This window comes from Balearica regulorum, chromosome 2 (assembly GCF_011004875.1).
Source record: "Balearica regulorum gibbericeps isolate bBalReg1 chromosome 2, bBalReg1.pri, whole genome shotgun sequence".
In the NCBI taxonomy this organism is placed as follows: Eukaryota; Metazoa; Chordata; class Aves; order Gruiformes; family Gruidae; genus Balearica; species Balearica regulorum.
This window is the reverse complement of record NC_046185.1, coordinates 140,955,981-141,195,154: the sequence shown is the minus strand read 5'-3', so window position 1 is coordinate 141,195,154 and position 239,174 is coordinate 140,955,981. Positions and strand designations below refer to the sequence as shown.

General features: G+C 40.7%; 3 protein-coding genes across 9 annotated transcripts; 2 read left to right on the top strand and 1 right to left on the bottom strand.

The window, feature by feature from the left end:
- The first annotated feature begins 40,208 nt into the window (after positions 1-40,208).
- On the top strand, positions 40,209-187,278 carry PPP1R9A (protein phosphatase 1 regulatory subunit 9A). 4 transcript variants are annotated; one of them, XM_075746132.1, is made up of 20 exons: positions 40,214-40,439; positions 41,777-43,467; positions 119,400-119,532; positions 120,020-120,140; positions 124,889-124,993; positions 139,807-139,942; positions 148,312-148,467; positions 153,966-154,019; positions 156,400-156,629; positions 158,034-158,130; positions 158,248-158,419; positions 164,306-164,463; positions 165,034-165,334; positions 169,908-169,995; positions 170,093-170,170; positions 173,256-173,454; positions 176,336-176,455; positions 178,294-178,317; positions 179,491-179,673; positions 180,656-187,278. In XM_075746132.1, exons 2-20 carry the CDS (start codon positions 42,001-42,003, stop codon positions 180,866-180,868), a joined length of 4,035 nt encoding a protein of 1,344 aa, XP_075602247.1. In that variant the 5' UTR covers positions 40,214-40,439; positions 41,777-42,000; the 3' UTR covers positions 180,869-187,278. The 4 variants fall into 4 exon arrangements, with proteins under 4 accessions (XP_075602249.1, XP_075602247.1, XP_075602248.1 ...); XM_075746133.1 differs by lacking the exon at positions 178,294-178,317 and having other exon boundaries at positions 40,233-40,439; positions 180,656-180,868; XM_075746134.1 differs by lacking the exons at positions 165,034-165,334; positions 169,908-169,995; positions 170,093-170,170; positions 173,256-173,454 and having other exon boundaries at positions 40,209-40,439; positions 180,656-183,439.
- On the bottom strand, positions 180,614-206,931 carry LOC104641628 (serum paraoxonase/arylesterase 2). Of its 4 annotated transcripts, none has more exons than XM_075746149.1 (10): positions 206,774-206,931; positions 202,540-202,610; positions 197,777-197,832; positions 196,690-196,855; positions 195,395-195,521; positions 194,401-194,601; positions 193,666-193,747; positions 193,003-193,131; positions 191,887-192,057; positions 180,614-184,179 (listed from the first exon to the last, which is right to left on the bottom strand). In XM_075746149.1, the coding sequence occupies exons 1-9, from the start codon at positions 206,845-206,847 to the stop codon at positions 191,899-191,901; spliced, it is 1,065 nt and encodes a 354-aa protein (XP_075602264.1). In that variant the 5' UTR covers positions 206,848-206,931; the 3' UTR covers positions 180,614-184,179; positions 191,887-191,898. The 4 variants fall into 4 exon arrangements, with proteins under 4 accessions (XP_075602264.1, XP_075602266.1, XP_075602265.1 ...); XM_075746151.1 differs by lacking the exon at positions 180,614-184,179 and adding an exon at positions 187,172-187,968; XM_075746150.1 differs by lacking the exon at positions 180,614-184,179 and adding an exon at positions 188,676-189,207.
- A 13,230-nt stretch (positions 206,932-220,161) lies between these two features.
- ASB4 (ankyrin repeat and SOCS box containing 4) lies at positions 220,162-234,653 on the top strand. The gene is made up of 6 exons (XM_075747149.1): positions 220,162-220,294; positions 223,497-223,784; positions 226,964-227,263; positions 229,888-230,378; positions 232,035-232,148; positions 233,864-234,653. Exons 2-6 carry the CDS (start codon positions 223,571-223,573, stop codon positions 234,050-234,052), a joined length of 1,308 nt encoding a protein of 435 aa, XP_075603264.1. The 5' UTR covers positions 220,162-220,294; positions 223,497-223,570; the 3' UTR covers positions 234,053-234,653.
- Positions 234,654-239,174: the final 4,521 nt, after the last annotated feature.

Below are 239,174 nucleotides of genomic sequence, written 5' to 3'. Positions count from 1 at the left end.
TGCCACCTTCCCTGGTGCTCACACGGGTGACATGTACTCTTGGAGGGCATAGCAGCTGAAGTCCTTGCAACATCAGTTTTCTGAACATCTTACCCTTTTTTAAGTCTATATCCCTATTCTACATGTAAATCCAAAGTGGTGGGTTTTTTCAACATTCAGCAGCGGTACCTGCAGTTAGCAGAGTTGTGAGTAGGGTCCCGGAGGGGATGGTCAGGGGTCCAAGCTCCAGGCTCCTGCGTGCGTGGAGACTTGTCGCTCCACTTGAATTGCCATCTTGCAGCTTTGTGGCCTCCATTAAAGGTTGTACCCGATTTCCTACACCAGGTCTCATCGTTCTGTGCTGTCTCACTGCATTACGCTTCCTGGACTAATCACTGATTTTTGACTGCCATTCAATGTCTGTGGCATAGCCCAAAAGCTGACAGTATTTGTTCCACTATGGAAGCAAATCCCCCTGTGTAGGAAGAAAGAATATTGTCAAATACAGTTCTTGGCAATGGTGATGTATTTTGTGGGTAGGTGTATGTATATGTCATATATAACCACTTAAGACTCAGTGCCATGTAAATACAGCATTTTCTTTCAGGGAGTTACACTCTCTCAGCTTTTTATATGGTATATATGAGAGCACTCCTCGTACTAGAACTACATACAGAACCACATCTAGAATCATGCCAGCTTTTATGTATTTAGTAGGTTTGATTAACTCATTATTTAAACTTGCAATATCTTAGGGCAGTTATGCATGGGAGGGTAGATTTTTTGACAAATACTTTGTAAATGTTTTGCTGTATAGCTAGTATAGAAGTAAATTTAAATGGGGACAAGACTTGGGTGGAGAGTTTCTGTGAAAGATTTGCTTGGAATTGCATAGAATGTAGTTGAAGATTTTTTATTATTATTAATTTTTTTATTACTATTCCACAGCTGAATCCTAGATCAACAAATAGATCTCTTTCTATTTTTATTTTCTCCTCCTGGTGGATTGTCATGTTTGATATTTGCAAATTGCCTTAAGTCTTCCATTATCCATGGAAATGACCTTCCCTGCTTTGTTCTGCATACGGAATTTTGATTTCTCATGAAATTTCATAAGCATTTTCACTCGTGCAAGACAAATGCATTTGTGAAAAATAATAATAATTGTATGCTTTTGAGGTTTGGAGGGAAGAAATATAATCTGGCTTACTCAAATTGTATTGACACTACTGAACTCTTTATAAGCAGGTGAAGAAAAGACAACTGTAGAAGACTTTACCCTATCTGGCTTGAGTCTTGTTACAGCTCTAAACTTCCATTAATCCATCTCATGAAGGGAAACTTTACGCAATAAGAGGGTTTTGAGTATAGAAGTTCTGCCTGACATTAAGGTGCAAAATTCTCTGGTGTTTTAGTCAGCCAGGTTATTATCCCAGATAAAGGAATTTTATTCTCTTTCCACTGAGACTTTCTTTCAGAATATATTCACATTTTTAATTTGACTACATAGATATTTAAGAGCAGAAATCACACTCCTACATTTACTTCTGTCTAGAAGTACTCTCCTGTTTCATGGCACTTTATAATTTTGAGTAGGCCTGCTTCCACTCTGAAGTTATATATGATTTTTTGATTCATTCCCTTATGGGAGCATACAAAGCCATACAGGTGCAGCTGTGCCATAACAATCTCAGATAGCTAGCTCCTCATGTGATGTCAGTGTTTAGACTAACAAGCGAGAATACTGGTAGCTTTCCAACAACAATTTTTATGCTAGCAAAGTGTCTGATTTTTGTAAACATCTGTACTGTCATCAGCTTATTAATTACCATTTTCTTTCCAAGTAGTATCATGCTGAGATCTTATTCCTATAGACACCATAAAACTGTCAACATCAATTTTTTTTAATGTAGTAGCAACAGTGTAGTAGTATTCAGTGCTCTGCCGCCTCTGCATAGAAGGAAGGCTACGTTTATCTAAAACGTGTTTGTGAGACATGCTGCCTGAGAAGAAATGGTTCTGTGTCATTTGTATGTAAAGTATCACAAGAGCCTGCATTGTCCCACTGCTTCCTTCACAGTCACCCTTGCATGTGGGTGAGTATCTGTCTTTTTTGCAAGTTGTGTCTCGAGGCTGGGATTCCAAAGCACACAGCACTGAGCCAGCCCTGCAAGACAGACTTTGACTTGCCTGAGAAACTTTGGGTGATGCTGTGCACTTCGTAAGAATTCCACTCTTACGTTCATAAAATGAAGTTACATGGACAAAACAACTTGTTTAAATCAGCCACCGATGACTTGATATGGGTTAGAAATACTCTCTCTGTAAGTATTTCTTTCTCCTTGTACTGTAATTTAACAGACTGTAACAGAAATGAATGGAAAGGGATGCAGTAATGAGACATTTTTAGAGAAATTGCTCTGTATTCCATATATAGTGCATTTGCTTTGGCAAGTAGAAGAGCTGGCTTCTAACATTTACTACAGTAGTTTTTAGCTAAAATTTTTAAATCCAGAGTATAAACCCCTCATTTTTTAGGGATGCAATAGTGGCAATTACTGTTTCCCCATGCATTCTGCAGACTTGGTTCAAAGGTTTATTTTGTTCTTCAGACATGTTTGGCAGTCAACTTCACGCAGAAGGAATACTACCTAATCCATTTGTCTCTGTCTTTTAGACTACAGGTGCTTCCAGCTTGATCTTTATAGATACTGAACACTTGCAAGTGTTCAGTGCTTCCAAAGATCAGCCCACCTAAAAAAAGAAGGAAGCGTACACTTCTTTTTTTCCTTCTTTTTTTTTTTTTTTTTTTTAAGGAACTCTTGTGGGGAAAATGCTTGATAACCTAGTAAGGTTAGCAACTATTATACCAAGTTATTATGTAAGACATAAAAAGAACAATTACACTTCTTGTTCTGGGTTGCAAGTCCTGAGAGGTTTATAATACCACCTTTCATTACATTCCAAGGATTCTTATTTATTTTGTACTTCTGTCTTTCTGGAATACTTTTGGCATATTAACGTGGTAATCTGTGACTGCAGTATGCTACTAGTTTTTTATGCAGTGTTTAACTGCATGTTTTATATGCAGCAGTGCTACAAAACACTATATACAACAAAAAGTTCTTCAAAAATAAAGGGTTTAAGAATTGTAATATTATATGAAATGCACCCAACAGATGCTTATTGAAACAAAGCACATTACTCAAAATTAACTTAGAGAGTTGAGCAGAAATAGATTTTTATGAGCTGTTTTTAGCTGATTTAGCCCACGTATTTTATCTTTTTGTGGAATTTTAAATGGTTAAGGGGAAATCAAAAGACGGAATTATGTAATGTAATAGCTTTCTCTAGAGTTTGGCTTCTATTTTGGAAAATACTATGTGCTCAGAGAAAGAAGATTGTGTATGTCCAAATATGGAAGTGATAAACAAGAACAAATGAAAAAAAAGAACTTGGAAGAACTAAGAAGTGCACTGTAAGTTATACCAGCCCCCAGGCAGCTTCAGTTTGCTGAACCAGCACTTGTATAGCCAGTAGCCCTGTGTGTCAGTGACTTTGGCCTCACTATAGAGGTTATAGTTGCACGTCTGAGTAGTTCTTGTGGCTTTTCAGACATGCACTACTGCACCTGAAATATTTGTTCTTGTCAAATTATAGGAGAGCTTTCACTCTCTTAATGTGTTCAAATGGCCCATGTTTGCCCCTCTCTCCCTCTTTAGGGCACTGTTGGGCAGCAGTGAGTGAAATAATATTGAGGTGTGCTTTTCTTTTATGAGAGGCTTCCATTTCAAACATACTTGCTGCTGGGTGCTCACTGATGACTCATACCTTAGTTTGAAATAGAAGTATTGACTCTGATTTCCAACACACAGTTTTTCCTGTGGTCAAAGCTTTTAGGGAACATGTGGGTTCAAAGAATTAGTATTTCTATCATTTCTCTCTGTGTTTCTAACTGAAAGATACAAAAATAGCTAGACAGTGGTAAGTTTCATTTTTCTCTCCTTGGTCTGTATTGGGAAAGGCTGCATCTTGTATAATGACACAGAGAATAAATACTGTACATACACTGATTGATCGGGGGGGAAGAATAGTACCAGAACCATTATCTGAATTTCTTAAAATGTCTGTAGTACTCAGATTAGTAGGCTTAGTCCACTATAAATATCCCTAAATTAGTATTTTTCTCATCTTTCTATGAGCTCTGCCATTCCTAAATCTCTAGGGTTTAATTTGGCTTAATTTCTTGTAAATTCTGCAGAGAGAAGTTAGCCTGATGACTAAATTAGTTAAAAATTCTGAACTAATTCTTGTGTCTTCATTGTTAATCAATTCTTAAATTATCTACAAAAATTTCTTCTATCAGCCTTTTTTGTAATCCACATCAAGACAAACCTCCCCCACCTGGGAAGGTAAGAGTGGGTGTCTGTTCAAAAGCATATGTGAAATACAATTATCAGAGTTAATGGCTGAAAAATGAGAACTTATCAATTCTGCTAATATGTGGCTGCCTAAAGGTGTGCACCTTTTGTGGATAATGTAACTAAGTGAGGTTCTCTCTACTTCAGAGGTCCTGCTTGTACAAACAAGACAATATTTATACTCTGAAATAACTTTTTTTTTTTTCTTTTTAGCAGAGGATAGGCCCTGGAGTGCAGCTGCATGATGATACACTCCCTGAATGCACAGAAGTATCTCAAAAGGAATTATTACAGAAAACAGTGGGCTAGATGAGCACATTGGCAAGTGCAAGAGTGAGTAAATCCTCATCTATGGCAATAGGATTTTTAAAAAAATTTTTCTGTGCATTAATGTCCTTCTCTTCTGGCTTGACTAAATAATTTATTACAAAATTTACTGGAAAGGGCTTACATTATCCTAGAACCGGGATTTCTAGCAAATGTAACGTAGCATCTCTGAAATGTGATCTAGACTGAATGTTGCACGTTCTATTTAGGGGTTTCATGTGCATTGTTATACATACGTGAGACTGTGTATGTCCATGAACTTAAATTCTTTATTATGTTTGATGCAATAAATCAGTGGTGCTTTGGAGAAGCAGTTTCCATGTCAGGATGGAGACTTACGAATAAATTGGAGGGTGGAACACACCTAGCAGGAACTTTTGTAGGTGCCAAACCTTGGATGTCAGTTGGCCAGGTTATGCAACACACAGATCCAGCTTCATTACGAATTCTCAGCCCAAAGAAGCAGAAACATGGGCCAACATTGAACAAGGTGTAGTTCCTCATGTGGGGGTAGTCAACACCCAGAGCTTAAGGCAATAACTTTGAAAAAAGCAAGTTACTCATACATCCTAGATGTATAATAAAGGATGGTGTTGGATTTGTATCTGGACTCAGTTTTTGCCAAGACTGTGGGAGTTGCAGAACACCTCGAAGGAGCAGAGCAAAAGCTTGTGACAAATGTGAGTGTTATGTGCAGATTTAAGAAAAGGGTTTGATGAAAAATGGAATGTTTTCAGCCCGAAGGCATGAAATCTGAGAGCAATGATAGGAAGAAGGGCCAAGTTTTTCACAGAACAAAGAACAAGTTTTCTTTCTGTTCCAGAACAAGCTTTGCTTGGAGGAACAGTGAAATACTTGTGTATTTTCTGTTAAATAAATATCATGTGCTCTCCAGTGTGTTTGTGTGAGGTATTCCCTATGTGGAGAGAGCCAGGTCCAAAGTGGCTATTTAAGGGTAGTGGTTAAGAAGGACTCAACAAATAAAGAGCATGCCACAGAGTACAATAATCAGGTTTGCAGCAAGGAGAATATGGAGGCTGAAAGAGTGGAATGCAACTGTAGTTTCAGGATTGTTGAATGCGGTTCTGTGTAAACTGAGATCCAAAGGCATGCCTTATCTAAACATATCTGAACTGCTTTTGAGTAGTGTGGGGTTCATATCCAGGATCTTAGGCTAGTTTTGCGTCTTGTATAGGTTTGTCTTGTGAGATGTATATTGATTGAGAGCATCAAACATTAAAATTTGTACCCCAAAGAATAAGTACCAAGAGAGTCAGATGTGTTTAGTTTTCAAGAGAAATGCCACATATAAACAAGATTGTGCTCAGGTGACACTGTTGTTTAATTGCCATGTCTTTGCACATGGAGTGCTTACTTTTGGCAAGTAAGCCATATTTGTTTAGGAAAAGCTAATCCTGTATCACTGTTGTGGTGGTGTCTGACTGCAAAGTAAATAACTAGCAGTTGCCAAACCTCTCAGCTTATGAAATATCACAGATCATGAGGGGAAAAATGTAGCATAAAGAGTTATTGAAATGCAGGGTTCCATCTGGAGAGGTGGAGGACCAGCCAGCTAAAGGCAGGTGATCAGAGAAACTAGAAATGAATCTGGGAAGGAGCAGCTTACACAGGCGTGGTGGGTTGACCCTGGCTCGACACCAAGTACCCATCAAGCTGTTCTATCACTCCCCTCCTCATCAGGACAGGGAAGGGAGAAAAATAAGATGGAAAAAAACTTGTGGGTCAAGATGAAGGCAGTTTAATAAAGCAAAAGGCCGTGCACAGAAGCAAAGGAAAAACAAAAGATTTATTCTCTACTTCCCATCAGTAGGCAATGTTCAGCCACTTCCCAGGAAGCAGGGCTTCAGTACACATCACGGTTGCTCTGGAAGACAAACCGTAAATAACGAATGCCCCTCCTTTCTCTTAGCTTTTCTTGCTGAGCAGACATCATATGGTATGGAATATCCCTTTGGTCAGTTTGGGTCAGCTGTCCTGGCTGTGTCCCCTCCCAAGATCTTGCCCACCCCCAGCCTACTGCTGAGGGGGAGAAATGTTGAAGAGGACAGCCTTGATGTGTGCCAGCACTGCTCAGGAGTAGCCAGAATACCAGTGTGTTACCAACACCTTGCTGGCTACCAATGCGCAGCACAGTGCTATGGGGGCTGCTGTGGGGAAGATTATCTCCAGCTCAGCGAGACCCAATACACCAGGGTCTTGTCCTTTACCACTCCCATTGACTTCAGCAGGAATTCAGGATTTAGCACCCTGGAAAATTAGATCATTTCAAATTTGGGGGCACAAAGAGTTAACCCGTTAGTCTTTCTTCTGGGCATTCATGTTTCAAGATTTTCACTTACCAATTTTGGACAGGGTGTTTCCTTTCTCTTGGTAAGGTTTTCATATCTGATGATGGTAAATCACGTGAATGCTAAAGTATCCAAGGTGTGAAGGATATCATTATTGCAGTAGACTGCAAATAGTGCTTTTATCTAGTGAATGGAGGTAGGCATGAGCACTGTGAACTTGTTAAATCTAGGCCTATAATAATAGGGAGGAGGAGAAGGAAGGAGTGATATGAAAGAAGTCCTGTGATCTTCACATTTGGAAGAGTATTGTGCAGGGAGATAAAGCTCTTTGGCAGAGCTTTTCTTAATAGCCAGATTTCTGGATCTAGTCCTTTCCATACCTGCTGCTGGGATGTTCTGCTTCAGATCTGTAGGACTCAAAATGCATCTTTTCAGCTTCTGCAATAGAAGGAATGTGTGTTCTGACTCTTCTAGGTTTCCTTCTATAACTGTCACATGGAAATAAGCTATAGCTTCCTGGCAGCCTTCATACACATGCAAAGGTTTTGGATTATGCGAACTCATATTATTAGCTTTTGCCAAGACAAGTTGGACCAGATGATCCTTGAGGTCCCTTCCAGCCTGGTATTCTATGATTCTGTGATCTTTCTGGATTTTTTAATGCAAAAAGCTGAGTATTGTAAATTCTTACAACAACATCAGGTTAATCAACGTGACCACTAAACATCATTAGTACCTGAGAGTCCTGGTTTCACAAGTGTTGTCATGTAGTAGTTCCAAATAAGATCTGTAATGGATTCCTCAGGTTTTTATAAGAATTCTTTTAAGCATTTTCATATTATTTTCCAATAGACCCTAGCTGTCTTTTGATTTGATGTAATTTGCAAGAGATTGAACTTAAGCACAGCATTATTACAGATTTTTAAGTCAAATTATGGTCGTGATCTGTCATTTCCGTGGTTTTTGCATTGTTAGCAAATCTGGATTTTAAATGAGGTTGGGTTTCATTGTTCTGAAGTGTTGTTCTGCACAATGAAAGTCTTGATCTGTGCCATTTTCTCCTGCAAAACAAATTCTATGCCAAACACAGACCATAGATATAAAGCTTCTTGATTTAATATTATAGGTTGTTTTTGCTAACATTCTGAATGTTTTGGATGTTTTAACTGTAGCGTAAGACCTGCATTTCCCACAGCAACTCTGAATTATTTTGAAGATTTTTTAAATCTTTGTTTAGCACACGCCTGTCTTTCTCTCCCAAATGATTAGAACTTCTACCTTTAAATCTCTTGGTTGCTTGTCTTCAAAACGAAATTTGTGCATAAAATTTTAGTACAGAAAGGTTCAAAATAATACTAATTTTTAATTATGGGTTCCTTGTCAATCTCTTCCTTCTGTAACTCTGCAAGATGGTGTATGTACTGTATTTCCTTAAATGTATTAAATGCTCTCTTCAATATGTTCCTGAAGAAATGGTTTTCCCCTTTTGTGTACAGGTTTTCAAAAAGTGCAGAACAATATTTAGACCTCTCTGCTTGTCTGTGCACAATCTCTTATGCTCTTTCTTGCCACTACCCTGCTTTCATTTTAAAGGAACATCTTTGCTTTTGTCTGTGTGTTTCTCTGATTTGTGGTATGGTTATGCTATCCTATGAAGTTTTCATTGGGATAGAGTTAATTTTCTTCATAGTAGCTGGTATGGGGTTGTGTTTTGGATGTGTTTTGCTGGAAACAGTGTTGATAACTCAGGGACGTTTTCGTTATTGCTGCACAGTGCTTACACAGAGCCAAGGCCTTTGCTGCTTCTCACAGCACCCCACCAGTGAGTGGGCTGGGGGTGCACAGGGAGTTGGGAGGGGACACAGCTGGGACAGCTGACCCCAGCTGACCAAAGGGATATTCCATACCATATGATGTCATGCTCAGCATATAAAGCTGGGGAAAGAAGAAGAAGGGGGAGAGATGGCATTTGTCTTCCCAAGTAACTGATAGGTGTGATGGAGCCCTGCTTTCCTGGAGATGGCTGAACACCTGCCCGCCCATGAGAAGTGGGGAATGAATTCCTTGTTTTGCTTTGCTTTGCTTGTGTGTGTGGCTTTTCCTTTACCTATTAAACTGTCTTTATCTCAACTGACCAGTTTTCTCACTTTTACCCTTCCAGTTCTCTCCCCCATCCTGCTGTGGGGGGAGTGAGCGAGCGGCTACATGGTGCTTAGTTGCTGGCCAGGGTTAAACCATGACACGTCCACTGGAGGGAAATCAACACAGTGCTATAAAACCTAATCCATTCTAGCTACATTCTACCATGTGATGAATTCTTACAGTGTTTCTGAGTTTAAATTTTGCTTCTGTGTTACTGGCTGAGTACCCAGCCTAGGGCAGGCAACACAACCAGAGTCTAGATAATAAGCACCTCAGCACAGAGTCCAGGCTGGACCATGCTGACCATTTTCAGTATGCCCTGCAGGTCAGTGCTACAGACAGGCACATACCTGGTAGTGTTTGACCCTTCACAGTTACTTGGTTGTAGTCAGGACATGATTCGGGGTGTCTCGCTCTCACCATGCTTCAGAGGCCAGCTCAGATGACTTTTTGAACTGGCATTAGCATACGTGCCTCTGGTTTGCAAAACTCCAAAGGCAGAGGAGAGAAGCAGGAGCTGCTTTTATTCCTCTATAAAATGTTTCCCAGACCACAGTGTGACACCCCAGCCTGCCTTTCCTACCTGTGAATGACCGTTTCCTCCAGGCCGTTTTTAGAAGCTTACGGTTTTTTTATCCTTGCTCTTGGTCCTCCTCTCCCTTCCTCCTTCTCTTAGAGGTAACCAAACCATCTTGCCACATGAAGATCTCACAGCGAGATTGGAGTCTGTCAGGCTTGTCATTGTGCTGTTATCTTGAGAAGAGGAGAGACCTTTTGTCAGCACGGTGCTAGCTCTGACCTTTTAATGCATGCCTGCAGCAAGTAGGCAACTGCTAAAAGATTGTGGCAAGCAATGCAGAAGGTTGGCCCTGCATGGTTCTTTGCAGGGCGTGTGTTGCAGGTAAATGGGATGCTGTTTAGACTAGAAGAGGTATGTCAGGGAAGTTACAGTTGCTGTCCCTGCAAGTGAAGGATGTGATGCATGAAGCATGTCCACATCTGCAGTGTGAACTCTCAAGGGGCACTTAGCATTTGTGTCTAAAGGGCAATAACTCACTGTTAACAGCTTTTCTCTGCCTTACAGGAGTCTGTCTAGTTATGTAACCGTGGGATAGGGGCCATGAAACAGAAACTATAGAATCAGTTTGAGATAATTAGTTTGTAACCAAGGTAATAGGTAATGAAGTTAACTGACCATGGCAAGGTACAATGCTGCTATGTTCCATGTACAGTCCCTACCAAACTGAACAATAGGTTCGGAGATACTAATCTTAAGAAGTAAGTTGTTATGGACAGGTGCATCCACAACAATGATACTGCGCATGCCCACAAGAAGAGGGTTATTCAGCGGACACGGATGCGTGACCACTGACGACCACCAGAGACCCCCTGAAGACCACCGACTCAAATCACTGAGCGTGCGTGACAGGGAGGAGAATATGTAAATGAATTCCAAGAAATGATTATCATAGGACTGCCTTTTCTGAGAAAAACGATGAATATGTATATTTTGATCCTACATAACCTGTGTGTTGGTGATCACCTGGCATGCACATTGGGTGGAGCTATCCCCCCCGTGCATCCAGCGCTGCACTAAAGAATGCCTGCCTTTGAACACTACATTGGTGTTATGAGGTTTATTCCCAGGTTTCGGTGACAGTTATAGTAGGAATTTACTCTGGTTTACTGAAAATGTCCTACTTGATATTTCATCACCAAAAATTAGAGGATGGCTTCTATTTTTCTTCAGTGACTACTGATGTATATCAAATGGTAGTGTCTGCCCCCCTCTACTGTGTGACAGGAAGTGCTGTACCCTGAGCTGTTTATTTCTTGACACTAAGAAAAGCTATGTATTTTTTTAGAAGTGATACGTGATTGTAGAGGAAACTGAATATTGGATATATCTGTTCTCCAAATTAGATTGTACCCTTTAATATTGCATAGACAAGAGGGGAGGGACTTCTGAGGTGAGACAAGTTATGACTACCTAGCACATGAGGAAGGATTACAGGTGTGAGAATACCAACTGGAAACAATACATGCTAGGTAAGGGAAGGCAGGTGGGAATGCATAGAGGGGAGAAGATAAAAAATGAGTGAGGAAAACTGACCGTGTTAAACTTCTGTACAAGAACAGCATTTCCATAAATATATTTGCTTTGTATCTATACACAGGGCCACCTTTTTTGGATAGGTATGCTCTTTTAAGATAATGTAGTTTGGCTGCTGGGAGGACGGAGGTGTATGCCCAGAATGATGATGGGAGGGGTTAGTGCCCAAGTTTTGAGGGTTAGCCTGACTCATTTGTATTTTTCATCCTTTCTACGATACATACTCTTTCTGTATATTCTTGTGAATACACACTGTCACTCTGGTTATTTAGGCCTAAAGGAGTGAACTAAATGAAGAAAAGTCTCAGGTGTCTTGTATATGCCAAGACAAAAATGTTTATTTACAATACTGAAGGTGACAGTTCTGTTTAGGCTAAAAAGTTTTAACCAGCAGACAGATAATAACTTTGCCAATAAAATAGTGAGCTGTACACGACCTGTGCAATATTCTGGAACTCAAGGAAAGCAGTGATTGCAAAACTGGTTTTTTCAGTTATGTTTTACAAGTTAGTAAATGGAATCCTAAAGATAAGTGTGAAGATACTGTGCAGTGGTTCAGTAATTTCTGCAAAGTCCAGGATTTTCCTACCTATTGTTATAGTAATCATGTATATTAAAAACTGCAGAGAAGAGTCCACACAGAGTACACGAAGACAGAGCAGAGAGGTGTTCAATGACGTGACTTGTATGAAGTTATACTACCTTGTAAGGGTCCAGACAGAAAGTAGAAGTATTTTAAACTCCAGTCCAGTTACAAAGAAGTGACTTTGTACACTGAAGTGGTTTTGGTTTTGGGGTTTTTTTTGCCATAGTGCAGGTGAACACTCCTGCCCTCCTCGATTTTTAAACTTGTTGGATCCTTGCCAGCCTTCCCAATCAGGGGACTTTGGGGGCAGTGTCATACACAGAAGATTTTTGGTGGTTTTTTTCAGTAAGGCACAAGTAGCTTCATTTGAAACTACAAGCTTAGTTAGAATACAAGAAGATAAATTTATATTTTATTGTGAATACATAATTTTTATAAAGGCTAGACCACTTCAAATTGTCTGTCTGAAGAATAAATCTGAATGTTTTCTCTGTAAAAGTAACATTCCATTTTAAGCATGTACCATCCCCTGAGTTGTAAAATTATTGCCACCAGGCAAGCTAACGATTCAGGTCCTTTAGTTTAATTAGAGGTTTGTTGATTAGCACTTTTTTGAGGGAGGGAGAGGGAGGATAGTTTGTATTTTTGGAAGGAAAGGAAAGGCAGGGAGTTATTTTGCTTTTACAAGGAATAAATGTCCTATATTATACCAACTAAAGACATATATGTTCTCAGCAAAGTGTCAGAACAAAGACAAAATCTCTGCATGAGAGAGCTTACTGTGTAGGAGGACCTTTATGCAGCAGATCAGCTGCATTAAGCTAGAAATTACAGTATTTAATTCACTGTGAGGTTCTTATGTGAGCCTGTCGCACAGGCTGTCTAGAAGGCTGTGTGCAGAAGTTCTTGTTGTTTAGTTCAGGAATACTCAACTTTTCTTGGGCAAAAAAATATTCCTAGATGGATGTATGTAGAATAATGATATGTATGGTAGTGATATATTTTGGGAAGGAGACAGTGCAAGTTTGCTGCAGGGGGTAGGAAGTGACTTTGCATTACCAGTGCCAGAATGGAGTCAGATTGGAAGTGCCAATACAATTGAATATAGGATCAAAAGAAAAATCGGAACTATCGGAAAGAATAGGATAAGCAGAACTGGAAATATTTGCTCGCTGGGATGGAGGAAGCTAGTGAAGTGATTTATGGTTTGTAAGAGGGAATGCTTGTGTGGAAAGGGTTTGTAGCAACTTTGGGAGTACCAAGTGAATAAAAGAAACTAATTAGCATAGAACATTTTTAAAAAACAGAATATAACTTGGCAACACTCGAGTCAGGCCCCACAAACTCAGGCTTCACCTGTCTCATGCTCCAGTACAAAAGAAAACAATTAATAAAACAGTTGGAATGCAGAAACAGGATAAGAGAAGCCGTAAATTAGGGAATAGTCCTTGGGTATGAACTAGAAAAAGACACAAAGTTTGAGGCAACCTGATAAAGGGAGGCCCAATATGCCAACAAGCCTGGGACCATCTGGGCAGGATGGATAACAAGGTTGCTAAGCTTACAAAACAGAGATAACGAAGAAGAGGTCACCCAACTGTGTGCACTGAAGAAGAGGAGAAAGAGGAAGATTTGAGGAGGACGACCCCTGACGACCACCTGAGAAAGAAACTGCGCAGGCGTATCAGGACATTAGCATATATTCATGAGTTCCTGGAATAATAACGAATATGTATTAAATTTGTCGGAAACCTAATGAATATGTAAACTCTTTTGTAATATAAATCACGAACAATTTGTTTCTCGTCGAGACGCACGTTCGTGGAAATATCCCGGTGCGATTCCCAGCGCTGCAATAAAGGATACCTGCTTAATAGTCACATTGGCTATTGAGTGAATTTTTTGGGGATTCACAAGTAGGAATTAGAAAAAGCAACAGAGGAGGTAGCAGTAGCTTAGGAACTTCAGAAGAAAGATGATCAGAGCTCAGACAAAGGTTTCAACCACAGGGAGTGAGGGAAAGGACTTGCTTATTTTTCAAGAACATATTGTAAAGGGAGAATCAGCAGGACTTGGCGAAATACTCAGTGGTGGGAGAGAAGAATGACTACAAAATGATAGATGTGTTGTTCTGACAAACGGGAGGATGTTGGAGCTCTAAAAGCACGGAAAAGTGCTTTTGAATCAGGACAACTGCTGTGAGATTATAAACATAGTCAGGTGGTAAGTATAGTTGAACAGAGCTGGAATTGCCAGGGTGAAGAGCCTGATATTTAAGTAGGTGTGACATAGCAAATTATGGCTCTTAATTGGCATTTCTGTGCCTTTCTCTCTTGTTTATGCTTTGGAGCTAGGTACAAAGAACCTTTAATAATCATGTAACAGAAGCGTTTGGCTTGTATAGGCCAAGTGCATAGTTTTTGTGCAAGCAGAAAGTATAGCAAATTTGCGTAAGTGTGACAAGACAGGCCCTAGCTTGCAGTAAGAGCTCACATGATCAAATTACTATTCAGTAATAGTAACACCTGACTTCAGGTGTTGGTGATGTGACTGCCACCAGCAGTATGGCTGAGTTTTGTCTTAAAGCTTTAAATATTGGGATGGAAACATTCACAGAATACAGTGGATTCTCTCTCTAAAAGATCTCACTGATTCAGACTTCTATAATTACTAAAGAAACAAACCCAAGGAAGTTATGTTCAGTTTTACTTCAACTGCCTACTTTGAGTTCAACTAACCATTATTCATTAGAATAATTTAGTATTTTTGCCAGAGACAAAAGACTTTGTATCACCACCTCCTTTTTAATGTCTGTAACTTGAACTCTGTCTTGAAACAGTTTAGCAAAGCTTTGGCTTTATGAGATCATATCAAGAACAGCAACATAAATAATATTTCAAAATGAGATTCTTTAGAATAATCTCGAGCAGTGTGCTGCCAGCAAAGTTGTCCTTTGATTTTAAGGTGCCACTAAATCTCGATATTTATGTTTGAAAGCCTGTTCGTTGTTCTTTTTTTCCTTCTACGTTTATTTGTATGGAATTATACTCTTTTGTAACTACTTAAGTGTTAGGATCACTAAGACTAGTGAATAAAATCATGCTTAGATATGAGTTAAAGCTGCTGAAACTCAATCTAAATCCTGGCTGTCCTTTTTCCCCTCCTCTACCCATTCAAAAATAATGAAGAGGTCTAATCTTTGTCAATGGTGCAGTTACATTATTACAAACTTTTAAAACATAGCAAGCTCCAAAATAAATTCTGTCTCCTTTGAGAGACAGAATTAGAGATTCTGGAGATGACCACCATATATCCACAAAGGGGTTTTTGCACTGTTCCTACTGAAATTCAAATGCAACTTAAAATATTTCTAGCACTTGACCAAGATTTTGCACATCATTAAGTGAGCAAGCGAGTCCTTCTTGGCAATCATCACAGATGCTTCTTTTTTCTGAAAGAATAGAAAACACTTGTTCTCACTCTGCATGACTGAATTTCACAACAAAGAAATAAAAAGTTCTCTCTCTCAATCTCTTTTACTCAATATTAGCTACTCAAAATTGTGCAGGACACTGCACAGCCTTGGTCAGCTTGCTGGGGAAAAAACTCATTTTTCTCACTGTCATTGTGGAACTGAAGTTATATTGAAAAGGCAGGATATTAATTGCATGGCTGTATAAGTTGTTAATAACAGACTGTTGGAGTTGAGTATTTTCTATATCACAATAGTCATCCATTATTACTTCTAACAGCCATTTCCTCACCCAAACATAAATGTCAGAATACTGAATGCCATTTACAGGACCACTTAATTACCAGAACTGTAGCAGTACTTTCAGAGTCCTTAACAGAATTTTAGGTTATTTGTGCCACTCCAATATTGTCTAAGTTACAAAGCTTTTAAGTATATTTTAGGAATGCCTGAGCCAGATCCTAAGCATGTTTAACTGAAACTTGAACAGCTCAGTTGAGTGGCATTTGTGTTTCACAGCAGCTTTACAGTCTGTGATGAGAAAAATGGTTCTTTTCTCAAAAAAGCAAGGTCAGTGCACAACAACAAGTAGATGCACACTGTAATCTCCTCTCAGCTTCTGTGAAAAAAGACTGCAAGTAGCAAAGCATAATGTTGTAACTAAATCACATGAATGATGTGTTATAAGAGATCTTATATTTCTCCCTGCCATTCTTTGGGGAGAAAGACAAGATGGAATTTTGTCCGGGCCACCTAAAGAAAAATTTTCAAAGCTAGATGCTTACTGATGAGTATGTAGATTCATGTCTAGTCACAAGGTTTTCTTTTTGCATAATCTCAGCTGGCTAGATTTTATGTCTCTCTGCTCTTTTTCTAATAAATGAAGAGAGAGAGGCAAATCATACCAGGCTAAGGTAAGTCTCTTGAGAAGAGTGAGATGAATGCCTTGCTGATGATGCTTAGCTGCCTTTCCATGAGGTCCCTGGCAGTTAAATGGCTAAACTTAAATGAAATGAATGTCTTTCATGGTGAAAACCTTCTTTAACAAGTATCTAAAATAAAAGTGATAGATAATGTACTTTCTTGAACTTCAACAGATCAGTGTTAACAACTGTTTGCTTTTACCATAGTATCTAGGAACTTCAGGTATGCCTAAGGTGCTTGAGGCTGTATAATCACAGAACAAAAAGCCAGTCCCAACTCCCAGAGTTTACACCCGAAGTATAAAACAAGATGAAAGAAGAATGCAGAAACACAGAAGGATTAAAAGGTGCAGTGAGAGCACCTGGGTCAGTAGTAGTCACAACCCCTCAACAACCCATTAATTGTCACCAAGTTTTGCAGACATCGTAGCAAAAGAGCTTTACAGAGTGAATTGGAGGTTAGATAGGACTGTAACTTGGAGGATGTTTCAGAGGAGTACCTCTGAGGGGAAAGAGGCATGGAGACATATGTTTGGAAAGCAAATACGTGGCCGCTGTGAACTGATGGGAAGTTTAGATCCCAGTTTAGAGCAGGGTCGCCTAGAGCACATGCTTAGGCTGTGTCTGGTTCTGTTTCAAGTATCTGAAACAATGGACACTTCAGACTCTGTGGCCAATCTGTTCCAGTGTTTGGCCACCCTCAGCAAAAAAGTGTTTTCTTACATTTAAGTAGAATTTCTTGTATTTCAGTTTGTGCCTGTTGCCTTTTATCCTGTTACTGGGTACCACCGAAAAGAGCCTGGCTCCATCTTCTTTACACCTAGGCTGACAAGATCCCCCTGAGCTTTCTCTTCTCCAGGCGGAGCAGCCACAGCTTCTCCAGCCTCTCCCCATATGACAGATGCTCCAATCCCTCAATCACCTTCGTGGCCCTTCACTGGAATTGCACCTGTTTGTCCATGTCTCTCTTGTGCTGGGGAGCCCAGAACTCGACTCAGCACTCCAAATGTGTCTCACCAGTGCTGAGTAGGGGGAAGGATCACGTCTCTCAACCTCCTGGCAATGATCTTCTTAATACAGCCCAGAAGGATGTTGGCCATCTTTGCCAACGTCTTACAAAGTTTGGCCTGACAGGAGCCAGAGAACTGAATTAAAGTATGAAGATAGTGAACTGTGGATGGTGTTGTCCGCATGTCATTCTTAATCCAATTTTCTCGGTCACCAGCTGTACCAGGCATACCCACCATGAGGTGTTAGTAAGAAAAGTTGCTTTATACAGATATTATTTCCATCACTAGGGTGGTGCATATGGCTTTTATATAATAGGAAAATTTCATTAGGCACTGGAACAATTCCTGTTGAACTTGAGGAGCAGAAATGAATCTCATGATTCTGGAAAATAGTTTAGTTAATCTGCTGACAGTTTGTAGATCCCGAGCTGGAAAGGGGGCATCTTGGCCAGGAGAGGAAACCAGGCTGCCTGTTGTTCTATCTGCCACACACTGGAGAGCAAAGATGGCACCTTCTGTGAGAGCTACGCAAGTTGTACGATTAGGGGAGGCTGGAGTGCAGGGTGGGACATGCAAGGGCGGGCGGAAGGGTAGTAGCAGGAACTCCATACCAGGAGGGAGATGGGAAAGCTCCTGAGAAAGCACTGGGCCAGCTTGCCTCCAGGATGAGGAGAAGACTTTAAAGGAGCATGAGGACAAGGTGGGGGAACTAGGTGGAGGTTAAAATGGAAAGCATTTCCATATGCTCCCTTCAAAAAGTAGATGATGTGGCATTTCCACTTACCTAGGTGATGTAAATACTGAGGACAAGAAAAACATGGAAATTTCTTCTGAAGTTGGATGCTACTACTGATTAAAACACTTTGAGGTAAAGACTTTATCAATATACGCAATTTGTCTGATCCAAAATTTCTTTCGCTAAGCTACTGCTGTTTCCTGACCTCATGAAATGGCAGTGTGGGAGCTACACACTTCACATGCAATTCCAAAAGATGGCAACCTTAGGCTTCCAAACTGGCGCCTCTGCTGAACAGCTCTGCAGCTCTTAACAGTTCACAGTGGTGAATGTTAGAAAATTCTGGGTTCTCCCAGACTGAGCTTATTTTTTATCCATTTATCCTATTTTCCATACTTTTCTACATATAAAACAGAATTTATGTGACTCAGTTAAAAAATGGGCAACCTCCCAGACATATTTCTGTGCCTGAAGGCAGGGGAGGATAGGAACCCTTAGATCTACTATCTCTGGGTTTCAATCTGTGACTTCCATTATCTACAGGAGTGAGGCTCTGCTATCAATCTGTGCTGAAATGATGCTCCTGTGGCACAGTGATAAAGCAGAGACAGTTCAGCAAAAGCATAAGAAAAGAACTGTTTAATTCAATGAACTGTAGTATATTTGCACTTGTCTTACTGCATTATTAAGGCTTTATACACATAGTCCACTAGTCTTGTACGTATCAGTGTACACGTGGTAATCACGACCATTTTGAAACCTGTATAACTCTGGATAGATACACTCTTTCACTTGAGACATGATAAGGTACATAGCCTCTTCATACGCTCATTCTCATGTCTTCAAAAATCCATCTTTTTTTCTTGGTTAGTACTTATTTTCTGATTTGATCTTCATGTCCAGTTCCTGCTTTTTTTGTGGTTTTGTTTTCATCATGAATTTTACTTGTGAATAGGTAAGGACAGAAACTTCACAGACTATTTCATCAAAAAACGCAGTTGTTTTAGAATGTTTTGTCGAAACATGTAGATTTGACTGAAGTTGCATTGATGAAAATAGAAAATTCTGATGCTAAACTCTAAATTATGTGTTTTTATAACAAATGCTGCTTTTGTATTACAGGATCATTACTTAGTGAAAAATCAGGCATCTTGCTTATTTTCCAAAAGTCATGTTTGGAAACCATTAGCTTGGCAAATTCCATCTTGGTTTGGCTTAAAGCCAGATTTTGAAATCTCAGCTTTCGTGAAGCAGAAATGTCTTTTCTCCAGGCAGCCCTAGCAGCAGGGTCAAAGTCTCAGCCCCACTCTGGTTTATGCCAAAGCTTTTCACTTCTACAATTGTTCATCTGCTTCTTCCCCTCCCCAATCCAGGGATAAAAAAATTATATCTCGTTTTGGTTGTGCTAATTCCTTATGATTTCCCCTCCTTTACTTGTGCTGTGGAGAGGTGAGTATTGGCCTAGGCTATTACTGTCTTTCCTGCATGTAGGCAGTAGAACTGGGAGAGAATTTTGAGGGTGGTTTTGCTGCTTTTTGCTTCTGTGCAGAAAGCCTGTGATCTTAGTGTAGCCTGTAGGGATATTTTCCTCCCACAATGTTGGTTGGTCAGTCTGTTTTAACCAACTCAATATTTTAATTGTTTGATAGTCACTTCATATTACTCTTTTCTTCTCAGTTAGGTTTGTTGCCTGCATAGGTAAAATTTCAGACAGGGATCTTATCTCTAGGAGGTTTATCCTGTGCTACAACCCTCATTTCTGTAGTGTCTGAGCAGCTCAGTGTTCAGTACATTTATCTCTGCCACCCCTGTGGAATAGAAAGCTTATTTTCTATCTGCTTTTAACAAATGGAAAACAGTGGTCCATAGTGGTTGAAGCCTAGATGAAATAGAGTGAAGAAATGGAAAATGGGCTCCCATGCATAACTTTCAGGTGTTTGGCACCCTAATTACCTCTTAAACAGTTGGGGTGATGGATGTTGCATATGGGGAAGGGTGATCTGAAAGAGTCGGCATTCTCAGCAGGAAGCCACTCTGAGCCAATTAACGAGAATGGGGATGTCTGAAATCCTGCCTCCTTCTGCAGCTTTGGCGTTCAGCTTTCTGTGGGCAATAGGCACCTCCTTCCCTTGGCAACCTGCCTCTCCTGCCAGTGCATGCAAGGCTTGTTCTCAGAGCTCTGGTCCATGCTCTTATCCTTCTATGTCTTTTATTTTTTTAAAAAAACAAACAACGAAAACACCAAACCCATGGTTGTTTCCCTCTTCTTCACACCCCTTATATATTAATTGGTACTTTAAGCATTAACCTGAGAATTTTATGAGGGCTTGCTGCTCACTTGGGCACGTTGAAGTTGCATCTCCCAGGTCCTGGGGGAGCGCCCAATGGAGTGGGCTGCCTGGGAGGCTGGAGCTGGGGAGGGAGCCGTGCTGCCAAGGCTCTGTGAGTAGGCTGGGAGGAATGCAAGGAGAACGACTCCTGGCCTGGCTCTCCTGGCTGGGAGGGGTAACTTCTGGGCTCCGCTCCCAGCTTCTAGACTTGTTTGTGCATTTTAAACGCAACTCCAAATCTAGTCCAAGGGGTGCTATCTGTATTTTTGTCATTCAGGTGACAGCTCTGACTACTTAGGGGTAAAAATATTTTCCTTCATGTCATCTGTTCCCCTCCCCTGCTCAGTCTCCCTTCCAGCCTAGTATTTAAATATGTTTTTGAGGCAGGAGACAGAGAGGAGGCAGGAGGGGAACCTCCACTTGCTGGAGACCTTTAACCCAGGTGTCTCCTGTTTTTTCCACTGAGTGTTCTAACCAGCAGGATACTGTGTGAAAATGAACACTTGAAGCGGTTTCTTCCTCTCTGGCCGTGTTTTAAAAGAAAATGTTCACCTTTTCATTTTGTGAGGTACTCTGGGCTCCTGCTGTAGGATGGGTATGTTCTGAGTAGAGGTATTGAGCTCCTTGGGGGCCAGAGTGACACTGGACGTTTTTGGGTCTTCAATTAGAACAGGCAAGTGACACAGCTGCCAAGATGCTTCATTTTCTGCTTGCACAGAAGTAGAATTTTTAGAAAACTTTCAGGTTTAAGTGGGAGGTGGCCCGTGGAGTAAGCACTTGCAGCTGCCTGGTTTATTGTTTTGGAATTGCTATGCAATTATGTAGGTGTTCAAGTTCTCTGTTGAATGTAGCCTTAACTGAGTAAGGGCCCATGTTAGTGCCCTTGCTCTTTTTTCCTGTCTGTTTGCCTATTCTATTTCCAAATCTGTTAAAAAAAAAAGATATAAAATAGTTACTAATCATAATTTCTGTAATAGTTTACCTGATAATCATGTCTCTGTAATACTGTTCATCATTATAACCACTTCTTTCAATCATCCAGCTTGTTTTAAATCTGTATAACTTCTTTCTACAGAAGATAATTAGATTTAATTTTAAGCATAGGATTTTTTTATGAAGTACTGTCATTATTGAACCTACTGCTTTTCATTCATCAGGGATCAGAATTTAACAGAGCTCTCGTACATTTTACAAAATTTTGTATTTAATTGAATAATTTTTTTCCTCTCATTTTTTACTGTATCCCCTTACCTCTGTATTTTTCTGTTGAGGATGCTGGGCCAGTTCCAACTGTAATGTATTACTTCTTGCTCCATCAAATTAATTTATAGTACAGGTTCAGTGAAATAATCTCACTGCTTCAAGGGAGACTGTAGATGTACCTCTGCTGACAAAATTTCATCCATAAATTTAGATAGAAAATCTCTCAGAAAACATTGTCTGTTACTGGACTAATTTCAGGCCAATAGCGTACTCTATTTTATGCTAATTACATTGGTGTCTGTTCAGAGAAAATACACTTCCTTATTCCAGTACCTTTTTTCCCTAAAAATCTCATGAACTAACAATCAGCTTGGCAAAAATACTCATTTCTACTTTTTTATTTGGCAAAAATGAAACTAGTGGATGATTTGCCATCCAAGGCCTGGACAAAATTTGAAAATGACTTAAGATTTTCCCCTGCAGAAACTTAATTCTCTCCGTTATTATCGGCATTTCTCTGCGCACATAGCCCCTCTCAAACTTCACTGGGGATGGTTTCCATGGCAACCAGAGAATGAGAACTGATGAGTCTTGAAACAGTCAAATAATAATCTTGCTTTTTACCAGTGGGCAAAGATTTACTTCTCCAATATTTAATGGAAGGCTCTAGAGCTTATTATGTTTTGAAGGAGAGGAAAAAAAAAAAAGACATCTGGAAGGAGGCCAAGTCAGCTTTGTATATCTGTAGGGTTCATACTAGCTGTATTAAAAGGAAAAACCACTATATTCTCCTGCGCTTTTAGACTTCCTGAAAGGGAAACTCTTTGTTAAATCCAAACACTCATAGTTCAGGGAAGATGAGGAGAGAGCAGTGGTAACTAGGAGGTGAGTTGATTACATATGTGGCAGAGGTACAGAGCCACTTCATTTTAGAGGCAATTGAATGATCCTACAGAAAACAGTCCTGGGGATGGCTTTCCGGGTGCTAGCATTCACTTGTCTCCAGAATTGAACTGTCCTGGTTTTTGCACAATGTTGGGTATATCTTACCATGACTGAGCATTAGCTACAATAAGGGTTGTTTATTGTGATTCCATGGGAGGGAGCAAACTCCCTTAAGAGCGATGTTAGGTAATGAAAAAAAGTCACACTGAAGTCCAATGAGATGTTCCAAAGTTCTGCTCAGCTGGCCATTATTTGGTTGCCACAGTCATAGTCACAGAGGTTATTTTCCTCAAATACTGACAATACTCGTGAAGGATCTCAGAGATGGGAACACTGTGTTTCACTCTTGTAGAGAAAAAATATGGAAAGGACAGAGAAATGTCTGCCTTTTTTTAGATCTGTGATATCTGTTACGAAAGGTGACCTCCAGAAGGGAAAGAAAGCAGGTTCCACAAATCTTCTAGCAAAGTTCCAGTTTTCTGTAAATGCCGATACATAGAAAAGACCTGAACTGTATTCCTTAAAGAGACTCAAATTTGACCAATACCTTGTAGTTTTAATGTAGCACAATTCAAATTGTAGGAGGGTAAATGGCAAGATATGTTTTAAAAGTATATTTTTTCTCTTAATCTCATTTTTATATTCTTTACCATCATCTGATTTTCCAGTGGTTTTGAGCGTATTTAATATACACCTTTGTGTAATTGTTTTGATCTCTATTTCATAAACATAAAGAGAGAAAAAAAAGTCCATACATAGAGAATTCTTACAGTGTTTGGAAAACCTTTTTTTTTTTTTTTTTTTTTTGCAATTAGTTGAAATAATATCTCCTGAGGGGGAATAGCTATTGTTATTTCTGCATTGTATAATAGACCAAACATAGATGTGATTAATGATTTAATCCAGTGATTAAATTAAGAAATCCCATTTCTGTCTCTTACCGGTAATTAGTATGTTATAAACACTAAAGGCAATTACTGTAGTTAAAAATCAGGACTCAAATTTTAAAATATTTTTTCTTAGCTTGTGGGTGAAGCTAAAATAAAATTAGAGTCTTGCATTAAAAAAAACTGTTAAAAGGATTTTTTGCATTGAAGAAGTATTTTGGTGGGCTTATGAGATAAAAACCTAGTTGTATTACTGACAATAACAAGGAATACCTAGTAAAGGAGGAGGATGGGGTGGCAGATGAAGCGCAGTTAGGGAATATGTGGGGTTGGCGAACTGTTATGCTCTGTCTTTGTGTCACTTTATTTGGGCACCCTTAGCCAGGTGCAAAGAGACCCTGCAAACAAGAGGGGTGCGGTTTAAAAGTGCAAAGTAGTGCCCATCTTGTTCCTGAATTCTAATATTGGGTTTGCTACTGTATGTTTTAAAATGTCTTCATGTTAAATTACTGCCCTGTACAGGACTGGTGATCAAAGGTAAGCAAACACAAATGAAGAATATTTCCATGTTTTTAATGCCTAGAAGAGTTTATTCACTTCTTACTGCTTGACTGAAACAAGTGTTTACCCAGTTCTTAAATTTGCAACTAGCTCTATACAGTATGCCCACTGTATAGACATCACCATAATTCTATATAATTCTATAGACATCACCAAAAGTCTTTATTCCTGTGACCAGTTGACCTAACTGAAGTTATGCTGGGACAGAGAGTGCTCCTTCTCTTTCCTGCAGTCTGTAAAACAAGCTTGTTGTGGATGTGGAGTATAACGAGCCACCAAATGCTAATATTGGTAGGCTGCTTAACACTGTGTTCCCTGCTGTTCTCTGAGCTAGATCCCTAATTGCTGACCACAGACGCTAGGCAAGATGACTATTAGAGGAGAAACTGAAGACTGTTACCACTGATGAATCATAAATCTCAAGCACTTATTCTTTTGAAGAAAAATGCATCAGGGCTGCTGCTTATCTTGAAGGTCTGGGTGGTGCAGTGAGAGAGAATGTAATGATAATCATATAAGAACAGCAGAAATGGTGGTGGTTCCTAAACACCTGATAGGAGACAGTGGAACAAAGGACAGGGCTGATACAACTGCCATTTCATCACAGCGAGCCCAAATCAAACAGCATCGTTTCCTGGGAGATCGAACAATGCTGCGTGCTTATTAATCACGAGAGAAGCTCTCTGCTGTTCTCACAAGTCCTCCAAAACCTGTCTAACTCAAGTGGGCGAGGATCAGCCCACCCATGACAAACTGCTGCGGCTTTATCCTACATACTGTATATTATCAAAAATGTTATGTCTGCTCTGAACAAAATGTCCAAGTGTGATAAATGTGGGCAATGCTCCAAGAAAGTGGGCTTGTCTTCATGAGAAAACTGTACTTAAAATCAAACTTTGAGTTGGTTAATTCGTTTTAATTAGACTAATCTACAGACCTGCATGAGACACTCTTTTTTTTTGGTAAACGTTCCTGTCATGCTCACTGAAAGAAATGTTTTGTGCAGATTAGTGTGCTGCTAACTAAATTAGTCTGAAATTTACAGTGACTTTCTGTAGTAGGTATGGTTGTATGCTGTGGTCTTCTTTACACTGGACCCTTAGTTCCCACTGTTTATTATCCAAATGCAGGTGCTTTAGGAAAGCTCTCACTGAAGCAGGAGGCGCCTTTTCCCCCAAAGAGAGCTTGCATTTCTACTAGGGCAGAGAAGGACTTGTGTACTCCTGGCTGCTGAATGTACAGCCATACTCTTCTCGAGCTGCATGTGGTAAGGCCCCGCTGCTGGAATTCGTCTTATTTTGATACAGCACAAGTCAGAGTTAACAATACAACTCTTTTTATTGCGGAAAATTTTGGTAGAACAATACTAACAGAAAATTCACTCTTTTGTAAAGTGTACTGTCCCAGCGGAAGGCAAAACTATCAGATATACACATTTTTTTCTTACCCATCCAAGGAACGAATGTTTTCTCAGTAAGTAAACTGTGATCTAAGATTCTTTGAAGAAATACAAACATCAACTAATTTAGAATCACTAAAAATGTGTTTACTGTGTGCTTAGTCTCTGATACCATGCTTGATTGTTAGTCATCTTTGTTTTACTGTGTTTTACTATTTGAAATTGATTATGAGATTAAAAGCTTGAAGGAGCTTTTAAAAAGTAAACTAGGTTAGAAAAGGGACTGTACAGAATGTTGCAAGAGTCGTTTAAAAGAAGCTTGTTACTGTGACATTCATGTCTAACATCAGTATGCTGGGGCAAGTTTTTATCTGCAAGAATAACAGCAGTCAAATTAAATTAAATTAAATTAAATTAAAGAAAAAAGAGAAGAGAAGAAGAGAAGAGAAGAGAAGAGAAGAGAAGAGAAGAGAAGAGAAGAGAAGAGAAGAGAAGAGAAGAGAAAAAAGAAAAAAAAGAAGTCTGATTCCCAGTGAAGGGAGGAAGCATGAAAGTAGAATTATTTTAATGACCCAGCCAAACAGGTCTGCCAGCAACATCTTGCATACTTGTTTATGTAGTCTTGTGTAAACCAATAATATTTTGATTGTTTATTTAAAGGATGCAATGTATGGTTTTTGTTGTCTCTTCCAATTATGCATGCCAAATATATTTTACCTCACACAAACCTTTGAGGCGACTATTCAAGAATTTGGCAAGAAGTAACTTAATGACCACTAAGTAGTCCTTCACACAAGATGCCTCTATTTCTGGAAGTTGTTAAATCTATGAAATGTAAACCTAAAAGTGTAAGTAAGTAAGGTTAGGTAAGAGGGGAAAAAAGCAGAGTTAGTGTTGAAATAGTTTGACTTCAACATTTACAATGCTGGGAGGCAGCTCAAGAATTACAACCCATCTATCATTATTCCAGGTACTGCTTGAACTGTTTCATTCCTTTTTCGTATCTCAGGTAGATATTACGATTTGTATGACATATACCAGGATTATTTTTAATACATAAGCATCATACTGTTTGCATCTGAAAAAATATCAGGTCCTCCCTTTACCATACCACTTCTTGAGTTAAACTTACTGAAGTCTCTTTTTTTAAGGAAATAAAGGACTGCTAGACCAGAAGATCCTAGAGCAACTGGAAAGGAATTTGTTCACGACCAAGAAAAAGCAGCACCCAAGAAACAACTGTGATTTGGTATGTTTGAAGTCCCCAGGACTGATCTGTTCCTGATTTCCCTGAAATTAAAGGCTGTCTTCTGTTCAGTTTTTGTAGCAGAGGAGTTAGGCTCACAGGAACTCAGCAGATGCCCTGGTGACATACTAGTTAAGCTGTTGCAGAGTGACTCAAGCAATGCTGACTTAGGCTAAAAGAGGATCTAGTCTAATAAGCGGGGTTACATTTTTGTCCTTGGTAACATGGCTGTGACTTATGCAGAAGTCTGCCAGGGATTTATACTGTGCTCTTTTCAAGGGGCAGAATGTTCCCACAATGTATTGGATTTGCGTGGCAAGGTTTTGTAGTAGGGGGGCTACAGGGGTGCCTTCTGTGAGAAGCTGCTAGAAGTTTCCCCCATGTCCAATACAGCCAATGCCAGCTGGCTTCAAGATGGGCCCGCTGCTGGCCAAGGCCGGGCCCATCAGCGACAGTGGTAATGCCTCTGGGATAACAGAGTTAAGAAGGGGCAAAAAACTGCTGTGCAACAGCAGCCAGAGGAGAGGAGTGAGAACATGTGAGGAACAACTCTGCAGGCACCAAGGTCAGTGCAGAAAGAGGGGCAGGAAGTGCTCCAGGCACTGGAGCAGAGATTCCCCTGCAGCCCGTGGTGAAGACCATGGTGAAGCAGGCTGTCCCCCTGCAGCCCATGGAGGAAGGATGAGGGGGTGTAGAGATTCCACCTGCAGCCCGTGGAGGACCCCATGTCAGAGCAGGTGGATGCCTGCAGGATGCTGTGACCCCACGGGAAGTCCATGCTGGAGCAAGCTCCTGGCAGGACCTGTGGCCCTGTGGAAAGAGGAGCCCATGCCAGAGTAGGTTTGCTGGCAGGACTTGTGACCCCATGGGGGACCCACACTGGAGCAGTTGGTGAAGAACTGGAGCCCATGGGAAGGAATCATGTTGGAGAAGTTGGTAGAGGACTGTCTCCCATGGGAGGAACCCCACACTGGAGCAGGGGAAGAGTGTGAGGAGTCCTCCCCCTGAGGAGGAAGGAGTGGCAGAGACAACATGTGACGAACTGACCACAACCCCCATTCCCCATCCCCCTGTGCTGATGCAGGGGAGGAGGTAGCAAAATCACGAGTGAAGTTAAGCCCAGGAAGAAGGGAGGGGTGGGGGGGAGGTGTTTTAAGATTTAGTTTTTATTTCTCATTATCCAACTCTGATTTGATTGGTAATAAATTAAACTTATGTTCCCCAAGTTGAGTCTCTTTTGCCCATGACAGTAATTGGTGAATGATCTCCCTGTCCTTATCTCGATCCAGGAGCCTTTTGTTATATTTTTCTCTCCCCTGTCCAGCTGAGGAGGGGGAGTGATAGACCAGCTTTTGTGGGCATCTGGCCTCCAGCCAAGGTCAACCCACTACACACAAGCAGTCCCACACAAACTCTAGGAAGAGTGAGTCCATTACTTTGTGTTTTGGGAGATTTGTACCACTATGTGTCAGGCCTTCTTGACCTCTCTAAATAAAAGGTCCTGGGGAAAAACACTCTTCTCGCTTCCCCTCCTTGTCTGCTTGTCCCTCAGTGGCCCTATGTACCTAACTCTTGTGTGTGTGCACGGGTAAAGACAAGAGAACAATACTGGGAGCTCTGCTCCCCGCTTCTATGGGTAAGCAAAGCTAATAGGCTCTGTAGTCAAGGGGCATGGAGATTACCTCGTCCTTGTTTTCTCTATAGAAACATGGCATCCCACTGTCAGAGGTGGAGAAGCTTTTCTCATGCTGCTCTCCACTCTGTAACCATCTAGAGCAAGACCACAGTGTGTGCAGCAGGATAAGATTATGCCACAGGAGGTGCTTAGTTGTTAGCTTTCCCCTGTGGGTTTACTATGAGCTGTGATTAGCTCAACTAAGAAGTAGTGAAGGAAAAGGAGAGCTCCTACACCTACCTACTGTTAAGAAGGTTATGTCTGTTTTTTTCAGTTGATGTGGTTTTTGCCACTATACCAATCTACATGGGCACAGTTCTCCAGCAGAACTCCTGATTTTGTTCAATATCCTTTTCCATTTGGTAAGTTTGAAAGGAGTTAAAAATTCACATAGGATTCTGGTCTGGACTTCACTAAATTTGTTTGTACAGGTTTGGTTAAACAAAGAAATAAGCACATAAAAATTAGCATCATCTCTGTAATTTTCTACTGCCTGCCATTGGTTAAATATACAAAATCAGCTTTCAAAGTGTACATAGAAGTAATTATGGCATAGCCCAATATTTAAGACTTCTGCTTTTTTAGAAAATACTAGCTTCCATCACCTTGTTACTTTATAGACTTAATTTTACACAGGTTTGAAATAACAGAATCAATTACACCTAAATAAAGTATGTTAAATAAATAAATAAATACAAAATCAATTTGCTTCTCCAAAAGCAACACAGAGCAAGCAGTAATGCATGAGACGTGAACAGCTTTCTAATTAACGTAAATCTCTACTTTTTAGAACATTTTAAGGCAGTATAGTCTGCAACAATTACTTTAAAAATAGTCTCTGTTTTGTGATGAGCTATGGTCTGCTCTCAGAAGGCAAAAAGTTACACAAACATTCTCTTAATCATGCCCAAGATTAGCACACTAATTTGAAAACTCTAGTTCTCCAGAGCATCTATTTTTCTTCTCCAATTTTGAGCCTTCCATGAAGAACACAGGCTGTTCTCTATGTGTCCTCTTTAAAATTTCTTGTGTTACAGATGAATCAGTGAGTGAAGAATTCATGACTCATTCCTACAAAAACATTTCTTGAACTTCCCCACCTATGTGGCCTGAGGATCATACCCCTACTGACTTATCTCCTAGCAAACTTTCTCATTTCTTCAGCAAGAAGTTCTTAATTTTCTTTTTGATATTGCATCCATGAGGACCTTGTTACTGGCTTATCGCTGAAATGGAAGGCATGATCAAACTCAAGATTTCTAGCATTATGGTCTCTGACTACAAGGGTGGCTGGTATGTATCATGGGTAATCATATATTCTGTGGTACAAAGTATGAGAGGTAGTTTTAATCTGAGAAATAACATGTATCTCAGTAATGGTATTAACTGCAGATGGTTGGATATTTGATTTCAAGGTTATGCTTTTCAAGCTCACTACAAATGAAATGGAGATGGCAAAAAGTTAAACAAGGCTCCATGGTCAGTGATTTCCATTCAGAGCTGAATCAAATGGTTTACATCTACCAAGACAGTTTGAGGGGGAGGGAGAAAGAATGGAGGTGGGCAGAAGGTTGATCTTCTCAAAGTGCAATGTAGCAGAAGTCATTCCATGTGATAAGATGGTTTGATAGAGCAAAGGTTTTAGTGAAAGAAGGCCAGAAAAAATAAAGGCCTCAATCTTCAGGTTCTGAATCCCTGAAATTCCTGCTAGCATTGGTTGTCAGACTGCAGACTACAAGGGCAGAAAGGATAAGTGCCATGTATAAATTTTGGGGAAAAAAGCATAAATTTGTTTATGTTCAAACTAAGCAATTATTCTAAAACATATCTATATGAACAGACCCATAAAATTTAGGGGGAGGGGAGGGAGAGAGAAGAGGGAAGTGGAATTACTTGCACGTGGAGATCCTAAAGTGACTTGTCCAGCCTGTCTTTTGATCATCATAATTTTTTCTGGTTTTGCTTCATAGTAACATGAGATGCACACTGTCCTTTGAAGGATGCTTTACTTACCCTTTTGTACTACTACTGAACCCCAGTTTTACTCAGCATATTAAAAGAAATGTCCAAATGGTAATATATACATTTGTGTTTTCCTAAAATACCTTCTCCTTCTTCTGGTTTGCCCCCTACTATTCAGCATTCTTTCCCATTTTTTATTCTGGCGCCAACAGATAGTTCTGCTGGCTATTTAGTGAGTTTGTTATTATAGCAGCACTGAATGCGAGCTTCAGAAAATCTATTTGAAGGAAAAATAAGAAGTGGTTTGGGCATTTAAGAGCAATAGGAAATGCTCTGGGCAACAATCACAAAGCCTGCCTAAAAATAAGTAGTTTAGCCTTATGCGTGTTGTGCATATTTCTACCTTTACAGTATAGGTTCAGAGCCCTAAACTTAACTTTCAAGCAATCCAGTGCTCCCTGCAGTTTGGGGGGTTTACAGGCATGTCCTTTTCTAGCAATCAGGATGGTTGAATATGGTCAGAAAGACATTCCCCATTCCGTTTACCAGTTCACAATGTTACTGAATGTCCCATTAATTTTGAAACATAATGAATTAAAGGAAGCTGTAGAATAATTTGATGACGTAATTTTCATCCTGATAAAAACCAGAATTTGGTGGCTTGGTACAATGTAAATTTACAGTAGCTAAGACAGCAGAATTTAATTTGGTGTTTTCTCTTTGCAATGGAAAATATTTTTTCCATTTTTTTTTCTGCTAAGTTGTCTCAGTTGTCCTTTTAAACTTAAAACAGTTACTAAACCAAGCCAACCTGGTGTGTCCTGACACTTAGATGATTTTTGTACTGAAAAGTCACAAGAAGATCCTTGTTAACAAATAATCCATCCATGATAATGCTACCATCTGCTGTCCGGGGAGGAGGGAGAGCAAGGAAAATCAGAAAAAGCAAAACCTCAAACTCCCTTACTTGGTGCAGACTCCCTCCAGCAATCCACAAATCTTATTCAGGCATCTGGCAGGGACTTGGCAGCTTTGCAGTTGTGGGAAGTGAAAAATGATCGTAGTTAAACTTATGCCTAGCATTCTCTTTATTTCTTTACAGAGATAGTAAAATAGTAACGTGGTACCCGTTTGCAGGCATGCATCTATGTATAGCTTTAGATGGCCCCTCCAAAGCTCTTACAAACTGCTTAGAACATCCTGCATGGGCGAACTGTAGTGCTAGTGAATTTACGTTTGCTCTAAACTCCCACTCTCTCAGCTGTTTCTGAAGACTTGGTGCACTGTGTTCTTTTTCCTTCTCTGAATGGCACTCTGCATTACTAGTAGTAGCACCATGAGTTACTACTACCTCATACTATATTAAATATCCATTAACTTTTTTCCTTGCAGTGAAATAACAAAAGAATTTCTTTACCTGATGAGATTAGTCTCTTCACTGCCTGTATATGCTCTTGTAGAGCAGTTGTGCAATGCTGATTGAGTAGGCTGTCAAATACAAGAGACTAGGAGAATGCTCTTTTCTCCTCCCCCCACTCCCACCCCAGTTACTGCCTGTTGTTTTGTTGTTTCTGGGGTTTTGCCCTTAGTCAGTCCTCTGTGCATCTGGGAGGAACACTGCCATGCAAGCTAATAATTCCCTCGTTGCTCTGCCTGAGCCGCTTCCTTCCTTTTTCTTGTTAAAAACTTCTTTCCCTGTTCCAACTATGAGACAAGCTGGGGCTCCTGAAGTACAAAGCAAAATTGTTTACCTGCAGCAGGGATTTTCTGGAATTGTTGTCCAGAAATGGACAACAATTAGATGGTGTCTGTACCACACAACTACCCCAACCAAAGCCAATGATTTCATGCCTGATAGAAACTAAGACACTGGAGAGAATATTCATGTTCTAGACAGACCTTCTGTAGAGATACAAATATATGTAACTTTATTCTTTCCTCTTATTGGAATCTACATAATATCAAGACACTTACCAGCTAGTATATGATGCATTCCAATATTGTGTTGCTCATGTGCCATTGCTTGCTAGCCTGGTTTTCATCATCATAGTCAAGGCATTGGTGGGAGTCTTGAAGCTGCCTGTATAGAGGTATGGACACATGCAGCTACCTTTTCTTCTTTTGTTTCAGTCATTTTACTCCCTATCTGAAAATTCCACTACATCCAAAATAGATAAATAAAAAGGGTCAAGTTCTTTTGCTCCTCATGCACTCCTTACAACTTCCCTCTTCTCAGATCTGACAGGTTGCTAGCAGTTTTGTACCCATCTGTATTTCCCTTCTGCCTCCACCTCCTCACCAGCTATTCCTGAACACTGTTTTCTCTTTCACGCGGCACAGCATGAAACTAATGCAGCCTGCTGCGTAGTAGGTCTAAACTAGCTTAGACCCCTGTAATCTCACTTTCTTTCCTTCACCATTCAGTCCAGCCCTCACCCCCCTTCTTTACAGCCACTTTTCTTGGATGACCAGATAGTGCTTGGAAGAGAGCTTGGTCATTTTTAAGAGGTGTATTACATAGAGCAATGCCAACACAATACAGAGGATAACCTACTTATAGGACCTCATTATAAAGAATTTTACCGTAACTGCTGAATTTATGCAAAGCCCTTGGTAAAAACAGTTAAGATTCTGCATCCTATTTCTTCTTGGTTCTATAACCTTTCCCCATTCACTTGTAGACTCTTGATTTTGGTATGTCTGCTTCTATTAGGCTATCAGGCAGCCTGCTTGCAGTACCTGCTTTTGCTGCCCAGACACTAGCACATACAAATATTTCAGTCCATGCCCTACTATCAGCTTATTTACTAAGTGATCTTGTTATTGTGCTAAAGTGTGCTCCATGCCTGAATGAATGAAAATGGTCACCGTTAACAGGGGGCACTTGAATAATCAATGGCCCTCTCAGACCTGAGTGCCATTCATCAGATGCATCCTGGAGCTCTTCAGTCTCTTTGTCATTTCACAGTAAAGCTACAAATGACCAGATCAGACATAACTTTTTGGTGAAAATGGATGGGTGGGTTGTGTGTAAATATACCTTTCCTTGGTAGCAAGAGTCCTGTTTGCCTCTGGTTTAGACAGAAACTTCTCCTCCTGGAGAACCAAGGATCCATTGCCTAAACCCATTATGTGAGCCTGTTCCAACACTTGCTGATACAAGTTACAGCCTCTCAAGTTCTTCTAGAGATGGGTCACCTCCCTTCTGAGAGAGTGTGCATCTACTTTGTCATTACCAGAAATATGTGGTGCATCAGAGTAATTGTAACCTAATGCAGCTTTCCCGAATGCAACCCTTTTCTTGAAGGACAGGAAGTGGAGCTTCCAAATAATGGCAGTTTTCATTTTACAGCTATCTTGTGTTCCTGCTTGCTTGCACCTACTCAGCATGTCAACTGAAGTTTTATTAAAGAAGCAAAGTCCTTTTGTCGTTGGTCTCACTTTTGGACTTAGCCACTGACTTAACAGTGAAATGACAAGAGGTTCCCCTTGTCTAATGATGCACCTTTTCATTTCACTTACAGAACTAATGCAACGTAACTCTTCAGAGCAATAAAGAAACTCTATTTTTTTCCACTCTAAATTGTTTCTCAAAGAGGGGTTGAAACACGTCTGCCACAAGCGAGGCATTGCTCCTTTCATACGATAGGGAGAGCCAAAGAGCTTCTCTTCACTGACCTCGATGGTTGCATTTTAGTTTTTTTATATTACACACATGAAAGTTTAATATTAGGCCTGTTATTCGGCATGTGGAGTTGTGATTTTTCTTTTCTCTGTTTTCCTGGTGGCTTGATGGTTTTGCTTGTGCAAAGCTGGCTACCTGGTAGCAGCTATTCCCAAGTATTTTTGTCTTGGGCAATGGCCTAGATCCTTCAAAAAATTTTTCTTCTGCCTCATGCAATTGCTTTTTCTGTTCTATGCAAATATTTATGTAATCCTATTCCTCTATAATTCTATATTGATTAATGGGAGTGTTTCTTCCCTTTCTTAAAGATGTCATTGTAAATTTCTGGACTTTGATTCATTAATTCTTATGTTTTGTGTTTCAACACGATGGTAGTGTTCTCATTTTTCTTTTTAATGGTGTGATGAAGTGGTCACCCTCCTTGATTTCTCTTTCTCTTTAGACAAGTGCTTTATTGTTAGCACAGAACTCTTATTTATAGACACCTCTAACTGGTAACTTGTATTTCTCTAGCGACTGCGGCACAGTGATACGGTTTCTATGCTTTGGCAAAGAGCACAGCTTTTCCAAAATAACTGAATATTTTTAGCTGGCCTACATTTGTTATCTGATGCCATATAGAACACAGTAATTAAGTATTTAATACTCTTATGCACTAAATTAAACTGACTACCAAATCTAGCTTTAAGGGAGAATTTTCACTGAGGGTGTATTAGCAAGACAGTACCTGTAAGGTAGGGGGAAATGTAATCAAAGTAGGTGGCAGGTAACCAAGGTATGGGAAACTATGTTTGGTTCTACATTCTGTAAGTGACAGATTACTGTTTTGAGCTAAGCAGCTGTTTTTTCATTTGTATTTATTCTAATTACTGGATTTTTTTAAAGGAAAAAGGAGAAACAAATTTCTCTTAACCAGCCCACATTGATGTTACCAGGAGGACTGGGACACAAACTACTATGACGTGAGTTCAAATAGAGGCACATGCATCAGCTTCAGGGTGGAGCAACCCAGACAAATATTTTCGCCACTTGCCAATAGATTGCATACTGCAAGGCAGCAGTACTGTGCTGTATTTTGTGAACTCCGGCCTCTGTTTCTCTCTCCGAGAAGTCCTTAGAATGCTGTTTCCAGAAAGGGAATATAGGCTCCAAAGTGCCACTGAATTCGAAGTGTCAGTCAGTTGGAAAAGGTGAGAGCAATGTTCATGGCACAAAACATTACCTGATTTGGCAAGGTAATAATTACTGAACTCAGTAATCAGATTTGCTTGTGTGTTATATACTGACAGTATCAACTATACTTCTCCCTCTTCTCCCAGTTTTCCTCTGGCTCACTAAGTGTTCTTTAAGAATACTAATGGCTATTTACTGCACAAGAAATACTCTGAGATAATGCTTTTGCACAGACTGGCAAACCCCATTGTTTTCTATATTCTAGATTCTGGCTGTTAAGAACATTTTTCTTTTCAATAGAAAATGAATTTTGTTATAATAAGGGGGTATTTCCATTAAGAAATAATATTAATTATTAAATTAGTATGAGGCTCCCATATCTTATTTCTGCTTTGGAATAGTTGAATTAGTAACATTTCCAAGTCTGAATCTTTCTTGTTGGTGTTGGAGAGTTTTCTATACCATGTATCTACATATGATACTTACCTGATGAATCATGGTATGTAACAGGTACCATTCACCTTGGAGTATCTTACCCATTTTGCCAACTGATCTGTTTTCTGCAATATACCTAATAATTTCCCTACCTGAATAGCTTAACATAAAATATCAATTTTGCCAGGGTTTGATCCTTAGCGAATTCCTAACAGACCAGACATTTAGTCTTTTCCTTTCCCATGAGATCATATATTTTCTGCAACTAGCTGGCATCATTCTAGCTAGGCTGGTAACTAACAGTTGTCTGTGTTGTGCTATAAATTCAGAATTCAGTGTTGAGGGCCCCTGAGAGAAAGCCGTGTGAAATACAGCTCTTTTGACCATTCTTCATATTTCTAGCTTTTAATATAGACAAACCCACTATTTCAATGTAAGTAGTTGTATGCAGTGTATAATTCATATCTTTCCCTTTTGAAAATTCTATTTTATTCAAGCCATAACTGTGCATTTCTTGAATAATTTAAAAGCAGAATGTTTGAGAATGGATGTGATAGTCTCCTCACTGTAACTGAAAAAAGGCTATTACTAGTCTGAGTTTAGGCCTTCATCATGCTAATATTTGCCTTTCTGATAAACTGCTAGAACATGCAGTTTTGTTATCATTAGCAGAGATTTTCTTCAGATCTTTCAGGACAAAGTTCTTTTTTTGACGCTATGCTTGAGCTTTCAAGTAGTTTGACATGTTCTATGTAAAAACAGCACAATCTTCTGAAGTTGCCAAATTAGTGATATTAATGAACTCCCATTTTTAACTATTAATGGCTTCCTATATAAAAGAATTACACTTACTGCAATCACAGATTGCTAATGTTTGAAACTAAAGGTGATCAACTCATTATTACAGCTGTTTGCTGTTTGTTTTAGTCTCCTGCTACTCTGGTATGGGGGAATCCTACCTTGAACATTCCTTATCTGCCAAAATGTATGTATCTTGTTCAGACAAGATCTTTTTCTTTAAACTGGATTATGTAATAAGAATTCATGGCTGAATGTTAAAAAATAGAACTCAATTCCATTTATGCTGTGACATGTATAAGGAAGAAAACCCCCCTCCTTGCCAGTGGTTTGGCAGGATAGCAGATAGAGGCTTTCTTAGCCAAAGATCAGAATAGGTAAATAGTTTCCATTTATACGTGTACATACAGATATTATCTTGCAAGAGTTGAAAGACACTGACAGGAGACAGATGATGGAATGACTTTCTTCCTTTGCCATGTGGAAAAACTTGCATTGCTGCTCTGCTGTACAAATAAATCACTATCTCAAAACCTCAGTGGCTTAGAAGCACAGAAGTGACTCAAAACAACCTGTCAGTGACATCCAAATAGTCATGTTTGTAAGTAAATATAATTCACACATCTAGAATAAACAGAAAATCAATTATTTTCAATCTTGGAGCACTGCATCAAAACTGGTTTTAAAAGATACCGAAGATAATTTAAATTGATGCTGTCAGGTTAAACAACTTGTGTCTCTCTCCCTGTCATATGTGTGAAGTCAGAATCATTTGAAAGGAGTTGCTACTCCGGTGCAAGTAAAATGACAGTCATACTCTGTCATAAGTAAATATTAAGCTGAACAGATTTTAAATTTCCATCGGTTGGGAAGCAGAGTAATTCCGTAACTTCAGTGAAGTTATTCTGAATTCATACTAACATAATAAGGAGGCCCTTGGTCTCTTATCTTCTTTAAAGTATGCTGTGCAGCTTTTTAGTGTTGCTCAAGAATTAACAGAAATGTCAATCATGCTTTAGCAGAGCCTAAAAATACTTTCTAGTCAAATGGATTGTCACAGAAATACTGAAAATGTAAAAGGACACCCAATTCTGATTTTTATAGTTAGCTGCATGGCCATGCTCATATATGAAGAGTCTGTCTTCAGAAGTGCCATACCAATTGAAACAAAACACAATTTATTATCCCAGAGACTATAATAATATTCTTTAACATAGGCACTGTGTAAATAAGGATGTAGATTGAAAATTTTTTGTAAGTGATTAGTGAGTTTGAATATCTTAGATGTCAGTTACCAAAGCTGAACCTCTAAATAAGGTCCAAATTGTCTCTGATTGAGCAGCCAAAATTGCCAGTAGTTTCTACAAATCTTGGCTGTTCTGAACCTGAGGTGGTATCGAAGGAATGTGAAATTACTTTAAATAATTTTGCATTGGATTCTGTGTCAAAGGTGCATATCATCTGCTTGAACGTCTATGTTGTCTATTTACAAGACATTTAAAGAGAACATAAATGTATGTTATCTCCCACATCGTGGAAAACTTTAAATTTCTTGCGTGCTTCTATCAGCATCAGAGAGTTGTCTCATTTCCTTACTTTCTACTAAAGTATAATATGGAGATAGTTTGTGCTATTCTGCTATGAAATAATAAACATTTTCTTGGATAGTTTAAAATATATATTATGGGTCAGAAGTGGCTGTTTTGTTTGCAAAAATTCTGTTAGAAAAATGATTTAATAATATTTATGGCTCTGGTGATGTAGATATGGTAGTGGATACTTTCCTAATTATCGTCACATAATTAGATGCAAATTAGTCTCTTTAAAATTGCTCCAGTTGTTTCATAGATTGTTGAATGTTTGCTTCTGTCCCTTTTTTTGCTTGTGTATGTGAATTATGAAACTCTTCCAGGTATGTATCTGGTACACGCTGAGCTCTTTGACCACTCCACATGCTTAGTCTAAATTCACAAAGGAAATAAAATGTTTAAACTTCTCCTTTATGTCTCTATTCTTCTTCAGTGACACTGAAGTTCTGTTAATGTATTTTTATCTTCAAAAGTCACGCAACTCTCTAAGTGTTCTTACAGCTTCGTGTCTACAAAATCATACCGCTAGAAAGGCACTACCAGAGAGGTTGGGCCTTAGATCTGGTGTGTTACCCAATGTTTAGAATTTAATAGGGAATGTCCTGGTTGGGTGCATTATTTTTAGTCCTTGTGCAGGGAATCACCTGTAGGACTCCTCAGTGCAAGTGGCTGTGAAACAGTTGTTCCCTCATTCTTCTGCTTTGGGAAAGGGTCTCAGAAGGGGAGCTTTCTGTGACTGCTTTTGAAGCTCCGGTGCTGCCTATAGCCTCGCGCATTACGTACCTCATCTGCTCTGCTTTTATTCCCCGCTGTGCCAGGGTGCTTTGGCACGGCAATGCTCAGCAGCCCGCAGGGCATCCAGGATCCCCCTTGTCTCCCCCTGTGCCTATGTCCTTGGGCAGCAACAGCCCGAGTGGCAGCCAGGCGATGCACCACGATGGGCTTATTGCCGGCAGTGGGAAAACCACTACTGAAATGTCCTCACTTCTGCTCCTGGCCTCTTGTGTATGTACTTATCAAAAGGCCGTTTTTCAGTCTGCTTTACAAGATTTGTTGTTTGCCTGTCAATATTAATGTGATGGTTATTTAAACTTTATTGAGGCAAACATTTTCAGCTGCATACCCGCGGTGCAAATCAGATGTAGAGATTGGCACCTGTGAACACTTGGAATAGTATATAGTACCCATGCTTCCGCCTAATGAATTAAGTTTGTGAACCTATATGCCTAATGTCTTTATTTTCAGTCGCTGCCCTCTTGATTCTGTATGCATAATAATTAGTTTTCAGAATTTGCAGCGTATGTCCCCAGGCCATTTTCTGGCTATTTATGCAATTAGTTTAATGAACTTTGCTGAGGAGTTGCTATGTGATTAACAGTCATTACCTTCTCAGATTGCCAATTTTACAAATTACCTAGAGATTTCATGTTCCACAATTAAGTCATCTTATTCACTGCATAAAGGCAAAACATTTTTGTGGCGAAGTCGCCCAGCTAACAAACGGTGAAGGTACGCTGGTTGGGGTTGTACTCTCAGGGTAATCCACTGTCATCCTGCGTCCCTGTCAGCAATTGCCGGAACAAGTAGCGTTCCCAGAGTTGTTTAGCGGTTTCTCTGGGTTTGTTACCGGCACGTTACTCTTTCACGTAAGCTGGGTTAAACGGCTTCATAAGGAGAGAGGGGACGCGCTGGGTCTTGCTCTACAGCGAGTTCTCAGCGCGCCGGGTGCTACCCGCGCCCCACAGGTTTCCTGCAGCGGGAAGAAGCGGGGCTTTCTCTGCCGCGGGCCGCCGCCACCCGGGACCCTGCTCCCTCCCACGCGGAGGCGGGCACGCTGCCCGCCTCAGGGACGGGCGGGTGCCGGACCGGACCGGTCCTCGGGGGTCAGGCTGGAAACAAGCGTTCCCGGGGGAGGAAGGGGGCGAGCCCGGGCGGGGGTGGGAGCCAGCGGAACTCGGCGCTGGCACCGCGGTGGAGCGGCGCGGGCGAGCCCGCCGCCCGGGCGCGGAGGCGGCGTGGCCGCGGCCGAGCCCGGCCTCCGCCGCTCGGCGGTAACCGCCCGGAGCCGGACTGCAGCGGGAGCGCGGCTCGCCGCCGCCCCCGCCCCCCCGGCGGAGCGAACCACTGCGGCTCGCCGAGGAGGTGAGGCACCTGTCACCCGCTGGCGGCGGCGACGGGCGGCCCCGCGGAGGGCGGAGGCGGCGGCGGCTCGGAGCGCGTCCCGCGGCGGGGGCGCGGCGGCCGCGCCGTGGCGGAGGGGCGGGCGGCGGGCGGGAGCGCGGCTGCGGTGGGGCGCGGCGGCTCTCCTCCCCCGCGCTGCCGCCGCGGGTGTGCGCGCGGAGCCGTGTCGGTGCCCCAGCCGTTGCCGCTGCCTGCAATGGCGTTGAGGCGCCGCGGCGGTTGCTGCCTCCTGTCAGGCGGGCGGCGGCAGCGGCCGTTCTCCAGAGAGGCGCCGAGCCGCCGCGGGCCGGAGGAGGAGCGGGGGCAGCGCTGAGGCGGGAGGCTGGGGGAGCCCGCCGCGGCTCTCGGCTGGGTAAGGCGGCGTGTGCGCTCGGCGGGAAAGGCGCCGGGCTCCGCGGTGGAGCAGCCCTGTCACCGGGCTTTTGTTTCCCGGGGCCCGGCCGCGCGGGGGCGGCTGCCCGGGCTCTGCCCCGCCGCAAGGTGCTGCCGCCCGGGGCCCCGCGCTTCCAGCCCGCCGGCACGGCGCGGCCGCCCGAGGAGGATCCGCCGCGGGGGCTCCGGCGCTGTCCTCTCGGGTTAAGTTTATTGCCTTCTGCGAGACCGACGGGTCTCACCGGGAGCCGCTGCCGTGTGTGGCCTTTTTAGTCGCCCGCGGCGATCGGCGCCCCCAGCTCGGGCAGGGGCGGCGGGACCGGAGCGCGGATGTACGCGGGGACGGGCGCGCCTCTCCTGCCGCGGCGGCCGGGTTCCCTGCGCTGGTACGAGCACCGTGTGTTACAGCGCCCAAAATGAGGCGTCCCCGTCACGGCGGGAGCGGCGGCGGCGCGGCAGGGCGCGGGCTCGCGGGGCGAGGGCTGAGGAGGGGGAGTGGACGGAGAGGGAGAGAGGTTTGGCTCTCGGTGAGCCCTGGGCTGCCCTTCGCGGCGGTGCGTGGGCCAGGGGCGGCCGTCGAGGCCGGGGAGCCCCGCCGCTCCGGCACGGCGGCCCCTGCGAGCCCTCCCGGGCCTGGGGGTGGGAGCGGATCCAGCCCCTGGCTCCGTTTCTGGCGCTCCTCCTCGGGCACCTCCAGGTGCTGAAACCGCTGCCCGTGACGAGAGGCAACTTTCTCTGACTGGATTTCACTTTCCTTACCATGTCAACTGCAGATGTTAACTTTGGGTGCAGTTTTTCTTATTCCCTCGAGCTGCTGTTTAATTTTGCCTTTCTAAGTGTATTGTGTTTGATGGTATTTCTACCATTATGTTTCTCAGAAAAGGTTGTCTTGCAGTGCCTCAGGGAAGTATAACCATCATGTTTGCATGAATTACTTTATAGTTAGATGTAAGTAACTCAGAGGTTTGATTTTTTTAATTATATTTTTTAGAAAAGTTCCGTAACACGGAAGTAGTGATATTTTTTTGTCACATTGGCTTTCCTTTGCATGCACGTTTGTGGCATGATATGATACTTTGTGAATGGTAAGATGCAATAATCTATTCTTCCACTGTAGAATAATATTATGGATTGCAAATTATGCAACAATTAATTTGAAAAAGTTTGTAATGACAAGTTTTCAGTGTTAGGTTGTATTATTTTTTTATTATTATTATTTTGTAAACACTTCAAATAACGGTAAGTTGAAATTGTGGCTTAGATTTAAAGAAGTACAAATACCTGACATGATTCAGAAAACCCTCCTTTCTGTTGCAGGTTAGATCAGCTGTTGTCCTTGAGAGTCCTCGGTTGCGCTCCTGCTTTGTCAGAATTGACCGCATGCGTTTAGTTATTTGCCTCCAGATCTTCTGTCGAGTATGGCCCTGCTGAAGGGCAGTGCCCACTGAGAACTCTCCTCAGGCAGAAGCTCAACTGTGACAGACTACCGAGAGCAGTACTGCAGAAACTATGTAAGCTGGTTTTGCGCTTCTGGAGTAAACATGATGAAAACGGAGTCTTCAGGAGAAAGATCAACCCTCCGAAGTGCCTCTCCTCACAGGAATGCTTACAGAACTGAGTTCCAGGCGCTGAAAAGCACCTTTGACAAACCAAAATCAGATGGAGACCAAAAAGCGAAAGAGGAAGGAGAGGCCTCGCAGAGCAGGGGAAGGAAATATGGCTCAAATGTCAATAGGATTAAAAACTTGTTTATGCAGATGGGCATGGAGCCCACTGAAACTGCTGGAGTTACCCCTAAAACCAGGGGGAAGGGTGGCCCTCCATCACCTCAAAGACGAATTAGGCCTAAAGAATTTGTCGAAAAAGCAGATGGTTCAATCGTAAAATTAGAATCATCCGTCTCGGAAAGGATTAGTAGATTTGATACTATCCATGATGGTCCTTCCTATTCCAAGTTTACTGAAACTCGGAAGATGTTTGAGCGAAACGCTCATGAAACGGGACATTCCAATCGCTATTCCCCAAAGAAAGAGAAAGTAATTTCCAATGAGCTTCCAGATGAATGGTGCAGCTCTAAGTCTCACAGAGGCAGCACTGATTCACTGGACAGTCTTAGCCCAAGGACAGAGACTGTCTCTCCAACTGTGAGTCAGCTCAGCGCAGTTTTTGAGAACACTGACTCACACAACGTAATCGTTGTAGAAAAGTCGGAGAACAACGAAGAGTACTCTGTAACTGGTCACTATCCGCTAAACCTCTCGTCCACTGTTGCAAATATCTCCTCCCCGGTTGCAAACCTTGAGGGTTTCAGTCCTTTGAAAGATGCCAGCACATGGTCTCCCCCAGCCAAACAGAGTACAGGCATGATGTCTGTTGAGAACTCTCAGCAGAATAGCACGCCTTCAACACCAAGACAGAAGACGTCGACAGGCACTTCGGCAAGTTCAAAAACAACTGAAGAAATAAAGAAGAGTACAGAGGCAAGTGCTGATTCTGTTGAGAGCTCTTCAGCGAGTCAGCAGGATTTGGTCAACAGGCTTGACAGCGAAAGAGCTGTGGACAGCTGTGCTAGGAGTAAGTCAAAAACAGAGACAGATGTTTTGTTGCAACAAAAGGAACGGTCAGAACAAGCAGAGGGTATCTTTGATAGACCTGAAGCTACAGAATTACCAAGAAATGTAGCTTCAGGTGGTGATTTTGCCACAGATGCTGTTTCAGATGTTACCGAGTCCCATTATGATGAGGCAAGTGAAAAAGAAGTGCATGAAGATGTGAATAATTTTCAGAGTTCCCACGTGTACATGCACTCTGACTACAATGTATATCGGGTACGATCGAGATATAATTCTGACTGGGGAGAGACAGGTACAGAACAGGATGATCAGGATGACAGCGATGAAAATAACTGTTATGAACCTGATATGGAATATTCTGAAATTAATGGATTGCCAGATGAAGATGAAATCCCAGCCAATAGAAAAATACAGTTTAGCCGTGCTCCAATTAAGGTAAAGTTTCCTACATTCTTTTTCTGCAGTTTGGTTCATTTTCAAATACAACTCTATTTGAAGTAGATTTTGACAGCTGATCTCGGCTCTGAAAAGATTGCAGAGGATCTTTCAATACACATTTTTATTACAGTCAGCCAGCGAGCGTAATCTTAAATGAAGTAAGGAAGCTGAGGTCTGATGAGCTTGTGTCATTTCCTAGACTACTTGATGGCTGACTAAGCCAGCAGAAATTTAGAATGACAGCTGGGTTTGTGAAGTTTGAGAATTTTAACATGCATGTTTTGACTTACATGACTGAACTGTAATCACATGGTGAAAAGTAGAAGTGGGTATTTGGTGGCCTTTGTGCTGCTTGGTTTTTGTTTTTCTTTTGAAATCACAGCTTCTTTAGATCAAATGGCTTTTCTTCAGCTCTCATCCAATGTTCTTTAAAGTCCCTGTATTTAAACACTGTGTCATGAAATACAGTGTGATTCTGTCTCACTAGTAGAGGACTGATAATATTCTGCATCTGAATTAGTCTCATCTTTTCTAATAGCATTGTCACTTTTTTAAACTTTTAAAACATTAATATGTGTATATCTAGTATATCTCAGTGCTGCAGAAGTACCTTGAAATTGCATCTAAGAATGTTGTTTCAAGTACTTTTGGTTCAGGAAAGAATAAATAGTTGTGTTTTGTTGTACCAGCTTTTCACTGCTGAGTCTCAGGGTTAAGTATAAAAGTATTTTATTTCCAAGTTGTTTTTAATGCAAGTGGTCTCAAATGGACAGTTCTAAAACATAGTCATTTTTCTAGAAATTGCTCTCGAAACAGCCAGATATCATGGAGTACTTGAAATCTAAACATTTTAAAATTAAAAATATGTAATTGAAGTTGACTGTATTTTCATTGTGTGACTTTAGCAATGAAAATTACTAAATCGACAAACAGAAGTTTCACTGTCAAAGTTGAAGTAATGTGATTTACAAAATCTGCATTTACACCCCCTGTGGTTTAAGTTAGGGTCAGATGTATATTTGTATTAGGAAATTTTCATCTGAGTGAAGCATCCAGGTTTTCACATCTGTTTATTGGGGGGGGTGGAGGGAGGGGAACAGCCTTGTGTTCTTCATGCTTTGAAAAGACCATTTTTTACACTGAAACAAAATATTCCAAGCCAAGATAATGGATTATTTTTTTTAGTGTTGTTTTGTTAGTGTTTTATTCAGGCTTGCGTCATGGACCAAAAATTCTAACAGTGTTTGTGCTCCGTCTAGATTATTCCCATAATCAAACTAGCTCGTTTTCTTTAATTTTTTTTGGAGATGAAGTAGAGAAAACTTATTACAAAGGATTATGGAAGTTCTCCTCCTCCTCCTCCCCACCTTCCCCCTCAGCCTGTACTAACAGACAAGATGATGTTCTCTCTTCTGAAAGATCTACCAATTATGTGCAGAGGTTTGCTTTATCATATTTATTATGGCTCCAACAGATAAGAATCCAGAAAGTGACTCCAGTGATTTTATTCTTGAGATGGTTGGATTTTTCTGCTGTGTCTGTTTTGAAAGAGCTAACAGTGACATCCTTACTTCAGTGTATTGCTGTCTTCTGTCTGAATCATGCTGTCATGCCAACTGCTATAAGAGTATTCTCTCAGTTATTTAGTTATAATTTTTTTTCTTCTCAAGTTTCTCATGCTGTGTTCATTTCAGATTACATATTGTCAAGTAATAATAACAGTCCATCAGGAAAATGCTCTAAAAGTAATTTGTCTAAATAATAAAAGTGTACATTTGTCATGGTTTTAAGCATAAAGCACTCTTAACAAGCTTATCCAAAGTAAAAGAATCATTGCTTTAATTATTTTAGCATCTTTATTGTAGATAGGAAGAAAACAGAATAAAAGCTGTGTTGAAAGAGAACTGTGTAGGAGGGATTGGGAGGTTTGGGAGATCCCCTGCTTTTTGTCCCGAGTGCCTCCGGTGCATGCAATCTGCTAGTCACATGGGGAAACAGAAGTGAGACCATGTGGAAGGCTTGCACTAGGAGGAAGAAGTGCAACAATGCTGTGGAAAATTAAAAGCTGCTTCTCAAGCCTTCCTCCCTTTTCTCCACAGCACTCTAATTCCCTGGGCAGTGTCAAGCAGCATAAGCCTGGGCAGGCTGCCAGCAGCATCAGGTCACTGCCCGGCCACATTGCCACGGGCAGGGACCTGGGAAGGGCAGCTGGAGAATCCCCAGGTGGGTCCTCAGAGGCTCCTGAGTCTGGGCTCCTGCGCTGCCTCTCTGACAGCGCTGCCAATTCGGCACGCTGCTAGGAGGTCGTGAACTGACCAGTTCTGCCCAGCAGATAGGTACCAACGAGCAGTGCAGAGGGCAAGGGGCACTTGTGTTCTGTGCCCTCGCACAGCGCTAGTGTACGAATTTACCCAAACTCTCCCTTTACCCCTCCGTTACATGGGGATGATGCTTGCTAGCTGAGTGGACAGCAACAATTTAGGAATTTTTCTGTTCTAGGCAATTTTGTGTGTTAGTGGGCATAACTCACGTAATGGGGTTTCATTAATACTTTCGTTAATACTTTCCTGAACGTCATCTCATGCATAGTGTAACTCAGAGAGGAAAATACAAAGCAACGTAGGAGTATTTTCTGAACTGTTGAAAACTGATTTACGTTTATTAAAATTAAGCCATTTGTACTTAACTACTGTGCTAGATAGTGGTGTTAAAAGTCCAACCCAAACTCAAGATGTTTAATGCTGATTTCACAGTATTGTACCTCCACTCTCCTCCTACAGGTGAGCTCTGAAATAATTAACAAAATTGGCATTTGAATGTGTAACCTGTGAAACGAGTGGATAGCTGTTGCCATAAAGTTGTTACTTGAAGGTCTCAACAGGTTTAAGTAAACATCTTTGAAATATTTTTCCAAGGGTTTTTTCAGGTAGATGTGTAAGAAGTAAATGAGAAGAGTGCTGAGACTGAAGAGCAAAGAGATTCAGTTACCACCAAAAGGAATCCTTTCTGTCCCTTTAGGGGAAATGCCTTGGACTATGAAAAGTAATGAAGTATAGGCAGAAGGATGAATAAATAAAATCTTAGTCATCCAACTGATAAAGACTGAATTCTGCTCATCTCCCAAGCAGGTTATTAAGAAACTCGCTATAAAGACTCAAGTCAACGGATACAGGAAATTCTGCTCTGTTACAGACTGTAATTTCGCTATCACAGATCCCATGCTCCATGGACCATTTACTCTGCTCTAGGATTATGGGATATGTTTGCTGATTTCGTGTCTGTTGAAAATTAGTCCCTTTAGAAGTAGGTGGCTGCCCAGGGGCCATTGCAGGCTTGGAGAGTTTCTGGGTATTTAGAGTGTGGCATCACTGATGTGAGCAGTTGTGCGTGTCTGTGGGAGTTTAAGTCAGCTCTATGCTGTTTGATTAAAAAATAGCCTAAAAGGGCCCAAGACTTGGTGCTGGTAGTGGGAGTGGACATTAGTGTGTATGTTGCTAAACAAGGTATGTGCACGTTGATAGACTAGTTAATATGAGTGTTTATATAGTGATATAGAGGCCTTCATCGGCGCTGGCCCATTCTTGTCTTGAGGTATTGTGTTTCTGCTCAGGGATAGAACTGAAACTCTCCAAGGCAAGTGTAAGAGGTGAAAAAGTTAAGTAAATGTAATGAGAAAAAAAATACCCTGGTTTTGCCAGAGGTACTTTTCTACACACAAAAAAGCAGAAACTGTGATTTATTGGCCTTTTGTTGAGTTTTATGTGTTTTCCTGAGGGTTGGGTTATATGCCACTTCCCAAACATTGTGGGCTAATTGGACAAGATTTGCCAGTAGTGCAAAATTCATTAGCTCCTGGCTTTCCGCACTCTAGCAAATGGAAATGTATTGAATGCCCAAATCATAGTCCTTTTTGAGCCATGCTTCCTCCGTCCTGGATAGAATTAGGGTGGAAGTGCAATGTTCACCTCTTCTTCTCTCCAAGTCCAGAATGTCTGGTATCTTGATAGCTGATGGCTGCATCTCCAGTTAGTGCCCTACTTCTGACACCAGGTACCGGTTAAACCGTTTAAAGCTGTTAGCAGCAACTGGTATCTCCTGCAGAGCCTCCTTCTGCTCCACTGACTTGGCCCTACCCAGCTAAGGGGTTGGGGAGGGTTGGGTGGTGTGTGATCAGACCGTATGGCAGACAGCAGGTAACTTGCGGTGCCATTGAGGGGTTTCAGCCCAAGCTGCTGCTGCAGTTTTCAGGTTCCATAAAGCTTCCTTAGGGTGCAGTGGTGAAGGGACCTCTCTGCAGACCTCTCTGAGTTTTGGGGTAGGTGGGAGAGAGGGTAACAGGAATGGAAGAGATGTAACAAATGGCTCTTCCATGCTTCAGCTAATTCCGTATGAAGGGATTATGATCACTAGTGCATGTACCTCATGTGCTTTTCCTCTTCTGTTGTGCAGCATGACTGAATCTTACACGCTACAACACTTCAGTTTTCCAGATCGTGTTTTGTTCAAATGGTCTTGAGGAATTGGAATTTGTGCTTCTATCTCTTTCTCTCTGTCTTTTTTAGTGTGAGCCTTTGAAGAGGTTTTACAAGAAGTGGTGTGACTGTAGTTTAGTGTAAATATAAATGACATTTGTATTTAACAGTTGTTTTGAAATTTCTTATGAACCATATCATGATTTTTCTTATAAATCAGTTCAAGGAGCAAGTCTTTAAGTTACTCCTCATTTCTCTCACTAAAATGTATTCAGGAATCTAAATAGTGGTGAAGAAAGAATCTAAAACAATCTGACACTCTAATTACTTTGGAAATTTTTACTCTCTAAAATAATATTATTCTTTGTCTGGTAAGCATAAAAATAAAGTCTGCTGGAAACATTTTCAAGTTTTAGTGTTGGGAAAGAAAGTATTTCTTTGCCTGATTCAATGTTTAGGACAGTATTTACCTGTTGTTAAAATGCTGATGAACTATTTCGGATCATAGAAGTCATAAGTGAAAGTTACCCATCCACAAGCACTGTACAGTCCCTGGTTCCAAACTTGCCACTACTTCTATTCGTGTTTTACTTAAGTGAATACAGAGTTGGATTTCGGTGATCTCCAGATCACTCTTCCAACCTCAGTGAGCCTATGATTCTATAAATAAAGTAGTCCCAGCGGGTGTTAGGACAGTTGTTGAAGGCAGATGTGGAAGACAGGACTTGCAGAAAGATTCTGAGGCTATATTAGATTTAAAATTATTACAGACTCTGAGAAATTGATCCATTTTTGAATGGGTTAATCAAGAAACCTTACAGATAAAGAAAGAGGTGTAGCTTCCTTCTGAAGTCACTGAAAGAGTATTTTCCTTTCCTTAAATTTAGTTCTCTACTCTAGCTCCTGTGTCCATGCTTTGTTTACAACATTGGGAGTGGACGGTAGTTTTGGCTAAAGCATGAAACTAGGTATTAAATAGGCTTAGCGGCTGTCTCCTGTAATGTTGAATAAATCACTGAACCTTTATGCTGGTATTTAAATTCTGTAAAATGGGCAGCAAGTTAGTAATTAATTCCATTAATCTCAACTTGTGAAGTAGTTTGATATACTGAGCTATTGCTTGGGTAGCTTGAAACGTGTATTCTGCTACATAAAATGACCTTACACTTTTTTTCCAGGTATTAGGAAGTATGGGAAATCCTATAGACTTAAGTAGTAATTAAATCTGTTGTACTGCAAGGATTGTGATGCTAACTTTGATTTTTTGTAAAAGTTAATGATGTAAACCCAGGTTCTTTGTTCTGGTGCTGGGATATCTAGAGTGTTTCTGAAACCTGGTCTTTTATTTCAGTTACATTTGTTATGAAAGATCTTGTTATGAAAGGCAGAACCTCTTACATATATTTGTCAGAGAAAGGAACAAGAAGTAAATATTAAGGATTCGAAGACTGGATGCTCTTAGATAAAGAACAATAGTGAAGGGATAAAGCACTCCAGAACAAGTTGCTATTTTGATTATTAAAAGGAAAGTATGTTCTACGTGGTTATCCCATACATGAAGTGTATTATTGAGTTGGAATTGTGTACTTTAACTAGATGAGTCTTTCACACACAGTAATTTCAGATGCAAAAGAGTTTTCTTGTATTAAGAGTTTTCTTGTATTAAGTATAGATGGAAGTACTGGAATACAGTAGATTGATTGAAGTTATTTGCCTGCCACAATATGCTGTGGAGACTTTAATTCTTGTGTAGGTCATAATTGCACTACTAATTCTAGGGACCAGTTATTCTGAATGCAATGTTCACACACAGTTATTGAACTAAAAATAAATAATGTTGCATTAAACTGGGTTTTATAAGCATTGAGGACATTCTAGAGGAGTTGTTTGTAGAAACCAAGTTTGGATTGAATAATTGGCATCAGGTTTGTGTGGTTTAGATTGAAAGGGGTTTCCAATGAAAGGTTTTAAATTTCAAAAGTGCAGACTGAGAAACTGTAGGGAAATGGTTTGAAATTAGTTGAACCAAAGAGCTAAGGGAGCTAACGGTGGGGTTCTTGGAATCTCTTTGATTCAGAATTAGAAAAAGTGCATAGGATTTGAAAAAGAAAAAGCAGAATACACGAGCAAAATAATTGCAGACCTAATCAGAAGAAAAGTCAGCCAAAGAGAATATCGGAAGCCAGCCAAGAACTTGCAAGGAGTGGCAAAAGTGGTTGTTCAAAAAATGAAGAATGTCATAGAGTTCAGAAGTCTTGAAGTGTGAATAGGATGTTGCCAGAAGTCAAGCTGAGTTTGACCTTGTAAAGGAAAATAATCCAAGTAGTAAAAAGCTATTTATCCATTAAAAATGAAACAAGAAAGTTACACAGTGAGCATGAGGTTACAGTTGGAGCTGTCATTCCCAGTTAATATTGTGCCTTCATTTTTTGGTGCAGTTGGTCATGTTAAACATGGAATTGGGATTAAGAGTGAAATAAATGTATACAGATGGAAACCCTTGCAGGGGAAATTCTCATAGTGAAATGAAGATGAAACCTAGAAGTTCCTAGTGCTTGGGTTTGTAGGGTGCTGGGTGAAAGAAGCTGTATTTTAGAAGGTGTTTTGAAATGTTTGCTACAAGAAACAGAACATGATCAAAATAGAGATGATACTTAACTGCGGAAGAGCAAATGCAGTAGCTAGTTTTCAGAAAGTAGAGAAGAGCTGGTTCTGGCAGCTTGAAAATTATTAATCTTCTTTTTTCTTCTCTAGCAAAGGAATAGAAAAAAACTTGAAAAAGAATCAAAGGCAGGGAGGCAAACGGAAAAGTGGAATACATGTAAATGGATTTATGAGAGATAGTATATGTCAGACTAAATTAGTGTCTGCCTTTGATAAGATAGAAGACCTTGTTAAAAATTTCAGTAGTTCTGTCTCAGAAAGTTGGAGCACGCTAATGACACTTGCTTTTGACGGAAAGTGGGGAAGCCTTATCATAGCATAGGATTACAGTAAAATATGGGTGACTGGGAGGACTTGAGTAGTGGGGATGGATTTATCAGCTCAAAAGTTTCACGGTAAACTAGTGACTCATTTGTAGGGGATGACAGCTAAGGAGAAAGCCACTCTGACTCACTCGCGCAGAATGACAGCAGTAACCTGCGGTGCGATGCAGCTGTGAGGAAGGGAAATGGCATTCTAGATACATGAAGCAAAATATTTTGGTAGCGGTAGGGAATTGTGAGTGCCATTTTATAACTCGCTAAGGAGACTTCATCTGGAACGTATCTGGTGGATTCTGCTTCAGGTGAGTGAGTCTGCAGGAAGAGCTGCAGCAGTTTACTGCTCTTATCTGTTTTTTTCTTGGTTAATTCTATCGTAAAACAGGGGGCTTAAGAAATTTGTCTTGCTCAGTGAGGGATGACAAAGCCTGAAAAAGAGCATAATTGCATCTCTGGTATATTCATAAAGAAAAAGCACTTGAAGGCTAAGGGTCAGTGTTCCACTTTTAAGATGGAATTCAGCATTGTCCAACTAAGACTGAAGAATTGTAATAGCAGGCTTTCTTTTCCTATGTTCCTGATAGACTACTGTATTGTCTAACAGTGTCTATTAATTCTGTTAAGGGTTGGGATTTCCTGCAGCACTGTTGAATTTGCAGGCCACAAATCATCTATTAAAAAAAGTACCTGACGTTCCTGTAGTTAAATGGTACAAAGTGATAGCTGTTATTCTGTGGTGTCTCTTTTATATAGAAAGTATTTTAGTGAGAGCAGAAGCTAATTTTACTCACCAGAGTTGAGTCAAGAGACATGTCAGATCACTCAGATGTTTCCATATGATAAAGTAGAAGGTGTGAATGCAGAATTTATCTCTGAGACCCATTTGCCTTGCGCTATTACGCATACAGCTGCAGTCCTTAGTCTGTGCACATCTGTAACTTTTTATGTTCCTCTCTGCAGTTTCCATCTGCCTTAGTATTCAGTGTATAATCTCAAGGGCATAAGATGCTAGTTCACATTGAAAGGATATCTTTTAATATTCAGACTATGCTGCATGTAGACCTAGGGCTTTTTATTTGATAAAATACCTGTATTTCAAATTTACTATTCACATTATTTGTTTAAAAGCAATAAGCTATAGAGGCTTTTAAAAGTCATGCTATCAAACTTCTGTCTGATTCATCTAGATCATGGCCTTTATCATAAAGAAACCCTAAGGTTTTACCTAGCTTGTAATCGTCTTCACATCTTTATAAGCTTGCAGTCATCTTTAAGATGGACTCTTGACATATTTAGATATTGACATATTTAGATTCTGTAGATATGTAGCTTCTGACATACTTAAATATTTACCTGTTAGCTCTGCCTTCTTAGAAGCCCAAAGATACCTCTTCATTAATGTTAACTTGGGTGATTGTTCACTACAATTTATTGTGTGTGGACTGCTTAAACAGAATACTCAGAATATTTTAATACTGTATTTTTTCACAAGGGCAAACCAGAGGGAAGTCATGAATCCAGGTATTTAGAGCACTCTTGAAAAAGCCGGTAAAATGTGGCAAAATGCACTAATGCAAACAAGACTGTTTCAGTATGGTGTTTGGGAGCATGGGACTACCAGACCACATAGCTCTTTATTCCTCTTTGCTCAGCCTTTTTCTCTGAAGTTGTTGCTCAGTTTTATCTCCCTTCTGTTCATCTGGTAGACTAAAAACTGCCACCTCCATGTTCTGCATGTTTCTTTCATGTTGATATTTAAGATGGGGGGAGAGAAATGCCATTAAACAGAGTTTTGGGGTTTTTTGCTTGTTTCGTTTCTTTTTTTTTTCTTTTTCCCCTTCTCTCTGCATGGCCAGTAAAGCAATTTCCAACCTTAACAGCTGTAGATCCAAAATAACTGCTAAGACTTACTGTGGTTTACTACACAGTCATTACCGGTAAGTCTTGACCATTAAAAAGGGGAAGTTACGCTTGACCAACCTCATACCCTTCTACAATGAAATGACTGGCTTGATAGATGAGGGAGAGCAACGGATCTTGTCTACATTCATTTCAGTAAGGCTTTTGATGTAACATCCTCATGGAGAAGCTGATGAAGTAGGGGCTGGATGAGCGGACAGTGAGGTGGATTGAAAACTGGCTGTACAATGAAGTGGGCAGACAGGAACCTCATGAAATTCAACAGGGAGAAGTGCAAAGTCCTGCACCTGGGGAGGAAAAGTCCTATGCACCAGTATATGCTGGGGGCCACCCAGCTGGAAAGCAGCTTTACAGAAGAGGATCTGGAGTCCTGGTGGACACAGAGTTGAACGTGAGCCAGCAATGTGCCCTTGTGGCAAGGAAAGCTAATGGTATCTTGGGCTGCGTTAGGAGGAGTGGTGCCAGCAGGTCAAGGGGGTGATCCTTACTCTCTGCTCAGTGCTGGTGAGGCCACACTTGGAACACTGGGTCCTGTTCTGGGCTCCCCAGTACAAGAGACTGGAGAGAGTCCAATGTAGACCCATGAAGATAAAGAATGGTCTGGAGCATCTCTCCTACGAGGAAAGGCTGAGGGAGCTGGGACTGTTTAGCCTAGACAAGAGAAGTCTCAGGGGGATCTTATTAATGTATATAAATACCTGAAGGGAGGGTGCAAAGAAGACAGAGCCAGGCTATTTTTAGTGGTGCCCAGTGACAGGACCAGAGGCAATGGGCACAAACTGAAACACAGGAGGTTCCCTCTAAACATCAGGAAACACTTTTTCCTGGTGAGGGTGACTGAGCACTGGCACAGACAGGTTGCCAGAGAGGTTTTGGAGACTCCATGCTTGCAGATACTCAAAAGCTGTCTGGGTATGGTCCTGGGCAACCAGTGGTGGCCCTGCTTGAACAGGGGGATTGGACCAGATGACGTCCGTAGGTCCCTTCCAACCTCAACCATCCTGTGTTACTGTGGCTTCATTTAAATCAGAAAAAAAATATTTTCCTGATAGTGAACTTTGGCAAAGGAAGCAGCTAAATTACATCCAAGAGAAATTCTTTTAATTTTATTAGTTGTAAAATATCCTAAGTCACCTCTCATATTATTGTCAAAATTGTAAGAGTGCATGGTTTTGCAGATCCAAAGGTAGTGTAGCAGCTGCATTAGGTTCTTCTTGATTGTAATAGTTAAAGTTGTTTAAATATATATGAATATTTTAACAAGAGCTCATTGAATACAGCTTGAATTTTTACCTGTAATTACAGATAGTTAAACTTAGATTAAGGATTGATAGTAGCCTTTTAATGTTTCCTGTCAATGAGAACCTAGACACACCACTGACAATCAAAACAGCTATCTAAGAAAGGATTTTAAGGAGGTTTTGGACGTATTTTGTTGTATTATAACATGAGCAGATTGACCTAACCTTATATGTTGAAATTTAACAATGCAAAAAAAATTTTGGGAAATGTTTAAATAAATATTATTAGTTAAATATTTATCTTTAAGAGGAGAAATTAAAAACAGCCTGTAGAAAAATAAAACTATTGAGGGGTAGTGTTCATTTGCAGCAGAGGCAAAGCCCGCTAGCATTTTGCGTATAGCAGTAGCTGGAGTCTGTATGGCTGTTGCTGTCCTGCAGCTGGGTAAGCCCTGGCTGGAACAGGAACGTGAGCTGAGTGATCGCTTGAGGCCAGATACTCAAAAGCTCTGGTGAAACTGGTAAGTAATTCCACACTGTGCTGTACACCTTCAGTGCAATCTTAAAATTACTCGCTTCATAAAATGTACCAAGCTGCTATCATTGTGCAGTTTATCTATTAAATCCTTCCAGTAATGATGGAGAGGGGCATTTTGCTGCTTTTGTAAAGCTCAAGATCTCCCAGAAGAGAGGCCAATGTGTATGGCTGTAGATGACCAACAGCAATTTATAAAACATGAGAGAAATCAGTAGGAAATTTTTTGAGTAGCACATTGAATAAAGGGATTAAAACTGAAAGATAGTAAGTAGCATAAAGTAAATTGTTCTTCGCTTCTTTGGCTTAAAAGTGGATCTGTTAAAGCAAGTCCCATATATGATTTATGTTATTTATTTCATTTTTCTAGTCTAGAGGATAACCTAGAGAACCCCTGGACAACCCCTGTAGTTAATCCATGCCACTAAGAACAGCACATTTCTGAGCTTCAGAAAGCTGGATTTAGCTTCCAGCAGCACAGCAATGAGAACCACGAGGGCTTGGCCGAGGGGCTGGTGAAGCGGTGGGGGTCTCCTTCCCCAGCCGGGTGATGGGGTGGGAGCACGGGCTGAGCTGGAGCCTCATCAGCACCCTGCCCTGGCTGGGTCCAGCCCTGGCTTTTGTAAGCCAATGCAGCTGGTACACAGTAGCGCTGCGCTTGCAGCATTTAGGACTTGAAGAAGCCGTAGGGCAGGTGTGTGGCCTCTTTGCAAGAGCTAACTGCTTACCACTGCAGTGGTCAGTATTCCTGCAGTATAGCATATCCAAAATATGCTATTGAACCCTTTCTTCACCATTTTGCCTCAACTGACTTCCTGATGTTATCTGAGAATTGTAGTCTGCCTCGTAGATTTTTGTAAAATGTGGTTTCTGGGGTTTTTTTTGGTTTTGGGTTTTTTTCCCCCTGTATTGATTCTGGACACTTCCCAGGCTGCAGTTAGTTTTGTTGATGGCCTAGGTCATAATTTCCTTTTTTAGCCTCAATTTTCTTGTTTTCTAGGGCTACATACTTGACATTTTGCATTACATTAAAAAAATAGAAAAAAAAATTTTCAACTGTCAGTTTATGAATTTTTGTCATTGGTTTATATAGAGCATATTCATCACTCAAAAGACTAATGAATTTACTGTGGTGCTTTTTTTCCACTGAATTGATTTTGTTACAGCATTATCTGTGGATTTTGTTTATTGTGTTTTATTATTTGTAATAAGTAAATAATGTGTGAAATATATAACTTCATATCCACAGAGGCTCTGTAAATGCTGTTTATTCTCTGGTGGTTCTCTCCACAGATCCTTCTACCTGATTTCACTCTTTGCTTTTGATAGCTTGCTTCTTTATTGTGTGAGACAACAAAATCTAGATGTGCCATATGTTCCATCACAGTTTTTCTTAAAACTGTGGCTGACACCTGAAAGGAGAAGGAAGCATCTTCTCAGGGCCACCTTGCGTGGAGTATCTGCTTCACGTGGCCAACTTATAGGTGGATCTGCTGCCTATAAGTTTTTAGAGCATATACTTGTACACCTACAAAAATAACAATTAAAAGAACAAACTTATTTGTGTATGCAGATATTTGACTAACAAAATATTGCAGTGGTAATTCATCAAAAGGCTTTGAAAGAGATTGATTTTTTTTCTGAAAACTCTGTAATTTATTCTTATATGATAAACATAATACTTCCAAGGGTGCGGGGCTTGCTTTAGCTGCAAGAATTTTTGCAGTGCAAGGTCAACCTGCCAGGAGGGTGTAGTGAAAATGTCTGTTAAGTTAAGCATAGCATGACTTCTCTGTGGTATAAGGTATTTTTTGTTCTCTTTTAAACAAGAGAGTTACTATAATCATGAAATACTAGATCAAATTCTTTGTCTTTTATTAGCACTGGAATTCCAAGATACAGCATCACTTGGTGACTTGCTGAATAATAGTTGTCTTTTAATGACTGGCTTGGATTACTTTTCTCTGAAGATGGAGGTCTAAATTTTATCTTTTGTCTCGCTGTCTGAAAACAACACCAGCAGTAAAAGAAAAGGCGGACTGTCGCTCATCCCCCTTTCAGAACTCAGATTTGATTAAGTTCTTAAAGTGAAAAAAATGCAATCGTAAAATAAATTACATTAAAAATATCTTACCTTGAATCAACTGCTTCTGCTAATATCTACATCCATGTATTCGGTGCAGACATCAGTGTTACCATCAGAAATAAGATATTTTTGGGACTCCCTGTGCAACCCTTTTGTCATGCTACCGTTATGAACTTGATTAGTAAGTTAGCTTGGTAGTACTGACAGCAGACTTCCAGGAGTTGCACCACTGGCTCTGATTCAGTTCACTGAGCTTGCATGCCAGAATTCCTGATGGCACATGAAGGGGTATCAAACATGGTGACATGAACTATACTGTGCTAGTCTATGCAAGCTGTACTGTACGAGATTGGCAGATGACAGTGCTGGAAACCATCATTATAACACCATTGAGTCACATGTTGTCTTCTGCACCATTTAGTTAGCACATAGGGAATGGAAAATAAGGTATCAGCCTGCACTGTTAACAGGGCAGCTGGACAGACAAGATGATGGCAATGACCTGAAGAAGCGCACAGATACTAATTTTTCTGCTCATACGCCACATTTGGCAGCGCTGAACAGAGCTGCAAAACTGACAGGCGGCACTTCCTTTTCTCACAGGTGTGTTGCAGCAAGTAAACTCAAAAGAAGCAAATGTGAATGGGAAAGTTTGGAACATACAGAACTTGAGGGTGGTGTGATACAGCAAAATAAGGTGGTACTTCATGGTAAAAAGCTTGTCAAATTGAGATGACTTAGGGGAGTTTTTCTTAAAGATGGAAGCATAATTATGGCCATTAAAACCTGAAGGGCAACCTCTGCATGAATTGCGAGTGCACTTGCCACCTCTACTAGAAGCCTAGCAATAAGATTGTAGGGTATTTTTTGGCTAAGACCATAACAACATCCATATTACAGAATAGAGGGTTTTCAACTGGTTTTTTTTCGGTGTTATCACAGCACTGTTGAAGGACAGTGTTAATGTGGACATGTTTGCAGAACCACTTCAGTGATTTAGCAATATTTTACCTATTTTACAGTCTCACCGTACTGATGCACTGATCAGTACTACAAGACACTTCTTAATTTCACATCATGGCTATGGAAAAATATATAGCTTTGTCTACAGTCTGCTGTAAGAGACAGATTCAACAGCTAATGAGCTAGAAGGGACTGAACCAAAAAAAGGGAAGCTACAGCAAACTATCTGTGATGGAAACAAAATAAATCTGAGAATTGTGGGGAGTACTGGCCTTTACTCTTTGCTCTTTTATTCCCAAAGCAACCAGCCCTGGGAATTGCAGTCTGTTCTGCAAGAAGCATAAAACAGTGTGCTGAACATGTAGTCTGCTGGCTAATTACACTAAGTACTGGTGGGATGATTCCTTCATCCAGTTACAAGAATTGTGTCAGGAAATGTCTACTTCGGGTAGATCTCCTAACAAAACAATGAACTAATGCTTTGCTGGAAACAGTTTCAGTATCTGATAGTATTCAAAGAAATGCAAAGCTGCTTTGATAGGAAAGCAAATGACTCAAAGTTTCTAACTTTCAGTAGTTTTGATGTATAATTTAAAAAATCCTGCATTTTTGGGTGACAGTTCATAACAAATGGCATCAGCTTCATGAAAGAGAGTGTAGTGCCTTCAGTTGAAAGCAGTTCTTGAGTTTAATTACTAGTCAGCAAGTGTTCTTTGTGTGATCACAACTCTCTAAGCTGATCAAGGAGATGCTCGGAAAACCTTTGCTACCACTTAATGGAGTTTCTTTCTTACTGATCTTGGATTGCATGTACATTATCTCATGAAGGCTGGCAGCTTTTTCAGGTGTGTTGCCAATCTATAGTGAAATTCGATAAAAAACTTCGGTTTGTCCATGCAGTTAACAGAAGAGCTTGGATAAAGGATAACCATCTTTGGAACAGATGCCTAGGAAGGGGACTCAGACCTCCTCCATCATTTTCTAGAAGAGCATCTACCTAAACATTACACTGTAGGTTACATTGTGTGTTCTTCCACTCCTTCTGTTGAATGGGGGATCAAAAGAACCATCTATATGGAAAGGTCCCGGCACTGGGAAGAACACAAAGGCAAATATGATTGTGTAGCTTAATATTTAGACTGTTCCCCGTTGGCATTGAGGGCAGCTTTGGGATCTGAGATGTGCTGAAAAACTCATTAAAATGAAATAGATAAGGAGCTATTAGATTTAAAAAGAGATTCTTTGACTTACAGGGAATTGAATTTTAACTACAACATAGTGGATGAGTGTTATAACCACTTGGCCTTTTATACAAAGTACACTACTCTCATCTCTTCCTCTCCTGGATAGGCTTTCACAAAGAGACTTAGATCTTTCCTGGTTTTTTGATCAAATGTGCCAGTTGCATGCCTTAGGATGCAGTTGTAGGCTGTGAGCCCCAAGTAAAGGGAGGCATCTGTTTGCAGCTCTTACTAGGGCTGGAAGCTGGAGGAAGTCAGAGATCCTGCGGTACTCGGTAAATTGATTCTTGATACTAGTAGGGCCTTGGTCAACATTTGTGCTTACTTTGTGGAGCACCACACCTAACACAACTTAATTTCCTTTGGGTCTTGTGGGGGTTTTAAGTGCTCAACTCCAGATTTTTAGTTTAGTGAGTACATAAATATTGTGTTTTCCTTTGACCAACTGATAAGACCATAAATACTTTACTGGATTATAGTCCCCAGTTAGTGATAATAAATAGTATTTGTTTCTCAAACTAGACTCATCTTCTGGATGCTTTTCCATCCTGTTTTCTTCAGTCACAGTATCAGTTGAAACCTGACTTTTTTTTATAGGTTGTCTCTCTGATTATGCTATTTGAAAGTAGTGGCTGGAAGGTGACAAAGACTAATATTTAACCTCACTACTCTAAAGCAATTTGAATGTGGAGCATGATCCCAAGGGGAGGAAAAAGATAAATAAAGCATCAATGAAAAAATAAGCTAGAATAATTTTAAAACCAGGATAACCAGGATGGGCTTTCTTATTCATGTCTTGAAGCTGCCCTGGTTTTGATACACAGTCAGGGCCTTACCAAGGTATTATGTCTCTTTTTCTGCATAATGAATATCAATAAGTCCAACAGGTAACATAGTAGGGAGAGAAATAGTCAGAGGAAGATGAAATAATGCTCAGTTATGCAACTGGGATTAGTGGAAAAGAGAGGAGTAGAACTGAGACCTTCAAATTTTAATACAAAATAAAAATTGTAAAATGTAGATAACTGCTTTTGGGTAATCTTATGATATTGATGAATTGGTGTCATAATATTACAATTCAGAAGGAAAATGTCATTTGCCATTTACAATGTGTGCTCACTGACCTACAGGTAAATGAGGTACAAGTGAAATCTGGGGAAAGAGCCAGGAGCTGCAGATACCTGTGTTGGAGCTCTTGCCTCCTGCCTGCACCACTGCTCTGACCTTCAACATTTTGATTTGAGGGAACTTATGTGTGATCTTCAACATCTCCAAAACACACCTCCCACATTGTCATAGCTCTTCACTAACTGTGAAACCAGATTTCAGAAATTAAAAAAAGATGGGTAATGTACTGTAAACAGAACTGTACCTCGTGTGTAACTCTGCCTGACAAGAGGGAGTTTGTTGTCAATGGTATCTTCAGCAGAACTGAAACTGAAATTAATATAGAGGAAGTAAAAGAAAGTGGTTTGAGTTCCTAGTGCTTTTATGATAGTGCTGACTTTTTTCTCTGCAGCAGTCCAATGTGACTTGATACTTGTTTGAAAATACTATCTGTCATGGATGTAATTATATACTTGGCCAATAGAAGCTGGAAACGAATTACAATTTCCAGACTCTGTACCCCTTTCCTTTGTATAAGGGTATCAAGCTATGTTCAGGAAACAAAAGAGATTTAAGAGTGGGGGGACTGTCATGGGGAATATGTATATATATTGCTGCAGGCAGCAGTATAAATTAGGTGTACCTGAATTAAAATTAAACAAGATGAGTTGGTACCAAAAGCAGTGTAGTTGTAGCTGGTGCTCAATAAAAGACTAATTTACTTTGCAGTGTAGTTGTATACTTTTTCTTATTTTATGTGTTACGTGAAATAAGCCAAGCAAATTCTCCTTACTGAGCCGGCCTGTCCAAATGCTAATTGCCGAAGGATGGTTATAGAATTTGCTAATAATTATATATTTGTGACAGCAAGAGATTGTGAACTTATTTGATACCTTCACAGAATTTTATTTGTGGTAATTCAAGGATGTAGTTTAGAAAGCTTCCAATTTGAAGACAAAATTCCTTTCATGATTGAATTGAGTATCTAGGATCCTGCGTGCAACTAAATAAACGTGTGTTCTTTTCCATATACCAGAGGATGCGAGTGCAGACTTCTGGTAATCTTTCTTTCGGAATGCAGCATTTGAAGAATCAGAGATTTTTCTCTTGCACTGGGAGGGGACGGCTGGTTCATCTTTATGTTATTCTGTAGAGGCAGCTGTGTGTTGGTTTATGTCTTTTACAGGTGGTGGCCTTTTTTTTTTTTTTTTCTCCTTTTTCCTGTGGTGGTTTAAAGCATGTTTACACAACAAGGACAGTGACTTTTCCTGTGCTAACCTACAACTGAAGATGCTGAGAAGCTTGATGCAGAAATGTTAAGCTAACAAAATTATTCCATCCTATTGAGAACCTCTCTGGACTTCCAGTCTTTTAAGTATCTTACAAAGGTGATAAGACCTAGGGGTTTTTTGGTGCTACTGCGTGCCACAGACTTTGATTTGATTTTTTTGTTTCTCTTTTGCTAAATTGTGGGCAGATGTAGAAAGACAGTAGAATCCTGCAAGATTGCAAATTAACGCAATTAACTCCCCCAGTGCAATGAATTCTCCTTAGCCAAGCTAAAATTTTAGGGTTTGGTGGTGTTTTTTTTCTCTCTGTGGATATCTTAAGAAAATGTATTCCTTACTGTGATCTTCAAGGAGTTTTCAGAGTCATTATATAATGTGGAGGATTTTGTGTTTGAATCTGCACAAGATATTTTTGCCATTATGTGGGGTTATCTTGCTGCTGTATCAAACTTTTCTGGTGCTGCAAATTAAGAAATTAGTACACAAGAAGCATGTAACAGCATATGAGAATTTGATGTGATTTAGGACAATTTGTACTGAGTGCAAAGCCGTGCAAAGCTATTTCAGTTTGTATTCTTACAGAAGCCCCCTGAATTTTTGCAGTAGGTGATGGTATTTCCAGTTGAGAAGCAGCTTACAGGATTGAGTTCTGAGAAGTATTTCAGATATTATGAGCTGGTCTTTTCTCTCCCAGGTCTTTTCAAAAGCTTTCAGAAATGCTATTTGGAGCACTGAAAAAGAAAACTAACATAGATTCCCACAGTACAGAGTAACAAAAGTGCATCCATTGCATATAATATGCCATGGTGATGTATTCAAAATAAATAAAATGAACTACCCAATTTAGGCCTTGACATGAAGACAGACTTTGTCCCTCATTTGCCTCCCATGTTGTGGCCTTGGGCCCTGGCTGCATGTCGGAGTTTCTGCCCCATCTGGCAAACAGCAGATGCTTGGCAGCAACTTATCACGTTTTCCAGGAAACCCCTCTTCCACCTCTGCAGAAGAAAATTATTCTTTCCTCCCTGTGCTACTGGTGGCTGCAGACTGGGAGAAACTTTCCTGTTTTGCATACAAAATAATCTTTTTTTTTTTTTTTTTCAGATTGCCTGTGTGCGTGTACGTGTGCCTTCAGTTAAATACCTTGTCTGCAAACATATGTTGTTCATGTTTTGCCTTGAATTCAAATTGCAGTGTGGATTGATATTGCAAATTGATATACGTAGTGCAGTTTGTGCAAGAGGAAAAAATGAACACCACCTAGAAGGCACTATCTAAGGCCAGCTATTTCTATTTCTCTGTTATGTCTTAATTTGCTCCAAATGATGGGTTTCTCTGTGGCTGAAACACTCGCACCTTCTAGTTTGCACAGTCAATTTAAACATTTGCTGAATCATGGCATCCAAATAAAAAATTGCAAATGTCAAGTACTGTATTTAGTGCTACTTAAGTGCACATATGAATTAAGCATAAATAAACAAAATATTTTGCTGTGTTGTTACCTAACTGTATTTCTAGAGATTGCATTGCCTGAAGGTCTAAAACCTGGGGAAAAAACTCGTCAGGCCTCAGAAGTTCAGTGTTGTTGAGCTCACCTATTTTCAGCGACATTTGTAGTGGAACTAACTGGGGACCTGTGAAAGCCTAAAACTCATACTTCAGCCATCTCCATTGTTTTAAACACTTTTCAGATTTCCTGTTGCTGCCAGGGTCCGTGTCCCTGATCTACTGTACCTGACAGCAACACAGCAGAACCTTGGGAGGCGGTTTGGGTTGGACGAGCACTGAAGGGCTTCATCTCCTGCTCGTGCTTGTAGTGTTCAGTGAGAAGTACCGTCTCCTCTGGCCCCACATCAGGTTTTCAGGCACCGTTCATGACCTTGCAGTTCAAACATTAGAAACACTGTTCTGAATAATCCTATTCTACTTTGTGTAAAATAAGTAAATCTTAGGCTTATCTGAATAGCTACAGTTCAGCACCTTCTCTTCTATTTCCGCATGGTAGCTTCTAAATTTTTTGAGTTACTTATCACCCCGATGACTTCCTCATGGTTAGTCCAGTTACCCTGGAAACCAGTTTACCCGCATGTCTAATCTCTGAACTGATGAAATAATATGTGCTGCCTGCAAATCAATTTGAAGAAAGCTTTCTCCTGTCTTAATTGAAGAATGTTAATCTCTTTGTTCCAGAAGTATCAGAATTTTGGAGCGTTTTTTTAGGTTCAAGTAAAATGTGCTTGTTTTTCATTTTAGGCCTTGAAAACACGGCAAAGAGGATTAACCTTTTTGGAAAAGATGTAAATATCTCTTATGACCAACTGCTTGCAAATAAAAATTGAGAGAGGCACAGAGCTATTTTACTAATGATCGAGGCTACATTATGCAGCTGTTGAATCAGTGTAGCAGCAGAATTTAACTGCATAATGGTAGTTCAGAAATGTCTCCTTGTACAGCTGTGGCATAGCTGCTGCGCAGAGTTGCAAAGAGAAGATTGCTCCTGCCCTGGCGCTGGTGAGGAGCACTGGCTGTGCCTTTGCTCCGTTATCCACATCAGTCCAGGCTTCCTTGGCACAGACTATCCTAAAGTGGTGTTTTTCTTGTCTTCAATGAGATGATAGGTAAAAAAGGAAGCAAAAATGTACTACTTTTTTTTCCCTTTAGCTTTTCCTTTAGCTTTCACTGTGTACGCACTGGTCTTGTGTTTGTCTGCACACTATTACAATTTCATTTTTTAACTTACGTAACAAATGAACAGGAAAAGTTGCGTCCAGTTTTGTGGGCACAGCATAGAAACACTGATTCTTCTCATTATCTTCTGCTAGTTTATTCTAATGAAACCAAGATTTATTAAACTATTTTTTCCTGGTTTTATCTGGAATGTGGAAGTTAAAATATTATTCTGATTTTCAGAATAGCATTATTAATTTTCAGTGTAAACTTATTTATCTATTTATTTCTGGGGACCTTTCCTGAAAATTAAACTATTGATAAGAGAAAGCTCTGTCTCCCACCAGACTTCATTGTGGTGTCAGGCTTTCTAAGCAGAACTATCTATGCTTTTGTCTTCCGGTATATTTGAGATTATGCTTTTTGACAGTTTATATAGCAAAATCATACGTTGTGTGACAGAAATGATTTCTTAAAAGTAATTCTTCAATTTCAAGCATATGCTGTATTGTGGTAAAAATACTTTGTTTGCAGTGGTACAATAAGCAATTGATATAGTTTTCTCATTCATGTTTTTTTTCAGTATGGTCATCTGCTTCTCCCTCTTTTTGACACATTCAGGTCATTGAAATATTTCCTGAGGGTGATCAGGGCTTTCATATATTGTTAGATATGTTTATTCCAGAATTCAGGTAACAAAAGTTTTATCCTGAAAATTTATGTAGAGTCAAAGAGTTTCTAGAATTTTTAATAGGATTTTTTTCCCTGAAAGCTTTATCAAGTTTACAAACTGCTTAATTGAGAGGAAAAACATTAGAGAGCAGGATTTATATACTCAGCTGGAAAGAAATGCAGTTTTTCTTGTTTGATTAGTCTCCTTATGGTTACCCACTAAGATACTTATGGTTACCCACTAAGATTCTAGTAATTAGAGACCAAATATTTGGTGATAGGATTTAAGAGGGAATTTTGTTAGAGTTCATAGAAAATCTCTTGAAAAGTTAAGATGTTGATGAAAAATGTGTATAGAATCTATTGTGATGAGTAACGTCTGCCATTATTTAAGTGTGTGAATTACATGACTTGTACTTCTTGGTTACTTGGGAAAAAAACCCAGGATGCCTGAAATCAGGAGAAAACATGCTATAGACTGAAATAATAGATTCTCCGTTGGTGCAAATTTACTCTAAGGCAGATTCAACTATGTTAATTTTTATCTACTAAAGTCCTGATTACAGATGTGATATTTGCCAGTGTTTTGAGAACATTTAAAATAAACAAGAAGGTCATCAGGAGCAGTTAGCATAGATTCACCAAGGGGAAGTCATGCTTGACCAGCCTCATACCACCTATGATGAAATGACGGGCCTGGTAGATGAGGGAAGAGCAGTGTATCTTGTCTATCTTTATTTCATTAAGGCTTTCAACACTGTCTCCCATAACATCTTCACAGAGAAGCTGATGAAGTGTGGGCTGGATCAGCAGATAGTAGGGTGGGCTGAAAACTGGCTGAATGGCTGAGCTCAGAGGCACAGAGTCTAACTGGAGGTGTACCCCTACTGGGCCCAGTCCTGTTCGACATCTTCATTAATAATCGGGATGATGCAGCAGAGTGTACCCTTGAGAAGTTTGCTGATGACACAAATCTGGGAGGAGTGGCTGATCTGCCAGAGGGTTGTGCTGCCATCCAAATGGACCTCGACAGGAGAAATAGGTGGAAATAGGAACCTCATGAGGCTCAACAAGAAGTGCAAAGTCCTGCACCCGGGGAGGAGCAACCCTACGCACCACCATATACTGAGGGCTGCCTGGCTGGAAAAGAGCTTTGCAGAAGAGGACCTGGGGGTCCTGGAGAACACCAAGTTGAGCATAAGCCAGTGATGTGCCATTTGTCTGTACATAGGGAAAAAGTGTTTTACTGTGAGGGTCACTGAGCACTGGTACAGGTTGCCCAGAGAGATTGTGAAGTCTCTGTCCTCGGAGATACTCGAAAGCCGTCTGGATAGAGTCTTGGGCAACTGGCTCTAGTGGCCCTGCTAGAACAGGGGGGTTGGACCAGATGACCTCCATAGGTCCCTTCCAACCTCAGCCATCGTGTGAATCTGTGAAACTTGTTTGGAGCATTTCTGTCATTTCAGTCTAAATAAATAACAGTGTTTTTTTTTCCTGCCAATGCTGTAGAATTGTAAGTTAGGTAGCAAATTGGGCAAACAGGTCACGTCAGTGAGTAGGTTGAAAGCAGAGGAGTCATGCTAGTGAGAAATTACTGGATAGACATTCTCAAGAGTTGAAGAATGTTTACATTAATGATGCTGACCAAAAAAGCAACTGTGGAGATAGTTGATTCTGTAAAATTTGGAGATATAAACAAGACAGAAAAAGAAAAACCAGTTGACCTTGAAGACTGGTGTAACAAATGTGAGATTACAGTTAGTCGGAAGGGCAATGAAGTCATGCACTTCTGGGTATATGACTGACACCACCTGGAAATTCAGGAGAAACGAGGAAATACCTGGATTCGCTGTTGATCACAGGACTAGTGCAGTTAGTCTGTTGAGGCTATGTAGCCACGTACAAAGCAAGTCTGTATTTAGAGAGATACAGTGAGGTACTTATAGTATAGGTAGCGAAATGCCAGGAAAACCTACCCTGAGTGACTGTTTACAGTTCCAACATCTTGCATTTAAGAAACTTGACTTTGCACTGGGATGAATGGGTGGACAGAACTGACTATAATGGGATCCGAGAGAGCCATGAGTAAATTTGGGACAAAAAGTAGGTACAGTTGTTAATACCAGACCAGTGTGTCTTGAATCTCCGTACTGGGGTAGAAGGCATATAAATAATACTACGGCAGACTGCAATAAGTTCATGAAAGAGGTGATAAAGTACCCCGCAGGAGCAGGGTTTGGTCTGAGAATTAGAAGGGACTTCCTGGTTTCTTTCATGTTACAATGTCCTAAATGAAATGTCTTAGCTTCTCTCTGTGTGCTGGATAAAGGCAGTGACAGAAGAAATTAATGCTTACAGAAGCATGCTTTTCCACTTTTTGGCAGGTTTATCACACAAGAGCTATGGATTTTTCTAATGTGTTAGAACTGACAAACTTGTCAGCTGTAAAATGCCACTGATATCAAGTATAGTTCTGTTTGCATAGCAAAGCTCATTCTCTATGAAAAAACTACAGTAGAGCTATCGTGCTTTCCATCAGAGGAATTAATTAAGTGGAACCGAGAGACCTGGAACACAGGATTTCTGATGTGATTACACCAGTGGATGCTGCCTCAAAGTACAGGGGTAAATACTTCAGTGGACAGCTAGGGACCTTGCCTTGTTTTGCCGCATTCTTCCCTGTATGCATTTCTAGGCAAATACACTGTGAGCCAGCTTTCCATCATGAACAGCTGATTCACAGTCTCTCCAGGTCATAGACAAGCCTGAATAATGAGAAAAAGAAACCCTGACAATAAAGAAGGAAGTAAGTTTTTCTTCTTCATTGATATTTCAGAGTTTTCACATATTTATGGGTAGAGACGAGTAAAGCATCTTTGAAGTTCATCCAGACATAATACCTCCATTTTTGATTGAGATGGTTCTAAGCCACCTAGTTTTGTGTTCTGAAGTACAGAAAAAACCCCACCAGATTATTAAACAATCGATCTGAATATTACCTCACTAAGTGTAGATACAGTAGAAAAGTAGGTAAAAGCTGATGTGAGGTAGTCACCTTAAAGTTTATGGTCAATGACAATCTAGTCAGTGTAGTCAGTGTAATTAGTATCATCCTAAGGGAGATGCCTGAAACAGGTAGATGAATTAGATTGCAAATGAGCCTGTGTCTTCTCTACATTGACTGTGAAGATGGCCTTAGCTATTAGAATACTGGAAATTAAAGAAAACTGAACTGCAGTGTGACAGGTCACCTGAGATAGACTCTGTCATTACTTGACAGTTCATACTGTTCTGTAAGCCAAGCTTCAGATGCATTAGGGATCTGTTTTTAATAGCACTGGTAACTAAAATGAAATTGCGGACTGTAGAAACACCTTTTTTTCTCCAAGGTTATTGGATTCAGTATCTGGATACCTAAGAACTCAAAATTAACATGGACTTTTTCAAATTATGTCATCAGTGACTCTGAGCCTTGGTTTTGGGTCTTACATCACAGTTGTGTTAAAAAGATAGTTTATGTTTTCTCGTTCTTGGACCCTACCTATTAAATTCCTAGGTTCTTGTTGGAAAAGTATCTTTTAGTATATGACTATCCCATTAATTATCTCGGATATGCACAAGGAAATGGAAATCATGTTCTGCTGGACTTTTCTAAATGCTGATTGCTTGTCAGAGCAATCACAACAGTGGGATTATTACATGTAGTAACTAATGGTGTGTTTCTGCAGAACTTCAGAACTTAAAGTTAGTTGGAACCATCCATTGTTTTTATATCAGTAAAACACCACAGTAATTGAACAGATAGATAGTATGTAGATGTACATTCTAAAATTTAGAAACAGCATTTGAGAAGATGTAACAAAAAAAAAAATCTAATGTTAAATTAGTGTTAATAGTTTGGGAGGAGTTTTCTCTCAAGTATTTAAAAACCTTTCACTTCTTCAGTCTTCAGTAAATTAAAATTATTTTCGTGTGCTTCAAGAGTGGAGGAGAGAGGTTTTTTCCTCTTATTAGTGTGCTCTATTACATTGCCACATACTTGCATTTATTTTACTTCACTTGCAAGGGACTATATATCTGAATAAATTATGTACTGAATTATCATAGAATACCAGGTTGGAAGGGACCTCAAGGATCATCTGGTCCAACCTTTCTTGGCAAAAGCACGGTCTGGACAAGATGTCCCAGCACCCCGTCCAGCTGAATCTTAAAAGTGTCCAATGTTGAGGAATCCACCACTTCCCTGGGGAGATTATTACAATGACTGATTGTTCTCATTGTGAAAAATTTTCCTCTTGTGTCCAGTCAGAATCTCCCCAGGAGTAACTTGTACCCGTTACCCCTCGTTTTTTCCATGTGACCCCTTGTAAAAAGGGAGTCTCCATCTTCTTGTAGCCACCCTTCAAGTATGGAAACACGGTGATGAGGTCTCCCCTAAGCCTTCCTTTCTCAAGGCTGAAGAAGCCCCGTTCTCTCAGCCTTTCCTCATATGGCAGGCTTCCCAGTCCTTGGATCATCTTCGTGACCTTGTCTGGACCCTCTCCAGCCCGTCCACATCTTTTTTGTACAGCAGGGACCAAAACTGAACACAGTATTCCAGGTGTGGCCTGACAAGTGCTGAGGAGAGTGGGATAATGAATTCTTTAATTATATGTGGCTTTGAGGTAAAGCACAGGTTTCCGCTCAATATAGGTAGCACAGACATTGGAAAAAAAACGAAAAAATAAAAGATACATGAAAATACAAAGTAGATTCAGTATAAATCCGTTTTTTGTGTGTGCTCCAAAAAGCTACACATTCTGCATATGGAACAGTAAAAACCATAATAGCAGGGTAAGACTCTTCATGCCAACAAATAATATGATCAATCTAGAGGCAGTCTGGAATGGTCTTTAAATTGATGGTAGGTTTGTAAGGTGTCCAGATTGTGTTTCTTCAACCGTATCTTCCAGTGGATAGCAGATTTCTTCTGACAAAGTCCACCTTTGCTTATTGATAGTCTTAATCAGTGCTAGTTTTAAAATGATGAAGCATTAATCTTAGAAGAGTGAATCATTTTGGAAACCCATTTTTTGAAGCATGCTCATCTACTTTTAGATGATGACATAAACACAGCTATTTACTGTATCAAACAGTTCATAGTTTTGCATTGTGAACTGGGCCTAAATGTATTTTTTATGAAATGATAATTTTTTTAGCTAATAGTACTTCCTTTCTTTGGAAAATGGCAACTACTTCTCCCCCACAAAAAACAATCTGCGGTTACTTAGTTTTGGTGAAAACAGTGTATAGCTGAAAAGACCTGTCCAGAAGACACTGAAACATTCAGTCTGGATTTAAAATATCAGAATGTTCCCCACTTAAAAATGTTTTGAACTAATTTGGCATTAAATCAGCCTTTTTAGTGTCCCAAGGGAGCTGCAGTTAGATGCTTCACGTCTTTCTCTTTCCTTATGGCTTAGGCTACACAGCTGGACTATATGTATAATAATGTACCGCTGCCAAGTGATTCCTAATTTGGTGAGTCAGGAAGTGGGAAGACCAAGTGTCACAGGAGATCTTCTGCCAAGGAATGTTAAAGTGCACGTTATGTTTTTGAATTTTTCATTTGAACTATTATATAGAGGTGAAAATCAATATTTTAGCTATGTTTTGCATAATCTTCATTAAGAAAATTCTGATAACTTGTTCTTTTTCCCAGTGCTCAAAATCCAGACACTGTCTAATAGTTAAAAATGTTGTTTGTTATTGTGTTAGGGTTAAAGTGAGCTTACACTGAACATGCTACTTTGATTTCAGGAATGGGCACTGGGAAGACAAAATGTCCAGCACAAACTTAGACAGATCTCTTTTGGGAGACCTTCTTGGTGGTACATCCTTGCCTGTAGTTTTGAATACAACTTCTGAAACTCTCGCCGTACAGCGTACATGAACATGCCATGTGTCAGTGTTCAGTGCCTCCAATGCCTTTTATTTTAAGGATATCTTCTTCAAATCATCTTCCTGACTCCTGCTTTTCTGTGCTTATCATGCCTATGGATGTAGGGACTTGTGTCTCCCCCCATCTAGATTTTCCTGTTCTAGTGCCAATTTCATAAGATTCAAGAGTTTTTACAACGTTAGTTTGGGTTGGAATCTTTCTTTATTTTGGCAGGTACTTTACATTGCACTGACGACATAAAAGGATCAACAGAGCTGGCAGAAATGACCCTGCTCTATAAATTGAGTGTATCATGTTCTTACTGATGGAACTGTAGTTGCAGCAATTCAAGGACGAACTTTTCATTGCTACAAGTATTTTTTTTTTCAGTCTCTGGGGACAAAAATAGTCTTTAGCAATGGACCCAACTCTCAAATTCAGGTGCTAGCCTAGAGGGAGAGTCCTCAAGTTTGATTAATATTCTATGTCTGAGCTGAACAGAACCTGGGTTTCTCACACTGTGATTTTCATTCATTCTTCATTCAAGCATTTCACTGTAACTTTTCCTAACAAATTATCTCATTAAATTTAGTAAATAAGACCTGTTCCAGTTGGCTGCATGCACCATTGGTTGTATTAAATAACTGATTAGATGCACAAGCCATTTAATAAAAAAAAAATTACCCTCTCTCCCAATTCCATAACCCAAACAATCTGACAGTTTCTGTAGCAGCAGTGAAGTGAAAGTAGCTCCAGTCACCAGGAAGACACTACATTTGCCGTATAGTACATTCTAATGGGTTTGTCACTGAAATATTTTGAAGCTGGGAATTCATAAACATCATAATGTCTGCGTATTATCTTACCTCTCGTAGTTATTTGAAAGGCATGCTCTCCTTTTCAGTGAATGAAAATTCTAGCCCTCAACATTTGAATTCTTGTCATTTTGCTCGTTTAAGCTTTTGTTTGGATCCTTTTCCTGATGGATTAAGCAAGCAGCTGCTCTTTGATCATAGCATCTGTGCCCCTTATTTTGACTTGAAGTTTCAAAATGTGCAGTTCGTGAAAGGTCTAAGCAAATGGATTTCTTTTGTTTGTCTTGTTCAAAAGAATGCAGTTTGAAGACTATTAAGGGTATTACTGTGCTACTGTCAATGCTGTTATAGTTTAGGATGTATCATTGTTTTCCCCTATCAGTACATGGATGCAGGGTTCTTGGGAAATGACAAGAAGTATTACTACCTGAGAGAAATCGTTATTTAGTTGCCCATTAATGAAAGGGCTTTGGAGTAATTTTGCTAACTGAAATGCCAGTATAGATTGGTCTGATCGCTAGCTGAGAGTGACAGAAAATACAGGCAGATTGTGAGGATGCCATTCTTTTGATGCTGACAGAAGAAACAAGAAGCAAAAGAAAAATAGCAGCCATCTACACAGAATCAAGTCCAGAGGGCAGTGAAAACGGACACTTTGTAGGCCAACTGTTATAACCATGTGTGCCGTTACTTTTTTATGGGTTTTTTTTTCTAGACTTGTGTCCTACCTGGATACAGTCTGTGGTTTAGCACACTAAATTATACCCCACAAAAGCAGACACAAGCAAATTTAGTTGCTGATGCTTAAATTACACAATACACATTTCACTAGCTTTTAGAATAAATATTCTGGTTCTACCTACATATTGACATCTAGGGGTTTAAATCTGCAAACTCCTGGGTTTGGTTTTATTTGCTGTTATCGCCAAAAGATTGCAAAAAATGCTGAATGTTGCAGCCCTCATCTGTTTCCCAAAACTCTCTGTATGTCTACGTGCTCTCACCACAGGGGTAAAGAAAGATTAGTTATTCCTAGTCCGTTTAGCAATGACTGAATTCTGCTTATCTTGAAATCAGCATGAAGAGAATGCTGTCAGTGATCTCTTCACCCTTTTTTCCCCAGGTCTGAAGGAAGTGGCAATTAGAGGTTCTTATTCCTTTTGTGTACTTACAAACAATGTTGTTAACAGGTTTTAGGCAACCATCTGACAGCTAGAGTGGGCAGAAATGGGGAAGACCTCAGGTACCCAAGAGTTTACAGGGACCAAGCTGCCCCTCTGGGGAGAAAGGGGCAAATAGTAGCAATTCTGGTTTATGCTCTGTGCCTGTAAACCAAACGTTTGTTGCCTTTCTGCTTGTATTCAGAGTTTGCCTCGGTGGTCACTCCTGTCCCTTTAAACCCTTTACTAACTGTCCAGCATATTCTGCTTATGTTGCTTCATAATTCACTGCATAGCATTCATTAAATAGATATTTCAATCCACAAGTAGAAATTTCTTTTCATGTTTCTTTCCTTACATCTGTGAAGAGACGATCCTGGAAGCATGGTGAGGAGAAGGAGCAGGAAGTGTGGCTAACCATCCACAAAACAGGGCATTTACTTCTACAATGAAGATTCACATTCGCCCTCTCCATTTCTAACCTTGATGCCAGTTCAAGTCAAATCAAGTCTGTGTTTATTGACTTGCCAGAGTTTACTGACGGAAAACATTACTCTTGGCAAATTACAAAACGGCTAGGAGTATCAGACAAAATAACTGACGCTTCACTGCAGTAATATAAATGACCTAAATACCCAGTTCTAGTGGAGTCTTTTGGTGTGTTAAAAAAGATCTTTTTTAGAGTACAGATTGCACACAATGTAGAAATGTCACCATAACAAAATATCTAACAATCTTTTAAGGAGCTCTATTAATCAAAAATGTTCTCAAATAAACATAAAACTGTTGTAGTGACTATTTTATTGATGGTTAGTAGCACGTTGTCTGTGTGACCCCTTTGGAAGAATGTTATCTTTCATCTTTTTCAACATGCTGGCACATCCCCAAGGCTATGAAAAACCAAGAGTCTAGGGATGCAGAAATGAAATGCATTTCCAAATGCTGTTTTTTTCCCCTACATTTTGTTTTGAGTTAATTTATCTTTCCTTTTTTTTTTAATTCCAAGATCTTATTTTTTACATGGTTTCTAAAATTGGATAGCACCTCTTAATTGTATGTGATTCAGTTTTCACATTTTTCCTTTGCAAAAGCACTGCCGTGGCTTGCTGAGATGCTGAGCATTCACCTCACTTGCTAATTTCTACGGGAGCTGGAAATGTTCAGCTTTCATGGAAATAGCACTCAAGATGTCTCAAGCGGAGGACTTAAAAGCTGTTGCTCCAAAAATGGCAGGCTGCTTTTGAAAATACAGCCCTATATTTGAAGGATGGTTTTTTTCTACCTTGATTTTCTTGATTTTAGTTTGATTCTGAATCAGCTTCACTGTGAGAATTGGGGCTGGGATGGGCGCTGTGTTCCAGGCCTGGATGCACCAAGGGGGATGTGAAGCACGACGGGGAAGATGAAAGCCCAGGGCCAGCACCAGGGGCCATAACTGTTTGCTCGATGTCCCCCACCATGACTGGGTGCCCTCGCAGTAGTCTGCAGCTGTGACTGCTCAGACTGATTCAGCACAGAGGTCTTTTAACATTGATCTTACATCCAGCAGAGATGAGGATAAAAAACCTCCGTTTAAGATCCCATATTTTAACCCAGTGATGTGTGGAGGTGAGAGAGGTTCAAATTCAAGGCAGCCCTGGATTTCTTGATGAATTGTACCAATGAGAGGCCCTGTGTATATTAGGACTATTTGAACCAGGTAACTCTGCACTAGAGCAATTACATGGATGAGCTCCTTGGGCAGATTGACTCTGTCAATGCAAAGCAGTGTTTATTGAGCACTGCAATACGGTAAGACGCAAGGGAATGGCACTGCTTTAAAATCCTGCCTGGTGTTGCTGTAGCTGCCTACCTGAGATGATCTTTTAAGGTAGGTGCTTTAATTATCAAAAGGAGAGTTTCAGTAATGGAGACGGGGCTGCACCTTTCTCTAAGGAAGGTAGGTAAGCAGCTAACATCCAGGTTATTCTGCTTTTACGCACTACATTTTCAATAATTAATTGTACAGAAGAGCTACTGAGCAAGAGCATACATCTGCAAATGTCATTACTTTGGTATATAAATAATACATTTAGATGTCATTTGAAATAAAACAAATTTTAAGTGCTGAAAAGAGAAAGAACAAAAGGAGAGTACTGAATGTAGAATTGCGAAACGTGAGGTTAGGGATCCAGTTGATGCCAGGGCAGTTCACCCAACATCCTAGCCTTCCTTCCTGCTTGAAGGTGCAGTGGAGAGAAGGTAATGCGACTAGTACAGCATCACCGCTGTTTTTCCCTCAGAGCATTTCTGAGTCATAAACTGAAGTGCTAAACATCTGTCAATTTTGAAATAATGGGACAAGAATTTTTGCCAAAACAATTTCACTTGGATATTCTTTTTTCAGTCGTACTCCAAATTCTAGGTTTTTTTCATTTAAATTTTCTATTCTATTTCTAGGATTAATGCATACCTTTTAACTCACATTTGTAACCTCTCTTGATGCTTGTTTAGCCATACATCTTATGGAAATACCTGTATCTCATTACTTGTATGGAGTTGTATATGTGCTACTCTAATGGGATTTTTAATTCGTGTTTCCTTCTGCTCTGCTCAGCCAACCATAATACCATGGACAAATGTTCTGTCTTGAGGGCAGAAATAAAATTTATGGAAATAAAACTGATATCTAAGATCTGTTTTTGAAGGTCGTCTCCACTTACATGCCCTCTGCTTACTGCAGTGATGGGAATGTGTATGCATAAAACGGAGGGTGAAACTCCGTGATTGCATCCTTTCCTGGTGAACACTATTAAACAGCCTGTATCTGACCATTTTAAAGGCCTGCTGAGCTACATTACCGAAACTACAGGTCACAACTAACAATTATGCAAGTTAATTACTCTTTCCTTAATTGTGAAAGGCTTATATAAAGGTTTCTTTTTAAAACATGTATAATTGCCTTGAAGAAAAAACTGCTATTATTTGCAGGAGAAAACATTGTATAATAGAAGTCAAAGCAAGAATCTACCCTGAAGGTTGCTCTTGCAAGGGTGGTTTAGCCCAGATCCCCTGAAAATAAAGTCCTGAGGGGCAGGTTCATGTGTGCCTTGAACCCAGCTGCGTGACTAGAAACTTGTGCATTTTGAAACATGTACATTTTTTTCAGGGACCTACAGTATTTGATGTAAAAAAAAAAGAGTTCTTTAGATATCTTTAAGCAGTAATCTTCAACCAAAAGTAGTATTATGTTTGTAGAGCAGTTGGGAATATTCGGAATCCAGAGTAACGGGGAAAATTCAAAACATGGCTGCTGTGAAACAACTATTTTAATATAGCACAAATAGTTTAACATACAGTTGTTTCCGGATTCAGCTTTGGAAATGTAAAATGGTTAAAAAAAAGCCACTAAATTCAGTACAAAAGCAGTAATTACATTCCCTCCAGAGCCAAGCTGGTGTGTAAAAGAGCTTCTTTTGACTTTTACTATCTGTGGGTTTTAATGTAGGCGGAAAACTTGCCACAAAATGATAATCGGATAGTACTCGACATTTCTAAAAAATGTTTTTTTTCCCACCAGATTTGCAGCCTACACAGTGAAGTTATGTACTTGTATCATGAGAAAATGTAATTTAGGAAAGCAGGAATTCACTGAATATAAAGTCTCAAATGGCAGAGGGGAATACAATTTCGGTATTAGGCTTTTATAAAAGGAAAAATGTTAGTAATCTCTTATTCATGCAGTTATGTCTTGAATATTTACAAATTCATATTAAACAGAATGTACCACATGGATATATTTTTCAGTACAAAGCAGTAGGTATCAAACTCATAAGATGAAGCAGAATGGAAGTAAAAGCTTTTTTAATCTACATATAGAAAAGTCCTTTTTATGACCACTGGTTAGAAATGGGATCTGAAATAGGCAGCAGTACAAAATTGGCATAATACCACTGGCACGAAGGGAAGTGTTTTCACTCCTCTCCCTTTCACTGTAATGACTGCAGTGCTAGAGATATTTTTAAAATCTGAAACAAAAGAGAAGAATACAATTTAGAAAAATCCATGTATATTTAAATGTAAGGTCTTAAAATAGAACGGAATTTTGAGAGGTTTTTTTAAACAAACATTTTGGAAAGTGTCTTATTAAGGCTTCTTATTTTTGGAATATCCAGGTGATTTTAGTTTGTTTTAGCTCAGATTCTCTGTTCTTCACTGTATATGTAAAAAACTGTAATTGTTTTATTAAACTTCAGACTGGCTGTTCTGTTACAGAGACTTTGATAAGTGGAGTGTGGAACTGCAGCTTGCTGCTGCTTCAGCCTTGTCTCGAGGGTAAAATGGAGCAAAAGTTCATTAAATTCATGATTGCTATAAAAAACTGAAGTTTAATCCATGTCTTGCTGGAGGAAATGCTCTAAGAAGCAACTATATAGCCTCAGGTTGTGTGTGCCTATAATTATTATTTAGCATCTATCATATACCATGTATAATGCCTGCTCTCATAGCTCCAAAGTGCAGTGACAGCAGCAATTTTTTCCAGTCGTAGGACAGATACCATGGATTTATGTTAACAGAAAGTGGGTGCGTCTTCCACTACTGCCAGTAGTATATTCTGGTCAAGTTGCATGAATTCAACTCCTAAATGTTGCCAGATAGAGCAGAATAGAAGTGCATTTTTATAATATTCTTGAGTTTATCTTGAGAACTTAATTTAAAATGTTTTATTAAGACCCCTGTTAACATACCTGTTTGGATGTCTGGAGGTTTATTTGCAATTCAGAGCCATTCTAATAGAATGAGTTTATTTGAAAGTAAGATTTCTGTTTTATTGGGGGTATTTTGTTCTTTCTTGGAATAATTTTTCAAATATTATCTTGGATGACTGAATGGTTTTTGCTTCAAATTTGAACTGCCACATATGCCTAACAGCTTTTTCAGTTCTTTGATTTAGTCGGGACTGCATTGTTATCAGAATTTTGATAACAGTTGCATGCAAGAGCTGTATGGCCATTTTTTCTGTCTTGAACCCCTCCTAGACTTGAGATATAATACAAGTTTTAAGGCAGGTTGGTGACTACCCTTGATGTTAACAGCATAGCTGTCGTTTGCCAGAAATTATAGTAGACAAGCTACTTGCACGTGCTGTTTTGTCTCCTAGAGGTGTTAAAGCAAGCAGACCTCCAAGAGAGAACTTCCTGGAAAACATGGAAAGAGTAAGTAAGAGAAGGAGAAGTATATTCAGTATGTCCAGCTCCAGAGTTGTTATCTCTTTCTTACAGCTGAGCAGGAGGAAGTAACTGGAGGTGCTAAAACCAGCTCAGCTTCCTAAACCGCAATAGATCAGGACCTTCAAAGAGAACTGGCTGTTTGTCAAGCATTGTAATTTATCCCCTTGTAAAGTCATACTTCTTTATGAATTGTTGATATCTGATCACACAGTTGCATCATTGCCAGTTTGAATGCAAAGGAAATAGTGAGAAGTACACAGCCCTGGGAGAAGGAGAACTCTTGGCAGTAACCTGCAAGTTTCAGCAAATCTTCATCAAACTTGTCCGGAAGCATCACGCAAGCTTCAGCTTCATTCCTCTGCAGAAGGAATTTGGGGAGGTTGTTGCATTTTGTTTGTTCGTTGAGTGTGTCTTAAGTTCTGAAGAAAGATTATTTCTCTGACAGGGAAGATCATTTTGGAAAGATGAAGAATTCTCTATCAGAAGTTCCTCATGGAGTTTATTGAAAAAAAAATAGCAAAAACACAACAAAGTTTTACTACAATTTTTTCTTCAAAACTGCCTTCTGCTAGCTGCACACATATTATTATGTATTGTTTTAAAAGAAAGAAGGTAACTCTAAATCAAACTTTCCGTTTTAAAAAAAAAGGCATTTGCAAACAATGACCAGAAAATTTTGGCTAGCTCAGTGTCACTGTGGCTTTTGGGAGATCAAAAAGGAAGACAAGTGCTATGTAGAATGTAAAACTAATCTGAAAGAGTAGAGTGCAGCTATTCACCATTTTTAAAGTTTTACAGCTGGTTTCGTCTGTGAGAATTCAGATAAATTAAATGAGGTCTGTAGTGTTCTTTAACCATTTGGGAAACACATCCTTTTCTTTTGGAATATTTCTTCTTCCTGTAATTGAAAAAGTAAAAATACATCTGGCTACCTATTTTTGTCCAAAGTTGCTCTTTTATTTCAACATGAAAGGTTGACATCTTCTGCTCTTTCTCTGGGAAAAGGTCTTCAAAATGTATATGAAAGGAAGGAAAAATTCTGAACTTCTGTATTTCTTCAGGAGTATACCCAGCCTATTTTAGAATACTAGAGTGAGTCTTGATATGAATCAGATGTATTTCCCTGGCTTTTGCTATTTGACTGGTTCTTAATAGTTTCTGGTAGACACTGTAATGATGTATGATTATCTTGATCTTGATTTCTTAATTATTTTAAAAGGAAAAATGCTTTAAATGCTGTGGGTGGCACAGCAAGAAGCAGAAGAAACTCCTTCACTGACATTTTTCCAAATAAGGACTAACATGGTACCAATTTTTCCACACACTGTATTGATACAATGCTCTTCTAAACCTTCCACTGACAAAGAAAAACTTTGGGGAGTTCTTAGGTGTTGTGAGGCAACATTGGGCCCCCCAGCACCCATGGGTGTGCTGAGGGCTGAAGAGAGGTTGATCAGCAGCAGCGTGCTCCCGGTCAGCCCGGCGAGTGGTGCCTGGGTCGGCCAGCATCCAAGAACCCCAGCAGTGGCTGAGGTGCTGGGATCAAGCAAGTGTACATGCAAAGTATTCTCTCCGACAAGATTTTACATTTGTTCTAGTCCCTGATATATTTTATTTGAAGATGGAGAAATGAACACAAGGGGCCTGTATTAGAGAAACTAGTATCGAAAGAAAGTAATAATGCAGTCCTTGAAAAGAGAGGTAAGAGGAGTTTGTTGCTGGAAAACTTCCCGGAATTTTGGAGAATAGTAAATTTCAAGAAATAATTATTATGCGTGTAGAAAAAAAAAGCTAAATAAGTCTTTGAAACCATTTGAAAGAATGTTGCAAATAATCTTTCCTCAGAACTTAAGATACACTCAACAAACAAACAAAAAAAATGCAACAACCTCCTGAATTCCTTCTGCAGGCAATAGTTTTCCTCTTTTATGTTGGGAAACCTTAATTGGAATGCTAAGAGTTGCATTGAGAAACTAAGCATAGGAAGTATGTACATGCTCATGCACACACATAGTTGTACATTGCACATAAATACCTGGAAGGCACTGCAGTTTAAGTGTATATGCATAAATTTATTGAAGCATTAGATGCAATTTAAATAACAGAACAATTTGTGATGGCATCCTTTGAGCAAGTATGCCTGCTCTTAGAGAAATACATGCAGCTTATGCTTTAAAACAGGTGGAAAAAATGGTAACAGGACCTTTCCAGAATCTCTGTATAGCTCTTACAGAATTCTCTTCCTTAAACTCAAGCCTGAATATTTACTGCTTTTTATGGTATTCAACCATGATGAATACCATATAAAAAGCTCCTGACCATTCTGTCCTTAATGACTTTTCATGGGACTGCATGGAGAGAAAATGTCTTTGGGCAAGCCCAGTAGCTATTAATACTAAAATAATGTGATCTTGCTTAAATTAAATGTGTCTTGTATACTCCACCCAAATAATTGTATTTACCACAAGGTAATTTTTTTTATCACTTTTTTTGGGGAGGGAGAACAGAGAAGGATGTTCCTTTTACCTCTATTTCTATTAATTTTCATATTGTTTAGTACAGGAGAAAAGCTGATATATGGAGGAAAACATTTTTAAGATATTTGTGGTTTGAAATGTAAATCTCATGGTTTGCGTTGCAGAAAACTTGTCTTTGATTGTCAGTGAAGACAAAAATAGCTGTATGAAACAATGTGCTTTTTCTCTCTTTTAATTCCAAGCAAATTTGCCTTTAAAAGTATCAGAAGCGTGTTACTGGTGGTAAGAGGAATGGTGATGCTAGTTTAAAAAATGCTTTCATATGATGGTAACTGTTTAAAACTAGCACATGCAGGCCAACCAGGGTTTGGAAGTCACTGGACATCGAGAATCGGGTCAAACCACTCATGAGCAAAAACCTTGCTGAAAGGCTCAGATGCTGTTAGAGCTTAACCTTGATATTTATGCTGTAGTTCGTGTCAGATTTTTCCATTTTAAGCTCTGTCCAGGAGCTATTAATTCAGCTGTGAGAACTTGCTCCAAGCTGCAATTTTTAATACAGTATGTCAAGGTGGAAAACCAGCAGAAATTGTTTCATCAGGTTTTGAGTCCCAGGAATCTTAAAAATCCCTCTGAGACTGGGAAAGCTATAAAGGCCTGGTTGAAACTCAGTAGAATCAGACATTAAATGGATTTCAGTTCAGACCTGTTACAAATGAACAGTTGAAAATGATTTTTAATTAAAAATTATGTAATGTATTTCTTACAATTTCAGCTAAATCTTTGGAATAAATGCCACACTACAAAATATCTATTCCAAGGAGAAAGTGTGAGGTGCTCCACTGCATGCTCAGCTTGGTCAGAGAGGGAAACAAGTAGGAAAGAGTAATTACCTTTAAATTAGTAGTCCAAGAAGCCAGGTAAACTCTTCCATTGTGCTCTGATAATGATTTGAAGAGTCTCAGTGACTTGGCTGAGCAATTCTTTCTTGGGATTGCTTTATAATTAAGACTTTGAAGCAGCCTTTTAACTTGTTCTGAATAAATTTCTGACTGATAACTTATCATACAGACCACATGTCTTGGAGGAGCAAGAAGCATATGTGTTGATCAGAACTTTTTTTTTCCCCCTAAAAAAAAAAAAAGTGGTTTGTTTGGACTCATATTCTATGTCTGTCTTTCATTCTGAGCAGAAAATTTCTGGTATCTGTAGCTGTCGTCGTAAGCAGTGATGTATGCTTTATCCCATGTTGAATTATTGACTGAATAGTTGTATTTCCTCCTCTTGCCCTTGTTCAATACACAGAGCATGTTCAATACACAGTGTCTATGTCTACCGAGAAATCCCTCATCTTGGTTGCAACTCCTGCCTGCAGTGTAGCCCCTGCAGCCCTTTCCCCATTAGTCCTGTAGCTCTCCCTTGCTGTTCCATCAGGCTGATTTTCGCCTGTAGGGTTTAGTGTACCTGGTGGAGAACTGGCATAATATCCTCCCTGTTTAATTGGGAAAGGAAATTTTTCCTGTGTAAGGAAAGCGAGCGCTTGTTCAGCTAGCCTCTGCCTTTGGGCAGTGGAAGAGTTGGTGAGACTGTTAAGTCCTGCGTTTGAAGGGTTATACGGTAGTTAATAAAATTTATGTTTCAACAGCATTTCCCTTTTTAGGTTTTATTTGTTCAGGAAGATTTAAATACTGCTTAAAGAGTAGGCTTGACGTGGGGGAGGTTGCCTGCCTGCCTTCAGGTATCAGAAAGCGGGCTCATCTGCCTGCTGGGCTGGGGCTACGTGACAGCCTCCTCGGGGCCGTGGGTTTCCCTCTCTGCGCCTAATGAGGTTTCTTTTCTCAACTGTGGGGTGCAGGTGCTACTACCATTGTTTAAATAGGAAAGCGAGCTTCCTAACCTGAAATTACGTGGTGTGAACACTCTTCCTCTGTAATATCATATAAGGAGAACAGGAAAACGTAGGGCAAAAGAGAAGAGGCATGAGGACTTTGACAGGGGTGACTGGTGGAGGATTGCAAAGTCAGTACAAGTAATGCAGGGGAAAGAAAATGAGGGAAGACAGTAGTAGAAGAGAAACAAAGCGGTTTTCATGAGGGTCTGTCTTTCTGGGGTTCCATCACACTAACATCCACAAATGTCTCGGCAACCTTAAGAGCAACTTTAACTGTCAAAAATAGTTGGTCACAACACTGGTTCACAATTGGGATTTTTGAAAGACCAGCTGAGTTGAATACTCGGTTGTTTTTAAAAATAGTGCTTAAAAAGATAAGTCTATGAATACCTTTCAAAGGGATTGATATTTTGACTAAAGGTGAGGGGAATAACCTGTGCGTGAACTCAGTAATTTCACTCAATGCTGCAGTGTTTTGTCTGGATTTAGATTTAGGATGGTGTTGATTGTATCAAGTCACGTAAGTCAATTTAACATTGTTCCTCTAAATCCTGTTTATACAAGGGTTTGGATAAATCCATCATCATCTCCACATTGTCATTATTTTTTTAGAAATCAGGCACTATGTTGACTCGTGAATGTGGTCCCTGCCACGGCATGGCCTCTAAGGTTTAGTCGGTGCTGTAAAAAGCATTTTCCCTGGTTCTCCAAGCATACTGTAGCCCACACCACTACAGCCTCTGAAGCAGATAATGCGACTGATAGAGTGTTGTGTAAGACTTTGGTAAGTATTCCAGAAATAGCAATTCTTTTAATGGAGATAGGTCTTCCCAGTGGGAGCCTGGAGCTCCGGAGGCGCTGCTTGCGTTGCTTTTGCGGACGCCGTGCAGCTGGCACGGTAAGGAGGAGCTTCTCTTTTCTCTCCCTCCGCTCTGGCAGGCATTTCAGTTCACCTTTGCTGGCCTTTGTATGCTGTTAACCTCCCAGCACAGACCTGAGCCACAGGACTAATCTGAATAAAAAGGAACCTTGCAAAAAAAAAAAAAAAAAAAAAAAAAGAAGTTAGTTATTACAGACACTTAGAGATCAGTTTACCTGGCATGAAGAAGCAAATTCCTGATCTCTCAGGCTTCTGGATGGTTCTTAACATCCAGAACACAACTGCAGAAATCAGGTGGTGGTTCTGCTCTATCTGCCGGAAACACACAGGATCAGATGCTGCCGATATTAAAATCACAGTCCCTTTTCAGGAAATCTGACTCGGCGTCTTTCCAGGCCACCAAATGCTATTTAAAGCACAAGCAGACAGGAAAGAAAAAAAATGAAAATACTACAGAAATGGAGGAAAATATTCTGAGTTAAAAGCAGCGTTAGTGAACTTCAAGCTTGTTCCCATGAAAGTAAAACAACGATTGCAAAAGCTGCGCTACAATGCATTCCCTAAGGACAGTTCTGTGGATTTCTTGCTGTAGGTGGTTTCTTCTTAGTAAGATACTTCTGCAGCTTTATAGGTTTGTATTAAGTCCCCCAATGGTAGAAGAGATGTTGGTATAACTGAAGATCTTAAGTTAATTCCTCTGTAGAATTAACAAAGCCCCTTCAGCCTCAGAAGATGGAGCTGGCTTTAATTGTTTTCTTTATAGCCTTTCCATGAGACCTATGGATTTAACAAAAGTATTAGGGAATAGGAATGTTGAGAGCATCTATTTGTTTTCTATATGGAGAGTGCTGTTTTGTTTTGCTTTTTTGCAATAACTCCCACTTTTCAAAAACATCAGAGCAGAAGCCAAATACAGGATGTACAGGAAGCATAAGAAAATAGTTTCTTTTTGCTACAGATGTGATTGTCTTTAGTAAATTGTTACAATAAGTTTTCCCAGTTGCTTTTGCAATGAAGTTTGACTAATCAGTAAGACACTTAAACTTCAGAACATGAAGTTTCAGTGTATTGTACGGCAATTAGCTTGTAAAAAATGCCTTTCAAGAACAGCAGCAGCGGTCATGGCACATTCCTTCTCTGTGTGTGTTAAGGAAGAACAATCAAATATGTGTGAAATTAATTTAATCTTTTCAAATTAGGAAAAAAGAATCCTGTCTGCTTGGGAAAATACAGAGCTCATATGCATAGCCAAGATATATAAGATTTTGAAGGTACATTGTACGAGAAGTAAATGCCCCAAAATGATTAGATCTATTTTGTGATAGAAATTGATTTTCTGAATTAGCTTTCAAGTGTGACGTTGTTATTTCATTGACATAATGAGAGGTGTGAGATTTGCCTGCACTGAAGAACACACAGCTCAGAATTGTAATTAATTTAGGAATGGACTTAAGTAGCGACCAAAACTGGTATGTTAATTAAAACATTTGAAAAATAAAGGCCATTTTTGGTGGCTGTTTTTGTAGTTTCGCTTCCGAGTATCTACAGTGCTAATGTGATTGCTATAATCTAGTGACAGCTGTCACAAAGAATTATGATTTGTCTTTATTCAGTATTTACAGTGTGTAAGTTGCTTGTTAGTATAATTACTCCTGTTTAGAGATTCCACTTGCTTTCCTGCCAAAGGTTTAGTGGCATATTTTGTTTTGGCACTCATATCCCAGTCTTTTCGTTTAGTACATCTAAGTTTATATCTGATGGCTTAATTGTCTTATCATCTTAAGTACAAGTAGCGTTCATTGTTAAAGATTTTGAGGTGTCTTTGCTGCTTTGCTTCCTTCTGTTGTGTGTTAAACTTCCTTGTGCTTTTTTTATCTACCTTAAAAGACCAGTTACATCCCTTATCCTTCTCTGGCATGTATTTCTCATTTTGTGATTTTTTAAATGGCTAACAATAGAAGGAAAGAAAATGTGGGGTGTGTAGCCACAGCCAGCTGACCCTTCAGCAGTTTTGCAGCAGTTACAGTAATACAAACGTGGGCTGCTTCTAGACATTTTAACATGTCTGTCAGCCTGGGTAGTGGGATGTTTACTGCCTGACTATACTGGCTTTAAACAACAAAGATTTTGGAAGAAGGGTAGGTGGGGGAAGCAGTGACTACAGCTAGGGCATTTCTCAGCTGCTTGAGGTGTATGATGTTCATGAGAGTCATCAGACTTTGCTAAGCTGGAGAACTCTGCGGAGATACCAAACAGCTAATGGAAAATTAGAGCCAGTAAAACAAGTTTGATGGAACAAAAATAGTCCTTTTCCTGAGCTAAGGTATCACTGATTGTGGAAACCCCTTCATGGTGGTATTGGCTTGCTGGAGTGGACAGAGTGGTCAGGGTTACCACCTTGATATGGGCTTTTGGTAAAACAGACACAGGCAAAATCTTTTTCTTTCAACCTTATGCTTTGTTGCTGCTGCTGAGATTGAACAGCACATTTATGCAGACATTTGATTTAAAACCAGTTGCTACCCATTGGAATATGGGTAAGTCTGGTCAGGATTAGAGGAATGGTCGCTCAGGTCCATCCCCAGGGAGGCAGCAGGTGGCATGGTGTCGAGGCGAGTTCCCCAGCAGCATCCCTGCGGGGGACCCAGTCTCCCTTGTCATCCTCCATTACACCAAATGTCACTACTAGAAGTTTGCTACAACACAGTGTTCCATCTGTTGCTTCAGGGTGGAGAAAAGCTTTGAAAGAGAAAAGGCAGTGAGGAACTGCACTGTGGGAAAGGGGTGAAGAGGAAGGAGGATAAAGCAAAAAAATGGGAAAACTGCAGTTGTCTCACTGAAATTGTTGTTATTCTGTGTAAATGTGGTTCTTCTTATGCTGAACTGAGGGATTGGCAGGACCCTCCCAGCCTGTGTTGTAATGGCTAGTTTACTGGATACCGCTTTTCACTGTTTTGATATTAAGTGAAATTCTCGATGAAGCGCAGTTAATGTATATGGCAAGAAAATACTATTATTTGCAACGTTTAGTGGTTCAGTACATGAGAGAGGATTCCTTTTAACTGTGTTATTTTTTTTAAATAGCAAACTATCTGTCATTACATCTTTGAGATGCAAGATCTGTTACTAGACTTGAAGAGGAATTGATGGACTTCCTTTACTTCTCCATGCTAAAGGGAGAAAAACATAAACAGCTTAAAAACAAAAAGCAGAAATTAAGTAACCTTTCCATTACCAGGAGGTCTCCCATTGACTTGGAACAGAAGCTGGATTGAATTCCTGTCGGAGGAGAAAATGTACTTTACAGGTGTTTTGGCTGTCTCAGTCTTCCCGAATTCTCTTTCATAAGAAGTTTTTCTGCCTCCCGTGGCCAGCAGCCCTTCTCTTCCTACAGCCTCCCTGCCCAGGAGCGTGAGCCTGTGCTCCCTTGGCAGTTTCTAAGGATAGGGTTCCTTCTACGTGAAGGGACTGGTAACGCACAGGGCAAAATTTCAGTAAAGTTTTGCTGTTGTTTTATGTACATGTTGTATAAAGTAAAAGCAATGCCCTCATTTTTGTTGCTCATTGCTCTAATTACTCTGGAAGTTGTAGCTGGCTGTTGTCCTGGATTTGATTGTGATGTGATTTATCCATTTAAAATACCTTGACTGTTGTTTACTTCCGGACTTTGAGTGTTAATTCTTATGTGCAGAGCTCGCTATTGTCCCTTAAGAAAAGGAAATGAGACCATACAGGCTCTTCTTTGCGTTACAGATGTTCAAATGATCATAGAAGAGCTTGTGGTCAGCCTGACACCACAGCGTAGCACCTCAGACTGCTCTCCCTTTGCTCTGCCAGGATCTTTGCATTTGGACAAAACATCTTGAAGTCTATATTAATTATTTTTTCACTTTTTTGTTGCAATTAGCAACTACTTTTTTCTTGTCGTGGCACACACGGTGTAAATGGATCTAGCAAGATTATCACAGAAATGACAAAGAAATACAAACCTCCGAGTTTTACAATATTAGGCTTGCAGCTTTGCTTTCGCATTCATTTACATGTGTTGACACTATGATAGCTGCTTTTTATTTTCTCATATGCAGTTCAGTTGCAAATCAGCTAGATATTTTATTTCTGTCCATACTTAATTATGACTCTATTCAGTTTAGATGAATTTGTCATTTAGATGGTAGCTCCTGTTGTAAGTATTGAGCCAAGTCTTTAGGATGGTTTTGCTGATGTCAACAACATTCTGCCAGAGTGATGTACATGGTATCTCTTTCATGTCTTTAATGGGAACTATAGAAAAGATTACTTGAATAAAACCCCAGATGGCATTCCAAGGTGGTATTCCATTAAATTGGAAGCCACCAGTTTACAGTAATTATTTTTTTTGGTGGCATTATCTTTTGATCTTTCAAGACTGGAAACTGTACTGTTTCATTTAAAGCAAGAGTTCCAGGCTTTCCCAAATGTTATTTCGTGAAGCAAAATCAGAATAACAATACTACTGATACAGGAAGGGGAAAAAAATTAATCGTGCACTGAGCTACCATTTTCAGGTGTTAAAGCATCCCTGAGAAAATACAGCCTTAGGATGACAAGCTCGTTCTAATACTAGTGATCATTTATTTGGGTTCGAATTTAGAATAAATGAATTGAACATCTTAAATACATTAAGGAAATTCCAAATAGTGTCATTTTCTTGATTTAAATATACATATAACAATTCAGATTTCAAAGAGTGTAGGCACTTCAGTCTGCTTGCAATGAGGGATAGTTATCTATGGCCTCTAAATTCTGTTTCAAACTCTTTTCGTAACAATATGAACATAAGAATACATATAAAATTATATACTTGAATAAATGAAAATTTGTTATATTTGCTTCTTTTTAAATGTGATTTTAAAATGTCATTTAAGAAGTTTTGCAAATAAAACATTTATAAACATAAAACATAAAAACATCACAACATTTCTGTGTGATTTTTAACAATAACTATCTCACATTTATACAAGGAACCTACATTATCAACAAAAAGCAACATGATGAAAAAGTATCAACACCGTATAAGTAAGCCCTTGCTTGCTTTCTTGTGGATTACCTGTGGTTAACTTATCTTCATGTAACACAACAAGATATTTACATACTTGTCTGTGGCAGAGACTTCTGTAATATTTTTCTCAGGGTACCTAAGAAGTTTACTAAACATAGGCTTGAAAACCAGAATGATCTGATGGAAATGGAGAGGGAATAAGATCATAATCAGATTCCTCTTGCATTATTACTGGGAATTTATTTTTATGGTTTTCCTGTTTTAATAAATAAGGGAATCATGTTTGCTTGAGAATTTAATTTCAGTTACGATTCCCAGTAAAATTTTTCATGTAAGCTTGCTTTTCTTCTCACAGATGAGTTTCTGAAGTCCTTCTCCACTGTCCTTCAGGCAGCACCGGACTGGCACTCAGCACAGACTTGTGTGAAGGAGAGAGAGTTCAAAGAACAGCTATTAATCTGTCTAATGAATAAAATCCTTTGTAAGCACCATAACATTTTGAAAGGGAGTGAGTTCCTGCATACTCAAGAGATCTGATTACCATGTGACAATTACAGTAGACTATTGTAGAGGGTGAAAAGGCCTTCAGAGACATAGAAGCATATAATAATGTACTGGAAGTTGGCTTTAGTTTATTGGTAACATTCAGTTCATGGAAGTGGCTTTAGTTTATTGGTAATATTCAGCTCAAGGTTAGGTTTTATGGTACCTCTTCCTTCTGCACGTGTTCGGCTCTTGTTTTAACTTGTAGTGCTAGCTTTTATAAAAGTTAGTTGTATTTGATTTGACTTTTTGTCCCACCCATCCCTTTTTATTAGAACAAGTCTTAAGTAGACTTCTGGTATCTCTTTGTTTCCTCTAAATGACTACAGCCTATGTGATATCTGTAGAAACGTTTCTCTGGAAAGCTTTATCTACCTCACAAAAGGGAGCGGGGCTGGCGTATATGTGTGAGCACTGGCATGCAGTCATCCATACTGTTAAATTGCTAGGGTTAGTTATATACTAATTAAAATACAGCCTGAAGTCTCAGCCCTTTTGTGAGTACCAGCTTTAGCATGAGCGTGGCAATGAACAGCAGCATCTCAGGTCAACAGCCTGTGTTTGCAGCGGGTTTGGAGAGCTGAGAGGTAGGGGAAGGGGAATGGGCTCCATGTGTCTGGCCTGGAAAGGGGTACGGATGGAGAAGCTTTGTTTAAACAGCAAACCTGCATGAGCCACAAGTCAGGTAGCCACAAATACAATCAGATTTTAGAGTAGGCAGGAGGTTTTAAAAACAGAGGTAGTCTGATTAACTGCTCTCAGATCCTTTTGTTAGAGGGTGGGGTGTTCTGGCGGTTCTTCAGGAGATCCAGCACTCTCAGTCAGCATTTGAACCGCCGGGGTACAAATCACTGTGAGGACTATTGCTGAGACCAGTCATAACTGCGGCGCAGCAGGAAGCTGATTGTGGGGTCGCAGATCTGCTTCTGTTCTTCTGTTATTACTTTGGCAAGAAGAGAACACCATCGTAAGCATGGAGAATTTTGAATAAAATATGAAACTTCCTCTAATGGATCAGAATCTTAATTACAGGCCAAGGACTTCCACAGCACTCTGGTTTAGCGATGTGTGTGGGCTGGGCGGTCACAGGCTCCGGAGTGGAGCTGTAACTAACTGAAATCCAGGTTATTTATGTTGTTTAGTATCTGCATAGGACAGTAGATACTTCTTTCCATAAAGAAAGAGGTTTGTTTTATTCTTCTGAAATTAACTTTAGGGAGACAATGAACTTTGACTTGCTGCTTCTTTATACAAGAAGTTATTTGAAACAGATACTTTTTATAGCTTGGCAAAAATAGCTAGGAACACTGTAAATGGGAGAATTGACAGGTACAGTGTGAGGACCTGTTTTTTTTAAGAGCCTAATGCTTCGTGCTCTCCCCATGCATCTTGAGGGGACTCACTTCTGCAGATTCTGCACAAGGGGAGGTTTTGCTCTGAGAAGCAGCGGGTGAAAGAGCTGTAATGATGGATGGAGCAGAAGCTCCATGCTGAGAAGCTCAGGGACCTGCATGGGAGTGTGTGTGGGCACTTAACCAGTGTGTGCAGCACAAAGGACTGTTCCTCTTGAAACATATGCAAATGTTGGGCAGGTTGAAAAGGTTGTCTTTGGGCTTTTCTAGATGTTTTAAGTAGAGAGGTCAGTCTACAAGATACAAGTATCTTTCAGGGGCAATCTTTACATTACCAATATGAGATTCTCAAACTGTTTTAAAAAATGCTGTACAGTGTTTTATTCTGTCTCTTCATTCAATGTCCAATTTTTATTTTATAGTTTTCATTTCCTTTCTACTTCTCAAGGAAAATGCTTCTCACTTTTTATCCCACTATCCACTGCAAATACGTTATTCAGCCTGGATAGCGTATTGCTAACATTTTGCTTTGCTTCTGAACCATTTTCTGAATAAACCAATGAAACAGATTAAAGCTCATGTTTTTCTTCTGTGCTTCTCAGAGAAAGTGCATTATTGATGATGCAAAAGAAATGCTTTTGGAAACTGCTTCAAATTTTATGTGAAACACTTGACCCCCCAGTGTCTCTGACATCAAGCTGGGATGGTAGTAGCCAGCTATGATGAGATTTTAAAAGGCACAGTATTTCTGTGACCAGTGATAATGTAAAATGCAGATTAGGAGACTGCAGAAGGGTAAGAAAGAATACTGCCATCACCCACAACCTCACGTATCCCTGCTTTTCCAAACAGCCAGGGGGAAGAGAGGATTGAGGGAATACCTGCACCAGTGACCTCAATTCTTGTCTTTTGTCCCTTCTATATGTAAAGACCATGAACAAATGCAAGAAACTCCCCATCTTTCCATTTGTTGGCACAACTTGATCTATAGCTTGGATAACTTCTTGAAATTGCCATGAAGAAATAGTGCTCATTAATTATAAGCAATGTAACACTGCCCTGTGTTTAAGAAAGGAAGGCAAAGCAGGCAGTACCTTTAGTACTTTACCGTCACTGAGATTTCAATCTTAATATTCTTGCAATTTAGTCATCTGTTAATGTTTAGGAGCATAACTCCTGAAGAGATTATCTACTACTTTCTGTTTTTAGCTGGATTACAGATCATTAGCAATCTTTAGATTCCTGTGTATAAGGAAGTGCAATAAGAACTACATACACACACGATATTTAATACTGCGCTTGTGGGAAGAAGTAAGTTGCTAAGCCACTTAGGTACTCAACAGGTGGGGGGAGACTAGGTTAAGCCTTTCCTGATATATCGTAGCCTTTCACTGAACACATGGGGTTCACTTCTGACTAAAGATAGGCTTCTGTTTATTATCTGTCTGAGTAGGTCATGGTAACCTACAGGATACAAATACAAATTTTTCTAGTGCTAATCTAATGAGTCTTCTGATAAGAACAATATGCTGTCTGTAATGTTGAATGTTCTTTGTGTGAAGCCCTAATGTGTTTTTTTAAAATACAAGATTCTTCTTCCCCTCCCTGCCCCCCCCCCCTTTTTTTTTCATTGTTATTTTTAGGTAAATTAGTATATTGTCATTCCAGCAATTTCTATACAAAAATCAAAAATTTAGTCCAAATACTGCTTTCTTAAATAGAATTTCCAGCAATTAAACAACACAAAAGCAAAATCCATGGAAGATTGTCTTTTTATCAGTAGTCCTATTTCTGTCACCTTGAATTTAGAGATGGGGAGCTGAATTTTTGTACAGGCTTCAGATGTTTAAGAAATAAATTATACATTTTTTTCCAAGACAGACTTCAGGTTTCCTGATACACGATGTTGAAGAGTTGTGCTTGACTCTCGTGTTTAAGGAACTACTTGTGTCTCACAGAATGCCATTTAAAAACAGCTAAAGTATAACATTTCTGTGATTAGCAATTTGTCATTATATTACATGAAAAATAGAGTATCACAATACAGGATTGTCCGAGAGAGCTCACAGGTGGAAAAAATGCAGGTTGAATAGGAAAATCCTGCACTAGTTGTTGACTTCCACTCATCACAAATTGACTGTTGTTGATAGGTGTGTAGTTTTAGTGGCTTTAGGCCATACTCTTTATCATTGAATATAATGCGAGAATTATGCATGGAAGGTGGCACACAGTAATAGAAAGAGAAAATAAAATACATGAATAAGTAGGAAGCTTCGTAAATGAGAAGCAATAATGACATTTACTTTAATGAGAAATTGTCAGGGAGAATTATGTTGTACTATGCAGAGGATGCCACTTTTCCCTTCCTTACAGTCTTTCACAAACGCTTAAACTTTCTACTTATAAAAGGACTTCCAGTGTCCAAGGTACAAAATTGTTTTTCCAGTTGCACCAGTATGATATTTACAGTCTGGTTGCCTGTTTTCCCTCACAATTAAGGTAGTTGTGTATCTCTGGTTGCTAGCACATCTGTAACAGAGAATGCTGGTACTAGCAGGTTGAAAATAACCACGTTTGGGAGGAGCCGCCATTGCAGAGCAGGGGCCAAAATACACATGTGTTTTGAGGAAGCAGAGCAGAGAATTAAGCTTGGTGTTGGACTTGGTCAGCCTGATTTCACAAGCAAGAAAAGTTGTAGGGACGGGGCTGTGGAGAGGCGTTACGGGAGGTAGGGACTGAGTAATAAAAAATTGCAAAATTGGTACTTTACTCTTAGGAAACACTTCAGAAAAAGGGTTTTAAAGTTCCTATTTGGGGATTTATCTCAATCTTGACCACCAGTGTGCGATTAAATGCCAATTACCTGATGCATTGATACAGATTTATCCTGTGCCCATCCGCAGAATCACAGAATGGTATCACAGAGCGGTTGAGCTCGAAAGGGACATGAGGACATCCTCTTGTCCAGCCCCTGACTCAGAGCAGGTGAAGGCAGTCCAGGTTGCTCAGGGCTCTGCCCATTCCAGTTTTACATCTCCCTATAGGCAGGGAGACTCCGCAGTCTTTTTGCGCAGCCTGTTCCCGTGAGCATCCTCACAGGGAGAAATCTTTCCTTACTTCTAACAAAAATTTCCCATATGCAGGCTTGTGTCCCTTGTCCTTTCCTTTGGGAGCTCCAAATAATACTGAACTATTGTAGAGATTAATACAATAAACATATTTACATAGGTTTGGTATGCACTTTATTACAAATTTCATTTGTTGAGGAGGAAGGTTTTTTTTTAAATGTAACATGTTGAATGTAATTTTCTTTCTTCCACTTAATAAATAGGCTACCTGATGGATTTTTATGTAAGAAAGAGAGCTAACTGCCAAATCACAGTCAAAAATTGGTCAATGCCATGAAACAGTTACACAGTTTGCCATAGAATCCTCCCTGGTGAGTAAAGGTGATCTGGCATTTTTAACATACCAAATAAATCAATCAGTGCATTAGGAAATAGTAGGATTAGCTAATGATGCCTTAGAAAAGGATACAGATGGTGCAACTTTAACTTAATCCTGCAGCCCTCTCTTGTTCAATAAAAATGTGTGTTGGGAGGGGTTTATCCAGTGGTTTACTCTAGGGAAGCATGTTGAGGGATGGATAACTAGAGCTCTAAATTGTTTTCCCACATGAAGGCTAAATAAATCTCCTATCCATAACAGGAAATGTTGAGGTTATTTTTCTATAATGTATAGATGTGTAATTATGTCTTGAAAAAATGTTTTCCTTAAAAGTTAGTAGAGAAAAAATGGAGTGGTATGGTACTGGCAATATATTTTGAAGAATGCTTGTGTAACAGAGGTCATCTCAGTGTTCAGTTGGCTGTACAGATACATGATGCTTTTTAACTACAGGATTGCCTCATCCAATAGGTTTCTGCATGTTCTCTAAAGGATCTTGAATCAGAAGTGGGAGTGCAGGGCTCAGAACATGAAGGTTGTTTGCTGATCAGCATTTAATTTTTAACAATTGAACTTTTACTGTCTGAGTGATGTTTGGGAATTAGTTTCTGCTTATGACTGTGAGAATGCTATTGTTTAAATAGTTGAGAAATTAAGTTTGTTTCATCTGTAATATATAAATACATATATTATATATATAAAGTATACAAGCACAGTGACTTAAGTGATGATCTTGTAAAACAGCTTTGCATTTTGTTGTTCTTGAGAATCAGTACTGTTCATATTTAAGTCATTCTTTGCTTGGTTTCAAAAGTCTGCATTACAGAATTTAGCCATACAGGTTTTTATGTGCAATATTCCCACACACCAGGGTAAGTAAAAGCAAAATAACAAAGTAGAAGGATTTGTGATTAAAATATAAATCCAATTCTCAGGGTGTTGTATGCAGATATTTAATTAAGGAATTATCTGGATAACTCAAAAGCAGAAAGAACATCTGTTCCAAAGTGCATAAAATTAATATAAACTTATGCTTCTTAAATGTTTAAGAGAGAAGAGTTAAAAAGTAAGAAAGAAAAATAGGAAAGACAAGGAGATGGTCATGTATCAGACTCTAAAGAAAGAAATCACATGGTTCTTTATAAAAAAGTCTTTCCCCCCTTATTTATTGACAAAGAGAATGAAGAGTGGCATAGCCTTGTTTAATTGCTCTTTGCATTAAAAATACAGAAAATAATTTTGAATTTGAAATTGCTCATAGTTTCAGGTTATTTGTCATGGTCCCTTTGCATGTTTGGGTCACGTAGCAAGACAAAGCAAAAAGGAGTTTGTCAAGATATTTGTACCACTCCTGTTTTTAAATCAACATTCTTGCCTTCCCTGAGCATCAGTGGCCTATCGCCTTTTCTTTGCATTTCATATGTTAGCAATCGGGAAGTGCCTTTTACCTGATAACCTTTGGTGTAGTTTTGATGTGTTAACAGGTGATGAACCTTTGGAAGAGCCTCAGAATTTTCCAATTCAGCCTATACCTGTGATTCCTAAATAGGAACAATTTTCTATGCTAGGGTAGTAGACATTTTCAGCCACTGGATATTGGCCTGATATTGATTGTGTTGAAATGGAGATGTCTCCCTGACTTGTTTGGAAAGCAGCTCTGAGTGCCTTCAAACTGGCCATGATGTTAATGGATTTTCAGAGGATTGAGCTTGTTTCAGTGTGCTTCCATTAGTGCAACGGTACAAGACTAGTTTGGATAGGGAAAAAAGTGATAGTCTGAACCTCTCCTTACACTCTCATTACTATATCAGGACTAGTTTCTGTATTTTACTCAGCTATTGAGTGCCTGAAGGGCTGTAAATAGCAGTGATTCAGCGATGTTCAGTCAAATATCTGATTCTCATTTAAATTTCATATGTACAAAGAAGAGGTGGGCCTGGGATTGCCCTGGTGGAAAATCCATATGGGCTGAACAGGATTTTTTAAAAACAGTTGCTTGGTAGCATCACATCTCCCTGATCTATTGTTTCTTCTCCTTTCATTTTGTTTCCTTAAAAGCTGTCTCTAGGTTTGCTAATGAAAAGTCTCATTCATTTTGTTTCAGTGGTTTTTATACTTTTCGCATGGTAAGCAAAATTAATTGAGAAGCAGCAGAAAGGCAACAAATGGAGGTTTCAGATCTATGATTTCTTGCCTGTTGTATCCATTTCTACTAACCTGTGTCTATCTGTCTCCATACTGATCAGGGCTCTGATGAGACCCTCGGGAGATCACTCTGGTCCCCGCCAGCTAAGCCTGGAACTCTTTGATAGCTACCAGTTTGTCAGCTTTCTCTCAGCAGAGGCATATTGATTCCAGATACCCATAAATGTTTTAACTTAAATATGCACCACCAACAATTTGCTTTTAATGTAAATTTGGATATTGGGTGTTTCTGCTAATTAATTGTTTTGCCTTGTACTTCTAATGGTCTCTCTCCCTGGACACCTCACCTACACTCTGCATTTTCAGGCTGCTTGACTTTGCACAGTCTTTTGGGCCTATAGACCAAAATGGGCTATTAGGTGATTTGTGTGTGTGTTTGTATGTAGTTTAAGCAGTAGTTCAGTTTACTCTGGAACATAGTAGATGAGTATCTTCAAACTGAGTATCTCAGTGTGCCTTGGTGTCTTCCAAAATCCTTCTTCTCTACAGCCTGTTTTCCTTCAGTCATCTTTCTGTTGAAAGAACTTTTCAGACAGTCATAGTTCACACCAAACCTTCTGTAACAGGGGTGTCTGGCACTTTTAATTTTGTTTTTGTCAAAGGTGAATTTCTATCAACTATATTCTTAGATATAATGACAATATTACATTCTTTCCAAGGCTTTCTGATATCCTTTTAGATATTTCAGTACTTACAGTGATGAGCTTGCAAGGGAAAGGAGATATTGCCAAACTCCTGATTATCTCAAGGGCAATCAGATTTCAAATAATGATTTTTCTTTTTTTCTGAAAGTAATGTTTGTCAAAAGAAAAGAATCTTTTAAAACATTGATGTTTAAAAGACCAAAGATATGCCTTGATTTTACGGAGCCAAAGATGTAATTTCTTTTCCTACTAGACTGTGTTTGACCAGTAGCCACGTTACAGGCTTTAAAAAGTCATGTTCTTACGAAGAAATACTGGTGTATTCTTTCCTTCTTAGGAAAATACGCCATCACATGTCATCTATTTTCATTTAAATTCACAGTAGAACTACCAAGCAGATATGATAGAGAGAAAAATTAGGTTGTCTTGGTATGCATGTCCACCAGCCTGCCTGCCTGGTTAACGTTCTGTGCAGCGTGGGGGTTACTGAGCCCATTGCGTTCCGTGTGGGATGGCAGCATGCTTCTCTCCAAAAGCGAAAGAGTATTTGACATTACCAGCTGATACAAAACAACATCTAAAGTGTAGTGGCAGGGTTAGATTCCAGATCTGTTTCCTCACCACAGGGCTGGAAGGAGGAAAGGCTGAACCCCAGCAGTAGGACTGGTCTGTCTCTTCTGTCCCAGCACAGCTCAGAGGTGAGCTTAGTTAGCTGGAAACAATGTGCTAACAGGTAAGAAAGCAGTTGTGTCACTTAGGGAATCCTTAAAAACAAGTGAAACAAACTGCCCAGCCTACCCACACGAGTCAGTTTTAAACACAATTAAGTAGTCTGAATTAGGTACGGAAGCATCCTGTTGGTCTGTCAAGTACGTGTGCATGGATGAGGCTGGAAGCTGTAGCTGCCTAGCCCCGGCCACCAGGCAGCATTGCCCTTCTGCTAAAAACTATCTCCTCCTCTTGGCCAGCAGCAGCTGATACTCAGACATCAGGTGAGGCACCAGAACTAACCTCCTTTTTTTGTGTGTGATGGAAATCACAAATAATTAAATACTTAGATCTGCCCTAAATGACAGGAGCTTGTGTGTTTTCTTCCTGAAATTCTGCTTCCATCTGCTCCACAGCTTTCAAGCTCATAGGATGTGTTTTCAAACATCACAGGATGGTTTGGGTTGGAAGCGACCTTTAAAGATCATTACGTCCAATCCCCCTGCCATGGGCAGGGACATCTTTCACTAGACCAGGTTGCTCAAAGCCCATTCCAGCCTGACCCTGAACACTTCCAGTCATGGGGCATCCACAACTTCTCTGGGCAACCAGCGTCCCACCATCCTCTTTGTAAAAAATGTCTTCCAATCTGAATCTACCTTCTTTCAGTTTAAAACCGTTGCTTCTTGTCCTTTCATTGCAGGCCCTGGCAAAAAGTCTCTCTCCATCTTTCTTATAAGTCCCCTTTATATATTGAACGGCCACAATAAGGTCTCCCTGGAACCTTCTCTTCTCCAGGCTGAACAATCCCAAGACCTTATAGGATTGAGAAAATATGCCAATGATGACATGATGCCTCTTTGTTAGGTTGACTGGTGATACAGTTTGGCTCATCTCTTACTGGGTGGAGGAATACGTGAGGAAGCAGTAATAAAAAGAAATATGATGGGACCACATTTCTTTCAATAAAAGAAAATTGATAAATATATATCCATCTGTATAGATATGTATGTATGTATTTTTCCTAGAGTTTAGCCATTGTCTAAATGGGAAACGATGATAGAACTGGAATGTCTCTCACAATGTCTGCTTACTGATAATATAATGAGAACATACACACTAATAACATATATTTTGTATTATAGTAGTTACTATTATAGTAGTTACTATGTCACAATAATATGATGAAAATCAGCCTCTTTATTAATAAAAATTTAGAGGTACACATTGTAAAGTACACAAACTGAAAGACTTACTCTGGCATGAATTTATACCTGTGTCATTTTACTGCAGAAGTTTTGTAGAACTGATGATGAGCATTTACTTTTTGAGTTTACTGGCTATATCAGGACTCAAGGGTGAAAATACAATGTTTGTTCTGTTCTCAACTTCCTGTTTTCACTCGTTTCCCAAATTTGGCTTAAAATATGTCTTTTGAAATGTGAATTTTCTGCACTTAAAATAACTTTTAATATTCCAATGTTAACAGGAAGTTTAATACTTCTATGTTAGGCTGCATCCTTTCTGACAGCCGTTGTACCCCCATACGAAGATGCTTCTTCATACATATCAGCTAAATCCTGCAAAGAATTTGAAGAAAAAATGTGGTATTGTAAGGTCAATTTGCTGGAGCTTTTTTAGTATTTTGAAGATATTTATGCAATGAGGAGACAATACAGACATTTTAATAAATTGCTGAATATCTCATGAGAGAGAGAATTGCTTTCTTGATGTAGAAGGTGCTATCTTAATTTAGAGAAGAAATTGTGTTTTGGGAAACCAAATGTTTTTAATAAAATCTTTTTAATGGCTGGCTAAGGGAAACAATAAATATGTTACTGTAGAATTATTCTAATATATAATTGATATTTGGGCAATTGTAAATGCATCTTTTGAAATACTACTCTACTGGCATTTTATTGGCCAGGTTTTCTTATACATCAGCTGTTAGAGGATATCTACAAAAATGTTTTAAGTTGTGTTCTTTTGACTTTTCCAGCGGAAAAAAAAATCAGAAGTACTTCTGAACTCATTCACGATACTAACACGTAATGAAATACGGTAAACTTCTGACCAGTTTGGTTTGATTTGAGACAGAGGACCAGATGGGATATGATAAATTTTTCATCTGCATTTCTTTCATCCTGTAGGAAAATAAACTAATATATGTTACTTTTAAATTAGAAATTGATGCTGATAATTTCATTACAGAGGCATGTGATTATGCTATAATGTGCAGCTGCTTTAGCGCTGAAACTGTTCTTCATAGGTCATGCAGCCAAAATGATAGTAAAGCAGGATGAGCCCTTATGCCTACCTGCCTTTTGAGATCTAGCTCTCCAGGTAGTGTCACTCAATTGCCTATTCTAAGCACAAACAACATTTGTTTCAGACATGGTAAGTGTAATGGATTCCTTCTATTGCACTGCATGCCCAATGTTGCTTTTGAAATAGTTTTATTTCACAATGTAAAACTTTGACAATTCTAAAATGTGATAATATTTGAGGTTAACAGAGCTTCTTGGATAATAGTGTTAACCTTTTGACACTTATCTGATTAAATATAATGGATTTGTTTGCCTTATGTTTGCCTTAAGTTGCCCAGACGCATAATTTTGATTTTGTTTCTTCAGCATTTGGGAGGTGAAGTGTCCCTCCTGCTCTGCCTGTGGTTGGCACTGGGAACTTGTCTCCTGCCTGCAGGAGAGGTGGACAGGCAGTGGCTGAGACGAGCTTTCCAGGGAGCATGGCTTTCCTCTCCCTGCTCGCAGCCTGCCAGCTTGCCGTGGGTCCTCGGGCAAGTAGAAGATGAGTCCTTGAGCTTTGTATGTACTTGAGCTGTGCCATAGTTAAACCAGGGCTGTTCCTTGCACCTTCTGTAACCAGTGAATTCCTTTCCGTGGATAAGATTGCCTGTAGCACCTGGATTTTAAGTAATGCTTAATATAATTAATTTAATATTTAATTTGGAAATAACATTTATATATTACTTTTCTAAACCGAATTTCTTTTATTTTGACCCAGAATACAAATCACCATAGATAACTTTGCATCTTTGCATCAAGACATTTCTATATCTTTCACTCATTTTGCATTTAGATAATACTCAGCATTTCCATCTGCCAGACTTAAGTTAGCTAGACTTACATATTATTTTTCTCCTACTCCATTTCTCTTAGAAGCACTTCTAAATCTCAGCAAAAACCCCCGGCTGCTGTTCTTTTGAAGTTGTGATTTTGGCTTTCAGATCGTAAACCTCATGCAGCAAATTGAGCTGCTGTATTCCCTCTGGCCAAAACTCGCTTCTGCAGCTGTGATCTTCGCTTTTCTGTGGCGCTGAGCTGTCAGGCAAGGTGTATCCCGTATTTACGGTCTACCTTCAGTCTTGCTGTCAGCTGGTAACTCAGATGCTTATTTGATAGACATACTGGATCTCTCCTCACTGTAATTTGTGGCGTGGCCAGGCAGAGTTTGAATGGCTTACTGAGCATTGCACAAAAACATGTCGCTGAACTGCCAGGACACCTCGTCCCACCTGAAGACCCAAACTGCAGTCAAAAAAGATATTCAAAACTGTGAAGTCATGCTGTAGGGTTTTCAATGCTTTTGAGACCACTGTAAGAAAACATTTTGCTCTGGAGCAGATTAAATTTTCTTTTTTTTTTTATAAACACAATTTAAGACCTTATTGAAGACAGACAAATGGGACTGAGTCCATGGAGAATGCCGATATTTCTCTTACGTTATTAGTCAATACCTGCAAGCTGCCAGATTTGAGGCTTCTGTCTCTTTCCACATAACTTGGTGTGCATTTTATTTTACCTTGTCATTAGTACTAGATTAGAAAGTAGTGAAAACAACAGTTTACTGTAAAATTATTGCTTGTTTTTACTACCTAGAGTCATACTGGATTTTTTCATAGCCATTACTTGAGAAGAGTTTTCTCCAGTCTTCCACATTGTTTCTAATACTTCAGGTACACAGAGACTGTCCTGGTTGCATTGCACTCACCATGTTGGTTTTACTTGAGAGGACTTTGTTACTAGATGTGAGCTCATAATTTTGTATCGTGGAGTCATCAGGGTTTAATGAACCTCACAAGGGCCTTCAACCGTGGAGGAGGGGTGATATTTCCATCGCTCAGTTACAGGAGATCTGTTTAGTAGCCTGCATTAAGGATCTTACACATTAATGACATGCCCTGGAAATGGTAGGCAGAGGATTTATTTTGTTGCACCTGGCAGTGGCAAGCTCTTACGGTAGTAGGACAGCAGTTTGAGGTAGCTTCCATGAAAGAGGGTTAACCTGGATTCAATTATCTTGCACTGCGCACAGAGGGATTTTCAACTAGGTGATTATCATGTAGCAGTAGTCTCCTGCTGACTAATTTCTGGTTCCCTACATAGCTCCCTAGTTAATCAAGCATTTTTTGAGAGGCAAAGCGACAGCCTTTAAATTGTCCTTACTACTCAGTGGAAGGATTTTTGTCCTACTCTGTTTTGGCAGAAATCAATATAAGCCATAAGACAATTAAAACTTTGGTAGAACAAGGACAGAGCTTGAGTATGAAGATCAGCTCTTGCATTTATAATTTATTTTGTGTGCATGTGATGGAACCCATTTTATGCATGTGGTTTTCAAGTGCCTATATTGGAAAAAAGCTCAGAAAAAAGTCTGCTGGATTAATAAAATACAAGTTCTTTCCTAAACAGAGACATGATGACTTTTCAATAAATCTGCCTCTTCCTAGCTAGCAGTAATAACATAAAGACATAATAATTACAGTTTGTATTTTTTATTGTACTTTTTTATTGAGTTACATCATGACATTTGTCAGAAATAAAATTAAACTTAGGGCATGGAAGACAGTGTATATTCACCATTTGAAAGCTTGGATTTAAGGCTGATTATGACAGTTGCCCTTTTGGCAAGACAGACAGGCTTTCAACCTTAAGGTAGGTAAAGTAAAATTACTTTAATACTGCTTTTATGAGGCCTGCCTGATCAGATAAAATAATTTTTAAAACTTGAGTTGAAGCAATGTCTCGTACATTTCAGGATAAATAAGCAAAAACATTCATGATATGTTCAAGTTGCTTTTAATTCAAAATATTGTCAAGACAGTTTTTAGTTAAGTCTTGTAAGATTACCAGTTCTCTGCATCGTTTTCTGTGACAACCACCTCCTGTTGATGTTCTCTGTAGCAGCAAAACCATTTAGCCATTTAGATTAAAATGTCATTTGAAAAGTTAAATGATAAATGCCCCACACTGTCCAGTGTTGGAGTTGCACTTTAAAACTTGACTGCCTTTTTCTCCTCCAGTGTTTTATGCGCTGCTTTCCTTTTTTATGGTGATTCCATGCTTTTTGCAAGAGGAGTGCTCATGCTTCTGGAGATTTTTGAATTCTAAAGAGGCAAGACTTTCCTTTTTCTTTGAAAAAAAGTGGAGGGAATCCATTTTATATTTGCAGAATCCATCTGTCAAAACTGCACGTTATTTGGTGCAGACCCAGGAAGGCACCTCCATGGCCTGTGTGGGGCTCTTCTGCCCAGCTTGCTCATCCGAGGGTGGATGGACTCCTGTGCTCAAGGAGCATGAACGTGTTCATGCAGCTGCTTTATATCTGTGGCTAATCCCGTTGGTCTTGAGTAATAAATACGTTTGGATAAATTTTTACCTTCTGGCGTGCATTTTTATTGGTTTTACTTTTGAATAATCTGTGAAAACATTTCTTTCCTTCAAGACTAAAATGGCTGATAGCATCCTTTTAAACACTGTGGCTTCTATTCTTACTTTTCTGCAAGGTATTGAAAGCTAAAACGTGAGCTGACTTATAGGCAGAACTGTGTTTGTGGTTATTCAGTTTACTAGTGCAATAGAAAAGGCTTTTAAAAAATAGTAATTTCACGTTTTGTTTTCCAAATATTTTACTTGCAAGCAAAAGGTGCTCTTTTGTTACATTTTTTTAGAATCTCAGAGTGTTTAATCAATAACAGTACAGTTAATATTAAAGTTTTTTAGGATTAAAGTTCTACCAGCTTGGTAAACCAGCTTACCACATATTTATTTTTCCACACTACCTGTATCTAACTGACTCCCTCATCCAAGACAGTGGTTTTATTCACAATTGGTTTTTAGGGGTAAAATGCAACCAGGAGTTATATACACCTTGTACCAATTGTCCGTCACGCACAGTCTCCCAGTGAGCGTTAACATTATCGCTTGTGGTTTTCTTGAGCTAGTACTAACTTTTGTTAAAGAAGGACTTGCAAAGATTGCTTCAAATTGTTTTCTGGTTTTCCTTATGTTTGATCTATGGAGGTTTGATTAAGAATAGTAGTAATGCCAAAAAAAAAAAAAAAAAAAGCACCCTTTCAGCATTGATGGGGATTCTTGAAACCATAACTATAAAATAGTATTTTAGAAGGTGAGCTTCTGAAAAACTTGGATGTGTAGTTGTTTTGTTTTGTTTTTTCTTAGAGATTCTTAAAAATAGCTAAGGTTGTATGCATAAATGTATTTTAGCAAAGTTTTGTAAGATTAGTTTGCTGTCTTCCTCTGGCTGTTTATTTACAGCCCTTAGTTTAGGCAAGAGTCACAGCCTTGCCGATTTCTTTAGACAATGAACACTAGCTGACTTTAAAATATTTGAATGTCAGGATTTTTTAGAGATTTTTGGGTATGGTCTCTTTATTAATTATATTAGACAGGGGTAACCATTAAAATCATGGTAAGATCATTGAAAGGCTTACTATATTGGGTTTATAGCCTGTAATACAGAGATTATACCCAGTTTCATTTGTAATCTGGAGTATGTCCAGCTTCTGCTAAATGGTGTCTATTTTACTTTTAAAAGAAATGTGCAGCTGTTTGTAACCAGAATACAGTTACTATGAGTGACAGCGATACCAGCTGTGTGCTGCAGACTTCAGCTGGTGGAATAACTGAACAGCACTCTCGTAGATTCCCCTCCTCTGTTCACTACATTGGCCTGACACATAGAGAGGTTCTTCTGTAGCTTTTACAGTTCGCTGTCTCTGCACGTGATAAACAGCACTTTCTCCTTCTTCACTTGGGCAAATCTGGACAGAATACTAAGCCTCATATTTTAGTTTCCCTCACAAAGGTGGAATATTTTTCCTGAGCTTCAATTATTTCTGTCTGAAGCAGGTCAAGAAGTTGCATCTGGAAGACAGAAAGCTCAGAGGACTCAGGTCAGCTATAAAGGTCCAGGAGTTTGTTGGCCATGTGTCTGCTTCCAGGGCTGCCTCCGCTGCTGGCATGTGATGGGGACAGCAGTGGACTCACATTTAACCCCATGTCTGTCTTCATATCCAGTAACAGATGTGTACAGACATGGTGCCCACCTGCAGCTCTGCTCAAATGTAGCCATGCATGCTGGGACTATTACGGACATGCACAGGGGGTTCTTGGTCAACCCCAGAATAGTAAAGCGCAACTTTACTTTTTCCTGTGTGGAAAAAAAATACACCAAAATTCTTTAAGAAACAAAACAAAACAAAAAACAAAATGCACTTGTAGAACTGCATCCTCCCCTTTTCCCACAGCAGCCAGGCTGAAACCATTGTCTTTCTAGAAGAGAGAGCGAGCACAAAAATTATGTATTTTCCCACTCTTCATTGATTTTGCTCCTGTATCTTTCCTAAGCTGTATTCCTGCATGTTGAATTACAGGAGCACAACAGGAGTCAGGGCTCTCCTCTCCCATCAGCTGTCAGCAGAGAAGGTTCATGTTCACTCTTCAACATAAGGAGATGGTATCAATGGGGCCAACGAAGGTCTTCTGCTCTGCTTTTTTAAGACACCTCAATAACAGCCCTGCAAGCAGTGTCACTGAGCCTTACCCCAGTGTCTTTGGCATCCCATGCCACAGACATGGGAAGACTGGTGAAATAACAGGGAACTCGTACCAAAAGCTGCGGTGCCCACAGCCTGGGCTGCATGTAGCTCCACAAATGCCTTCTCAGGACGGACAGCACCTGGTGCTACGCTTTGCATTTGACTCTCCAGAATTTCAAATCCATCACAGATTGGTATGTAGGAAACATCTATAATCTGAATTTATGCAGTAAATTTGAGCACAAAGAGTAGAATTGTGTGAATACTTAATGCGAGCAAAACTTAGGTAGTTTCTATGCTCATTTGGGTTTCCCACAGTACGAGGGGTACAGTGAAAAACAATCATAAAATAAACTGCCACCTCTTCCTCTTGGGGTGGATGAAGTCAATTTTGCTGTTGATTATCAGACTTTGTGCATGCTGTCGTAGCAATCATTGAAGTTGAAAAATGTCCAAAAATAGTGTTGAATTGAGTCATTTTAAATGTATGTATCTTGAATCCCCACTTTGTGGCATTATTGCTGTAGTCTCATCCCAAGCTAGCATTATTCATTAATACCGGCTTATCCCTGTGATCCTTCTTTCCCTTTGTTCGGATATACTGTGTACGCACATTTACAACCTTCTGTTTCTTGCTCCGTTAATACCGTATTTTAAATTGCACTTAAAGCTGGTGGATTTGAACCGTTTATGCAGTCAGACCAGGGAACCTCTGTTCTTGGCTTGTGTTAGCGTCTCTGTTACCCCGTGTACCATATTAGGAGGCATTAGGGGGACTAAATTCCTCTGGAAATACAGACTGTCTGATTTTTGAAGCATTGGTGTGATTAACTGTAATGTAATACACTCAGTATGAACGCTTAATGGATAAACATTCTTTTGCTTACTCTAGGCAGTTTTACATCTTACTAGGATGCAATTCATTCTGCTAAACAGTGCGAATGTGAAACTATCATTAGAAAAAATGCAGTCAGCCAAAATTAATTCTGCCTGCAGGTGCAATTAAGGGATTGGTAAGTCTACAATATGAAGTAATTGAGTAGAGATCTGGCACTGAGAATGCTGCATTGCACTTTCTGTTCGAAAGATGTTTACAAAATACAGCAAACCTTTTGCTGTATTACAGAAGCTTTTCCGGTAATCCTCTTAGCCTCTGCCTGTTTGTCCATTTTTGTATACAAGCAACGGCATTAACAGGCCAAATGGCTGCATTTTGGTGGGAGCGGGTGCAACACTCCTACCAAATTAATGCAACACCCCATTAATTGGGCACTTTTATATCATTGCATGGAGATGTTAATGTGAATATAGCAATAGGCTACCAAAGGCTTTAGATTCCTTAGAATCACAAGCATTTTAGTCAATGTGGAAAAATACCTGTTTGTACTAGAAACTAAATAAATACCCTCTGTAACATGTGCCACCTGAAGTTGAGGGGTTATGTTTACCCTGTACAGAAGGCCGGTTGAAGGGCTGTCTAATATCCAGTGTCATACTTAAGCTATGCTCCAGCTTTTAAGCTGTGTACTTAGGTAATGAATAGTCTGCGTGCTGGCAAAGGAAGAGTTTAACACATCTCTGAGTTTTTTCTTAATAGAATATAATACAATTTCCCACAGTCATCTTAGTCCGTGGGACTATATTTAATAATCCAATCTCAATTAAAGAATTCATTAAGTAAGAATTTCTTATTGAAAAAAAAAATGCAAGCATGTCTTAATTTAAGATTTTTATATGAACTTAGTTATTGTGAAAGGTGATGCTGTGACAGCTTTATAGAGATTCAGAAGGGCTCCCACTATGGTCTAGCGTGGAAGTGCATTTGCTTACTGTGCCTTGCTGTGAGGCAAGGCTGTAAAGTCTTCTGCTTTCTGGCACTGGAGATCCTTCTCCCTGGCTGGCTCAGTCTTTGCTGCATCTGCAGCAATATTGGTAAGATTGCCAATTAGTACCAAATGCCGTAGCTGCTAGGAATGAGACAAGGCATATGAGAGAGTCATAAAAACCTTCAGGGTAGTTGCAACTTTACGCCTCAAAAAAGCAGAAAAGGATCAGTATTGATGACATAATATTGAGAAAATTGGACACCAAGTCGGACTGTTTCCACATAACTCTCTTCTTTCACCTCTGCTCTCTTCTCTGCTTTAAGTAAAGGGATAGACAGCAATGTGTACTGTTTATAGTACATTTATATACATATATATAAAAAAAATTCTTTTTCAGTTTATAAAACATCATAAGTTGACAATAAAACTAGAATTATCTCTGTATTATTTATTCAGTAAATCTTCTAAATTAATGCCCGTGATCACTTTTTTGTGCACTTTCTTTCCTTTGAATTATTTTCTTAACAATCCTGACATCTGCAAATGAATAAAAGGAATTGGTTGTGAAATTTTATTTTTGTAGATTCATTTTTAGTGAAAATGCAGGTTACACAATTTATCTCCACTGAGATTTATTTTAAATAGAAATAAGAATGTTTTATGAATAGTCAATATTTTTTTTCAGGTGTTTGCCTCTGAGAACATTTGTGGCATTTTGACTCTGTTTGGACATCTTGACTTGTAGGCTGAGGGAGAGTGAGATTGCTGGGAGAAGAAACACTGACATGTTGATTCATGGTGACATTGCTACTGTATGGCAGTCTGTACTAATTGGTACCAGAAGCAGCATTTATTCTTGGCTAGCTCATGTGTCACACTCTTGAAGGCGAAAGAAAAATAGCACCCTCAGTTACGATGTAAATTGGCAGCAATGCAAGGATCTGGAAGAAATACTGCAGCAGATTCAGGAATAAATGTCTAGGGATAGAAATTGCAACTTTGCTTCATGCTCTCCTATCTGTTTAAACTTGTTTAGACACCAAAGGTCCAGACTCGAGGCTGTACTGTATTATAATGAATTTGTCAAACTCAGTTCACTACAAATACTCTCATTCGCATGCTTATTTTCATGTTCAAAGATACAATGAGTTCTTGAGCACGCTAGTTTGTTACCTTGGCAATACAGGGGCTTGCCAAAAGAGTGATAAAATATATCTGCTGTCACATTGGAAATGAATTTTCTTCTTAAGTATTCTTGTTGATATTTTTATATGGTTTTGTATAGCATGGCTATCGACGTGCTTTTGTTGCAACTTCTTCTTTGTTTTGCTGGATGGAGACTCTCTCAAGGTGTAGGCAAATGTTTTTACTTTGCCCTGAAACAGGAGTGCAGTCATAGTCAGCCAAAGCCATTCAGGTTTAAAGGTCAGTACTGCACTGTTGTAGGCAGTAACATGTTAAGGTGCTGTACCTACATCTCAAATCTGTCCGGGATCTGTGAGAAAAGTCTGGCAGGAGAGATTTTCTGAGGAACCTTGAGTTTTATGGGAATGCAGTGCAGTGGATCTTGTCTCTTGGCTCTTTTCCCTGTGATTGGCAAGCTACTGTCATGAGAAGTACAAGGGGGTTTTTTCCTGGTTTTTATTCTCTATTTCTAAATTGTGGATTACTGACTAAAAATAGTAGAAGATTTAAACAATTGTGAAGTAAATTTTTGTCAGTAACTTCCAGTAATACAAAGTAGAGTCAAAAAAAGGCAATGTCAGGGCAAAGAAATGAATTACATATGAAGTGTACCTGTGAAATTTACAAAACTTAAAAGGTCTCATTGGGATTCATATATAATCAGTAAGACTCAGGGGAGTCACATCACTAGTCATTTATTCATCCCATTATGCTGTTGCTTCAAAGCTGCTGCATTACAAAAACCTACCCACTACCCAAGAAGATTTAGACCCAGGTCTGCAAAACTCACCAAACAGAATTCAGTTAAAATCATTTAGCATGTACCATTAACATAAGAGAAAACCAGGACGGTATTGGAATTTCTTTTGTAATAATGGTTATGACCAAAAAAAAAAAAAAATAGAAAAAATCTTCATGGAATGGTAACCAGTCACTATATGCAAAAAAAAGCAGGAATATTCAGATAAGATGATTCAGATATTTTTGTCAACTCCAGGTTTCAGCGCACCATGCTGTTTTACTCACTTACTAAAACAAAACTGAGACACAGCAACCCTAGTAGTTGTGCAAGTTGTGAATTCCATGTGACCTGTGTTTCGATACCAGTGAACCTTTTTAAGTCTGACCAGGGTGACCCTTTCCAGATAAGCAAGTTGAGTTACTTAGATTGCCTTCCAGCAAAAGGTAAGTCTAATGTTCAGATACCCTACAAAGGGTTGCACAGTGAAAGCGTGGAAAATAGTTTAATAAAAAAAGACCAGAGAAATATTCTCAAGTTTTTTGCATTGAAGTAATTCAATATTTGCCAATAAGTGAACTGTTTGAGTTTTTAGGGTTGCCATGAGAAAATAGCTGAAGTTTTTCCTGGATTGGTTTAGAGGCATATTTGCCCTCAACAACCTAGAGGTCATAATTCGTTGCCCGTGTAGAAAAGAAAGAAAAGATTCATGTCATCTGTGTTTCTCATGACACGATGTTCCTGGAGTTTCATGTGAATAGGATTGCTGCTCCACAGGCCAAGCCCGGTCTGTGAGGACCCACACCCATGGGAGACAGTCAGTCTCCACTTTTCATTTTTTCACTGTGCGCTAGATCGAGATTGTGAACAAGGACACGAGGTGTTGTATAATGAAGAGTCCTTTGTGTTTATGATAACAGCATTGCATTTTCTATAGCTTCTTAATTATATAAGTATTAATTTGTTTTCAAAGGAGCTGATCTTGTTCTCAAGTCCCTTAAAAAGTATGCAGGGTTAAATGCTTTATTATTGTCCCAGGGCTCATTGTTTTGCAGAGATCTCATGTTCCAGTGTGTCTGAAAGAGGAGCGTTGCTTGGCAGTGGCTTTGTGTGTAATTAGCAGGTGACTGGAGATTATCGGTGTCCAGGTAGCCTTAGACTGGGTCAGTGATATACGCTGTTGTGGCGGAAGGAGGCAGAGGCTTTTAAAAATGCACTACATTTAAAAAGCACAGGTGAAGTCAAAGGGATATCTGTTCCTCCCCATGAAGGAGGCAGCAGCTCTGCTGGCTCACTAATGGAGTCAAACAAGAGCCAGCGTCTGGAGAACTGGAGTTTCTCAGAACTCGTCTGGTTTTTGTAAGACTTGAACTGCTGGGGTTTTTTTTTCCAGATTGGATATTTTCAGAAGGGAAAGAGTGCCTTCATAAAGAGTGAGGCACTCTAAGAAAAGAGCGTTTTTTATCTCATTGATCCTCCTTAGAGGATCGATATAGGATGTTTTCAGCTGAGAGAGTGTTCCTTACTACTATAAAAATCTTACTTATCTTACACTTTACTTACCTAAGCAGTAGAACTACTTACTTTCAATGACCAAAGTTTTAGATAGCACTAATATGAAAATTTAGTATTTTGAGGAGATCTTAATTTCCTTTGTCATATAGCATCATCCATAATGACATGATATTAGCCAAATAATGGTCAGGAAAATTTTTTACGTTCTTAGAAATTACTGTGTAAGAGCAGATCTGTATTAGCTTTGGTTTTACTCTTCAGCTGCAGGGCTTATTTCCACTTGCTAATTACTCTGCCGTGTTTTAATGAAGAGTAACTGTATGAAGTTTTCACATGGGACACACATCTCATTTCCAGCAACAGTGATTTTGTATTTTTCTGCTATGTAAACAAGTAGTGACATAAATTGTAACAAAACTAGTACATCAGCAATAACACTAATACAGTCTGAATATATACTAAATAGTAGGGTATATAACTTCACTGATTCTAGGAAATTGTTTAATAAAAACATGTTTTTAAATAAATCACAGCTGAAACTGAACCAAGTAGCAGCAAGATGGGGCAAAAATCCTATTTGTACATAGAAAATTTGTGATGACAAACATAAATCTGAAAATTTGGCCTTCTACTTGATTTAGGGTGCCAAGGCCACATTTTTATACCAGTATGTTAATGTCGAGCTACACAGAGTATAAAATGCTCAGGTAAGGGATTTGTAGTGGAAGAGCAGTTCGATGTGCTGCTACACATTGTTGCATCCTTCTTGGAAGGAGTTGAGCATTTTGGCTGGGTTATTTTCAGTCCCTGCAGCCCCTCTGAGCTAAAGCAGTAAGACCTTCTGATTTAACAGTAGTGAATGCAGTGGAGAGGTCAAAGAGAGTGGGCAGGTATGTCCTGTCATTGTTGATACCAGGAGATGATCCATCAGTACTACCAAAGCAATTTCAGTTCCATATTTGGGCCTGAAACTGCACTGTATAAAATTTAAGGTACTGGTTTGAGTGAAATAAGCTTAAAAGTGAAGTCTACCTGGTTGTTTAACTACTTATACCGGGAATCAAAACCATGTTCATGTCACAGGCCTAATATGAGACTGGATACAAGGACGAAATTTTTTACAATGAGGGTGGTGAAACACTGGAACAGGTTGCCCAGAGAGTTGGTAGATACCCCATCCCTGGAAACATTCAAGGTCAGGTTAGATGGGGCTCTGAGCAGCATGGTGTAGTTGCAGATGTCTCTGCTCATTGCAGGGGAGTTGAACTAGATGACCTTTAAAGGTGTCTTCCAACCCAAACATTTATATGATTCTATGATTCTATATATGCGTGTGATTAGTCCATGCATTTTAATGCATGTGTCCCAGCAGACAGTGCAACTGCAGCACAGTTTGGGGTTAGCATCAGTTGGGTGCTTCTCGCCATAGACAGGCCAGGTGCAGGACATGCTGCAGTGGCCAGGGCTGTATGGATGTGAGCTAAGATGTGTTGGTGTTGCTGCAAGACAGTGACACTGTAGGTTTTCACTAGACATGGTCTTCATGACTGTGCCAACAGACATAAGACTTGATCGTGTGTGCTAGTTACCTAAACCAAGAATATCTAGAGATAATATTTTCCAGTTTGTATCAACAAATTGAACAGTTTGGTTGTGCATGGCAGCACTTGCACCTGGCTCTTCGTTGTATGTTGGAAGAGGTCTCTCTGGGATGGAGAAGTCTAGGGCCCAAATACTTTTAGGATTTCAGAAACTAAGATCTACTGTGCAGTTCTTTTTGCCAAAGTGTGAGGCCACTTAAAGCAGATCTTTCTCCTACAGAGCTTCCTGAGGGAAACCCCAGGCTTGGTTTTGGTGTTAGACAATCAGTTTATTTCAATATTGCAGCTGTCTAATTTCCATCTGTGTCTCATCCCTGCGATTGCTTCTTGGGAAGATTTGTCTCCTTGGTGCTTCCCTGCTGAAGTGTTAGTGACAGCTGATGCCCACGCAGGCTTTAGGGGAGTGTGAAGCCAGGAAAGCTGGAGGAAGCCTGTGGTGGCTCCTCCTGACTGACTCACTCCCTTTGACTGCGACAAAGCAACCACGTCACAGAGAAAAGACTCTTTGAAAGAGAAGTCACCTATTTCAGACATTGTCAGAACTTCTCCCTGAAGCTATGCTGTAGAAAGACTTTCAAGTAGTATCCAGTGAATGGTCAAACTGTGATTTTTTTTTTCTCTCATTTAGTTTCTTGATCACAGCTAGAGAGGTTATCCTCGGTGTTGTGCCTGCCTCCTGCCCTTGCGGGGTGCAGCGCAGAAGTACCCCTCACAACTGATTATGCTTGAAGTGCAACACTGTAGGTCAGTGTCATGTTCATGAACATGTCCGACTCTTCCTATGGCACTCTTATGGCTTTCCTCACATCTCTCCCCACAAGAGAATTTTTCAGCCTTAGTGGAGGAAGCCCAGCAGTCCAATTTAGTGTATTCAAAATGAGATGATTGTAAAGCTGCTCTGAAGAAATTGGCAGCTACCCTGCAAATGTACCTGTTCCTCCTCACAGAGGGTAGGGAGGTGCTATTGCATGCTGTTCTAGACTTAAAGACTTCTCTAGACTGAGAAAGAAAACTGAAGGTGTAATCCACAATTAACAATGTTTTTCTGAATGTCCAAACAACTTACTTTTAGCCATGTTTCCTTATGTGAATTCTTGCTAACAAGCACAACAAAACTTGTCTGGAATTCCACCTGTTACTGTAATTAATAATAATGCTTCTGATGATACAAAATATTCGTGATTTCCATCCATGTCTGCATTAGAGACAACCTTTGGGTTTTCATCATTCCCAAAGTCAGCAGGGTGTATGTGGCAGAACCAGCCAAAGGAAGTGGTTATTACTGTCATTATAATTAAGATTGCCAAAGGATGCATCCATAGTGTCAGGTTGATTAGTTCCCTTTAGTGTTTGCACATTTCTGTTTTCTCCCAGTTTCAGTGCAGGACGAATAAGTTTGTTCACTTGGAGCAGAAAATGGGCGATAGAAATTTTTCCAAATACGGACACTGTCTGTGCCAAGTTTTGTTCTGTCCACATGAGAGAGCCCTCTGTGACTCTCCTCCAGCAATTACACAGCAAACCCTGGAGATGAATTATAAAAAGATAAAACTAATAGGTCATTCTGTAATTATTCACCTTCCTGCATTGGCTGTTTGCACAGTAATGATGTATGGCAGCAAGAAGACCTGATCGTTCTCAGGGCTTCTCACCAGGATATATGGAGAGATGACCCATTTGGTTGCTGCTGCTGTCTGCAAAGAAGGCGTGAAATGAAGGTGTTCTAAATTTTTAAAGTTTTAAAAATGGCACATGAAAAGGATAATAATACCAGTTATCATTCTGATGAAGCTTGTCATATGTATGAAAGCAAGCATCAGCCACTAAAGCAGTGAGCATCGGGTATTCCTCTGGGAACCCACATTCAGTCCCTTTACAGGATGTGGCTGTTGATTCTGAAGCTATGGCTCCATACAAGACCAGGGAAACCCAAATTCTGGCCTCGATCTTGCCTTGGTAGCTATGAAAAAAGGAGAGGATTTTGGATCATCCCAAGACTAACAGCATTGCTTTTCATGCCTGCAAGCGTGCCTGAAAATCTCAGTTCTCCATAATGGGACAGGAGGTGCCTCTGATAAGTGTCTTTGGTTCTTCCTGCCCAAGGGTAGTGATGAAAGGAAAAGAGGAGGTAGGTAGACTGTTGTGCAGGTTTAAGAAGAGGTTTCAGCAATGTTTTCTGTACACACAAGGAATACCAGTCTCTTTTGCTGGCAGGTGCCATTCTCTGCTCATTGAAAACTCTGCATCAGCTAGAGAGTACTTCTAAAGATTAACCAATGACATCAAACTCACCTTGCTGGTGGCCACCAGCAGCATGTATAGTAATGGCAGGGATGGAGTCAGGAGCACAGGTTGTAATTGCCACCGCATGGCCTAGCATCACTTTCGAAATGGCCTCTAGCACACCACGATTACAAAACCTTTACCCTGAATTTTCAGAAATAAGCAAATGTTTGAGAAAAGTAGTAGTTTATTGGTCTTACATGGCATCATTATGGTAAGGTAGTGGCTGTGATGCCTACTCGCCTCCCCAGAGTGGATGCCAGAGGCATGAATTCCTGGCAGACGTTCGCTGTAAGGGTTTGTGCTATTTTTTGCAGCTCTGCTTTGCTATGCATGGTGATCCATCTCACCCAGATGGCTGGGTCAGATCTTAGGTACTGTTTTTGCTTTCTGAACAGAGGCATGAAGAGCAGGCATTATGATAGCATAGCAACAGTGGGTGGAAGGCATAGTTTCATAATCGGTATTACGCAGTGATCACCAGTTTATGTTGGCTGTGGCCCGACATGGAATGACCTGGTGTAATCAAGAATTGCACATCAGAGAAACTATTTATGTGTGTGTTAGACTTGAGTAACTGAAGGTGTGGTAGAATAGCTACTGCAACAAGGTGCCATCCACCAATATGCAGTTCTTGCATGGTTCTTTCTCTTTGGTGGCCACCAGTCATTGGAGGGGTAAAAAAGCATGGATGGCAAGGCAGGCAGCAGCAGGTGAACCTGGAATCAGATCTGGTTTCGTAACACAACTTGCAAAGACAGTACAGGCATATCCAGCGTATACTCAGTATGTTTGGGACTTTCTTAAACACATCAGATGAGACAGTTTTTATGTTGCAGAGTTTATAGCATGAACACTAATAACATGGTCAATGTAGCGCCAAGCTGACTAACCCATGGGGAGAGTAGCCCATTTGATTCTTCATAGTTCATCTCCATTCTGACTTCCTTTAAAAAAAAAAAAAAAGTTGTCACTATCTGCTGGTTACTGCCAGCAAAATTCTGTAAAGATCCTTGGTAGTTGAGAGATATGAGAAAATGCCCCAAACTTATAAAACTTTTCCTTTTTTCAAGAATAAAAAATCAATTCCCATCTTTCTAGTCTTATTCATAAAACGAAGTATTAGAACCAAAATGTGGTTTTTTTCTGAATTAGAGCCTGCAACATATTTTTATAGTTAGTGGCATGTCTTTTCTAGATTGTGCTGTGTCACTGCTCTCTGAAAGAGAAGCAGTTAGTCATGTATGTGTATGTATGATTTCCCTGGGGCGCCACCAGGGTGGCTGACAATAACACCTGCTTCTGTGATCATACGATTTGTCTTTATTTTGGTGCTGGATGAATCACTGATGACCTTTTTCCTTCACTCTAGAGAAGACAGAAGTATGTTCTGTTAACAGCAGTGTTGGAGTGAGCCCATCAGTTTTTTGGGGTTTGTTTTGACATACACATTGCGCATTGGTATCTGTTGGGTTGTCACCGCTGTTGGTGGCTTTTTATTTCCACTGTTACTGGATTACAAGTGCTGTTGTAAATCCTAGTAAATGTCACAGGTGAATTCCATCAAAACTTTTTTCCCCCCTAAATACCTGGGGAGGTACAATCAGAGATTAAGATGATGTATTAGATTTTCCTGAAAAAAAGCTTTCTTTAAGTAATGGCCCAGTAGACTTTATTGTAGTGGGTACTTGGCCAGTGTGATGGCAGAACAACATCTGTTAAATCACAGGGAATGGAAGAATTCCCATGAGTCTGAAATCCCACACACACTCTAGGAAACACAGCGGCAGCGGGCGTGGTGAACTAGGTCTACTTAAATCAAGTTAAGCATACTTTGAGGAAAAAGTTATAACTGTTTCTTTTATTTTTAGCAAAGTAAAATCTTGAGTGACAGTTCTCATGACTGTACTGAGCAAGCAGGTTGTCACTATGGTGGATAGACTGTTTCAGAAAGAAAGAAGATTTTCAAGCACAAATTTTCTTTTCTTCGTTTTAACACCCAGAGATTCATTTAATAGAATCAGTCAACCATTAAATGTGATTGTGCAAAATGAGGTAAATGACATACAAGAATATCCTACTTCTTCCCCTAGTCAAAACACATGTTGAAGGCAGCGGGCAAGATCATATAACCAATGTACAAAAAACAGTGTAGTGGGTTTGCCTGGCAAGGTTTTGGTACCAGGGGGGCTACAGGTGTGGCTTCTCTGAGAAGCTGCTAGAAGCTTCCCCTGTGTCTGATAGAGCCAATGCCAGCCGGCTCCAAGACAGACCCACCGCTGGCCAAGGCCAAGCCAATCAGCAATGGTGGTAATGCCTCTGGGATAACAGAGTTAAGAAGGGGGAAAAAACTGCTGTGCAACAGCAGCCAGAGGAGAGGAGTGAGAACATGTGAGGAGCAACTCTGCAGGCACCAAGGTCAGTGCAGAAGGAGGGGGAGGAGGTGCTCCAGGCACTGGAGCAGAGATTCCCCTGCAGCCCGTGGAGAAGACCATGGTGAAGCAGGCTGTCCCCCTGCAGCCCATGGAGGAAGGATGAGGGGGTGTAGAGATTCCACCTGCAGCCCGTGGAGGACCCCACGTCAGAGCAGGTGGATGCCTGCAGGATGCTGTGACCCCGTGGGAAGTCCATGCTGGAGCAAGCTCCTGGCAGGACCTGTGGCCCTGTGGAGAAGGGAGCCCACACTGGAGCAGGTTTGCTGGCAGGACTTGTGACCCCATGGGGAACCCACACTGGAGCAGTCTGTTCCTGAAGGTCTGCACCTCGTGGAAGAGACCCACGCTGGAGCAGTTGGTGAAGAACTGTAGCCCATGGAAAGGACTCAGGTTGGAGAAGTTCATGGAGGACTGTCTCCTGTGGGAGGAACCCCACACTGGAGCAGGGGAAGAGTGTGAGGAGTCCTCCCCCTGAGGAGGAAGGAGTGGCAGAGACAACGTGTGATGAACTGACAGCAGCTCCCATTCCCCATCTCCCTGTGCCTGTGGGGGGGGGGAGGTAGAAAAATTGGGAGTAAACTAACATGATGAAAAGGAATCCAGAAATAAATATACTCATTTTGTGACATAATTTTTCCCTATGCCTCACCCTCATGTATTGTCTTCAGCAAGCGATATTTCTCTGCCTCTCTCACCATCCTTGAACAGCTAGTGACTGTATCTCCATTTTCCTTCGTAACATCCGTCTCTGTTCCACATTTGAAACACAGGTCTCTCTCATCATGCTCAGAAATGAGACAATCCAAGCTGAACTCACAGCTGTTGTTTTTAACCTGTACTTGCTTACATGGCTGCCGCATTTCAAACCTAAAGGTTAGTGGTCAAGCCTTGGCTAACTAGTGTTTTAATTGGGTCTAGCTCCACTGATTGATCCTTATTTTGGTTGATGTCAGCATGAATGAGGTTGGCTTTGAGCCCTTAGTGGGAATAGTCATCTTTGACAGCAAACCAGAGAGAAGGTTAGCTGCCAGGGGAGCTTATCCCTGCTTGCCGCAGGGCTTTTCCTTGCCATTGATTGAGTTCTTCTGCCTGGTGTGATCTGTTCTTGTGTCAGGGTAGAGATGTTTGTCATGAGTCATACGTACATCTCACAATCAAAAGATAAATGGGCTGGCCTTCTGTCCCCTACCTGCTTCTTTTCACTACATACAGGCAAGCATCATTAGAACCATGGGTTGTTTTCTAGCTTGATATGGCCTACATAGAAAACCATGTTCATGATTCTTCCTGTCTTCAAGCATTCAGACTCACAGAGAAGCAGCAGGCAGGGGTACATAACATGAAGAAGGCTTTATCTTGTGTAAAAGAGATGTGTGAAAGATGTGGAGTAACAAAACACTTTTCAGAGCTCCTCTGTCAGACTGTCAAGCAGGTATGGACACCCTCCATTTTGTTTTCCATTTTAACTGGGAGTTCAAACACCCAATGGGGTTAACAGCAGGAGCAGAAATTAATACACAGTTCGAGGCCTTTGAAAAGAACCCGATGCAGACGCAGTTATTGCATCCACAAACATAAGCTTAGGGAAGGAGCTGAAAATGATCACTTACATTTTGAAAGGGCTATTTGCTCAGCTTCTCCATTTGTGTGTTGCGTTGCCAGAACTTGCACATAGATTTTGCAGGTTATTATAGACCAAGTAAATTGTTACATTTCCTTATGATTATTTCCACATCAGTGTCTTTTCTCCAATCTTATACATACTAAAGCAGCATAAAATATCCAGCAGCATTGGACAGCATTTAGTATGTGACATTTTACTTAGCTTTTGGATATATTTATGAAGGCTTCTTGGGAACATGATTTAGTTAAAACAGCCTTTTTCTTGCATCAATATCACTAAAAATCAATGTGGGATAGGTTTGTGGATTCTTGTAAAATGTTTATCATCTTAGTCTTCTTGGAAGAGGCAATTTATTAAGTGTTTCACATTGGTGTAAAATACCGAAGTTAAAATTTCCAGAGTGACTAACATCTTTTCTGTTTCAACCACTACTTTATAGAAAGCTGGGAGGTTTTTTTTGCAGTAGCTTTACGGTAGCCATGATGCAGTTGTTATACTTACAGTAGTATTGAATAGTATTTTTGTATTGCAATTTTAATATATTTACTATTTAAAAGAAATTAATCTGCACTAACAGCTTTTGGGGGAGGCAAAACCTCAGGTGAAAATGAGCCCAGCTCCTGGCATTGCACTGGGCAGCAAGCTGGCATGCTTCCTCCAGGGGCAGCCGTTACGGAGCCTCTAAGCAAGGCTGTAAGAGAGCAGGCTTCTTGGGACCTGAATGTACCTGTAGCTACATAGCACAGGGCAGTGTTTTGTATTGAAACAGTGATATAGAAAAACATGGCTACATAATTGTATCTTCTGTAAGGTGTCTGTAAAAGAGGAAGAGGAGATAAGGGAATTTCCTTTCCTTTATTTGAAGTAATGAACATGATATATGCGTGGGACTGGTGTTTAGTAAAATTATTACCACTAAAATGCATATTCTTTCATTACTGCCAAATGTGGACAGGTAAGTGGATAAGGCTTGCAAACTCTGACCTCTAAAATACAAAAATATGCTTTTCCTCACTGTTTGAAGCTCCTGAAGGTCTGAATGATCTCTGATTGAAAGCCATGTTCCTGTTGAAACTAGGATAGAAAGTAGCGTAAATAATATAATCAGGTTAATGCAGTCAGTGTAAAATTACTGCTTTAGAGCTGAAATAATAAACCTGCAAACCTGGTTAGTTTAAAAAGTACCCAGAGCTGTGTGTATTACTCTCCTAAAAAGTTGATCCATAATGTGGAGCATAATCTCTAATGGTATCCACAGGCAGCGTAAATGTAGATTAATAGTCTTCACGTCTGGCAACTCTGCAACATCACAGGACAAAAGCAATAGCTATTTTCCTAAGTTGGAAGTCTTTTTGGAGTAAGTAGTTGAGCGATTTTTGGTCTGTTTCCACAGGTTTTCAATACATATTCCAATGAAGACTATGACAGGAGAAATGATGAAGTTGACCCAGTGGCTGCATCAGCTGAATATGAGCTCGAGAAGCGTGTGGAAAAGCTGGAGCTCTTCCCAGTTGAACTAGAAAAAGGTATGTGTGTCCTTTCCAGTTCCTGTGACACTGATCTACAAGTCTGAGGAAGTCTACACATCCCTACAGAGCCTATCTTGAATTTTGATGAATCTGTTGTAGTAATCACCTTGGCTTTTTGGATTTCAAGAAATGTTTGATAAGGAATTAAAGAAGTAGTTGAGAGACATGCAGTTCTTTATTTCCCTAAGGAAATTGTTTTGTGTCACTCCTTTAGCATATGATTTTACACAGTGTTTGATGTGAAGTTTTCATTCTCCACTGGAAGAGTAAAAATCTTGATTTTCTGAGTTCCTCATAAGGTTGAAGGTGATATTTTTGTGTGTAATTAAAATGGTAGAATAATAAAGTTTTTAAAAGGAAGTAAAAAGATACTAATGTTACTGACACGGAAAACAAAGAGGAACCGAAGCATAAATGTTTATCTGCCAAATAACTGTATAAATCAAATGTAAGAATTTTCTGCTTCCGCTTTCCTTTTTCACAGATGAAGATGGACTTGGCATAAGCATTATTGGAATGGGAGTCGGAGCAGATGCAGGCCTTGAAAAACTGGGAATATTTGTCAAAACAGTAACAGAAGGTGGGGCAGCAGAAAGAGATGGCAGGTAAACTAGACTCGGTATTTGGAAATCTTCCCAGCAGTAGTTACTATGAATTATGAGAGTTGTTTGCTTAATGTGTGTCGTTATAACTCAAAGCTGTAAAATTCGGAGACTTCCTTGGTGAGGTCCAAATACCTGATGTGGTTATGAGAAGACACCAGTTTGGTGTACCAGTTTTAAACTGCTTAAGGAGAACACATTTGCCAAAGATTTGTGTTCATGACTACTTGAAAACCCAGATGCTTTAGTGTGAGTAAAGCTGGAGATTACAAATTATGTATCACTTTTGAAGGTAGTTTAGATTTTAAAGGTGTTGAGCTCCCATGTATTCTTTTTGCTTCAAACCAGCTTTAAGCAATCAGTACTTACGAAAAAGATTTCTGCTCAACATTCGATTAGGAAAATAATTAGTGTATCTGAATGATTAAACTCTTTGCTAAATACCTCTCCTTTCAAGTTTACTGAGACAGGTTGTTACTTTGTATTTCTTATTATGCATAGTCTTCTGCTTCAGAACTCAGTTATCACCCATACAGCACTGAAAGTGCATTGATCTGTTGGAATGGGAAGCTGTACCAAAACTCTTGCCTACTAAAGAAATGAATTAGTGTTTGTACAATGCTCATATAAAACCTGGTTGCTTCTAGAATCGCTTACTTGGTATGTGCAGGTTAAAGAATTCCTTTTGAACATACAGTCTTTTCTATCGTACGGGACAGAGTTATCTGTATATTACACAATACCTGCCACAATCAGACCAATGTTTCTCATTAAAATTTAGAAAAACACTTTACTATGTAATCATTTAGTAATGAAAAGTATTCTTAAACATCTTCCAACCCATATAATTTGTTGTTTTGTCCCAGTGCATACCCTTTGAAAATTTTCATGCAAATAAAATATTACTTAATTTAACCATTAATGATTTGTTATATTGGTTTTAAATAAAACCAAACAGAAGTGTAGGTAAATAGAGTAAGAATAAACTCTAAAAAGTTGATACTGTCTTCTAAAAAGTGTATTGCAGTAACATGTTCCTTATTGATGAACACATATAACTTTTCAGCCAGGCAAAAGATTGTTCTGCTGTGGAAACCCCACACAAATTAAATCAGAAGGCTCTACATGGCAGGGGGCTGCAAAGCTTAATAACATTGCTCTGAAACTACTGAAGTATGCTGTCTTCCACACTGGGATTGCAGGTATCTTTACAGGTCTTGGCAATAAGGTACCAGGTTGAAGGCCACATACCGATTTATCATAGGCTTAAAAATTATGAAGGGAAGTGAGGAAGCTAACACCTCAAGATGTCATTACTTCATCCATTACTTTAAGTAAATGTTTTTCTGAAAGGTATGCTTGAGCTCAGCCAGAAGGCATTAAGTTCACGACTGGCATTCTGTGTGAAATGCTTTGGTTAAAAATCAGAGTTACTCCCTTCTGCTCTGTGATGATCTGTGTTTTCTGTTCCTCTCATTATTCACATGTTTGAGTGGGCTACAGAAGTTAATGTTCAATCACAAGTCTCTTCTTTCATTTCCCTAGATGGCATCTGAAAGGAGCTTGTCACCTGAGAAAAAATAATGTCTCTCTTTGACCATTCTAATATTTGTGTTGATTTTCAACTGGCTGAATGTTCAGTCAGCTGAGAAATAGCCCTCTGATTTTCTCTTTTGAGAGCCTGACTGATCATTCACTTGGGAAAGGGATATGTAATCCTCTTAGTCAGGAGCAGCCAGTTCTGTAATAAAGTGCATCACTCTAAATGGTCCTGTTAACTTCATCTTTGTGAAGAGCCTAGTTAATCATTAAAACTGATAACAAAACAAAGTCTCCTAACAGAAAATAAAACTATGTTTCGGCAGTTGCATCAGATATTCTAAATCACCACAGAGCAATCTTCAAGCAGGCTGTTCTGAAAGTACAATTTAAAACATTAGAATATCTGTAGGATAACTCCCATCTTTTATTGAAAGACCCATCAAATCGTGATGTAAAGTACTTGCTGCCCATGGAAACCCAAAATCTGTACAAAGGGGTTTCTCAGTGATTGAACACGGCTGGCTTGATTCATGTTGATGCAAACAAACAGGTAGTGTTCAGTTGTCATATCAAAGGCATTGTGTGGCAGTATTTAGCCATGGAGGGTCCTTCGAGATGAATCCAAAGGCAAGCATGTTGATAAGTAATAAGAGAGATTATTAATACTGTGTACAATATGAAATCAATCATTAGACTGAATATGAAAAATAAAATCTTCCTGGATGAATACATAGCTGCTTCTTTCAAATTATTGTGGTGATGAGTCATTCACATTTTAAATTATTTTGATAATATTGAGAACAACAGACACAGTTCTTAACTTGAAAAGTACTCTAAATGTCTCTGCACAGGTTAAATTTTTCAGTTCATCATACAGAGCAGTAATTATGCAAGTAATTTGTTAAACTTTAATGGGTTCATTTCTGTAGTTGCTACTTCATTGAAGTGCTGCTTCAAATAGGCAAAGATTTAAGCCATGACCATTAGAAAATAATTGTCAGAAGAATTACCAATTTCCTTGCTGATAAAAGCACTTAAACCTCTATAATTCAGGCTTTGCCAACCTGAGCCAAATTTTTCATTCATGTTTGAAATTAGATTTGAGAGACAGAGGAAGCCTAGAGCTCCTACCAGAGTGGGCTCTAAAGGGAAGGCTGCCCAGAGAACATGGCTGTGAGAGTATTTTGGTGTAAATGGTGCCTGGGGTGGCTTGGCTGGGGAGTTAGGGCTAGGCTACAGGTACAGAGCTGTGTGGGAGTGGGGCTGGAGAGGGGATGCCCGAGGAAGAGAAAGATGGCCAGGAGAATATGGCTGTGAGAGTATGTGGCAGTATAGAGTGCACACAGCAAATGTACATGTAATTATATAATTTGAATAACAATTATGTTAATTGTATGTTCTTTGGTATGTATGTATATATAATTAAATTTGGAGAATAATGGCCATAAAAATACAACTTGGAAATTAATTTAGGAGCTGTACAAACAAGAAAGAAGGAGATACAAAATATGCCTGAAGGACAAGCGGAATCAGACTCAATTGCAGTAGATCAAAATGGAGCCACTTAGAAACTGCAGGCAACAGTTCTCTAACATGACGTTTCACCACCTGAAATGCTATAACTATGTATCTATGTGAACACTGCTAGTCCACTGCATAGTGGAGTATGTAAAGTGTTGTGGGTAAACTGCCATCAGATAGGAGTCTGTTCTTCCACCATTTAGTTTTCAGCCAAGAGGGTGACAGCTTCCCACTCAGTGGGCACCAACTTCTTAAACTTCGTTTTTTGGAACTCCTGTGGCCATCTGACTGCACCTCATGTTTGCTAAAATTAAAAAAAAATACTAATTTTTACAGTATCAAAATACAATAAATATTAATGTCATTGGTGTATTTATTAAATACTTCAGTGAAAACTGAAATAAAATTCTGAGATTAAAATCCCTGATACGATTTTCAAGATAGGAGTTTATAAGCTGTCATGAAGATGATTTTTTCAAGGTTTCTTATATACAGAAGGGAGATCTTGCCCAGAACACAGTGACATTCTGTGGTGTGAGGCTGCCAAAGAATAAATCTTGTATTTCTTACTCGTCAGTGGAGTCCAAAGAACTGAAGATACTGCTTGAACACATGTACAACTGCAAAGCGTTGCGCCATACTTAACAGAGAAATTAGTGCTCCAAGTCAAAATGCTCCAGCTCTCTTTTGAAGCCTCTGTTGTTCTTTGAAAAGAAGTCTCATCACTAAGATATCCTAAGATATCAAATAGCTTAATTTAGGTATTTTCATATAATTTAAATGGAATTTTTTTCATAGCTGTTTCTCGGTTCTTTTGTAAACTATATTGTTTGGATGAGTAGCATCCATGTAAGTACTTGAAAATTGCTCCCTTTCACTAGTTCTGAATGGGAGGTGTGTGTTAATTTTTGAAATGATAGGACTTCGTGCATTTTTGGAGGACATTTTAGTATAGCAGTCCTCCTTCCAGGCATTTGTAGTCCAGATGAGCCCAATGCCTGCTCTAGGGATTTTGTAGCAGTGCTTGCTTCAAATAAAAGCAGCATGTTTTTTATTCCACCTAACTTTTCCTGCATCAAACAGTATTGACTGTAAATAGGTGTTTGGTTTCAAAGAGAGAGTCCTTACTAAAACAGTCCAAGGTCTTATTATTTTGTGCAGCAAGACCACATTTATACTGGGAATTCATCTTTTTGGAACAACTTAGATGAAATACTTTAAGAGAGTAGGTCACAATTAAGTCTGATGCATAAGCTCTTTTCTCCACAGATGAGCAGGTTGTTTTAGTTAAATATCACATTTTTTTTCCATTAGCGTGAAATACCAGAGCTATGTCTTATGCTGTTTTTCAAGATTGGCTTAGGAAAGAATGATATAAGAACTGTTCGAGTATCTCATTTAATTTAAGTCATATGACAAATGCAAGAGTTTGTGTTGCTGTATTTATGTACAAGGAAAGCAACTGGATGATTGATGCTATTAATTGTAATGGTGACTTTGAAGCTGGATTTATGAGATGTCTGTGTGCAAGGAATGATGCATTTTTACTTCAATCATTTTATGACTGAGTTTTTGTTTAAAGTCTTTGTTTAAAATCAATCTAAAAAAATCTCTGTATGCTAAGTTTTGCTGAAAAATAAACAAGAATCCACACAGTTATTTATATCTTTGTGTTTTTCCCCTGAAAGGATCCAAGTGAATGACCAAATTGTGGAAGTCGATGGCATCAGTCTGGTTGGTGTTACACAAAATTTTGCCGCAACTGTTCTTAGAAACACCAAAGGGAAAGTCAGGTGAGTATTTTAGAAGAAAAAAAGAAATTGTGATTGAATACTTCAGATTACCTGGCTTCTTTCACAGGATTATCAGTGTGCCCAGGTGGAATTGGAGTTTTTTGGCCTCTGTGCCTTCTCTGCTTTTATCCCAAGACAGGGATGAGCTATGGTATTACAAATTTTTGTTTTGGCTTAGATTTTTAAAATATGACCACTGAAACAAGCTGAAATTGCACACAGAAGACAACTCTTCACTGGTCTACATATCCATGGACCTCAAAATGTTTGTATTAGCTGGAATGACAAAGGTCATGGGTGTTGGTCAGGTGGAAACTGTGCTGCCACTGATCTCCTCGCTTTTCCGCTGGGGAGACTGGCCATGTTACTGCCCCAGCGATGGAGGAGTAAGGTAGTGAGCAGCCTGGTGCTTGCAGATGCCACCTCAGCACAGAGGAGAGAAGAGTATTGGATGCAATAGTGTTAACAGGTACTGAACTGAGGAGACTAACATCCCAGTATTAATTCTTCGAGCTACCTGAGTCTGTGTACTGTCTCTGGGTTTCTCTCTGTTCCTGTGCTGTGGTTCGTTGAAAGGCATCCCTGTAAAAATCCATACAGTAATGAATAGGCTAGAAAATGTAACATATACTGCAAGTAAAATTCTGAACTAATGTAAATACAAGGCTGTAAAATGTTCGTAAATTAATAAGAACAGTTCCCTAGAAATTAACTGTTTTGCCATTTGAAAACCTATGCAGTCACATAGCTTTTCTGTTTAATAGCTTATTAATTACAGTACAGATTTAACTCTAAAAATAAATCCAAAAATATCTTTGGCATATTGCAAAGCAGCAGCCATTCTGTAGTCACCCTTTGGTTCTCACTCAAATTCCTCTCTAGGGAATACAGCTGAATTCTTTAATTAATGAGTTCAAGGCTGACTTCTTTTGAACCGTGACTAAACCAGTGGTGATAATATATGCAGTCCCCCTCAGATGGTGGTGCTGTATGCTGGCATGCACATTTCCACTATAATTCCATAGCTGTTCCTGCATGACATTGAGGAATAATGTTGGGATGTGGATTCTGCAAAGAATCTTGGGGATTGGGGGTGGTTGATCAGGGTTTTATTTGAAAGAGGTTATTTAGGAAAAAAGTTACTAAAGTTTTAGTGTAATTACAGGTGAATACATTTTTGTGTAACATTTACAGGTTTAGTGACATCAGTACTATTTCTGCGAAGACTCACACATGCTGTGAGTGTTCCTACTGAGTTAACTGTAAAAATTAGTATATACTTTATTAGGTTTTCTGCAAAGTTGGGACCTTTGAACATAAAATCCTTATGACAGAGAATAATGTCTCCCAGTGTTTCTGTACACAGAACAAATGCTATGTATATTTTGTGTTTGATATTTTAGATTAAAAAAAAAAAAACTGAAAAAAGTAAGCTTTCACAATAAAGATGTATACACATTTAGAATCGGCACAGTTTGTGTAATTAGTATTGCATAAGTTACAGAATAGAATACTTGCTTCCATGGAAAAATAATGGGTTTAGAGGAAGGAAGAAACATAAAATGATTTTCACACAGAATGCTCTCAGAATCTTCTCTTGGGAAGTAAATTACAGTCAGACTGGTTGCAATCTAGACCCTTTTGTCACAAAATAGTGGACTGTAAAAAGTATTTCTTCATTGTTGTTGAGCTCACATTGTCAAGTACTATGTATTCTGTGCACTGGGATCATTGGCTTCTGACGGCTCCCATTTATCAAGGAGAGATGTGTGAGCATCTACATTTTTCTTTGTAAGTAAGCTTAAGATATTGAGCTTTCATGGGAAAAATGACCCAGTGCATTGGTGTCACAACTAGATAAAAAACCCTCATAAAATAATATTAAATTAAAAATAAATTTAAAATACATTATAATATGAATTGTAATATAAAATAATATTCAAACATTATTAAATGAAACATATATAAGAATCTATATGCACACTGGCATACTGTGTGGTTAGCAGCATCTTACTAATGTATACGTCTGATTAGAGGAAAGGAATGGGTAGAATTTGGTACAACTCACCCTATTTTTATTTCATTTAAAACTTCATGAAAAAAAAACTCAGAAAGACTACTCCTCTGCTTTATGCAGGCCAGCTGAGAAGTGCATGATTTCTTTCCTGGGTTGTGTTAAGCTGGGAGCGAGACTTGATGAGATGGCTAAGCACTGCATGGCGCAGGCTCCTGCCTGGCTTCTGGTCAGGTCCTGGACCACTGAGTTGTCTGATGCTTTGCTGGCACTGATGAACTGTGTTCGTTTTAGCTGCTCAAAATCAGAAACAGTTCCAGAAAGCTGTTTTTTGGAGATTTCAAGATGCTTGACATTTTGGCTTCACTGTAGGTTTAAACATTTGCTTGTAAAGTAAGTGAGAACTAATACTGATGAATTTAGATATGAAAGAAAATGACGTATTTTTATCTTGCTGACTGTTTTTCTTTTGCTGTATGACAAAAGAATCCTGCCTGCTGCTTGTTTTATGGAGAGAACAATTGTGACAGATCCTCTTTCCCACTTACACCTGTGTTATAGCTGGCATGGAGATATCCCTCATCTCCACCCTCTTTGGCAGACAGTGCTCACCTTTGCACCTGAACTGCTCCAGAACCTTAGGGACAACGTAAGAGGATCTTCTGGGGCAAAACCCCTCGCTGGCCCCTGGCCATCACCCCCTGCCTGCTGGTGGTGCAGGGAGTGGTTGCTACTGACCCTTGAGTGCACCATCCCCGTGGCAGCTGCCAGTAATGATCCGTGCCGCCACGGGAGGCAGGAGCAGTGGAAGAGGTTGTTGCTACTTCAATACCTTCTGCCGTTCCTGCGGTGGGTGTCCCAGCCGAACCACGAGTGTGTAGGCAATGTACAGTCGTGCACACCGCCTAATTATAGCCAAGGCAACTTCATGAATCCTTCTTTCACAGGAGAAGTCACATACAGACTTACTCACCTGTCTGCTGTTTAATAGTGTCAGTTTAATGGGTTTTATAGAACTACTTTAATAAGCATAGTTATCTTTTGATCATAGCATAAAGTGTATGTACCTTTCTTCTGCCTGGTGTCCTGTACACACAGAGATCTGTGTGCATTTCACTGGCATTACTTCACATTTATAACCCCCAGCATTACATCTACAGTCATTTTGTCCTTAATCTAGTCAAAGTGCATGCTAGTTTTTGTAGCAGGGTTTATTATGTGAGATCAGTTGCAAAGAAAGGACATTCATGAACAGAATGACATTAAAACCACTTCTTAATTCTTGGCAATAAATGCAGTCAATACCTCTTCATGGAGCTTGCATAATACCAATACTTAGTGATTTATTTTTCTCCTTTGAGCCTCCTGAATGCTTTGAATGATCCTGACAGTGGAAGTCATTGACCTAGAATAGATTTTTGCAATGTGTCTGCCAGAAGAATGCATCCAGACTGTCTGTAGCTGAGACAGTAAAGAATCCGTGAAAATGAAGGCATGGCTTTTACCTTTTGAACTGTTCTAGGCAAGGGTCAGCGGAAAAGAAGAGCAAATATAAGCACCTATGATTATTTTATCCACTGTTTCAAGTATTAGACTACTACAAAGAGTTGTCATACCATAATGGAAGATGGCTTCCCCAATGATAATTCAATTATTCTTTCTTATAATTATAGGAAGATAGTCAGCACCCGCCTGATGTATTCTGATAGCCTATGAGACAAAGGAAAGAGATGGAATTTTTTTGTAATCCCAGCTGGCAAGCAGCTTCTGGTTTTAGGGATGAGAATTAGTGTCCTCGTGATTCTAATCTGGCAAATACAACTATGAGTGTTATTTCAATTGATGTAAATATCAAGTCGTCTTTATAATTTTGCTTTACTATTTAGTTTACTAATACGTATATAGTGGATTTCAGAATTTGATTATATACAGGAGGGATTTTCCTTTGAAATGTGTGTTGTTTTTCAATATTGTTGAGTGTCACCCCTGCTCTAAGATTAATGGAACAGTCAGAGGGCAGCGCAGACTAATATCAGTAATTGTTTTGTGCTTCTTCTGACCCCATTTAGGATGTAATCCATCAACTCAAAGTTTGCAAGTGGTGCCTGCTATCGTAAAAGATAGGATAAGGAGGCAGCTTGACAGTGGGAATCCTGTCCTGTCACGGAGCTTTTCGTGTGTTACTTTGCTTGTAGTCTCCTCATGGACTGTGATGCTGAGTAGCAGACCTGAAGTCCTTTAAAGTTGCTTGGGTGATGCTGAGCCTCTGTAATCCCACTCTTTCCCCCTGTTCTTCACCATAATGAAAGGGTGCTAGGAACCCTAATGTCTTCACCAGAGAAAGCTCACTTGGAGAGTTGTATGCCTCCAGTGAATTTTATTTTATCTTGAACACACAGAAGAGAGAAAATCTAGTTCTTTTACAGAGAAAATTTTGTCCTTTTTGCCATACTTACCTAGTCTCTGTCCCTCCTAGGACAAATACAGGAGCTTTCAGTGGGGACTGCACTTCTCTGCCTCACTGGATACAAAGATTCATGCCCAAGCAGCTCTGGGAAGGGCAGGGTCCCAGGAAAGGAGCTCATGGTCCTGGGAAGACTTACTGCATTGATAAGTAGAAAGGGTCTTGTATGAGAGACAGTCATTGGAAAATCTCAGTCCTTCATACGCTGCTTGAATGTTTTTATCATTATTGATTTCCTCTGAAAGGTTTCTTTTAAGGAAGTTAACCAAATTCAGTGTTTACTCGAGAAGTGAATTTTAAATTCCGTGTCCTCCTTCCGTATCCTGTCATCTGAATGTGACTAAGCATTTTCTCAGCTTTCCAAACTGTTGCTAGGCACTGAGCGGATGCTCTCATGGTGCTTTCTGAGTCAGTTCTTAAGTTTTCAGGGAACCACACAGAACCTGTGCAAAACCTGTTTGGTTTCTCATGATTTGCATCACCTTTAAAGTAATTAATTGTATTAATTCTAACCTACCAATGAGTTTACCAGTTTTTGTTTAATTAAATTCTGCTGAAGTACATTAAAGTCTTCCCATCTTAATAAAGAATCTAAATAATTAGTTATCAAATTTTGCCATGTTTAATTAATCTTCTAGATCATTGAAGAGTAGGTTCTAACAATAGCAGTGTAACTATCAAACTCTGGGGCTTTCCACTGTTAACTATTCTCTGTTCTAATAAAAAATTATATTACTATTTTGTGTTTTTTCTTATCTGGATGGTTTTAATTCAAAGCAGGGTTTTGTCCCAACTCCCACTCCCAGTTCACAGCCTAATTTCTTTCTCTCCTGCTGTACTGCAAATGCAATCTTTCAGGCAAAAATGAAGTTTACTTTTTTTTGGATACCTCTTATAGAAGGAGCAGTTAAAGGGCGAGAAGTGAAAATATTCACTTAATTAACATGACTTGTTATGTCATTTATTCCTTCTTCAGCTAATTCCTCACCCCATCTTGAGCTGATTTTTTTCTGAAAAATGTACTGTCTCAGAAAACAACATTTGCATGCCTGCTGTTAGTTTTGTTTAACATCACAACATCTGGAAAGGTAATTTATACAGTCATGTCTATGCAAGCACTAAGTATATAGGACAGATGAAGTCAGCTGCAGGATCTAGCCAGCAGCAGTATACCCCGGTGGGAATGCTGTTTGTCACAGCAACAGTGAACAGCATCGCTTTATTTTTGTGACTCCTTCCCCTAAATAATCATCTTCTCTTCTTACAGTGCACATACCAGTGCAGATTTTCTCCTGCTCTTTCTTATTTTCCCTACATGTGCTTTTGCCCTATGAAACAGTTGTGTCCTTTAAACATTTGCAAGCATTGTCTATACTGCAGATCCACATTGTGGAAGGGACAGGAGAGATTTCTACATCTTCCCAGTCCGGGGCAATGAGACAGTACCCAAAAGCAAAAGATACCACCTTCCATGTCTGATTCAGAGACCTGGATTGTATTGTCTTTTTTCTTACTGGGGGTGATGATTTTGTTCTTCCTTTCCTTGTCTGTGTCTTTTTCCTCAAATCCAAGTGCCGGAGCCGAGGAGAAAAAAAGAGGAGGAAAGAAAAGTCCTCTGCTCTGCAATGCTGATTGCTGAGCTGGGACTTTATGAAGGGCTGCTTAAAAAGCCACGTGTGCTTGGTGCACATTCTATTTCTTTGATAAACCTGAATCATGGATCCAGCAGAAACTCAATTCGTGGTGCCTTGTACCAAAATAGTGTGAATTTCTCCTGTTTATTCCGCTATGATTATACTAAATATTCCATAATATGAGTTGTTTTCTTCTTTCTGGTCTCTGCAAAGAACTCCTGCCGGCGCTGGTAATCATTCTGTAAGACTACCAGGAGTAGTGTGCTGAACTTAATGTGAAAAATTGCTCACAAACACTGTGACTCCTTAGCATCGGTGAGGTCAGACTGCATTCATCAGTACTTTGCTCGTTTATATTCCTTGGCTGCGCCTGTTGTAGTAGATGAACCATGCCTCAGACTGTTCTTTGTCGCTGAGGCCAGCTGGCACCAGAGTGGTCAGTGCTCACACCGTTAAACTTTCTTACCCTTCAGAGCAGGGTGGCCATATCCAAATTGTCCGTTGGAAACATCCAGGCTAACTCCTGGACTGTGTCTGAGTATTATTTGGTAGAATATTAGTTAACTTGGGCCAAACTGTTCCAGAGACTGTTTTCAGTGATTTAGTTGTGTAGACGATCCATTGCTAGCACTTGGGAGCATTCCTTGGCACCGTTTAATTTACTGGCATAAACATAGCCCCTGAGTCCTGAGATCTTACTAATTTGAATTTTATGGCAAGTTATTTCTTGAAGTATTTGCACATTTGGACAGGAAATTATATGTTTGAGTGTGAAATACACAAATAAATCTTTATGCAAAAGTTTTTGGCCAAATTATAAACCATTTTGCTAGTTATCTAAAGCATTGTTTTTAAAATTAAATGTAACATGAATTAATAAGATTCAGCAAGGCTGGATTTCATTTGGAGTCTGTTTTCTTTTCCTTTTCTGTTCCTGTCAAAGAACAACTTGATGGCTTTTGAATCACTTCATCCTCAAGTTGGTTGGATCTAAACATGAACTCCTGTTCCTGTAACTGAAATATCAACATAAATGTGTATTTAGCTAATTTCTTTACTCTTCCAAAGTGTGAGATACTTTCTTGAGGAAGCTACCATCCAGTTTTGGTGCACTTTGATTAATGCGATACAACATTGTGACAGCTGGGCAGAAATACCCAGCATTCATCCTTGCAGGATAGCTCAGGAGGGCACAGGGGTGGTGCTGTAGGAGCATTTGGCTACACCTGGACTGTGCTATGAGTGCGGTCCAGCTTGCCTAGAATCTGGATCATTTAATCATCCAGATGAAGGATGTGGTCTGAACTCAGCAGCTTACTTGTGACCCATCTGTATTTCCTTCCTGGATGCCAGGAAGGCTGAGGGTGAGGAAATGCAATCTCACCTCAAAATGCAGTCAGGTTTGAGAAACATTCCCAGGTAGCACTTGCACCTTTTAAACTGAGGTGATGTATGTCCTTCATTTGCATTCACGTATGTTAAAGTATAGACTTACAAATGTGTTTCTTTGAGCCACCCATTCCTATAAGAATTGTGGGGTGCTATAGAGAATGCAGATTAAATGATCATTATGTATTTAAGAAAACCTTTTATACAAGCATTATGTTGAGATACTGTCAGGCTGGCTGGAAGAGATGGAAGAGATTCTCCACCTGCACTCTCAGAAGAGCAGAGCAGTGTAAGGACCAGAACTAGGAGAGGTGCCAAAACATTGAATCCCTTGGCTGATTTGAAGTACTCTTGAATAAAGCTAATGTGTCAGTGAGGCCCTGGACTAGAATTTATTTCTGTGGGAATAATTAATCTAAGTGCATTAATATTGGTGTGTGGTTTTTTTACATGACACTGTAATTGCCTGACTCTATATCCGTTTAATGTTGATAGTAGAATAACTTATCAGGGGCTTGTATCCAAGACTGCTGAGGCTCTTCTGGCCCTTAAACTATTACTTTGCTGCTCATCCTCCAGAACCATTGATACTGCTGAGGAAGACCTTGAGTATGTCACAGGGCTCTGGGGACTAGGGTGGAAATGCACAAGAGGTATTCTTCTTGATGATGCCAGTCAGGTAAGATTGGATGCAGGTCAGCCCCTGGTTGTGCAGCTGATGTTGCAAGGGAGGCATTGGTTGTTATGGACCTTCTCCGAGGAACGAAGAATGCTGGGGAAAGAAAGAATCCACCTGACAAAGTGGACAAGAGCATGATTGCCAACAGGTCCCATAATCTTGTCAGGAGGAAGGGTAACTTAGCCCTTGCTTTGGAACAAGTGACAAACAAATTCAGAGGTTATGGTTAGGGACTTAAGGAGGACTTATACTGCTCCAGCATCTACTAGAAGGGGAACGTGGTTGGGTGCAAGTAATCCAGGAGATCTTTGGAGTGTATCAAAATCAACTTCTTGACACACGTGTTCAATGAGCCAACCAAGGCCGTGTGTTAAATCTGTTACTCATGAACAGGGTAGAACCGTTCAGTTCTTCAGTGAAGGGCAATGGCACTTTTAACAGCATTAAAGATGAAATGGTGGAGTTTAAGAACTGGAGAGAAATGAATATGAATATTAGAATTACAACCCTGGACTTCAGGAGAGCAAATTTTGACATGTTCAGGGATCTGCTTGGCAGAATCCCATGGGACACTGCTCTGAAGGGTAAAAGTGCCCAGGAGACCAGTTTGGTCTCTGCAGATATAAGGATATGAGAGGAGACCATGCCAAAAGCCTCGCAAAAGTCTATTTGAGCAACATCTACTCTCCTCCCCTCCATGGAGCCAGGCTTGCAGCTCAGTGGAGAAGGAGACCTTGTTGCAAATGATGGAGAAAAGTCTGAGATAAATTAATAGCTGCTTTACCTGTTTTTCCACAGACTGGCTAATGACCTGCATATCGTTGCAGGGACATCTTCATGTTTCCTGCATTCTCCAACAGCTTGTGTCAGGGAGCGTAAGGGTTTGTGTGCGGCTCTCGATGCCTTCAGTGCCTGCTGCCCATGCACCATATGCCTGACTTTGTCACGGTGTGCTGTGACAGTTGTTCGATCAGTATGAGCATGGTTATACAAGTGAAATAGATGAGTCCTTGTTTAATTCAAATACATAATAATTAAAATAAATAAATAACATCAATGAAAAATGCATCAATAAAAAATTTAACAAGTCCAAATGCTGGATTCTGCACCTGGGACAGAGTAACGCCAGGCACAAGTATGAATTGTGAGAGGAATGGCTGGAGGGCAGCCCTGCGGAAAGGGATCTGGGGGTGCTGGTGACAGCAGCTCAGTAGGAGTCAGCAGTGTGCCCTGGCAGCCAAGAGGGAAAACCGCATCCTGGGCTGCATCAAACACAGCGTAACCAGCCGGTCAAGAGAGGGGATTATCCTGCTGTATTCAATGTTGTTGTGGTGTCACCCTGAGTACTGTGTGCAGTTCTGGGCCCCACAACTTAAGGACGTTCAGGTCCTTGAATGCGTCCAGAGGAGGGCAACAAAGCTAGTGAAAGGACTGGAAGGAATGTCCTGTGAGGAGTTGCTTTTCTTCAGGCTTGTCTAGTTTGAAGAAAAGGAGTCCAAGGGGCAGGCTCATCACTCTCTGCAGCTGGAAGAGGGGAGGAGACTCTGAGGGGAAGTGGAGAGGGCGGTGCTGAGCTCCTTTCCCTGGTATCCAGTGATACAGAGGCTACAGAACTTCTGCACAATAGGTCAGTTTACTGGTAGCTCTATCTCCAGAGTCCTTGGAGCCTCTTCTCCAAAGTTTGCTCTTCTGTGCTGGCTTTACATAGCCAGCATCCTCTACTAAACGTTACGTGCGTTGGTCTGTCAGATTTTTCTTACATGATCTTAGCTAACTTCATTCAATCATTGCCCCTTTCATCTACAGATGGTTGTTACTTCCTCATGTTACTTCTGGTGGTAGTCTCCAGGCAGAGTTGTTCCCTTATTTATGTTAGTTTTGAATCACTATCGTCACTAATCTCCAGGCAAACCTTGTTTACTTCCTTCTACTAATCACCCTCAGTTCTTCTTTATTACAGCTAATAGCTTTAAAGATAATGTACACGCTTGTCTCTCGTGCAAGGGAGGGTTCGGTGGACTTAGAGACATAAGACAGAAGCCATCTTTAGCAAGTTTGCTGTGTGGTTGTTTTAGCTGCTGGCTGGGTTAAACCATGACGACAGTGACAAGATAACAGGCAATGAACAGAAGGTGGCAGCAAGGGAAATTCTGACTAGGTATTTCCACCAAAAGTACATTGGAACAGGTTGCATGCCATCATTAGATTCAAAACTGATCAAGGCCATGACAAAATTGGTCCTGCTTTGAGTTAGGGGGGGTTGGAGTAGAACAGAGCTCCCTTCCAACCTAAATTATTCAGTGAATGAAAGAGTCTTTATAACTCAGTTTCAGGTCATTTTATCTGAAGAAGTGTAGTGGAACCTCGTAGCTTGTGAATTCCTGAGGTCCAGTCAGCGACCTCTGCATTTGAGGCTGCCATCTTTTCAGAGAGCTTAATCTTGTTCGTGAAAACCAGACAAGTTCCAGCTTGTGCTGCTGTAACTAAATAAAACTGCCTTCTTACAGAGTTCACACCACTTTTAGCACTTTGGATTAATTATATGGCTATTATTCTAATGGAAGCAGCCAGAGTAAGTAATTGAAGACATCTTGAAATAAATTAGATAAATGGTAGCAGAAGCAGCTTTGTGCTTTAAAGATCAGAGGAAAACCATTTTTAAAAACCATCTGTAAAGCTCTCTCAAATACAATGAACTTTACTGTACAATTTTTATTGACCAAACTATATTTTAGGAAAGGTTAGAAGAAAAAATTGTGAATCCTGCTGCAGCAAAAAAACCCCCTTCTTTATTTCTTAGAAGAAATCTGCTGGATTCTTACTTGATTTTTGTTGAATTTAAGGAATCCATACTAAATTATTTTTAACGGAGCATTTAATGCCTGAAGTGTTTTTAGGAGAAATCATTCACAGAGAATAAATCACTAAAAATCCATGCTGTGGAACTTCACGTTTGTGTCACAGAGTTAGTGTCTCCACACATTTTTCTAGTACCAAAGTTATTTTCAAGATGGAAATGTTTCTTAATTAAATTAATTCTTATAATAATGTTTCTGGTTCCCATGGTTGGTAAAAAACATTTTTTTTGTTGTTGTTATTTCAAGACACACAGGTCTGCAGATCCTCATTTAATAAAAGCTGGAAATATGCAGAAAGCCATATATCAGGTGTACTTTAAAATCATTAAATCATGACTGGATTGCAGGAGATGTAGGGGTTGCTGCCAATTTCAGTAGAATGCTTTTCTTAACCACCATTACTGTAGTCAAATATTAATTATATTCCTAGCTCTGTCCCTGTTTATTTTAACAACAACCAAAGAGAATATTTCACAGCTGGTAATTCAGCTAGATTGTGTGTAACTCTGAAGATCAAGGTCAGTTCATGCCCTGCTTCTCTGTGATGTTCTCTCCTCTCCCTTTTTTATGGACATCAGAAATAATCAGTAATGGCCTGAGATTTCTAGTGCAGTGATGGCTTGTAGTACAGCTGCACATATTCGCTGGGTTTTATTTTGCGGTTGCTGGTTTTAATAATTAAGAGGAATATTATTGTGATGAGGTTTAAAGACTTTAAAACCCTCATTTGTCTCATATCCAGAGACATAACCAGCTTCTTAAATATATTATTACTGATAGACTTTACAGTTCTTTGTTATAATACTTTTGGCCCTTGAGACTAATTAATCAAGTCTGAAATGCATGTGCTTAATTTTGGTGAGCCAGAGTGATGCGAAATACATAATTAGCCACTTTGTTGAAGTGTGCATATTGTGGTTCAGTAACTAATTTTCTGGTCAGTGAATCACAACCTTATGTCTCTTTTTGTATTTAAACACTTCAGATTATGATAGTTCTTGTATTTAAAGCCATTCTGGGCGTAAAGATCTAATTCATGCTGAGCATTTTAATAACTGCCTCTGCTTTATGGTTTTCTGAGAGAGAAATATTTATTCATCTCTCTTTAAATTATAAAATTATAATTTATGGCTTATTTTAGTTACAAATTAAACGTAACTACATGTAGCAAGGCATTCTTAAGGTCATGGAATGTAACATGGCAAAAGGTTTGGTTCAATTTGTTAAAAATTATAATTGTTGGCAACGCAATATTCCATTTTACAAATTTACCATTCTGTATCTATAACTGACATCAATCATAGATTGAATGCTTCCAAATATTTAGTTTCAAACACTTTGGAAATATCTCACTTCAAAGCAGTAAATTGTAGGAAAATAAAACATTCCTTGCACATTTCTATTTTGGAAAACATTTGATTTAAACTTTGTCATTGCTTTGAGGCTTTTATTCGTGTATCATCTAACGGCTTCAGGTATCACTGAGGAACTTCATTTTGACATATGACTCAAGCCTTGAAAATCACATCATTATAAACCATGAGTGGCTTTGGCATGAGAAGAAAAATTCAATTAATAAGCTTTGATGGTTTTACTCCCTACCTAAACTCACTTGTCTGTATGAAAATATTACTGCATTGCAGTCTAATGTGTCAAAACCACTCCTAAATTATCAGGAGTTATCAGACTTCAGATGCATTACATATTGTCTGTTCTAAGTTTTCAGTGTACAAAAAGGATTGTATGACGTATTTCAAGTATCTCATTTTCTAAGGGAGGTAAATTATCAGGCAGAGGGCAGGAGGGAATATAGTATCTGCATCAGTTTGTGTGGTTTTGTATTTTTTACCTCATCATTGGTGATCTCGCTCATGTATTTACAAACGTGATGCTCTCTCTGCTGTGTGTAAATAATACACACACGCATAATGTTGCTTAAGATGTTTATTTAAAATTAAAGTGGGTTTTTTCCCGTATTCTCTTTTAACTTGTTTTTACACAGAGGAGACAAATATGGGTTGAATCCTTTTTTTACTTCATGTAGTAATATCAAAAGTTCATTTTTCCTCCCCATTGAGACTGAAAACATGGCTGGTTTAGTCTTTGCAATACTTGGCTCTAAAATGAAAATTCAGAGGAAACAGGATCTGACTATGAGTCAGTATGCAGAACAGATGAAGTATAGGGACCATGAAGAAACATTCTTTTTCTTTCAGCCCAAGGTCTTTATCATTAATGAGAACCAATGTCATATTTCATAATTGTAGGATATGAATGCCAGACTGTGATCTGTTTTGATCAGGATTAAAATGCTGATGTTATTTCCTTGATTTTGTTCTAGTTTCTGCTGTATTTTCTATAAATGTTTTTAAACTAAAAGACACTTTCTTGCAGATTATTTTCAGAGCACCTTGTGTCATTATTTCAAATGGAGCCACTCATTGTCACCTTTCTTATCATTTTGGAAGAAATTACTGACTTCGATATTTTGATGGTGTTGAAATAATCTCCAAATTGTATTCCTTTCTATAGTGCCTGATTTCATAGAGTCTGATAAATAGTTTGGCATAGGAAATGGATTCAGGGTCATCCACTCAGGGGAAGTTGGCTTACGCATGGATGCCAAATCCCAAGTGACTTTAACGGTGATAGGTAGTACTAATGGAAATTATTTTCTTACATGAGATCTAATGCACATTTCTACCTTTCATTCCAATAATAAATTAAATTCATAATTTGAGCCTAATGTTGTGGAAATAAATAATTTACCATATGCAGTATATCAGTGTCACCTGATAGTGCTTTTCAGCTCAGCATAATACTTTTTTCACCTGTAATTACCTAATTGTCTTTCTAGCCTGCTAAGAAAATATTCCTTCAGCTTGACATCTTTAAATTGTGGTTTTGTTCAGTAATTTACAGTGGTGGTACTGTATAATGGGTGTTTATCATTAATGCTATAGATAGCAAAATATCTAATTACAGTGATGCCACTGTGGTGAAAAAAGGGTTACAATCCAAACCAGTTCTGAATTTCAGTTGCTGAAAGCAAGATTGGAAAGCAGTCTTGTAAATCTCAACAAAGAGGCACTTCCCTTGTCTTCTGTTAAGCCAAAGAAATGTGCTTCCAGTGTTCAGCAATAGCTAACAGTGGAGAAGAACGCTCCTTAGCAACAGAAGTTCATTAAATAAAAGAGAGATTTAAATGCAGCTTAAAATTAGGGAAATAGTGTCTGTCAGATTTAAAAATGTGGAAATAGATTCACTGTTAGAGACAGACAGAAGGAAGGCAGATATAAAAGTTCAGAAATGTCTTCTAAGTCAAGATGGAGAAAGAAGTTACTCTGGTGCGTGTTCCTTTCACTACGAGCTGCCAGAAGTTTGTCTATGCTGTTATTGTGCGTCTGGTCTTCTGTAGGCTTCTGGAAAATGTGTAGCTGTTAAGGAGATGGAAGTGATGATACTTTTTTTGAAATTGCCCCACGCTAAGTCTGTGTCCATAAAGTTCAAGCTCAGTGAATCTTTTTTGCTGAAATTTGGAATGGAGGCTTGAGTGGTCACTTCCCCCCCCCCCCGTAAATACTGTCATGGTCTGATCACTCTGAGTCTTGCACACAGTGCCCTTCTGGCAAATGTCACAGAACACATTTAGAACAATCACAGCCATGTATCTCTGGAGAAAAAGGCTACCCTTTGTACAAGACACAGCTAAAAATCGAGAACTTTGGTAAAACAATAGAAGTAATATTTTTTCACTAATGTTTGTTTTGTATAGGTTTGTAATTGGACGAGAAAAACCGGGACAAGTGAGTGAGGTTGCGCAGCTGATTAGCCAAACTCTAGAACAAGAACGCCGCCAGAGAGAGCTGCTGGAGCAGCATTATGCACAGTATGATGCAGATGATGATGAGGTAACAGACTGTCTAGTGTTTCACTATTCAGTGTTTTTTCATGTTCTGTCTTCTATTCCTAATTCCTGCTTTTTAATTGTCACTTAGAGGTCAACTTCTGGCCCTCTCCATTACCTCTGCTGCTGATTTTTACAGATTTTGATGATGAATCTTACTTGAAGAACAAAGATACTCAAAAGTTTTTCAGCATGGATTTAAAATATTTGTTTTGTTCCAGAAGAGCAAATAGCAAATTGATTTATGCTTCTGTAATCATTGCTCTTCCTTTGAAGGTGTATGCTTTGTCTGAAATAAGGGAATAAAGTTGGTTTTCTTGTGCACTGAAACACTGGAGTTTTTTGGGAAAACTGGTAAAAGTCACCTTCTAACTTTTAGGGGGCTGAGGAAGTTTTACACCTTTTTTTTTCCCTAAAAGAATCGATGTTGTTCTTAATTGAGAACATTAAGACATTTTCTGACATTTCCAGGTAAGACACCTCCTTCCACACACTGCTTTTTCTTTCTGTGTGAGCAGATATTCCGCAGGATGAATTATCTACCTTGTCTGATGCGTGTATTGATGTTCATGATTAGTGCCTGATGCCCCAATACAAACGTTTTGAAACTATCAATCAGCTTTATTCAGTAAATTTTCCATAATTTCTTCCCATTCGCTTAAAATTCTAATATGCCTAAATACCAAGATGCTTGGAAAAATTAAGGACAGATCTTTTTCAGAGACTGCTGTCTGTCTTACTCCCTATATTAGCTGCTGGATTAAGGTAAAAGACAGTTGCTGTAACAAGTCACTTAGCTCAAGCATATTGTCTTCATTTCACATTACCTTGAATAACATTATTTGAAATGCCAGATTCCCTGTATTAGTGTGGTTTTGCTCAGGCCAGATTTTTTGTTTTGCCTGGGGAGGGAGGCGGTAGAGAAGGGGTGGTAGAGAATTCACGTAATGCATTTATTTCAGTTTAGTTTTCTTTTAGGTACTGAGACGAGGCTTCTAAACAGTGAAATTAGAAAAAAATACTCTGAGATGAAATCAGGATACACTCAGATTTTGAAACATACTGTTAAACTAGCAATAGGTCAGAACAATCAGAAGTGTCCCAGAAAACTAAGTAAAAATCCTGTCTAGCCCCAGTGATGCTTTCGGTCACTTTAATTTCCACTGATATTGAAAATAAAAATATTTGAGTATGTGTTAGAACGAATCCTGTCATAAGTGCATATAACTCGTACAAATAAAAGTTGTACATGTATGTATTGGGGATGCATACATATGTGTGCCTGTGCAAGACCATGAAGGCTAGGAAATCCATATCCTCTCTGTTTCCTCCTCAATCCTTAGAAACATGCAAGTCTTCTAACTTCTGTGTAGTTTAGAATTAAAATTCAAGTTCTTAACTGATTTCTTGAAGATGGTCTATAATCTCCTCAAGAGACACCTGTCTTTAGCCTTTGGAACAAGAAACTTCTCACAACTCATCACAGCACGCTGTAGATGTCAGAGTTTGGAGACCTGTGACATCGTTTTATGGTAAACATAGTCCAATAGCTTTCATTTTGGCAGGAGAGGTGTGTCCTAAATACTGACACGCAAATCCTTCTCACTGTGTACTCGCACATTGAGGGATGCGTGGCTGAAGGCAGACCAATGCGAGTAATCGTTGAAAATCTCAAAGGCTTGTGTTGCTTACCTTCATGCACCAAGCAGATGTCATAACTCAAGATGTGGCAATAAAAAAAATGTTGTTAAAACCATATAGATCAATACTGATCCTGGTAGTACCTCAGCCTTTGGTAGGGGTTGCTGCTGTGCTGATACTGACAGTGACACTTGCGTACTGATGACCATGCAAGTGTCTCAGCACAATAGTGAAAGAGGACAGACATGAGTAGGTATCAGATGCTTTTTGTGATGCAGCTGGTTGTCCTTGCAATTCAGTGGTTACAAACTCTCAAGCCCTGTTCACTGCATAAATTTTTAACATAAAAAATACTAAATGCACAAAGTGTTTTCTATTGGTAGCATCTTTGGATGATAGAAAATAAGATAGGGCAAGTAATTAACTTAAAGACTTAAAGGCATCTTTTCTTACCATAGCACTACATTGAGGATGATGACCACCTCTGTAACCATGACGTGCTTTTTGGTCATTAGCATTTACAGTGCAAAGGGGACTTTTATGCAGTGGGTGAGGAAAGGAGGAAGAAGAAAGGAAACGACATCTACCAGGGGAGATCCAGAGTATCATCAAAGATCTCTTTTGGAAGGAGAAAGAATTAAACTTCAGAGCAAATGCAGTACTTCAGTTCTCAAAATATACATTGGGATCATTGAAGATCATACCCATTTCCTCCTTGATGCCATATATATATTTGGGAGGGGGGTGGTAAACCTTATTCTCAGAATAGACAGCTGGGATGTAGTTACTAAAGTATGCAATGAGGCATGTTCCCTTTCTTAATTAACAGACTTATCAGAAGTAAGTTTTATTGGGAACGTGCAGCAATCCTGAATTTATTTATTTATTCGTCACCTGACTATGCCATCCAAGTAAACTCACATAACTTGCACCATTCCCAGGCACTTGAGACGATGGAAGCTGTGATCTAATGCACATTAGACACAGTTCAAAGACATTTTTGGTCAACACAAGCACTTCTGCTCCATTTACTGCCAAATACGAGCTCTCAGCTCACCTTGTTCCGTGAGGGCAGACGTGGCTAGGTTTATGTTGCTATATGCCAGACACCACTGCCAGCCCTGCATTCTTTGGCCCTGGTAAGCAGGGCATCTTTTGGGCAAGAAAATCTTAATTTACACTGTCTGAATGAATATCCTCAAATGTACAAAAAACCCTACTCTTTTGAGTCCATTTCCTCAGAGTGATAGTGATTCTGACTCCATGAAGTTCAGGAATATTTGGAGTGCCAGTGTAAGGAGTTTCATGCTGAGGTGGCAGAGAATTATACAGGAGTTGCTCAGTCTCAGAGCTATCAAACTGTCCTATTCATTTTCATGCAGTTCTTAAAATGTGGTAACACGGATCTCCAGATACAATTCTGCGTAAATAAACAAGAAAATTATCTTTATTCAACCTTCCATTGAGACTGTCAAATTCTGAGCCTCAGAGACCTTACCACAAAGACAGCAATAACATATCAGGTTTCCAGAGCAGGAAATCAGTGATCTGTGTTTGAGTCCTGGAGTCACTGCATGTGATTGTGTTTGGTAGAGCTGGTCAAAACACAGGAGGAGAGTGCGTGCCAGGCATATGCAGGTCCTGGTGTTTTATCTTGCTGTGCCACCAGCTGGCTGGATTTCCTCTGTTTTGAAACTTAGGGCAGTCTTCATCATAGCCCAAGCATCATCTAGCTATTTTAGAAGGATCTCAGTTCTTTAAAAAGTCAATTTTGCCTTCTGCCGGCCAGTGTGCACTGGACTTGAGTCATTCTAAATTAGAGAGATACTGGTTAGCCTGCTGTAACTTCTCATTCCATTGCCTTGCAGGAGTGTTACATGACAGTTACTTGTTGGGGAAGTGTCACACTAATACACAAAGTGTTTCCAAACGATACGTCATTTACTATATAAATGCCCTGCATCCCTGCACTTCAGAATCTGCTGTTACCGTGGACTGCAGGTCGTCAGAGGGTTGCAGGATGCTTTCAGATGCTCTTTCATTTAAGTCTTTGCATGGAAACACAAGAACCTCGTACAGAACTGACAGACACTAAAAGGGATGCCCACAATGGGGTCTATGCAAAGACAAGCAGGATAGATGTGCAACAGTTTGTTGTTAAGCTCCCACGAGCCAAGCAGAGCCAGTAGTGTCAGTTATTTCTCAAGTACTACTTACGATAGGCAGTGTTGGCATTTCCTGGTGAGCCTATGCTAACTACAGTAAAGCTAGGAGAGTATGTTGTTTCAGGTGCTGCCTCTAGGTAGCCTGCTGCAGAGTTTACTCATCACCAGTTTGTCTCGCATCCCTTTAATTTCTTGTATCCTGTCAGAAAACAAAACTCAAAGGCTTTGAAGGAGGCACTGTCTTTGTATTTCCTACTTAATGTGTTAAGTATGATCTGAATCTGTATCCTTGACTGAAACCTTTTGATTGCTCTGTGTTAACAGTGTTCTGTGCATATTTTAGTCAAATTCTGCCATTTCTTGGAATTTTGATTTGAACATGGTATTATCTTCTTCATGTTCTACAGTGAATGGCAAAAGTCACATAAAGCAGATGACCTGTTCCCTAGAAGGCTGTATATGGTGATGCAGGATGTGGAATTAATAACATACTCCAGAGTTCTATTCACTCTGTGGCCATGGACAAGTGCTTTTATGCAAGTGACATTTAAATGTATTTTAATATCGCTAATAGTAATTTGAATATTTTTTCATTTTTAATATTCATTTATCAGGATATTCTGAGACCAAAGCAACATTAGAAACATTGAAGAAAATCTTGACACACACACGAAAAGAAAAATGTTGCAATGCGCTTGAATGTCTAACACCCAAAGAATACCTTTGTTTAACAAGATCTTTCAGAGAGTACAGGTTTTCCAACATCATTAATATGAAGCACTCCTGTAAAAGTGATGATTGATACTATACCATTATGGTTTTCTTTGCTCCTCTAAAAGAACTAAGTATAAACCATGAAAAAAATCAAAGAGGTGGGCTTGAGTTGTTTTTATAGTTCTTCAAATGGCGTTCCCTGATTGTGGGAGAGTTTCAGCATAAATAAAAGATTTAGCTTGATGCAGCCTTTGTTATGGTGATTTGGGGAAGGTCTGTCTGCATTATACTGGCTGGTGCTGCTGCTCCTTCTTTCTGCTTGGGAGCGTTAGGCCCATTTCAAGAATTTACAAGGCAGTTAAACAATGTGAGTAACACATTTTCCCTTTTAAAGTGGGAAATTGTAGTTCATGTTGATAAAGATAATTTCATGCTATTGACTGTGATAGTATGTAGCTAAATTGAATGGCTAAAATCAGAAGCTATTGCTGTGGATGGGGTAAGCTTAAGCCCTAGGTGCTACTGAAATGAGAAATAGGTCTTTTGCATGGATGAATTTTGGTCACCCATACAGACTGAAGTGTCCGAGATTTTCCTTCAAGAGGATGTAAGTTTTCATTGACTATTGAGTATAAAAAAAAATATTATTATTGCTGTCAGCTAAGAAAACAAAATGTATTGCAAGGAACCTCAGGCAGCTACAATAACAACTGTTCTCCTACAAGGCTTTGTTATTTTGAAGTAAAATAACTTTTGTCTGTGCTTTGTTGCTTCTTGTAAACCACTGAATTTCCCATTCTAGCTTACTGGCGCAGGGTCTGAACAACCTTCTAGTAGTTTCATGTGAAACAAAAGTCAGCAGAGATAATTTTTTCAGGGAAAGTATGTTTCATGTAGTTTATGACATATATTTCCTTAAAGCACACACATCGGTTCTTTTGAACCTGTAATTTCTGTTTCATGTAATTATAAGGTCAGATCCCTTTCTTTTGAAGACGAAAGCAAAAGTCGCATTTATCTGTGTGTTCTGTAATGTGTTTGTGTCATCCTGCTGTCTTGTTTACCTGAGCAACCTGCAGTGCTTTGCTTTGATGACTACTTTTTGCATTAATTGAAGCAAAAATGACTCTGCTCATTGATACTCATTATGTACAATTTGAAGCAAGATTTTCTTTTGTGTTCATTTTAAGCTGCCTGACATCCATCTTCAAACACTATGGCTCCTGAGGCCAGGAAAATATTGCCTGCTCTTGAACTTTTCCCCAATATAAGTTAGTCCTTCATACGTGTTTGTTTTTCTTCTTGTATGAAGTACTTCTTTTTAGTTTAAGTCTTTGGAGGAATCAGTTTTAACTAAACTCATTGGTTTTATTCTTTTACCAAATTTGGTAAATATAATTAAAATTTTGCATTAAATTAATATATTCCTTTAAAATTCACATGTAGCTGAGCCAGATCTGGGTTTTTTATGTAAAAAATGAGTTTTGCATGTTAACATGAGTTTGCTAGTTAACCTATTTCCACGTCCTCTTTGCATGCTCCAGAGATTTCCTTGCCATTGCTGATGGACCTGCCAAGATGGTTTTTTCATGTAGAAATGACAGTTGTGTATCACATTGTAGATTTTTCAGGGATAATGACTGCAAAATCAACAGTACATGGATTGTGTTAGTATTTTGTCCCCACAATAATTCATTGCATTGAAATCTCGCTGGGATTTTATGCTTCTTGTGAAGCATAAAATGGTATGTGAAGGTGGTATTACATGCTCCTGGAAAAAGCCTAATTTTCTGTTTAGACAGTAACTGCATGCAGCCATGCGGAATATAATAGAAACAGAAGTTACTACAGAAGTGTAGCATAACAGAAGATTTTGTGTGTACATGTGAGATCTAGACATACAAATGATAAATTTAATTTAAGGTGGTGTTTTGTTTAGCTGTAATGCTAACAGGCCGGAAGCCTCCAGTCAGACCGATTGTGTGTTCTTTGCTTCTGTTTTAAATAAGGAAAAAAGAAGCAAAACCAACTGTTAACTTTTTTTGTTGAAGACTAGTAGGAACTAGTGGGATTCTTAGACTTAGTACACATAAAGTATGTAAAATAAATGGTTACTGTTTATTTCATTGGAGAATATGTAACTATTTATAGAGACAGAGATCTCCCCTCTAAGAAGTGGCTCACATTAATGGTGATGTTTAAAGTATGGATGTGTCGGGCGTGTTGGTGACTTGACTTACCTTCTTGTTGATAGTTCTTTTAACGTCAGAAGATTATACCAGTCTTTCTGTGCTTTCTGTGTGTTTTGGCTTGCTTTGTTTTTTAGAACTTTAGTGGTTTTAAAAAAGGACAATATAGACATTTCATGATCTTTAAAGGTCCCTTCCAACCCAAACCATTCTATGATTCTATATGCTATTTATCCAAGCAATGGTGATGTTTTATTGCAAGTATATCACCCTGTTGTTGGACGTGTACATGTATCTCTTCTGTCTGTGTGTACTTGTGCACCTAGACTTAAAGTGCTTCCATGCACTGCTTTTTAATTGAGAGAGATTTACATAAGCGTAAACAACAGCTGGGAAACTAAATTAAGGTGGGAACTTGAGATTTGAATTGCTGTTTTGACATCTGAGTTCTTACCTGTTGTTTTGAAAAGTTCTTCTGACAAAAAATTACTCTAGTAGATAATCCTAGCACTACTGGGAGTATACTTCTGATAATAATATTATATGCCTTCATCTCAGGAATTGAAAGCTCGTGATCAAAAACTTGAGTAGTTCTGTCAAATTTTGGTGTTATTACTGTATAAACATGAGACGGACTGCACCCCTTCCCCCGCCCTTCCTTTTCCATGTATTTTTTGAGTCCCAAGCTTTATAAATCCAGATGTGGCCCTGAGGGAAGTGTTTGCTTTGTAATATGTTTGCATAGTCATTTTCAATGCCAGCAGGCTATTTGTAATCTGTATTTGATGTACTCCATCTTCCAGACGGAGCCCTGCTGAAGCAGAGTGGTACCCAGCCACCTTAGGCATAGGGAAAGATGAGCACAGGTGTATGTGCAAAAGATTGTCTAGGCAACTTGGGGTTTAATATTGCAAGCTTTTTCTTTTCAGTATTATTGTTTCATTTTGTTTAATCTTGAGATACTGATGTAGCTTATGATTTTTTTTTAAATTCTGTTTTGTCGCCAAGTTGTTCACATCTCATGGTTTACCAGCCCAAGAAAGATCACATTTTCTGTTTAAAACTAGCTAGAAGCAGCTCCTTATTCAGGGTGAAAATTCAGTAAACTCTGACTTCAGTCTCTGAACTTGTCTCTGACACTCGGTTTCTTTTTCCTGCTGCAGTCTTTCTGTGTGGGCGTGACTTTTCTATCATTAATTTGTTTATAAAGAACAAACCAATGGATTTTAAAATCCAACATGGAATATCACTGGAGAATTGCTTCCTCCAGATGGCTTACAAAAGACTAATCAAGATCCTGTGGTCCTGTTCTGCTTTTATTTCTGTTTGGAAAAGATTCCTTGTTAAATCTGAGATAATTGGAGACATCTTCCTATGGAAAAGAGGCCTCACTTGGAAAAGGATGAAAACCATTGAAATACAGAGCCAGTAATGCTTAAGCACTAAATTCTTAGTGTTTTCTCCTCTCTCTTGATGTTCTGAAATAGTACCATGGAGTTGTATTTTGTCTAGTAGAATTCATAAGTATTAGGGTTATAGCTCAAGAAAAAGATAAACTTTTTTGAATGCATTATGCTAGGTTTGCACAGTAGCTTAATTACTCTTTGAACAGTCTCTGCCTAATAAGAGGATAACTGGAATTTCTTAAATGCTGTAAAATTAAGACAGGGGAATATGCTACAGATGAAGAAGATGAAGACATGGGACCTGTCCTTCCAGGAGGTGACATGGCTATTGAAGTGTTCGATCTCCCTGAAAATGATGACATGTTCTCCCCCAGTGACGTGGACACCAGCAAGCTTGCTCACAAATTCAAAGAGGTAAGTTACAGATCAGAAAATATTCCTGAAATATCTCACTGGAAGTAGATTTCAAGTTATCTCATTGCTCAGTGCTTGTTTTTTCTCTTGAAAACTAGAGGATTTGCTTGAAAACTGAGTATACTTGGTACTTTTCAATGACTGAAAAAGTTCTGCTTAAAAGAAGTGGAACTGTTCTTCGGAGTTGTTTTAGCATCAGCTTTCAGGTGATTGTTGTATTGATGGAGGGTAGTTTATAATTTAAATTTTCAGCACAGAAGTTATTTTGCCTCAGCACTTAGTTTGCATTTTTCAACCAGGAAGACAAAGTGCAAGTTAATTCATTACTAGCAGATTACTGTTTTGTTTTTTTTTTTAAAGATTCTAATCAAAAGCAATCAGGAAAACCAACAACAAATGCTAAATTTCAGTTAAAAAAGGGACATGTGGTGCTAATCCTATACCGTTATACAGCAACTCGTCAATGTACAGCAGCGTCATATGTTTGGCCATGTGTTTAGAAAGATGCTGTACTGGGGAAGCAGGCATATTTCAAGCTGGTGTTTTACCAAACCCTGTGGTTGCAGAGTTTGTATAGCGTCCACTGGTACTAACCAGGACTTGAATCAGTGGTGTTCGCTGCAGTCATTGAATTCATATAACTTAACAAACCAGAGTGCTGAGTGAGGCGTTGAGTGATGACAGTAAAGAACATTTTTCTTTTTAAATACAGGAAGATGGAAGGGGTGAAAGTAGCCAGAACCTCATACAAGATTTGAGCAGCAAAACCTGGGCCCAGAAAAGAGTTTTAAAATACAGAGGCTCCCTTTTTATCCTTCTTCCTCTGTCCTCTCCCCTTCCCCTTCCCTCCACTCAAACCAGATATTTTATCTTCTATAAATATATGTTTCTACTACTCTCTAGTGAGAGTAATGTATGGAAAGTAATCAGCCAATGAGCAACCAGTCTTTCCCTTTTCTGCTGATACACTTTTTAGCCTTTGGATGCCTACTGTTATTCATCGTTGTTTCCTGAAAGTTTTTTACTTTACTTAAATGATAATTTTCTCACTCTATATTTCAAGTTCCGGGCTCCTACGCAAATTAGCAGAACAGTCGACTTCATTTTCTAATACTTTGCATCATACGTAGTGATACTTTCTCAAAGTGGTGGGAAGATGCTACCATTCTGATTGTGCCAGTGTACCAAGGCTATACAAACTACAGATGCAGTGATGGGCAAGGCACTCACCTTTGAATGAATTACCTGTAAAACTATGCTTGAATACAGTTTCCATCAACTTGGGCTATTCCCACACTTGAGCATGTCCAAAGTGATTTGAAGCTATTTGCAGACCTGTCTGATGTAATGGCCTCAAAAAGCTGGTGTAGAGGCCATCAGGTGAAGGGACTTTGGGATGCTCCAGTTTAAGTGCAGATGAGAGCCTGGGAAGAAAACATAAAAGTGGACTCTTTTTCACTAACCCACGCAGTTACCGCTGTTACGAGCATGCCGCTTTTGTTTCACTGGTTGTATTTAACAGTACAGAGCTGCATTTTGTTGGCTGCTACAGAGTGAGTACATGTATTTTTCTTGGTATTTGCCCTGAATTCTTTCAACACTAGAGGACTTGTTCACGATCCTGCTGCACAAGCCCACACAGTGTTTTCTGGAATTGTATTTAAAGAATAGCTGTTCTTTCTTGTTCTTACTCCAGAGATTAATGGAAGTATTAAACAAGTGGGTTGGACATAATCTTTAAGCATAATAGTTTGACCTAATTAGTTGAATTCAGTCTTTGCAATGAAAAATGTGCTCACATACTTTGAGAGCACTCTGAAGTGCCTTGCTTTTGGAATGAAAGTCAGAAGAGAGATGGGCATTCCTGGGTGAATCACTGTATTTCTGCAAGTCTTGTTTTCCTGGCTGTAAAACAGGAAAGATGGGACTGATTTTCCTTAACTGCTTTGAGAGAAAGAGCTAGAAGCTTTATTTTAGCTGTGATGATTGAAGAAAGACAAGATCTGTAGGGAGAAGGGACATCTTGTTTAAGAATTAGGTATTACATTTTGTATCTCAATAAAATATATGAAAAATGGATTATTATTATGTGCAAAAAATACATAATGTTTATATAAAAATTGTCATGGAGATTATTAGATTCTATTGGGTACTTTCTTTCCCACTGTACTCTGGATACTTTAACATTTGCTAGCTTTTCATCCCATTCTACCTTTTGCAGTCTTTGATGAATTCAATCCATTTTCTCTATATATCTTGTTTTTTATAAAAAGTTTTATTGTTTTGAAGAAAATGAATCAGCTTTTCAAAACATCTTTGAAAAGGAAATGTGCCAAAAATGATTCAAATGCCTTTGTTAAAATGAAGCCTTCACAATTTTGTATTGTCTTAGAAAACATAAAAATACAAAATAGTATCTGCCAAGAATTTGGCATTATATGGGACATGGAATAAGGTTATTTCTGCTCCCCTGTTAGTAAACTTGCTTAAAAATTTTTAACTATAGAGTCCAGGTTTGCTTGCCAAACAATTGACTTTGCCTGTTGTTCAGTCTAACCTGTAAATGTATTAGTATTTCTCATCTATTCTGCAAGCATTAGTTCTTTAAAAAGAAGGAAAAAAGTAGATATCCAGCTACACATTTGTCCGTTCAGCAGGAAAGTGTCTTTTTTCTTCTGCCTCAGTGGGATCTGCTGTACCATGTACTGATTCAATGATCTGATCTGTATGTCAGAATGCGCAGTATTCATTTTTTAACTTAATAACAGAGTATAAAAATAACTGTTAAAACCATCTGTACCTGAGCAGATTGTCATTTATGCAACAATTTGGAGTTTATTTGTATGCAATAATAAGCTGTTTAAGTGCTGCTTATGGGTTTGTGGGGTTTTAGAAGAGATAGGAATAAGCAGGTAGCCTAAGGCTTTGAGTCTTGGCTTTTTGATTTCATTATTAACTCTGCAAAGGGCAAAGTCTAGCTCATCCATCCTTCCTCTGATTTTATCTCCAAAACAGTGAGGTAGCAGAACTGAGCAAAAGCCTGGGAACTTTGTAAACACCATGACATTTTGAGAGGGTTCTTTTGTAATTTTTCACTACTAACAAACGGAATGATGAGAAAAAACAGTTCTCAGTCTCTGAAAATTGCAGATCAGAGTTTGGATTGAGTGAGCTCAAAAATTGCAAGTAACCTCTTGCAAATGCTAATTAAAGTATCCCCATACTTTCCTCTAATATTTATAACTACAAAAAGGTATATATCCTTCTTGGCTCCTTGGTCTACTGCGTGGAGTAGCACCACTAGCCACTTCTTGGCATTAACACCAGCTCCAGGGCTGCCAGGTGCCCTGTTCCCAGCTGCACTGGCATCTCTCCATCCTGGACCAGTAGCCCTGCTCTCAAGTGGCACTTCCTCGGGAGCCCCGTGGGATCCACGGGTTAGTTGTGTGCTCGGGGAAGGTTCGGTCTGGCCCCATGCATGTTCCACCTGCTAGTGTGCCTGGTGGGCCTCCACATTTTACATGTTTCTGCAAGCTGTTATAGTCGGTGCCTGGTTTCATTTGACATGAAATCCTTTATCTGTTTTCACTGAGCACTTGAAGATGCGTTATACTTTTCCGTGCAAAATCAAAAAGTGAGTGTAACTAGCAGATGATCCAGGGGACGAGAAGTGCTTACAGTCTCCTCTGGGGACAGTGACCAAGAAATGAGTGGCGGAAAGAACATTCCTAAACTGTTCCTCAGGTGGGATTGGTTGTATCAGTGCCTCCTTTATTCCTTCCAGCATAAATTTGGTAACTCTTCACCAGAAAGGACAAGGTTTATTCACTAGATCAGTTAAGACTGATTTGCAAACTGAACTGAATCTGAGAGTGTGCATTTCCTGTGCTGCCACAAGAAGTGCCTTCAAGAGGTCCCATGAAAAGGGAATTTCAAAAGTAGCTTGGCCTTTCTCAAGGCCAGGTTGGATGGGGCTTTGGGCAACCTGGTCTAGTGGATAGTGCCCTGCACATGCAGGCGGATTGGAACTAGATGATCTTTAAGGGCCCTTCCAGCCCAAACCATTCTGTGATTCTATCATTCTATGACAGATATTTGTACTGATCAGCTCTGTGATGACTCCTATTATTTTGAAAATTACTGCTCTCTTCTAGAAGAAATTCTCTTTTGAATTATTTTTGCATTTTTTTACTGACAGCCTGGTCTTCAAGAATGTAGCCATTGCTTCACCAGAGATGATAATTTCTGGTTCAGTACAATTCCCTGATGTACTCCATTAGCTCAACATAAGCTATTCCCAAAGGCTCCCGTTAGTCTTGTAAGAGAATTAACCCCCATGTAAAACATACTTTTCCTGGTATTCATAAATAATGGACGAAAGCTTTGTCTCCACTACAGTGCCAGCTCAGGCTGTAATTCAGGTTTTGCCCTCGCCCTCAACCCAACACATGCAAGTCACTGATTCAGATTAAACAGTGCTTTAGATTTAAGGTTTGGGGCCTGTGAGTTTTTCTGTGCTGCCTGCTTGAAATAATAAAGCCGCAGGTATTCGGGTGCACAAGTGTGATCATTTCCATTTGGATTATGGTTATGGTGTTGAAGCTGTGGTTCGATTCATACTTCAGAGTGTTCTTGGAGCCTGTGAATTGCAAACCTTTGGGGTGAAACTAAAGATGTTTCAGGACGTTGCCTAATACACTCAAAGAGCTAATGAGTATTCACTCCACGGGATCAGAGTAATGTAGGTTAGTCCAAAAGAAATCCCTGCGGAAAGTTGCCTCAGCACCAACTCTTTCACTGTACAGATCCACTGTTATTGTGGCACGCTGCTAGGTAATGTAACTACAACCTTTAGCACACTGCCTGGGCTGTTAATCTACTTGCAGTCATTTTGTGTGCTTGAATGGCGTTTCCTGTTTTTTACAGTTTCCCTGTGTAACTGCTCTCAATTGAGGATAGCTAGCTTGAGCAGAATAACTTCAGCTAATGGTGGAGAAGGATAGCATCAGTTTACCTTTTTTCCTTGCATGAAATAAACATGTGGAATCTTCCCTCAAGGTTTTATTGACTTCTTGTGTTGTTAAATCACTTATTTCCATATTTGCTTTTTTGTAACGTGCCTGCTTTAATCGGTGCAGTGAGACTTTCTGACAGCACTGGGACATATTTCACATTCACATCAGAGGAGAGCAAAGCCCAGCAGGATAACATCTTTTTTTCTTTTTTTTTTTTTTTAAGCATAAGACATTTGGTTTTGCTAAACAGATTGGATGTTCTGATTTGAAATTATGAGTGGTTAGACGGCATCCTATCTTTAATTAGGTTGCACAGACTGAGTCATTTTGCAAGCTAGACATTTTAATTTACAATCTACTGCACTGCAGCACTCTTCAAGGCCTTCTGCTGTGTAATAAGGTATTCAACTTGCAGCACAGGCTTTAAAAATACTGGAGTACTCTCTGTGACTTCACTTGTTTGTTTTTTATTTTCAATTTTAGTTGCAAATCAAACATGCAGTTACAGAAGCTGAAATTCAGAAGCTGAAGACGAAGGTAAGAATCAATATACGGTTAATACATGCTGATTTTTTCCTTTCTCATGCAAAATCAGATCTGAAGACATGTATCTTTATGTGGGTGGAGAAGTCAACGTCCTTATTAAAGGCTGATTAAGAAGCGCAGTGGCTCAGCTAAATCTTGTCTTGGTGTATATTCTCTATTCAAAGTTTCAGGTAAAATCTTAAGTGCTGCTATTAAGAGAAACTGCCAACCTGTGTAGCTTCAATTAAACATATATCTTAAGGGCTATCATAGTTGTTAAATGGCAGATTTAACATGGTTTTATAATTCTAATGCATTTTCTCAGGTTTTTAAATTATATTTCAATTGATATTCAAGTCTAACTAGGGGGTTTATTTACCAGTGATGTTAAAGTATCCTGTTTATGTTACTTCCTTTTTTTTGACATTTTTTGTAAAAAAAAATTATTTAAAGGTATTTAATAATTACTTTTTTATATATAGAAAAAAAGAGCTGTTTACTATTGCTGCAGTTCTTTTTAAACAATACTCTAGAAAGGAAAAAGCTTACTAGTTTAACAGAAAACATCTCACAATTGGTTGCTGTTTCTTAGATTGAATTTGCTATAGCAATAAAAAGAAATTGTATTTTTTGTACTAGGATAACCTTTATGGGAAGTCAACTGATAGTTCAGTTGTTGAGTAATATTAGGTTTTATAATGACATTGTTCTCCTTGAGTACCTTATGAAGGAAATAAAAAGAAGACAAAGAGAAAATTGAACTTCAGAAAAAGATCTTAGATTATGATTGCTTTCTAGCAACTATTTGCACTCACTGTACATTTTGCATAGTGTTTATCAAATCTGCATAAATTATTGTTAAAAACAAATCAGAGTGCAACTGTTTTCTGTAAGGGCAACTTCTGTTGTACTGTTTCAGTTCAGAAAGTCAGAAATATTTTCTCCCTCTGCTTTCCAGTTCCCATCTAGCAGTCAGAGCAGCACGGTCAATCCCTTGGGATTGTGCTGGGCCCCATTGACTTCATGACAGTGATGCGTGGGTGCAAACATTGATCTGTGCAAATCCATTTGCAAGATTAGGGTTAATGTGCCTTTTTATGTTGGACTTCTTTACCTAGTGTTTTGAATAGAGCCAAAGAAAGTGTGGCTGGTTTAGGTATATTACTAATAAAACTGCAAACAAGTGATTTTCTTTTTGTGTGCATCATCCTTGATGCTAGCAGAACTGCCTAGAGCAAATGAAACAGCCTTGTTAAGTAAATAAGGATGTTAAGGCATTTTTTGTTTTCTATACGTTCTGGGAACTAAAATATACAAGCCGCTGCTGAACAACCCTACCCTTACCCAGCACCAAACATTCAAACCTGCAGCTAGCTTCAGCCGGGAGTGAGAAGCCTATCACACAAAAAAAAAATCTAACAAAAAAACTAGTGGAGGAGCTAAGGTTTATTATAAACTCAGCAGTAAAAAGGTCACTTGGAAAAAGTCATTGGACTTCATTGGTGCCAAATAGTGGAACCTGCAGTGGAACTGCACTGGTCATAGAGTTAAGCGGTGCTGATGTGTTTGGCAGAATTACCATCTGAAATCTTCAACAGCTGGGGCATGTTCTTCTTCTCATGTTAGCTCCTTACAATTCAGTAAGCAATTTTAAGAAAACAAGAGTAATTTATTAATAACAGGTTCTCTTCCTCCTCGTAATAGTTCTAACATAGTTTCAGTATTGGATGCAAAACTCTGTGCTTGCTTAAATGAAAAAAAGATTCTAGGTTATGACCCAGTGTTGAATTTTGAATTATGCTCCAGCCTCTTTTGTTTGACTTTCTAGTTTAAGCAAGATTTTTGCATGAAAACAGACAGTGTAAAAATTCAATAGATTTTCTAATTTGGGTAAAAGAGCAGATAGTTAGATTCAATGCAATTGGGTTTTTTCCTTATTGTTTTCTAAATTGTTCTTAAATCAAATATAGAACTTGGAAATCAGATTCCCCCTAAAATAAGAAATTTCTCATTTTATGAAAGTGTATGAATGCTTTCTAACACGTGAGCCAGATAGAGCAAAACGCATCACCAGGGCTGATTGATTAACCCTGCAGTTTGCCTGAATACTCCACTATTGACATTTTTAAAGCATGTTGTTGGTATAGCCCAGAGGAGCGCAGAGGCTGCACTGGCTGCACAGAGCAGAGGTTCTACTTCATTTCATGAGGAAGAATAATGTACATATCAGCCTGTGTTCTTTGTCTTTGAATGTTCTTTTCACCCCTAGCATATCACTTTTATAGCTATCAATTCACTGATTTTCACTATCTATGTTGTTTAAACTCATCCTAAATGATCAGGCTGCACTTTGCACCTTTTTACTGACTGGCATCTCCACCCTTTTGTTCAGCTACAGGCTGCTGAGAATGAGAAGGTGAGGTGGGAATTGGAGAAGACCCAACTCCAGCAGAACATTGAGGAGAATAAGGAAAGGATGATGAAATTAGAGAGTTATTGGATTGAGGCACAAACCCTGTGTCACACGGTGAACGAGCACCTCAAGGAGACGCAAAGCCAGTATCAGGCTCTGGAGAAGAAATATAACAAGGCAAAGAAATTAATCAAGGATTTTCAGCAAAAGTAAGCAGCTACACCAGGCTCTGCAAATGACTTAGTGGCCAGATAGGAAACATATATGTGATATATTTTGAAATATGAAACTCACTATTAAACACCTGTAAGGTAAACACTATTTTCCACTTTTTTTTTTTCATGAAAAGCATGGGCTCTTTATTGTGAAAAAATGTTAGTAGTATTCAAGTATTAGTTTAGAATTTTGAAGAATAATTCTATAACTAAATGTGTTTAGTGTTCCAGGTTGGAATGTTTCAGAATTACTAGATAACTCAATGTTATTGCAAACAACCAAGAGTAATCATAGTAAGGTATTTGATTAGCAAGGTTTGCAGCAATTCATATTGGCATTGTGTCAGCTGGATTCACTCCTGCTGTGTACTAATGTAACATCAAAAAGAAAATTGTTTCGTTCCATTTTACATTTTATTTTTCTTCTTCTCGTAGATGCCAAGAATGTTTGAGCTGAGTTGAGCTAACTGATGATTACCTGGCCCCCTCTGTTTCATGTGGTCCCCTCTCCCTGATGGCTAGCAAGAATAATAACATCTTACATTTCTATAACAGCTTCCATTCCCCCAAATTCCCTTTTTGCAGCAACTTTTTCATTTTCTGCTGAAATATACTCATTTAAATAAGAAAACTCAAAACCATACAGCAATGTCAAGTGACAGCCGGGAGTGCAGAAGTGAATATCCTGTCCCATTAAAAAGGGCATTAGATAGTCAAAATGTCATTACACATCTTGGAATTTTGTGACTCTTCCAGAACTACCTGGCATCTTGTGTGCTTTCTATCACAAATGCCTTAGATTCTTAAAATAAAAAGAAACAGGGAAAATAGCTAGAATGACCTTGGATAGCCTTTCTGTTGTTATTCTGCTTTATATTAGTAAAAGATCTAGTCAGTTGTTTTTAACTATCTCAGACTCCTAAAGTCACCTAACAGATTTCCTTATAGCTTACTAGAAAATTAGATTTGTACCTGGAAACTTACAGATGTTGTTTCTGTTCAGGAGTGCTGTCATACACTAATAAAACAGAGATTTTGCTCAGTTTTCTGCAACAGAACACAGCATAAACTAAGCTAACGTTATTTTCATTGTAAATACAGATTATGAAAAAAATTAGTTTGATTTAACTGGTTTAATTATCATTTAGAACAACTGAGATTTTTTTTTCAGATTAATCCCTCTTACCATGCTTCACCTAACATATTCACTTAGACTAAGTAATTGTTTAGGGTTTTGTCCTAATTGCAGTTTCATAGTTCTTACTAGGTTAGCAATAAAGTATTTGGTAAGGACAGATTTTTCTGATGTATAGCTTAAGATACATCAGAACATTTTATTTTCTGTTTGAATCTGATTGATTGCTTTGATGACAGCAAATACATCTTTTTTTCTTTAAGAGAACTTGACTTCATCAAACGCCAGGAAGCCGAACGAAAGAAAATAGAAGATTTGGAGAAAGCACACCTTGCAGAGGTTCAAGGCTTACAAGCTCGTGTGAGTAGTACTTATTTTCATGTTGAAGAATGAGACAACTCTGATATTCTGGGAAAAAAATGTATCTTACAGATGTGTGTGTGTGTGTTATGGGTAACACAGTTGTATTTCTTTCAGATACGAGACTTGGAAGCAGAAGTTTTCAGGCTAATGAAGCAAAATGGGAGCCAGGTTAACAATAACAACAACATTTTTGAAAGGCAGACGTCTTTTGGAGAAGTTTCTAGAGGCGATCCAGTGGAAAATATAGATACTAAGCAAGTGTCCTGCCTGGATGGCTTAAGTCAAGGTTGGTTTGAACCAAACCATAAATCCTGTTAATATGTATGTGAATAGCATGGTTATCACTTTGGATTTAAAAGAAACAATTAATAATAGACAGATGTCATTATTTTTCTGAAATTCAAAATCTAATGACAGCTGTATCAGGATTATACCAAATAATGCCAATATAGAGCCCCAGAATAGCTGTACAATGTATATTCTTAAAGAAATGGAAGTAAGTGCTAATAAAGTAAAGATCTCATTATTGATTTCTTAAAGGTTTCAGTGGGATGCCATCAACATTTAGCTTTAATTCAGTACTTATGCTAATAAAATAGGAGAAAATTTTGTTTTCTCCTATGTTCCTAAATCTGTCCTTAATTACCCAGCCACCAAAGATCAAACAAGATCAAAGTTACCAGAATGAGAAAAAAAATGTTACATCTACCATTTTGAATGCATCTCTCCAGGTTCTGATCCCACCACGGGACAGACATCAAAAGGAACCATGTGTTGGTGGCACTCACCATTTCTCAGGATGAAGCCTTTTGTGAATAAAATGCAAATTCTTTACTAGCACATTAATTAAAAATCTTATTCAGCTATAGCACAGCCTGATTTACAACATAAGGCTTGTAAGATTTTGTTCTACATATTACCAAAAAGCCAAAACAATTTGTGGCAACACTGAGATCTGGGTAGATGCTGTCAGCATGGTGACTGTAACCTTTACTTGTTTTGCATACAAAAGATAATTCCCATTTTTTCAGGCTGTCCTGGTGAAAATATACAGATAACTTCCACAGCTTTATTTGAAGTTCTGTAATTGGAAGTGGTTCCTCACTGTTGAAGTATATGCAGAATTAAAGCCAATTTTAGGTCCACAGCCTTGGAATAAAATTGTTTGGCGCAGGAGCAATACTTACTGTGTATTTAGTAACATCTGTGAAATCCGGTGACGGAAGTGTTGGGATTCTGACAAGGGAGAATCAGATTCTATTCCTATGTAGATTCTCATTTTAAATAAACTGTAATATTATTTATTTCTCTGGTGAAAAAAAATGCATTACATCATTACCAATATATTAATTTCCACCAAACACAGTGATGTTTTATTAAAATTGATATTTTAACAGTTATTTTGTGTGTGGAACCAAACTGAATATTGTTCTACAAACAAATCAATATGAATTAAATTTTTAACAAAATATGTGTATAAAAAAGAACTAGCCCTGCTGAAATGGTATTTAGGTGATCTGCAGACCTTGTGGAATTGGTTTCCACAAATCTTCACAGAACTGTTTCTTTCTAGCAAGTCTTTATTTTACTGAAGTCTCTGAAGTTTAGAAAAGCACTCAGGATGACAAGAAAGTCTGTATTTCTGTCATGGAGACTCAGTAAGTGCTAGAAAATATTTAATACTTAGCAGTGCTGTTAACAGAAACCCTTTCAGCAGTTTGCATCAGGAGAGGAAAGTGTTTTCTTTGCCTGACTCACAAAAATCATGTTTACACTTGCTGTTGTAACAATGTCAAGGCACATCCATGGCTCAAGAGCTAAAATCTGGCAATTTTTACATGTAAAAAAAAAAAAATTCTTCGTAAATTTTTTCTAAAAATTTTAAAATTCTTTGTAAAGCTTTGAAACTCTGTGTCAGTACTTTCAAATTATATTTTTCAATTGATAAATTTGCATGAAAATTTTCATTGTCCAAGAGCTGACATTTTTCATTGTAAAACCATTCCCCTGAAGAAACGTTACCAATGTTCAGTACTTCTGAGAGTTAGAATAGATGATCTGTGAATTTAAATGCCCAAGTTTAACCACCTGAATACAAACACAGATTATTTGCTAGGAAAAACAGACAATCAGCAGTGATTTTTTTGAAAACAGAAAAAACATAGTTAGGCCTTAGATTCCAGGCTGGATTTGTGTTTTTAACAGGAGAAAAAGAAAAGCCCTTTTTTAAAATAAATCTATAAACATGCTGCAGCACTTTTTGGTTACCATATACCTTTGCTGGTAAATTCCATATCAAAGTCTCTGAAGTCTGTCTCGGACAGTAATGTAGCAATACTTGCTCTGCAGAGGAAGAGCCTATTTCTCCATATCACCCTTGTGTAAACCTTTTAAGAAAAGGATTTACCATTGTCTAGCAATACTAATCACTAATAATTACTGTATTTATTAATCACCCCATGGATGTTTGTAGAAAATCATAGAATCATAGAATGGTTTGGGTTGGAAGGGACCTCAAAGATCATGTAGTTCCAACCCCCCTGCCACAGGCAGGGACACCCTCCACTAGCCCACGTTGCCCAAAGCCCCATCCAACCTGGCCCTGAACATTTCCAGGGAGGGGGCATCCACAGCTTCTCTGGGCAACCTGTTCCAGTGCCTCACCACCCTCACAGTGAAGAATTGCTTCCTAATCTAATCTAAATCTGCCCTCCATCAGCTTAAAGAGGAACTGTAAAGGGCGGGGAGGATGTCCATGATGTCTTCAGAGGGTGAGCAGAGTTCCTCCAGGTGCAGTGTGTTGTGCACACTGTCTCTGTGACATTCATGGAAATGTTCCTGTCTCTCTTCTGTATTTTATTTGGTGAATATAACACATTTCTTGTCAAGCCTCAGCATTAGGTTTGTGTGGTGGGACTGGGTGTACGCAGCCACATGTCGTAATTTTTATTCTGAAGTTTGCAGGTCTGTCTTCCCTCAAAAAATCAGGTTATGTAAAAATATATGTTTTAGTTAAAATGATGCTAAGTATGTGTTTTGCTTCAATGTGATTGAGGTGGTTGTTACATTCTTGCGTGGCAATAGATTTGGGAAGACCTAACAGATGCGACTCAAAGGTCGCATACATAGAAGCATAGCTGTCCCTGCCGCTGCAGGTGCTCCGGCTGTGTTTAGCATCATGCCAGACTGTATGGCTCCTCAGGGTGTAACGTAACCTCGTACTGAGTTTGAGGGGCTGCCAGCAACATCAGTGGAAGTTAGAAAATCAAAACCAGTACAGCCCACAGAGTTCTTCCTTTGCTTTGCCAGCGAATATAAGAAGCCTGAGGATTGTATTTCTTTTACAAATCTATGAGTTTTTCTGAGAGTCCAGAAAAAATAGATAAAATGTATCATAGATTTCTGGTTTAGTGGTCGTGAGCTGTGTCTGCAGTAGAGAATCAGACTAATTACTGGAAGGACTCAGTGGTTTGAAATCTGAACAGTTCAGTGCCAATGCCAACTTGGACGGTATTTACTCATCTCTGTGCAAATGCCTGTTCAAGCCTCTTTGATGGCTATACTTTCTGGGTTCCTTGGGATACCCTGGGATGCGTCAGTTCGCAGAAGGAGATTTTGAAATCTATCAGCCTGTATAATGGAAAAACAGTGGGAGGACAGGCGAACTCTTTCCTGCTGCACAGTGGTACTGAAATAATTCAGATGGAAGCCCATTGGAGTCAAGTGGTTCAACACCTGCTGAAAGAAAGTCTAATTACATCGTATCTGAGAGCAAAATAAAACCTGTTATGGCTTTTATATGAGAGATTTATCCCGCTCCCCAGTGGGCTGGGAGATTCCTAGACAAACATGTGGGGGGTGCCTGTTTGTGCCAGGGAGCAGCGAGGTCCAGCAGCTCTCTGCAGAAGAGGGAGCTGCGACTGAGAGTGACAGCGCGTGTGGCCAGGGCAGAGACCACCCAGCAGCAGCCCAGTCCTGCTGCACCCAAGTGTGGGGAGCAGGGCAGGTCCAGTGATAGAAACTGGGCTCATCTGGGAGCTCAGGCAGGGTCATGGTGTTTGGGCAGTGGAAAAAGGGGAAAGATCTCAAACCGCTTTCCCTTCAAAACCAAAAAAACCAGGTTTTCATTATTTTTCCAGCAGAAAGTTATATGTACAAAGACAACAGTGAGTAAGCATGAACGTGACAGTGTCCAGCTCTTTTCTGATGGTATATAAAGATAATGCAGCACTGGGCTTTTGGAGTTTTTTCCATTTTGTTATTTTAAAGTATGTATGATAGAAGACAACATCTCCACAAACCCCAGATGTTCAGAAGATACAGCAACTTTGTAGAGCTAAGAAGTGGGAGAGTAGAGTACATCTCCCGACTTTCACCCAGATCTTCTGGTGACTGTTGAGTTTTGTTGGGATAATTACTGCTGCCTTGGTGCAAATTTCTCAGAGAGCTTTTGAGCAGTTAGATCAGGATAATGACAGACCTAACAGTCCATGTCCTGCTCCATACAATATAGTGTTTTTTCTTATCAGGAAGAACTAGAGTCCCTTAGCTCTTGTACAGACCATGGCATTCCCATTCCTGCCTTGAGCAGCTGTTACTCGGGCCCTTTCATGGACCTTCTGGATGGATTAATTTCATTTCCTTTTCACTGTCATGATAAACTTTATGCAACATCACTGACAGCTGATTGCAGTGAAAATTTATTTCAGCACTCACAGGATCTTCCTGCAAAGGTGTAACACTACCTTGCTGATGGTTTTGCCAAAATGTGTTGCTGTTGGAAAGCTGAAACCGAACAACTGCAGTAGATGGTGATAATCACAGTAATGATTGCGTTCTCTAGACTCCTGCTTCAGGAAGGGGACTTGGCAGAGTGTCTTCTGATGTGATCCTAGTGCAAGTGAGGCAAGGCTGTATTTGTGTTAGGTCACTCATTATCAATCTGTGTGTGTGAGGGACCATGATGGTTGGTGCTGGCAGAGATGTTTTACTTAAGTTTACCTGAGTTTATGTAAATTTTAAGAGCTTGAAGAAATTGTGAATAAAAGAAGAATTTACAAGATGTAATGGTTCTGAGGACAGTGCAACAAGGGAGGAAATAACAAATGAGACTGCCAGGTGCTAATAAAAAGATGGTTTTACGTGAAGAAGGCTTGGGCTGAGCAAGTGGGGCACCTTATTTTTATTGTCATGTAGAACTTTGAGCAACAGATGACCTCAGAATCCAGAGGAAGATTAAGATTCCCCTCTGCCGTCCCCTCCTGAGAGGGATAGTGTGATAGAGTAAGCAACCTGTTTCACTGTAGGTCCAAAGGAATGAGTCTGACAGTTGTTTCATAATCCTGTGAAAGGCTGCCTGTAAAGCAGTCCAATCACAAATGATTATCTGGTTATTTGGATACTGACCTTATCACTCTCTGTGCACTACTGACTGCAGACATTGCTTGCTTATGATTTGCATGTATTGTACAAGGTTATTTTGGGGGACATTCAGTACGGGAGAGAACAAGTCATGTTCTTTACATTTGTAAGCCATTCTGATTATGATAAAATGTAGAGCAGCCTGAGAACTGCTCTAGACATTTCTTCTGTAATTCGATGAGCAGCCTGCAAAACTGGTGAAGTTGTAAAGGGAAATGTTTAGTGGGACAGCTGTGGGGAGAAATGGCAGCCCAATCCCTCCTCCTCCAGTGGCTTAAAAGGGCAGGATTGGGGATAAATGAATTGGTCCCCTGGGTCTGAACATTCATCCAGATTCTGGGAAATGTCTGTCGAAGAGCAGTGAGATGAGAATTCCTTTGCTTTGTGCCCTGATGGAGGAGAACTGTCTGCAGGCCAAGTACGTGCAAGTCCCTCTGAGGGGGTCTGAGTGGACCAGCTTTCTGGGCTAGTACAGCTGGTTTTGTGTGGTCCTTCACATAACAGTGGGAATCATTGAATTTTTAAATATTTGCAGTTGATTCTTTGCTATGTACTTGCTGGATCTGTGTAGAAAAACTTGTAAATGGTTTATGAAAATAACTTTTTTTGCATGTGTACTTTAACACTCATGAAGCTACAGGTACAAGTAAAACATATAAAGTGCACGTACTTAGAATTGCAGGTCACATCTTAGGAAAAAAGTAGTGAAAGATTCTTCTGTTAAATAGCTTCAAATCATGTTTCCATACAGATTTCAATGAAGCAGTGCCAGAAACGGAGAGACTGGACTCCAAAGCTCTGAAGACTCGAGCTCAGCTTTCAGTGAAGAACAAGCGGCAGAGGCCTTCTAGAACACGGCTGTATGATAGCATCAGTTCAACTGATGGAGAGGACAGCCTTGAACGAAAGGTGAGAAGGACACTACCCTCTCTTTCAGGCTTCCTATGGAGTGCTAGATTGCCCCTGTAAGTCATTTCATCCTCTGTCTTCGTCCTTTCATTGTAGCACAGGCAGTATTTATTCCTCTGTGGCCAGTGTGCTATGAATGTCCTTGAGTGATGTGCAAGTCCAGTCTCCTTTGAGTCAGCACACCTGGTTTTTTGGTTTTGTTGTGGTTTTTTTTTGTTTTAACAGGAATCCTGGGCTTTCTGATTTATGTGCGCTTTATAATGCAGAGCGGGTCCTTTCATTTATGCAGGAGGTGAAAGGAACTTGAATCGTACATTTCTCTATTTGTTAATTTGTTAAAATAATTGATACGATATTCACTCATTGTTTTGTCCTATTCTGAGTTCTGTCTGAAGGCAAATACCAATAAACACTGTGTGTGGTATCAAAAGGTAATGGCATGAATTGCTGAAGTGTTTCGTACAAATAGAAGGCTAAATAATGAATAAAAAAATTGCATGTTCAAAGTAAACCTTGCTCTGATTGGTTACTAAATAGTATAACCTGATTTATAATCTCTTATACCAACAGCCGTCAAACAGTTACAGTAGTCCCATGCACATTTCAAAATCACCACTGCCCTTATGCATGAGAGCATCCTCACCAGCATCAGATTCTGGTGCTTCCTCCCTCTCCCCCGTGGCTAGCAGTGCAGCAATCTCACTTGACAACCTAACTGAAAACCAAGAAGAAGAACAGCACCACAAAGGAGGTGTCCTTTCCCCGCATGCTCGGGGAGACACTCCACTTTCCTCTCCTTCAAAATCTGGGCACAGCTCTGAAGCATCTCCTTTGCATCACCCAGCTGGCAGGAATATTTTACAGGATAAAGGTATTACTATTTTTTACAATAAATTGATGCATCATTTTGCTCACTTACATCTACTTTGTGAACTTTTGTTATGTAGTAGGACCTTAGCAACTAGAAGGCTGTCATCTCATAACTTCCTTTGTCTACCTGGAAATCAAAAAATTACAAATGACCTTGTGTGATGGTGTAAGAAAAGGACAAAGTTTAAAATGAGATCGGCAACTGCTTCCTTTCTTTTTTCTTTTTTTTTTTTTTTCTGTCTTAGAACTCACTGAAAAAGCTAGGGGGAAGTTGCCTTTAAGAAAATCTTGTATTTTGTTTTAAAAAACCAAATTATTGGACCTTGGGACATTTCTGTATTAGAAACGTGCTTAACACAGTGTACTTACTCAAATTATGTGATTTTGGCACTGCTAGATGCTTTTTTTTTGAGGGTGGAGAAAGGAGTGTAAAGCAAGAATAACAGATTGTAGCTTTTAATTGGTGAGAAGCAGCATATTCTAGATTAAACAAGAGGTTAGTGTCTGGACACTCTTCATTTACAGTAAAAAATAGCAAGTAATTTGTTGGGGAGCTTGGCTGCATTGTTATTTATTTAATTCAGATTCTTTAAATGTAAGCAGGATAAAACATGATGCAATCATACCTAGCTCGGGTACATGTCTAAGATACCAGTTTATTAAATGCACTAACAATACGATATGGCACAGAATACCGAATCCTCCTTTTCAGATGCCTTGTGAAGTCAAAATTAGCATTTTACACAACTTTGGCATTGTTAGCTATGCACCTTGCATTCTCTAACAGACTCTGGCTTACTTAAATTAACTGAAAAGAAGAATTTGTTGAGGATTTGTGTTTGTGTGTCTGAAAAGACTTGCCACTGATTTACAACCTATTTTTTCTTCATCTTCATACAGGGCTTTCACAAAGATTCCTAAAAGACAGATTAATGAAGTTTTCTTGAATTTAAGATAGGTTAATGTATGCTAGCATTTTTACATGGGTTCTGAAATTGCTAGTCTAACTGTATAGTTTCTTATTGTATAATTGTTAATGAATCAAACTTAAATTCAGTGAGTTTTGCAAGTAAAAATAAGGGTGTGAACATAAGAATGTGACTTTCTGAACTCGTACTTCAGCTTGAGTGTATGATTGGTTTATCAGTGAAGTCATAAATCCTGCATTTCCAACTGATGTATGAAAAATATCTTGATAAAAATTTAGTGGAGACTAGCCTTGTAGTGTAAGGAATAGGGTATTATATTCCAACCACTATGTTGCTTTTTCCAATTTAGGTTTGAAAAATAATCTCTGTCTAAATATTGGTGTCATGCTTTCCCCACTGTGACTGTTACGTAAACAACCAGTGCTTCGGGTGTATCCAGATTCTGATGAGTATGTGAAAATTAAACCAGAGCAATTTAGTTTCAAATGGAAAATTTGCATTTAATAAGTCCTATGAAAAAGAAATATCCTAAAGCAGTTGTTTGGCAACAAGTGTCATAGCGATATTATTTTAATTGATTATTAATTTGGCTGTCAAACTCTTACAGGTTCAGAAAATAAAAAGGGCCATTGTATTTCTTCTGTGTATTCAGGTAGGGTTTTTTTAGAGACAGAAAGAGAGCACATCTGTGGCCACATGTGTGTCCATTGATTAATCTCTCATTAGCAAAAGCGAGTGTTAGCAAGCTCACATTTGTCTTTTTTTTCTCTTATGAGATCCTGTAGTGTTGTGGGATGAGCTGAAGTGGCATGAGATGAGTTTCATTGCAAAATGATGAGGAATTTTGCATGTTTGTCTTTTAAGCATAACTTCTTTGTGTATGTTTGTGATCAATTTATTTTCTTCAGTTCTGCCTGTTTTGTGCAACAGCATCCTTTGAGAAGGCAGCCGAGGTGACCCTTATGGGCAGTACTCCACTGATGTGAGGCTGGCTGCAACTGTTTTGTGACCTTGGGGAAGAGAGTTAGATCTAGTCTCCTTTCACATCCATCAGCCACAGATTACTTACACCAGCTCATTGAGGCTGAAAATGATGGATTAAACAGCTTCTGTGTGATTTATTCTGAGGAACCAACTCTCCCTCACCCTCTCTAAAGAACTACAAGGAGTCAGGGTAGACGCACCCATCCAGGGTGGTCAAAGTCCCCTCATTATTCAGAGGGCCCTGGCTGGCCCAAGCTGCATGTGAGTGGGAGCACAGTGATACAAGAATCCGAAATAAATTTGCCATGCCAGGCAGCTGCTACGTGTCCCTGCTGAGCTCTCCAGATTATTGTTTCTACTACAGCAGCAAAACCTCCAGCTACTAAATGCTTTCATTATTTGCCCACCACAAAAGCAGTATACCCTATAGTTTCATTTCATTAAGAAGTGTCTCAAAAAGCCCACTGCCCTCCCGGCCCCCAGGTAGCACTTGCCTGTGAATAGCTAGTGTGAAAAAAACCATGATGACTTTTATTCTTGAAAGTGGCAATCTTGACAGTGGTTAAATGAGAAGTATACATTCAAGGTGAAAGAGAAATCATAAGATGAGACAGGAGAGGAGTGTGCACAGTGTAGGGTTGATGCAAAGTGTCCATTGCCTAAACTTCTCTTCGGCCTCCCTGGGGAATGGATTTCTTCTCAGGAGACTTCGCCTTGCTTTTGTTGTTCTTCATATTTCTTTTTTTTGTTTGTTTGCTTTTTTGGCATGAAGTTTATTTGCCAGTTGTTCTTGAATGTTTTTTTTTTAACACAAGGACCTGTGTTGGTAGAAATATTATGGCTTTTAGAGTGTGCATGAGGCTTATTTTCCTGCTTTTCACAGGATTTATGAATCAGTTGCGCATTGAATTTTTTACTTGAATGAAAACTTGGTCAAATATTATCCAAAAAGCAACATACAACTGTATACATAGTTGACTGTCCTGTGAATGTGCTGTGGTATTTTGGGTTAATTCCGAGGGCTCAATTTATGCCACCTGCAGTAGGAGAAATCATAGAATCATAGAACCAGAGAATAGTTTGGGTTGGAAGGGATCTTAAAGTTCATCCAGTTCCAACCCCCCTGCCATGGGCGGGGACACCCTCCACTAGACCCGGTTGATCAAAGCCCCATCCAACCTGGCCTTGATATCCACAACTTCTCTGGGCAATCTGTTCCAGTGCCTCACCACCCTCACAGTGCAGAATTTCTTGCTAATATCTAATCGAAATCTACCCTCTTTCAATTTAAACCCATTACCCCTTGTCTTATCACTACATGCCCTTGTAAACAGTCCCTCTCCAGCTTTCTTGTAGGCCCCCTTTAGGTATTGGAAAGCTGCCATAATGTCTCCCTGGAGCCTTCTCTTCTCCAGGCTGAACAACCCCAACTCTCTCATTCTGTCTTCATAGGAGAGGTGCTCCAGCCCTTTGATCATCTTCTTGGCCCTCCTCTGGACTCTTTCCAACAGCTCGATGTCCTTTTTGTACTGGGGACCCCAGAGCTGGGCACAGTACTCCAGGCTGGGTCTCACAAAAGCAGAGTAGAGGGGGAGAATCCCCTCCCTCGACCTGCCAGACACGCTTCTTTTGATGCAGCCCAGTTGGCTTTCGGGGCTGCGAGTGCCCACTGCCAGGTTATGTTGAGCTTTTCGTCAACCAACACCCCCAAGTCCTTCTCCTCAGGGCTGCTCTCAATCCATTCTCCACCCAGCAGTGCTTTCAGTTAAAAGTCACTGTACATCTGAGGTCACATCATAGAAGTCACAAACCGCAAGTGACATGAATGACTGACCTTCATTTGCTTCCTCTAGAGTATTTGAGGACACTCTTTATCAAGAATCACAGAAACTGTGTCTGAATTTTTTCAGCTGCTGTGTGTTTTCTCTTAGCTTCCATATAGATTTCACAGGATGTTTTACAGACTCAGATTCATTGTTTTGGCTTTATAGGTACTGCAGGCGGTTTCCTCTTTAGGCTTTAACAGTGTTTGTAGAAGAGATCAAAAATTGGTAGACGTCTCAGGGAAAATTTATTAACGAAGCTACTTTTAACTCTTTTTTAAATTCAGAATGGTTGGACTTCAAGTTAAATCTTTATTTTAACAAAGATGGTCAAGATAAACAGATAACTATTATCTAGCATGCCCATCATAAAAGGTACCCTTGGCTCCAAAGTTCCAAGAAAATATTTCAGGAGTCATTTTGGAAGTAAAATATACATACCAAATGGATTCTGTAAACAGAGACCTAAGTGGCTACTGCTGAGTTTAAAAATGGATTCACTGTGATGTTTACCTGTAAATCTTTTGTGTTGTTTGACTTACTATATATTCATTAAAACTCAACCAAAATTAACTTTAAATTTTCTTTAATTAAAATAAGATTTCTTCATGTGTATTTGCAAATTCTGAAAGTATTTATTTATTTTTATTCCTCTTCACACCATTTTGCTAAAAATGAGAAGAATTCACCTAATTAAATTGTATATTCACACACGTGTACATGTATGCGTATCTAATTATGAAAAGATGCACAAACTGTTCTGGATGGAAAGTGGAATAGCTATCAGTAGGAATTAAAAATAATAATGTACATTCTTCCGTGTACACATGTATCCTAGATGGTGCCACATGTGGTCAGGCAGCAAGAACAACTAGCCCTAGTATAGGGCATACAGAAAAACTAAAGCGAAAACTTGCAGATCTTGGGTAAGTATTTTGTTATTTAAAATACTTATTTTTTCATTAAAAGTATTAAAAGTAAAATTTCAAAGATGTATCCTGATGTTTTCTGATATTCTTGTAGGGCTCCCTTGAGAAGGAGTTCAAACAAGGGCAAGAAGCGGAAAGAGAAAGAAGCTATTAGGGTGACCTATGGCAGTAGGTATGGGTAAAAGATTGAGGATGCAAAAAATGATATGCCAGAAGCATTGGAAAAACCTAATTATCCTAGCAGATGGGAACATTAACAGTCCCACTGACTTCATATAAATAAGCATTAAGTTTTGAGATAACCTTCTGAGCTTACAAACCCAGATTTCTTAACTAATGAAAGACTAACATATAATCTAAAAATTCTTGGAAGCTTATAATATCGTGTCATCACTAATACTGTTGCATCCACTAATGGGATTTGCAGAAATAGGTTATCAGAGCTGGCCTACAAGATGCACACACAGTCAGTTAATAATACCCATGAACCAGAAATCTTGACACAATTCCACATATTTTTTTGAAAAAGCCTTCAGAGCGAGGATGAGCAGCAGCTGTTCACTGCAGTTTCACGGCACTCACATCAGGAATGCTTTCAGAAGGGTTTGTTTCTGAAGATGAACATCATAACTTGAAAATAGATAGGAAAAATGCTGACTGCATTTGTCACATCACCAACTCTCAGGGAAGGAATTGTGAATTCCTTGTGAGATCTGATGAGACCACATCACCAGCATCTGGACTCTGAATAAATAAATGAATGTTCAAAATGGCAGGAAGCAATCTTCTCTGCAAAAGCCAGTGTAGATTTTTACTGAAGGTCTCTCCTCAAGTACCGATGAGTCTGATAAGATCATAGTGACAGGGGGTGATACCTGGTTCCAGGTATGAAAGACAAGTTAATGTCAGGAGTACTAAGCAAACTTAATACATTCCAAAAGTCTAGAAAGGACATAGCAACTCGAAAACTCTCTGCACATAAAACAATGCAAAAGAAAACCTCCATGATAAAAGGTCTATTGGAAGAAAGCAAATTTTGAATGCTACTCAGAAAATCATTGTGGTGGAAGACCAGTATGTAGCTGTTTGTGGAGTTTTGCTGACAGTCTAATATATGGAGACCCAGTGATAAGTATATTGTGTAGCTCCGTAAAATCAGAAGAAGAAAACTCCCTCAGGCACACTGTACTGACGTCTGAAGTTTTGTCTCAGCATACATTTGTACATTTGTATTCTGCAAATATCTGGCAGGATCTTCAGTGATGTTAGGCAGCAGTCGCTGCCTCTGCACTGGTGTCAGAAAACCTGTTCCAGTTGGTTCCACTGATGTGTCTGCTTGGAGTCAGTGATATTCACTGCTGCATTTCCCTAGTGACAGGGAGAAATTTGTTAAAGCAAATTCTCTGCACCTCTGTGTAGCTGTAAGGCAGCTAGTGCCCTTAGCAGGGTATTAAACATCACGTAGCATTTAAATACCAAGCCACAGGGTGGGGGAAATAAATGTGTACTTCTTTGTAAGAACTTGTTATGTTCCTTATACCAACATAGTATGTTACAGACATTTGTGAGATCCCATAGGTATCTTCCTTAGAGAAAGCAGATCTCAGCGTAGAGAGATGACCTGTTTATTAGACCATTGGATAAATCAGTTATTTGTATTGTTTATTAGTATTTCTGAGTTTGGATACAGTTACTCAAAGGAAAGTTTAATACTTGTTTCAAACGCCAAATCCGTAAGTATTTCTAATTCTCACTGTACCTCTGAAAACTGGAATGTTATTATTTCAGTATGACTTTTTAAACACACTTTGTCACTTCCTTTGTTACTAACTCCAAAGAATTTGCCTCAGAAGCAATGTGAGGAAGTTTTTTCTACAGTCCAAAGCTGTATAAGCTCTTTGAAAGAAGGAAGATGATGATCAAAAGACATCCTGTTATAATTATGCCCATTACAGCAACTGATTGATGTAGAATTAATCACGCTGTTAGATGGACATTGCATGCATTATTTTACCATTGCTAAAAAAACAGCACTCAGGATGTGTAAATAAAATCCTGAATTATTTCCTAAGACTACTGCTAATGTTACATATATAAAAAAAATTCCCTATGTAAGTAAGAATTATATATTCCCCTGCCTGAAGCTAGGTGATTCGGGCAACATCATTTGGTTTTTCTTTCTACTTTCAAGCAAGATGAGAGGATGAGGGAGGAGTACAGGACTGAGTCAGATACATATACCTTTCTTTATGGACCCAAAGGGACGGAGGATTCTTCTGCTTCCATGGGTGGGGGCTCTTTGACAACCTCAGTTTCAGCCATACAGAAAAGAGGCTTCACAATATACAAAGCTCTAGTGATTATGTTAATAATAATGATTTAGAAGCTGTCCAGAAAGTAGTAGCAGAGGGGAGATTTACATACGTGCAATTTACTGGTGGCTGCTAGGAGCAGTAAAAGTTTAACGCTCTGAAACAGTAATATATACATTGATATAAATAATATGAGAATATGACATATGCATAAGTTCTTTGAGGCAGACACTTTGCATAGTTATTTTTAATTTACATACTATACTGTTGACATGATATATTTAATGAATAATTTAGGCACTTTATTTTATAACTGCTACCTTTGCCTTGATCACATTATCCACTGCAATCTTTGTTACTACAAAGAGAAAACCTGATAATATCACATAGGTGTTTCTTTCATTTTTCTATATTAATGTTTTAATATTTAATAACTTTCAAATCAAGATAGTAATACGCTATCAGTATTTAGCTGTTGTAACAAAGGCACATCTCCATAGATGGATACAGATGCACCTGATTCATTCTGCCTGTGCTCAAAATCCAAGCCAGAACCTTTTCTGGGAAGCAGAACCCGCTTGGGTCAGTGCTGAGTCTAGTCTATTTAATCATGCTGAGATACCACAGGGGCTCAGAAATACACCAACACAGCATGTGGCTTCTTGACTGGAGCTGGTTCACATCCGAACAAGTACAGGCATTTTCAGCTGGTGTCTGTTGGTTGGCTGTATGTAGTCTAAAAGAGCTTGAGCTAGAAAAAGAACCAAAAACCCCCACTTTTTTCTTCTTTTGCTGAAAGAGAGATTTCAGGCCTGCCCCTCCCAGCTGCATGCCACTCACAGTTACAGGGAATGTCACTCTTTTTACAGTTAACTGCCTCTGTAGCATTTTGTTTTCTCTTATTTTGTAATCTAACACGTATTCCTGCTCCTTTCTCTTGAACAGGACTGCCAGAGAGATGCTGCAGAAATCAGCAAACACTAAACCTTTAGCAGAGCGATCCTCCTCTCTCCCACACTGTGTACCATTCACATGGTATGGAGAGAGTGGCAAGGGATCCAATTCTTCTAGCAACCTGCCATCGCCTACCAGCTCAACTGAGCCTTCCTCTGAAAATATAAGTCCAGCTAAAAAAGGGTCAAAGGTAGAAAATAAAAACTACCTTATTCCCACTGTGTTGAGTGGCATAATTGGCTTCATGTTTTTGGAAAAAGAACAGGCCAATATGTGACTACTACAATAAACAGTGCATGGTGTTCATTGTACGGTAAAAGCTCATCCGAACAGAACATCTCTGTCATTGTACCATTTTACATTCTGCCTCTTTACTCTGTCTTACTGTACATTAATTCAGTAAACTAACTGTGGTGTGCTGTACCGTAACAAAAGCAAGTGGTGCCAGTGGAAATTAGCATTTGGATCCACTGAACAAATGCTAGATTTGTGTATTCGATTATAGAGATTTTCTGCATTCTTCAGGACTGATTGTGGGAATACCTACCCATGTTTAAATGAGGCGTTTGCAAGTGAAGAAATGCTGTATGCTGTCAGTCATCTGCCTTTTTTCCCCCAGTAATGAAATCTGTTTGTCATGCATGCTGGATGTTGGATTTAATTCTCTATATGACGATGCTTGAACTGTAAATATGAACTATTGCAATTTAATACATCTGTGTGATTCCCTTCTATGTGCATGAATGTTGCAGCATGATAACTCCTTAAATAACCCTTAGTTACAGCAATATACTTAGCTTTTTCATGTTTATTTTCACTTCTGGAAAATATTTCTCTGCCTGTATCTTCTTGTAACTTGTAGCAGTTGACTTTTTATATTGGCCTGGGAAAAAGAAACAGATATGGTTCTCAACTTTATGTACAGGAATATGAATCAGAAATATAATTTCTCTGTCTTCTACAAATACATGCATGTACATAATAGCAGTTTCCACAGGCATTTCTTACTCTTTTGGTGCCAAAAGTTGGTGATACCTTACTACTGCTGTGCACCAAGCTATGCAAGGTCATAGCTGTGCTTGTGTTTCCTAGTAGGGAGAGCAACACAAGGCTGACCAGTCCAAATCAGTTTGATAGAGAAGACCATAGATGAAATCTGTGAAGATTAAAGAGAAACTAATCAGTTACCTGGTTTCTTTTGAAAATGAAGGATGAGGATTAGATAAAAAATCCTAGAATCATAGAATGGTTTGGGTTGGAAGGGACCTTAAAGACCATCTAGTTCCAACCCCCCTGCCACGAGCAGGGACACCCTCCACTAGACCGGGTTGCCCAAAGTCCCATCCAACCTGGCCTTGACATCCACAGCTTCTCTGGGCAACCTGTTCCAGTGCCTCGCCACACTCACAGTGAAGAGTTTTTTCCTTATCTCTAACCTAAATCTACCCTCCTTCATCTTAAGGCCATTACCCCTTGTCCTATCACTACATGATAAATCCTACTTGTGCCTTTAAACAAACATTGTATAAAAATAATTTTCAAATGGGGAAAAAGCACCTTCTTTTACATTTAGTATTAGGTTGAGGTTTTGGGGTGTGGTTGTCCTGCTATCGTAATTATTTGCAGGCCTTGGCCATCTTGTGTTTTTCCTGCAGAAAATTAAATTTTAAAGACTTAAAATCATCATAAGGCTGAAGCTTGCGCAAAATAGAGGTGAAAGAAAAATCAGAGTACTTAAAAAAGAAAAAGATGTTCTTCACACAACAGGAGGTAGAGCTGTTGAAGTCCTGGCCTAAGAACGCTGTGGGGGCTAAAAGTTTGCATATTAAGGAAGCTGCTGAGATTTTCTTCTCCTCTGTAAAGAGTTGGGAAGGGCAGAACAGGAATGCTCATCGTAGGTGTGAGAAAAGTGATCACAAAAACATTTTGATGTTCTCTGTAAAGTTTGCAAGCTCTTAAATTAACAGTTCCTATACTGCTATTCAGGTTTTTAAAGCACAGTGTGATACCAATATTTAGTTGGATTTTCAGCACAACTAAGAGGACCAGCACTTGATATTTTTGGAAGACTTCTTGTTTTCAGGAAAGATAGGTCAAATATCTTGGGAGGGGGATAAAAGAATAACTTTTTTAGTGTTGGTTTTTGTTTTGATGTTTGGATCCATTTTTTTAAATTGAATGTCAAAGGTGAATTGAATTTGATATTCATTTAGATGTTAGAGTAGAGATTAGAGGTCTCCGTATCATCAACTGTATATTCAAGTTAAATGGAATATCATGGTGTCCTTAATTTTTTATAGGTTTTGCGTTTTTGTGGTTCTCACTCTAATGTGAAATACTCGTTAATTTTTGTTTTCTGCTGATGGTAATTTTTCTGTATTCCTGGAAAATATGTGCACGCTTTTGCTATTCTTTGCTGTAAGGTGTGATGTCTGTCATTGCATTGTTACGAAAAAACAGGGTTTGTTTTATGGTTATTAGTAGAGTAAATAACGTTCAATGTGCAAAGATCTCTTTTACTTTCCATTTCAGTTTTTTCTAAACGTATAGGCAAAGAGGGAGGAGAATCCTTTCACTTTTCTAGGAGATTATTTGGGACTCAGAAGTGGATTCACAGGATATTTTCCTGCTCTTTAAATAGCATTTTTCACTTCTCTCTGCTAATTAATCCTCTGTCCTATTCTTTGTGCTACTGCCTGTGCTACGCTTGTCCTAAATATTTGGAGGACAGTAAAATGCTAGTGATTAACCCGTGGAAGCTGTAATTTAGCTCCAGGATGAGAGCCAGCATTTTAAGAGGGTGTCTGGAAATTGCTTTCAGACCCCTTTGCTGTTCATTGAGGTGTTAAGCTGGCAAAGATGTCTCTTGAAGTACACCATGGTAAAAATACTGTGTATTCTATAAATATTAACAATACTAAAAATTGGGCTTCCTCGTGTGTATTGTAACTGGTTTGGTAAATGATTGAAATCACTCCTGAACTATGCCTGCCTGGAAGACAGAAAGCAAATTTCCCTTTTAGATGCACATGAGATTGTTTGTTCATTCTAACTCATTTTTTTCTCCACAGAATTTCACGTTCAACGATGATTTCAGTCCTAGCAGCACAAGTTCAGCTGATTTGAGTGGTTTAGGAGCAGAACCTAAAACCCCAGGTTTCTCGCATTCGTTAGCACTGTCGTCAGATGAGGTATGTTGGTGAAATTGTTTAAGATGGGAAATAGTTGTTTTCTTTCTCCCATGGCATTTTGCTTGATAATTACTCAAATAATAAAGGGATCTTTTTTTAGGTAGTAGAATGGGAGAAGAAAATTAATCTTGGTTTCTGGATTATGATTGTTCTTGTTCATATAATAATGACTTGAAATAAAGGTCCTGTGGTATTATCGTAAGAAAATAGAATGCAGTTGGTTTCCTAAGAGATGCTGTATCCTTACACATTTCAATACATTTTTCCTACATTCTAAATGAGTACATGTGGACCCATAGATACATATACGCTAAATTAGACATAATTGAGACAATTTTGAGAAAATAAACATACAGTTTGGTTTGGTAAATATAGTTGAGATGTAAGGCATCTTCACTTAGACTGATGTTTACCCTGATACATTAAAATAATTATGACCTGTACATGCAGTAATTGTGTGTTACTGTACCTGAATATATGTATACTGATTAGAATTTATAAGTGTTAATCCACTTTGCATTCTTTGTGCTTACTTTGCACCGTGGATTTGAATACAGCTTCTTCAAACCAGAGTCTTTTTGAACAATGATAATGTGAAAAAGCATTCCTAACCCTGTAAATTGGTGACATAATTGAGCCAAATGTAATATATTGAAAATACTTTTCTTAAGATACTAGTTTTGTAACTCAGTTGTAAGCGAAGGTGCACAATTTGGCAGTAGCTGACAATGTGTCCTGTGGACTCAGGACACCTGTGCCTTTGTTCTTTTTCATGTGAGGTTTGAGCCAGGGTTTTGTTCTAGAGAGGAGGAACTTGAAGTATCTGTGTCTTATTCTTTTTATGATAGTTAGGTTTGTTCTGTTACTGCCTGCATGCTTTGCATGGGTTTAAAGACTGAGAGCTGTTTCGTGCAACCCCATTTGCCAAAATGCGAGTCTACGAGATCACCCATTCTTTAGAGGTTACTTACTGCAGGTAATAAAGGGCAAAAATTTATAAGAACTGTAGGAGAGTGCAGACAAGTCTGTCTATTCTATGAATTACTGAAAACAACAAACTCATCATTTAAACTTTATCTAGTATTAATACTATATTGATAATACATTTCATTCTCTTGCCATGTTTCATTCCCCTTATATGAAGTATTTTATTGTGCCAATGCCCTGTATTGAATTAAAAGCTTGAAAATGCTTTCATTTTGCTTGTTCGGCTCTCTATCACTTCTAAAATATCAAGCCTGAACAGGTCTATAAATGAATGTGTTTTCTCCATCCTCTGCTGTATGCCAAATTGCAGCCTCTGAATGAGGCAGTGTGTTCAGTGAGAGCTGCAGTGGAAACCTCCACAGCCACCCTGCAGGGGATCAGGCCAGTGTTGCTCTTCAGCCTTCCATAGCGTACTGCTGCAAGCACTCCTCCGCTCAGGCTTCTCTGGCAGATCTGACACGGTTATTTGAAGGAGATGAAAAAAATTAAATGGTGGGGAGGCAACCCAGTGTTTGCAGGTTGTTCTCGAATTAAGGAGCTTTTGCGCTTGCAATTGGAGCCATCAGGAAGGTTCCCACTGGTTCTAGGGTGTCAAGACCAGGAACTCCAAAGGGGTTTCATTGACACAGTCTCAGGTTTAGCTGCAAATCATGTGTGTGCTGAGCTTTCAACATAACCCCTCTGCTTCTGGAAATAATTTTTTTTAAAGAAATCTCTTTGGCTTTCAGTAGCCATATCTGTTTGCAAATCTTGGTGCCGCCCTTGCCTGAACTTTTACATGCTGTTACATGTTCTGTATTTTGTTTCTATAATGCTTTTCTTTCCCATTTCTTTGTTGCTCCCTCACTCAGAGCCTGGATATGATTGATGATGAGGTGAGATACTAGTGTGCTGTTGTGGTGAATCATGTGACCATCGCGTGGCAGCGTGTCGTCTCATTTGCAGATTTACATTTCTTGTTTTACGGTGTTGTGTGGCAAACCCCCTTGTTCGAGCAGAACACGCAGATGTCACTGGCTCCTCTCCCCTTGTCTTGAGTTCCCCTCTCCTTTCTGCTAAGAGTTTTCAAGGCCATAGCAAATGGCAGTTTTTGCAATGTGCCGGAAGGGAGAGGAGGGTCGGTGTCAGAGGAAATCCACCAGTCCAAGCTTCAGCTGCACTGAGCTCCTGCTGGCGACAGGAGAAGGAAGAACCATCCTTTCCCCAGCCCTGAGAACTGGACAGCCAGAAGCTGAGAGAGCTCCCAGCATCATCTAACCCAGTGTAAAAGCTGCTGTAACAGCAGACAGCTGCTGCAGCCTGTAGCAGCTGCTTTGCTGACTGTAGCTGGGACAGAGTAGCTTTTGTTTCAGGCCCCGCTGGCATACCCCTGGGTGGGATAAAGTGGCAGAGCAGGGACATGGGGCTGCTCCAGCAGCTGATACCCCACCTGCCCCTCCTGGTGCTGTGTTCGTGCTCTCCTCCGCACCAACGCAACGTGGTGAGAGCAGGGCCAGGGCTGTGGGATCAGTGTGTGTTCCTTGCCACTCCTCTGTGTCATCTCATAGTCTTCCATAGATAGTATCAGTCTCGCTGACTGTTTGATGTCATCACTTTGAACTTCAGAGTGGTTTTCTGAGGGTTTTTTTCCCCTGAATTTCTTGTTTTATAGCTTAAACGCATCATAAAGATCTGTGAATAAGCCCGGGAAGTGGAATGCAGAATTCATAGCATCCTTTAGAAATGTTCCAATTTGAAGGATAAAAATCTTGGAGGGAATGGGAGCATACCTGTTTTGAATTGTGCCACCTGGCCATTTCGGTCCCTGTTTGGGTTAAAAGGAGCGCCAGTTCCTTTTTCTTCTTCTATTTATAGATAGAAGACTTCTTGGGTACCTTGTACCAATTCTTAGTTAGATACAGATATAATATAGTGGTGTGAAATTGTTATCATCGTAGCGTAAAGGTAGTACTGATATACCTCTGCTCTGATGCTGGTGGTTTGTACAGAAAAATGTTGTTAACTCCTCTGCGTTACCCTTTTAATAATGCAGCATGTTTTTGTCATAGATCCTTGACGATGGACAGTCTCCTAAGCACAGTCAGTGTCAGAGTCGTGCTGTTCAGGAGTGGAGCGTGCAGCAGGTTTCCCACTGGTTAATGAGCCTGAACCTTGAACAGTATGTTTCCGAATTCAGTGCCCAAAACATTAACGGGGAGCATCTCCTTCAGCTGGATGGGAGTAAGCTCAAGGTAATTGACTGACTGGACTTCAAGACTAACTGTAGTATTTGTTATCACTTTAGGTAATCTTAAAGGAAGTAAGAATTCAGCCAGAAAACAGTGAATCCCTGTGTGTGGAGTGGTGATAGACTAGAGTAATAAACACACAGTATAAAGCCAGAGCAACACGTTAAGAAATTCCCATATGCACTTGGATTCAGAAGCTTCAGAAATAGAGGGCATTTGCTTTGTGAAATCTCTGGGTCTATGTAATGTACCCATATTTGCATGTGTAAATCATATAGCAGCATGTATAAGTGGTATTTGCATGCGTATATTTCTCATCCAGCTCTGTTTTGCTGAAGGGTGATTCAGAGAAGATATAGTAAATAGACATACATCAGAAAGAGCAACTGAAAAATGGATTAGTGGGATACTGGAGGCATAAGCTGATACCAGTTGTACTATGTTAGAACTACGTACAGTTTTGATGTATAAAGTATGCATGGTTTCTTGCAGTAAAAATATCAGCCTGCTTTTGTCAAAAATAATTACAGGAAGGAGTTACGGGAAGCTCAGCAGATCTGAAAGTCTAAGTTTGGTGTTTCCTTTCTGAATTTTTTTGCTGGCATTTCACTAACTCTAGGGGTTTTAGAACAGAGCAAGTGAACTTTTGACTAAGGCATAGCAGTAAGAATTGGGAAGTCTAGCACTATGTGGACTTAGATGACTTCAGGCAAATAGTTTAATCTTTATTTGCCTCATTTGATCAATGAAATCAACATTGGTGGTGGCAATGAGATCTAATTCTTTAATATTCTAGAAGTGGAAGGCATAGAAAGTAGTACAGAAGTGTATTTCTTACACATCAGTAATGTATCTGAGTCTGAATTTTGCTTAGTTGTTACAGTCTTCTACCTAAGAAGAGTTATTACTAGGTTATGAAATAATTGTGATATATTAAACCATATGAAATTATTTTTGTTTTTTAATTTTGTTTTCCCCACTTCAGGCTCTTGGTATGACATCTTCCCAGGACAGAGCAATCATTAAAAAAAAGCTAAAGGAAATGAAAGCATCCTTGGAGAAAGCTCGCAAAGCTCAAGAGAAAATGGAAAAGCAAAGGGAAAAGCTTCGGAAGAAGGAACAAGAGCAACTGCAGAGGAAATTGAAGAAAACAGACAAGTCTTCATCAGATGCAACAGAGGGCACTAATGAGCAGTGATAAGCAGAAGTGCTGCTGTGTTAGGAAAGTGGAGGCACTTCAAGGGAAGAGAAACTCATATCCACTCTGGTGCCCCTTCAGCTTTCTTGTATTCATTACACAAGAGTGTGTACAGAGAAATGGGGCTATACATAGAACGACATAGGGAAATTTATATCGTGTAGTTTTATTTTCCTGCATATCCAGTTCACGCTCGTTGCTGTTGCCATGTGAAACAACCCCAGCCCCTTGGTTTGTTTTGTTGTTGTTGACAGCTAACAGATTCCATATTTGTGTGGTGGTGTTTCCTTCCAAACTACTCTATTGAGCTCTCTGTGTTTGGTCACTTCAGTAACCAGCATGATGCTGAGGAACATGGTCCACTGCTTCACCTCTTCTGAATAGGATGGCCAGTCAAAACGATTGGTGAACGTTTCTTCAGCTGGGTAAAAGGAGTTGTGCTCAGTCTGGTAAGAGTTGACTTAACGTTCTAACTGGAAGGTCAGCTTCTTTACAGTGTTTGGATACTCAGTTCCATCTACTGGACTAAGTTTCATCTTGCATCAGTACCTTGAAGCGACACTGCTCTGGAAACACAACTGTTCAGTGACTTCTTATTATACACTGGAGATAAAGACAGGAGAGTCGATATTCCCCCTGAGTAAAAGACAGGAGGTGAAACTCTTTCTGTTAACTGTACAATAGTTAATCCAGGAAGGAGGCAAAGCCTTAAATGATTATGTGGGTTTACACAGAAATCTGAGGATAACATTTATCCTTTAGATATCTGAGCAAGGATGAATTTCTAACTAGAGCACAGCGTATAGATCTGTATAAATTTCATTGTGCTCCCAGTGTGTAGGCAACTTGCTTACAGTACACTCCACTTTCTTTTTCATGTGTTTTGAACAGGAAACTGGGCTTATTTTGTTTTGTTGTGGTTTGGTTTTTTTCCAAGAAAAACACCACATCTTCAGATTCATTCTCCAATAGGCATTGGGAGAATAAGCTTTGTGCTGTGCTGTTATGAAGCTGTCGTTGGAAACAATTATCAAACTTGAGTCTGCTGAAGATTTTCAGTTTTTACAGAAGTGCACTTTAAGAAGAGGAAGACGGGCGATTCTGGTTAAAATTGAATTCACTACATTGCTGTTAAGATCAATTCTGCCATGGAGGTGACGGTTACTAAATCCAAAGCTGCCACATATTAACTGTTTTGATTGATGTGTTTAAAGAATATCCCCACCAAAACCTGGATTTTTGGGCATAGGCTGTAGAATGTTTTGATGGCTTAGCAGTGGTCGTATTACATCCTTCAGAGATTTCTGTTTTCCTAGTATATGAGGCCATCAGCGAAGCCTGCTGTGTAGTTTTGACTATGACAGAAGCAGTGTATAGCTCACACTGCACAGTGTTACTGCCTCTAAAGAGCAGTATTAAAATATTTAGTATTTCTTCAAAAGAACAGACAAAGAACAGGCAAATATCCACAACAAGAAGCTAGAGGTATTAGCTTACTGCTTTATGGTCAAAGCTAGCAACATAGCAGCATTTATAGTAGAAAAACATCACTTCCCTTTCATGCATCCTGGAAGTTGCAATCTTCATCTAGTCATGCCAACCCATAAATTGTTTAAGATGTTGATGCAAAGTTAGAATCTTGAACTTAAAAATTTGCCAGACTAAAAAATGCAAATATTGAGTTCTTTTGAAGAAAATGTTTTGTTTAGTTTGACTTCGCTTCTCTTCTGCTCTGTACTTTACGGCATTCAGATTTGTGTCTGTAAAGTTCTCTGAAGCTCAGATTTGAAACAGTTGGGGTGCAACGTTTATAGTTAAATTTCTTTTGATCCTAATAATTTCTTTGACATGTAAAATGGTCTGTCGACTGAGAGAGCCTAGTTCATTCAAAATTAATACACAACAGATCTCCTTAGCATTAGCTTTGTTTTTCCTTCCAAATCCAATTTCTACAATTTCTGATGTATATTTTATTCAGATCTAAAAGTGAAATTGCTGTAAAAGATGCTTCCTGATATTTCTAAAGGCTTGTGATATTTTTCCTGATACATCACTGGCAAAAAATACACCTGCAAAAAAGAATTCCAAATTGCAGTGAATCTTTCTGCACTCTTTGTAGGAGAAAAAATACACAAATGTTTAACAGCCTCGTAAAACTAGCATTCTGTTCTTTTAGGAGGTAATCAATTTATATTTGAGTAAGCAAAGTTATCTGGAAGAAACTGGAATTTTAATATTTTAAATACAATGTTGATAAATGCATTCGATGATTTTCTTTTAAAATTATGTTTACATTGTAGTAATGTTTAAGTGGTTGTATATAGTAATCTAAGGTCGTGTCCCTGTTTTACGTTCTTCGTTTTCTTAGAAACCTGAGCAGACTGCTTGGCATTATAGATTGAATTTTCATTCTTGCTGCTTAGAACAGTGCCTAGTTAATCTCTTCATAAATCAGATTCTTATTCTGCAGAATAACTAATTCGACTTAAGTCCTTTAAGTATTCAGGGGGGTTTATTGCTTTGTGGTAATGTTACTTTGTTGTTCTCGGACTAAAAAAAAACCAACAAAAACCTAACTTAAAAAACCTCCTAGTTCCTTAAATTTAAAATAAAACCATAAAATGCATTTTGATCAACACATGAAAACTAAGCAAACCAAGCAATGTCAAGACTTTTGCTCTCCTTTCTGTGATAAAAGAGATTTATGTGGTTCCTTTTATTAAGTATGGTAACTCATTGGGACACGCAGAAATGTCACCGGATAACAGACGTAAAGCACAGTTTGAAACTTTTGTTACTGTTCTGTAGGACCTTTAAAGTTGTGTTGCATTTTCCCCGTGTATTGTGTAATGATATATATGAAACAAAAGATACGGATGTCTCATCATTCTTAACTTAAACTTCCTGTAGACCAATGCTAAATCAGACTAATATGGGGTTTTGATGTCATAAGAAGAAACAAATACTCCGTGCTAAATGACTGGCAAGACTTTCTCTTTTGGTTCACCTGCAAATGTAACTGTCGCCTACTTTTGCATATTTATTTGTGGAGCTAAAGCAATTTTGATTCTGCTGATTTGCCTGGCCCCCTTTAAACTGCTGTGCAGACAGCATGGTGTTTCCACACCTCCAGCCGTGCATCTTTACACCTCGGTGACCACAGCAGGCTGGTGAAGTTAACTTCTCCCTGGTTACGATGGTAGGCCAGTTCTGTAAACTCTAGTTCTGCTCATTGCTGCGATATTGCCAGGTTGTGAATATATCGAGCCTCTGAAAGGGTGAAGAAAGGAGAGTTAGCAAAAAATGGAACGCTGAAAAACAGAAAATAAAAGATACAACACTGCAGGTTACTTTAGTCCTAAAAAAAGTAGTGTTTGTACTGAGATTGTGGAGAGCAGTGGCTCCTTGCTGTGTCCAAATCAGCCAAACATACTGACATTACTGGCTTCCAGCTCATATTTTCCCATGTGGTGGAGTGCTGCACCCGTGTGACTTCCATGTTAGAACTCCCCGATTCGGTTTCAGTCTGGCCGGGCAGATCAGGACCAGGGCACAAGGAAGGAGCCGAACCTGTTCATTGCAGTGCACGGAGTATTTGCCCACTGCTGCTTGCATTTTGCCCACCGCTCTGAGCAGGTCTGGTGGGGGTCACTGTAAGTGGAGCCTCTTCTAGATCATAGGTTAGAGCTGCACAGTGGAACAGGAGCCAGTAATAAAAAGCTGAACAGAGGTGATGTGATGATACACAAATGCTTTGGCATTTCTTTAACTTTTTAGGTTTTTTTTGCAAAGACATCCATTGTGCCATGACCCTAGTCTGCTGCGGAGATACCACAAGAATTGAGCTTTTACTAGAATTACTGAGCAGCTTTTCTCTGAACCTTGCCAGTCCTCAACTCTCATTGACATTCAGAGGTGCTTGGCACTGAGCATCGAGGTTCCTCATGCTTTGTTGCTTCTCTCAGAGCCTCCTGTCCTCCTGAGCTGCTCCACCTTCACCTCCTGGCTCACGTGCTGGTGAGTAAGAGGTGGGCAATGTTGTGTGATTTTTGAGAATGAATTATGTTCCGCTTTTAAGTTAGAGAAAGAAATGCCACTCTTGTTAATAGTCCAGAATCCAGTTCTACCATAGAAAAGAAGAGGATCATTATTTAGTTGTGTCTGGCCAAGAAGTACCATTCCAGGTACCAACATAACACTGAAAATCAAAAGGAAAGGTTTGCACAGATGCAGCTGTAGTTCTTTACAGCGTCTGCACTGCAGTCTGTACTGTTTCTCCATGCTGAAATTTAGGGGAGGTTTGCAAGAATTAAGTCTTGTGTTGATTTCTTAGCCATGTGTTTACAGAGAGAAGATACTGTCAAGGCACAAGTAAAACCTGACCTGGCATCACCCCCTGCACTATCATCAAAGTGATAGAGGGGCTGGACCCTTTTAATAGCACTTCCCTCATTCCGTGCTCTCCCTCACTTGAAAACCTCAGGAAAGCTATGTCATGGTCCAAAACACTAAAAAGGCAGACATTTGAAAAAAGCAGCACATATTTAATTAAGTTGTAAGTCTTTAACAGTTGAAATGGGCAGAGTGCCCTGAGCAGTTAGATGGTTTTGGTTTAGTTTCATTAAATTAGTGATTGAAAATAATGATATCAACTAGTCTTTCTAGAAATGTTTAAGTGATTTGTGGCTTGATTCCCTCTTTAAACAAACATGTACGGCTGTGTGCATGTACATACATATGTACATACATGGGTATTCATACAGCTTTACACGGCACTAGTAGCGATTAGCACACAGGTGGGTGTGCGTTACAGGGCTGCAGGCACACCGGCCAGGCGGTGCGCAGGGGCCCCGGGACCGTCGGCGAGCCTGGAGGAGCAAAGCGCTACCCCTCGTGCTCAGCCCTGTCTGTGCTGGTGGCTTTGCTACTCTTTTCTTCTGGGGTTTTACGTGTTTCGCAGATCAGAAGATTTTAATGTTTTGGGTTGTTTAAAATCATATACAGAATGGTCCTCTGCAGGTCCTTCTGCATGTGGTCCTCCGGTTGGTTTTTTGGGGTGGGAAGTTGGTGGGATGGGTTTATTGGAGTGTCAGTATTCTAGGAAGGAAATCCTATTTTTAACCCTGACTTTGATTTCTATTGGAGCGCTTTCAGCAGCTCATTTTTGAGCAGGATCATGAGTGACACCTGAGGTGACTTTTACCCACTCAGCACAGTGGAGTGTGGGTCAGCTGCAGATTGCACAGTCCCTTTCGCTAACCTCCCGTATGGCTTTTACTGTACTTTTTCCACCTGTAACACTGATTTTTTCAAAGCTGTGACACCTAAGTCATGACATTGAGCCCTCCAATCCCTCATTATAAAATGAGCTTTCTGTTACTAACCAGCAGTACTAATGGGTGTTTTTGCTGTCCACGAAGTAATAATTTAAAAAATGTACATCTTACTGGAAGGTTTGGCGGTAGTGCCTTGAGCTGCCTGTTTCTTTGGGAAGTTTGGATTGTATAAGAACGAGCCGTAGGGTTTGTGAAACCTGGTCTGCTGAGTTAGGCAGGTTTCTTCTTCTGGAGCAGGGAGAGGTGAGGAGGACTCACAGCTCACAAGATCGGCTCCAACGCATGTAACCCGGGAGCCTGAGCCTCCTGCCAGGTTTTTGGTGGGAGCTTTGTCACTGACAGCAGTGGAAGCGGGTTCACACCCCGGTGCAGAAGCATCTCAAAGAAAGGGGGGTCCCAGGGCACCGGACATAAGGACTAACCACCCCATTTGGAAGTGGGGAGTGCACAGTGAACCTCTTCTGACTCTATACTTCCCCACACGCATTTACTGTCTGAACAACTGCTTTCGTATTTTCCAGTCACGTTGCAACGGTAACTCACTGGTCACTGACAAGTGTTAGACATATTGCTAGAAGACCAGGCAGCTAAAAGACTAAAATGCACTGTGCTCACTGTAAAAACTGGCTTCTTACATTGTTTCTTTTTATATGGTTGAAGAGGTGGTTGCGCTTCAGATTTTTATCCTTTTTTTTTTCTTTTTTTTTAAAGAGGTCAAATGTATATGAAGTGCATGTTATCCTGAACTTTTTGTTTGTACATCTTGGTGTCCGATCATCTGCATGAAAGACACAGTAGTGCCATGTCTGAGCTTGTTCTCTTGTGCTTGGTTGCTATGAACTTCTCTAGATTGTTGAGTTTTCCCCAAAATAACTTTGGTTAATATTTAGTTATTGGGAGACATCAAAACAAGATATCATGGTGGCCCTTTGTTTTCTTACAGTTTAAATACAAACAACAAAGCCTTGTGGTTTAAAGTTAATTTGTTAGTGTAAATAAATTTCTTGCCAATGAGTATTATTGTTGTTAGACAACGAATGCAATAAAATGAGAAATCCTGAATCTTTATTAGAATTTGTACTGAGTCCTCACTTTCCTGCCTGTTTGTTGGTCATTCCAGAAGGAATAATAAATGGTGAGCACGACTGGACAGCTGTTGCTGCATGGGTCAGACTGCGGGGCGGGGGGGGACACACGACCTTGCCCTGCTTGTTCTTTCCTTCCTTCTGCTCAGTGCTGAAGATTATTTTAATCCCAGCTATTGGACAAATTGGCATGATTCACAGGCCTCTGAGTGGATCTCATTTACAATCTGTAATTATGTAAAAAGAAGTTAAAAAAAATAGAGTAAGGAAAGAGAATGGTCTTTTTTCTTCATATGCAGATGAAATGCAGCATGCAGCGTTCTGCTGCAGGTTGATGTAAAAACAGGCTGCCTTCACACTGATGCTGGTCAATGTTCCTTTAAAAGACCAGGATTAGTTGTGGTATATAAAAACATTTTACCATTTTACACTCAAATGTAGGTTAGTTATAATGGGCATTCTATGTTTAATATGTCTCTATTTTTATGTATTTGATTTTAGTAAAGCATTAAGTTAGGGAAAAGCAGAGGGCACAGATTGTCCAATTTGTGTAGTCATTTCAGTGGATTTACATCTGGCAAAATCTAGGCCAAATACTGTGCACTTAATCTGTCTAACCCAGTCTGTGTTTCCCAGCGGCTGAATCGTAAATCTTGCTTTCCGCTAATACAGCCACCAACTGAAAGAAGACAAAAGAATCCTCAATCCATAAAATTATTATCTTAATTAAAATAGGTATATTAAGAGGCTGTAAATCCATGACTGACACATAAAATGTGTCTGCTCAGTAGCTTCCTAAGCCTGGAGCCATGTATACATACATCCTTGTTGTTTGTGCAAGTTGTCTCAGATACCCGAAATGCCCAGAACCGCTCCAGACTCTACAGCTTGTAAAAGATGATGGGCTATGCCCGCCTCTGGGAAGCAAGCCCAGATTTTCCCTGCACAGGTTCCCTTGCAATTGGGAATCCAGGCTTGAGGTCCATCTCCCACTGGTGTTTCTGCACCGAGGCTGCCGGTGTGTTTTATCAAGCGGTGGTTTCGTGCTGAGGGGCAGAAGCTGTACGCCAGCGTTGCTTCTGCTGCAAAACGCCTGCTTGCTGTCTCTGCGCTGCCCAGCCCCGCTTGAATGCACAGTGGTCCCCGCACTGCGAGGCCGGGACACCCTTAGGGGAGGTTGGCAACGGGCTTCCGACCCGCCGTGCCTCAGGTTAAAATTCAAAATTTTACTAATAGCAGGTACTAAATCCTACCTATAATCTCTCTCCTCGCTTAGGAGTGTTAGGAAAAATATAAGGCCCGTTGCTTGCACGTGCTTCTGTCTGTGGGCAGAGTGCTGGGAAAACCTTCAGTACAGGAATAGTTAAAAAAAGAGAAAAAAAAACCTGACGAGTGAACACATTCTTTATTTTCTGAAAGCCCAAAACCAACAAAAAAGTAGAATTTTGACAAGATCCAACAACATGTAGATTTGCTCATTAGAAGATGTTCTAAGCTCCTAGAAAACATGAAATTAGTGTTTTGATGGATGATTTCTACCACGGCGGAGGGACATGCTGGCTGTTACACCTCCACAACCAGAGAGTAAATCCAGGACCAGCAGTGACTGGCGTTTCGGTGTTTCGGCCGTGTTACTGCCAGTGCAGCAAACCGCTAACTCTTTAGAAGACGGCACTTAGTTTACTTGAGAACAAATAGTGGCACAAGCCTAAAATAATTATTTTAAAATGCTAGTGCGGGACATTGATGGCTGATCACCAACAAGTTAATAGCCCAACCTCCCCTTATTGTGAGAACCGCCTTCAGAGCAGTTTTTTTCTGCTTGGGCTCTGGGAAGAATGTCTGTTCCTCAAGGCTGAAAATGGATTACAAGTTCCTGTAGGAAAGCACGCCACTTCCCAGGGAAGTTGAAAATGTCCTGCAGGGAGAGAAGTTGCTAAGGAAGGAGCGGCAAACCCAGAGTTATGGTAAATTATTTTCTCGGGTGCTTGGTGCAGTTGGCTGATGCCAAAGGCAAGTCCAGCAAAGGGATGAGACAAAAGCTGCCCTCGTTCGGGGCCGGCTCTGCTCTGGGAAGGGCTGTCTGCATGCCGTGGTTAGCAAAAGACTTGAAACCGTGATCCGAACAGATGAGGCCTCGGTCACCAAAGCCTCTGTAGGCAGACAGTAAACCCTGGGCAGTGCTCAAGTCTCCAGATAACTCTGGGCATTTTGGAGAGGAGCTGGGAAAGCAGTTTGTGCGCAGACCTGCTCACACAGCGCCGTGCCCAAGAGACAAGGTCAATGAGCCACGTGGGTAGCCTCAAAGCTGAAGTCTCCCCCTCCAGCCATCAGTAGACCCCTGCAGCACGTGCTGTTTGTATACGAAACATCACAAATACCAGCAACCACTGCTGCTACGCGGGATGAACGAGGTGTCTGGCATGGCAGCGTGGGAAGCTGCCGGCATCGGGGAGGGCGCAGCAGCCGAGCCGACATGTCACCGCTGCCAGCTCAGTTCTCAGCTCCTGCATAACTTCTTGTGCCCGAGGAGGTGCCTTACACCACGCTGTCTGTGCCAGCGGCAGCACAGGGGCTCAGGCTGGAGCAGACGTTCTGGGGACAGGCAGCGGATGTGCCAACACCCAGAGCCCACTGCAGCTGCGCAGAGGAAGGGGGATGGCACCGTCCCTCCCGTACGGCAACGCAGCCCCAGACACGAGCCCTGGCACCGACTCCTTGCTCTGGTTAGAGCTGCCCCCTTCCCCTGGAGAAGGAGCGGTAACTCTGTCACACCAGTGGATGAAAGCTGTTAGGCTTACTTTTGTGAGAAAGGAAAGGCACAGGAGGCAGAGGTGTCACCACACACCTGCTGTTCAGGGCCACCGCTCACCCAAACCTTAGCCCGCAGCAACGGTTCCTCTCGGCCAGAATGGCAAAGCCCAAAGAGAGATGAAGACTTGAACAAACTCTGGCTCCTGTCTCAGTGTTCGGGCTGCTATAAAGCAGGTTATTTGCTCTGTCTTGTAGGCAGAACTGCACCTGTGGTTTCAAAGTACTGAACTTGCCATGTACTGTCCAGATTAGAGGAGGCCGTGGCTGGTGGTGAAGCAAATTGCAAGGAATAGCAAAGCCAGAATAGCAATTAGCACCCAGGGACTGGCTCTTTCTCCCCCTGAGCTCGCGCTTCACGAGCTGCCTGCCTTTCATCTCCGCGCAGCGGGGGCAGAACAGCAGCGAGGGAACGCTACCGCATCAGCTGAGGGACGCAGGTGAGACAGCGGCCCCAGGCAGCTCTGTCTGGTGACACCGTTCGGAGGGGGCAGCCAAGCTGCTGCCAAGGGCCAGTGCAGGCAGGCGCAGGCAGCACAGCGGCAAACCCGGCAGGGGAGCAGGCACGGATAACGCAGAGCCTTTACCTGGATGCCAGCATCTTTCACAAAGCTGGAGCGGTGAGCAGAGGTGGGAACTCGCAGGACAAGAACAGCTGCAGGACCTGCTCTGCGGGTAAGAACGTCTACGCTAATGACAGAACAGCTTGCTTCCCCGGGCGCGAAACCCAGAGGTGGTTCAAAGCGGGGCTTCTGCCAGGCTAGCGTCTTGCTGTGCGCACTGTAAAGCACAAGACTGATTCCCAACTTCAAAGGACTCTCAACTGAGTTTATTGCAAGTGATTGCTAACTAACACCTTTCTAAAAAATATCAATCGATAGAAACCTGGAGAGGTCTTTTAGCAGGGCGTTATCAGTAACTGCTGCGGGATGCACGTGAAGCGAAGCGGGTGCCTCCTGCACAGCAGCACGGCGGGAATCAGCTCCGCGCAGACTGCAAGTTAAACGCGGAACACGCGTGACCCGCACTTGGAGGTAGTCGCTGTGGCAAAGCGCCCAGAAATGTTCCCTTTGCCGTGACAGACAACGGTAATTGCTAATGCGCTTTTCACTGAAGGTGCTCGGGAGTTGTTGCCCGCTTTTGAAGGAAAAAAAGGCTTTTTTTAAACTCCCTTTGGAAGACTCATTAAGAAACCACTGCAAAGTGATGCCCCCCTCTTTTCTCAGTAGAATTACGGCAAATTTATGAAACTGAAGTAACATTAGGAAATGGCTTAAAGGGGGAGGAGGGAAGAAATGAGACTGAAATAACATTTATTCTCCTTCCAGTTATTTCGGAAGCCCTAGGGAAAGCCAACAGGAAGGTTGAGAAGAAGAACCCTTAGCACAGTCCCTGGGAAAGCCGAGGGGTCGGTGACAAGGAAGCACACCACCCTGGTAGTTAGCAATTCTCATTTACAAAATCAGTTTTCTCTGGGGAAAAACAGAAATCCAGTCGCAACAGATAATTCAATGCCTGACAGTTTAGTCATTTGTAATCTGAATTTGAACTTCAAGGCCACCCTTTGTTACTGACGTGGGGTCCTCCACATTACACAAACTCTCATTTCTCACCTTCAATCCAATTTCCTTTACTATGGCGTAAAACTCTTTTTGGAGAGGAAGGCTAAAATACATTTCCATGATTCTAGTTAACCTTTATTGGAACAGTCTTCTTGTTAGCAAATCTAGCAGAAGCTAAGTGAGTTCCCAAGGAATTAAATCCTTTCCACTGCAGCAGATCTTACCCGCGAGATGAGCTATAGCTCACAGTAGAGCGCTCTGTGGAAGACTGTGCCGATGAGCAGTTTTCCCTCGTAGACGGATGCCACCGAGCTTCCCTGCAGCACAGAGCCGTCGTCGGCGTAGACACGTGTCACCACAGGCTCCTCCGAGAGGATGTTCTGGATGCGCAGGACCTGCCAGAGGAGGGGGATACGTCTACTGAAACGGCTGTGGGTGAAAATCCTCCACGGATGGAGGGAACATCAGTATGTTAATTTAAGCACATTAGTTAGGTTGATCAGCTGCTGCTAACTGCAACCAAGTGATTCTTGTGATAGGGTCACAATTTCTGCTTCAGTGAAGCATGGTCCATGAAGACTATTCTTTTTAAGTGGCTATGCAACAGAGACTCTACGTCAGGAAGCACAGCAGGCAGTTATTCCCAGCACTAGGTACATGCACAGGTTTTTCCAGCCTAAGAGTTACTTAATATCTTCTTATTTTCATGCTTTTTCCAGACAAACAACTGCCTAGTGTCATAAATCTACTGCTATTGAACACGATAATTTTGCAAAATGTCTTATGGGGAGCTTCAAACAAGGCTGAAATCAAACGGCCACCAACCAGCCATCTGCACTCGCGGCTGCTAGCGCGCCGATGCCAGTACCTCATTGATTTCAGAAGGAAAGACGGATTACAGTGTCGCCTACTGATGAACCACACTCGCACAGACAAATCATTCCAGTGCAAATGCTTCTGGTTGTGCATTGCAGTCAGTCAATTATTTTTGGTTTGGCAAAGAGGTGCTGGCTCGGCAATTAACACAGTTCATCAAAATGTGATTGCACGGCCACAGCTGCACAGAAAGCAGCCTGAGGAGTCCGGAATGACTGAGCTACTGGCTGGAAATTACTCAGTTGTCTCCTAAGGATCTGAATAGGTGTTTGTTAGTGAGTATACGCTGTTCAGCTTTTCACTTGAGAGCAGAAGCTGGAAGCCAGCTCGGTCTTTGCATTCACAAAGGCTGGCCAGACCCTTCTCTATGGAACGCAGAGCCAAGTTATACCGGGGCGATTTGAACAGAGCAACTTTCTGGGACAGACACAGCCAAGAGAGCAGTGACGTCTCCCAAAAGGCACCTCAGAGGCAGGCAGATTTTCGGGATCATTGTAGAACAGCTTCATCCCATTGGGATGACATCCTGTCCAGATGTCTCCAGTGTGAGGGTCAATAGACAAGTTATCGGCCAAAGTGTCCAGCTGCAGCGTCTATCCAATGCAGAGGGAAACAAGAAAAAGAGAGAAGTTAAAGCTATCACAAGTCCTTGAAGCAAACTATAACATAACCAATAGACTTGTCCAAGACTCTCATCTGACATAACTTAGACTGATTTTTTAAGAAATGTTTTCTCCCCCAGTGCTGTTTTCCTTTTCCCCCAGTACGCTTCATCCCCTCCTCTGTGCCGTGAGAAACCGGCTTGCTGCTCCGAGCTTTCCCCGTTGGCTCAGTCACACCTATGCTTGTGTTGATTACTTCAGTGCCTTGCGGTCTGACCCACACCAACTGAGGCAGACTTCCACTGCGGCTCTACAGCACGCCCGAGGATCCCTCTCTGGTTGCTGGTGTGAGGGTGGAAGACCTGAAGCTCTGTAACGGGGCGCAGAGCACCTCTGCAAACCCACGGCAGGAGCCATCCAGACCAGAACGTCACACATGATCAGGCTGAAATCTCAAGCGTTCATGGGGACTAATCTGTCCAAAATTCACATACGCCTCTTTTTTATGGAACAGCAGCACCTTACCTTCACATGGGTTAAATTCCAATTAGCATGTTTTTCCATAACATGGACATTATGATCAAGTACATCTGCAACATATATGTACCTTCAAAAGAAAGCACCTCTTAGCAATGTGTTTGAGTAAGCAGACACCAAAACCAGGCAGTTCCTCCTGTGCAAGCCCAGCTCTTCCCGCGAGGAATGCCAGCTCACCGTTCTCACACAGCAATAGACATCGCAAGCAGACCCCAGGGCACTGAACTGAAGCCAACCTGCTGAGGCACTAATGTAGCTTCACACTGTGCCCGTTCTTCCATTACAACACTGCAGCAGGTCTTGGATTGCGAGATCTGCAAATATGCTTTTTTTGTTTTTTTAATTTAAGCTCACCTGCCTACACCACAGGACTGGTTAATTCAGTCATACAGATTTTAAGACTGTAGAGCGTTCCCCACTTGCAGAAATCCCACCCCGTTAATCCTTGCAAGCAATATACGCTAACTTCTGTATCGGCTGGTTAAAATGCAGCAACCTTTGATCTTATTACATATAAACTTACCACGCAAAGCAGCAAACGCTGCCTCCAGTTAAAGACCAAGACACATGACTTCAGTTCTACAAACCCTCCGTATCACTTACATTGTACAGGTAGCACCTTGCATTGCACAAGCCAGTTTAGACACTCGACCGCATGCACAAATTAGGATTTCGGGGATCTTTTGTGCGATCAAACAAAATCTAAGGCAAGGAGAAACTTACTTTCTGTCAGGTGAAATGTTAATTCCATTGGCTGAATAAAACCCAGCTGCTACTTCTTTAACTTCTTTTGGGCTGTAGTAAACAACATTTGACCATGTTAAACCCAAGAACATCTCCAAGAACATCAAGATGAAGTCAGAGAAGTAGTGGTCATTGGTAGCATAGAAGCTGTCTGGTCCCATAGCTACTATATCATTCACACTAAAAAAATAAAATGAGAGGGAAAAAAATAAGTAAAATAATTGAATGAGAGGTATGAAGGAGCATTGTAGGACTGCACAGAATCCAGCCAGGACATGGTCACCCCATAGACATAAAGGGGCAGCAATTACAGATGGTACTTCAGAAAGACACCGAGTTACTTAGATCCTTCTTTTTTTTTTTTTTTTTGAGCCAGGACTGGGCAGTGCTGAGACCTGAACAGGACCATAGGGCATCAGCTAGAGATCTGGCTACCCATCCATAGTCCATGGAAATTTTTCTCTCTTTTGGTTACGTTCAACTAGACACCAGAGAACAGGTAGGAGTTGTGACAACTTTATCTATCAGGCTCTGATTATCTTACAATCATTTGCAGTAGAACAGACCAAGAAAATTTTGTATGCAACAAAAAAAAAAGCTAAAAGTATGTTTATTTTTACACTGTAGCAAATTCAGCATTACAGAATATCTGAAGATTCATATCTGCAATGACCTGAGAGCGGGCTTTGTAAGAGAAGGGGAAATGGATGTCAAGCTAATTCACTGACATCAATCACAGCAGTGCTTAAGACTGATTTAGTGATACAACTATTAAAAATCTCATTTACAGAAGAGATTGGAGAAATACAGTTTTTGATTATAGAGATAAGAAGCAATCAATAAGAGAAACAGGAAAGCTGGTTAAAGAGAAAATATGTCATATTAATAATACCCTAAAATCAAAATCATCCTACTTTGGATTTTACCAAAGCAGCCTGTTCTTCTGGGGGAAGACCGTATTTGGCTCCAATACCTTGTCAGAAGGTCGTGTCGAATGGTTTTCAGGTGTACAAGAGAATTGTCATCTTCTACAAATTTAAACAATTCTACTGTGCTCTTCTGATGGGGGTGGTTCACAACAAAGAGGTACACGGTGTCATCTTAAAAAAAAAAAAAAGAAATGGAAACAGCTGAATTCTCTGCAACAAGTTTGTGCGGCTGAGCACCCACAGCTCTGAAGGAAGCAGCCTCTAGTACAGAGCACACGCTGGGTTTGGTGCATTTGTCTCACGGTTCTTCAGAGGCAGAAGGACAAGTACCAAAGCAATGCAGGATGCCACTGCAACTGCATCCAGATCTCCAGCCACTCTACTCCCTTGCTCACTGTGTAGGAAACTGCTGTGTAAACTACATTTTTGCTATTTCTGCCAAGGAAGAAAGAAATCATAGCTTCATCCTTGTGGCCAAGCCACCGGGTTTTGCAATCATCTGATGCACTATAATGACTGGTTGCATGAAAAAGCCACGGTCAGCTGGGAAGGAGGGCTTGTAGCCCAGCCAGTTTGGGCTCTCCGGTTTATTTACCGCACCCCCTGAGAAAGCTGAAGGAGCATCCTTCTCCTGTGTAAGGCTGCAGTTCCTCTGCCCAGCCCTTCCGGTGAGACCCTAAATTAGCCACCACTGATTTCTCCACCACCTTCCCCTTAAAGGGTGACTGTATGGGGACACAGGTCAAGCTGAAGCAGTGGTTCTCTTTCTCTTAATATTCGCAAGCTTCTAATTGCCCTGCGAAATGACAGGGAAAAAGACAGGAAGGAGAGCATGGAGGGTATTTTATTGGTAGCCAGAGCCTGCTGTAGGAGAACATGTCTTGGAGAGGAGAACATGGCTTGGTCACAGAGTACCAGAAATTCTGGTCATTTACAGAGCTTTGATAATTTACTGTTTATCTATAAAGTCTTCATTCTGGTCATTACTTGTCGGTGAAGCACATGTCTCCTCAAAGCCCTTGACCCCAGAATGAGATAGATGTAAATCGGTAACATAAACTTTGTGTGGTTTTCAACTCCTCAAACTTTTCCCATGTTTTCTTTCCTGTCAATATGAAGGACATCTTTCTGTCTCAGACAGCCTGAGATTATGTGCAAAGGTGTTTGCTTTAGCAGCTGACATTTAGGAAAGAACCCAACCAAGATAAAAAGCCTGAAAACCTTTTTCTCTCCCAGCAAGCGTGAGCTATCGGGGGTGCAATGCAAGGCTGCAGAGGGATTTCTGTCTGTGCTCTTTAGGCTGAGATTTGCCACCACCTCACGTTAAAGCTCTGTTTACCTCTGTCTACATAGGTGCTGATTCCGTGAGGGTTAAACGATGCCAGATCAAACCCTCGGCTGATTCTCAGTTCCACTGCTCTGGGATTGTCTTCATTCAAATCCATCAAAAATAGTTCACCTGGCTTGTCTGGTGCAGGGCTCTTTATTCCTGGATATTTCAAGCCCTGTAAAATGAAAACATAAGAAAATCCTTCTTGGATAAAAGATAACGGGAAGCATCACAGGGTTGAAAACGCTGGAGCCTTGCTCTGGTTGCAAGCAGACATCAGGATGTCCCCATGCCACGGTGGAGATAGAGGGACCGGCTCTGCTCTCCCTGGTGAGCCCTTAACCGCGAGCACAGAGGGAGCAAGCTGCGTGGCGGGCACGAGGAGCCATGCCCAGGCACCTACCCCCGGGTGGTGGCACCACTGCCACCCTCTGCAGCCACCACCCGGGTGAGTGCTCCCCGTACGCCAAACCGCTCTGTGAACAGACACGCTGGGGGACAAACTGGAAGTAGAGCAGCACCGAATGCATCCGACGCGGTAAAGCCACGGGGAACAGCAGCAGTGCAACAGCTCACAATTTCTGGCATGAATTTTGCAACGTTATCATTCCCTGGGTGTCCCTGGAGCACGTAGATGAAAACATCAGCGTTTGTTTTAGAAATAATCGCTCGCCCTCCTGATTGCAAAGCTTGAAAACCTATGTCCTAAAGGCTAAAAAAAATTCAGGAACAAAATCAACACACAAAATCTGATTGTTTTTTGAAACGATAGGGAATTAACACACCTTCTTAACAAGAGAGGTTTGACATTTCAACATTTCAAGTAAGCAGCATGAAAGAAATAGAAGGTTGCGTGGGCAGATAAGCCAGCGCAATAGGATACGCGTGTCAGAGGCCCCACTGCCACTTCAGTGTCAAGAAGTGCACTGGTTCAAGCAGAAGGAAACACCAGCTAAGCCGACACAAGTCGGGGCCGTTCCTAAGGAGCCAGCCAGCCTTGTAGGAAAAAAGAGTCCAGCCTGTAATTTTCACCTATGGCTTCTATAGATAAGGAAGCAGACAAGCCCTTGTGCAGGGAGTGTGGACGGGCACTTACGGAGCTGATGAAAGCCAAGCCATTGGGAAGTATGTCGATGTCTTCTGAACCGGTTTCTGCAAGACAGAGATAAACAGGGGGTTTTCAGGCGACATTAAATATTCCCCATCGAAAAATCTCCTGTTTCGTACAATTCCAGCTCTCGCGAACGCCCCTTTCCGATACGACTGCACAAGCGATGAAGTTCAGCAGAAACAGTTCACAGCACATTAAAAGTGGTAACAGAAGGCAGCAGCACGCCAGGTTAGGAAATAATACCGGGGTTCACCTCTTTCTGGGGGTTAGGGGTGCCCCTGCAGTGGCCGGGCAGTCCCCCACCCAGCTCCACACACTCCAGGGTGGCGCGGGATGAATCACCCACTTTTGATGATAGTGTTCTGCAGCAAGCAATGAGCGCCAACCACAAGATTTTCAGGGCAAGACCGTACCCATCACTCAGCCTGCACGCTTGCATAAGGCAGCGCTGGGAATTGCACATGCTAATTCTCCTGGTGACCTGGGGCATTTCATTAAGATGGATTGCCAAATATTTTGTTAAAGCTCTCAAGTGACAGAGAACCTACTATATCTTTAACAGCTAAGGGCTTTAATAGTTAGACCACATTTTTAACTGCGGGTAATCATTTCCAATATTGCCAGTTCCTGTAGTTCCTGTCATATTTTTCCCTGCTAGGAAAATAAATAAAATAAAATATAAAATAAAATCCTTTTAGTAAGAACACTAGAGCAATTTTAGCCTTTGATCAAGCACTCTCTAGAGAGCTTTTAGTCCGACACAGAAGCACAGTTGCCATCCTCCCTTTTCACCGCTCCCCTGAGAAACCTCCCGTCTCTTCTTCAAACCAGCAGCACAAACAGCATTCCCCACAAGCCACTTTCCAGATGATGGCTGGATTAAACTCACCCAGGAGCTTTTGCTTAAAGGAGGAAACTGTTCTGTGGGTTTTTATTTAATAGGGCCACCAACACAAAAGTGTTCCACCCAGTTCTCCCCATGTGTCCGCACCCCCTCCTGCTCGGCCACAGACCACCCACGTGACCCTACGTGGGTCACACCATCCCGGGCACCTCGGCACCTTCTCCCGAGGGTAAGCACCTGCAAATTCCAGCTGGTTTTATTGTTTGCTTTTATGCAACTCCTATTTATTATGGCATTAATTTGTCTGGGCTGTAATTTATCCTGTGGCTGCCAAACAGCTCTGTTTGGGAGGAGCCCGATCCCCAAATTCACCTGTCCAGGCAAGTTCCTCCCCAGCTCAGCCCCAGGGAGATGCGGTGGCAGGACTTCGCCCGGAGGGACAGGGCACGGGGACAGGGCCAGCTCCTCTCGAGGCTCAGCAAGCCCCTGCTCCTCCCCATTACACTAACGAGCATCCCCGCCTTCTGAAGAGCAAAAGGTCTGCAGATGCATTTTGGGGGGGGGAAGCCAGCCCGTTTTCCCACCTCCTGGGTTTTGGTTCTGAGTTTTGACTGGGCTCAGGCAGGAGGCAGACATCTGCACTCATGTGCCCAGAGACATTTAGAGCCTGTGTTTTCCAACTAAAACTTTGAATTTGGTTTTTTTTCCTTTCAGCTCAGCTCACACCCTGGTTTAAGCAACAAGCTCCTTTTCTTTGCCCCAGCTCCTGGTCTCTCCAAGTCTGGGTTCATTTATGAGATGGGGTTAGTGGTGATTCCCCACTTCCCGGGATTGCTGCAAAGACAACATAAATAAATGCGGAAAGGCTCGATTACCATGGTGACGTGAGCTGGACAGACAGCTTCTGCTGGCAGAGCACACTGGTGAGTGAACAGAGATACAATCATTTATCGCTGCTGAATTAGCGAGGCTGCCAAGCAGAAAGATGAGCAGGCTAATTGGGAGCGGATAATTAAAAAGAACAAGTTTCTGGTGGAAGGAGCGTAATGAGAGCACTGCAACCAACTACTTTGAAAGCAATCGTCCAGTAAAGCGCATTTTGGCCACTTCTCAGCCAGGACCTGTATGTGTGGAAGACAGTGAGTGCCGTCAGAAGAGCAGCGAAATGCTGACTCGGTGCGATCCTGCTGAGGCGGCGAGGAGGGGATGGCGATACACAGCCGGCCGCGGGGAAGCTCCCGCGCTCTCATGCAGGGCCCTGTTTTGGGAGGGCTCTGGGCTGTGGCCGCAGGCGCCGTACGGACAGGAGAATTAGGAACTGATTTATGAAGTATCAGTTACCTCCACTGTATTGCTTAATTGTATCACCAAGCCCAGCTTGTCCATGGGATTATCTGAATAGGTAGCATTTTAAAAAAAATTAAAGATACTGAGAAAAATTACTCCCTACCCTACAAATGTTCTTTTTTTGTTCTTTATTTTATCTTGCTATGATATATTCCGTGGGTGCATCTAACAAAAAGTCCACCTGGATTTCATGTCCAAAAGCAACTGACTATTTCGCCTATATCCCATGAATTGTTCCAAGATGCAAGTATTTCTAGCAATTTTGATAGTAGCTTCTTGAACTTTGGGAATTAGTTCAGGACACCTGGTTAGTTTATCATAAACCAGTAACATGAACAGACACTCATAGAATTCAGAAGATACTGTTTATTCTAAACTATAGCCTTTTCTACATATCTGTGAATGAGGTTTAGGACAAGCTGCAGTTTTTCACTGGTTTGTTCAATGTTTGCATCTGTGCTTACATTGCACAATATTTGAAAAACAGAATAGATCAAGGTCTTAAAAAAAAGGGGAGAGAGACACAAAGGAGGAAATTGTGCAGAAAGAAAAGGGTCCACTAGAGAATTTTTCCACTTACTCTAGGTTTGCTTCCTTTACTACGGATGCATCACTTTTAACATAATTACAACAGACTCTACCAGACGCCTGTTCTTCCATGGACGGATTGGATAGTTGAAGATTATTTTGTTCTGAGCTCATCCAGCTCATCACCGATGTCCCACTTAAGAGGCCAGAAAGGCTATTTTAAGTGTTAAAATAAAGACAGACTGTTTATTCAACTTTGTCATAGCATTTTAAAGCAAGAATGCCTAGGAGGACCAAGATGTGCCTGTAGAAAGATATCCATACACAATGATGTCACCCACAGGAGCACCCTTACAGACCCGAGCCCAGCAAAAGCCCTGGTTTGAACAGTGCTACCTAGGCAGCATCTAGATGTTAGGGCTTCTTGGTCTCCCTGAGTAATATAACCCCTCAGCCATATGAAATGAATGTTGGAAGATGTTTGTGGGAACATACCAACTTTTAAATTTGCACCAATCCTTTGTTATTTCTAATCCTGCCACATCGGACCCGCTGAGTTAAGCTTTGGCATTTTACTTTTTCCGAAGAGCAGCAAACAGCAGAGCGAAGCCCAGGCGAGGTGCAGAGCTCCATGTGAAGGGACAGCGTTACAGGAGCACAGCGAGAAGCAGAAACAAAGCTCTGTAAATCGATCCACCACCACCTCTGAGCAGAGCCGGGTTCTCAGAATTCACCTAATCTCCATGCAAATGTCAGGCACCAAAAATGAGATATTGTTCGGAAATTAAACACAACCGTATTTGCGATTTCCAGCTTTCCTTCTTTCCTCAACAGAGCAATCATGTTGCAAAAAGTCTAGTAAAGCTTGCAATAGTGATATGCTTAAAAGAATTACTCAGAAACGCTTTTTATAGGAATCACTATCAAACCAACATTATTCTGAGTAAAGTACAGCTCAATCTAGAAGACCTGGGAAGTTTTTTCAAATGCAATTTCTTCTGCACATAACCTCAGGCAAAGGAACTCTGCACATGTTTATTCATGGCAGTAATTTGACTTTATAAAGATGTTTGATTCCTGACACAAGGAAGAAGCAAGATTTGTGAAATCAACACAGTGACTCAGCAAGCTCAAAGGCAAGGCTCTTCAAGTTCATCCGATGACTTTTACACATGCAAAATCCAGGCAAATTTCAATAGAATTCAAGACACTTCCGACAATACTAAGGAGGAGAAAACCCCCAGCCATTAAGCCTGTATTAAATTTAAAAATTATAATTTGGGGGAAAAGAGAGACACAAAAACGCAATCAATTTTAAAGCTATCCATTTCATACCCCGGTTATCCTAAAGCAAGAGAAAAAAACAAGACAGAAACATTGCAATGTGCTGAACACATGACCCAAAGGACAAAGTCAACATTTCAGCCTCTCTGTTAAACCTCTTTGCAAACCAGACTAAGATGACAAATATGACCCACTGCTCTTTGAAACCACCCAGCTGAATTGCGCAACCGCACCCAGCTCCTGCCCGCTCCTTGCGTGGCGCGGTACCGGCCCGCTCCTAAATCTCCACAAAATGAGGCGCTAAGGCGGGCGATCCTGGCTGGCATTTAGCAGCCGCTCCTTCGCCACATGCCTGTGGCCTTCTTCGAAAGCCTCCACCCTCGCAGCATGTCCTGTCTTCAAGATGTCACCAGCTGACAGCCACCTGTAAGTGCCTGCCTGAAGAGCCAGCACACCCTCATCTAAAAGTCAAATAATTCCCTAAGTGGCTGAGCAAAGGAGAAGTGTTTGCAAGGTCCTTGTTTTCAAGAAAAGGAACAGAAACATTAAATACCAAGAGCAAAAACTAGCTACTTTTTCAGTATAATTTTCTTCCGGCAGTTTCTCCCTATCTCAAAGTCCAAGTAACAAATGAAAGTCAAATTAGCCCTTTGTTTTCAGGATCAGCCTTGGAAGCTGGCTTTAAGAAGCAGTTGCAAAATAAGGCTGGACAAAAGCAGTGCATTTGGTTATTTTGAGCACGTACCGATCCCTTTAATGAGCCGGCAGTTCGGGAGGCTTACTGGGGCTATTTCCCGTGAAGCATTCAGTCTGTTCCTGCAAGAGGAAAGAGGGTTAACAGCACACAGCCAGTTCTAAAACAGGTAACATTCCTAGCGTAGCATTATCTTAGTTTTATTGTCTGCCATATCGCAGCAACAAATCAGCTGTAAAATACCGAACAAGCAAAACCCAGAACTGACAACAGCAATTGCTCCAAACCACTGTGATGGTTACACGTGTCCAGGGATTAAGTGATTCTCCTACACTGAGTATCTGCAGGAACCTGACTTTGTTCATGAGCTTCAGGAACAAGCTTTCATGACCCATCGCAGCTCAAATAATAAAATAACATAGCCACACTTTCTTCAGGGTTCAGCCACCTAAATATAGTAGCACCCTGCAGTTAGGACAAGCATTTCAGATGAGATGAGGGCGACCTTCTACCCCAACCCACTGGCTACTTTTGGTGACCAGGGCACCAGCAGTTGCACTTTCTCTATTCCTTAGTCCACATTCTGAAGTAGCGACAGTGTTGTTGCAAGGCAGGACTACCCATTTCCTAACAACGGGTAGGATTTGGTAGTACGATTTTCAGCACTTACCCTGTCCCTTCCTCTTCTCTCCTGGTACTCACCCAGAGCATTATCCTTCAGCAGGGCTTACTTCCTTCCTGAATACCCACAAAATTGGATCTCTAGCTCACGCTTTACCAGACAAGCAGATACAGACAGGTACCTACACATCGGTTCCTATTTCTTCATCTCTTCCATTCCAAGTTGTCTACAAATCTATATGGAAGGCACCTCACTACCAGGACTGCTGTGTTTGGCCATGGTGGTCTGCAGTGCCACAAGCAAATATGTTGTGTTTCTATGTAAAAATGTCAAGCTGACATACTAGAATATTTTTTTTTTCCCAAAAAAAGAAAGCTTTTAAACCAATGTAGTTAGTTTAAACTCCTTCCCCTATCATACACACATGTTGAGGCTCTACTTGCTCCAATCACAGGAAATTCTGAATGCAAAGACCCCACAGACCCCATACCAAAACCTAGCTATGTTTATGTTATAGTTTTAGGCATAAACTAAACAGCACTATCAGTCTATGGTATGAAAAACATGCAACACAGCTGAGCGCCGTATGGTATGTCAGCCCTGCATTTTTTTAATCACTTCATTATGAATTACAAATTGCTTCAATGCTGTATCATTGACACAGGTTGTTAACATAAGGCCAGAAAAAAAAAAAAAAAAAGACAAAAAGGGCAGAGGACAGCAATGGAAAGGAGCCAAGTTAAATTCTCCCAAGGCCTCTCCTCCAGTTCAGGGGTCCCAACAACAAATTAGAGCAGCTCCCAGCCCACGAGCAGCACAAGGGGGATATCAGCTCCCCCCTCACCCCCCAGCATCCCGCATAGCTGAACCCTCCGGGTCGCCGAGGCTGGCTCGGGGCGATCACGCCCAAAGTTTGCACTGCTGCCTGCTTAGCACTTTTCCCTTTCCTATTTGCATCAGCTTTTCCTGGGCAGCCTGCAAGCCACCCAGCCCCCAAAGCGCAGCGGGAACTCAGCCAGCAGCCAAGGAGGGATGATGATATCCCGACAGCATTCCCAGGGAAACACTTCATGGGCTGGAATGAGAGTAATTCAACAGGACACTGGTCACAAGCCTGCAGCATATAGAGAGGCTTTTCCAAAATGTGTCAGTTTATCTAGCTCAGACACCCTTATCTACTAAGCCAGATGGCCTACATAACTAACTAGTTGTACTAAAAACACAGCGGACTTGCAAACTGGGGGGGATGCAACTTCAAAAAACTCAGGAATTTCACTACTTGGTGCAACCCCAGTGCACAGCACCTTTCCCAGCCGGTTACTCTTTCCAGTTTCAGTCCTCCACCCCCCATCCCACTTTGTGGGACACAGACCACAGGCATGTCCTTTCCTTCGGCAGCAACCTGTTGCATATTCAAAGACCTCTCTCTCTTTCACTTTTCCTCTTCTCTAGACTTAACCAGTCCCAGATCTTTGAGGTTTCTTCCTGACAGGACTGAAAATCACATCTTATTTTTGTTTTTGCTCCCAATTCTTTTCAAACTGTCAGAATCTTTCTGGAAGCATGCTGCTGTTTTGAACACAGTATGTAAGCTGAGAGCCATATCAGTACAGGGTGTTATGAAATGGTAACATTATATATGAACAATAATATTATATGCATATTGTTCTGAGGAAAACAGTAACACAGTATCATTCACATTGAAGTTTTACAAATTAGCTCAGACCTTTCTTCAGAGAAGAATTAGCAATTTAAAATGCCAATCGTGTAATTTCAGTTGGTAACACACAAGCACTTCACCTGTTTTCTGCTGTACGAGACATACTCAAGTCCATTTGGTGCCTATCAACAGCACAATAGCTGCATAAACAAACTTGATTTAAGAAGAATTAAGTTTGTAAGAGATTTGTAATAATTCTTCAAGCCTTAGCTTATAAGCATTTCAGAGATTCTTGTGTCACACTATTTAGACACAATACACCAAACTCAGAAGGAACAGCAAAAAGTCTTTGCTGGATTCCTGCCTTCTGTGGGGGATGGATAACAGAGAGGCCTGGCAAGAGTTAACACTACCCACAGTTTCTCCTCTCAAGGCTGTGTTAAATGATTTTAGAGTACTTTCTTATCTGAAGTTGTGTGTTTCCAAACTGCAACCATCTCAAGACCACTGCTACGATACAGTTTGCTGAAAACACAGCACACGGGAAAAACCCACAGAAAGCTACAGAGACTTGGGGCATCCTGTTTCTATCAGGAGACTGTGCTTTACCAGAGTCCCAACATTGCATCTGTTCATATGATTTGGAGGGGATGTGGGATCCCCTGCTCTTCACAGTGCTTTGAAATGGTTTTCCCAACTAAAAGCCCAGGAGCATTTTCCAGCTCTGCCATCCCAGCTTGTGCAACCCCAGGGCAGGAGGGTCCTGTTACCACCGTGGTTATCGCTAGCGCTTGCTGTGGATTTAGTGCAAGATTGCAAACGCATCTATGTGAGGTACCTGGGTCCAGAGAGTATAGCCCTCCTTCTAGCTACAACTGCTATCTAACCAAAGATCAATTAGCTGGATGTCGTTGCTTTGAAGTCAGGCATTTGGAGTCCTTGTGGACATGAGCAAAATTATGATGTAGCTGCCTTGCAACACAGTAATTCACCAGCACTTTTCTGGCCTGAAACAACCAGGTAGGTGTTTAGTAGCTTTCAGGACAGAAGCTGCTGTAACACCTGTGTTCACATTCACATCTCATGATATGAGGTGCATGATATGGAGCATGATATGGCCGGGTATTTTAGCCCACAGCAAGTGAGGTCCCAATTTAGGATCAGAGAAGTCCGTGCTCCTTCAGAGGTAATCTCGTGTACACAGGGGCTATCGTTATCCAGAGGTCAGCTTTGGTCGAAAATAATGCAAGAGTTTCTGGCAATCAGACTTCCACTTACTGTTTGACCTATCGGCAGAAGATGAGGTAAATCTGCAGATACAGGTTTTGGCACACCCCTGTTAAGTGCAGCCTCTGCAAAACCAGAGGTACCAGCCCCCCTGCCCCAGGGCACCCTCTCCCTCTGGCCCCCTTGACCTCAGCATCTTGCCGGGGAGGATTTCACATCCCCCTTACCGCAAAGGGCATTTCCACTGGACAAATGATCCTAAAGTTAGTTTATCCCTGACGAGGGATGAGAAGGGCACCGCTGAGCAAGCCAGTGCCTAGTTCTTCTCTGGGGAAAACCGGTTCCCTTGATAATAATGATGATAGCGATGATGGTGGTGATGGTGATGATGATTAAACCTTCCTCTCTGGCCCAATTGCGCTTGTGCAAGGGCAACTATTCGCTGAAGTTACACCCCAGATCAGGCGCCGAAGTGCCCCCACGCTCGGAGGGAGTAGGGGCGCACCCGCCTCCCCCCTGCCCGGCTCTGCCCCGCGGGGGCACCGGCTGCCACCCCCCACCTGCGGGGCCGCCTCAGCCCCATCCCGCGCCGCCGGCACCGGGGCCCGCAGCCCCGAGACCCCGCAGCCCATCCCGCCCGGGGTCCCCGGTAACCCCCCGGCTCCCCGCACCCCCGGTACTCCCCGGGACCGCCTCGTGCGCCCGGGAACCTCCCCGCCCCCCCGCCGCGCGCCGTCCGGCGGCCCCGCACGGCCCCCGGTCGCAGGGCGGCTCACCGAAAGGCCAGCAGCCGCTCCGCCGCCAAGGCTGCCGCTATGCCGACCAGAGCCACCGCCAGCAGCTTCCCCATGGCCGCCTCCCGCTCCCCGAGGCGCGCTCGCCGCTCTCCGCTCCCGGCTCCGCCGCGTCCCGCCCCGCCGCTCCGCACCGCCCCGGGCCGCCCCCGGCGCACGGCGCTGCACACACCGCCGGCAGCACCCCCGCCCGCCCGCCCCGAGCAGAGCGGCCCGGCCCGCCTGAACTGACGGCGGAAAACGCGTAACTTTCCCCGGAGACACGGCTCTGTCAGCCCGCTGCCCCGGGAAAGAAGTCGCGGGTCCGGGGGCAGAGTGGAACGGCAGGAGAAGGAGCCACCGCCAGTGCGGGTCTGTCGGCTCCGTGTTGCAGCACCCATGTGAAAGGCAGGTGAAAGAAGTTCCAGGTTCTGTTACAAAAAAAAAAAGAGAAAAAAAAAAAGGGTTGTATAAAAATACGGGTGTTAACCAAAGGCTGTGTGATGCAGAACGTACAAGTACTCCGCGTACACCTCGTACTGAGATACGTACGTGTGCTAGTACGTGTGCACTAATACCAATGCTTCTGCCCAAAAACGATGCTTGCTCTCGCTGCCATGTTCCAACAGCTTTCTTCTCCATGCAGGAGAAGGGCAGCAGAGCCTACCTTCAGGGCTGTAAGGTTCCTCCATGCAGCAATCTGCTTTTGCATCAGCTGCAGGATTGGCCTCCCTGTGCTCTCTGCTTTTTTGGGGAACACGCCTTGGCGGGTCGATTCTCTCCCTCAGCAGTTACCTTTCCCTTTTCTGCACAGTGAATCCTCTCACCTGTAAGGCTCGCGTTCCTTTGCACTTTTCTGAAAGGCTCAGAAATCACTAAAAAGTGCTTCTCTGCTCTTCTTGCCCTTACCCTTGAGGCCAAGCAGATGCACCACACTTAGTAACACTTCAGGTAAAGTGTGCCGAGGAAGAGGAGGCACTCTAAAATATCTTTCCCCCTCAGTTTTGGAATACCTCTTTTCCTCTTCCTAGTCCTTGATTACTTTGGAATTATAGGTAGGTGGGATTTGGGGGGGGGGGGGGGGGGGGGGGGGGAGGAGTTGTTTGGGGTTTTAGTTTTTTTTTTTTCTTTTTGCCTGTGCATACAAATCTCACTCCAACGAAGTCTGCTTCAGTCCCAGAAGTATGTGGTAGGATGGGTAGGCAGCAGTGTTTAAAGTTTGGGGATATTTGGGATGATAAAGTTCAGTAGCCACTGCCCAGACCCTAGCATTTAATAATGCTGCCAGTCCTCCTGTAGGCACAGGCTTTGCCTTCTCTATGAACCTGTACCTTTCAAAAATATATTCCATGGCACAGAGAAGATTATGAAACATATTGTGTCTGAATTTGAATCTATCGTTCAATAGTGCAAAAAGGCTTACACAAGAATGATTGCTTATCTCAGCTTGCTGCAGCACTGCTTTGCTGGCATAATATTTATTTATTTACACCACAGTTTAATTTGCAAGAGCACATACTTCTTACTGTCTGGGTCTCAATTTTGGCACAAGGTGGGTGCAATTCATCTGATAAAATGTAAATGTCTACAGGGGATATGGAGACATCAGAGCTGGTCATAAGATTGCAAGAGTGGCCATACTGTCTCAGACCAAGGGTTCATCTAGGTCAACAGCCATCAGAGGCGGTAGGCAGGGCTTAGGGAAGAGTAAGGAGATGGAGGGCAAGTTGGATAAATCCCCCAAGTTTCTTTCCCAGCTCCTAATTATTTTCAGCTCAGTATGATGAGCTTTTCCTATTTAGTAACTCTTAATAGATCTTTCAAGCACTTTCCTGTCTTCCCTTGAAGTGAATTGTGATTTTGTGGTATTTTTTGCCGATGCCAAGCCACCCAGGTACCCTGTATAGTCAGGGCAGGAAAACAGTTACTTTGAGGTAGCAATTCATATGAAAGGTGCCTAAATTAGACCAAGAAATCTTCGCTAAGAAGTGGCCATTTTTCTGCATTCTTGGAAAGGAGCCTACAGTGACTATTTCAAGTGCAGAAATCTGCTCTGTAGGTGCCTGAAGGTAGATGGAGTGAATCTCCCTTGAAGTCTCTGCTCATCAAGTCACCTTTGACTGAAGAAAGAGCCTGGTTTTCTCAGCAGCTTACCTCCTCAGCACAATCCCAGCCAGCCTGGGGTCTGTCTGTTGGCACTGTCAGCATCCGCTGCAGCTTGCCCTCCCCAGCACCCCACCGGCTGGCCAAGTAGCTGCAGCAAGGCTGGAAAACACATGGCTGCTCTATGGTCTGTCAAAATTCCCCTGAGCTCTTTGCCTTTGGGGGCACTTAGGAGAGACCTGGGAGTGACCGATTGCCATGTAGTATAATGACTAAAAGCAGGAATGAGTTGTGTGCACGTAATCAGCTGTAGAGGGATATGTACCAAGCCTGGGAGTGGAGGAAGTGAGTAGAGCAGGGAGACAGGGTAAGTCTTATTCTATCTTAGTCATTTAGACTCCTCTACAGACAAGGAAGGAAAAGCAGCCCTCTGGAAACATGTCCAAGGGTGCATTTATTCCACCAGGAGAAGCACGGGTGAAGTAGGACAAGTGGCGGTCTGTAGATGCCTAGCCTCCACTCGCGATAGAGGAAAGTTAGACAACTTGCTAAGAAAATAAAAGGTAGCGTTTGCATGGCTAAAGATAAAGGGAATCATTTCTACCAAACACTTTGAAAGTCTTAAATTCTTTCACTTGTGAAAGATATGCCCTTTACATATGCCTCTATCACATATCGTCATCTTTTTAAAGAGATAAAATATAGAAGCTATGTACACACAGATTTGGATTTCACAACAAACTATTTCAAAATGTATCATGCTTGAGTCATTAATGAAACACAATGTGTTTTACCAAACCAACTTTAAAAAAGCTGAAACTCTCTTTTTATCCACATTTTGCTCTCTCTTATACTGGTGTATATTCACCAATATCTGCATTGCCAAAGTATTTATAATGGATTTACACTAAAGATTAAAGGTCAGAATATTATTCTAAAGCACTTTTGGGGGGCCGATCTGACTAAATACAGAAGCCTACAGTGCAGGCATGGTAGTATCAGCTAGACCCTTCAGACTATGGAGGGCATTGAGGGACCCAAGCTATGGAGGGAGTTGAGGGCAAACCTGGTCAGCAACTAGTGAGGAGTCAGACAGTGATCATTGACCCAGAGCTGCTTTACAAATACTGAAACAAATTTACAAGAGGACATGTGGCACGAAGACAAGGCAGACATGAGGAAGCAAGTAGGGACCAGCCTCGACGCTGCTATAGCTTAACTGTAGAAACAAGCTGGGGATGTCAAAACAGTGTGGAAAGTTTCAGAGAGACTAATGAGATCTTAAACCGAACTCATCGGTTTTGCCAAATGCAGATCTTAGGTCTGGGTTAGTGAAAAGGTCACATCCATCAGATTGCTGCTGACGTGCAGGTGCTGCGCCAGCTTCAGGTAAAAATAAAAACTGGCAGGCAAGAAAGCTGCTTACCACAAAACCAGGCAGAAGTTGCAAGCAAAGCCTGCGGTTTGCATACTGAAAGTTGAGGGGAAAAGCTTCAAAAGCTGTCAGTCATAGAAATTACAAGATTCTCTATGAAGGCTGTGGCCTAAACCCACTTTAACCCTGTTAACTGATCAAAGGGAAATTGCAGATTGTTTGGTCAAATACCTCACCAATTTCTTAAACCCTGCATGCTTCAGCTCTGCTAGAGTTAAAAACCTCTACTCGGCTCCTCATTCCGAAGCAGGGAGCAGAGATTTCTACAGCTGCTGAGCAGCTGCCCCAGGGCAAGGCAAAATCCCTGCTCACACCCTTCCACTGTACATAAATAAACTGGAGTTCACCATAATCACCCAATAAAGAGGTAGTACCTCAAGTCGTTCAAGAATACAGATGCATAGTGTCTTTTGCAAAGAAAAAGGTAAAAACATTCCTGCAGTGACACCAAAGTATATTGATTTTCTCAACTGCTGAGAAAAATCTGTGTCAAAATGACATCAATGGATTTGTTGCTGAGGCTGTTGAAAAGGCTCTTGCAGAAACAATCTGGCTTTCAGCCTTGTCCTACTTCAAAGAGACCAAAGGTCTCTACCTGGCCTTTATAGAGCTAACTGAAGACTCCAGCACTGTCAGCCACAAGCAGCCCAGAGGCATCTGCATAAATTTGGATGTCCAAATAAGTTTGTGAGCATATTTTGCTTATTTCATGATGGTGTGAAGTAATGCAAAGGTTTTCAGTGATGGCAAGATGTCAGAACATGTCACTGTCAAAAACAGCCCCAAGCAAGGCTATATCCTAACCCAGCTCTTGTTTACTGTCTTTTATGCAGCAGTGCTTCTTGCTGCATCTGGAAGCAGCAGCGAAGGAAGCTGCTTTAATTATTTTATAGGTGGCAGAATTGCTAAACTGGAGAGATGCCAGGCTAAATCGAAAGTCAGAGAGGTCCTCCCAGGCAATCTGCCCTTTGCTGCTCACAGCGTGCTGGTTGTGCAGAACATTACTGATGGCTTCGATTGCACTGCCATGGCTCAGCCTTGTCACAAGCATAAAACAAATGTTGCTGTCTTTTTCCAGGCAGAAGCATGCTGAGCCTGTAGTGTGCCTTGGCAATACAATGCTTAAGTCTCGCAGGTGAAATTCTGCTGTTTTGGCAGCAAGCTCCTCAAACACCATCACTGATAATGATTGGTCAAAGGAGGGAGAGGGCCATGTGGCTTTTGAAAGATTAAAGCTGTGTATGAAATGAAGGAGGCTCTTGACTTTGACCACCACCCTTCTGTACAGTGCAGAGAGTAACACTCTCAGCAATGCACAACAATTGCTCCGAGTCTCAGCCCAGTCTGTGCACACTGTCATGCCCTTGCAGATAAAAAAAAAAAAAGAACAACATCCTGAATGCTGAGATTTGAACTACTGACAAATATTAACCACTGCCAAAGACTCTTGCGGGCTTAACTACACTGGTGTGAGCACTGGTGCAAAGCAGTGCACATAGTTGTGTTCTGGGGTAGAAAGTGAAGTACAGTCCAACGCAATCTTACAAGCAGGCATCCAGCACTGATTTTCAATCGTGGCATTAGTTTCAACAACACAGGAGGCTCACCGCTGGCTGCTGTGGTGGGGATGGTGCACTGATGCCATTGCAGCCTGTCACTGATGTGGAACAACAGACAAGGACTAAGAGGAAAATGCCTAATTAAGCATTACCCCTGTGCTAGCCCTGTTTATTTATGCATTGCAAATATCAGGGAAATTTCTCAGAAATGAAACCACAGAAGCTGAATTTTCAGGATTCAGTATCTCCATAAAAAGATACAAAGTCACATTTAGAACTTCAGCAGCTTTCAGAAGACTTTAACAAAAAGAAAGGGAGGACATAGCCTTGACTCATGAATACAATAGCAAACAAGAAAAAGCTATTATACACATTATGCTGTGAAGTTTTGTGCTAAAACAAAATACAAGTGTGGTTAAGAGCGTTAGTATCTGAAGTTGCTTTATAAAATACAGTCTTCTTAGATTGTATTGGCACCATGAAGCATAAAGAAAATGAGGAAATGGAAGCGTAGAATGAATACAGAAGTGCACATTTCTTCATCAACTATGATTCCCACAACTGGTTTCTCACTTTCTGGACTGTCCTGCACGTACACCCCAGCCTACTTTCAGACTCAATCAGTGTAAAGCCAGTATAACACCACCAAGATTAATGTAATCTTTTCTCACAGCTCCAAGTCCTGGTACTGGTGTTACTGGAGTTGCTTCAAATACACAAGTGTAGATGTTGGCTGTGGAGGCTCTTACATGAGATAAGGTAAGGAGACCTTCAAACCAGACTGTTCTAGTGGAGTAATCATCAATTCTGATGCTGTGGAAAGCAAGTCATACTTCTTCATTGGAAGGATGGTGGCCACAGCCTGAAATTGTACAAGTGGATTGGGACTATATGCAATGTGTGGCGGGAACATTCGGGGTTTCAGGCAACCCTAGGTGCAGCAGAGAGACCCAAATTAACATCCTTACCTCCTCGTGAGATGGCATTGGGGGTTTGGTAGTTCTGTTTGGCCTGATCACCCTATGTGCACTGAGCTGACTGAGCCACAGTCTTATCGGTAGGTTGCTTCATGTCCTGTGAGGAGCAGCTGGGGACTCTGGGTTTGTCTAGTTTGGAGAAAAGGAGGCTGAGGGGTGACCTCATCGCTCTCTACAGCTTCCTGAGGAGGGGACGTGGAGAGGGAGGTGCTGAGCTCTTCTCCCTGGTATCCAGTGACAGGACACATGGGAATGGTTCAAAGCTGCGCCAGGGGAGGCTTAGACTGGACCTTAGGAAGCATTTCTTTACCAAGAGGATGGTCAGACAGTGGAACAGGCTTCCCAGAGTGATGATCGGTGTCCCAAGCCTGTCAGTGTTTAAGAGGCATTTGGACAATGCCCCTTCATAACGTGCTTTAACTTTTGGTCAGCCCTGAAGTGGTCAGGCAGTTGGAATTAAGCCTGAAAAATCCAAGAGATTCCTGCAGTTATACAGCTAAGTGCTGTAAATACTTTACCTATTTGCAGTTATGTTCTTAATATTTGACTTTAAAATACTTTCATTCAGGTATAACACTATATGGATATAAATGGATATACACTGTTATAACAGTATCTAACCATTTAAAGGTATAATTCATGTGGATTCATGAGCTACTTTACTTTTCTTTTAAGCAAAAAAGACTCCAGGACCTGCCAGATGTAGACATCCACCTTGTTCTCAACCTAATTCAGCGCAAGAACAGTTTGTCTATGAATCCCATTAGGCAGTGATGGATCTTCTAGAAAAGAAACTAGACTTTGTCTTTTCTGCCTAATATCATCACAAGGAAAACACAAAGAGGAGCTACAAGGTGCACAGAGTGGAGTGTTGTACACTTGACACGCAGAAACACTGATATTTCTCCTCACCTCTTTGGAGTACCCTGGGTAGCTGGTCCCAGCGGCCCTCCCGCAGAAGACAGCTTGAGCCATGTGGTATCAAAAATATTACAATTTGGCTGCCAACAGGTTTTTAGGAGACACTGCATGATTTTTTTCTGTGGTTCACCTTTTGTTCTAACATGAGCATAAATTTGAACTCTAAAAGCAAAAGGCAAACTTCTATTTTATCGTAAGAAAGAAGCAATTATTACATTTTAAACCTTTGATTAGCATCTTTGAGAGAACCTTAAACTTTCTGATTACAGTGTGGAGGTACACACAGTGCAGAACATGTTGTATTCTAAATTTTGACCACATTAGTTTGACGTACAAATATCAGCACAATGAACAAGAAATCAGTTCACTTACCTTCCTCTCTTAGAAATCTTACATATGATGATCAGAAGGTTGTGGAGTACTCCAGTACCCTGTGTTAAAACATTCTTGTGATCTACTGCTAAGATCGCTATGTATATAGAATATACTGTGTATATTCTGATTTTTTAAATTATCCATATAAGTGTGTTTGTAGGGTGGGGTTTTTTTTTTTACTAGTACCTTCAAAAATTGTTGATTTAATGTTTCTTGTAACCTAGTGTCACAATTTTGTGATTCAATAAAATTGCACATGGTTGAAACCTTCAGCACTCTTCCTTAAAACCTAGGTGGGGCTTCAAGAGTTGTGTAAAGTTTCTTCACGGATGAAAATGCTTTGCGAAGCTCAAAAGAAAATATGAACGGATGAGTCTGCTGGCATCGGGCTGACCTAGGGGCTTCTCTGCAAGCAGGTCAGATGCAACCATGGGCACTTAGGCTGTCCCAGCAGGGCACAGAAAAGAAGACCTATGATCCTTGACATCCTGAGTTGGAGACTCACACAACTGGCTCTTGCTTGCTGCTTCCTTGAAGTTTTGTCTTGAAAGTCCAGTTTTGCTCTGAGTCCTAAAACCCCTCAAAGCCTCTTGTGTTTTATGGAACTGACTCAGTGATTTGTCTCAAGAGCAGACTGCATTCCTACTGAACTCCTTCCCCTGGGAGTACACCGGGCATTTTTAGGTGCAGGTGCCACTAGATTGCCAACACAGTGCCATGTGTGTCTCTCAGGGTGCTGGTCTCAGGTAGGCTTTGGGTGCTGGGAGGGAAGGGTTGGGGCAGGGGGTTCATTGCTGCAGACCACAAGCCTTCTTCCATCCCTCGCCCACCCCAGGGATCCCCTGCGCTCAGTCCCATCGGCATCTATGGCAGAACTGGGGCAAAATCAAATTTTTGGGCCCCTCCGTCCCAGTTTAGCTTTTGCTCATTGAACCACCCTGCTTCGCTTGCTTACAAAACAGCGCTCACAGAACTGCATGTTATCACAGAAATCTTCCCCAAAATATTTCCTCTGGAATTCATTAGATTGCAAGCACTTTGGCTATTTGCCTTTACTTTTTGCAGAGGGTAAAATCTTTCTCAGGGCTTGTAACATGTGAATAATAAATAACGGTTGTAAGGAAATAATTCAGAATTATATAATTAAAGCTTGGGGAAATTTACCACTTATTGGATCATTTTATAAAAGACCAAAAATAAATGTCCTTAGAAGGAAAAGTAGTAAGATTTTTTTTTTTTTTTTTCAAAAGGGAATCCTCTGATTTCTTCTGCAGACCTGTCCTCCAAGAATCAGGCATATTTGCAAGATGACTAATTCCCTCAGCGCACTTGCCATTCCACTCAGTGATGAGCATTTAGATGGATTACGAAAAACATTTTCCTCTGTTTGTACAATGGTTGTTTGTATCGCAAGTTTGATTTGAATGTTAGATAAATAATAAATTTAAATAATAAAAGAAAAACAATACTGTCCTATTTCTTCATAGTATTTGAAAGTAGTCTCTAATAATCACCACAGCACATACCTTATTTATTAAACAACTTTTATTTCTGCATAATTTTACTAACCATGCTCTAATAATCAACTGGCTAAACCAAATATTGATTAAATTACTGCCTTTGACAACATCTATAATTTACTTTTAAAAGTACTGTCCTAAAGAACCACATTATATTTGGCTTACTTTATACTTAATGGAGGAAAATTAATATTTCTAGAGTATGTCTCATCTGGTTTTGATTTCCATCTTCAGAATGAAATTGCACCCTACAACCATGTCCACAGACTCTCCCAGGAGATGCTGTGACAAGCTCAAGAGTCCGATGTCTACGCTGTAGGTATCTGTGTTTGGATAAAGGAGGAAAAAAGTTTTCTTGTCTGACCTGAGCGTTGCCATGCTGCAAGAGTCACGTCAGCTTTCCAACTATCTCGCACCGGCTGGTATCTATCTTTGCATAGGTTTTGTTACGCTTCACTGTGCCTCTCAAGGAAACAAAAGTCTGGTCTTGGGAAAGGTGATGGCAAAAATGAGTAACTGCATCTTCCCCTGTCTACTTACCATTGCTTCAGAAATGTTCTCACTGTCTCTCGCCGTGCAAAAATCTTGCAGCAGCCTCAGGAGGAGAGGGTCTTTAGCTTGTTCTTCTCTTGGAGAAGATATCTCTTTCAAGCAGGAATAAAAACACCACTTTAAGTTACCATTTCTCAGAAGGAGGTACGTATTATTGACAATATTTGTACTGCAACAGGGTGGTAAGTGGGTTGATTTTTTAAAGGTTTGGTTATAAAGAATCTTCTTGAAATATCAAGACTTTTCTCCAAGAGCTTTTCAGTTTTAGATGCAATTCGCCATATCTTTGACATGACTGTTATGTTGATACTAAAAGGTATCAGACATCTCCTGATACTTCAGGACTCCTTCTTCTATTAGGTCTGTGTGATCTGTTGATGATAAAGAAAGCCCACAGTGTGCAGCGTTGTATTTTCCTGTTTCTTACATAATTATTTAAAAGGAAGAGCCCAAGTCATGATCTTTATTTTAAACCGTCAGAACTCTTACTGACTTAATTGAGAATATGGTTGGAAAAGGACAGACTATAAAAAGAATAAAAATGAGTTCAATAGGACTTGGCCCAGAGAATGCAGGAAAAAAAATAAAACAAAGCAAAAATAAAGCCTACATGCAATTCCTAGACAAAGCTACTGAGAAAGTTGTGATTGGTCACTATGGCAACAGATTTTTAAATGGAAATAAAATGCCTTTAATACTGCAAGCACATTTTTCTATACAGATCTAGTAAATTATCTCAGACCTCATTAAAATGAATATAATTTTATAATAGGTATTCTATATAACGTTTGAAACACCAATACACAGAGAATCGCAACATAAATAGCTATAAGATGTTGATGTTTTTACCGTATTACTGGTTCAGTCATTCAGAGGCTCAGGAGATAAATGGTCACATTTGTTTTTTCCTTTCCTTGGGGAGTCTTTTAATAACTGGTATAAATCAAGGCAACTGCAAGCTTAAATGAAAAATATTTGCATTTGTTTTCTTGGCTTTTATGTTAATGGACTCGGGCTGGTGAATCAACATGTTGAGCTCTATTCCGCAATGTAAGAATTTGTTCGTACAGCCTCCAGTCTGACGGAGGCGATTCAATTCTCACCCCCTTTGCTCTGCACCCCTCACAAAGGCAGCGAGGCCAAGCCAGCCTTGCACCGTTCACATGAATTTTGGATGCCTGTCAGTAAGAGCTGGAATTCCTGCAGTTGGAACAAGATTTATCCAGTACTGTACCAATAAAATCAGCATCTAATATGCACATTCTGATTTAGACTAACATAACTAGATTGTCACTTCTGCACCTAAGGACTTGGTCTGTCACGTTCAGGGAAGGTAGATGGCAATACTCTGAAGGAGCAAGCTTAAACCTTACGTTGCTTAGAAATGTGACAAACAGCCACTGTGTATGAGTGACTGATTTATCAGGAAAGGGTGGGAAACACAGGCAACAGCAGAGATTGAAAACATTGATCAAAAGCGGTGGCACAACCCTACTGGCACAGGGTGGTACGGAGCCCCCAGAGCTGCGCTCTCCCTGTCGGCCTCACCGCTGCATCCAGCCGTGCTGGTGGTGTGCTGCTTATTTCGTGCTATCTCATCTTCCCTCTCCTCACGTTCCACCCTTTCGGCAGATTTTTCCACATGCTTTATTTTGGCATCGCTTCTAATTTAGTCCTTCAGAGCAGGAATAGTCTTATTCCTAAGCTGCTTGATGGCTGTTCAACCAGTACAGCTTCTGCTGAATGTGTTCCTGTTCCTTCAGACATAGGTATTTTGATCCAAAAGGACTGGCATTTTAGAGCAGTTGCAAAACTGGACATCCTTTCGCGCTTTGGCCGTTTGCCTATCCTAACCCCCCCATCACTTTATTTGATACATATTTAATATATAGGAAACAATTTCATATAAAGGAACCATCTCACATACACCAGCTCAGCTCTGCACAAATTTCACTTCGGCAGGCAAGGCAAAAGTTGCTGGGAAGAGCCTGATGAGGATGTCTCATCTTCGGCCAACTGCTGTCGGAGTTCAGCGCCGGCCAGCCCTGCCAGGGAGCACGGCCAAGCAGCAGGCAGCCGGGCATGAGAGAGGGTAGGAGAGACACAGCCGCCTGCGGGGCTTTTTCTATGGGCAATGAATTATTTTTGTCTCGCTGCTGTGAAGGAACAGTTGTCTTCAAAGAACTGCTTTCCACAGGCTTCATTTAAACCCATAGTCCATGCCTCACTTCATCAGGAGCAAAGAAGTGGGAGAGATTCACATTTTAAGTTTGGTTGCAAAATCCCGCTGTTTTAAATACTGTCAGATACTACGACATCAAGCTGCAAAAAATATGTGAAGAATTTTCCACTAAGCATACATAGGCGAGATTTGTTTTTCCCGTGCCTTGAAAATATGGACCACCTGATTTTAATTTCTGTCTGTGTACATGCATCCTGTGTACAACACTCATGCCCTTCAAATCAAAGAGAACCTACAGGCGTTGTATCTGGGTAAAGATGGTATTTAACTGTTTTGCAAAATAACTGCATATTGTGTATACTTTTTATAGGACAACAAACTATTAATTATATTATCTTTGTAGCTATTTTTGAGATTATTCCTCAATTTAAAACATCCTGAATTCAACAGCTAACATCCTAACATCAATAGCTGATCCAACCCTGAGCTTCTGGTCATCCTAATGAATACACTGATAGCAGATGTTGGAACAATGTGCAGAAATGAAGGAAACATCCCTGGAGCTGAAGGTGGAAATAGCAGGCAATGAAAGCCAAAACGAAACCCGTGGAAGAATAGGCTAAGCTTTTGCCATAAAGTCTTCAGACATGAAGTGCCATGAGAACAAAATTCAGGACTGTTGCCATCAACCTTTGGTTTCGTAACACGTGTGTACCTTAAGGCTTAAGCACCTCACTTGAGCTGTATTTCTAAATTATACTTGTTTTACTGAAAACAAAACCAGAAGGCCTAGACTCTCAAAGATACATGGGTTCCCAGCTCCTGGGAATTTCACTTTCAGGGAGCTGGGAGTTTTATCTAGTGGAGGGTGTCCCTGCCCAAGGCAGGGGGGTTGGAACTAGATGATCTTTGAGGTCCCTTCCAACTCAAACCGTTCTATGACTCTATGTCTAAATGCCTTCGAGGATCTGGGACTATTTTTCTAGCAAATGAGCTCAAAATTGAAATAATAGAACAAAGAGGACGATTCCAAACTACTGGTACTAAGAAAGTTTCCGTTAACCAGTCACAGGGATGAATTTACAGAGAGAACTTTTCTCAAAAGATCATAGAATCAAGATGATTTACAGCTGAGCACCTGGAGAAAACAGTTTGCACCTGGCACAACTAAAGAGCTTTTTTCCTACTGAGAAATAAAGCAAGAAGCATGGGGAAGATTTATGCAATCTCCACACTCAGAGTCAGCATCCTGGAAGAAAAAAATCAGATAAAATATAGCAATGGCTCAAGCAGGCAGAAAGATATACAGCAGTGAAAAAAATTCAATATTAATATTAGCGAAAGGATGTGTGATACGAATAAGTAAGAGGGCTGTGCTTAATCCAGCTTGGGAACTGAGAGCTGTCAAGAAGAAACGAGGGATATATACTTGGCAACGCAAGGGATATAGAAGGCAAAACTGCCCACAGCGTCGGCAGCAGCGTGGCAGACTTGGACTGATGCTGCAGATGCTGTAAGGGCCACAGCGAAGCGAGGGGATTGTGATCGCTACTGCAACAGCAGTTTTACAAGCATGCACTGTTCAGAAGAGATAAAGCGTGGGATTAACTCAAGGATCTGGTTTTTGCTTCAGGCCCACAGATCTGATGTTCAGTACATTTCCCCGCTTCAGAACAGGGCAGATTTCTCACAGAGCCCGCGTTACTGCTCCTTATCAACCCGCTTCGGCCAGCTACCTGCTGTGGGAAGGCAAGGGCAGAGCTGAAACCTCGCTGGCCGAGCGTGCCGGTGCACGGCTGCAAGGCTCAGAGCTGCAGGGTGCAGCCAGTGTTTCAAGATTCCCTCTGTAAATGTGGGGTGGGGGGGAAGAACATTTATAACAACTCTGCTAAAGCTGTAGGTAGGTGACTCTGCATCTCTTACTGCTCTCCATACCCACCCCCACCACGCTGCCTTTGGGACAGGGTTGCTGCAAGAACAGGCTGGCTGCCAGGGAGCTGCCAGGCTTTTCTGTATTGCAGCTAGGAACGACTCCACTGCTCCGGTTGCATCACCACCGTTCTTTTGGAGTATTTCTCCTTTTGCTGGCTGTCTGCCTGCCCCAGCGTAGAGTTCAGGACGTCGGGTTTCACCTCCAAAACTCCGCTCGAGCTGTTCCCAGCACTGCTGTGAGTTACGTAGCTGGCAATGGATCGTTGCTCCGCATCGGCAAGTGCCGGTGGAGGGGCCCCAGCTCCTGCAGGAGCGTGTCGTGTGGAGCGGGAGGAAGGCTTGGGGGCAGGAGTTGTCTCCCCGCTAAAAATGTGCCTTTGCATTAACAGGGTAATTTAGAGAATTGATCCTAAACGTGGAAACTAGGTTTTCTTAGTGGATACCATGGGTGAGTGCACAGTGCCCATCACAGTGGCCTCAAGTCTAACCTATAAATGTCATAAATACTAGTACTGTTATTTATATTAAACAAGTGATGAGCTATTGTTTCACAGTGAGATGTTCAGAATATTTGGCAGCCTTGGGGCTTGGATGGCATCAGTTTTGACTTTCAAAATCAAACTGCCACCTTGTGGTATAGTGGGGGAGAAGTCTGTAGGAAATTACATGGACAGCAAGAATTTAGATATGGAGCAAAAACTGGTCCCTTTGCCCCACCAATTACTTATTTATGTATTCTTAAATATATTTTTTACTATACTTCAGGTAAATTAATAAAAAAATCTTATGTTATGCTTTAAAACAGCCTAGCTTTTTGTGATTGATTGTCAATGTAAAACATAAAACCATTTCCTCATTGTTGTATGTAACTGTAGTGAAACCATCAGTGCACTCATATGAGTAGGTTTTTCAAGATTAGACCCAAATGCAGCTTACAGGAAAACACTAACTATAAAGGCTGTAGGTATCTATAATAGTTTCCTTTCTCTCTCTTTAAAGTTCATTAAGGTTAAGAAAAATTTTTGTGAGAGTCAGAGCAGGGCCAAACAAATTGCTGAAGGTGAGCAAGTTGCAGTGTATCATCTGCTCTGAGTCCCTGTGCATCCTCTTGGACCATGACGGATGTCAGGTAATTTTAATCGTCTTTCTCTTTCACTGTGGGCCAAGCCATCACAAATTACTTCACCTTGTTTGTCAACCAAGAGCAAGCACGATGGATCGGCAGATGTGCAGTAATCTGTTACAGCAACGTGCTTGTGCATCTCAACCTTCAAGCAGCAGACCAGCATGGAGATCACTGGCACGATCCTTTCGGCTAGATCGAATGCCCTTGTGTCATCTAATACTATTTATGAAAGATCATAGATGAAAACCTAGTCCATTGCAAATCAAAAAGTGTAGCCAAGGTGAACAATTGACTGCAGCCACGTATCAGTGCTTTGTGCATACATGACTTTTAAGGAATGTAGTGGTTTAAAAGAAAAGGTGCAGGTAACAAGAAGCCCATAAGATCTGGAGTTCACATCTTGTCCCTCTGCTCATGCCAGACAAGCATTAACACTTTTTTTTTTTTAAAGCATGAAGTGGATTCATCCATTACTGCAAGTAACAAAGTAAGAGGGAGGCAGTCATGCAGGAGGGAATGTAAAGGTACGGAGAGCCTGATGCTGCCTCTCCTCTTAAGTAAGCCTAGAAAAAGACCCAGATGAGCTGCTGGGAACCTATAGCACCAGGGCAAGCCATTTTCCTTCCCACTGTGTCTACTACAAAGTGCAACGCCTCAAGGAAGTAGTATTTATAAATTATTCTTCATCCAAATGTACATAGGTAGAAGGAACTCACGAATTTCACAGTTCTCCATGAAACTGCTGTCCTGGAACACCTATGTTGAGCATTGGCCCTAGGAGAGAGCTAGTGAGCATTCCCATGGGCAGAGGTCCTGCAGATCCTCATGGAGCTGCACGAGGAGCCTGGCCCCTAGACACCCTACGAGCACAGAGGCTGCCGAGACTCCAGTATCACCTGGCTCACATTTCCCCATCAGCCCACTTGGCGGCTAAACTCCCAGGAAGGATAAACATGAAAATTTCTTCTTAATGGTTGTGATGGCATCCACTTTGCTGGGTGATTTAAATCAAGGGTGGATAGTCTTCTTCTGGCCATGGTCTCATCCAGCAGCCCAAGTGGGTGCAGGTGTGAACCGCTTTTGCGTGATGCATGGCAGCACCTCATGCTGGCCATGTGTGGGTTTGCATCATCACGGTCTGCTGTCGCTACAGGGACAGGACCAGCAAAGAGAGAAGGAAAAGGGAGGGAGTAGAAAGTCTTCAGTGGGTGGTGGGGTTGCGAGGGAGGAGGTCTGAATTTAGATGAAGGGTGGGCAGGGGAAGGAGAGAGCCTGTGGACCCACACACCCTTTTGTGCTTGCACCCGAGTTAATTCACAAGTAAGCCCCCCTGTGTTGTGTGAGAACCCCCCACCCCATAACATGGCTGTACAGCTCTGCAGCCCCCTCATCCCACCGTTTCTCCTTCCTAGGAGCACTGCTTGCGGCCCCTGAGCAAACTAGGGATATCTTGCTGCTCAGGGTATTACACAGGAGACCAGGCTAGATGAGCACAATGATCCCTGGGAGCTCTACAGATCCTGGTATCTGTGAGACCTTCAGGACGGGGACGGGGCTTGTGGAGGCCTGCCTGATGGCTGGAGGAATGAAAGCAGGACAACATACTGAGTGTTGTCCTGGGGAAGAGTGGGCTACCTCCCACAGGAAAAGTGTCTTGGGGATTTTATCTTTTTTCTGAAATTCACTAGTTAAAAGGCATCTGCAGACACAGCATCACACCCGATTGCAGTCAATAAATCAGCAATGGCAACTATGAAAGGAAATGTGTTTCTCCTGCTGAGAAACAACACCTGGGATTAGTGTCTTTTAACATAAGTGTATGACAGGAGCAGAGGGTAACCATGTGGTTAATGAAGCCTAATGCCTATAAAGCCCATGGAGATAATCCTTATTTTGGGGTTATTGTTAGTGTGTCTGCCCTTGCTTTCATAAAAAGAGTGTGGTGATATCTAAGAGTGGCATTTCGATGCCTGAAATGCTCCTCATATAAATAGAACAAGCAGATCAGCATGACCGAGTGATAAAATTACCTTCTGGTCTTCAGGAGCTTCAGCATGCAACTGTGCTATAGGAATCGCAGTGTACCCCTCTTCACAGCACAAACAAATACATTTGGAAATGGATCTGGAGGAGACATACAAAGAAGGAGAGAATACAGAGGGGAAAATGACTCGAGCTGCAGCTGCAAAGTTGGTGAAAAAGGCTTTTCTCGAAGCCCTGAAGTCCAATGACTTTGAAACACTAGAAGAGCTCTTGAGCCAAAAGAAAATAGATGTGGACACGGTGTTTGAAGTAGAAGATGAAAACCTGATTCTGGCATCCTACAAACAAGGTAACTGTGGCAGGATTCACCAGCCTGGAAGTAGGTGGGTTTGAGTGATTTTCAAGAATCTGTGGCCTTTGTCTCTTCCGAAGCTGCAGCGTAAGCTGACTCATAGGCAGTAACCTCTCAGTAGGTTTGTAAGGCCGCGGTCACCGCAGGAGGGGAGCTTGTCAGCTGTATCTGCTGGGCTTGAGACCAGCCTGAGCCTCCGTGCTGCCCAGGCAGCTGCTGCAGCTTCAGGGGAGTCCAGAGAGAGGAGTCCTTTGCCATTTCCTCGCAGAGAACTCGGGTGCAAAGCCCAGAATAGACACGTGCAGGCTAAGTGGGATATATACATTTCTTGCATGTGCCCAGTCACATATACAATCCATTTAGAAACATAAAATATTAAATGTCTTCCATTTTCAATTTACAGTAGTAGTACAGTGAATTCTCCTGAGCTCAGGAGAGCTAAGGAAATCCTGCGGAACTTGGATGTTGCTGGATGGGAGGAGATTTATTTTTCAGACTGACAGAAAGTGAGGATGTGCTAGTTTATCAAAACAGATAAATCATCTGGAAAAACACAGCCAGAAAAGACTTCTGTTTTGGAGTGCAGAAAACCCAAACCAGTTCTCAGGCAGACACTGGTTGAGTTCCCAAAAACTTACAGCCTAAAGCAATACAACAAGTTTGCTCTCTGCTAAAATCAACATACTTCATGACCTACCTGCTAACAGACTCTTCGTGTGTATCTAGAAAACAGGAATGATCAGCCCTTGCCACAAGTTAATCATATGTGGAGATAAACACCTCAGTCTCAGCAGCACAGCAAATGCCCTTTCATTTCTGCGGGATAAAGAAGGGACAATATCCCACCTCTTCTCCTTTTCTGTATTTACCTCTTAGGTAATGATTGGCTCCTGTTCTTTTGATTTCATTAGGATGAGGATGATACAGTCATGGTATACTTCCCTTGGGGACAGTGTCTGAACTAACCCACACAGCGATGAATGTGTCTTAAAATACCTTTTGTTCTGGCCTCAGCAGGCAGAGATGCATTCTGGTTGTGATTTGAGACTACAGGATTAATGCATAGATTTTTAATTGGAGATTATTTGACTGCAAGCATTAACTTGTCTCTTGGAGAAATCTCTCCTTTCCCAGAAAAGAGGTAGAGAGGTAGATGCACCCTATGGCCTAAATCACAGCAGTGTATTCACTTTGAAAGGCAGGAAGCGCTCTATCAACTCTCATGCAAATTTTACTGTTATTCTGAATCCCAGATAACTGCGATATGAGAGGGGGATTTCCTTGAGAAGGGAGAGGGGAGGAAAATTAAGCTCCATCATCCCACCGTTCAGACAGCCTGAGCTTTGCCATAGCCCTAAGTGATGAAGTGGAAAGGAGACGCCATGGGTGACAGAGTGGCTTTGCTTCTTCTCTTCCAAAGAGGCTGCGAGCTGCCAAGGACACAGACCTTGTGTGCGCCATGGCTTTTTCATGTTTCTAACCAAATAAACAAGGAAGCTGAACGAGGCCTCCCATGAAGCCCACATCTGCTTCCTGCTCAGTGCCTCGTCCTGTCCCTTTGGGCTCAGGGATGTCTGTGGGTTTGGGCAGAGGACATGGGAGATGCTCCCTCAAGGACGCCTGAGCACAGCTCACCTGCAGCAGCACAGGCAAAGGAAATAAACGGTGGTCTCAGGCAAGGAAACTGTGGCTATAGAAAGCCATACCTTGGCTTATAAGGACGACTTTCCTGCTGTTGTCCATTTATTTGGCCATAATGTGAGGCCCAGCTCTGTGTGGGAGAAGTCGGCAGCGCTCCACAACTTGCTGGTAACAAGGGGGAATACTTCAGACAGGAGGCTGATCTAAGAAATCTGCTCCGCTATACGCATAGACTCTGGGGTGTAGCCCACCTATTTTGTGCCCATTTTGGGGGCATATGATGAAAAGGTTGTCTTGCTGAAGCTGCCAACGTAACCTGGATAGTCAGCAGATTGAGAGAGGGTTGAGCTGCTGTTGCCCCGCTCAGGCACTCAGCTGCCTTCAGGCTGCCTGCTGCTGCCATTCACTGCGTGGGTTCCTCATTAAAAAATGAAGGTCTGAATTAATTTGACCTCATTATATATCTTTAGTATTTTTTTCTGAGTCTTCTACGTGATAACAGTATTCAACCATGCATTTGTCCAAGGAGAAATAGATAAATCAAAGCCAGAAAATTTTATAGTTACATTCTAGCTGAGATGCAGCTGCTGTATCTAAAAAGAAAAGAGAAAAAAAGACGGTTTAGACTTCTCTTGTCCTTCTGCACATTATTATCGTGTTTTACTTTTTTTAAACAAATGATTATAGTAATCACTTCTGAGACTGTCTCTATGCAGTCATTAAGCATATAGTCCTAGTTTTGGAACAAATATTTAAGTGTTATTTGGTCTTACACCTGTTTGTAAGTTAAAAAAAAAAAAAACAAAAAACCAAAAAAAACCAAAACACATTGTGAAATTTTCAGAGAAAAATCCAAACATTTTGGACCCAAATTTCATGCTAAAGTGTCACTGCTTCTATTTGGCTCTTCAACCTAATTTACATCAGCATCCAAATTCCTCACGCCATGCTCCTCTGGGGCAGTAGTTGGCAGGAGGTCTGTGATGCAGCTGCAGCCCCATTGCCAGGGGTCATCTATGTGCAATGCATCACTGGAAGTCTGAATCCAGCTTCTTATGTGCAAGATCCTGCTATCTCCCACACAGAAACAGCAGGATGAAGTATCTGTTGAGTCACTGGCCTAAGTAAATGCTGCCTTCTTACTCCCAACACCACCTTTGTTCAGCTATTGGCAGGCTGAAGATCCCATTTTCTCCATATTTCTTAGCTGGGGGTATTTCAAATGCTCTAAGCATTTTTATTTTTTTTTATTTAGTCTACACAGGTCACAAGAAAAACAAAAGCTGCCTTCAGAGTACATCTACATGGGAATTATCTCTCAAAAAGGCAGGCTATTCAGCACACATAGTAAAAGTGCTTAATAAAAATGAAGTTATGCTTGAGAGAACTTTGTGTGCAGTAAGCTGTAGCTGGTGAAATCACAGTAAATTAAAGCAAAATTCCAACCCTTCCTTCCCCCTCAATTATTCTCAGTAGGTGGATAGTCCAAAGAAAAGTCTCTGCAAAGGATGGTAACACAATTTCACTTTGTATAGGGTACTGGCTGCCTAGCTACAAATTAAAAATATCCTGGGCAACTGGACTGCATCTTGCTGTCATGTATGGACATCTGGAGAGTCTTTCGGTCCTGCTCAATCACAAAGCTACAATCAACTGCCGGCCCAATGGAAAAGCTGCAATCCATGTAGCATGTGAAATGGCAAATGTTGAGTGTCTCAAGATCCTTTGCAACCATGGAGCTAAGCTGAACTGCTTTTCAATGAGTGGGCAGGCGCCCTTACACTTCTGTACAACACGAACCTCCATGCCTTGTGCCCAGCAGCTGGTTTCGAGAGGTAAGGTAAAGCTCTGGAGGGTCTCTCATGGCATGCCCAGAGATGGTGGTGGGCACGGTCTGTGGTTTCTCTTAGGAGGCAATTTGTCAAAGTACACGTGTAATTATCCCTTCCATCCACAGCTGACCCAAAAGATGTCTTCATCTCAGACATCTTTTCTCCATCTCTTTCATCAGAGGAAGTTTTTCCCATTCTGATTCCTCACCCATCCGTCCTTCCCTCACCCTGGTCACCGGCCCTTACTCCAGGGTCGTTTCCCATTTCAGTGCCTCCAGCCCACTTCCCAGTCAGTCCCGCAGCAAAAGGGCTCCTCTGAACCAGAGAGTTTCTATTTATCTGGGGTTTTCTGTCTTCTTCATCTAGGTTTACTATTGAGAAGTTTTCAAATGAAAGTGCACCTCTCTCCTTTCTTGTTCAAATTTCCTTGCTCTCAGTAAAATTCTTCCAACCACTTGTTTTCTAAGACCTGGCCTTGAAGAACTGGACACAGTTTTTCATGCCGTCTCTTCGCTTGTCAGCAGCATCTATGCTGCTGCATCTATGTAGGGATTGGGGAAAAAATTCTACTATGTATGATTTTATTTTTTTTCCCCCAAAGTAGCATACACTATGCTGCTGGTCATCTGTAACAAATGAAGCTATGAATAGGCATAATTCCTGGATAAATATATCGGTGTTGCACACTGTTTCCTTACCACAAGGACGCTGACTCAGGACACAGTAAAAGACAGACATAAAAGGTGCAGCAAAGTCAGACAGTTCAAGTCTTAAGTTGCAAACAGGCAGATTCCCTTATTTATTACATTGTGCCATGGCAAATACAAATGCTTTGGGGGTTAATTTTGCTACATGCACTGTTATTGAAGGCTTTTTTCGAGATGCAGAGCCCAAGTGTGCTTTGTGGGCAAGGCAATCTGCAGTCCCGAATGAATAACCACATCGCTTTTCTTCTCCTGGAAAGATACATATTATTTTGTTTGGTAGAAAGGAAAATAAATGCTGCCAGTTGTATCCTGCCCAAAGCAAGCAGTCCTGACAGCAGGAGTTGAATTTGCTACCATGGAAAAGCTTAAAAGTCAAATGTAGTCTTATAAAATGCAGCATAGGATGAATGCAAATGAAAGGATGTATTCTATAGGCTTTCTCCACCCACCCATCAGCAACAGAATAATAATACTTTACAAGCCACCCTTCATCCCAAGGCACTAGATAAACTCGAATCTCTGTATGAGCTAACCATCAAGACTCCAAACAAAATGGGAAAGGTCTGGAGCAAAATGTGGCAGGTGTGCGCATTCACATAGCAACACCACCCAAGGGCTGAAGCCAAGGGTTTCATTTAATGTCCCTGTACCAAGGTTTCGTAGATGCCTCTCCCACCCTGCCATCTCCACTCCGTGGTGTCACACGGGGTCAGTTCAGGTAAATGCAGTTTAACCACTTTGTGGACTGGGCAACTGGCCAAGCAAGCAAAACTGATCCAGTGTTCATTTACCACCTCCAAACTTAGATTGCTGATACTCCCGTGGACATCTAACATGACTAACACTTAAAGTGGCTTAACGGCATTAGCACACAGTTTTTCCAGCCCAGAGGTAACTTCTGACTCCTCTTCCTCCCTCCCTGTCCTCCTGTGTAAGTTTGGCCTCATAAGGGCTTTTGTGAGCCTGGAGAGAAGAGGGGTGGCCTTGCTCTCCCACGAGCACATTATTGAGAGTTTGGCAAGGCCCCAGGTTCAAGCAGCCCCTGTCTACCCAGCTGGGGTAGTGGACACCAGCACCCTCCACCTCTGGAAGAAGCCCCTTGCCCCTCCACCCTGCTGCCCCCGCTGCCGTTCCGCTTTGTTCTGGGCAGTGAAGTCTCGCCAACCTTCCCTCTTCTTTAATACGCAAGCGTTCCGTATTATTCCTACGGTCATTTGCATTTCTCTAGAGCAAATTGCCGGTAGCTGGAAAGCGGGAGGGTCCCGCTGCAGCAGCCGCCGCGGTGCTGCGCTGGGGGCTCGGCGCCCCGCCGCCCCGCCTGGCTGCTCAGTAGATGGTGCTGTTGGTTCGGCTGCTCCGCGCCCGTACCGCGCTCCTTGCCGGGCCCCCTAACAGCTTGAAATCGGGATCCAGACCCTCAGCTGGGGATTGTGGCAATGTTTGGGGATTTTTTTCTTTATATCATCTGTGGATCTACCATAAAGTGTCCTTTCTTCCAGGCTCGCAGATAATGAGGTGCTGCAGGAAGCGTTCTCAGGGTATAGATTTGAGCAGAGCTGTTCTCGGGAGTAGGAGTAAAGCTCTCCTTTTTCCTTCAGTTCTTAATCTATAGGGAAAAGCATTTTACACAGAGATTTGGACCTGCGTGCTGCTCCAAAATAGAGTTCAGAAAAGGTCTTCTGCCAGCTCGGGGCCAGGCTATCGCATCTGAAGCTGGATCTAAGAACCTGAAGTTTCTAAGGGTTTCCTGGAGGCTTAAGAAATGCAGAATCCATATCCCTAGCTAACTGCATTTCCATGTGTGTCTTTCATGCCAGTTGCCCACCCTCACCTTCTCCCTGGGTATCGGGGCTCAAGCAGAGAGATGGACAAACCAGGATTTAGTTGCCTTCATTTTTTCCCATCATCTTTCTTTGGCAGGAGCAAATGTGAACATAAAAACAAACAACCAAGATGAAGAGACCCCTCTGCACATCGTTGCACGTTTGGGTATCCCTGAGCTTGTGGCCTTTTACGTGGAACAAGGAGCACAGGTTGATGCTCTCAATGCCTACATGGAGACTCCCTTGGCCTGTGCAGCCTATTGGGCCCTTCACTATAAGGATCAGATATATAGCCCAGATCACCACCTCATCTGTCGGATGCTCTTAGACTATAAAGCTGAAGTGAACACTCGTGATGAGGATTTCAAATCACCGCTCCACAAAGCTGCCTGGAACTGTGATCACGTCCTGCTGAATATGCTGCTGGAGGCAGGAGCAGAAGCAAACATCATGGATGTCAATGGCTGTGCCCCCCTACAGTATATCATAAAAGTGACATCTGTGCGGCCAGCTGCCCAGCCTGACATCTGCTACCAGCTGCTACTGAATCATGGAGCAGCCAGGATATATCCGCTGCAATTCCACAAGGTTAAGGATACCTTTCTACAGTAGGGATATAGCGAGCAGTGATGTCTTGAACAGGAATGGGATGAGAGATTCAAACTTCAGGGTTTGGTGGTAGCTGGATTTGCTGGAGTCTTGTAAACTATGGGCCCAGAATGCGCAAAACCTTGTGAGCTGACCTCCTGTAAGAGTGGTATCATTTAACTGAAGTGAAATTACAGTTGCTAATGCCAGAAACCAGACCCAGATCCCATTTTTGTTCTTAACCAACCTGAAACCCCAAATTCTAAACGCTAGTTCAAGCCTGATTTTTCAGAGCTGATTCACTTTCTCATTTCAGAAAACCTACATGCCTTTGTCAAACCTGGCTCCATACAGGTTTAACTAGGTTATATGAAATGCATATTCATGGCCTCTACCAAAGTTTGGAAATCAGATCAGTTGATTCAGTTTGTCACTTCTGACCTTTAAAAATCTATTCAAATCTATTCCAAATGAAATAGATCTCAGTAAAGTTTTGGCTGATTCCCAAGAAATGTGAGCAATTAAGGGGAAATGTTGGGCCTGGGCTCATAGATGATAAAAAAACCCCAAACCTCAAAAAAACCAACAAAACTAATTGTAGGATCCACCCCCTAAGAATTTCTAAAGGTCTGCAAAACCCAAGGCACTGAGAGAAGTAGATGACAGACTTCTTGTATCAGGAAACTAAGTAAGCTTCCTGTAGTCGGTCTTTTTCTCCCTCATCCAGTGCCCTGAGCAACATTTTGCAGCTCCTCCACTGTATATAAAAAGTTGTTAACAAGCAAAGCAACCAGAAGGCTTTGAATACAATGCCAAACTTTTAGTTGTGCTCTCTTGAGCCAAGGATGAGCTGGCCCTGCCTGTAACAGAACAACACTTGGTCTCCTAGAGCGTGTTTGAGGGCCAGGTCTGGGGTCTCTTCTTCCTGCCTCCACCTTTCTCCTGTTGCATGGAGCGAGTCTCCCTTCCAAACCACCATTTGCCATTAAAATATGTAGGATGATATTTATCCCAGAGGGATGTTCTGCAGTTTTGTTTCTGAAAGCCTGTCTGCTGTGTGGGACAAAATTGTGCATGATACGGTGTGAATGCAAAGTGTTATTCCATGCGTGTGAATGACAGTAGACTGTTTTTTTCCTACTGAGCTAATGTTACTGGGCAGAGCAGTTATTTTCAACCCTTGTGTGGCTTGGAGGCCTTACTTCTGAGCTATGTTAGCTCCCCGTCTTCCTTTAATTTTTTTCCTGTAACAATGCATTTTTGATTCATATGATGGGATTTTTTTCTGTTCCTGTGCTGCATGACCCAGAGCGAGGACTTAGTTCATGGCTTTGCCTGGTGTCGAGACACTCAACCTTGCTATGAACAGATTCAGATGATAAAGCTACCCCCATCAGCAAGCTACGCTGCTCTGGAGACCTAGGCCAGTATTTCTGTATGACGTTACACCGGGGTGTGCACAGCTAGCCTGGGGTTTCTTGCAGTACTTGCACTGAGCAGTGTACACACGGCTCGTGCCTTTTGCATCTCCAACCTTTCCCTCTCATAACTCTTTGGCTGTGTCCATCTCAGACGCCATTGCACAGTGCGAGGCAGCATCCAGGCTAGCCCCAGCTTCTTGGCGCTACTCATGGTCTCTCTGCATCGTGCCTGCAGGTGCTACAAGCCTGTCATTCCCACCCCAGAGCTGTGGAGGTTGTCGTCAATACCTACGAACACATCAAATCAACATCTAAGTGGAAAGCAGCCATACCTGACGACGTCTTTGAGGTAAGCTCTTAATGAGTTGCAACTGAGTAAAATCCAAGCTCATTATTTGCGTTCTCTGTATCTGGCCAAAGAAAGATGAGAATGCTTTTAAGAGAGAAGAACATCTCAGAGGATTTGGGATTTCCCCATTTAATATCACTCGACAAAAGACGTATTTTTGAGAAATGTTCATTGCAACACTATCCGCTGGAGCAGCCCCTGTCAGGGGTGCTGCAGGAGCTGCTCAGCTGTCCCTGCACTCAGCAAGTGCAAAGATTCTGGCTGTGATTGGTCTCTCTTCAGATGTGTCAATGCGTATATTTATATTTTTTAAGTCATCAAATGTTTTAAAAGTCCTATGTTACATGTGAATGACTATATAGCTTTAAGTTCTGTTGCATGGGGTGGGTTTCTGTGAGCAGGACTCGTTAGCTGCAAATACAAGGGAGAATTTAAATGAAAAATAAGAGATCAAAGAGGAAAAGATGTCAAAAGGCAAAACTGTGGGACAAATGATATGCTTTGACATAATTATCCCTTTACTTCAGAAATCTGCATAGTCCCAATATTCCAGTTTAAAAATATTTTTTTTATTAATAGTGGGCTTTTGCAGAATTTTCGAATCAGTGCTGAATTTAAGTGCACCAATATCTGCTATGCATTATCAGTGATGTTTAGGGAACCCCATCTGTATGATAATGCAGAGTTATATAGCCAGAGGAATTGAGAGACTAGCTGTTTTTTCAGGTCAGCTTTGTTCAGAAAAAAATTAAAAGAAACCATTTTAGGTGAACACAAAATTAAATGTTAAAGGTCCTTTTAATAATAATAATAATAGTAATAGTAATAGTAATAAATAGTAATAGTAATAATAAGCAGCTTTGCTGAGCTACGAGTGTGATTAGAAAGGAAATAGCTAATTCTTTTTCTCCAAACAAAAATTATAATCTGAAATATCAAAGCATCCTTATTTGGAAAAGTCTACAGTTGCTCTATTTCTTTGAGAATTGAGATTGTAATTTTTGTTGTCAAACTGTTTGCCAAATTTGACATGAAATTGAAGAAAAAAATGTTGTTGACACAAATCTGTACTTTTCAATACATAAAGTATATCTGAAAAAAAGTGTAACCAGATCTGTCAAGTAGCAAGAATATAAAGTAAGGTCAAGTCATGCATAGTCACATGTATTTACCGTTCGCTTCTTTTATTTCAACATCATTTGTAAGCACCTCCACTTTTCTTCTCGTTGGGACGCAATTTTATTTATTCCAAAAGGCCACTGGGGCGACGAGCCGGACCAAAGGTACTTTGCCGTCGGCAGCCCCAGCTAACTCATCGGCAGCGCTGGCATTACGCTGCCTCGCTGCCCCGCGGTGAGGTTTAGGGGATTAACTCATCCACGTGCCCTGACCCTGAGCCGGCTGCAGCCTCTGTTCGGATCAGGACTAATAAATACCGCAGAAGAACCCCCACTTCAAACTGATGGATATAAGACATACCAAGCCTAAAGATTTCATCATGGGCTTTAACTTAACACTAAATATTTGAGGCAAGCGTAAGAATTTTGTGCAGGCACTTGGCTAAACCAAGTCCCCGGTGCTGGGTGTGCCTCCGAGGGACAGGACGGCTGGCTGTGCCTTTTACTTTGTTCTCCCAAGGGCTGCACGTGCACAGGCGAAAGGGAGGGAAGGAAAAAAGCCTTACTGCCCTAAAATGCGCTTATGTTTTTTCACAGCGGCACCAGGATTTCTATGACTCTTTGTTCACCGTGTGCAGCAATTCACCACGGTCACTCATGCATTTATGCAGATGTGCTATTCGGGCGATATTGTCAGAAAGGTGCCACCGAGGAGTCCCCTTGCTCTCCATCCCCTCGTCCATGAAGAAGTACTTGCTGCTGGAACCAGAAGGAATCATCTACTGAGCCGCAGCAGAGCCCTGGTGCCTCCCTTCCCAGATCCGCGTGCCTCCGCGGGGTGCTGGAGATCCATGCACAGCCCGTACGCAGCCCTTCGCTTTTGTACAGTCGGAAGCCAGCCTGAAGCTGGGCTGGGATTTACCGGCTCTCCTTGGAGCCGCTGTCTTTCCCTGCACTGAGGAATCGCAGCTGCAGGCTGCGGGTCACGCTGGAGGATGCAGAGCTGGAAAGCCCTCCCCCCCCTCCAAACAAACACTTCCATGCTTTGTTCAGCCTAGCTTAAACGATGCTGCTGCTGCCTTTGGTATTTATTCCACTGCCTGCTCGAATGCGTTAGATTCAATCTGAACAACCTTTGGTACTGTTTCACTGTAATTTTCTTCAGCTGCCATTTTGGGAGTAAAAGAAAGCATACCGTCATAAAAAGAGGACATTTATTAGTGTCACAGAAATGCTTTCCCAGAAAGAAATGGGTGAACTGCTTTGAATCATGACCACAGACAGGATTTCAATAGTTTCCGTATTTTCCTGTGGATTGACTCTCAATTCAATGTTAGTTCACTGTTCACTACACCTGTCTGTATCTTATAAAGCTTTGTCATAATAATATCCTTTTTAATTGTAAGCATTTTTTCCATTATCAATCACAATATTGAAATCTGCAGCACTGATATTTCTGTACATTGCTATTCATGCCCGGGTCGCTTTTCACAGATGCTGTCTCTGTTTCTGCTCTCACTGTGACAGATGATAATTTCGTGTCCTGGTCTTCAGAAATGCAGGTGGAATGGACCTCACCTGTAACCTGCCCAGCTGGGCTTATACCCATCCATATATCCCTCAGGATGGTGTTGGGTGGGATCTGGGAAGAATATGAATCCTTCCCTTCATTGACTATAAAAGGAACCTAGCCTGCTAACATGGACTATGTGTTATTTTAGTGTTATTTTTTGGCAGCTAAGCACAGGTGAGAGGAATCCCACCTTAAGCAAAAGTTGTTTCCAAGATGAAGATGTGTTGACTGTGCTGTTACAGACCTGCTCGTCCCCCTGGTTTGCAGGCTCTCTGCTTTTGGACCTGCTGGAGCTGGTTTCCCTGCTCACAGGAAACCTTTACTCCTGACAGAGCTGCTGTCTCCAGTCCAGGAGGATGAAATGCAGGACAGAGGCAGTTCACACACCAACTATCCCACAGCAAGGGCAAGTGTGTGATCTGACCTACAGAAAAAAAATGTTTTCCTTCCCTTTTTTAGTTTGATGCAATCCATCTGGGCTGTTCCACTTCTTTTAGACCCTGACAACTCTGGGCTCTGTTAAAAGGGAGGTGAGCTGTGCCCATCACTGGGACGCAGTCACTCCTGACTTCTCATTGCATCTCTGACTGTGAAGCTGTCGGTCCTTATCATTATTATTATCTCTTTGCAAGAAAGCCCATGGCACATTAGGCTCTTCCCAGCCGGATAGGAGTGGCCAAGCTGTTCAGTGTCTCTGTGTCTTGCAAAGCAAGCAGCACTTGAAGAAATAGGCAGATTATTTAGTGTTATAAATCATTTTGCTTTCTTTTCATCCCAGTTTTCACGAATCAAAGCCTGTATGCTGGGTTAGGAGAGAATCCAATTCATGCATCTGTTTATGTTTAGCTAGACAGCAATGTAGATTGCGATTTAACAGGTTCCAGTTCCAGTGGAGAATTTCAAAGACAGCACAGATCATGACAGAATGCTTTCTCATATGAATGGAGTTGTAATATAGGTCCCTGTACTTTACTAAATTGATGAAAAATTTCTACTACTACAGTAGTTTACAGGGGAGAACGATCAGGATCTGGGGCACTTTGTCTGTAGAAAAATCCTCTTGAGGCAGTTCCAGGTCAATGGGATCCACTGAGGAAAACCAGTGAATTTGGAAGGACGGAGAAAGCTTAGGTTATCCAACCCACTGCTTTTCTAGGCGACATACCTAAGTCAGGCACGAGGAAGGGGATTTGCATGCTGGTCAAGGCAAGAAAATGTTTGTTGCTTTCTGAACAGCCTGACAATGGGGCAAGCTGGGTAGTCCAGAAGGTACAGATGGAGGTAGATGATTTTATTGGGAACACATCCCCGTTGGCTGCTTCTGGAAGCAAAATTCTGCATCTGGAAGAGGGAGGTTTAAGGCAGGACAATAGCAGTGGGTTTTGACCTGTCATAGTTAGGACTCTCTTGCTGAGAGAGAAGAAAAAAGGCTGTCACTGGTGTTCCTAAATTCCCTCTGATCCTCCCTCTCTGCAGTGAACACACTTAATTTCTATTCTGTGGGCACCCAGCCTCACTTCCAAGCTTTGTACCAAGCAGGTGCCAGATTATAGCCATTGTGGGATCTGACAGGGAGCGCAGTGGGATCAGGCTGATTATAGTCGTAGGAATTTGCAAGCTGTTAAAAACACTGGAGAACATCCCTATCACAGAAAAAAGACCTGATTGGTGCACTTTAATTGCTTTTGTTGTTGGAGATAGAAAGAACAACAGTAAGCAAACCTTATTATTTGTTACCTTTTAGCGTTTCTTTTTTTCTCTTACTGTACTCTATTCCCACGCACTGGCTGGAGTTGCTCATGTGAGACATGGGGGTGCCTGATAATAATCTCATCATTTATGAAATTTATGGGATGCACAGTCTTATTCTGACTTAGTGCAGATGCCTTGAAATTTCATACTGCTATATAACTCCTGATCATGCTTTTATATTTTCAATGCTGCAACATATTGCATCGCTGTAGGTGGAAATAATGAGAGACCAAGTTGTTGTCACCCCTACACTGCAAGTTTGAACCTAGTCATGACCTAAAATGTCAGAAAATTGTTTTCAGGGTTGTTTGGTGTCTGCTTTGAAATGAGTTGCTTTTTGCTATTTGGCTTTTTAGTAGGGATGTAGCCATGTCTGAGACATTTCCACTGCATTTCACAGCCTATTAGAATATTTAAAGCACAAACAGGCACAAAGAATGAACTATCCTTTCCCATTGGCACCCCTTTCCCACAGCTCCCTTAATGCCTTCTCAATGGCTAGCAATGAGATTACATGTTTTGGTCCTTGCGCTTTTAAAGAGGTACATATGAAGAGATGTTCTTAAGCCATATGCATTATCGACAACAGAAGCTATCCCATCTATGAACACAGAGACATTCTGCATGTTTTTGTGGGCTAGTGCAGAACCATAATTCAGGTGTTCATGGAAATATGGACATCATCTTTGTAAAGTGATCTTGCAATAATTTTAAACCTAGCCCCTGACGTCTGATTGGGTCCAGTTTGACTCAAAACTCCACTGATTTCTCCATGGAGAGCATGTAGGTGAAACTGAAGTCAGAGTCAATCTAACAGTGTTCAGGAATGTATCTTCAAAACCTTTAAATGTCTACTCATAGTTGGTCAGCCTTTAGAAACAACGACAATGAGCCCAAAACAGCATAGTTGAGTCAGGTCTCCAACACCACTGCTTGTCCTGCCAGCCTAATGCCAAGAAGAGGAACCAGAGACTGCAAAGCAGAAACTTGGGACATTGGCAAAGGAAGCAGTAAATCTTGACCAGTTCCTGCTCAGTCTTCAGTCAATATGTCCTTAAAACCTTCACCATTCACCCTTGAGACAGGCTAGTTTTCCAGTGCTGCTGGCAGTGGGAGGGCAAGGATATATTCTCAGCTGTGTTCTACCATGTGCATAGAGTGCAAGACCACATGGGTTGCACAAGGCTTCAGGGATGTGATAAGTAGGTCTTCTCTCTACAAAGGTGGCTTTGGATGACTATCAATAACTGTCTGCGTTCCGATTGATCCTAGAGCATGATACATGTTTTTCTTAATGTGCTTATTACTGGTACTTTAAGGCAATACTCATGAGTCAATGTCACCAACCCCTACTCCAAAAACAAGCTACCTGATGAGAGCCTATACTTTGGACAAATGGCAGCAATACTTGAGCCTCAGCACTTTCAGCACAAGAGGTGCTGGTTCCACATATCTCGCTCCTCTCATAATGGCCTGCACTAAGATGAGTTTGCATTCTAAAGACAAAAAGGCTCCAAGTGCAAACTGGAAGCACAGGGCCTTGGGGTCACCTGGCCCAGGCAGCCAGGATCTCCATGTCTTTCTGCCCTTAGCATTTGAAAAGCTGCAGGGGAAGGGGACAGGTTGCCTGTGCCCCTTTTCATGCTCTTACGTGGCACTGTCACTAGGGCTGTGTGGAGGATGATGAGGCTGTCTGCATCATCTTGAAATGGTTTAGACCAAAACTCCTGAATACATGAAAGCAGAATGGTGTTGAAATGCCCACTTTGAGCTCTGTGTGGGTCTGTGCGTGCATCGGCATGTGTGAGGAGACTTTCATGGAGATCCCAGTCAAAACCTTTGCTCTGATTTCAGAGTTTTTTGACCCAAATCAGGGTATCAGAGCTGAAACCAATAAATTCCCATAAGCATTTTGGCATCAACGAAATTTTACTTACTCAAAACCACTTAACATCATGAAAGACCATTTCTCATCTTTCTGTGGGGCAATACCTGACAGCCTATACACCAGTTTTGACAGAATCAAGTTAACTGCTGTGATCATGAATTTATATAAATCTCCCAGACTGAGCAAGACTGACAACTATTTTCATAAAATTTCAGAAACACAAATATTAGGGGGTAGGGGAAAAGGTCTGGTCTGCCATGAAAGGTGGCAGCTTTACTTTTAGCTGTAAGCGCTGCTGAACCAATAAAAATGATCACAGAGACTCGGCTCATTCATATTTGAGGAATGTCCTTTGAAAACGCACTAATGCTTTTGGCAGCACATTTTGCCCATGGGACAAGTACCTTTCAATTAAACATACGAGAGTTCAGTCTTTAAGATTGGAAGGAAGATTGAAATAGTCTGAGGTGGCCTATGCTATTATATACCTTTATTAAATTCCGTGAAGCCAAAGAGGCATGCCAGCTTTTCAGTCTGCTGGAAGGTTTGCAGGGCTCTTGAACGGCTGCTGCTGCTTTTCTGAAATGCTACAAGATATACATTGGTCAGACACAGCAATATTTCCATTTACTTTCAGGATATGGCAGTAGAATTTCCCTGTACTCCCTAGGGTTCACTCTTCTACTAAATGACAG

What these genes read in the sequence shown, in the direction of transcription:
- PPP1R9A (XM_075746132.1), top strand. Translation starts at nt 42,001, where the DNA reads ATGATGAAAACGGAGTCTTCAGGAGAAAGATCAACCCTCCGAAGTGCC. An exon ending in ATCAAGGATTTTCAGCAAAA is followed by an intron (nt 156,630 to 158,033) that starts GTAAGCAGCTAC and finishes TTTTTCTTTAAG; the next exon opens with AGAACTTGACTTCATCAAAC. An exon ending in GAATATTTTACAGGATAAAG is followed by an intron (nt 165,335 to 169,907) that starts GTATTACTATTT and finishes CATGTATCCTAG; the next exon opens with ATGGTGCCACATGTGGTCAG.
- LOC104641628 (XM_075746149.1), bottom strand. Translation starts at nt 206,847, where the DNA reads ATGGGGAAGCTGCTGGCGGTGGCTCTGGTCGGCATAGCGGCAGCCTTG. An exon ending in CCGGCTCATTAAAGGGATCG is followed by an intron (nt 197,833 to 202,539) that starts GTACGTGCTCAA and finishes TCTGTCTTGCAG; the next exon opens with AAACCGGTTCAGAAGACATC. An exon ending in GCTTGGCTTTCATCAGCTCC is followed by an intron (nt 196,856 to 197,776) that starts GTAAGTGCCCGT and finishes TTCATTTTACAG; the next exon opens with GGCTTGAAATATCCAGGAAT.
- ASB4 (XM_075747149.1), top strand. Translation starts at nt 223,571, where the DNA reads ATGGATCTGGAGGAGACATACAAAGAAGGAGAGAATACAGAGGGGAAA. An exon ending in TCTGGCATCCTACAAACAAG is followed by an intron (nt 223,785 to 226,963) that starts GTAACTGTGGCA and finishes CACTTTGTATAG; the next exon opens with GGTACTGGCTGCCTAGCTAC. An exon ending in CCAGCAGCTGGTTTCGAGAG is followed by an intron (nt 227,264 to 229,887) that starts GTAAGGTAAAGC and finishes TTTCTTTGGCAG; the next exon opens with GAGCAAATGTGAACATAAAA.